The sequence below is a fragment of the Acomys minous genome, assembly GCF_964271855.1.
Source record: "Acomys minous genome assembly, chromosome: 3".
NCBI classification, from domain to species: domain Eukaryota; kingdom Metazoa; phylum Chordata; class Mammalia; order Rodentia; family Muridae; genus Acomys; species Acomys minous.
The window spans coordinates 144,386,626-144,674,100 of record NC_140485.1 but is presented as its reverse complement, the minus strand read 5'-3'; the positions used below and the strand labels follow the sequence as shown (position 1 = coordinate 144,674,100).

At 48.6% G+C, this 287,475-nt stretch overlaps 5 protein-coding genes, 1 long non-coding RNA gene and 1 pseudogene across 20 annotated transcripts; 4 read left to right on the top strand and 3 right to left on the bottom strand.

Annotated features, from left to right (window-relative positions):
- Nucleotides 1–22,733: 22,733 nt before the first annotated feature.
- Nucleotides 22,734–29,391, bottom strand: LOC311594320. The gene is made up of 3 exons (XR_014778055.1): nucleotides 29,346–29,391; nucleotides 25,611–25,715; nucleotides 22,734–23,048 (listed from the first exon to the last, which is right to left on the bottom strand). It is a non-coding gene; the product is annotated as an uncharacterized lncRNA (long non-coding RNA).
- Nucleotides 29,392–108,082: 78,691 nt separating this feature from the next.
- Nucleotides 108,083–125,784, bottom strand: ERMARD (ER membrane associated RNA degradation). 9 transcript variants are annotated; one of them, XM_084775436.1, is made up of 18 exons: nucleotides 125,652–125,784; nucleotides 124,919–125,087; nucleotides 124,240–124,379; nucleotides 122,719–122,820; nucleotides 122,040–122,129; nucleotides 121,224–121,321; nucleotides 120,429–120,568; nucleotides 119,713–119,827; nucleotides 118,879–118,981; nucleotides 118,472–118,501; nucleotides 117,902–117,970; nucleotides 116,722–116,895; nucleotides 115,953–116,036; nucleotides 113,897–113,991; nucleotides 111,873–111,998; nucleotides 111,385–111,603; nucleotides 110,026–110,139; nucleotides 108,083–108,873 (listed from the first exon to the last, which is right to left on the bottom strand). In XM_084775436.1, exons 1-18 carry the CDS (start codon nucleotides 125,655–125,657, stop codon nucleotides 108,687–108,689), a joined length of 2,061 nt encoding a protein of 686 aa, XP_084631562.1. In that variant the 5' UTR covers nucleotides 125,658–125,784; the 3' UTR covers nucleotides 108,083–108,686. The 9 variants fall into 9 exon arrangements, 7 of the variants coding, with proteins under 7 accessions (XP_084631562.1, XP_084631563.1, XP_084631564.1 ...); XM_084775437.1 differs by having other exon boundaries at nucleotides 113,897–113,973; XM_084775440.1 differs by having other exon boundaries at nucleotides 108,678–108,873; nucleotides 111,477–111,603.
- A 32-nt stretch (nucleotides 125,785–125,816) lies between these two features.
- Nucleotides 125,817–139,768, top strand: DYNLT2 (dynein light chain Tctex-type 2). The gene is made up of 4 exons (XM_084775445.1): nucleotides 125,817–125,949; nucleotides 133,201–133,407; nucleotides 136,078–136,236; nucleotides 137,835–139,768. Exons 1-4 carry the CDS (start codon nucleotides 125,845–125,847, stop codon nucleotides 137,943–137,945), a joined length of 582 nt encoding a protein of 193 aa, XP_084631571.1. The 5' UTR covers nucleotides 125,817–125,844; the 3' UTR covers nucleotides 137,946–139,768.
- A 102-nt stretch (nucleotides 139,769–139,870) lies between these two features.
- Nucleotides 139,871–157,805, top strand: PHF10 (PHD finger protein 10). 3 transcript variants are annotated; one of them, XM_084775444.1, is made up of 12 exons: nucleotides 139,871–140,033; nucleotides 141,637–141,743; nucleotides 144,794–144,924; nucleotides 145,478–145,555; nucleotides 146,558–146,691; nucleotides 146,779–146,928; nucleotides 148,202–148,311; nucleotides 149,516–149,669; nucleotides 151,938–152,093; nucleotides 156,119–156,227; nucleotides 156,494–156,682; nucleotides 157,620–157,805. In XM_084775444.1, exons 1-12 carry the CDS (start codon nucleotides 139,950–139,952, stop codon nucleotides 157,703–157,705), a joined length of 1,488 nt encoding a protein of 495 aa, XP_084631570.1. In that variant the 5' UTR covers nucleotides 139,871–139,949; the 3' UTR covers nucleotides 157,706–157,805. The 3 variants fall into 3 exon arrangements, 2 of the variants coding, with proteins under 2 accessions (XP_084631570.1, XP_084631569.1); XM_084775443.1 differs by having other exon boundaries at nucleotides 139,872–140,033; nucleotides 145,472–145,555; XR_014777898.1 differs by lacking the exons at nucleotides 156,119–156,227; nucleotides 156,494–156,682; nucleotides 157,620–157,805 and adding an exon at nucleotides 153,088–155,052 and having other exon boundaries at nucleotides 139,872–140,033; nucleotides 145,472–145,555; nucleotides 151,938–153,040.
- LOC311594003 (UPF0669 protein C6orf120 homolog) lies at nucleotides 156,914–159,708 on the bottom strand. The gene is made up of 2 exons (XM_084775446.1): nucleotides 159,596–159,708; nucleotides 156,914–159,357 (listed from the first exon to the last, which is right to left on the bottom strand). The coding sequence occupies exon 2, from the start codon at nucleotides 159,309–159,311 to the stop codon at nucleotides 158,751–158,753; it is 561 nt and encodes a 186-aa protein (XP_084631572.1). The 5' UTR covers nucleotides 159,312–159,357; nucleotides 159,596–159,708; the 3' UTR covers nucleotides 156,914–158,750.
- Nucleotides 159,709–159,738: 30 nt separating this feature from the next.
- On the top strand, nucleotides 159,739–255,528 carry WDR27 (WD repeat domain 27). 4 transcript variants are annotated; one of them, XM_084775434.1, is made up of 28 exons: nucleotides 159,740–159,843; nucleotides 160,911–160,985; nucleotides 162,983–163,025; nucleotides 164,843–165,035; nucleotides 166,252–166,393; nucleotides 169,612–169,754; nucleotides 172,615–172,728; nucleotides 174,647–174,698; nucleotides 176,033–176,103; nucleotides 177,004–177,106; nucleotides 178,064–178,181; nucleotides 179,514–179,617; nucleotides 181,014–181,081; nucleotides 181,342–181,463; nucleotides 181,843–181,925; nucleotides 183,578–183,656; nucleotides 185,681–185,758; nucleotides 191,967–192,064; nucleotides 193,211–193,300; nucleotides 197,600–197,721; nucleotides 198,111–198,244; nucleotides 199,879–199,977; nucleotides 200,782–200,902; nucleotides 211,154–211,251; nucleotides 212,486–212,588; nucleotides 218,386–218,484; nucleotides 255,244–255,308; nucleotides 255,436–255,528. In XM_084775434.1, the coding sequence occupies exons 4-27, from the start codon at nucleotides 164,868–164,870 to the stop codon at nucleotides 255,292–255,294; spliced, it is 2,460 nt and encodes an 819-aa protein (XP_084631560.1). In that variant the 5' UTR covers nucleotides 159,740–159,843; nucleotides 160,911–160,985; nucleotides 162,983–163,025; nucleotides 164,843–164,867; the 3' UTR covers nucleotides 255,295–255,308; nucleotides 255,436–255,528. The 4 variants fall into 4 exon arrangements, with proteins under 4 accessions (XP_084631559.1, XP_084631560.1, XP_084631558.1 ...); XM_084775432.1 differs by lacking the exon at nucleotides 162,983–163,025; XM_084775433.1 differs by lacking the exons at nucleotides 160,911–160,985; nucleotides 162,983–163,025 and having other exon boundaries at nucleotides 159,739–159,843.
- LOC311594005 (cancer-related nucleoside-triphosphatase-like) lies at nucleotides 223,278–233,458 on the top strand (annotated as a pseudogene). The gene is made up of 2 exons (XR_014783613.1): nucleotides 223,278–223,368; nucleotides 231,958–233,458. The product of XR_014783613.1 is annotated as a cancer-related nucleoside-triphosphatase-like (transcript).
- Nucleotides 255,529–287,475: the final 31,947 nt, after the last annotated feature.

Sequence of the window (287,475 nt, the reverse complement as noted above, 5' to 3'; positions counted from 1 at the left end):
CTGGGACTCTCATGTCAGCACCAGGCTCTCCCTTCTCCTTTTGTGGCCCTCCCATAGAGAATGCAGGGCTCATCCCAGCAACTGACTTAAGAGGCGTCAGGTGGTGAGTGGGGAACAGTCTAAGGCTCAAGTTCCAGGAGCTGCACCCCAACTGTCCCCTCAAGATCTACTTTATATAGATAGAATAGTAGGCATGGGGACTAATAATGTGCCACTGTCCTCAACGTGGCCTGCTCTGTCTACACGACTCCCTCTGTTTGTGTGGCGCTGTACCTCGGACTTCTCGCCCCGTGCCTTTGGTGCTGTGGAGTGCCCTGGACCCCTAAGGCTGACCTAGGCTATAGGACACGCAGGTTCTGAAGAGGTGCCCAGGCCTGGTTCTCGGCTGTCCCTTCTGCAGGCCAAAGCAGCCTCTTCTCTCTGTGTACTCTGCTATTTGACAGCCTCAGCCTTCAGGGCCCTCAGGAGAAATCTTCCTCTAGGATTTGGTATTCCTGTTTCTTTTGGACCTACTTCCTGTCCTGTGCTTGCCTGGATTCCAAGGTCATCACAGCCAGAGATGAGCAGCTCATCAGACATGACCAAATGGTGTGTTAGTTAATGTCCAGGCAATCTACAGCACAGAGCAGAGTGCTGGATGAGGGAGGGGAGGAGAAGAGTGCAGGGAGAGACAACAGAGGGACCATGTACCAACACCAGGACGCAGCAGCCGCACACACAATCTCAAGGCCCCACCTCTGGATTAGAAAGAGAAAACTCTCCCTTTGCATCTGCCCCAGAGAAGTCTTTGCTCTCAGTTTGTCACTAGAGGAGCCTCTTTTGGGTAGTACACAGATGACCTGTTGGAGACTCGAGGCAGACAGGTAACAGCCAGGCAACTTCCACCCTCAAGCACTATGCTGGCATACTCTACATTTCACCTCTGTACACCATAAACACCTTCTAATATTTCCCAAGCTGACTTGTATGCGCCATTTTGAAAAGCATATATTAACATTTGGTATAGCACTTGTACTCTCTGAAACACAGTTGTAAAAATTCTAGTCTATAAACATTGTTGCATTAGCAATTCAAGTGTCACTCAAAGAAGATTTTTAACAGATTTATTAAAGTGTAATTTTAAATGCCATTTCAAATGTAGAATTCAATGATTTTAGCATTCTTGCAGAGTTGCACAACCATTGCCGTAATTTAATGTTAGAACTTTTCACTATCCTTCAAAAGAAACCTGCTGTCCTCAACACTTATTTCCATCATCTTCCTCTCGGCAGCCACAGGTGGCCCTGACCCTGTCGCAACAGTGGCTTACACGCAGTCGCTCAGTGCCTGCTCTTTGTGACTCACTGCTTACACTTTCAGGTCACCAGTTGATGAACGTCTGGGTTGTTTCCATATTTTAGCTATTTTGAACAGTGTCTTAAGGCATTTTGGGGGGAGTGGTTTCAGGGCTCTCTAGAGAAATGAAACCAATACAATGTGTGTAAACACAGGTAGAGGGTTGCTGGGATTGGGGGTCAGTGAGCCTGACATGGGCCGTCAGCAGCTGAAGACGCTAGGGTGGTGTATCTTAGACACAGTGTGAAGGTCTCGGGACCTAAGGAAGCAGATGGTGTGCCTCTCAAGCTCTGGATGATGGCCCAGGATCCTGAACAGCCCCTGGAATGAGTCCAAGAACCCAAATGCCAGACACCCTTGAGTTGAGACACAAGAGGGCAGCCGGCTTCTGAAAAGGAAGGGACTCTCAGACTTCCTCCACCCTCCACTCTACTGACGCCTTGGCCTCTTACCTGGAGCCACCTGCACCGAGGGCAGACCATCCGCATTCTGCCCACTAACTCACATGTAGATCTTCTGCAAATATTCCCAGTCAGTCCAGCAAGGGCTCAACTACTTAGCTTCCCTTTTGGTGGGAGACAGACAATTCCATGCTGACCAAAGCTTTGAGGGTAATCAACGCAGCAACTTAAAATAAACAGTGCTTTGCGAGCACCCTGGACATGCACGCCCAATCAAGTCTAGCTGCATCTAACTCAGGGTTACTATTGCTACGATGAAACACCATGGCCAAAAGCAACGTTGGGAAGAAAGACTTTATCTCATCACTGAGGGATGTCAGGGCTAGACCTCCAGGAAGGGCTCTGGAGGCGAGAACTCTAGGCGGCTGTGGAGAACTTCTGTCTACTGTCATGTTACTTATAGCCTGCTTTCTTGTGCAACTCAGGACCGCCTGCCCAGAGGGAGTACCACACAGTGAGCTGAGACCTCTCACAGCAACTATTAATCAAGAGCATGCCTCACGGCTTCCCACACCCAGAGGCCACCGTGGTGAGGCGTTTTATCAACTTAAGTTTCTTCCTTTCTAATGACTGAAGCTTATGTCAAGTTGACAAACAGCAACAACAACAGCAACAGTAGCAGCAGAAACAGCAACAGCAACAGCAGGAGCAGCAGGAGCAACAGCAACAGCAGCAGCAGCAGCAACAACAACAGCGACAACGGCAACAATGACAATGGCAACAACGACAACAGCAACGACGACAACAGCAATGACAGAAGCAGCAACAGCAGCAGCAGCCACCACACACCCTCAGCAAGCACCTCAGCAGCTCTTGGTCCTTTGTTTCGAGTAGTGACCCACAACTCACACCTTCACTCTTGACAGGCCTGGGCTACTTACCACCTTGCTTAGATTGCGTTGTTGCAGTTTCCTTCTGACTTTAGATAAAGTGCATAGTAACATTGAGAGATACATACCGTAAGGGATCTGCGCCCCGCCGTGTTCTTCCTCCTCCCTGTGGTGGAGTGGTCATGCCATTTCACCTTGAAGTCCTGACCAGGCACCCTTGTGAATACTCTTAACTTCTTTCTCAGCATCTTGGCTCAGGGGCTTGAGAAGGTGGAAGTGGCCAGAGGAAAGCCTTAACTTCCAGTTCATTGTGACCACTGTTGTGACTCCTGGCAGAAAATATTCCTGCTCTAGAACCAAGTCGCCTAAGCCATCGGAGCATCCTACTGCGGAGCAGGGAGCAGAGCTTTCGCAAGCGGGTCACCAGAGGCGAAGAGGACTGTTAAACCTGCCTCTCCTACCCCTTGGCTCTTGAGTTCTTGAGTCCTGGACAAGCTTACGTTAGATGCTGATACAGTGCAAATGCGGCCCTTCTGGAGAACTTCAAGAAAGCCCTGCACGGTACTGTGACCCAGCTAACACTGCACCTGAGAGTTCAAAGGACTAGCTCATGGTTCTGTCAAGCCATCTGCTCAGGGGAAGGCCAGTTGAGAGCTTTGGAGCTTAGGTTAATTAAGTATCTGGCTTTCCACAATTACAGCGGGGATCCAGTTTTCACCAGGTTTCTGGTTTTCATGAGCTTTCACTCATATTGAGGTGAGCTGTTGGTGACGCAGTGGCCTTTGAGTTATGCCTGGTCCTTTAAGTAACCTCTCACCCACACTCTTCTAAGTGACCCCGATAAACCAGGTGGTTCACCCAAGTTAGGCCTTGGTAGTAGTAACCTTACTTGCGTTGGCCTGTCACTGACTCCCTATCCGGAGCACATAGATGTTTACTTGTGTTATCCAGGACTAGTGTCACACAGAAGATGAGGACAATGAAAAACAGGCCACTCACACCCAGCTGATCAAAGAAGATACAGATGGCAGGGTCACTTCTGCACTAGGGTCTGAGGTGACATGTGCGTAGTATGGGTTCCAGGTTGTCAGACACTGAAATGTTTCCACCCACAGATACCACGGTGGTGGCAACTGGTAGCAGCCACGGAGAGTGTGAAAAGACCTGGCTGTGGAAAGGTCCCAGAGGGGACAATGCCAGCAATGGTGCTGGTGGCAGCACAGTGATTGGATAGTTTATCCTTCAGCTAAAAACAACCATTCCCTAAGACCTTGTGTCGTCCATTGTAGGAGGATATGTCAAGTGAGAGGCCAGACAGGAACTGTATATGGCGTCAGTCTTCCAATTTTCTAAACAGGTGATTTTAAGACATTCTACTGAATTGATGGACAATTTTGTTTTACAGCATGTCATTCGTTAAGGAGATCTGTGAGGGGCTAGAGAGATGGCTCAGTGGTTAAGAGCACTGACTCTGTTCCAGAGAGCCTGGGTCCAATACTCAGCATCCACATGGTGGCTTACAACTGTCTCTATCTTTAAGCTCTGACAGCCTTACACAGACATACCTGCAGGCAAAACACTAATGCACATAAAATAAATTGATAGAAACAAGTTCTGTGAAAGTTAAATGTCACCTGTCAGGTGTTTGAGCATAGAGATGTACCCTGAACCTGGCCTAAAGGCTGTCCCTAATTAATCCTGAAGAAATCCAAAAGGTGCAAACGAGTTACAGAGGGGCTGATGGTGAGCTGGTGCCTAAGCTAAATCTCTACAAACAGTAAAAGAGTAAAATTCCTTGAGATGTAACTCACATAAAATAATATTCACTAAGTTTAATGAGAAGTCAGATATTTGACTAATATAGATTTATAGTCCATATAGGCCATTTCGACGTCTGTGAAATTCTCTTATGCTATTGTAGGTTACAGTCAGGCTGGCCCCACAACCACCCCTCACCACCGTGGCTTTGACTTTTCAAAATTTTTATATGAATGAACTCATGCAATGTGCAATCCCCCGCATCTGTTTCATTTTCTAAATGAACTACAGCCTGTTTATTCATTCACCGATTGAGGTCATTTCGTGAATAAACTGCTGTGAAGATCTGAGCATAAGACACCGTGTGAACGTAAACTTTTACTTCCCCACGAAAGACTTAGGAAGAGATTGCTGACTGGTGTTTTAATGTTAAAAAATGCTAAATGCCTTCCAAAGTGTCTGTTGCTTTTTTCATTTTCATCAGCAATGCTGGAGAACTCCCCGTTGCCGTTTTTACTAACAGTTGATATTGCCAGAAGTTAAAAATACGCAGTCATTCTCAACGAGCATGTTGTGACATCTATATTGCTTTGAAATTTTCTAATCATGCTAGGAGTCCTGTGATGTGCTAATTTTATCCTAATTTCCTGAGTGAGTTATCTATTCAACTCTTTTACCTAACTTTTAAAAACGTAGTTGTTTCCACCAAAATTAAAATAAGAAGTAAAAAAAAAAAAATCTAAACAGATTCATGACAAACGAGTAGATTGAAATAGTAATAAAAAGTCCCTTCAACTAAAAACATTCCAGGGCCAGATGGATTCACAGCACAAGCGAACCAGACTTTGATAAAAAGATCTACTGCTAATCCTCCTTAAACTATTCAAAACAGAAGGAGGAGGAGGGAACTAGGAGGAAGAAGAAAAGAAAAGAAAAAATCCCTGATGAACATAGCTTCAAAAATGCTCAGTAAAATACTCACAAATGGAATACAGACATATAGAATACATTCAAAAGGTCATCATGACCAAGTTGGCTTTATTCCTGAAATGCAGGGATAGTTTAATATGCACATGCCAATAAATGTAATAAACCACAAAAATGAACTTAGAGTAAAAAATTACATGGTCATCTCAATAAATGCAGAAGAAGCCCTAGACAAAATACAACCTGCTGTCATGATTCAAGTGTGAAGGAACACAGGCCTGGAGGGGACGTACCCCAGCACAGTAAAAGCTGTAGGTAAGAAACCCGTAGCCAACGTCAATCCGAGTGGACAGGAGTGTGAAGCTGACCCCACCGAAGTCGGGGCAAGACGGGGCCGACTACTCTCTTCACACCTTTTCTATATACTGTGTCCGAAGCACTGGCTGGAGCAAGATGCCGAGAGAAGAATATTAAGGGTACAAATACGGAAAGAAGTCAAGCTACCCCGTTAGTAGATGACATGATAGTATACACGAGAGAGCTTCAAAATTCTACCATTTTCTAAAATGATAAACAAATTCAGACGTGTGGCAGGACACAAAATCAACAGCTGTCTATACCACAACAGTAACACATATGTAGGGAAAGCTCATGGCCACACTACCATTTACAATAGCCTCAAAGAAAACAAAGCATCTAGGAACAGACCTAACCAAGAAGCTGACTACCTTCACAATAAAAACAAGTGTCTGAAGAAAGAGTTAAAGACACTAAAAAATGGAAAGGCACCCCCATGCTCGTGGACTGGTAGAATTAATATTGCGAAAGACTTTTTTTTTTTTTTACTAAAATCTGTTTACAGATTTAATGAAATTCCAATCAAAATTCCCATATCATTCTTCACAGAAATAGAAAAAAGTGATCTTAAAATCCACATGCAATCACAAAAGACCCGAGACAGCCAAACAATTCTCAGCAAGAACAACACTGGAAGGATTGCAATTCCAGATTTCAGAATATATTACAGAGCCATCGGGATTAAAAACAATATGGCACTTGCTAAAAGAAAAAAACCCCACAAAAACCACACATGTAAACCAGTAAACAAAATTAAAGACCCAAGCATGACTACAGGTAACTTCCTCCACTTAATATTTAACAAAAATGGCAAAACATGCACTGGAAAAAATCGTTTTCTACAAATGACGCTGGGGAAACTGGATACCAACATGCAGAGAGGTGAATTTGCACAAAAACAAACTTCAAATGGATCAAACACTCAACCAAAGCAAGGACACCACCAGAAGAGAACACAGAGCTCCCTGCACAGTGCAGAGCCTTCTGAGCAGGATCCGACTGGCCAAGAATTAAGCCCAACAACTGAACACGTGGGATTTCAAAAAACTCAAAAAACCTTTGCACAGGTAAAGATGCACTCTATCAGGTGAACACAAAGCCTATAGAATAAAAAAGGATCATTGCCAGCGGACAGAGGATTAATATCCAGCACATATGAAAGAATTTAAAAAGTCTTTTTAATGACCCATTAAAAATGTGTCTGGTATCTGAACAAAGGGAAACAGGAGGAGCAGGAGGAGGAGGAGGAGGAGGTGGAGGAGGAGGATGCGAGAACTGTAAATCAAACCAACTTTAAGATTTTATCTGGTCCTAGTCAGAACAACATAAAAGCCAACAGCAAGTTCTGGAAGGCATCTGTGGAAGAGGGAACTCTCATTCACTGTTGATGGGACTGCAAACTGCTACAGCCAGTATGGAAATCAGTGTGGAGAATTCTCAAAAAGCTAAAGTAACTCTACCATACGATCCAGCCATATCACTCTTTATCGTATACGCAAAGGACTCAGCACTCCTCCTCCGCAGACACGTGGTGAGCCGTGTCCGTTGCTGCTCTAGCCACAATAGGTAGGACATAGAAACAAGCTAAATGTCCTTCAACTGACAAATGGAAAATGAAGATGCACCCTTGACACCATGAAACACTAGTTGGCTGTAAGGAAAAATGAAGTCATAACATTTGAAGGTGAACGGACGTGGCTAGAGAAGGTCATGCTGAGCAAGGCAACCCAGACCCTCCTCACACGCTCCTCGAGTGTGAGGCGCCTAGCTCCAAGTCATTATTAAGAAGATATGTCCTGCAGTAGCTGGAAAAAAAGGACAGTAAAAAGACACCATTGTGGTGTGTTGGTGTGTGCAAAAACGAGGAGAATAGCAGGGTACAAGTTGCCTGGTGGGGGGAGTGGGAAAGTGGGGGTTTCAGTTAGGAAAGGGAAGAAGGATTTGTTAGATGTCAAAGACCATAGAACAAAAATTCCAACGCAAGGCGTGAGAAACCAGCTTTTGACTCCAAGTGACTCTAAAAACATTACAGGCTGCTACTACTGCCCTTGGTTGCCTCTCAGAGGTGGAAATTAAGTCTCTAATGTTGAAGACACCGTACACTTCAGACACAGAGCCCCGAGGCCATGAGCTACAGTTGACCTGGAACTCTTCCCCTGAGGACTAGCTGCCATGGTACCAGAAGGCACCATGCAAGCTTTCAGAGGAGGAAAGCAATGGGCAGTCCTGCCCAGCTACGACACCCATGAACCACAACAGTGGCCAACACGGCACAGTGACCCTAAGGTTACGGTGCAGCAGTGGCACGCATAGCTTGGCAGTAGCCAGCGGCTCTCTAATTGGACTTAAGACCCCCTCAACAAGGGGAAGTCAAGCCTCGCCCTGCGAACCTAGCCCACCTGGCTACCCAGGGCTAGTGACGTCATGGGTCATGGAAGAGAACTGCATCCACTACGTTACTAAACCAGCCGTGCTATCCGCAGGGAAGCCTACTCCTCACCCCTCATCAAGGAAACTTCTCTTGGGATAGAGGGAGACCATTACAGAAAACGTGAATGATCAAAGCGCAGAGTTGTGGAACGCAGGCCCAGCGGACACATCTGCAGAACTCCTGCCCTTAAGCTCCGCGCTCACTGCTGAAGAGGAAGCAGAAGGACTGTAAGATCCCGAGGATCAGAGAGTTTGCTGTGCGGCTGAGTCTCCAAGGAGCAATGAAAGCTACCCTCACAAAGTCTTAACGACATAGCTGCTTTAGTTGCATGGGTGCCACTGTTTGAAATCGCACGATGAGAATGCTGGCGTCACAGCTGTCTGTTCACCTTGCCGCCGAGGGCAGTGTCTTAACCGCTTCACAGTGAGTTTCGGCATCAGGTGCTGCGTCTCACGTTGTTCTTTTTAAGATCTGTTTGATGGGCTAAATTGTTTTCATTTTCACACACATTTTAAGATTGCCTTACCAATTAATTTCTATAAAAGAGTCGCTGGTAGTTTGATGGGAATTGCGGCCCAGTTTGCTGACCTTCTGCCTTGACCACCATGGTCTTCTCAGGCCATGTAGGTGGGATCCCTTTTCCTTAGACTGGCTTTCCTCTTGTTTGAAAGGAAATGTATGTTGCATTTCTTGTGTTAAAATTGTTTCTGTTTTCTTCTTGTTGATCTTCTGTAAATGTGGTTGTTTTCTTAATGCTATTTTTTCATTATGCCATATTTGTTTATAGCATATGTATATATGTGTACATATATACACATATAATACATAGCATTTTTTCATTTTCTTTAGAAAGGCTAAAAAAAATAATCTATGCATCAGATGTGGGTTTATTTTTATTTTTTTACCTCACCTTCTAGGAAGCTCATCAGCCTCCTCTTTGTTGCTTGTAAAGATCTCCATAGTGCAGCCGGGCGGTGGTGGCGCACGCCTTTAATCCCAGCACTTGGGAAGCAGAGGCAAGAAGATCTTCATGAGTTCAAGGCCAGCCTGGTCTACATAATGAGTCCAGGACAGCCAGGGCTACACAGAGAAACCCTGTATTGAAAGAAAAAAATTAGGAAAAGACCTCCACAGCTCTTTCACGCAGACGGTCTTTCTCTTCAGGTTTCTGAGTGGAAAAAGGTTTAGTGCTCTGGGAACTCAGGAGCTGTGGGCTGAGCACCCTTCTGCACCGGTGTCTGTCTGTCCCTGGCCAGCCTTTCCTGTAGAAGAGAACTGAAAAGATTTGGCTTACTGTCACTCCACTGCCCTCCTGCTCTTCACAGGACAGCCAACAGTCATGCCCCTGGCCCGGGGTGGCCATCGAGGCTGTAAATCACTTCTTGCTGGCAGATGGGCCCCTTGTTCCCCCATCATGCAGGGTGCTGATCTTATGAGGCCTCTCTTGTCATCACAAGCTGTGATTTGCTGACTTCCTGCAATGCTGGATCACTTTTCAGGAGTTGGGGCTGCAGGGTCAGGCCCATACTGCCACCAGCTTCCTCTGAGAAAACAAATCAGGTGGTAAGTCTGGAAAAGGCATCTGCAGGGTCCCGTGCAGACTTCCAGGAGCCTGGTAGGTCCACCTCTCCACAGAGACCGTCTCAGGCCTACAGACTACAGCAACTGGGTCCCAGGAGGGAGGTGAGACCAGAACAGCTGCAGTCCTGGGTGGACCTGGGGGGGTCTCCACTGTGGCTGCGGGGGACCTTGTGGGCCTCTGGGTGCCAGCAGGGGTCTGCCAGTCACCATTTGTATCCGTGTTAGGGCTTTGGTGGAGTTAAACCCCTGTACAGTTGCACATAGCCTTGCTTGGGGACAAGGTCACTACCGAAGCCATTAGTTACAAAGAGGACATCCACCATGGCTGATACCTTTGTAAAAAGATGATTTTTGTCTGCCAACACAGATACACGAACCAAAGGAGATGCTGGTCATAGGACCATCACTACACAGCCTTGGTCAAACAGCTTTCTTAGCAAACTGGGTCAGGGCCAGGCCATCTCCTCACTCCCCAACTTCAACCTTCAGACCCAGGAAAGGTCTGCGGCCACCATTGTGATAGTCTGTGTTGGTGTGCCAAGATGGCCTTCCAGCCCTCAAAGGACAGATGGCTTAGCAGAGGAGCTGGACGCTCTGGCCACAGCTGTCTCACAGAGCCCAGCGCAAGTATTATCTGCTGCCAAGACTGCCTCTCCGCGCCCTTTGCACGTGCCTCTATGTACTCACTCTACTGGGACCCTCAAACTGGATATCTCTATGCGGCTTTCCAGGGCGCGAGGCCTATAAGCAGCAGTTGCTCTTTGATGGTGAACATCTCATCCCACGGTGAGCAGCCCTCTATGCCTCTCAGCTGCTTGGTGGACTTTCTCAGGTGGTCCTTCCTAGTGCCTCTGGCTTTACTGTCAGAGGAGATGCTGGGCCCCCTCAGTCAGAACTTCAGCTCTTCTGTCCCTTGAGGCCCCTCAGTCTCCCCAATGAGGTTCGTCCTGAGTCTTCTCCAGGATTGTCAGGAGGGGACTGTCTTAGGACTTCCATTGCTGTGAACAGATCCCATGGCCAAGTCAGCTTTTATAAAGGCTAGCATTTAGCTGGGGCTGCTTACAGCTTCAGAGGTTTAGTCCATTGTCATCATGGTGGGAAGCATGGCATCTTGCAGGCAGACATGGTGGTTTTTTTGAGAAGGCAGTCTGGGAAGAGCCTCACGTAGTGAGGGAGGCAGCCCCATTCAGACCTCACAGGAGATGGTAGGGACCAGCCTTGCTGTCCTCCTGCGTGCCATGATGGGCAGCCACAGCCTCTGTGACATCACCCACATGACTTTGCTGGAGCTTAGGAAAGCCACCTCACTCCAACCTCAGCTTCCCCCCCACAGACATATTTGGGTTGAGCCAAGGGGGCCTTGGATAGGACGAGTGTACTGAATATAAACTTCCTGTCCACACTCAGCAGAGTTCATGCTGAGCTTCTAGGTGGACAGCTGCAGGCATGGCCCTCCTGGTGTCCAAGAAAGACCCATCAGGATAGCCGCTTTCAAGGTTGCCAGAGATGGGGGAACTTCTGGGCAGACGGTTTTCTGAACAGTGGCTCGAAATTTTTAGCAAATAAGATGCCTTTGAATTTGGGTGCAGAAAGGCTAGCCCTAGCAACGGGGAGTCCTGCCTCTCCCTGAGAGGGCGGGGGTTGCCTCTAGTTTAGCTCATTCTCCCTGTCACAAATCTGTTCTAAGTGGCACTACCCTCTCCTCTCCTAAGCTGGGGAGGCTTGCCTGAACCAGGCACAGACTCCTTGTTTCTCTGGGGGTTTTGGGATTCTCTTAGAGCACGTCAGCGCTGGCTCCACGCCCCTCCAGAGCCATCTGAGGCTCAGCTGTTGAGCAAAGCTTCAGGCGAAGTGCTGGGTTTGCTGGGCTCCCGAGAAGATGTGAGTGAAGTCCATGGTAACAAATGTCGCCTGGTACTTGTGACCGAGGTCCCGCAGCTGCGGGCTCAGGGCCAGGACTGATTGTGGATAGAAAGCATTGTCGCAATGGTCAAGGCCAATGAGCTGTGGACACGTGCGGGGCGGTCAGCAGGGTGACCTCCATCCCAGTGTCTGTTAGTCAAGTCCTTGGGGTGTATGTGATTATTGGCTGGCTTAGTGATTGCCTAATACTTTGTTTTTGCTTTTCGAGCAGGGTTTCTCTGTGTAGCCTTGACTATCCTGTAAACCAGGCTGGCCTCGAACTCACAGTCATCCGCCTGCCTCTGTCTCTGCCTCCCAAGTGCTGGGATTAAAGGAGCGCACCACCACCACCTGGCTGGTGACGGTCTAAAATTAGCTCAGCCCTGCCTGCTGAGTATCCTCACATGCTGTCCTTCCTTCCCAAAGGAAAAGCTCTCCATAGCCACCGTGGCTGGCGAAATTTCCCCTAAGTTCAACCAGAAGTTCTGGGCCTGACCCTGAGCCTGCATAACAGAAAGTCACCTCTTGGTCCAGACAAAATGGACTGTTTAGAGCCACCTACCTCCTTCACCTGAGTGAGGCACAGAAGCTTCAGCGTCCCTGATGTTCTACCGTCACCAACAAACACCCAGACATGGTTTAGAGAAGAGCCGCAAAGAAGCTATCTTGGGACATTTGAGCAGCTTGGATATCGTCATCAAAGCTGAACTTGGAGAAAGGGGAAGACCTCGTCTGCCAGCACCTTACATGCGCAGAGAAAACAACTTTTAAGGGATTTCTCCGGAGAGGTCAGTGCCAGCTCAGGGGTGTAGAAAGACTGAGCTTGTGTTTGGGTCCATCAGGGTCTCAGGCAATGAAGAGGACATGGGCTCTGAGGTGGTGTTTCCGGTGTTCAGAACAAGACATCTATTGTCATTGTCACCGCGCTAAGGGGTGGCCATGCCATAAACAGTGCCTCTGAATTTAGTTGTCTCTGAGGTCTGCAGGGCTCATGCAAGGCCACACTCCAGCAGGGCTGCCCCAATACTGATTAGAAAAGTCATTTTCAAAGGCCATGGTGAGGTGGCCAGCATGCCCCGAGGGATGGCCCTCTAGCCAGGAAATGAGATTTCCCCTCCACCTAGAGAGCCATTGTCATAGCTGTCTGTCGCAATGGGGCTGTGGCCTCATGAGGCAGCAGCAGGCTTCAGGAAAGGATAACCAGGCCATGAATAACAACCGTAGCCATAAAACTTGCTGCCAAGACAAACACCCCAGGACCCTCAGACTTTGTGCTGCAGCGCTAAGCCCGATTGCCAGATGGGGCCAAAGGAAATGCCCCTTCCTGGCCTGGTCACTGTCCTTTCCCATGGTAGCGGTGACTCTCTCGCTGTTAGTGTCTGCAGTTGACTCCTGGTTCCCTCTGCACCTTATCAGCCACAGAGGCTGCCTGTACCTACACAGGGCATTCATATAAATCCAAACTGTGTGTTTCCTAAAAAAAAAAAAGAAAGAAAGAAAGAAAGAAAGAAAGAAAGAAAGAAAGAAAAGAAAAGAATAGCAAAGCTCATCACAGGGGAAGGCCAGAAGGTGACCACACGGGTGTGATGTTCTTGTTGTCTCTTGGGTTCCTGCCTTTCTTCCAGGGAGGTTGGGGCTGGCCCAGATTTCTACAGTTGCAGGCTGGCATCACTGGCATTGCCAGTATCACCAGTATCACCAGCATCGCCAGCATCACCAAGCACTTGACACCAGGACGTCCATGGTTGGGTCCTGGGAAGAGCATCTCTGTGATTTATACTTGGCACCTTCTCTCTGTGTCCTCACATGATAGGAGCAGCACGAGCTCTTGCGTGTCATTTTGTGGGGGCTCTAGTCTCATTCTGGGATCCCCTCATGATCCCATCACTTCCCAAAGTTCTACATGCAAATATTATCACCTTAGGTCGGAGGACTCCAGAATGGGAGTTTAGGGGATACAATTTAGACCAGAAGAAGTGTATGTATGTGTGCATGTGTTTGTATGTGTGTATGTATGTATGGTGTGTGCATGTGTGTATATGTGTGTATGTATATGTGTATGTTTGCATGTGTATGTGCATATGTGTGTGTGTGTTTTTGTGTGTGTAGTGTGTGTTGCTTTGGACCCTAAAAATCTTTCCACTTCTCACACAAGGTTGTTTTAGAAAAAAATAACCCTGGCTTAATGAGTAATTATAACACAGGAAATCTCCAAAGTCAAGGGAGAAAAATCTAGGAAGCCATAGGCACCCATTCTGTGTTGTCACCTCTCTACCCGGTATCGGCCACTTTTCTAGAGCTCTAAAAAAAGTCCTTAAAAGTAAAGATAAAAGAGGATGAGTATATTCTGGTTCATAATCTTGAAGTTTCAGTCCATGTTTAGTTGGCTGTTGCTTGGGGACCTGCGGGGGGGCGGGGGGAAGAGCATCCTGGCAGGGAGTACATCAGAGAGCACGGCTGCTTAACTCAGGGCAGCTAGGAAGCAAGACAGGACGAGGGGGGGACTGGGGCCACAAGATCAGGACACATCTCAGTGGCCTTCCACAAACTAGGTCCTGCTTCTTACATATCCTGACACCATCACATGGGGACCAAACCTTCAATGTATGGCTTCTGGGGCACTTGTGAGGTCCCAACAAGAACAAATTAGTTGTTTAAGAGCTCATGTCAGTGATGGGTCCTCAGGGCTTTGCCACCATCAGGCATCCTGCTCTGAGCCTGAATTGAGCCAATTAGCACACAGCTGCTCAGGCAGTGAGCAGTTCCTTGGGGGAACCCTGAGAACACGGAGGGGCTTTGCTACACACACTGGAGAGGAATGAAGCAAAGGAACTGTCCAAGGGGTCCTGGGGTGTGTTGTGAGGTCCAAGGGGTCCTGGGGTGTGTTGTGAGGTCCAAGGGGTCCTGGGGTGTGTTGTGAGGTGCCTGCGCCATGAATCTCTGAGAAAGAAAAAAAAAAAAACAAGGCTAATGGAGGGAGGGCTCCTACATCTGACCTCTTTATAAATAGGCCAGAGAATATTGTCCATCCAAATATATGTACTCGGGAGAGACCACCAGTGGCAGCATGTTGCCCAGAAGCTGCTGTCTCAGAAGGGAGGGAGTGATGGAAAGATTTCTTATTGAAATAATTTACACAAAGGACAGCTAAGTTACAGTGGAAATATAAACAATATAAACCGAGCTGAAAGCAAAGTATTTTCTGTTACTCACTGACAGAGGAGGGGCCTCCCAAGTGCTTTTAAACAACAAGCTCACAGGCATAGTCTGGCATTGATGTCCAGGGCCATCGTCCTTTCAGTGCCAGAGGCTTCTCAGGAGTAACTGATCCTGTATGTGGGTGTGGATAAAGATCTATGTGAGCCTGAGACACAGAGCACACTGCTCTTAGAGGCAAGAGAGGGCTGGACTGGTCTGGGCAGAGGTGAAGAGGCAGTTCCCAGGTGAAGGTAGGGAACTGGGTGGGCACAGCTGTGTGTGTGGTCACTTCAGAGGATTTGATGACGCAGAAGGGATGTCTGGAGTCCCAGACGAGCTAGCCAAAGATGCTGAGTTCTAGTCAGCACAGCAAGCATTGGCCACAACATCCAGTAAACTTGGCACAGAGACTGACAGCCCACTGGTAAACAGGTAGGAAGCATTCCTGAAGAAATTTGGATTTATGGGGTCCAGGGATTGTGACTGTCCCAGGAGGCATGGCTGGGGATGGCTGTGGTGTGACTCAGCACTCATCCACCACAGGAACATCTGTAACCCACAGCCCCATCCCTGACTCCATTCCGTTTCTACCCTTGGACACTAAGAGTCTCTATCCTGTTAGTTCTTGTCGCTGTGATAAAACAACTTGAAGGAGAAAGGGTTTGCCTTGGCTCTCGGCTGCGGAGGGTTTGCTCTGGGTCTACGGTCAGCTGGCTCTTCTATTTCATTCATCACAACCATTCATGGATGATCAAGAAAAAACAAAGCTCCATCTTATGGCATACGGGAAGCAGAGAGGGACAAGAAGTATGAGCTCATTAATGTATAATAAGCCACCGATAAGTTAGTTTTCATGATCTGTTAGCTGGAGACCAAGCTTTGAGCACGTGATCCTTTAGGAGGCGATCCATAACAGGCCAGAGCCTGAGGGCAGGACAGCAGGTGATCTGAGAGAGGCTGCCTCACTGCTTCCAATTGGCCAAGTAAGTCCTAGTGTTATGACGAGAGGCACTATCACAGGCATATGCGTGATGCCATTGGTCAGTGGGGTCTGCAACCACTGCACACCGGAGAGCCAGCTGTGACCCTTGTGATGATTAATTTTGTGAGAAATCATGTTGATTTTATTGGCAGAAGACTAAGTGACCAATCATGTGTCTCTAGGGTGTCAGTGAGAGCATTTCCAGAAAGGGTTAACCAACCGGGGAAGACCCTCCCTGGGATGCCAGTTACACGGTCCAGTCTTCTCTACCCATGCACCCACCACGGCGTGGAAATGCCTCAGTGGGTAGGAACTCTTGACATTAAAGACACAGTAGGAAGGGTAAGAAGACTGTGATGTCATTACTCTCTGTGACCTTCAGCATCTAAGACCTCACCCCAGGTCTCCTCACTTTATACCTCCAACCCTCATTGTTGACACTGTCACTCACAGTGGACCTTCCACGCTCACTGTAGCCCATCTTCCTTCCTGTTGACACGACTTCATCATTCACAGACCTTCCACGCTCACTGTAGCCCATCCTTCCTTCCTGTGGACCAATCCCGGTCTTCCACCCTCACCGCTGAGCACTCATATGCATGTTTAGCATGTGTCCTCACTGTAGTCCATCCATCCTCATTACTGACCTTATATTATTTTTTTAAGATTTAAATTTTTATTTTGTATGCATCAGTGTTTTGCCTGCATGTATGTTTGTGTACTGCATGCATGCAGTACCCACAGAGGCCAGAATAAGGCATTGAAAACCACAAAGCAGGAAGTGCAGGAGGCTGAGAGTCATCGTGTGGGTGCCAAGAACATAGCATGGTTCCACTGAAAAAGCAGTAAGTGCTCTCACCCACAGAACCATCTCTCCAACCCTGTTTCATCTTTCACTTTTTGCTTCTTCTTCTTTTTTCTTCTTGAGATACAGTCTCACTGTGTAGCCTGCAATGCCTGTCTATGTGAACCAGGCTGGCCTTGAACTCACTTGCCTGATCCTGAGTGCTGTGATCAAAGGGATGTGCTGCCCCTCGTAGCTGACCTTCCATTCTTACACAACCAGCAGGAAAGGGGGAACACTGACAAAAGTTTGCTACTTTCTAGAGCTTCGGAAGGATGAAGTGAGACAGTGTATGAAAATGCAGTTAATATCAGAACATAAGATTAATCCTCAAAATCTCTTACTTTGATGATATTTGTGGTGATTGTGACAGTGATGGTGATGACGTAATGATGGTGACAAGAATGTCACAGAGCCAGGCATTGTGGCACAGAATTTTAATCCCAGCACTCAAGAGACAGAGGCAGGCGTATCTACCTGAGTTCAAGGTCAGCCTGGTCTACAAAGTGAGCTCCTGGACAGCCAGGGCTACGCAGAGAACCCCTGTCTTGAAAAGCAAGCAAACAAACAGACAGACAGACAGACAGGTTTGCAATGGTGTGGTGGGGCTGGGGACTAAGGTGATGGTGTTGGAAATGGTGGGTGAGGATGGGGCCACTGGGACAGGAATGGTGGGGGTGCTAATGAGGAGGGTGGTGGTGGTGTTTGTGATAGGGACGGGGCTGGTCATGGCGATGGTAGCAGTGACGATGCCTCTGTATGCTGCATGTATCTTGAGCCATGTTTCACCTGATCTACACCTGCTGTAACTACTGTGAATCACATACAACAGAGGCACCAAATACTTTAGTGGACAAGTCACACAAAGTACTGCAGTGTGAGTAGAAAGAGGAGGAGAACTGCTTCTGTGAGAGCTAATGTGGGGGTTTTCAATAACAGTTGAGTAGATTTAAAAACAACAGCAATAACAACAACAAAGACTTGTAGAATAGGGTGTGGTCCAGGGACCCTCAACCATCGGGCTTGGAACAAGAGACCCTGGACATGTGCTGCCTTGTGAGCACTCTGTGCTTTCCAGTAATGGAGAGAAAAGTGATGCTTCTAGTCAGGCTGTTGCTGCGGTGGCTTGTACATGTCAGGCTGTTGCTTCGGTGGCTTGTACATGTCAGGCTGTTGCTGCGGTGGCCTGTACATGAACCATGATATGAAAGAAGGAGCAGCAGAGGTACTGACCTTCCTCCTTCTCGCATGGGAAAACCGTTGCTAGCCTTTTCAGAGCAATTAAAATGTATATGAGAGCCCCCTTCTAACCTGAGCTGACTTTCTCATCCAACGGAATAACTCAAGGTCCAAAGCGTTGGTTAAACTACTTCCTTGGCCCCGTGTTAGCTAACCGAAGTCAACGGGGCTGCCACAGTTGGCCGAGCCTCTTTCTGGGGAGCCAGGCTCAGCATCGTGACCATCTGGGCAGAAGAGCTATCACCGTGGATGAGACTAATTTCCGGCCCTCCTGAGCTGTGCTGTGGGTGAACGCTCACGTGTCCTGGGAGCTGACCCGGGGGGCCCTTGCACTTCAGGCTCCTGTCAACAGCACTTCCTTCCCACTGGGCCCCTGGAAAGTGTCCTCCTCCTCCTTCCCAGGCTGCTGGGGCTGGGAATGCACTACAGGCAAAGCTTGACAAATGACCTGGGTGATAGATTAAACAAGCATGTGAAAATTAGCTACAAAATAAACTTCCTGGGCCCCGATCCCTCCCTGTTTCTCTAGCCTCCATGTACTGTTTACTACCCTGCAGGAGCCCCGCTGCCTTGCAAGGTGAGGACCAAGAAGACTAAATGGCATCACATGAGCCTGCGCCTGGGCACGTGAGTGAGCATCCTGCTCCGGGGTCCACCTCTGCCTCTAAGTGGAACCTGATCACGGCTGGCGCTTTACCTTGGCATCTTCCCTAAGACCTGCTTTCTCCCCTCCTAGGACTGAACGCTACACAGCCTGTGCTCTCTAAGCCTCTGTTTTCTTACATGCAAATGGGAGCTTTGGGCCCCTCGAGCTAACAGGCTCTCCTGGGCTGATTTCAGAATGTCTGAAGCAAAGCCATGGGTCTGAGTGCCAGCCCTCCTTGCAACCCCACATCGTGGAGACCTGTAAAGGACCTAGGGACCTTGATCCTGAGATGTCCTTCCATGAAGTCCCTCTGTACTTTGTAGAGGCAGCTGGTTAAAAAGTACCACACGCCTCTCTTCCATCTGCTTATGTCTTGCCAAGTGTCCCCTAACAGCTTCGTGTAAATGTACCAATTTAATCTTGGCTCAGACTTCCAAGAGGAAACAACAGAACTTCTATTTTATCATAACCAACAGCACACAACTGGAACGTGGTAGATTTTTGTGTCTCAACTCAAAATGCTCTTTGTGTAAGCATGAGGCGCTCAGAGAGTGGGCTTCCCTGTCCCGCCCTGACCTGCAGAGTCTGCCATGAACATCTGCTAAAAGGGGCAACCTCAGCTCCCCCACTGGGCGCAACCCCCAGGTCTCCTGGGTTTGCTTGGCTGGGCAGAGTCGGGCCCAACCTACAGATGGCTGCCTTGTCACTGTTAATGACTGACTGTCCCCGCACCTCCAGGTGCCGCGCAAGCCTGGAGAGGCATCGCTCCCCTTCCTCTTTGATAATGAATGACAGTTCCCAGGAAGAGGAGCCTTTAACAAGACTATGAATTTGACACTGCAATAGAAAATCTTCACTAGAAAACTAGTGACCCACGAAATTAGAAGTTGCTTTTAGAGTTTCTGCCTTGGCCGGGAAGATAGACAGGCCATGCGTGTGGGGCTCTGTCCAGCTCCTCCCCATTTGTGCTGATCGTAAATAATGAGGGTACATCCACCTGCACGTGTGAACACGGCTACATGAGTGTAGGAGTGCAGCACAGACGAGCTCTGCACACACTCATGCTCCACGTGCCAGCACAGATGTGCCAAATCCCCCAGGCCACAGGAGGTTCCAGTGTCTGTGTGTCAAGAACGGCTCCTCTCCCGCCTTGACCCTCAAACCTGGGCATGGAGTTATCTGTGAGTTGGAATGTGGAGTTGAGGAAGACTCATCTCTGCCTCTCTGCCAGGCGGTTGCAGTACAAAGCCTGTCAGGTGAGGGTGCAAAACCGCCACTTTAAGTGCCCCAGGGATCAGTCGGCTTCCTTTCTAACAAGGCCTCATGCAACCTTGCGCAGTGTGTGTTTCTCCTTAAAACACTGGACAGGGTTGCTAGCAAAAGAGCCAGCTGGAGCAAAGGCAGGAAAGATCACATGAAAGGCAGGCGCTGGGAAGTGTCATCGGCTGTCACGACTGAGGTGGGAACTTACGGAAGAGCACACGCCAGGTTCACCCAAACACAGGGCCTTGTGTGCTAGGACCAAGTTTTTAAATTTCAGTTACCAACCTTGATAGGAAAACTGTGAATTAGAGGAGCCAATAAAATACATCAGCGTTTCGCTGACCCGTTCTAGGTTCTCTGAGGAGAGATGGGCCTTCAGACTTACATATTGTGATATTATTCTTGCTGGACTTACATCAAAATGGTTTCTCTGCTGAATCTTATGTACAATTTTAAAAGTCAGTCGTGTAAAGAATGATTTTCTTGGCATTGCCCTCATCTGGATAACTGGGGAATTCCACCAGTAAAGTCAAAGAAGTTACCTTTTATTCATTCGGCGTTTAGCTACCAAAGCCAATCTTGCAAATTTAAAGTCCCACGCCTATTCTCTTCTTACACACACATATACACACATACACACAATCACACATATGCACACATACACATGCACACACACACACATACACACAATCACACATATACACACATACACATGCACACACACACACATACACACAATCACACATATACACACATACACATACACACACACATACACACAATCACACATATACACACATACACATGCACACACACACATCCACACAATCACACATATACACACATACACATGCACACACATACACACAATCACACATATACACACATACACATGCACACACACACACATACACACACATTCACTAGTGGATTTAGCTCATTCCCACAGACTGCCTTTGCTCTCACTTCCACACCCAGCAGTGACAGGCTTGTCTTAGGCAGCTTTCTGTTGTTATTGCGGGGCACCAAGGTTGTATAATTTATAAAGATTTAAAGTTTATTCTGACTCAGAGTTCTGGAGATGGCAAGTCCTGTGGCCCCTACTTGGTAAGGGCTTCAACACCAGGGAGAGGTCAGAGGAGCCACTAGGTGCATGCAGGGGAGAGCAAAGAGGGCTGTGCCAGCAATGGTTAGCCCACCCCTCAGAGGAAGCACTGACTTATCACAACCCAGAGCCCTCCTTGTGGGCCTCTGCTGTGTGGCTCCTGGGAAAATGTGAACATCTAGTCACCATAGGTACCAATAGGAGATCAAAGACAGGGCTCTACCCAAGACTGGCTGACATAATACGTGTCTTCAGAGGTGTGTCAGCTAGATTTAACTTTTAAAATGTTCCATCTGTAAGTTGGGCCTGCTGGCATGAGACTGTAACATCAGCTAATTTGGAAGGCTGAGGTAGAAAGATTCAAGGCCTGAGTGGAAAACCGAGTAGGAGATGGTGTCTCAAACATAACCAAAAGATACAATGAGGGGAAGTGGGAATACAGTTCAGTGGCATGGTTCTTGGCTTGCCTGGCACATGTAAAGCTCTAACTCCAATTCCCTGTTGTGGGGTGCAGGGAAGCCATAAGTAAACATACTATTAACTATGTATCTAAAAGAAAACCCTACACTATGCATAAGTTTGTGTGTAGATATTCATATATAGGTTAAGTGAAATTTTCTCATTTGGGCTGATAGTGCTCCCCCAACAGGCAAAGACCCTCTATCAAAACCTCAGCACTAGGCATGAGAAGCCCTCCTGTGAGCAGCTGGCCATGGTTGACCAAGAGACTCTCAAAACATTACAGGCTCCTACCACTGCCTTTGGTGGCCCCCCCTTGAAGATGGAAGGCAAGTCCCTATGACTAAAGACACCACCACTTCAGACACAGGACCCAGAGGCCCCTGAGATGGAACTGACCCAAGTGCCCCTCCCCGAGGACCAGCTCTCATGGAACCAGAAGGCACCATGTAAACTTCTAAATAAGGGAAGTGACCAACAGTCCTGCCCAGCTGTGATGCCCATGACCCACAACAGTGGCCAGCAGGGCACAGTAGCCCTGAGGTGCAGTAGTGGCACGCACACCTTGACAGTAACCAACAGCTCTCTAGTTGAAATTAAGACCCACTCAACAAGAGGAAGTCAAGCCTGGCACTGGAAATCTACCCAACCTCAAAGCCAGGGCTAATGAAATCATGGGTCTTGGAGGAGAACCTACAACAGTCAATCTTTAATACTAAACCAGCACAGTCCCTAACTATATTACATACATTTGTCTTTATACCCACAGATAAATGTAGTCCTTACCCTTCATCAAAGAAACTTTGCAACAGAGACCACTATAGAAAACCACAACCAATCAAAGTGCAGAGCCCAATGGATACACCCACAAGACACTCCCACACCTAAGGTTCAGGGGATGCTGAAGAAGAGGGAGAGGAAAGATTGTAGGAGCCAGAGGATCATGGAGTTTGCTGTGAGAGTGTGTTTCCTAGTAACGTCTGAAGCTCCACCCACAAAGCCTCAGCAACATGAACTCCCAAACGTGAGCTGAACAAGCAACGATGAACATGTGAAATTGGAGAGAGAAAAGCCCAGGGGGCTGCAACCCTACACAATGGACTATAGGCAGCTGAGCACATCTGGGAGGGGTAGCGGTGGTCCTGCACATCTGGGAGGGGTAGCGGCGGTCCTGCACATCTGGGAGGGGTAGCGGCGGTCCTGCACATCTGGAGGGGCAGTGGCAGTCCTCCCCCAGGAAGTACATGACAACTGGATATCCAATACCAAATGGTCGGCACTAAAAACAAACAAGTAGCAAACCACAAGTGGACTGAGCAGGTTATTTAGAAGATGTATGTATACACATACATGCATGTGACGATTAATGAAGAGGGCATGATTTTTTAAAACTTTGTATTAATTGTGAGCTTCAACATCATGCACCTCTATCTCCCCATCTCCTCATGCCCTCCCTTGACTTTCGCAGCCTCCTCCCCGCCCTGTCCCGCCTGAACTGAAAAACACACAGACGGACAAACAAAATAAACAAAACAGAGCATAGAAAGCTTCTCCTCATGGACGCTGCAGTGTGTCTCAGTGTGTTCCACAGTACACCCCTCTGTCCACACATCTCCACTTGCAGATGCTCATTGCAATGAATCACTGGTCTGGTTTGAGGTCTCTGGCTTCTGTGACATCATCAATATTGGCTCCTCGCTGGGTCTCCTCCCAGTTATCCTGTCGTTGCCCTGTGTCATGGAAGCCACGCAGCTGGATCAGCAGGAGCATCCCTTTCATGTACCCCGACAGTTCACAGATGATGTACATTTTGGGGTGTGCCAACTCAAAGCCCTGGATCTGGGCCTCGGTGGTTGTTGAGTTAGTCAGCCCGCCAGCTCTCCCTTAGCCACTCCATCAGGGTGAGCTCTCCAGCACTGCTCTGGCTAGGCCGCCCAATGCTGCCATCAGCAGGAAGCAGGGTCAGCCGTCCTGCTCTCATGCACTTGGGGCCGGCTCACCCGTAGCCCCTTCTCCAGAGACAGCTCCACTGTGCTGCCCGCTCACAGTGCTGGGACCCACTCACCCAAGTGCTGCAGCCATCGAGGGGCTGGGACAGCTCTCTGGGCTACCACAGGTGGAGAAGGGGGTGGGGGAGGGGAGCAGAACGTTACCTCCATGTCATACCACCTTAGGGCAGATGAATGACAGAGGCCAGCGCTCCCATGCTCTTGCCCTCAGGTCCAGATCACCCGCACCCCTACCACCACGGCCAGCTCCACTGTGCTGCCCTGGTGAGCGACAGGGCCCACTCTCCCAAAAGCTGCTGCTGGTGCTGGTGAGAGGTGAGAGGTGGGGCCAGTTCTGTACAGGTCCCTAGGCACCCACATGATCCCAAGTGGCTGCCCGGGCCAGGAACATCCCATGATCTCCAGTGGCAGTATGACCCAGGGATGTCAACACCAACCCCTGCTGCTGCGTAGCCACGCACTCAGACGTGGCCCTCAGTGGCAGCTCAGGCCAGAACTCCATCAGATGTCATGAATTCAAAAGAGAGTAAGGTGGAATACATGGGGGAGGGGATAAAGGGAAAGAAGAAATGATGTAATTGTATCATAATCTCAAAAGTAAAAAAGAAAAGGAAAGAAAAGCTATTTTTTAACAGTGACAAAACCTGGGGTGGGGAATCTGGAAAACACTACAGTCAAGATGCATGAATTGTAACATATTGGTAAACTGCACAGAAGAACCCTGAAAAACAGGGAGCGGGCATGCAGGATGGGCCTTGTGTCCACAAAAGCAAGCCGCATCTTTATGATGGCAGCCTTCTTAAATTGGCCTATAGGTTATGAAGTTCTGATTCAAGTGTCAGCAGACTTTCTCATGAAAATTGGAAAGTCATCTTTCAGCTTGTGTGGAAGAGTGAGTCGACAAACTTTTTTAAAAAAACATCTTGAAGGTAAGACTGGCTGCATGGTGGCCCAGTGATAGGCAAACAGAGTCGAGGACAGATGCGGCCAATGCCCAAGTGCTCAGCAGCTTGGCAGTTCCTTAGGCGAGGTGCTACCTGTCCCCCCTGTCACAGTGCATCAGCCAGTAGTCCAGTCTCTCAGTATGGAAAAGCCATAGAACTAGATTCTGAACTCTACAAGCATTTTCATGAGCCTGTGGCTCACATGACTAGAAGCCGCTCTGGCCTGAGGGAGATGCCACAGGGACCAGTCTGTAGCTGTCCGACTGCAGGAGGCCCAAGCCTCCAGTCAGAGGCAGAATTTTCCCTGCTGGGGTCTTGTGGGTTCTGTCACCAGGGTCACACGTGCTTATTTTCCTACTGCCATGCTTGCAAATGTCAGCTCCTGTGAAAATCCTCCTGAGAGAGATGGCCCTCCTCCCTTCCTGGCCCAGGCACCATGTCAGCCCCCTCTTGTTAGGAAGCTAGTCTCACCCAAAGGCAGCGACCTTACTCTGCCGGGGGCACCACTGTCACCTTGGCACAGGACCTCTCCTTCGGCAGCACTGTGTTTATCACAGCAGGCAGAGGGGGAGGGGCTCAAGTCCTTTTCCTTCCCCACCTCCCACTCTGTCCTCCCAGTCACCAGCCAGAATGCAGGTGGCATCAGTGGCCCTGATTCACTCTCCTGTCCCCACAGCAGCCCAACGGCCCCAGCACCTCTTATCCAGTTTCTCTTGGGAAAAAGATGTAAACTTAAAAATCTCCAATACTGATAGATACGCATGATCTGTTGTTGCTACATTTCACAACAACCTTGTTGCCCATACCCTGTGCGCGCAGGCACACACACATACACACACACACACACACACACACACACACACACACACACACACACACACAGAGTGTCCACTCAGCTCTGTTCAGCAGGGCATCTAAACATGTCAGTATCACAGAGGAAGAGCACAGAGAACAATGTCTCCTTTACACATGCATGTGTGTGTGTGCGTTATGCACCTTCATATGTAGATGTGAGTATGTGTGTAGTTTGTCTGTGTGAGGCATTTGCATAAGATTTCACATGTGCCTGTGTGTGTGCAGGTGTATGCACTGTGCCTTTGTCTCTGTATGCTTATGTCCATGTGTGTACCTGTGGGTATGTAAGCCTGCGTACGCAAGGGACACACTTCTTCTAAGCACTGAGCAGTGGCTATTTTCTCCTTCCTGGCAGTAAGAGTCACCAGCAGTCCCTGGGGGCTCCCTGGGAGGGCAGACATGCTCCAAGGATGAAGCCTAAGGTAAGCTGTGAGTTGCCTGGGTGAGTGGGGCTGTGAGCGGTATCTTCCATTCTCAGGCTTACCTTGGACAAGGGCTGGGTCACTGCTGCAGGAGGTGAAAGGCCAGGCAGCTGTTTAGGCTACCAGTGACAATATGGGCCTCCAGGACCAGACTCCATTTCTCAGTGCTGGAAGAGAGAGAGAGAGAGAGCAAAGAAAATTAGGTCCAGAGCTTGACACATGGTCGGGGATCAAAGAGACAAAACCAGTGTCCCTGCTTAGACTCCCTGGCCATACACATGATCTGATGAATGTGGAAGCACTGGGGGCCCCTCTCAGACCAACTGGATCCCAAACATAGGCTGGATCCGGGGGGCTGCATAGAGCATCTCTCTCAGGAGGATTTTCATGGGAGCTGACATTTGCAAGCACGGCAGAAGGGAAACAAGCACGTGTGATCCAGGTGACAGGCAAGGAAACTGAGGATCCACAAGACCCCAGCAGGGAAAATTCTGCCTCTGACCAGAAGAAGTCTCCTATGCTATTGGAGGATAGCAGGGACAGACAAGGCCACCTGCCCACCAATCACTTTCTGTGATAGCATGCTGGCCCTTCACCTGGGTTGAGGGTAACCTGGCATTTTGCGTTCTCCAAGATATCAACCAAGATACACCTCTCATCCATAAAGCCAGCACTGCCTCTCTGGAATCAAGGATGTCTGCAGCTCAGCAAGTTCTTTCCCCTTATCTGTAAGTAATAGGCCACTTCTATGGGCCCTGGGACCTTCTCTCCTCTGTTAGCTTCCCGTCTCGGCAGGACAGCTAGCTCACTGGCTCCACCCTGGACGTGCAGCAGGAAGATGCCTTAGCCCAGGGACTAGCAGCTCTGACTCTCCCAGGAGCCATCACAGCCTTCCAAGAGGTGCCTTGTTGACAGACCCTTCACATCTTCCTTCAGGATGGAGGAACACTGAGGACCCAATGGGTAGGCCCTAGTCCCTGGCCCAGAGCACAATGTCCCCTGAGGAGCTCCTGACTCTCTCACAGGCCTCATAAGCTCTGCAGTTCACCTGCAGGACACGCTCAACCCCCAGGCCAGCCCCATCCTTGCCTGCCTTCTTTGAGGACCCAGTGAATTAACTGTACAGAGTGGCTGCGCTCAACCCACACTCAGTTACGTAGGAGCAAAAGACGCTAGATTTGAAGCCTGCTGACCCAAGGGTGTCCTCACTCGGAGGAGCAGTGATGGGATGTCTGCAAGAGCCCACATGGCTGCATAGCAGGGCTGGGTCCTGAGGGGGTGCTGGACCTGATCCTCACTGACGTCACAGTTTCCCACGTGAAGCCTCTTGCCTGCTCTTTAAAATGCTAACAACTTGCAGAGACCTTGCTGCTCTGACCCCGGCTGGGCCAGCAGCAAAGGGCCCAGAGACCAGGCAGAGACACAGCAGGATCTTAGAGCTGGTTTTGTTTCTTTTTGCGATAGGGACTATGTTGCCCAAGCAAACTCTTGAGTTCAAGCCATCCCCCTGCCTCAGCTTCTAGAGTCTGACAAGGGTCTAACAGTCTAATATTTAATTTTCTGTACACAGACATTTTTGAGGCAAATGCAAAACATCGATGTTTTACATATTCACTGCTAACGAGCCGGGCTGGATGTTTCCGGCCTCTTAGGCTGCACAGTCCCATACGCACTGGCTTGTCCTCTCCTCCTGGATACTGCCCTTGGAAAGGAAGCTGTCCCCTGACTGCACCCAGGAGAGTGTCCAGCACACAGAAAGGGCCCAAAGGTGAGGCAAAAGTAGCTGAGTGTGCACTCGGGGTCTCGTGCTTCCTGCTTGGGTCTTTTGTTCCACGGCTTGGGGGAAACAGCCACTTTCCCACCAAAACTCCCTGCAGACACAAGGATGCCGCCTGTCTCTCAAAGCAGCTCTTTTGTAGTGTAAGACCAGAGGAGAGGAGATTCCCATCAACAGCACTAAAATGTTTCCTCTGGTGGCTTTGGGGGTGGGGAGTGTGGGGGGATGACCAATGCCTGGTCCCCCAAGCACCTGGGAACCACTAGGCTACTTAGTCTCCAAGCAAAAGTAACATCCTCCTTGAGAAGCAGAGGCCAGAGCCCAGCCTAGTCACCCGTGAGACTGGAAGACAGGCCAGGAGTGAGGCTGGTGTCCCCAGAGAGTCCCCTGCCCTTATATTGGAAGGCAAACCAGATGTAGCTGGGCCGCATCTTATCACAATTTGCTTAAATGTGACACCTGAGTGTCCAAGCTGCAGGTGCCAGGCGAGTGCTTAGTATTTCCCACAGGAAAAGCGACACAGTCACCTCACTCTGCCCCACAGTCATCTCATCGTGGGCATCCACAGGAAAGGGAGGACCACGGACACCAGCTCTGCAAGATGCACAGGCTGCGCCTGCTGAGGCCCCAGCTCCCACGGCCGCATTCACTATACTTTTCCACCGGACATGGACACTTTCTGAGGGTTTTTTTTCCCCTGCCCAGCACAGGATGACCAGAAGAAGGGCCGAGTAAGAGGCAGGTCACATCAAAGAATGTTTGTCTTGGTTTGTGGCCTGTTTGGGGCAACACCAACATCAACTGCACTCTGGCCTTAGCCACTTCTGCTGAGGGAAACACAGGAGTGGTCACAGCAGGGCTTTGTGAGCCTGCCCTTAACCAGCGCATCCTCGACTGGGGCCTTGATCCCGCAACAAGCCATGTTGATGGGTGATTCACGTGTCGCGTGCTCGGTATGGGCCGGCAGGTTTTGTAAGGTTTCTGCCTCCAATACTGTGTGCCAGGACCTGACTGTGACCCCACCATACAGATGAGGAGAAAGAGGCACTGAGAGCTTGTGTCGTGTGCTCATGTCTGCTAAGTGGCAGAGTTCAAACATGATCTATCCTCCTCAGGTAACCTGTCACATTGAGGTCTGTGACAAGGGCAGCTCTATCACTGCACACCCTGCCCTCACTGATGCATGCCGCTCAGCTCTTGCCACACTGCTGCAGCATGGCTGACTCCCAGCAGTGCAGCTTTCCTCATTTTCCTCAAAGAGGGAGAGTGCTCTGTGGAGGGCAGTGTTGACAGGAAGAGACTGGAGGAATAGTGTCACTGTGCTCACCGAAAGAAATGAAAGGTAAACCCCGCCAGCATGTACAGGCTGCTGTGACAAGGCCGCTGGCCAAAGGCACCTCAGTGTGCCCTCTCTGACGCATGAAGCCACACTCAGAATGGAGTGACCTAGAGCTCATGTTAAAGAATTGACCCTGCTTCCAAACAGTCAAGATTCAGGGAGCTGGCCTCTTCTCTTCTCACGCATGAACCAGCCTGTCCTGGTGGAGCAGAGGGAACCTTTGTGCCTCACACCTGAGGTTGAGACAGAGTGTCCAGCCTTTCCTAACCTGTACCACACTCAGTTACTTTTAGTTTTCTGTTGCTACGTAATGCTTTGACACAGATGACTCAGAAGCATGATGCTACATGCTTTCATTACCCTCAGGCCTTTGGTTGTATAACAGTGTCCTCCCAGATTAAAACCGTCCACCCTGCAGGAAGGTCCTTAAGCAAGAAGGTAAACAACTCCGGAAGAGCTTCAGGAAGCTCCTGAAACTGACTAGATTCACCAGGCCCCTCCCTGCTGGAACAAGTAATAAAAGTTGACAATCTCTCTTAGAGTGATGGATGCCTAACTGCAATAATCTCCAGGTCCCCAGCGTTGTGAGCTGCCACCCACCTTGGGGTGGGCTCTGGGGCTGTCTGTTCCTGTGAGTGACCCCTCACCCATATTCCCATAAGGAATCCCAATAAAACTCACCGGTTCAGCAAGCTGAACGCTGGTGTTACCTGTCTGTTGCTCTGTGGTAGGTTCACTGTCTGAGGTGAGTAGACGTGTGCACTGCATTCCCCTATGCAAAGTTAGTTCTATAATACCTTCTAAGCTGGAAGGTCACCTGGGTTCTTTTGGTTTTTTGCCTGGTTGGAATCAGAGTCAGCTGTGGTCCTCCCGCCTCTGGCCTCTCTAAAGCTCCACCCATCGGCAGGCATGATGGTCCTACTTCACTCCTAGAGGACCCTACCCACCCATCTGCCTACGTGAACACCACGTGACTCCCACCCACCCATCTGCCTACGTGAACACCACGTGACTCCCACCCACCCATCTGCCGACGTGAACACCACCTGACTCCCACCACCCATCTGCCTACGTGAACACCACGTGACTCCCACCCACCCATCTGCCGACGTGAACACCACGTGACTCCCACCCACCCATCTGCCGACGTGAACACCACCTGACTCCCACCACCCATCTGCCTACGTGAACACCACGTGACTCCCACCCACCCATCTGCCGACGTGAACACCACGTGACTCCCACCCACCCATCTGCCTACGTGAACACCACGTGACTCCCACCCACCCATCTGCCGACGTGAACACCACGTGACTCCCACCCACCCATCTGCCGACGTGAACACCACGTGACTCCCACCCACCCATCTGCCTACGTGAACACCACGTGACTCCCACCCACCCATCTGCCGACGTGAACACCACGTGACTCCCACCCACCCATCTGCCTACGTGAACACCACGTGACTCCCACCCACCCATCTGCCTACGTGAACACCACCTGACTCCCACCCACCCATCTGCCGACGTGAACACCACCTTCGTCAGGAGTGGCCTTCTCTTCTGCACGTAGAACCCACAGTAATGTCTGTTCTCCGCAGGATCTGCCTATGGCAAGGCCACGTTGTGACCTTCGTTACGTGGAAACCCCTTCCGCTACCTCAGGTCTGTGCAGAACCACTGGAGGGATTGTGTGCTGCACAGGGGTCTGAGGCAGTGGCTGGCTCAGGGTTCCATCTTCTGTGTCATCCCAGAAAGACCTTCCCACGCTAACAGGGCTGGATGGTTTCGCAGTGGTGTTCTGAGGTACACTGCTCCCCAAGAAAACTAAGACCCAGAAAGCAGGAGGGATGAATGGGGTGACACGTGCAGCCAAAGGACATGGGGTTTGTGCAGCTCTGTCTCTGTGCGCGAACACATCCAGCTTAGGATGTGCGTCCCTTCATTTCTTCACCAATTTATTCATTCAGTGATTATGTACTGAGCCGACCACATGCCAGGGGCAGCTCTGGGCATAAGGAGAGGTGCGGTTTGAGAGTCTATGGGAATCTGCAAATCTGCATCCTCATGGGCCTTCTGGCCTTCGGCAGACATACCTTCCCACAAACAGAAGTGTGCAGGACGAAGGTGGCAGAGCATGTAGGCTCGAGGCTCAGGCAGATGACCAGATGTGTGGCGGTTCGTGCTCTCCTGTGCTTAGGCATCTAGGCTGACACTTTAACCGCTGTGTGGCCTTCTGGGTTAGTGCTTGCCACGCTGCTTCTGTCGTTACTGGGAGCTGCCTGGCGTCTCCATTCCCCTCGCAGCTGGGAGGTCTGACCAAGGCAGTGTCTCCAGAAGGCTTTGTGGAGAGCGAGGACAACTGTAGACCTTGTATCCCACCCACTGTGTGAGCCTGGAAGCACCGAAGTTCGGGCTGCCAAATGTGCTGAGCTGTGTCAACCCAGGACTCTATGTCTTGTACACGGAGCCGCGACGTCAGTGTGACTGAGCCACTCAGGTTACTGGTGCCGAGGCTGAGTTCCTCAGCAGCCTGCCGGGCACTGTGCTCTACATCAAAGGTGGGCTTGAAGGGTGAGGCCAGCTTCTCACCCTTACCACCGACATGGCCTCCACAGTGCCAGACGAATGGGCTCTGTCTGAGCACTTCACCCTGGAACCGCAGGGATCCTGGTGTGTTCCTGATACCTCTGTGGAGAAGCACTCTGCAGGCACGACGGAGCGAGGAAACACGTGCCACGGCAACGTCAAGTGTGAACTGTGGAAGAAGGGCCCAGAGAAGCTGCCTTGGAGCTGGAGCCCACAGAGTTAGGATGGAGCCAGTCTGGGAAGCCCTGCGTTAAGTGTGTGGGCTTCATGTGTCCTGGCTGCTGTGGCCTCCATGGAAGTGAAGAGAGATCTCGGTGGCATCGTGGGCCTCAGCTAAGAGTCATCTGATCTCAAGCACTACTGAAATTCAAGTCATTATGCCAGGGAGAGTCCTACAGAGCAGGGAAGGCCGACCAGCTGTTCACATACCTGACAACACGCCGCTTGGGCACTGGAGGGAACCTCAGCAACCGCAAGCTGGCTGCCTGTGGTGTAGGCATCTCCCCGTTGTGTTGAAGCTACACTTAGCTCGACCCAAATATGGAGTGACAAAGCTGTCCTTCCTCCTTGTGAGTGGTGGCAGTGTCTCGGCTCACTTAAGCTGTCCTAATCAGAGGGTCACGGAACCTAGTTCACCGAAGCCTTCCCTGCACTCCATGCCCAGACACCTCGTAGCCATATCATTCTTTGTCTACCTGGGAAGAGGCTGTCCAGAGGCGAACAGCGGGCTTGTCAAGCTGCCTCCCACCCTCATTTGCATCCTCTTCTCCTCCCACTCCTCACCCTTGTCACCTCTTACATACAGTTATGGCCACAGACCAGCACAGCTGCACATCCACCTGGTGCGGGCGAGTGCAGCCTGTGGCCCTGGACTGAGAGATAAGCCAACGCCAAGGTGGATGGCGGCTCTGGGAGCAGACACAAGGCCTCCTCCAGACAATGGGCCCAGTGAGAGGGCGCTCAGAAAGGCAGGGCGAAGGGAATGAAGCTGAGGGAATGATGGGGACAGAGCCAGGTGACTGCGCGGTCACCAACCTCGCCAGGCTGTTTGCCTGTCCTCTAGGGTTTGGGAGGACGGCCAGACAGGAGAACCCATGAAACCGAGCTCTCTGCCCCTAATTTGGAGCTGACCCTTCTGCCCATGGCGCTAGACCCCCAGGCCATGCAAGGAGCCCCAGCCCAGTTCTTAGGCTTACAGAGAAGCAGTCTTGCCACAAGTCTTCCTTCAAGGGCTCCAGGCCCTCTGAGCTGCACCAGGGATGGAAGTCAGGCCCAAGTGTTTCCAGAAGAGCCCAAGCCCCCTGCTTAGGCAGCAGCTTCCAGGGAGTTATTGTTTTAGTGATAACTAGGAAAGAAATCAGGTCAGTAGCACTTCCCCCCATTGTTAGTTCTCTTTATCAGAGCCTGGAAAACCAGAGCAGTGCCCTCCAGGACAGAGGAGGGTGAGGACAGCAGTGCCCCCTGGGACAGAGGAGGGTGAGGAAGGCAGTGCTCCCCGCCCCCCCAGGACAGAGGAGGGTAAGGACGGCAGTGCCCCCCGCCCCTGGGACAGAGGAGGGTGAGGACACATTGGCCCCGGGACAGAGGAGGGTTGAGGACAGGAAACACAGAAATGGTTTCAGCAGGTGAGAGAGCCCCGTATGTCAGAACCTAGAGCAGTGTGGAGTCGACAGTCACAACATTGTCCTAACTTTTTGAGATTCTCTTTTCTGAGAAGGAAAAGCTTAGAGGAAGTTGCAAGAACGTCTGTAATGCCAGGCAGTGGCCTGGGGGGTAAGCAGGACACCATGCTAGGTGCCTCTGCTTCAGGCTCCACCTTCGGGTCATCTCTCTACCGTCTATAGCATTTCTGCACTCTGGTCACCTTACTTAAAAATTAAAGTGACAAGGTCCCTATTCCACTATGGGACATGCTGGAAGCTCAGAAGACCCTGTAGCTGCCATCTGCAGGCAGTACAGAAGAGTGTCCCTCCTCTACAGGACAACATATGAGAAACCCAGTGTCTGTTGACTGAACACCAGGGTGGACAGGCAGCTGAGTCTCTGGTTGAGGGATGAACAGGAAGGTGTCCCTCTGTCTCAAGGGGAAAGTGACGGCTTGGATTTTCCAAGGATGGCTGTGATCTGATGCCTAATGCTGATTCTCATAGATACATGGATGCATGATGGCTGTGGAGACTAGTGTGTTGGATACGTTGTGATGTGAGTGTGAGCGTTAGATGTGCAATAGATACAGAAATGTAGGTACATACATTAGCAATTGATATGCATGACAATGATGGAGGATATGTAGATAAATTATGCATAGTTATATAAATTAATGATGGATAAAATTAATGAGGGCAAAACCACAAATGATGGATAATAACTGATAGCTATATACATTGTATATAATAGGCTGGCGCATAAATACATAGACTGCTAAATAAATATCTTTGTTTCAGCATTAAGCAACATTAAGCAGTATAGAGGATGCACTACCTGCAAAGCTAAGGAAGAATGCCCTGAGCAGTGCACTGTACACAGCCCTTTCCTCTAAGAACCAAACCTGTTTCCCTCTGCAATACAGATTAAATCCCTAGCCACCTGCTCCCTAAATAATTCATATACTGGCTTAAGTTCAAAATACTTACTGATCACCTGGTATATGCAAAGCCCCAGGCACAGATGCTGGGACTCAAGAGCTAAGGAGACAGGCCTCCATACTGCCTACAGCCCTGCTGTCTGCAGAGCACATGACCAGCGTATGCTCAACACTGGAGAACAATTCTCTGGTAGCAATAACTACCTATGGTTTCCCACAACCAAACCTGGGAGCCACTCATGGTTCTGAAGAGGAAGTGGCCTCGGTGAAGAGACCCAGATGAAGAGTGACCCTCATGTAAGCTAAAGTCTTGGAGAGAGGTTTTGTGGTAGAGTGGACAGTGAAGGGGGCTTAGAAGGGCTGGGTCCAGATGCCAGGCAAGGGTGGGTCAACATGGAGTGGAGACCACACCACAAGGGGTCAAGAATTACTTTAAGAACACCAGTGGCTACGTGAGACTCTTTTGTGTTCCTGTTAGCAGAATCTCCAAACACTGGTTCATCTGTAAAGTAAAAATTGTTTCTCAGTTGTGAAGGTTAGGATAAGAGGCTGGCATTAGGCAAAGCCCTGACTGTTGCATTGTCCCAAGTAAGTAAGTAAGCCAAGAGGGCTGAGCACACCTCCACCATGGCTAACCTGCCTTGCAAAACGTGGTCTAGTCATTAGGGCCGGGCCTCCATGGCATCATCCCGTTATTAAAGTCTACCCCCAAACCACTGTTGCACTGAGGTTAAGTTTCCAGCGTTAACTTTAAGGGACACATTCAAACCAGGGAGAGGCATGACTCAATTTCTGGGCAATCAAGAAAGGAGCCCGGTCTAAGATGAGAGACCTTGAACCCAGGTGCAGGGTGTAAAGACCTGAAATGTGGTGTAACCTAGGACCTGTGGCTAACAAATACAGAGATGTCGAGGAGGAAGAGACAGGAGGCACACTAAGAGATTAACCCCTCATCTGCATTGGGCATCTATCTCTTTCCACTTAGGACGATTCCAAAAGGATCTTTTATGACTGGATGAAAACTCACAGTGAACAGCAAAGAGCTCTCCACACATGGCCTCACACATCCCTACCACAGTGAGGCCCAAGGGGCGCATCAGTGGGGTAGATTCCCAGGGAGCAGCCTGTGAGGGGCAGAGAAGAGGGGCACAGCCTTTTGTTTCCAGATTCACAAAGATCCTGCCTGCGTGGTGATAAACATCTGGTGGCTGTGGACTATTGGGTGGTTACCAGATGTCTATGTTTGCAGCTGTGTGCTATCCTAAAGGCCAAGTATCCAGCTGTTTGGCCCGTGCAGCCCTTTAAACATCCGGCATGTGATGAGCCTTGTGCATAAAGGAAAGGTCTCTTACAGGCTTCTGTAGAACTTTCCAGTGGCATCACAGCCACTAATCCAACCTGCAAAATCTCCTGTTTGAAAACTTGGAAAGTTGTATGTCTTTTTTTCCCTTTCATTTTCCTGACACCAATTTATAAGGATATCCCATATGAAAGTAGCATTCCTTGTCCCTTTTAGGGTACAGGGTAACAGGAAGGCATCTACAGACTTGAGAGAGGACCGCAGGGACTGTCTGGGCCTCCATTCTGATAACAGTATCTGTGAGTGAACCCTTGAAATGGAGGTTAAAGTCCCCCATCAGGGGCCAGCTCCAGACAGGTGCTGGGATCTCCCACCTGAGAGGAGAAACCTCACCAACCATGTGTTCAGCTCACACTGCTGTCTCTCCTGCATTACACAAACACATGGGTGAGGCTGCCAGAACTAGCATTTGATAAGTCAACTGCTTTAGGAATCTACCCAGGACACTGTATGTGTGTGCCCCCACACAGCCAGGGGCAAGAACCTAGGGGCTCTGAGCCCCAATGATTTTTTCCTAGCATCACAAGCTGGGACAACACTAGAGACATCTCCCCCACTCTGCAGTGAGGGGCAGATTCTGGGTCAGCATGGCTGTAGACAGTATAGGCATGCAGCTGACGTCTAACGGAGGGAAGACAGTTGTGGATGACACACACAGGGAAGACGGGAAGGCACCCCTTGGCTACCTCCTTCATGCCCCCAGGTTCTTCTATCTTCTTCCACATTGCTCCTCCACATCTCATCTATGGTCCTTCCCCAAATCTCCTTCCGTATCCCTCTTCAGTGTCCACTTTCCCGTCTCTCCTCCACTTCCTGTGCCATGCCCTTCCTCCTATTCATGTTTCATACCTCGTCTTGCACGACCTTCTAATAGCTGGATCCGTCTTCTGAATATTGACTCAATTAAACTCCCCATCATATTTTCCATCCGTGCTCCTGGGTCACCTCCAACCCTACCCTTGATTATCTGTATTCACTAACGTGGTTGTAGAAAAGGTGTAAGAAAGAGTAGAAAGGCCGTGAGGGACACGTTTCTCCTCTGATGTCTGCCCATACCAAACTCCAGACACTGTCATCTTCTTGTAGTCCTAAGAGATTGTCACCTGACCACATGATGGTGAGACAATCTGTTTACCATGTGTATCCCAACACTCTAGAAGGTAAAACTTCCAAACTGAGACACTGGATGAAGAAAAGAAATGTAAAGTATCTGCCACATGACTGAGGCACGGACACCTAACTCGTGGTGAGCCCTTATCAATGGTCTCAGTGAAAAATGTCCATGGAGAGAGAAAAAGAACCCTTTCAAAGAAGATCCTGGACAAGCAGTGGAATGTTAATAGGCACACAGAACTCAGATGTAACAGTTAACATGCGGGCCAGTACAGGTATCAAGTAGAACAGCAAGGCATCAGACAAGCAAGGACACTGGGTAGGTGCACAAGGCATCAGCTGTGTCGTAACTGGACCAGCAGGACGTCAGTTGGGCCAACAGTACATCCATGTTTGAAGAGTCATCAGATGGGCCAATTACATATCCAGTGGGCCACCAAGACAGTCAATGAGAAAGACAGGCTCAGACAGGCCAAGAGGACATTTGACGGATGGCAGGTAAGATCTTGTGAACCCTTATTCTGAAGATGAAAGGGACAACCACAAAGAAGACGGTCATTGGGAACTTAAGCCTTCTTCCCTGGTCATGGCGATCCATCCCAGCTGTGGTGGCCATGTGGGTCTGCTTGCCAGCCTCCCTGACAGGGGTTTTAGCCTGCTCTCTGAGGAGCAGCTTCTATGCACACTTCCCAGGCATCTGCTGCTCTTTGGAAACATGGCAGCATTGCTAGTGGCTGCCACGCCCTCAGTAGGAGGTGCGTGTATCAGCCTTTGCAGTGGAAGGGTTTACTGCAAAGCTCAGAACGTGAACACATTGGCTTCCTGAATACTTGTTTTGATAGGAGGTACTGACTTTAGGGACCACCAGGCAGCACAGGTTTCTAGGGACCACTCTTGCTTCTGTTCTGTGAAACCATCTTAATCTTTACCCCATGGCTTTCTTCCTTCTCTCGGTTCACTGCCTTTTGATGGTGACAAGCCCTACTGCGCTCTAAGCAACACAAGAAACTTCACACAAGGCAGCCGCATCGGGTATTAGGAAACAGAATGGAGTGGGGACTGTGAAGAACGCAAGCCATGGCAAGGGCATCCGGGAGCTTGCCTAGGAGCAAGTTTTCACCTTGGGTTTGAAGCATGGCAGCCAACACACACAGCATCTCAGCTTCGCCTTGTTGACTGGATTCAGGCAGTGGCTCAAATGAACACAGGTGTTGCTTTCATGTCCTCAGTGTGGTATGTATGCTTGTTGATATGGTAAACGGAGGCTTATTACCTCATCTCGGACATGGGGGAACGGGAGGAACTGGTAGTTTATAGTAATCGCTGGGTACCGCTCTTTCCTTATGTGTCAACAAACCCATGTCTAACCAAACTAGAGAGAAAGAAAAGCAGCTCCCACCCTTAAAGCACACACTGTTTAGGTGTTTGCCCTCCACCTCAGAGATGGGCGTCCCCTGGTGTGCCAGGGCCCTGCTCCGTATACATTTTCTCTAGGCCCCTCTGTGGTGATATGGTATCTACCTCATGGACAAAAACAAAAGGATCAAAAGAATGATTCTCCAGCCCAGAAAGCAAGCAGCAGCGGGGACAAGGCAGCAGGGGTCAAAGCCAGCTGATCTTAGCATTGCCCCTTGACAGGTCGCCATAGATCTGCAAGCAAGAAATCTGAGGAAAGCAAGCTTATTTAAATTCCACAAAATACTTTTGGAAGACCATTTTCCTTCCGTGTCCTTTTCCGTACCTTTCTTCAAGCCCTTCTCCACATTGTCTGTGTTCCTCCGTGCTCCCCTCTGTCCTCCTCTGCAGCCCCTTGTCTGTTCCCCATCTCCTCCTCCGTGCTCCCCTCTGTCCTCCTCTGCAGCCCCTTGTCCGTTCCCCATCTCCTCCTCCGTGCTCCCCTCTGTCCTCCTCTGCAGCCCCTTGTCCATTCCCCATCTCCTCCTCTGTGCCCCTGCTCTATTTTCTCTTCTGTACACTCAGCGTTTGGAAGGTGAAAGGGTCTAAGGAGCCCGGGTCTATTTTACTTCTAATAGGACACATTAGATTAGGATATGAAGCTGAAATTTGAGTCTCTATGATAAGGAAACTTGTAGATTTGTTTTCTCAGACTTGCAAGGAAGCCTACACGTAACTTTAAATTGGGCTCTCCCTGACTGATAATGTACCTTAATCTTTTTACTGAACACGCTCCACTTTCCTACTAGAATATGCACACAAATTCAGAAGGACAGAGACACATGCTTATTATGTTTATTATTTCTTAAGGATCCCAGCATGCTCTGGGATACTCAGCTACACTCAGACGTAGCAGCCGGAATGGAAAAGGGTCCCGGAGCCCTGGTGTAGGCAAAGCCCTGAATGCAGAAAGGGATCAAGGTGGAAGTCCACGGCCACCGTCTCTAGTGGCTTCAGACTGACAATCAGATGGGGAACCCTGCCTTCTGGAATATGCTGCCCTATAGTTTACTACAGCCTACATAGGTCTTACTTTTCAGTACAAAGTGTGTTTTATTAACAGTTTGTTAATGCTGTGTTTTCTGGTGTTGCAGTGAGCACTTGGTAAGTTCTGGAGATTTCCTTGGACGGTCTTGCCAGAAGTCTAGTCAGCACTTTTTTTTTTTTGTCCCTTGGGATTATTTATTCCAAGAGCCAAGAAGAACAGTTTTCTTACTGTCCTAGCTAGGTTCCCCACCCCTTAACTGGGAAGAAAGGGTTCCTTGGGTGACTGCCACCAAGAAGGACCAAATTAGGGAGAAGGACTGAATCTTAAAGGGAGAGACAGCTAGTGGCCAGCAAGTGCTACAGCAGAAGGGGACACGGGGAGATGAGGAAATGGCAGGTCTGTGTCCTGCATGGTCACACAGGCTTCGCTCCTGCATCCGCTCCCAGGGCAGGTAGCCCTTATCTTCCCAGCATGGCTTTTCTACCTGATCTCTCCTGCTCAGGAAGTGGGTTCATGGGGCAGCCTCTCATATAGGGGTAACTCTGGCCAGACACAGAGGCTTCCTCCAGCCCCAGTTACTGGAAAGGACGTTTTGTCATCGGCCATTTCTTTTTCTCTTCAAAGATCTCTTGAGGGGCAGATATATCTGGGCCTGGCTTTGAAACTAACAAGACAGCACAAAAGCCCTCTCACCCGGATCCTCAATGCCAGGAAACAGTAGGTGGGAAACCAGGAACTGTGAGGTATGAAGGCGAGGAAGGGCAGGTTTACATGGTCCTCTGTTGACTGAGTTCCAGACAGCTCACACCAAAGCGGATGCATTCCAGCTGGGCAAACGCCGAGGCTTTGGCCTCTGTGGGATGACACCATCTCCCCTCCCTTCATTCTGGACAACACTGGCCTTGAAGATGAGGGTGCTATGGAGAGACCAACCTCGCTGAGGTTGGGACAGGGGCAGAGGAGTGTCAGAAGCCAGGCTCTCTTGTGAGAACACTGAAGGAGATTCGGGGAGACATCAGCTTTCTGAAGTGGCTGATAGCCTAGCTGCCACCCCCTCTATGGAGGCCGCCCATCTGCGACCCCCAGATGAAGGGCACAGCATTCACTAGTCTTTGCTGTTGTGGAAGCCAAGTCCACAGCATGTTGTATATAAAAGCCTGATCTTGAGATCTTTGCCTTCAGATTTTAATCTACTATAATCAATAATTTGTTATACATAACGAAGACAAATGCCGCATAATGGGCCTGTGTTTATTAAGTCAATATATGAGTCGTAGGGAATTCCTTGGCATTGTTTGTACGCGGTATAAATATTTTAAGATTCTGCCGGTAACAGGAGTTTCTGTGTATATTATACAGCGTTCTCTTTTATCCAGTTTGAAGTAGCTTGAAGGAGCGGATGCAAATTGTCCAAACAAATGCTTGTTTCTCCCTCCAGCTGGGCAGATTGTTGTTACTGCCTTCCGAGAGCCCTGGTGGTCCCAGAATTTACACATAGGTGGGTATCCCTGGGTTGAAGCCTTGCAGAGGGTGAGAAAGAGTGATGGCGGTGTGATTTCATGGTGTGGGGTGGGGTGGTGTACTGTGGCGTGTTTTGTGGTGTGGTACGTGACATGATTTGTTCTGTGGGTTTTATGAGCTGGTGGGGGGACCGTGTGGTATTCTGGCATTGTGCTGTGTTATGCAATGATGTAACACGTGTCATGAGGTGTGCCGTTGTATACTGCAAGTGGTGTTACTTGATAGTGTGTTTAAAGGTGTGGTGTTTTGTGATGTGGTACGAACCGCTGCATAGCATGCAGCATCGTTTGGTGTTGTGGTATGACGTAGGAGCGTGCTCTTGCGGTGATTTACTTTTCCGGCCGTGGTTTTTCGGTGTTATGTAGTATTGTGTATTATGCCGTACTATATTACACTGCATAATAAGCAGTGGAGAGTCTGGATAGTCTGTTATGTAGGGTTTTACAATGAGGTGTAGTGTACGGTGAAGAACTGGATGGTGAGCTGCCCTGTGGTGCGGGGTGCTATGATGGTATGTGGTCATTTTTAGTGTTGCATGACACTGTGTCCGGCAGTGTTAGGCGCCATATGTCATGTAGTATGGCACTATGTTGCGGAGCACGGTGTTGTGCGGTGCTTTGAGATGTGGTGCTGTGTGCTGTTGTGTGGAAGGGTGACACATAGTGTCATACGGCGTACTGATGTGGCATTGTGCTGTGCAGCACAACAGCACGTGATACGGCGTTGCATTCCGCTGTCACTAGGTCACTAAAGAAACATAGATGTCAGGTTGACACCATGGGGGCCATCTGGAAAGAAGACAATACAGAGACACAAAGAGTCCGACCCAGAGGAGCAGAGGGGATATAGGCAGCAATCTGATGTTGGTACTGGTGGCCAGCATCTCCCTCAGCCAAGAACCCCAGCAGTGACAGCAGGGAAAGATGGTTTTTGTTTTTCTCCCCTTTATGCCTTGACGACACAGAGGTGCCCCTCATCCCCTTCTCACATCCTAGTGTTTGGCTATCAGATGGTTGAAGGAAAGTGAGCTTGTGGTGTCCTGTCAGGCAGACTCCAGCATGACCCACATATGAACGCTTCCTTTCCCACGGTCACTGACTAGACACACAGCAGCTGAGCCTTCCTTTCCTTCACCTCTCAACAGACATGTCCCATGCAACCGCTTGATGCCAGGTTTCGGGGTTTGATTGGAATGTGAGGCATGGTCAGTGACGTTTAGAGCACTGTCCTTTTCTAGGCTAGAGAGAGGACTCAAGAAGGGACCACAGAATGGAGGGAACATGGGGCTGGACTGCAGAGCTGAAACGAACGGGTCTGGCAGGTGGTTTGTAGAGCACCATATGTGCCCATAAACATACAGCTCCGGGCAACATAAATTTGCAGCAGTGGCCAACATCCACTCCATCAAGAAGAGAAGACAGGCCATCAGCCACACCCTTGCATGGGAGGGACGTTGAGATGCTGAGTCTGCAGGGCAGCCCTAGGCCTTCCATGGGTCACTGAGGTGTCAGTGGGTTAGAAGCCTGGGAGAAGAGTCACAGCCTGAGCCCTCCTAACCTGGTAGGGTCTTCACAGTAGGGCAAGTCTGGTCGATGGGATTTTTTGAGCATTTTGTTAGCCTTGCAGTTTGTTCCTGTTGTAACTGGCCTCTTGCTTGGTAAATAAAAGTACAAGAGAAGCAGGCAAGTTATCAGATGCACTGAGGTCGCCCGTTAATGAGTGGCCTCATTCTGAGGTGTGCTTTGTTAAGTGTGCATGGCCTCTCCCACGTGTGGGAGTACTAGCTAAGGACTTGGAAGCCAGGATGGATGACTGGCCCCCGGTAGCCTGAGCTCTTCCAGCCCTTGTAGTCCTATTCCTGGTGCAGCCGGTGGGGAGGCTTAGGAGACTACAGCTTGGCTATGTAGAGCGAGTCTTCCCTGATCCTAAAACCTTACTGGAGGCTAAACCTGGACCAAGAGGTTCTGTCGCTCTCGGTGCTGACTGCTGCACAGAGCAGCCTTGGCAGGGCATCCAGAGGTGTCCTTGGCTGTAGAGGTCCCCAGCCAACAGTAATGTGCTCTACAAATGCCCTGGTCCTGCCCTATGTACAGGGACCAGAACCTCAATCCCTGTGAGTTTAAATCTGGATAGACAGGAGCATCCACCTGCCAGGCTCTGTCCACACTCACTCACTCCCCACTTACTCATTCACACATGGACTCTCTACTTACACACCCATTCACACCTGTGTATCACCCATTCACTAAGCACGTCCTCCCACAAACAGTCCTCAAGTCCTGAAAGTTAAGACCCGCTTTAAAAGTTTCTTTTCACAACTAAGGAATTATTTGCATTCAGCCAATAGGATGAATGAATATTTTGTTTTGTAACGGTTGCCAGCACACTGGTGGGCTTCTAAACAAAACAGTTTGGCAGATCTGCATAAGAGGGGGTGGTGTATGGGGGCTGGAGAACAGGGATGCCACCGTCATGTGACATCTGGGTAAGTACCTGGAAAGAGCTCCCTGCACTTACTTTTCCCATCTGTAAAATGGGAGGCAAAGCCACCTGTTTGGTAGGCTTACTGCAAAGGCTAGACAAATTAAAGTGCACCTTCAGGGACTTTTCCGATGCAGAATTCGAGGGCCAGCCACTGTCTTAGCTCACATTAAACAGCCAACCTGAACAGCAGCCCCATGGCCTAGTGGAACAGGTAAATACTTATGACTAGAATTTCCATTAACAATGATAATCATTGAGATTCTCCTTTTAAAATTAAGCTCTCGACAGCTCATGTGCTGATGAGGACACACGCTGGCCCTGTGTTGTGTGGCACCACTTCATTAGCTAAGAGGGAAACCTGAGATTGAGGCTAAGCCTTCCAAACACAAAGAAAGAGGATTTGTTTTCCAGAGGAAAATTAAAAGGAAAGGTGAGCTGGCCCTGGTAACAATATACTGTTGTTCCCCATGCCAGTCGCTGCCTCAGGCTGAGCTCCTCCAGGATCGCAAACCAGGCACAGCCTCACGGGCATGTCCCGCTGCTGGGGACAGGCCTCTACAGCCACCGGCCTCTTCAAGAAGCACCTGGGAAATGCTTCCATGGCTTCTTCCTATGGAGCAGAGTGTGTCTGCAAAAATACCCTAAGGCCCTGAGAAGATGGGCATACCTAAGGGAGAAAACCATGATGTCCTTTGGGCAGATGTCAGTGATCTACTTTTCAGGCCCTGGGAGGCAGTTGCAGGGACCCCTGGGCAGGACGGGGTCCGAAGGAGACAGATCTGAAGCCTCAACACATCTGTTTGTTCTTTGTTTGTTTTTGATATTGTAATTCAATTGCAACATTTCTTCCTTCCCTTTCCTCAATTCAAACACATAGATAGGTAGACAGACAGACAGACAGATAGATAGATGATAGGTAGGTAGGTAGATGATTGACAGGTAGTAGGTAGATGATTGACAGGTAGGTAGGTAGATGATTGACAGGTAATAGGTAGATGATTGACAGGTAGGTAGGTAGATGATTGATAGGTAGTAGGTAGATGATTGACAGGTAGTAGGTAGATGATTGATAGGTAGTAGGTAGATGATTGACAGGTAGTAGGTAGATGATTGACAGGTAGTAGGTAGATGATTGACAGGTAGTAGGTAGATGATTGATAGGTAGTAGGTAGATGATTGACAGGTAGGTAGGTAGGTAGATATGTATATTACCATCCCCACTCTTCTTCAAATTTATGACCTTTTTCATTCATTGTTACTGCGTGCATATATATCTGTACATACATGTAGATTCATAATTGTTGAGTTCACATCATGTAGCCTGTCTGTATGTTTTCAGGGATGGACAAGCATTGGTGTGCTCTTCCCTGAGGAGGCCCACCTCTCCCGTTCCTAGCTTTCCTCAGTGGCTTGTAGGTCTCTGTGTAGAACTGAGGCCTGGTGGGCTCCCCCCACCCACTTGGCATGCTTGTTCAGCTCCCGCTGGCTTGGACAGTCATGTTGAGTCTTGAGACTTTTATATACATAGAAATTATTCCTAGGCCAGAGCTGAGGGAGCAGGCTGTGAGAGGATGAGGCAGTGAGAGGGACGAGGCAGTCATCAGTTCCAGGAGTGAGTGTCGTGCAGGGAGAAGGACTAGACCTCAAAGATGAGAGATTACAAAGAGGAAGAGAGAGTGCGCACGGCCGACCACCAGACTTTAAGGAACTGATGGGTTTCTCTCGGCAGCCAAAGAAGATTTTGCCAGCGCTAGATGGCACTTTGGTGTTTGAACTTCCACCCCCTAGAACTGTGTGAGCTAAATAATCTTTTCTTTATGAAGCACTTGGGCTCATCTCACATTGTTCCGACAGGAAACTGAGTAACGCTAAATAAAGAATCTATGTGAAGACAGCTCTAGAGCAGTGGTTCCCAACCCTCCAACTTGGCACCCCATTAATACAGTGTCCCGTGCTGTGCTGGCCCCAACAATGAAGTTATTTAACTGCTACGTCATAACTGTAATCTTGCTACTGTTACGAACTATGATGTGAATTGTCTGACATGCAGGATATCTGGCCTGTGACCCCTGTGAAAGGTTGAGGATCACTGCTCTAGGAGAACCTGGTGGCCCAAGAGAGAACCACCAGCTATGGGCAAGGGCTGCTTGTAAAGGGGGCCCTAGGCATCACACCCCACTTCCACAAACGCACTCAGTTCCACACGAACAAATGAAAGCCCTACTTACTTCCTTATTCTAGCAATGTCACGGGGTTCCAGAGGCACCAGAAGCATCAACAGCCACCAGTGTTACCTCTGGTCTCCATGATTTTAAATGAGGTGAGCCTTTGCTCTTCCACTGCCAGTTTGGTTTGGGATACAACCAAGAGTTGGGTGGGATCAAGCCTAGAAAACAGCATGTGGTGATGCCGAGCAATAGCCTTTGATGCTAGATCTGAGCTGAGCAGGGACAGTAAAAAATCAGTTTTATGGTCCAGCAATAAGCATCTCTAAAAGAGCACTCTAAAACCATGTGTGCTCTGCCCGCTTCCCTGAGCAGGCAAAGCCTTCTGGGCAGCCTGTGTACTGCAACCTCCCTCACCGGATGCCACCACAGTTCACATTTCTTGAGATTCAGCCTCGTCCTCTCTTCCCTGCTTCGGATGACCTGACTCATTCTTCATATTTGACTGGACTGATCATGGAAAACCCAGGCACTGCAGCAACGGAAGCCAGCATTGAGCACTGTGCACACGAACCTATGGCAGATGTGGCTAATCAACCCCGGCTCTCTTCCCTCTGGGTTGAGCACTGTGCACACGAACCTACGGCAGACATAGCTAATCAAGCTGAGATGGAGAGAGTGCATCGATGCCTCCAAAGGAAGAACGTAGAGCACCAGAAGAGATGGGATGGCCCACCATGCTTTGTGCACAGTCTCATTAATCCTGTGAAAAAAAACCTCTATGACTGTGCACATGTGAGTGTGTACACAGACTGTGTATACATGCACATTTACACAGTTTAATATGGAGTTTGTGTTTCTGTATGTGCATATGCTTGTGTGTGCATGTGGCCATATAAACCTTTTGTGAGTGTGTAGGAGGGCATGCAAGTGAGCATCGTGTTCATATGTGAGTATGTACGTGCACATGTACATGCACACCTGCATGTGTGTGGTATGTGCAGGTCTGAATGAGGGCATGTATGCATGTGTGATCAGAGTGAGCACATTCGTGCACGAGTGAGGGTGTGAACTGGGTGCTGGGGTTGGTGTTCGGTCAACACCATCTATCCTGATGGAAGTCACAGTGCCTTTCTAGAACCAGTGCTGAGAAAAGAGAGTGCGGCCAGGCAAGGCTGTCACAGCCTGCTTAGCAGCTTATGAAGACCTAGTCATGAAAGTGACCTTGGTCTCTCGTCTCCAAGGACATGGCCTTGGTTCTTGGGATAAAGAGAAGTGTATACTCCCAAACAGAAGTCTGCGCTGTAGAAAAGATGCTTGCCTAAGAGCAGGAGTTGGAACGTGGGAAGGGGAGGGAGAAGCCCTTGGCTGGAGGCTGGGCAGGACCCAGGCAGCCAAGTCAGAGGCAGATTTGTGCAGGGCTGCAGGAATGGGGGCACGAGAAAGATGTGCCCGCAGCCCAAATCCTGACCAGCTCATCTCCCTCACGGCTCACCCAGCCCACTTCAGCCACCTAGGCTCAAGTGCCAGGAAGCCATTAACCAGGGCACTGTGGGTACTGGTGGCTGCCTGTTTGGATTCACACTCCTCACACTGGCACCCCACACTCACTCTAACACTCAGACCCACAGTCTGTCCAAGACATGCTCTCGGATTCGTTCCCTCACACCTACACTTGTTCCTCACACTCACACTGAAGCAAGCTCACGTCCTCGCAACTCACTAATACACACATTCAGATTCACCTGGACAGTTCTGATACACTCAGACTCACACTCACTTTGATGAAGCATACTACTAACACCCTGATACACGCAGACACTTAGATTTCACACACACACACACACACACACACACACACACACACACACACTTAACTCCTCATTCATCATTAGACACACACTCTCCTACCCACACTCACCATGCACTCACAGGCTAACATGGTACGTGACTTTCTTTTGGGGTCACATCCATCCAGAACCAGGAATGTGGCTACGTCAGGTCCGTGCGCTATTGGCAACAAATCTACTGAGCAAAGACGAAGGCAAGAGATATATAGACCCAAATCATGGATGTCTCATCCTTTGGGGCTGCATTCTAGAACTCTCCACAGGATTTCCCTCCCAGGCCGGCCAGATTGGTCTCTAGTTTGGAGGCAGCTGAGTGAATGGGGTTCCTTCTGGGCTGAGAGAACGCAGCCCTGAATAGGCGGCGCACAGCATCTCCATGACGCTGTGTTACCCAGAAAAATCACAGACGGAAAGGGCTCAGGGCTGTGTGCTGTTGCTAAAAATAAAGTAGCTAAACATATAGAGCCAAGTCACTTCCTCAGGCCAACATGTCTGGATCATAGCTGATTTTCCCATAACACTGTATTCCCTTTTGTTAAATATTTAAAGCGCAGACATGAGACAAATGCTGCTTGAGTGTCCATATGTGCATAAAGACGTGTGTGTGTGTGTGTGTGTGTGTGTGTGTGTGTGTATGTGTGTGTGTGTGTGTGTGTGTGTGTGTGTGTGAGAGAGAGAGAGAGAGAGAGAGAGAGAGAGAGAGAGAGAGAGAGAGAGAGAGAGAGATGTGGCACAGGAATATATTAATGTGTGTAGCTACAGTGGATTAATATTTATCCAAACTTAAACAAAAGAGCTTACAGAAGCACCAACAACCCATTCCCAATCATACAACATGCTACAACATGACCATCACAGTCATACAACATGCCAACATGCCATGCAAGACAAGACCAAAAGAGCCTCAGTCTAGAAATATTAGCCTCTTTGGCACCCCTAGACTATGAACTGAGGCAGCTTCCTGGGACCCTGCTGACCACCCAGGTTTTCTCCACACACAATGACTGGGCTCTTCCCCAGGCAGAGAGCTACACCCACTAGTGGGCTCCTGAACTGGCACCTCCTGTCCGAATGACCTGACACCCCATGCACCCAGCCAGTGTTAGTCACACTGGAAGTGAATGAATGCTCTGACAACTGTGGTTGCTGGCTAAGCAGATGGCTTTCCTACTCTGTTCTATTCAGCGGGGCTTTGGTTTCCAGGAAATCTTTGGATTCCGAGTATGAGGCACCACGTGCAGCTCTGCTTGGGACACCTCAATGTAACACTCTTCCTCCTTGCTCTGACCGGCACGGGGTAGAGGTCACACTAGCTGCCCAGAGTCCGCTTCCCCCTTTGTCCTCCATTGAGGATCTGAGATTCCTAGCACTCGGAAGCCGCCTGGCCTCTTACACAGCTAACACAGAGGCCGGCTGCTCTGCAGTGATAGAGCTGGTCCCTATCCCCCCAGAAATGCCGGATCCAATGGACTTCCAGGGAAAGTGGTAGACCAGATGTCAAGGTGGAGACACTTGCACCATCATCACCGAACGGGAGCCAGCATTTAGCTCCACGGGGACCCGGGGATCTGTGCTTTCAGAACCCCCTGGAACCCTTCTGCACAGTAACGTGCATCAACTGCCAGGCCAGAGAGCAGTGTCAGCTGAGAAGCAGCGAGTGTGTCAGGAGTTCAAGGTCACTGTTGTTTTGAGACAGCTATGAAAGCCACAGACTCTTTCCCCATGCCTTTACCCAAGACTCAGACTTCTATCTATGCTTTAACATGTATCAATCTCCATTAATTTTTAATTAATATGTCTGTGTGTGAAAACTCATGATGTACTCACATGTGCACTTGTGTTCATGTGTACATGTGCATATGTGTGCATGTGCGTGTGTGTTTATGTGTGTGCGTGCTTGTGTGTGTGTGTAATGCCTGTGTGTGCATGTGTAGAAGACAGAGGTCGATGTCCATTGTCTTTTTCTCTAGCTTTTTCACCATTAATAATTTAAGTGCATTTATTTATTTATTTGTGGGCAGGGGGTATGTTAAGTGGGTGGGATGCATGTGCAGGCCAGAGAACAACTTGCAGGAGCTGTTCTTTCACTACACAGATTAGGAAAACAAACTCAAGTCGGCAAGCTCGGCAGCAGTCCCCTCTACCCAGTGAGCCACCTTGCCGGCCCTCCGCCTGTCTCTGAGGTAGAGTCCCTTCCTGAACCTGGAGACACCATGCTGTTTCAGATGGACTGTCCTGCCAGTGAGCCCTCGGGCTCGCCTTGTCTCTGCCCCACAGTGCTGGGGTTACAGATGCTGGAGCTGTGACCTCAGGGCCTCATGTCTGGACAACCAGTGCCTTATCTGCTGCGTGCTCCCCAGAGTCTCCATGTGACCCACAGACTTAGAACCTCTGCTCTAGATGGTCCCACTCCCATCCTAGAAGGCTGTGACTCAGGCCTCAGTTTTTCCATCCCATAGCTCCCTCAGGAGGACATCTCTGAGGTCAGAAGGACGGGAAGAGCACACAACAGGCATAGGCGCTGCCTTCTTAATCTCTGGAGCTGCTACCAGTGCTTTTCTACTTGGCAAGAGCACTTCCCTGTCAGTCACATTCACTACCTTGACCTGACCAGATGGCCACACCCACCTGCTTCTGGCATTGTGTGCAGGGGAACTGACCTCCACAGGTGGGGCCAATGCCGAGCTGTATCACTGAGCATTTGCTGACACAGAGCAGAGATGGCTATTGCTTTCTGACTAAGGAAGACATGACCAAAGCATGGCCTGGAAAGATCGTCAAGCAGCTGGAGGAGAAGGGGACTAGCAGAGGACGAGGAGAAAATTTGCCCAGAGGCCGTGGCCAGTGTGACACCCAGGATGGTAGGAGACGTGCACAGACCACAAAGGCAGGACAACGGGAGAAGGAGAAGCCGGAGCCTGTGGCAGGCCAGCAGCCCTCTACGCAGCCGTCCCAAACCGGCTTGCTGGGTTCGGCCTGCTTTCTGTGGACTCTGGGGGCTCATAAAGTAATAAAAGCCTGGAAGCCTCTCAGTCGAAAAGCTGGGTAAATGCAAGCATTATGGTCTTACCGCAACAGATGGGAGCTGTTTGGGATCTTTTATTCCTTTTCCTCTCCCTCACCCCCCTGCTCCAGCAGCCATGGGGAAGAAGAATGCAGGCTGCATCGTCAGACGATCCATCAGCCTGGAGTGTGGCTGTGGGGAGGAGGGTGGCTGCTCCCAGCAAGGCCCCCACCCCAGACAGCAGTGAGCAGCCCACCGAGGAAGCTGAGGGTCATGGGAAAGGTCCCCTTAGATGGGGAGAGGCACACACTAAACAAACGCAGCCACACGATGCACACATTCAAACGCCACCCCGGGGAATATGTGCACATATGTTCTGTGCGGGCGAGGAGGAGGCTCCCAGCCTCCAGAAAGCAACGCTTTAAAAAATTCCATCAATCAGACTGCGGTCCTGCAAAGTATGAAGATGAAACCACAGAGGAGGCTCTTGCTCTGCCCTGTCACCAGCTGCCTGTCTGAGACAGCTTGGTCACTTTGCCTGGAGACACACTGCTGTCCTGTCTGGGATGAGAGGAGCTGGGCGGCGGAGTGGGGAGAACAGGAGGGTGAGAAGCAGGCAACACCTCCGTTCCTGCTCATGTACCCTCAGAAGGTCCAGCATGGCCTCATGGTCTGCCTTCCTCTCCACAGTCCTTGACCAAGAAAGTCTCACAAATCAGTACCCTGAGCCTATTGCTGTGAGGGACCTGATGTGGGGCTCCATTATAGCAGCACTTGCTTTGTTAACGGGAGGGCCGGCTGCACGCCCAACCCGCAGCCCCACCTGCGCAGGGGCCTGCACCACCTGCCTACTGCTCCATACACACTGATTTCAGGAATCTGCTTTTGGATTTGGATAAGGATGCCCTGCTGATGAGGCACTGGTGTGGGAAGGTGGGCCCTAACTCCCTGTGCCTGAGACACAGGAGCATAAAAGAGTTGCTCAAATCACTCAGTCCCTTGCAGTGGATCTCAGATGACATTCCCCAGTTCCAACCATCCCACCCAAGCAGGCCAACTGCCACCTATATCAGCGTCACTGGATGCCTGTGGGCAGGTGGGCACAGCGCAGTGCAGCACACACAGGTGTGTCACTGGGTGCTTGTGGGCAGGTGGGCACAGCACAGCACAGATAGGTGTACAGCTGCATCATTAGGTAGGTCCACAGGAAAGGAAATGCAGATTTCATGAGGACAGAAAAGTTGCAGGGCCACCGGCTGATGTCTTCAGCACAATTAAATGGGGTGCATGGCCCATGGCAGACACACCCCAGTGTCTGCTGTGGTATGCCTTGTATGTTTCGAGAGTGAATTTCATACGGCTACAGAAAGAAGCACAGAGTTGTCCCATCCCACCCGGGGGCAGGTGATCCCATGAGCACATGAGGGAAGTGATGGCTGAGCAAGCCAAGCTGAGCTGCCCCAGTGGCACTCAGGGCATCACCAGCTAAAGTCCAGACTCAGTCCTTGGCCAGCGTCTTACACCACAACAACCACAGCTGTAGGTTTTGTTAGCCCACGCCCCACCTGGATGCAGCCATGCTGGGCTGTGACTGAGGGGATTTCCAAGCCTGAAGATAGGGTCTGTGGAACACAGGCTGAGCAGCATTTGTTTTCACTTACACAGAAAAACCACAGGGAAGATGAGATAAACGTTCATGACCCCCGCCCCCAAACACCTCCCAGCTCTGGCTGGCCCTCTGAGATGTCCCGCTCCTGCAGTTTACCACCTACTTATGTCTGCCTCCCACCACAGCTACCCTGTGGTCACTGTCCTCAGATCTTGTCTCTTCCTTTGCAAAGTACCAGCCATCACCTCAACACCCTGGCCTCTGTGTCCCCAGGCCAGGCCACCTTCTAGCCTAGCTGCCCATTCCATACCCATGACCGCTGGGTACAGTGCCTCACATCTTCAATCTCAGGACTCAGGAGGACAGCTGAAAATGCTAGGCCAGCCTGGGCTACCTAGTGAAACCTTGTCTCATAAAGGTTAAAAAAACAAAAAGGACTGGGTGGCACAACAGTTTGCAAGGAGGCAGGGAGAATCCATCTCCCAGCGTGCATGGCCCACAGATACACCCTCAACAGAAGAATGAAATTTTTAAAAACTGGTACATTTGCACTATGGAATATTGTTCAGCTGTTTTAAAAAATGAGACAATGAAATGTACAGGCAAATGGGTGGAACCAGAAAAAAATTATCCTGAATGAGGTCTTGGATAACCCAGACCCAGAAAGACAAATATGGTATGTATGTGCTAATATGTGGATATTAGCTGTTAAGTCAATGATAGCCAAACCCATAGAACCAAGGCTGTTGCCAAGACTATAGGTTGCTCTTCACAAACTGACAGCAAGGGTCACTGCTGAGGACAACAGCCACACAAGGCCCTGGTCATGGAGAAGTCGGGTTCAGGCCTACAGAGAGCCTTCACCCTATGGGCGAGTGTCTTTGGTACAGGAAGGCACTGTGCATGCTACTGAAGGAGAAACGTGAATACAAGTCCTCTACAAACCCTCTGATCCACCATGCTGTCCTGCCTACACGCTATGCTAGGGCAACGGTGGCACAAACTTTGTAGGAGTGACCAGCCAATGTCTGATTTGACTTAAGGCCCACTCCACAGACATGAAACCCGTTATGCAACTCTGCTTGGGTGACTAAGGATCATTTTGCCCAGGGACGAGGGCAAAAGCAAATACTTCTGTTCTACTAAAAGAACGCAGCAATAAACCGGCTAATGACATTCTGTTGTCCTCATAGGTCAGCGTCTTGCTCAGCCACCATCAGAGACGCTCCCTCCTGCAGCAGATGGGAACACACAGACCCACGGCCAGACACTATCAGAGAGTGAGAGACCTTGGGACGCTCGCCCTAGTGGGGATGTCTCCGCAGATCCCCCCTCTCGGGGTTCAATGAACCCTGTGGGAGATGAACCGGGAAGAATGCAGCAGTCAGAGGAATGAAGGGTGCCAAGGATCCCCAGCTCTCGGATCAGCAGGACCGATGCATACCTGAACTCACAGAGGCTGAGGCGGCCCGCACAGGCCCCGCACAAGTCTGTACCAAGTGAGATACTGGAGCGGAAAGGACAAGTGGACACACACCCCAATCTCTAACCCAGATGCCACCTCCTACTCTAACTATTCACAAATGTAACTTGGTTTTTTTTTTTTTTTTTTTTTTTAGGGAGTCTCACTGGAGAAGCAAGCTACTCTCGGGGCAAGCCACATGGCCGGCAGAAGACCAGCTCAGCGGCTCACAACGTCATGGCAGGGCTTTGAATTTTTAGGTTTTGTCTTTATCTTTATCTTTATTTTATTTGATTTATATATCTTATTTAGTTCTCTCTCTTTTTTTATCCTACAGGTCCTTTGCATATGTATTATGGGTTTTCGTTTTGTACTATACGGGAGTCCTGAGCTGCAAACAAGTGGGTCTCTGTGTCTGTGTCTGTTTCTTGTGCTGTTTCTTGGGCTTTCCTTCTGTTTGTGCATATTATCCTATTATACTGTGTTAGGTTTTGTTTTATCTTATTATATTGTATTATTAATTATTCCTTAGAAGCCTGTTTGTTTTCTAATGAGAGACAAATGGGGTACATCTGGATGGGGGAGTTGTAAGGAAGAACTCAAAGAAGAAAACTGAGGGGAACCCATAATAAGAAAAAGAATCTTTCTTCAATTAAAGGAAAAATATCTGTATTTAAAATTGGAATCCAAACAAGATTATTTTTCAGTATCGTAGAAGACGGTATCATTTGCAGGGCATGAGTCATGAGAGATTATTTTTGTATGAGCAAACTTTAAAATAGCTAAGACTTAAGAGAATTTAGTCAAGAGGTGTTATATACACATACACGGTTGTGTACATTACCCACACTTGTTCACATACATGTATGTATGTATCCACATGCACATGTGTACATATGGTTATGTGGATGGTGGAAGTTATTCTCTATTGTCTAAGCCACTGGACCCAGACATCCGCCTGTGATTTCCTACCTGGCAGCCCCTCACCTGTCACTGTGGAGGGGACTTCAGAGTGAGGACTAGTCAGGAGGCTCCACACCTCTGCGAGGCCAGGAAAGCAGTGGGGCCTGTGGGATCAGGGTCCCTGGGCAGGGATCTGAGAGTTGGAGGCCAGGAAGTGCTGACAAGCTTTTCAGCCCTGCCTCCAGATCTCCTGGCCACACCCAGCACACAGACTTCCTCTTCTAACACAAGAACTTCGGTGGGATACAGGAATCTGGAAATTCTGTCAACTCCTATCAAAACTATCAAGGAATAAGAGGAGAAACAGGGAAGGGGATTGTGGACCTTGAGAGTAGAGGGAGCCAGCTCAGGAGCAAGGCAACCCCTGGAGGAAGGAGCAGGGGCTCCCCAACATTCTCCCTGTGCCTAGACATGGGAGGAAGAGCCCATCCTCCATGGGACTGGTAGAGGCAGGGGGAGCCTCAAGAGGTCCCCAAAGCCCTCTTATCTCACTAAGCATGCATACAAAGGCCACAGTAGCCAGACAAAGACCACTTACCTGAGAAGGTCACCAAGGCCCTTATGCATACTGACTGGACTGTGAAAGAGAGGATCAGGAGTTCAAGGTCATTGTCAGCTATGCCGCAGGTCCAAGGCCAGCCTAAGTTATATGAGACCCTGCTTTAAAAAAAAAACAAAAAAACCCAACCTAACGAAAAGGATTTTAGCTGGTTTGACGACTGCAGCGTGCTGAAGTCAGTAAGCCCCCACCCCCACCCCAAGTACAGCCACACTCTGACACCTCAAACATCTGAGTCAGCAAACTTAACCTTGTAAATGAGACTTTACAGATGAAGAGCCAGAGCATGTAAGCGAGAGGACCCTGTTGACTGTGACAAGGAGGCTGGTTCTGTGGCCTGGGAAGAGCTGAGCTACGAGCAGCTAAACAGGGAGAGGTAAGCAAGAAAACAGAATGAGCGAGCAGCTAAACAGGGAGAGGTAAGCAAGAAAACAGAATGAGCGAGCCCAAAAGAAGGGACCACACATCTCTCCCAGAGAAGCCAGCGAGAAAGAGGGGTCATCCCAAGACAGAGACTTGGGGGACTGGACATCCGGTTGAAGCTGGAGGACCATGTTCAAGTGCTTCCTGTCACAGAAGCATCCTTTTGTGATACAGGTCTGTGGACATCGGGCCTCAGGCAGAAACTACTCTAGTGCTGTAATAGGCACTCCTGGGCTTAGTGCCCTGACCAGCTAAGTTTTGAGTCTTCAGCCTGGTTTCCGGTGCCTCCTACCCTGACTCCAGAGGAAGCAGGAAGCCTTCCTTTGGGAGGACAAGTCTAAGGAGGCAGATCTCCCAATGCGTGACTAGAGTTAGGTGACACTTATTTGTGGGAGGGGGGGGAATTCCATGAGGATCTAACAGAAGCATCTAGAATGGGAATTCTGTGGGAAACGGACCCTGCATCTGTAGTAAGAATCTGTTTTATAGGATCAGGATTTCAGGGCATGTCATCAAAATCAGTCCGGCTGTACAGCATCTAAGCACACACCGCCATGTGGAAAGGCCTGAGTAGACAGACAGGGAGCACAGCACTGAGAGGAAAGTCACCATGGGACATCAAGGACTGTGTCATTGATACTGTAGCTGCTGTGACGTTACAGTAGTGTGAGAGGACAGCCAGATGCTGCAATGCTTTTGAGTCTCAGTTAGTGGAGATCACCAACACTTCCATGTTGGCAATGTTCGAAAATGTTTTTATGAAATGTTTTAGCTGTACAAGATACTGGTTTCATAAGACATTTTCATATTTGTATCCTGGCACCTTGGTCATAATCTCACCACCCAACTACCCCACCCCCACCACCGTCTCTTCTTCCTGTCTACCTCTCATACAAAAACAGAAGTACACACACACACACACACACACACACACACACACACACACACACGCACACACACACTTTGTCCCCTTTCTCATTACCCTCCCTCCGTACATCTAAACATTTTCTGGATAAAGTTTGGCTTCTTGTTGAATCTGTAACTGTGCACAGTGTGGTTCCCATGCTCTCCATCCTCCCAGACAGTCCTCCTCCTGTACTTAGCCCACCTTGTTCCTGGCTAGTGCTCCAGACAGTGCTGTGACGGGAGCTCCAGGGCCGGCACCCATAAGTACTGTTCCATCACACAGCCCTTGTCCAAGTCCAGAGAGCCACGGAATGAGGCTGAGGCTGCAGATCTGGAGGAATGTCCAGGCAAACAGCAAAATGAAGACCAGAATCCAAACTCTCCTGAAGGGAAGCACTGTGCCCTTGACCTCCAACAGAGACAGGCTAGGAGCCTGGGCAGAAAGCGACCTTTATAACATCAAGGAGACAGAACACCGTTCTTCCAAAAGCTCGCAAATAAAGTAGACGAGGAGGAGAGAGGAATGAACACAAGTCATGAAGGGTGAGAGAGAAACCTGTGCCCAGGCAGCATTAAGGAACTCAGCTCTGCTTGTGAGTCAACAGGCAGCCATCAAACAACCAGCAGCGAACAGAGGTAACGGAAGTCCAGTGGGGGTCCCAGGACTTTTGGCAAGTGGCTGGCTGCTGCTGGAGAGATTTGTTGCACATGACAAAGTGACACTCAAGACTCTTAAAGCCAACAGTGTGCACAGCTTGGCACCAACCTGGAGCAATCTTGGTCCTGATGCCAGTGGATGTCATGAAACAGTGGCCACGGAGACAGCTCTGCTGAGGAGGCAGGTGTCGGCAGCCAAGGCAGGAAACCAGTGTGTCAGACTGCTGTTCCATCTCTCAGTGGAGCACCCCAAGGAATGTGAAGCAACCCAGCTCTATCTGTACCTCCCAGCTCCATGTGAGCCTCGCTGACTCTTTTCAATAGGGCACAGTTACAGGAACAGCCGCTGCCTGCTGTTTCCAGGATGTCCTGAGTCCTTAGCTGGTGCAACAGCAGAGGAATCTGCAGGCTCAAGACAACATGACCTGTCTGCTGCGGGGCGCGGCGTCTCGAGGGAACAGCTCAGGGAGACTTGGGGTGCAGCTGTTTTAGACCCTCACTGACCAGTGCTCTGCATGGTGGACTGCCCGGTAATCTGTACAACCCACTGTGGAGGCCAGGAGTGGAGGCTGTGATCTACCCAGGCCAGTGACATGGAGATTGCTTTCCATTTTAATTACTACAAACCGAATTGGTCACACATGGTTCAGGATAGTGCATCAGATAATACTGCCAGGCTCCTGAGCCATCACTTTACACGCAGATTTTCGGGCCAGCACTCTAATAGATCTTCAACAGGGGACATAAAAAATGAACCCGAAGGAGCCAAAGCCAGAACTTCTCCTTGTTATTTCTCAGCCAGTATCCCAGAGTCAAAGATTTGAGGTTTTTGTTTTTCTTTTAACTGCCCTGCTCTAATGTCTCCAATATCCTCAAGAGCACAGGTGAGAACAGGTTCTGGGTTTAACACTGAGTGTTAGCAAGAAGGTGTTTTCATTAAAAAGGAATTAACAGATAACGAGGTCATCTGTTCTTCTATGTGATGTGGAGGGTGGGTGGGTATGTGGAGTAATGGCCGCAGCTGATGCGGGCGAAGGTGCCATAGCCATGCTAAACAAAGACGTTTTGACTGTGGTCTGAAAGCTCTGGGAATCCACCAGTAGCTTCTTTGTGGCCTAGTGATCTGGGTTATAAAGCAAGCTCCATTGCATATTGCAGAGCTGCCCTGAGATCAGCCAGCATCATGCTGTCCACAGGCAAAGTGCATTCCGAATGGCCATGCAGCCTCTCGGGCCTGTAGAGGGACTGTGGTAGCAAGTAGGAACAGCCCGATCCCCCAACATTGGGATCCATGAAGGGAGGCACCCAAAAGCCACAGAGTTATCTCTATAGCTTCCACAGGTTCAACAGGCCACTCGGAGAGGCACAGCTGCAGTGCTAAAAATCTCCTTAAGGGATCAGACGCCTTGCCCTCTCCTTCCCGCTTACCCTGTGGCATGGAAACACTTAGCGGTCCCCATGGGATTTGCCAGGCAGTCTTGCCTGCCTGCTTAGTGTGGTCTCACTGGGATGTGTCTTCCTTCCCTCTGTGCTCCGTCAGTGCGGGATTCCACATGGGGCTGCTGCTGCCAACCCCACACAAGGGCACAGACAATATGGCAGATGCCGGTGCAGAGAGCGAGGCTCATCAGAAGGCTGGATCATCACCAGCCCACAGCAGCAGGAAAGCCGCCCTCCTTCAGGACAAGGATATTATCTGTCATGAAACACCAAATGATACCTACTGGCCTCACACAGCCCAACGCTCCCACACAGGGCACCCCAGTACCAATACCAGGCTCCCTGGCTGAGGATGGCATACACCAATACGTCTGCGTGGATGTGACCAATACCATGTGTTCACATCTGCGTGAATGTGGTCCCCGTGGCGCATGACCAAAAATCCAGTGCTAACCCACCACACGCACTGGCTGGGAGCATTACCATGCCTTGGAATTCTGAGAAAAAGCACAGTTTTCCAGTTACAATGCCTCACACCGGGTGTGCAGATGAAACAGAGCAGGAAGACTGGGCCATTGGAGGCGTTTAAAGGAAAGGGGTGTCTAAGTGGAAACGGTGGAACAGAGAGCTGACTGCTGTGCTCCTGTACTGGGTGGCACTACGTGGCATGAGAACACTGACTTTCTTGGGTTGGAGAGATGGCTCAGAGGTTAAGAACACTGGCTGTTCTTCCAGAGGCCTTGAGTTCAATTCCCAGCAACCACATGGTGGCTCATAACCATCTATAGTGAGACCTGGTGCCCTCTTCTGGTGTGCATGTGCATATGCAGGCAAAACACTGTATAATTAATAAATAAATCCTTTAAAGAAGAAGAACAACAACAGTACTTTCCAGCACAGCACTAACAGAGTATGGGCTTATGGTATTAAAATGTAGAGATTAACAATATAGCCAGTCAGTACTCTTTGGACACACACCTAAGGGAGATGAGGTCAGTCTGTGGGAGGGACACCTGCATCCCCATGTGCAATGTGACACTGCATAAGAGCCATATGTCAACCTGAATGCTGCCAGAGACAGAGCTAATGAAGACAACGTGACACACATATACCACGTAACATTAGTGATACACGTATGCCACGTAACATTAGTGATGCATGTATACCACGTAACATTAGTGGCGCGCGTATACCATGTACCATTAGTGACACACATATACCACGTACCATTAGTGATGCACGTATACCATGTAACATTAGAAAGCCATAAGGAAAGCAGTCATGCCATCTGTAGTAGGATGGATGGGAATGAAGCTCATTATATTAAAGAAATGGGGCAGGCATGGGACAACCAATGTTTTCAGTCTCAAGCACTTGTGGAACATGGCGAGAGAGAGAGAGAGAGAGAGAGAGAGAGAGAGAGAGAGAGAGAGAGAGAGAGAGAGAGAGAGAGAGAGACTGAGACTGCAACAGTGGTTACCCACCAGGAAGGCGCAACTGCGGATGCACAAGCCCGGAGGCCTCCTGGGTCGCACAAGCACGGCATGGCAGGTCATCGGGTATGTGGCACAAGCACGGCAGGTCGTCATCGCATATGTGGCAGGCCGCTGTACACCAGCACTTTACTGCCCGTTTGCATGCCATGCAATAAGCCTCAGATGCATGAGATGAACCCCAGGCTCAGAGAGCAAGAACGGGTGCTTTCTTGGGCACAGAGAGCTCTGGAATAAGGCGTTGTGGATACACAGCATGCCAGGAAACCACAGGGCTCTTTGCAAGGGTGACCTTCTCAGGAGGGGAGGCTGGCTGCGCCCTTCCACCTGACAAGAAAGCCACCTCAAAAGGAAAACGGTTGTGCCAGCCCTGGAAGGGGTTGGAGCCGCCCTTCCTGCATCCCATTACCTCACGGCCGCTTATCTCATAGCCATTATGAAAGATTCCACAGCGCGTGCCAGAAGGGAGCACCGGCCAAGGTGTGCACCCCTTCTGATGTGGGGTCCTCCTTGAAAGACCTGAACACCTCTTGGGGACTTTCCGGCTTGCCCCAGTCCTCTGGCTGCCTCCACATGCTCCTCAGATTCCTTGGTAATCCCTTGTGTTAGGAAGAAAAGCTTGTTCATTTTTCTCGTCTTCTCAAGTTGAGCAATATAACAGTCACATGCCACAAGGCCCACAGACTACCTGAGGACGGCAGGCTTTCGGCCATCCTAGATATAGCTTTGGTACTCAGCACTGAGGTAGGTTACATTTTCCTCAACTTTACAGCTCACACACAGGCCTCTGGGTGTAAGTGGGGTTCCCCCCCCAATTCTGTTCCTTCTCAAAAGCCACATCACCATCTCCCTTCATATCAAGAGGGACATCCAGGGTGCAGACAATGCCATGATGTCAAAGGCCGGGGCAGATGTTGAGCTCGTACGTGTACACACACACACACACACACACACGCACGCACACACGCACACACTGTGCTAGGAACTGGTGGGACAAGTGAACAAAGGGTCCCTCTACGGAGTTCACTGCTCAGCCACTAAGGACAACACCCAGTCTCACCTCTCACACAGGAGTGTCCCTGAGAATGAGTAGATTCCTCTGTCACACGGGTCTCAAAGAGTTAAAACACACTTCTCTCTTGCCTTCACAGACTCTCAGCACAGGTTCATTAGCAACGCTTGCCTCCTCTGCACCATGGCGCCTGGACCATTCATTACATCATTACATCAACGTTGCTGCCTTTAACTCCTCAGTGAATTGTCATTACCAAAAAGAAAATAACGTTGTATAGATACCCACTGCAGTGCTGACGCTGGGTAGACACCATGATGCCCACGTAGTGACAGTGAGACTGGCTGTGGCACTGCAGAGTCTTTCTGCTCACAGGACCCTGTTCTTCACCTACAAACTCCCACAGAACGGTCGTGGGCTCCCCCTAGTCTCACTGAGCCAATCTCCACTTTAACCATTGGGCAGGGGGGAGACACATGACTAGATGCTACTAAGGTGGAGGGGCTGCCTGAGGGAGGAGACCACAGATACACACAGAGAGAAAAAAGGTAATTTCCTAGAGATGCCGTTGGTAGAACTGCAGTGAGCACTGCGGTTGGCTCGCAGAAATGAACAGTTACCCAAAGAGGTGAGACCCCTGAAGATGCAAAACTCTGCCTTAGAGGAAAGAGAGAAAGAGGGAGAGGGAGCGAGGGGAGCAGCAACAAGGCTTGTCTCTAAGGAGAGCACCTGGGTGCTGAGCCCCGGCAGGGCAGGTGTGCCCGTGTGATGAGCAGGTGCAGGCAGATGGCCCAGGCCCAGCCAGGCCTCTAGCCAGATGGAGTGCTTGTTCAGGGGAAGGGAAGTGAGTGCTGAGCCCTCAGGGGATCCCTGCTGGCCAGCCAGCCCCTCCTACAGGCTCACATCTGCAGGGGCTTTAATGACTTGTGAAAAGAAGGCGCAGAGGCTCAGAGACCTAACTCTTGGCAAGCACATCGGTGGGTCCCAACCAGCTCTGTAACTCAGCTGGTCAGCTGCAAGAAACTGTTAATCCAAGGGGCTTTGCAGGGCACAAGCAAGTTCATGAGTTCATTTTTGTAATTACTGCAACCTCAAACCTATGGGGTTTTATTGAAACTGCAAATATTTTCCAGAGAGGGAGTTTTTGTTTATATATTAAACATTTATGTTTACACCCTGTTGTTGAGAAGTTCTAAAATACACATTTGCACAATGTGCTGTTCTGTAATGTTTTTTTTTCTATGTAGCTGGGGGTGCAATAGCAGCCACCTCTTGAATAGCACTGAGCACACTGTACCATGCACCTTCTGAATTCTTTTGAGGTTTTAAATATTTACTTATTTTTATTTTATATGTATGGGCACTTTGCCTGCATGCATATCTGTGCACCATGTGTGTGTCTGGTGTAAGACGGACAGTGTTGGATCGGCTGGAACTAGAATTGCACAGGGGTTATTTAGCTGTTATGTGGGTCTTCTGGAAAGCACCAGCGCATCTACCCACTGTGCCATCTCTCCAGCATGTCTATCCACTGTGCCATCTCTCCAGCGCATCTATCCACTGTGCCATCTCTCCAGCACATCTAACCACTGTGCCATCTTTCCAGCGCATCTAACCACTGTGCCATCTCTCCAGCGCATCTATCCACTGTGCCATCTCTCCAGCGCATCTATCCACTGTGCCATCTCTCCAGCGCATCTATCCACTGTGCCATCTCTCCAGCGCATCTAACCACTGTGCCATCTCTCCAGCACATCTATCCCCTGTGCCATCTCTCCAGCGCATCTAACCACTGTGCCATCTCTCCAGCGCATCTATCCACTGTGCCATCTCTCCAGCACATCTAACCACTGTGCCATCTCTCCAGCGCATCTATCCACTGTGGCATCTCTCCAGCGCATCTATCCACTGTGCCATCTCTCCAGCGCATCTATCCACTGTGGCATCTCTCCAGTGCGTCTATCCACTGTGCCATCTCTCCAGCGCATCTATCCACTGTGCCATCTCTCCAGCGCATCTAACCACTGTGCCATCTCTCCAGCGCATCTATCCACTGTGGCATCTCTCCAGCGCATCTATCCACTGTGCCATCTCTCCAGCGCATCTATCCACTGTGGCATCTCTCCAGTGCGTCTATCCACTGTGCCATCTCTCCAGCGCATCTATCCACTGTGCCATCTCTCCAGCGCATCTAACCACTGTGCCATCTCTCCAGCGCATCTATCCACTGTGCCATCTCTCCAGCGCATCTAACCACTGTGCCATCTCTCCAGCGCATCTATCCACTGTGGCATCTCTCCAGTGCGTCTATCCACTGTGCCATCTCTCCAGCACATCTAACCACTGTGCCATCTCTCCAGCGCATCTATCCACTGTGGCATCTCTCCAGCGCATCTATCCACTGTGCCATCTCTCCAGTGCGTCTATCCACTGTGCCATCTCTCCAGCACATCTAACCACTGTGCCATCTCTCCAGCGCATCTATCCACTGTGGCATCTCTCCAGTGCGTCTATCCACTGTGCCATCTCTCCAGCGCATCTATCCACTGTGCCATCTCTCCAGCGCATCTATCCACTGTGGCATCTCTCCAGTGCGTCTATCCACTGTGCCATCTCTCCAGCACGTCTAACCACTGTGCCATCTCTCCAGCGCATCTATCCACTGTGGCATCTCTCCAGCGCGTCTATCCACTGTGCCATCTCTCCAGCACATCTAACCACTGTGCCATCTCTCCAGCGCATCTATCCACTGTGGCATCTCTCCAGCACATCTAACCACTGTGCCATCTCTCCAGCGCATCTATCCACTGTGCCATCTCTCCAGCGCGTCTATCCACTGTGCCATCTCTCCAGCGCGTCTATCCACTGTGCCATCTCTCCAGCGCATCTATCCACTGTGCCATCTCTCCAGCGCGTCTATCCACTGTGCCATCTCTCCAGCGCATCTAACCACTGTGCCATCTCTCCAGCGCATCTATCCACTGTGCCATCTCTCCAGCGCATCTATCCACTGTGCCATCTCTCCAGCACATCTATCCACTGTGCCATCTCTCCAGCGCATCTAACCACTGTGCCATCTCTCCAGCGCATCTATCCACTGTGCCATCTCTCCAGCGCATCTAACCACTGTGCCATCTCTCCAGCGCATCTATCCACTGTGCCATCTCTCCAGCACATCTACCCACTGTGCCATCTCTCCAGCACATCTAACCACTGTGCCATCTCTCCAGCACATCTAACCACTGTGCCATCTCTCCAGCGCGTCTATCCACTTTGCCATCTCTCCAGCGCATCTATCCACTGTGCCATCTCTCCAGCGCATCTAACCACTGTGCCATCTCTCCAGCGCATCTATCCACTGTGCCATCTCTCCAGCGCATCTAACCACTGTGCCATCTCTCCAGCGCATCTATCCACTGTGGCATCTCTCCAGTGCGTCTATCCACTGTGCCATCTCTCCAGCACATCTAACCACTGTGCCATCTCTCCAGCGCATCTATCCACTGTGGCATCTCTCCAGCGCATCTATCCACTGTGCCATCTCTCCAGTGCGTCTATCCACTGTGCCATCTCTCCAGCACATCTAACCACTGTGCCATCTCTCCAGCGCATCTATCCACTGTGGCATCTCTCCAGTGCGTCTATCCACTGTGCCATCTCTCCAGCGCATCTATCCACTGTGCCATCTCTCCAGCGCATCTATCCACTGTGGCATCTCTCCAGTGCGTCTATCCACTGTGCCATCTCTCCAGCACGTCTAACCACTGTGCCATCTCTCCAGCGCATCTATCCACTGTGGCATCTCTCCAGCGCGTCTATCCACTGTGCCATCTCTCCAGCACATCTAACCACTGTGCCATCTCTCCAGCGCATCTATCCACTGTGGCATCTCTCCAGCACATCTAACCACTGTGCCATCTCTCCAGCGCATCTATCCACTGTGCCATCTCTCCAGCGCGTCTATCCACTGTGCCATCTCTCCAGCGCGTCTATCCACTGTGCCATCTCTCCAGCGCATCTATCCACTGTGCCACCAGCGCAGTCTATCCACTGTGGCCATCTCTTCCAGCGCATCTATCCACTGTGCCATCTCTCCAGCGCGTCTATCCACTGTGCCATCTCTCCAGCGCATCTATCCACTGTGCCATCTCTCCAGCACGTCTATCCACTGTGCCATCTCTCCACGCATCTAACCACTGTGCCATCTCTCCAGCGCATCTATCCACTGTGCCATCTCTCCAGCGCATCTATCCACTGTGCCATCTCTCCAGCGCATCTATCCACTGTGCCATCTCTCCAGCGCATCTATCCACTGTGCCATCTCTCCAGCGCATCTATCCACTGTGCCATCTCTCCAGCACATCTACCCACTGTGCCATCTCTCCAGCGCATCTATCCACTGTGCCATCTCTCCAGCGCATCTAACCACTGTGCCATCTCTCCAGCGCATCTATCCACTGTGCCATCTCTCCAGCGCATCTATCCACTGTGCCATCTCTCCAGCGCAATCTATCCACTGTGCCATCTCTCCAGCGCATCTAACCACTGTGCCATCTCTCCAGCACATCTATCCCCTGTGCCATCTCTCCAGCGCATCTAACCACTGTGCCATCTCTCCAGCGCATCTATCCACTGTGCCATCTCTCCAGCACATCTAACCACTGTGCCATCTCTCCAGCGCATCTATCCACTGTGCCATCTCTCCAGCGCATCTATCCACTGTGCCATCTCTCCAGCGCATCTATCCACTGTGGCATCTCTCCAGTGCGTCTATCCACTGTGCCATTTCTCCAGCAGCATCTATCCACTGTGCCATCTCTCCAGCGCATCTAACCACTGTGCCATCTCTCCAGCGCATCTATCCACTGTGGCATCTCTCCAGCGCATCTATCCACTGTGCCATCTCTCCAGCGCATCTAACCACTGTGCCATCTCTCCAGCGCATCTATCCACTGTGGCATCTCTCCAGTGCGTCTATCCACTGTGCCATCTCTCCAGCACATCTAACCACTGTGCCATCTCTCCAGCGCATCTATCCACTGTGGCCATCTCTCCAGCGCATCTATCCACTGTGCCATCTCTCCAGTGCGTCTATCCACTGTGCCATCTCTCCAGCACATCTAACCACTGTGCCATCTCTCCAGCGCATCTATCCACTGTGGCATCTCTCCAGTGCGTCTATCCACTGTGCCATCTCTCCAGCGCATCTATCCACTGTGCCATCTCTCCAGCGCATCTATCCACTGTGGCATCTCTCCAGTGCGTCTATCCACTGTGCCATCTCTCCAGCACGTCTAACCACTGTGCCATCTCTCCAGCGCATCTATCCACTGTGGCATCTCTCCAGCGCGTCTATCCACTGTGCCATCTCTCCAGCACATCTAACCACTGTGCCATCTCTCCAGCGCATCTATCCACTGTGGCATCTCTCCAGCACATCTAACCACTGTGCCATCTCTCCAGCGCATCTATCCACTGTGCCATCTCTCCAGCACGTCTATCCACTGTGCCATCTCTCCAGCGCGTCTATCCACTGTGCCATCTCTCCAGCGCATCTATCCACTGTGCCATCTCTCCAGCGCGTCTATCCACTGTGCCATCTCTCCAGCGCATCTAACCACTGTGCCATCTCTCCAGCGCATCTATCCACTGTGCCATCTCTCCAGGCCATCTATCCACTGTGCCATCTCTCCAGCACATCTATCCACTGTGCCATCTCTCCAGCGCATCTAACCACTGTGCCATCTCTCCAGCGCATCTATCCACTGTGCCATCTCTCCAGCGCATCTATCCACTGTGCCATCTCTCCAGCGCATCTATCCACTGTGCCATCTCTCCAGCGCATCTATCCACTGTGCCATCTCTCCAGCACATCTACCCACTGTGCCATCTCTCCAGCACATCTAACCACTGTGCCATCTCTCCAGCACATCTAACCACTGTGCCATCTCTCCAGCGCGTCTATCCACTGTGCCATCTCTCCAGCGCATCTAACCACTGTGCCATCTCTCCAGCATGTCTATCCACTGTGCCATCTCTCCAGCGCATCTATCCACTGTGCCATCTCTCCAGCACATCTAACCACTGTGCCATCTCTCCAGCACATCTAACCACTGTGCCATCTCTCCAGCGCGTCTATCCACTGTGCCATCTCTCCAGCGCATCTATCCACTGTGCCATCTCTCCAGCACATCTAACCACTGTGCCATCTCTCCAGCACGTCTATCCACTGTGCCATCTCTCCAGCGCATCTATCCACTGTGCCATCTCTCCAGCGCATCTATCCACTGTGCCATCTCTCCAGCGCATCTAACCACTGTGCCATCTCTCCAGCGCGTCTATCCACTGTGCCATCTCTCCAGCGCATCTATCCACTGTGCCATCTCTCCAGCACATCTAACCACTGTGCCATCTCTCCAGCACGTCTATCCACTGTGCCATCTCTCCAGCACATCTAACCACTGTGCCATCTCTCCAGCACGTCTATCCACTGTGCCATCTCTCCAGCGCGTCTATCCACTGTGCCATCTCTCCAGCGCATCTATCCACTGTGCCATCTCTCCAGCACATCTAACCACTGTGCCATCTCTCCAGCACGTCTATCCACTGTGCCATCTCTCCAGCGCATCTATCCACTGTGCCATCTCTCCAGCGCATCTAACCACTGTGCCATCTCTCCAGCGCATCTAACCACTGTGCCATCTCTCCAGCGCGTCTATCCACTGTGCCATCTCTCCAGCGCATCTATCCACTGTGCCATCTCTCCAGCACATCTAACCACTGTGCCATCTCTCCAGCACGTCTATCCACTGTGCCATCTCTCCAGCACATCTAACCACTGTGCCATCTCTCCAGCACGTCTATCCACTGTGCCATCTCTCCAGCGCGTCTATCCACTGTGCCATCTCTCCAGCGCATCTATCCACTGTGCCATCTCTCCAGCGCATCTATCCACTGTGCCATCTCTCCAGCACATCTAACCACTGTGCCATCTCTCCAGCACATCTATCCACTGTGCCATCTCTCCAGCACATCTATCCACTGTGCCATCTCTCCAGCGCGTCTAACCACTGTGCCATCTCTCCAGCGCATCTATCCACTGTGCCATCTCTCCAGCGCATCTAACCACTGTGCCATCTCTCCAGCGCATCTATCCACTGTGCCATCTCTCCAGCGCATCTAACCACTGTGCCATCTCTCCAGCGCATCTATCCACTGTGCCATCTCTCCAGCACATCTAACCACTGTGCCATCTCTCCAGCGCGTCTATCCACTGTGCCATCTCTCCAGCGCATCTATCCACTGTGCCATCTCTCCAGCGCATCTATCCACTGTGCCATCTCTCCAGCACATCTAACCACTGTGCCATCTCTCCAGCACATCTAACCACTGTGCCATCTCTCCAGCGCGTCTACCCACTGTGCCATCTCTCCAGCACATCTAACCACTGTGCCATCTCTCCAGCACATCTAACCACTGTGCCATCTCTCCAGCGCATCTATCCACTGTGGCATCTCTCCAGCACATCTAACCACTGTGCCATCTCTCCAGCGCATCTATCCACTGTGCCATCTCTCCAGCACATCTAACCACTGTGCCATCTCTCCAGCACATCTAACCACTGTGCCATCTCTCCAGCACATCTACCCACTGTGCCATCTCTCCAGCACATCTAACCACTGTGCCATCTCTCCAGCACATCTAACCACTGTGCCATCTCTCCAGCGCATCTATCCACTGTGGCATCTCTCCAGCACATCTAACCACTGTGCCATCTCTCCAGCGCATCTATCCACTGTGCCATCTCTCCAGCACGTCTATCCACTGTGCCATCTCTCCAGCGCGTCTATCCACTGTGCCATCTCTCCAGCGCATCTATCCACTGTGCCATCTCTCCAGCGCGTCTATCCACTGTGCCATCTCTCCAGCGCATCTAACCACTGTGCCATCTCTCCAGCGCATCTATCCACTGTGCCATCTCTCCAGCGCATCTATCCACTGTGCCATCTCTCCAGCACATCTATCCACTGTGCCATCTCTCCAGCGCATCTAACCACTGTGCCATCTCTCCAGCGCATCTATCCACTGTGCCATCTCTCCAGCGCATCTATCCACTGTGCCATCTCTCCAGCGCATCTATCCACTGTGCCATCTCTCCAGCGCATCTATCCACTGTGCCATCTCTCCAGCACATCTACCCACTGTGCCATCTCTCCAGCACATCTAACCACTGTGCCATCTCTCCAGCACATCTAACCACTGTGCCATCTCTCCAGCGCGTCTATCCACTGTGCCATCTCTCCAGCGCATCTAACCACTGTGCCATCTCTCCAGCATGTCTATCCACTGTGCCATCTCTCCAGCGCATCTATCCACTGTGCCATCTCTCCAGCACATCTAACCACTGTGCCATCTCTCCAGCACATCTAACCACTGTGCCATCTCTCCAGCGCGTCTATCCACTGTGCCATCTCTCCAGCGCATCTATCCACTGTGCCATCTCTCCAGCACATCTAACCACTGTGCCATCTCTCCAGCACGTCTATCCACTGTGCCATCTCTCCAGCGCATCTATCCACTGTGCCATCTCTCCAGCGCATCTATCCACTGTGCCATCTCTCCAGCGCATCTAACCACTGTGCCATCTCTCCAGCGCGTCTATCCACTGTGCCATCTCTCCAGCGCATCTATCCACTGTGCCATCTCTCCAGCACATCTAACCACTGTGCCATCTCTCCAGCACGTCTATCCACTGTGCCATCTCTCCAGCACATCTAACCACTGTGCCATCTCTCCAGCACGTCTATCCACTGTGCCATCTCTCCAGCGCGTCTATCCACTGTGCCATCTCTCCAGCGCATCTATCCACTGTGCCATCTCTCCAGCACATCTAACCACTGTGCCATCTCTCCAGCACGTCTATCCACTGTGCCATCTCTCCAGCGCATCTATCCACTGTGCCATCTCTCCAGCGCATCTAACCACTGTGCCATCTCTCCAGCGCATCTAACCACTGTGCCATCTCTCCAGCGCGTCTATCCACTGTGCCATCTCTCCAGCGCATCTATCCACTGTGCCATCTCTCCAGCACATCTAACCACTGTGCCATCTCTCCAGCACGTCTATCCACTGTGCCATCTCTCCAGCACATCTAACCACTGTGCCATCTCTCCAGCACGTCTATCCACTGTGCCATCTCTCCAGCGCGTCTATCCACTGTGCCATCTCTCCAGCGCATCTATCCACTGTGCCATCTCTCCAGCGCATCTATCCACTGTGCCATCTCTCCAGCACATCTAACCACTGTGCCATCTCTCCAGCACATCTATCCACTGTGCCATCTCTCCAGCACATCTATCCACTGTGCCATCTCTCCAGCGCGTCTAACCACTGTGCCATCTCTCCAGCGCATCTATCCACTGTGCCATCTCTCCAGCGCATCTAACCACTGTGCCATCTCTCCAGCGCATCTATCCACTGTGCCATCTCTCCAGCGCGTCTATCCACTGTGCCATCTCTCCAGCGCGTCTATCCACTGTGCCATCTCTCCAGCGCATCTATCCACTGTGCCATCTCTCCAGCGCGTCTATCCACTGTGCCATCTCTCCAGCGCATCTATCCACTGTGCCATCTCTCCAGCGCGTCTATCCACTGTGCCATCTCTCCAGCGCATCTAACCACTGTGCCATCTCTCCAGCGCATCTATCCACTGTGCCATCTCTCCAGCGCATCTATCCACTGTGCCATCTCTCCAGCACATCTATCCACTGTGCCATCTCTCCAGCGCATCTAACCACTGTGCCATCTCTCCAGCGCATCTATCCACTGTGCCATCTCTCCAGCGCATCTAACCACTGTGCCATCTCTCCAGCGCATCTATCCACTGTGCCATCTCTCCAGCACATCTACCCACTGTGCCATCTCTCCAGCACATCTAACCACTGTGCCATCTCTCCAGCACATCTAACCACTGTGCCATCTCTCCAGCGCGTCTATCCACTGTGCCATCTCTCCAGCGCATCTATCCACTGTGCCATCTCTCCAGCGCATCTATCCACTGTGCCATCTCTCCAGCGCATCTAACCACTGTGCCATCTCTCCAGCACATCTATCCCCTGTGCCATCTCTCCAGCGCATCTAACCACTGTGCCATCTCTCCAGCGCATCTATCCACTGTGCCATCTCTCCAGCACATCTAACCACTGTGCCATCTCTCCAGCGCATCTATCCACTGTGGCATCTCTCCAGCGCATCTATCCACTGTGCCATCTCTCCAGCGCATCTATCCACTGTGGCATCTCTCCAGTGCGTCTATCCACTGTGCCATTTCTCCAGCGCATCTATCCACTGTGCCATCTCTCCAGCGCATCTAACCACTGTGCCATCTCTCCAGCGCATCTATCCACTGTGGCATCTCTCCAGCGCATCTATCCACTGTGCCATCTCTCCAGCGCATCTAACCACTGTGCCATCTCTCCAGCGCATCTATCCACTGTGGCATCTCTCCAGTGCGTCTATCCACTGTGCCATCTCTCCAGCACATCTAACCACTGTGCCATCTCTCCAGCGCATCTATCCACTGTGGCATCTCTCCAGCGCATCTATCCACTGTGCCATCTCTCCAGTGCGTCTATCCACTGTGCCATCTCTCCAGCACATCTAACCACTGTGCCATCTCTCCAGCGCATCTATCCACTGTGGCATCTCTCCAGTGCGTCTATCCACTGTGCCATCTCTCCAGCGCATCTATCCACTGTGCCATCTCTCCAGCGCATCTATCCACTGTGGCATCTCTCCAGTGCGTCTATCCACTGTGCCATCTCTCCAGCACGTCTAACCACTGTGCCATCTCTCCAGCGCATCTATCCACTGTGGCATCTCTCCAGCGCGTCTATCCACTGTGCCATCTCTCCAGCACATCTAACCACTGTGCCATCTCTCCAGCGCATCTATCCACTGTGGCATCTCTCCAGCACATCTAACCACTGTGCCATCTCTCCAGCGCATCTATCCACTGTGCCATCTCTCCAGCACGTCTATCCACTGTGCCATCTCTCCAGCGCGTCTATCCACTGTGCCATCTCTCCAGCGCATCTATCCACTGTGCCATCTCTCCAGCGCGTCTATCCACTGTGCCATCTCTCCAGCGCATCTAACCACTGTGCCATCTCTCCAGCGCATCTATCCACTGTGCCATCTCTCCAGCGCATCTATCCACTGTGCCATCTCTCCAGCACATCTATCCACTGTGCCATCTCTCCAGCGCATCTAACCACTGTGCCATCTCTCCAGCGCATCTATCCACTGTGCCATCTCTCCAGCGCATCTATCCACTGTGCCATCTCTCCAGCGCATCTATCCACTGTGCCATCTCTCCAGCGCATCTATCCACTGTGCCATCTCTCCAGCACATCTACCCACTGTGCCATCTCTCCAGCACATCTAACCACTGTGCCATCTCTCCAGCACATCTAACCACTGTGCCATCTCTCCAGCGCGTCTATCCACTGTGCCATCTCTCCAGCGCATCTAACCACTGTGCCATCTCTCCAGCATGTCTATCCACTGTGCCATCTCTCCAGCGCATCTATCCACTGTGCCATCTCTCCAGCACATCTAACCACTGTGCCATCTCTCCAGCACATCTAACCACTGTGCCATCTCTCCAGCGCGTCTATCCACTGTGCCATCTCTCCAGCGCATCTATCCACTGTGCCATCTCTCCAGCACATCTAACCACTGTGCCATCTCTCCAGCACGTCTATCCACTGTGCCATCTCTCCAGCGCATCTATCCACTGTGCCATCTCTCCAGCGCATCTATCCACTGTGCCATCTCTCCAGCGCATCTAACCACTGTGCCATCTCTCCAGCGCGTCTATCCACTGTGCCATCTCTCCAGCGCATCTATCCACTGTGCCATCTCTCCAGCACATCTAACCACTGTGCCATCTCTCCAGCACGTCTATCCACTGTGCCATCTCTCCAGCACATCTAACCACTGTGCCATCTCTCCAGCACGTCTATCCACTGTGCCATCTCTCCAGCGCGTCTATCCACTGTGCCATCTCTCCAGCGCATCTATCCACTGTGCCATCTCTCCAGCACATCTAACCACTGTGCCATCTCTCCAGCACGTCTATCCACTGTGCCATCTCTCCAGCGCATCTATCCACTGTGCCATCTCTCCAGCGCATCTAACCACTGTGCCATCTCTCCAGCGCATCTAACCACTGTGCCATCTCTCCAGCGCGTCTATCCACTGTGCCATCTCTCCAGCGCATCTATCCACTGTGCCATCTCTCCAGCACATCTAACCACTGTGCCATCTCTCCAGCACGTCTATCCACTGTGCCATCTCTCCAGCACATCTAACCACTGTGCCATCTCTCCAGCACGTCTATCCACTGTGCCATCTCTCCAGCGCGTCTATCCACTGTGCCATCTCTCCAGCGCATCTATCCACTGTGCCATCTCTCCAGCGCATCTATCCACTGTGCCATCTCTCCAGCACATCTAACCACTGTGCCATCTCTCCAGCACATCTATCCACTGTGCCATCTCTCCAGCACATCTATCCACTGTGCCATCTCTCCAGCGCGTCTAACCACTGTGCCATCTCTCCAGCGCATCTATCCACTGTGCCATCTCTCCAGCGCATCTAACCACTGTGCCATCTCTCCAGCGCATCTATCCACTGTGCCATCTCTCCAGCGCATCTAACCACTGTGCCATCTCTCCAGCGCATCTATCCACTGTGCCATCTCTCCAGCACATCTAACCACTGTGCCATCTCTCCAGCGCGTCTATCCACTGTGCCATCTCTCCAGCGCATCTATCCACTGTGCCATCTCTCCAGCGCATCTATCCACTGTGCCATCTCTCCAGCACATCTAACCACTGTGCCATCTCTCCAGCACATCTAACCACTGTGCCATCTCTCCAGCGCGTCTATCCACTGTGCCATCTCTCCAGCGCATCTATCCACTGTGCCATCTCTCCAGCGCATCTATCCACTGTGCCATCTCTCCAGCGCATCTAACCACTGTGCCATCTCTCCAGCACATCTATCCCCTGTGCCATCTCTCCAGCGCATCTAACCACTGTGCCATCTCTCCAGCGCATCTATCCACTGTGCCATCTCTCCAGCACATCTAACCACTGTGCCATCTCTCCAGCGCATCTATCCACTGTGGCATCTCTCCAGCGCATCTATCCACTGTGCCATCTCTCCAGCGCATCTATCCACTGTGGCATCTCTCCAGTGCGTCTATCCACTGTGCCATTTCTCCAGCGCATCTATCCACTGTGCCATCTCTCCAGCGCATCTAACCACTGTGCCATCTCTCCAGCGCATCTATCCACTGTGGCATCTCTCCAGCGCATCTATCCACTGTGCCATCTCTCCAGCGCATCTAACCACTGTGCCATCTCTCCAGCGCATCTATCCACTGTGGCATCTCTCCAGTGCGTCTATCCACTGTGCCATCTCTCCAGCACATCTAACCACTGTGCCATCTCTCCAGCGCATCTATCCACTGTGGCATCTCTCCAGCGCATCTATCCACTGTGCCATCTCTCCAGTGCGTCTATCCACTGTGCCATCTCTCCAGCACATCTAACCACTGTGCCATCTCTCCAGCGCATCTATCCACTGTGGCATCTCTCCAGTGCGTCTATCCACTGTGCCATCTCTCCAGCGCATCTATCCACTGTGCCATCTCTCCAGCGCATCTATCCACTGTGGCATCTCTCCAGTGCGTCTATCCACTGTGCCATCTCTCCAGCACGTCTAACCACTGTGCCATCTCTCCAGCGCATCTATCCACTGTGGCATCTCTCCAGCGCGTCTATCCACTGTGCCATCTCTCCAGCACATCTAACCACTGTGCCATCTCTCCAGCGCATCTATCCACTGTGGCATCTCTCCAGCACATCTAACCACTGTGCCATCTCTCCAGCGCATCTATCCACTGTGCCATCTCTCCAGCACGTCTATCCACTGTGCCATCTCTCCAGCGCGTCTATCCACTGTGCCATCTCTCCAGCGCATCTATCCACTGTGCCATCTCTCCAGCGCGTCTATCCACTGTGCCATCTCTCCAGCGCATCTAACCACTGTGCCATCTCTCCAGCGCATCTATCCACTGTGCCATCTCTCCAGCGCATCTATCCACTGTGCCATCTCTCCAGCACATCTATCCACTGTGCCATCTCTCCAGCGCATCTAACCACTGTGCCATCTCTCCAGCGCATCTATCCACTGTGCCATCTCTCCAGCGCATCTATCCACTGTGCCATCTCTCCAGCGCATCTATCCACTGTGCCATCTCTCCAGCGCATCTATCCACTGTGCCATCTCTCCAGCACATCTACCCACTGTGCCATCTCTCCAGCACATCTAACCACTGTGCCATCTCTCCAGCACATCTAACCACTGTGCCATCTCTCCAGCGCGTCTATCCACTGTGCCATCTCTCCAGCGCATCTAACCACTGTGCCATCTCTCCAGCATGTCTATCCACTGTGCCATCTCTCCAGCGCATCTATCCACTGTGCCATCTCTCCAGCACATCTAACCACTGTGCCATCTCTCCAGCACATCTAACCACTGTGCCATCTCTCCAGCGCGTCTATCCACTGTGCCATCTCTCCAGCGCATCTATCCACTGTGCCATCTCTCCAGCACATCTAACCACTGTGCCATCTCTCCAGCACGTCTATCCACTGTGCCATCTCTCCAGCGCATCTATCCACTGTGCCATCTCTCCAGCGCATCTATCCACTGTGCCATCTCTCCAGCGCATCTAACCACTGTGCCATCTCTCCAGCGCGTCTATCCACTGTGCCATCTCTCCAGCGCATCTATCCACTGTGCCATCTCTCCAGCACATCTAACCACTGTGCCATCTCTCCAGCACGTCTATCCACTGTGCCATCTCTCCAGCACATCTAACCACTGTGCCATCTCTCCAGCACGTCTATCCACTGTGCCATCTCTCCAGCGCGTCTATCCACTGTGCCATCTCTCCAGCGCATCTATCCACTGTGCCATCTCTCCAGCACATCTAACCACTGTGCCATCTCTCCAGCACGTCTATCCACTGTGCCATCTCTCCAGCGCATCTATCCACTGTGCCATCTCTCCAGCGCATCTAACCACTGTGCCATCTCTCCAGCGCATCTAACCACTGTGCCATCTCTCCAGCGCGTCTATCCACTGTGCCATCTCTCCAGCGCATCTATCCACTGTGCCATCTCTCCAGCACATCTAACCACTGTGCCATCTCTCCAGCGCATCTATCCACTGTGGCATCTCTCCAGCGCATCTATCCACTGTGCCATCTCTCCAGTGCGTCTATCCACTGTGCCATCTCTCCAGCACATCTAACCACTGTGCCATCTCTCCAGCGCATCTATCCACTGTGGCATCTCTCCAGTGCGTCTATCCACTGTGCCATCTCTCCAGCGCATCTATCCACTGTGCCATCTCTCCAGCGCATCTATCCACTGTGGCATCTCTCCAGTGCGTCTATCCACTGTGCCATCTCTCCAGCACGTCTAACCACTGTGCCATCTCTCCAGCGCATCTATCCACTGTGGCATCTCTCCAGCGCGTCTATCCACTGTGCCATCTCTCCAGCACATCTAACCACTGTGCCATCTCTCCAGCGCATCTATCCACTGTGGCATCTCTCCAGCACATCTAACCACTGTGCCATCTCTCCAGCGCATCTATCCACTGTGCCATCTCTCCAGCACGTCTATCCACTGTGCCATCTCTCCAGCGCGTCTATCCACTGTGCCATCTCTCCAGCGCATCTATCCACTGTGCCATCTCTCCAGCGCGTCTATCCACTGTGCCATCTCTCCAGCGCATCTAACCACTGTGCCATCTCTCCAGCGCATCTATCCACTGTGCCATCTCTCCAGCGCATCTATCCACTGTGCCATCTCTCCAGCACATCTATCCACTGTGCCATCTCTCCAGCGCATCTAACCACTGTGCCATCTCTCCAGCGCATCTATCCACTGTGCCATCTCTCCAGCGCATCTATCCACTGTGCCATCTCTCCAGCGCATCTATCCACTGTGCCATCTCTCCAGCGCATCTATCCACTGTGCCATCTCTCCAGCACATCTACCCACTGTGCCATCTCTCCAGCACATCTAACCACTGTGCCATCTCTCCAGCACATCTAACCACTGTGCCATCTCTCCAGCGCGTCTATCCACTGTGCCATCTCTCCAGCGCATCTAACCACTGTGCCATCTCTCCAGCATGTCTATCCACTGTGCCATCTCTCCAGCGCATCTATCCACTGTGCCATCTCTCCAGCACATCTAACCACTGTGCCATCTCTCCAGCACATCTAACCACTGTGCCATCTCTCCAGCGCGTCTATCCACTGTGCCATCTCTCCAGCGCATCTATCCACTGTGCCATCTCTCCAGCACATCTAACCACTGTGCCATCTCTCCAGCACGTCTATCCACTGTGCCATCTCTCCAGCGCATCTATCCACTGTGCCATCTCTCCAGCGCATCTATCCACTGTGCCATCTCTCCAGCGCATCTAACCACTGTGCCATCTCTCCAGCGCGTCTATCCACTGTGCCATCTCTCCAGCGCATCTATCCACTGTGCCATCTCTCCAGCACATCTAACCACTGTGCCATCTCTCCAGCACGTCTATCCACTGTGCCATCTCTCCAGCACATCTAACCACTGTGCCATCTCTCCAGCACGTCTATCCACTGTGCCATCTCTCCAGCGCGTCTATCCACTGTGCCATCTCTCCAGCGCATCTATCCACTGTGCCATCTCTCCAGCACATCTAACCACTGTGCCATCTCTCCAGCACGTCTATCCACTGTGCCATCTCTCCAGCGCATCTATCCACTGTGCCATCTCTCCAGCGCATCTAACCACTGTGCCATCTCTCCAGCGCATCTAACCACTGTGCCATCTCTCCAGCGCGTCTATCCACTGTGCCATCTCTCCAGCGCATCTATCCACTGTGCCATCTCTCCAGCACATCTAACCACTGTGCCATCTCTCCAGCACGTCTATCCACTGTGCCATCTCTCCAGCACATCTAACCACTGTGCCATCTCTCCAGCACGTCTATCCACTGTGCCATCTCTCCAGCGCGTCTATCCACTGTGCCATCTCTCCAGCGCATCTATCCACTGTGCCATCTCTCCAGCGCATCTATCCACTGTGCCATCTCTCCAGCACATCTAACCACTGTGCCATCTCTCCAGCACATCTATCCACTGTGCCATCTCTCCAGCACATCTATCCACTGTGCCATCTCTCCAGCGCGTCTAACCACTGTGCCATCTCTCCAGCGCATCTATCCACTGTGCCATCTCTCCAGCGCATCTAACCACTGTGCCATCTCTCCAGCGCATCTATCCACTGTGCCATCTCTCCAGCGCGTCTATCCACTGTGCCATCTCTCCAGCGCGTCTATCCACTGTGCCATCTCTCCAGCGCATCTATCCACTGTGCCATCTCTCCAGCGCGTCTATCCACTGTGCCATCTCTCCAGCGCATCTAACCACTGTGCCATCTCTCCAGCGCATCTATCCACTGTGCCATCTCTCCAGCGCATCTATCCACTGTGCCATCTCTCCAGCACATCTATCCACTGTGCCATCTCTCCAGCGCATCTAACCACTGTGCCATCTCTCCAGCGCATCTATCCACTGTGCCATCTCTCCAGCGCATCTATCCACTGTGCCATCTCTCCAGCGCATCTATCCACTGTGCCATCTCTCCAGCGCATCTATCCACTGTGCCATCTCTCCAGCACATCTACCCACTGTGCCATCTCTCCAGCACATCTAACCACTGTGCCATCTCTCCAGCACATCTAACCACTGTGCCATCTCTCCAGCGCGTCTATCCACTGTGCCATCTCTCCAGCGCATCTAACCACTGTGCCATCTCTCCAGCATGTCTATCCACTGTGCCATCTCTCCAGCGCATCTATCCACTGTGCCATCTCTCCAGCACATCTAACCACTGTGCCATCTCTCCAGCACATCTAACCACTGTGCCATCTCTCCAGCGCGTCTATCCACTGTGCCATCTCTCCAGCGCATCTATCCACTGTGCCATCTCTCCAGCACATCTAACCACTGTGCCATCTCTCCAGCACGTCTATCCACTGTGCCATCTCTCCAGCGCATCTATCCACTGTGCCATCTCTCCAGCGCATCTATCCACTGTGCCATCTCTCCAGCGCATCTAATCACTGTGCCATCTCTCCAGCGCGTCTATCCACTGTGCCATCTCTCCAGCGCATCTATCCACTGTGCCATCTCTCCAGCACATCTAACCACTGTGCCATCTCTCCAGCACGTCTATCCACTGTGCCATCTCTCCAGCACATCTAACCACTGTGCCATCTCTCCAGCACGTCTATCCACTGTGCCATCTCTCCAGCGCATCTATCCACTGTGCCATCTCTCCAGCACATCTAACCACTGTGCCATCTCTCCAGCACGTCTATCCACTGTGCCATCTCTCCAGCGCATCTATCCACTGTGCCATCTCTCCAGCGCATCTAACCACTGTGCCATCTCTCCAGCGCATCTAACCACTGTGCCATCTCTCCAGCGCGTCTATCCACTGTGCCATCTCTCCAGCGCATCTATCCACTGTGCCATCTCTCCAGCACATCTAACCACTGTGCCATCTCTCCAGCACGTCTATCCACTGTGCCATCTCTCCAGCACATCTAACCACTGTGCCATCTCTCCAGCGCATCTAACCACTGTGCCATCTCTCCAGCGCGTCTATCCACTGTGCCATCTCTCCAGCGCATCTATCCACTGTGCCATCTCTCCAGCGCATCTATCCACTGTGCCATCTCTCCAGCACATCTAACCACTGTGCCATCTCTCCAGCACATCTATCCACTGTGCCATCTCTCCAGCACATCTATCCACTGTGCCATCTCTCCAGCGCGTCTAACCACTGTGCCATCTCTCCAGCGCATCTATCCACTGTGCCATCTCTCCAGCGCATCTAACCACTGTGCCATCTCTCCAGCGCATCTATCCACTGTGCCATCTCTCCAGCGCATCTATCCACTGTGCCATCTCTCCAGCGCATCTATCCACTGTGCCATCTCTCCAGCGCATCTATCCACTGTGCCATCTCTCCAGCGCATCTAACCACTGTGCCATCTCTCCAGCGCATCTATCCACTGTGCCATCTCTCCAGCGCATCTATCCACTGTGCCATCTCTCCAGCGCATCTAACCACTGTGCCATCTCTCCAGCGCATCTAACCACTGTGCCATCTCTCCAGCGCATCTATCCACTGTGCCATCTCTCCAGCGCGTCTATCCACTGTGCCATCTCTCCAGCGCGTCTATCCACTGTGCCATCTCTCCAGCGCATCTAACCACTGTGCCATCTCTCCAGCGCATCTAACCACTGTGCCATCTCTCCAGCGCATCTAACCACTGTGCCATCTCTCCAGCGCATCTAACCACTGTGCCATCTCTCCAGCGCGTCTATCCACTGTGCCATCTCTCCAGCGCATCTAACCACTGTGCCATCTCTCCAGCGCATCTATCCACTGTGCCATCTCTCCAGCACATCTAACCACTGTGCCATCTCTCCAGTGCATCTAACCACTGTGCCATCTCTCCAGCCCGTTTTCTTTTGTTTTTATTGTTATGCTTTTTGTTGTTGTTTTGCTTTTTTGTTTTGCTTTTTGTTTTGCTTTGTTTCAAGCAAATACAGATTTTGTTTAATCTTGCTTGGATTGCTATGATTGCTTTTGGTGGAAAACATCAACCCAATCTGGAAGTCAAAACACAAAGGATTTTTTTCTTATTACACCTTTGGGTTTTCTTACCACAGCTGCTCCATAGGATCCTTGTCCCACCACATACTCGAGCTCTTTCAGAACACAGCGACTGGACACTAACATCAAAGACCATTTCTGCAGCCAGGTATGTTAGCGCATGCCTTTAGTCCCAGCACTCTGGAGTCAGATGCAGGCAGATCTCTGAGTTCAAAGCCAGCCTAGTCCTCCCAGCAAGTTCAGGCCAGCCAGGACTAAATAGTGAGACCCTGCCTCAAAGCAAAAGAAACAAGCAAACAGAAAAGAGCATTGCTGGTGTCCTAATGGTTTTAACGCAGGAGTAATGTCAGCTCCATGCTCAGAAATAAGATTACAGCTTGAGGGTCTCCTGCCTGTTTCCATAGTGACTGCTACATGTCAAGGCAGTTCACGGCACTACAAGTCTGATATCTTTCATATCTAGACTTCCTCAGACTTGGAGAAAAGGCTTCAAAAGTCAGAAGCTAGGTAGTAATTTCTGTTTACTTATAGATATTTAAGTAATCTTCTGATGAATAAAAAAAGCCCAGCTTTTTTAAAAACTGGGCTTTTTAACCATTTAACATGAACAGAAACATCCCACAAATGTGGCCATCTGTCCTATAAGCAGGGAGTCAGTGACAGGTAACTCTCTCTCATCCAAAGGCAACCCTGCCCAGAACGTCTTGTCCTTCAAGACCCTCAGGGTCCTTGTCTTCTGGAAGTGATATGAAATCACCTGCTGGGAACTCCTGAATGACCTGAGACTGGCTGGTGAGAGGAAAGCTAGAAAGAGACCTGAAAGATTCCTGGTGCCCCGAGGCCTTTCCCTTCATGAGGAAATAATCTGGGATGGAAGGAAATACCCTGTGGACACAGTGCCTTCTGGTGGAACCCAGGCACAGCAGTGGCCTGACCAATACTGTTCGTAGGAAATGAGAAAACTGTTCCCCCCCGGGCTGAGCCTAGACAGAGACCCTGAGAGAAGAAGAGAACACCCCAGTATTGAGTCAGTTCAAGGACCTTAATATTAATTCCTTGGTTGATTTTCAAATAGCTGTTGAAATTTTTGTGTTAGAAAAATTACCCATCGAAGTATAAGATTCAGTCCCAGTTCTCAGTAAGCCTTCTAGAAGATCTTGAGTGTAAGAGGGAGCGGTAAGTATAAAAATCCATTTTGATAACATTTGTAACATTCAAATTACAAACGAGTGGATTAAACTAGCTTGCAGAAATTGTTCAAAAGAGGAAAATCGCCTGGGATCTCTGGCCAGCAATAACTCTACAAGCTACAAGGACAACAAGCATGGCGAGTACAAGGGGTCTCAAGAAGAAGGAAACGGGGAGGGAGGGGCTGCAGAGATAGCGTGAGGACCTGAGTTCAATGCCCAGAGCCCAGTGAAATGTGGGCATGGCGGCGCACACTTGTACCTCAGCATGAGGGAGGCAAAGAGAACACAAATCCCTGTCTGGGTCTCACTGCCCAGACAACTTACCTCATCAGGAAGTCTCAAGGCAGAGAAAGCCAATGTCTCAAAAAAAGGCGGGCAGCACGAGACTGGCCTCACCTACATAACGCGCGCACGCGCCCATGTGCCCACTGCGCAGGCGCAGGCAAACACGCACCCACTCATGCACGCACCACGCACACGCACGCAGGCAAGCACGCATGAGAGTAGGGACGGGTAAACGCATCAGGCGGAACTCCCTTCCCGTGAGTGGTCTCCTCTATTAAGAGTGCAGAGCGCAAGGGATTAGGTTTTACTCCAGGGCAATGTACATCTATTAAGCGTTATTTTCCAGTCAGCCTCTCAAGACTCAATAACCTACAATGAAAAGAAATAAAGGGTTTAATCTGTCCAGGTGCCCTGAGCCCAAAACTGTCACTCCCCCTAATCGCTCGTCAGGACGACAGACACCTTGTGCTGAGGCAGATGACCAGGCGGGCCTTCCCTTGGCACCACTGACGCTCCTGGTGGCACAGGGCCTCACAGAGAATAACCTGCTGTATACATTTTCAAGATCCAGTGAAGCGATGAACAACACACGGACTTGGTGTTTGTTTACCCAGTAAGATACGGGTTCTCCTTATCATCAGAGGTTAAGAAAAACCTTTCCAAGCTGAAATTTAAAAATGGATCGTGGGCATCGGAAGTAAGTAGACTGGCTGCTGAGAATAAAGAGCCCGTTACAGATGCAAACCCGGATCCCTTTGTCCCTTCAAGAGGACAGCACCATCAAACGGACCCTCATGTTTAGAATCTGAGGGAAATACATGGACCCCAGCACTTTTCAAATTTTTCATTAATAAGATATACACTATAGTTTGGGAAGACTATTACTGTTCGCAAATGTCATCTGACTGATCTGGAAAAAAACCCTAGAGGATCCATTAAAACCTGCTCCCATTTGGAGGATGCAGGAAAGGTGTGCCGTTAAAGAGAATTAACACATAACAAAAAGCAAGTTCTTAGCCCCTACTTTTAGGGTACTCAAGGGACAAAAGGGACATAGAGGACAAACAAGAAAAAGAGCAGGCCTGGGCTGAGAGACACACAGGGCAGGTTGTCCAGCACTTGTGGTCAGGCCAGCGAGGGCTCGGGTGGTACAGCTCCCATGTCATCTCAAGATCTTGTGGCTCCTGTGGAGAAATGAGGCAAGTGGGGCGAAGGGTGTGGGAAGGCCACCCACACTACCTCTGCCCACTGGAACTCTGGCTGCAGCATGGAGGCGGGGGGGGGGGGGGGGGGGGCAGAGGGGGCAGGCAGGGGGCAGGCAGCCTGAGTTAGAAGGAGTTGGTAGGATTCGAATGCACACGGAAGTGGGGACCCGCTGGTTGGACCAGATATGAAAGAAGGAGGGGTGCGGATTCTGGGGGAGATTTTACTTAATAGGAGCCATTATATAAATCTAACACTAAGCAGTCTTAGGATAGGCAGAACCAGCAGGGGTATGTGTGTCGCTCTGATCCATGGAATCCTCACATGAAATCCCTTCTGCAAGGAGCCACACAGCAGTGATTTGAGATTTTTTTTTTTTAATGTCCTGTGCCTTATACCCACACAAAGCTTATTTGGACAATAGTGGGACTTTAGCAGACCGTGTTACATCTCCTCTCTCCGTCCTTTGCCCCTGCCCCTATCCCTCCCTGCCCCTCCCTCCCCGTCCCCTGCCAGCTCTCCCTGCCCTCCTGTCCTTCAGCTGGACTCTGCCTTGCAGGCTCTTCCAAGAGGCCACTTACTTCCTGTCCTACCCTCCTGCCTGCTGCAGCCGTGACCGCAGCATCTGTGGATGCCAAGAGCCTTATAGCCTTATAGCCTTCCCTTTTTGTTTCAGCGGACTTAGACACGAGGATTTCCCACCTCGTCCTTCCTCTGCCTTCCAGCGACCTTTTATGGGAAAAGGCTTCACAGAGTCCAGCATTTCCTGCTCCTGTCTGGAGCGGCCTGCATGGCAGCGACCCAAGGGGCCATTCTGTCAGCCCAGGCGTTTAATTAACTAATTACAACCTGCTGACTTGCGTGCCCAGATCGCTGTGCTCTGAGGGCGGCTTCGTCCAAATCATGATTACAAGCCCACATCCATCTGATAGGTCTTCCCTGAGGGGGTGGGGCGGTAATTGGTGCTTCCAACAGGAGGTTCTTGCAGATCATCAGAGCTGAGACCAAGTGTCACCATCTGCCAGGGTTTGTTTCTGGCCCCACCCCGCATCTCACAGTGTGACAAGGCTGCAGCTGTGGTGCAGGAGGCTGAAGGACACAGACGGAAGAAGCGCTGCTTTGCCAGACCTGCCTGGAGTATAATTCTCTCTCTCCCGCTGTGCTCAACAGCCCGGGCTGGGAAAATGAGCTGATGGGAGTCCTCAGAACAACCTCACAAACATGACCTGGCCAGAGGAAGGCTGGCTTTCTAATTAGGGCATAAGACAAAACCTGCCCAGGTCATGGCTTTCTGTTCCCTGAGAGGCACAAGACTGGAAAACCCCTGGGCCTCACCCAGATGTGGGGCCCAGACAGGCTGGGTTGCCATGGCGGGTGCCTGCCAGGCAGTGATGAGGACAGGCTCTCAGGTCCTTGAACCTCAACGCAGTGAGTCACAAAGAGGTTGTGAGTCAGCATCTGCAGCACAAATAGAAAGCCCTCCAGTAGGACACCTGCCTTGGCAAACCGGTGCTTTCCCTGCCCTGCAGGCTCCAAGTCCAGGAAGGTCTCCTTGGCCTGTTGTCTGTTTTATTAACCTATTGACTGTTCAGGTGTCAACAGGGTTATGGGGAGAATCAGGACTTTTGCTGTTGTTTCCAGCTTCTGAGATTACAAGCTCCTTGTCCCTCTATATTCTGAGTGCCCTAGTCTCTGTCACCCCCACTCCTCAATACTAAGGACAGAATCCAGAGTCTGGCAATGCTCTGGCAAGCTCTCTGTACTGAGCCCAAGACTGAGATTCATGACCTAGAATGTCACATGGTGAAGATGGGCCCTGTCTGGGCAAGTCCTGAGGCGCCCAAGGGCAGGCGGTGGACTGTATCAGTCCCATACGCATGTATCTTTTTTGTCAGGTAAGCCACCACACACAAGATTGAAACGTGAATGGCTAGAGGACTAAACACACACACACACACACACACACACACGATAAAAAGACTAGAAAGAAACCTTTCATTGCTGTGGGAAGCCGATCAGTGGCTGGTGTGATGACCCCATGACACCATACCAGGGATACTGACGGATTTTCTAGCAGTTACAAGGAGGTGAGCATTTCTTAGCTAACATACTTAATGTTAAGTCAGAGCTCATACATTTTTAAAAAGAAAGTTTTTTCTCAATTTGATTCTTGTTAATTTATAAACAGTGAGAGAAAACTTATTTTGGTGCAGTTTTATGAGTCCTAACACATGTGTGGACTCATGGTGGCTGAGGCACACCAATGTCACTCTGTGAACGAAGTCTGTTGAGTCATTAGCTCACTCCCATTCTCCTGAGTACTTTCTCTTTCTTAATAAACTGTCTCTATTTCTATTTCTAACCATGAGCCCCTGGTCCAATTCTTGAAGTAGCTTCAATAAGTGGATAAGTGCCCCTGGGATCTTCTCTGTGGACTTTAGTTTGGGCAAAGTCCAATGAACTAAACTTGTCTTTATGGCTTATGTTCCTGGTGCAGGTCCTGCTGATGTTCCTGCCTCAGGTACTCGCTGGGTCCCTTTGTGCCCGGCATGTTCCGTTCTGTCTGCAACATGCAGAGTGTCACAAACTTTGTTTTTATTCACCCTGCACATTTTAAAGAAGTTAGAAGAAACTAGCCTCGTTCATTTACCATAACACCATTTTTTTCTTTTGTTTTTCATTCAGTCCCACCTTAAGAATGTACCTGATATTTCGTAAATCTACTTTTGTGTTTTGTCTTTGTTTCTTTTAATCTGAGAACATGTGTGGTTTGCGTTCCTTGCTAATGGATAGATACTTTTGCTGGGTACAAAAATGTAAGGCCACCAGTGTGCTCCCCCAGCCCTGTCCCTCCTGGAACTCCAGCCCCACTGCAGCACTTCCAGTGAATGCCAAACCTGCTGCAATGTAACTTAGAGTTCGCTTATCTCTTTGCAGAAAGAAAGAGATGAGGGAGGGAGGGAGGAAAGGAGGGAGGGAGGGAGGGAGGGAGGAAAGAAGGAAGGGAGGAAGAAAGGAAGGATGTGTATAAAATATGTACGGGGAAGAGTCAATGGGTTGGGCTTCTGGAAATGTCCTCCTGACTAGCCAGGAGCCCGTCAGCAGGGCCTTTTCCCCTGGGAAGTTGCCTGAGCTGTTTTTCCAACATTGTGCTTGCTTTCGGGCATATCTCCTTCTCCACCTGTTGTCCTGGGAGATTTTGTCCAGCTCCATGAAAGGATGCTGCCCACAAGAGAGGCTCACAGCCTGCCCAGCCCTGGGGTCTCCCTACAACCCTGCTTCTCTACCACTCAGGTGTGAGGAACAGCCACATGCACTTTACATTGCATATAAAGAGCTTGAGTGACTGCACAGTTTCCCAGGCCAAACCGCAGAGTCACCCCTGACTGGTTTTTCCTTCCCTTTGCCTTAACTTCTACTCCTGGTCTTTAATCCTAAAATACATCTCATAGTCTTTACTCGGCCCATTGTCACTTCTGTCCTGCGTAGCCTGCCTCATCTGTGCCCTCCTCACCTCTGGCTATAGCAGACCTTTCAAACATAAAGAGGTTGGGTGTGGCTCTGCATGTGACAAGCTCTGCACCAACGCCCAGCATCGCCAGAACAAATGGGAAAACATGAGTCTGCAGTTGCACATGAAGTCCTCTGCCTGTGCCCTTCCCCGAGCCATGGAACAGCCAGACCTGTCCAGCTAGGGCACTCTCCTCTGTCTCCTCCTGCCCTGGAGGCTGAAACTCCCTATTCCTTCGGCTTGTCCACTGAAAGGAACTCAAAAAACAGAGCCATTGTGCCTGGTCCTCAGACTCAGCCTGATTCGGGCACACAGTGGGGATGAGAGTAGGCATAGACAGATGAAGGGTAGAGGGAAGTTGCAAGCTTGTGGTCAATGATACGCATTGGCCTACAGACGTATTCTGTTCCCTCCCCCAACCCTACACACACACACACACACACACACACACACACACACACACACACACAATTTCTTTAAGAAACAAACAAACTCTCATACTGTCAAGATTCCGTGCTTAGCTCTACATACATTCCCAGCCCCCTGTGGCCACCTGCTCTGCTTTCCACTTCGGCCCCAGCCTGGCATCTGAAACACAGGTTCAGCCTACGTGGGATGTAAGCACAGTGTGAGAAGGCCTGGGCGGGACTTCCTCCTAGGGCTACAGCATCCTAGGAAGCAAGGAAGTGCTCATGGGCACCAGGATGCAGTTGCTGGGAAAGACATCAGTTGAGGAGGAACCCAGATCATGCTAGTTGTGTGGCTTGAATAAGAACAAGCCCCAGAGGCTCATATATTTGAATGTGTGGTCGCCAGAGAGTGGCACTGTTTGAAACTTCTAGAAGGATTAGGAGGTGTGGACTGGTTGGAGGAAAAGTGTCACTAGAGGTGGGCTTTGAGGTTTCCATAGCCCATACCAGCCCCAGACTCACTCTCTCTCTCTCTCTCTCTCTCTCTCTCTCTCTCTCTCTCTCTCTCTCTCTCTCTCTCTCCCCCCCCCCATCCTACGGATAAGGATGTAGCTCTTGGCTATGGCTCCAGTGCCAGCCTGCATGCCACAGTGCTCCTTGCAATGATGACAATGAAATAAACCTCTGAGACTGTAAGCAAGAGCCCAGTTAAGTGCCATGGTTGCCTTGGTCATGGTGTCTCTTCACATCACTAGCACAATGGCTGAACACCAGCCAACCATGCGGGCTCAGGAAAGCTTCTGCTGAGGATGAGGCAGGAACGGAAGTGGCCCCTAGCATTGGAGCGTCCCCTCCCTCTGAGCCAGGACCGGGGCCAGATCCCTGGGCCCTGTGAAACATGACAGCCAGCTGGTGACCAGGGGAAGCCAGAGAGCTCGGGGTGGCCACTCATCTACTGTCTCAAAAGCTAAGACCCATGAGCTCCAATCTCTACCGTCAGCAATCCCTAATTCTGGCCTTACTATTGTCACTGGAGTCTTTTGAGAACTGTGTGAGGAAGAGACAAAGGGCAACAATGGGGTAAAGCCAGCGAGTAGGGAAGCAGAGTGAGTGAGACCTCAGGGTATCAGCCCTTCGCTGTGCCCTCCACACTACCACCTGATGTTCTGTCTCAGGACTTTAGACCAGGGTGCAGCCCGGGTGTGTACTCTGGGCATCCTAGGCAGCTCTCTCAGGGACTATCTGAAAAGGTGCCTGTGTGGGCTGCCTACTCAAGAAGGATGCCTGTTTCTATTCAGACCAGATCAGGAAGGCAATGGCTGACACACACACCAGCTGCTCCATCCCATCGTCCAAGGGAGCGTGTCTTCAGGGTGCTTTTGAATGCTTCACCTACACTGATACTGTGTTCACGTGTAGGAAGCTTCAGCCCAGCAGGTAGCACAGTAAAGGCGGCACGGGAGGCTGACATCAGCCAGTGGTCACGCTCATCACAACCCACAGTCCTTTTCCCAGCGTTTCATTTCTTCTCAGCTCAGGTCTGAATGTTTATTGTCTTGTTTGCAAGATGGGACCAAAGGAATTCAGGTTGAGGCAGTGCAGGGAGGACATGAAAGATCCCTTGGATGGATCCTTGGGCCTGGAGCCCCGCCCCCCATGCTTTCTCCCACCAGAAGCATCACATTTGTACTTCAGCCTGGGTGGCCTTTGCAATACACAGTCGCTCAGGACTCAGTCTCCCTAAGCTACGTCACCTGCACAGCCAAGGAGCAGGGATCCTGAGAGGAAGGATGGGCAAGGCCAGCCCTGGCCCTAGAACCTGCTAGTGTTGGCTCAAGTGAAGAGCTTGCTTATCTGTGCAACAAGGGAAGGCAAGGGGGTTTTGGCCACACACGTCTGTCTTCACCACACACAGTGGGGAGCCACCGTGGACAGTGTGGGAGCCCTACCCCCATACTCCTGGCCTCTTCCCCCCCCCCCAGGTAGCAATTACAGCTCTTATCTACCACTTGCAGCTGTGACCGTGCTGCAGCCTGCTCAGCTGCCACCAGCCCACACCACGCTGGAGGTACTTCTGGCAGACGGTGGGGAGCGTGTTCCCTGCACAGCTAGGAAGTGAGGATGGAGGCTTGCCAAAAAAGCAAGGAGCAAACATTCTGGTAAGTTCTCGGGGACCCAGGCTAGCACAGCCAAGCCAGCCCCTTCCCTCACACATCCTTCCTCTCTCTGTTGCTCATAGTTACCAGGGGATTCGACCGAGGCAGGGAAGGAAGCCAGGGATGAAAGGCGGGGCCTATCAGCAAAAGCGCTTGGGGAAGTCAGAGCTGCCAGTCTCTATCAGGATTAGCATCTGTGGCTTACGTGGCTAGGCATGAAAAAGGAGACAAGTGCTAGCCAGGCACGCCGCTCTCTCCTCCTATGTTAGCAAGATTATTAACGAGCCAACAATCTCCAGGTAAAAACAACTTCAGAAATTCAGAAATTCAGTATTCAAATGTACACTGTTCACATTTAGACCAAAAAGAGGAAAGGGCTACCAGTGAAGGAAGAGGCCTAGGAGAGTCATACCTAGGGAGTGTCATACCTAGGGACCATGGGGAAAGATTGGGAAGCAATGTGCCCATGAAAAGCAGGGACATTCGTGGAAGCACACAGGGTCCCAGGATGCACTGTTCCAGGAATGCCCTATCAAGGCGATAAGAGGAAGGGTGGGAGCAGGAAGCAAGGGTGCACCTGTGAGGTGCAGCTCCAGAGAGAGAGAGAGTCCCCTGCAAGATGGGCTTGTTTGGCTGTGGGAAAGGAGGGCTGAGGCTGAGAGCCAAGGAAGTGAAGGGGAACTGTCGGAAACGGAAGAACATTTGGAGACGTTGAGACTGACAGACGAAGAACGCAAAGGCTGTCTGAGGTCCCTGGTATAGCCAGAAGAGGCAGTCCCCGGATGGCAGACAGTAGATTCAGCTATCCACAGGTGAAGCTTTGGACATCTTTTTACATATTTGTTTGTCACCACCTGACTGTTCACACCCAGGGTACTGCAGTGACACAGCCTCTGCATAGTCTCTTCCAGACCAGTGATCCGGGGACAGAAACGCCTGTCCTGATCACCACGTGAGGCACATATCTGAAGAGCAACTGCATCTGTCTTCACAGCCAGTGTGGGGACAGGCCCTGTAGAGAAGAGGGTCCCAGCAGTGAGCCCTGTCCCCTGTCACCTTAATACTGAGAGGCAAGCCAACCGGTGGTGGTACACGCCTCTAATCTCAGCACTTGGGAGGCAGAAGCAGGTGGATTGCTGTGAGATCGAGGGCAGCTTGGTCTACAAAGCAAGTCCAGGACAGCCAAGACTACACAGAGAGACCCTGTCTCAAACCTTCCTTCCTCCACCCCAAAAAAACCCTGAGAGGTAGTGAATACAATACTAGCAGTGTGGAGATCATCCGCAGCTCTAAGATACTTAGTGTTGTGTGGAACAGTGGTTTTCCAGACTGTGCCTCCCCCTCGATGACTGTGTTTTAAGTGTTCGATGATTCTGGAACTCGGTGGGCATGTAAACAATGGTGCCTGTGCTCGCACCTCCCACAGCGCTGAGACTGGTGGGTTCTTGAAAGTGAAAAAGGTGCCACCCTATACATTTGTCAAAGTAGGCTGTGTCCATATGAGTACACAAACATATTAAAATCCTGTCAGGAAAACCAAGCCCAGGGACCTATTGAGCACACACACTGAGGAAGGGTACAACAACTCACTAGGGCCCCATAAAGAGGAGAGTGCCTAACATAGCAGGTGGTGACAGTTGCCAAGCTGGCATCTGATTACTAGTGTGTATCAAGTGACCCATAGACAGAGAACCCATAACTGTCTGCCCCAGGGACTTTGGCACGGCTTGGCTCGCGCTGGCAATACGGCCTTCTCACGCCGCCATCGGCAATGGCCCAGTGGTTTGTGAGAACCCACCCCTGCACTTAGCTCTGCAACCTCCACAGCCCTGACCTCGCTTTAACATCTTAACTAAACCTTGAGGCTCAAACGAGTGTCCGAGAGCCTCAGCAGTATGACCAATTACCCAGTTACCCAAGCCAACCACCACCAGCAGAGACTGCACACCTCTGTCAGCCTCCTACTGCCCTGAACTCTGCTGCAGCCTCTCTAACCCCTTTGTAGCCACTCTGTACACCGCAGATACACAGATTATGTTCGATTTGTAACAACAAATGATCTGAAAGTTAGTAGTTAAGACCAGAGTGAAAGAACCTGTGCGCGGATCAGCTACCGGGGAATCAGGTCCACTTGACACACTTCAGCTGTAACCAGCCTGGGGGCAACGAAGGGATTCTAAACGTCCCTTCTGTGCTAGCCAGTGTACTGGGGGAAGAGAATTCATAGGATGGATGTCTATTTAAAAGGCACCTAGTAGATCGCCTTCCACAGTACAATCTGAGTAGTCAAGCGACGGCCATTCTACTGAAGAGGCTGAAAGCCTGATCTCCATCACTCACAAGGCCCCGAGCCTCAGTCGGCCCTGTCCTGGAGAGGCTCTGGTCTTCAATCCACATGGAAAGGCTAAACGATCTAGACTTTGATATTAGTAAAAGATGACATCGACAGACAGCCCCTAACAATTCCAATAACGTAGCCGAGGAAGCCAACCCGCCGTGTGAACGAATTGTTATTCAACAAATTCTGACCTTGAGAAAAACCACCAACGCGCCCATGCTTCTGTGCTGCGGCCTGGAAGCTGCTGCTCACCCTTGTGTCTGAGGCAGCTCTACAGTAGGCCCTTGTCTACATACAAACAGAAACTATTCTTGCCACTGGGTCGGGACAGCGCTCAGAGAAGGCAACTCCTAGTCAGCTTCCGTCGCTCCTGTGTGGTTCTGACTTTGAAGGGGAAAAGGTTTCAGGTAGCAGCTCCGTGCTGTCTTCTCAGGCCTAGGCCTATACCCCACTGCTATTGTTTTCCACATAAATAGTCAAGTCAGGGTGTCAGTCCTTCCCTGCCTGAGCCCAAGATTTCACTTATTTGGCCTCTGACAAATCCCATTGTCCGTGGGTGGATGCCAACCCAGCTGGCTGAGCTTTGTGTGAACACCCCTAAAGCCTGTCAAAGGCTCTGAGGCACAAAGCCCACCCTCATCCCCTGCCCACCTCTGATAGTACCGCATGCCAGGGACAGCCCCAGACAATGCTCCCCAGTCCTGTGAGCCCCAAACCCTAACTACAGGCCTTGTGCTATTAAGATTAAGATGCTAATCCGTGCTTCATCTCCGGTGCTTTGAGGCGACTTTTAAAGGTAATTCAGTGTGCCCATTTGAGGAGTCAAGACACAAAACCGAGCAGGACTGACCTTTGATTCCAGTGGAAGTGCTAACTAATGCTTCAACAGGTGAGGCCTTTAAAGTTAGCCTTTCTAGTTCACCCTGACAACACTGATTGATAACACGGAGCTAATCTCCTGCTTTTGTTCCCAGGGGGCAAAGGTTCCCCCAGCCCCTTTAGAATGGATCTTTTAACTATGAGGTGTGTGTGTGTGTGTGTGTGTGTGTGTGTGTGTGTGTGTGTGTGTGTACATCATGGACTCTGACTGGGATTAATTCCCCACCACCACCCAACACACACATACCCCAGAAAATGCTTTCCAAGGACCTCTGGTTACTGAGGCCCTCCCGGACTGAACCCGCTGCTCCCATACCTTGGAAACTAAAACTCCTATCTGATCTAAAAGACCAGTGCAGATAGCTTAATTATCTGCAGATTTTACATGAGTTACTCTATAAACCAGCGGTTCTCAACCTTCCTAACGCCGCAACTCTTTTTAATACAGTTCCTCATGTTGTAGTGACCCCACAACCATAAAATTATTTCATTGCTACTTCATAAAGTAGTTTTGCTGCTGTTGTGAGCCGTAGTGGAAACACCTGATAGGCAGGACATCTGATTCCCCACAGGGCGAGAACCACGGGTCCAAGCAGCGGTTACTGGGAAGCGTGTGCTTCAAGTGTCTGTTTTCAACATGTTCTTTGGCAAACTCCAGCACTGTCCCAGTGGCCTGTAGGTTCCTGCAGACAGCATCTCTCTGAGGCAGGTGGGTCAGGGAAAGCTCCTCCAGTGCCTGCCTTCCACACAGTCTCATGTGCTTCATATCCAGGTGTGTTTTCTTTCTTTTTTTCTGTTTCTTTTGTTTTGTTTTGTTTTGAGACAGGGTCTCTCTGTGTAGCCTTGGCTGTCCTGGAACTCTCTTTGTAGACCAGGCTGGCCTCGAACTCACAGAGATCCGCCTGCCTCTGCTTCCCCAGGTGTGTTTTCTTAAGACATTCTCAGCCTGGCTCCCTGCCATTCTACTCAGGTGAGGCTCAAAAAGCCACAATGAAAAGTAAAAAGAAACAGGAAAATTAATTTTAATAACATAAGTTGGTTAACTAACATACTGAGGAGTTTTCATATCAGCATGCACAGTATCTAGTTGTGGATAGAGAAGCAGAGGGAATGAGAGAGAGCAGGAAAACCAAGACACTTACACGTCAAAATTCCCACAGTGATGGAGATGGCGGAGAGGACGGCCGTGGGGAGAATATGTAGCTAAAATGTCAAATCGACATGACATCAAAGCACAGAGCACAGAGGAAAAAAATCAGGCTATCTTTGTCAAGATTCATAAAATATTATTATTATTATTTTTTTTTTCTACAAATCAAAAGACAACCCATAACAGATCACCAGAAAGGAAATTGCAGTTGCCACCTGGAGACTAAGGTGAAGAAACTGAACACACACCAACCAGTTAAATCCAGGAGTGACTTCCAGACTCTTCCATAGCCGTCAAACCCATGGGCTGTACGGAACAGGGCAGATCCAGCTGGAAACTGCCTGGGGCCCACATTTCTGACCCTTTCTCAGCAGTTCTCTGCTCAAATTTCAACCTTCCAGTTGTGAGATTAAGCAAGGGCACAAAAATACTAAGTCTTCTTTGTGGAAATGGACAGGTGAGTTTGTGCTTCAGGGTGTACAGAGTACCGGTGTTTTCAAGGGTTACCTGTCCACATAGGACATATTCAGGAGAGGCCAGCCTCTGGGAACAGGACTCCAACCATATCGGAGATGTTTGTTGACTGAAGATAAAGCAATCGTGGCCAAACAAGTTCCCAGGAGTCTTTGTTTTATGCCCCAGACTTCTATGAGTTCTACACAGGAAAGCAAATCTAATTTTTCTTAAATAGGTATCCACTCTCAGAATCTTGCAGTGTCTGGCTTAGGGACATTAACCACGCAGACATTGAAGACACAAAGAATTATTTTTCTAAAACAATAGCAACAGAAAGACTTAATCTGGACACCAAAACCATTCTCCAATCATTTCATTGCATTAGATTATGTTAAACAATTTTTATAAAATAATGCAGATTAATGTTAAACCTTTACAAATTAGTAAAAGAAAAAAACCAAAAAACAAAAAACTGGGCTTTAAACTTAAACAGTCGATGTTTCGATTCATGTTTGCTTCTACCAGCACAGATATTGATACCACTGACCCACTGACCCACTCTTAGCTCTGCTATGACCTGCACACACCCATACAGTGCCTGGTACTCTTCTGCCTCGCCCCGCCCGCCCCTCCCCCACGGCTCTCTGTGGGACTGTGTCTACCCCTGTTAAGAACCTGAAGCCAGGTCCATGTGGGCTTTGAGTACCGCCTTCCATCCGGGCCTGGCTCTGGGACTGCAGAACTGGCACTCAGAGCCACTGGCCTAACACCAAAGCAGCACGAGAAATCTGGACACCCAGAATTCAAGGCGGGTGTGCCCTGGAACCAGTGCTTGCTGAAGCCTGCTGTGTTTTCAGTGTGGGGACAACAGGGTGGGATGCAATGTGTGCTGTCCATGCCTACATCCTAGAGATAAGAGCCTACTGCTCAGAGAAGACTGGCCTCCAAGGGCTACCCCACGGCACGTTAAGTTGCTCCAAGTGGAAAGAATTTGAATCCTCTTAGAAATGACCTGCGGAGGGCACTGGACCCCAGCATTCATATTCCAGCCAGGAGCTTCTTAGCATTAGAAAGGCATGCTGTGGATGCCCGGGTCACACCCCTCATTAGTGGGAACAGCAGGACTTTGCGAGTGCCGAGGCTCTGAGGTCAGACAGACCTCAGAGGTTCACACTGTGATCCACCTAACAGATGGGAAGACTTGAGAAACTGTGCCGGCTCACTTCCTCCATCACAAAATCAACAAGCGCAGTAGAGGTGACCGGCTACCCACCACAGACAGACACACACCACGCCCACCAGCCAAGGATGGCAGGCCGTCAAGCCAACTACAACTGTGACCCTAGGCAGACTCAGCTAACGGTTTCCCTAGAACCAGACACACCCACCTGTTGGCACAGCCTCTAGCTACGGCCTGATGGCAGATGGGGCAGAGCCCACAGGCTCCGGCAACTAAGCTCCTTATCATCTGGCTGTTTGCTAAACTCCGAGAGAGGACAAAGATGCAGTCGTCGTTTCGAGAACACCAAAACATGGGCAGTTTTGTTAAAGTAACTGGCTCTGCCGCGGAAGCGCATCTGCTACAAGGACAGCAATGGGAGGCTGGCGGTGCCCACAGCCTCTTTGGCATGTGTGCCCTGACCTGCACACTAGCGCCGTGGAGAGGAAATGGATCTCAACACAATCCCCTAAAGGGAAGAGGTTGCTACCAGGTGACCAGTGAGGGGAGGCATGGTCCTGTAGTCTCACAGAGGAATATGTAGCAGGAGTGAGTAGGCCACCTCACGCAGGTTAGAGCTCGGGGAGCGGAAGGCACAGCGGCTGTAAGCTGTAGACAGCCTGGGATGAGCTGATGTAAGAGTGAGAGGCAGGGAGGCACAGAGTATTTCAGGTGTAGCAACATGGATAACAGCAGCAACAGGGGAGGCAAACCCTGGGGTGGGGGTTGCTGCTGGCAGATTTGGACCTTGACCCTTCCCCTGGAAGGGACTGCTGGGCTCCCGGGAGTGTGGCAAGGTCTAGATCTGCAGTGCGTTGGAAGTTGCCTGGGGCTGAAGTTTTGCCAACAGCAAGCCCAACCTTAAAGTCCATCCTGGGTCCCCTGCAGCCACGAGGGTTTCTTGGGGGGTACCAATGAGCCCGCTGTCACCAGCGTAGGGTCCATGCTCTGGGTCAGATGGGTTGATGGTGCCCCATCATCTGGTCAAGCAGCCAGCTCAGAGGCTAGAGGGAGAAACTGAGTAGCCGGGATATAAGTTCGAGGACATTCTCACGGGTTCTAGTGGCTGTGGGAGCTCCTCCCAGCTTTTGAGAAAGTCAGGCCGAGAAAAGCAAAGCAAGTGGGTCAGTAGCTAGCCTGCCATGCACACAGCCCAGACAGGCTTGTGTGTTTGTATCGCCATGGCTCAGGGGAGCCAACAGAAGCCTTCCAAGGGCCAGCAGGAGCACTTAGTATGAAGACAATATGCCAAACAAAGAACATGGTCTTGCCGAAGACAACAATTTATGCGCCGTTGTTCCAGCCACCCAGGGCATCATTGGTTCTGCCTCTCTGGCGGAGCTGTGCCTTCTGGTCACTCCTCTGTCTGCTGTGTGTGCACACGGTGCGTCTTGTTGTTATGGGAGAGAGGCAATCTGACCTCGAGCCTTCAAGGCTTGCCTCTGTCTGCTTTCCCTGGGACAGGGACAAAGGGCTTGGGACTCCTAGGAAGAGCAACAAGAAAAGTCACTCCCAACCCTAAGGTATCCACAGAGCACCCTGTTGGCTGAACACTCTGGGAACCACTCTCAGCCAAGTTGCAGAAAGCGAACAACATATGTGAAATGACGTGAGAAACATGGACGTGTTTGTTGGCTGCGTCTGTGCCCTGAGATAAATCTCTGAAGGAGTCTGGGAAGGGAAAGTGGTATTAGGCCGCACCATTCAGGGTGCACACCTGCAGACCTCAGACTTCACGGGACACGGGCATCCACAGCCGGGTGGCTGCAGGACACGTTGGTGGGGGAGGGGGAGGCAACGGTTAGTGGTGCCTTATGACTGAGGCCACTCTTGCAGACAGCAGGGGTGGGGTGGGGCGGGCAGAGAGAAACATTAACCGAGTGGCAAGGTTGAGATGCTTGTCTGACTGTTGCTTTGGGGAAAGTTGATCTTACAAACATACCCACCTGCTCTCCTTGTAAAACTTTATTTGGGCGGTTGGGGGGACGTGTTATCAGTGCTTGTTTAAACATTCCAGTAAGGATGAGGGGGGGGGGGAGGCGCTGCAGGCGAGGGCTCCTCCAGCTCCAAGCTTGGAGGAAGTTTGTCCCCATTTCTCAGGAGGGCGGTTAGCCATGGCGCCCCTAGAAGGTCTGCAGAGAGTTTTTCCTCTAGGTTCATGGCTACTGCAGGTCAGGTCAGGCCCAGCCGCAGTAGTCGCATTTGCAGGCAGGCATGCAATTTAGTTGCTTTTCTCATTGCTTTAGCAAACTACCTGACAGAGGCAAGCAAGCAGGGAGGGGGGGGGCACAGCCCATGGTGCCAGGAGCAGGAGGCAGTTGGTCACATTGTATCCACAGTCAGGAGCAGCAAGGGGTGATTGCTGGTGCTCAGCTCTTTTTTTTTTTTTTTTAAACTCAGTCTGGAAGGGACTACCCATGAAATGGTGCCATCCTTATTTAGGGTGGGTCTTCTCATCTCAACCCCATCTAGAAAGTCCCTGGGAGATATCCCAGAAGTTTTTCTCCTGGCTGATTCTAGATGCCATCAAATTCACGATCACTATTAACCATATAGACCAATAAAATTATTTCAATTTGCCATGAAGTGTCTCCAAACTTTTTTTTTGAGACAGGGTTTCTCTGTGTAACCTTGGTTGTCTTAGACTCACTTTGTAGACCAAGCTGGCCTCAAACTCACAGAGATCCGCCTGCCTCTGCCTCCTGAGTGCTGGGGTTAAAGGCGTGCGCCACCACCACCCAGCTTCCAAACTCCTTTTATATATAAGAGCATTGCCACGTTACCTTTGCTTTTGTCAGAGTGGCAAGGGCGACTAAGGGGAGTGCTCCGTTCCTTGGGAACAATCCACAGAAACCATGTTCTTTACAGTCTCAGTGCAAAACAAAATTTCTTCCTGCTGGGGCAGCATCCGGTGTGCTGGACCCTGGCCCAGCATGCATGTGTTTGGCTGTGGATTGCCTTGAAGAATTTCAGGGTGAAGGTAAAACAGATTTTGAGCAGGAATTCTGCATCGAAGTAGGGGGGGTCTCTTCACCAGACTGCAAAGGGCGGATTAGTTAAGATTGCGGGATGAAGTGTTCTGCTTCCTGGTGCTTCTCAGTGCCCACAAGAGGAAAGGGGCTTCAGGAGTCACTCTTACAGAGGACTCACCCTGCCATACAATCAAGTTTCTCCATGGGGGTGTCTGGCGTACTGAGGGGTTCCTGATGGGTGGGGGAGGGGCTGTGTGTGGCTCAGAAAAGCACCCACTGCTTGCTATAGGCAAGCTTCCCACAGTAGGTAGGAAGGAAGTCAAGGACATTTGTTCAACACTAGTGTGAACAGACTCTCCTCTCTGCAAACATTTCTCTATTAAGCTTTGTGTTTGTTGTTTGTTTGAGACAGTGTCTTACTATGTACCCTGGCTAGCCTCGAACTCACTATGCAGGTCAGGAGAGTTTCAAACTGACAGAGATCTGCCTGCTTCCCAAGTGCTGGAATTAAAAGTGCAATTCTCAAGGAAGCTGCTATTCTTGCTCGGCCACTGGGCTCCACTTTCCTCCGCTGCCTTCCACCTGGGCTGCTTTACCCCGAACACTGCCCACGTGCTGCCCACTGGTGCCTACACCCGGTCCTCTGCTCCTCTGCTCACTCTGATCGTTATGCATGCATCTTTATACATGTGGATTTGAGCTCCTTCAGGGAAAACCAAACAATGATAATGAGAGCTGGGTGTGCACAGAAACATAATCAGAGAAAGCATAGGTGGCTGTGGGGGCAGGCCCAGTGTTGCCGTGCTGAGGGGTGTGGAGCACTGGGGATGGTTTGTAAAGGATGGGAATGTTGAAGCTTTACAAAGGCACGGACTGGTACCAACAACTCACCCTTACACCTGGAGCTCTGAGAGCACGGGTGCTGAGGTGTGCACGCTGCCACTGGAGCTCTGAGAGCACGGGTGCTGAGGTGTGCACGCCGCCACTGGAGCTCTGAGAGCACGGGTGCTGAGGTGTGCACGCCCGCCACTGGAGCTCTGAGAGCACGGGTGCTGAGGTGTGCACCCACCACTGGAGCTCTGAGAGCACGGGTGCTGAGGTGTGCACCTGCCACTGGAGCTCTGAGAGCACGGGTGCTGAGGTGTGCACGCCCGCCACTGGAGCTCTGAGAGCACGGGTGCTGAGGTGTGCACCCGCCACTGGAGCTCTGAGAGCACGGGTGCTGAGGTGTGCACGCTGCCACTCTTGTGAAGTCTGCCCCCAACCACTGGAACCTGCAGGGAGGGTAAGCATTCCCTGTGCACTTGTTTCATGGAAGTCAATTCAGAGCCGCAGAGTGCCAGCCTTCTGGAAGAATTGCGTACTACTACTGGTTTAATCAAAGGGGAAACAGGTAACTCAGCCAGACATCTGTGTCTTCGGACTCTGGAGAGGCACCTTTGTGACACAGTAGAGGCCCAAAGCATCATAAGCCAGAGGCTGCAGGTGATGTTAGGATCCGTATGCAAATACAGTGTCATTCTCTCTTGCTCCACTACTCCCTGGGAGACAAATACAGGGTGCCCATCTACACGACTCCTTTCAGTGACAGGAGCCTTGCTCTGTGCCCTGAAGGTAGACAGTATAAATCACAATGTGATTCCACAGAAGCGAATGAACTGAGGAGAGGACGCGGTGCTGTGTCAGGAGAGGGATGACTTATGATGGCATCACCTTGGCCTTTTCCTCCTGTGCTCGGTGGTTTCCATGGAGACCAGCATCAGGGGTCTGACTCCCAGGAGCGTATCTGTACATCAGACCTCCTGTGCATTTTCCATTTGTGATTTAAGAAATGGTTCAGAAACTGTGTGCTTTATCAATTTAAATGCACCGGCAATGTTTACCCGATCCATGTATCTGCCATCTTATTTACTGCTCTCACCTCGCTGGTCCCTACTTGCCTGTTGTGCTCAGGAAGGGGCTGAGCATGAGCATAATGCAGAGCAGCAAACATTCATCATTAAAGCAGATGCTCATTCTTCTCTTTTCAAATTCAGGGAAGAATTCAAGCTTTAAAAAGATGGTTTCCAGGAGATGGCTGGAGAGATGGCCCAGCAGTTAAGGGCACTGGCTGTTCTTCCAGAGGACTGGGGTTCAATTCCCAGCGCCCACATGGCGGGTCTAGTTCCAGGGGATCTGCTTGGAGGCAGAACACCAATGTACATAAAATAAAATGTAAAAAAAAAAAATGATTTCAAAGTCTGGCTATTAACAGGTCCAAAAATAAAAATTAATATTAGACTCATATACTCTCATAAAGCAATGAAATTCAGCATTAAAAGAAAAATAGTATTCATATGATAGCAACTACACCTATCTCAGCCTCACCTTACCCCCGAAAAACCAAAATGAAGCAAAAACCTACATATTAGAAAATCGATTGATCAACACATCAGAGTATAAAATGAACACATAGAAACAAAATGTAAGGAAAAAACCTGTAAAATGATAAATTAACACTAAAAGATGTGGGGAATTAGCAATATTAAGTTACACTGCATTTTATCATTGAAGAAATTGCTATAGATGGAATTAGGCAACGATGCAGCTGATCCTAAAAATAAGTAAGAGAAACTCTCACACTGGGTGCAGCAGCGTGTGCCAGTGACCACGCACACAGGGCGCTTAGGAAGAAAGGCTGTGAGCAGCTGGGAGAGGAAAAGTGCTGTAGCCGTATTTACCACCCTACAGTATCTTACACAAGAAACCTCAGTGTGTGAAATATTTAAATGTTAAAACAAAAAATTGGCAATAGAAATCGTGGTCATGGAAATCCTTCTTTATAACTCTGGGGCTAAGGGAAGAATTTTTCAATTAAAGTTGAAAATCCAAGCATAGGAAGAGATTTTTTATTTCAAGTACACAAAAATATTGGCTCATACATGAAAACTGACCACTAGCAAATTAAGATATCAAAATAGGCACTGAGGAAAATCATCTCTCATCACAACCTAGGCCCTTAATATATGGAGACCCCAGAAGCCAGTAAGAAGTAAGACCATTGGAAACTCAATGTGCAAATGGCTGAAAGCCTTGGGTAGACCTAATGAAAAGAAAAATAGATAGAGAGCCGGGGGTTGGTGGCGCACGCCTTTAATCCCAGCACTCAGGGAGGCAGAGGCAGGTGGGTCACTGTGAGTTCAAGGCCAGCCTGGTCTACAAAGCAAGTCTAGAACAGCCAGGGCTAAAACAGAGAAAACCTGTCTTGGGAAGAGAGAGAGAGGGGGGGGGAGGGAGGGAGGGAGGGAGGGAGGGAGGTCGAGAGAGAGAATAGATGCTCTGCCTCATTAATAATAGGAAAACCTATGAGGTTAATGGATATTCTACTCAGTAAATGAAGCTGGGGATAGATGAATTTCAGACACCAGAAGGGTAATTTTATAATCTATATGGATAACATATGCATCTTCTGGCCCAGCATTGTCTCCTCTAGGAAATGACTGTAAAGCCTGGCACAGCACAACGTGCATGCAAGACTTGGTTTATTTTGACAAAAAAAAAAAAAAAAAAAAAGAAAGAAAGAAAGAAAGAAAGAACTTGGCGTCTGTTAATATGCAAATTTTGTTGAGTAATGTTAAAGTTCTATGCAGCTTCAAGGCATGGTGGTGTGTAGCTTTCATCACGACAGAGGCAGGAGGATATCTGTGAGTTCAAGGCAGCCTGGTCTACAGAAAGTTCCAGGCCAGCCAAGAGCTACATAGTGAGACTCAAAACAAAGTGGCAAAAACAATAAACAAACAAACAAACAAACATCTCCAAAATTGTATGCAACTCTTAAAAAAATACAAATGGAAAGTTGCTTTATATGGGAGATTCTCCAGTACACTCTGCTCATCAAAGCATTGTGATGTGGTTGGGTTTGTGCAATATGCTACCATTTGTGACAGACTTAGCGAAGACGGATGTGAGTGTACATAACACTGTGCGTGCACTGGAGAACTGACCACAGTCCACATCGAGACAGGGTCTCTCTGCTTAGCCTTGGCTGTCCTAGGCTCACTTTGTAGATCAGGCTGGCCTCGAACTCACAGCAATCCACCTGCCTCTGCCTCCCAAGTGCTGGGATTAAAGGTGTGCACCACCACACCTGACAGGAAAGAATTCTTACCTTGAGGCCTGTGGAAGGTTTGAAGGAAAAGCAAACTGGATATTACATGCTCTGGTGTTTTTTGGGTTCTGATCCATATGAATTATACTCCATTCAACAATGCAGACTTAAAATTCAAACTTTGGAGTGTAAAACTATCTTTTTAACCTTGAACACTTTTCCATGAAACCTTCTGCCTCAAATAACAAATGCTGTTTTCTAGATAGACAAACTCAACTCCCTGTGACTTTGCAGGCCAGTCATTTTTGGTGCTGTGAATGACAGCCTCAATTTTATTTAGGGTTTGCAGGACCCAACTTCAAATGCTACCGAGTGACGTCTCCCCAACCAATGACTTTCCATTTCCTCCCTTACTGTCTCTACCTTGTGGCTCGTGGTGATGACAGCCACTTCCTAAGCCATTTCTAGGATCCCCGACTTGGGACACTTCCTGCAGCAACTCAACTTGCTTCCTTACCAACAGTCCCCAAGACACCAGGAAGTCAGGCGCTTCCGGGTGCTGTTTGCACTTAGAGCACCCAGGCACCATTCCTTGATTTGCTCTGGAAGCAAGCCTAGTCAGGGCAGGTGGGATCCGCAGCTCTTTGCAGGATGGCAAGGCAGATATCGTCCCCTGCTGTCAATCCCTGTTGCATCTTCCCCCTTGAAAAGCTGTTTTAACCCAGACATTTGCAAGCTGCCCAGAGCTTTCCCGGAACCAGCAAGGAGCCAGACAGGAAAAGACGAGTACTGACGAATCAAACCCTGTGGATTATGAAAACTTGCAATAATGCCTGGTGGCAGATGGAGATTCTGTGCTGACCTGGTGATCTAATAATGTCCCTTGGCGTGACCCGTATCCTTTATGTTGACACAGCTCCTGTTGACCGCAGCCTGATGCCCTCACCTGTTGCTCTGCCCTTCACTTCTCCAGTGACTGTGAGGATCAAGTCTGATGACAAGTCTGCGTCAGGAGCATGCAGGGCTGGGGGTGGTAGGCGTAGGCCGCTGACATACCTCAAAGGTAACCCTTCTGGTCACCCCGGTCATAGCGACACTGCTGCTGCCTGTGTCCCTCACATGGCCCGTGAGACCTGCAGCCGGTTACCCTCAGCTCCACTCTGGGTCTAGGTCTCATCCTCTGGTGGCTGGAAGGGCCCTGGCTCTGGAAGCTGGCAGCCTTCCTGGGCCCCTATATCAGCCCCTGCACCTTGCTCGTGGTTGCCTGATCCCTACCATCTCTTGGCCCGGCCCTTGGCCACCCATGCGCTCTGGGGCCTCTTGGTCTCACTGTGGTCTCCTGAATGGAGTTGAAACCTATGCCTGGGAGTTGCCGGGACCAAGCATCACCCCGCCGGACTTCTGCAGGCACCTTGAGCTCAGACAGACATCAGCCTCTCAACGGGACTTGCAGAGTTTGGTGAACTGTGACCTTGTGTGAGCTAGACTGTGACTCATCTGAGGTCAGTGTGCTCAGCCAGCAGCTGACTGTGGTAACGTGAGTCAAATGGATATGGAAGGGGTTCCTTCCTCTACATCCTTAAGGGACCGGCCCGTGTTATCCCGTACGGTTCAAAACGGTGGAGCGGAAGCAGTGGAGGCTGAGATAAAAGCACGGGCACGACAGCTGCAGACTCAGCAAGTCTGGCCTGCAGAGTTCTGGCATGGGAGGACGGACCTGGGCCTGTGGGTAGCCATGGACACTGTTCTTCCTGGCAGCTGTTTCGAACCTAGGGGTCTCTTGCCCAAAAAAAAAAAAAAAAATCATGACAGTAGGTTTGATGCCCAGGGGTCGGGTGGTTTGGCTGTTTTGGAGGGGTGCATAGGATGCCACAGACATGATAAGACCTGATTCCTGATTGGTCCTGAAGTTCCAGGTCCTGAGTCTTAGAGCTCTTCCACTTTGCTATCCCGCCTGGCACAGGACTTAAAGGACAGAAGAGCTGAGTGCAGGATGAGAGGTGTTACACAGGATACTTAGCACCATCTGGACATGGCCAACCCTTAAGGGAAGCAATAGCCCCACCATTTGTCTGCCTGTGAGGATCACACCTCATGGAGGACCCCCTAAGGTGTGGCTTCACACCTCCTGTTCCCACCACTGAGTGACACAGCTCACAGCAGCTGAAGATCACTGTTTTGATTGATTCGCTGGACCCCTCCCCTCAGCCATCAACTTAGGTCCAAACCTCATCCTGGAGTGGACGGCACAGGCCCAACAAAAGAGAAAAAAAAAAAATCACCATTATCTTTCCTACTATTTACAGGTAACACAGGAAAAACAAACAAACCAGCCAGAAGTGTAGGCTGCCCAGGTCCAGATGGATGTCAGAATTCTGACCCCAGAATTCTAACTAACGCGGGGGCTCCTGAGAGCAGGACAGGGGCTAACTAACGCGGGGGCTCCTGAGAGCGGGACAGGGGCTAACTAACGCGGGGGCTCCTGAGAGCAGGACAGGGGCTAACTAACGCGGGGGCTCCTGAGAGCAGGACAGGGGCTAACTAACACGGGGGCTCCTGAGAGCGAGACAGGGGCTAACTAACGCGGGGGCTCCTGAGAGCGAGACAGGGGCTAACTAACGCGGGGGCTCCTGAGAGCAGGACAGGGGCTAACTAACGCGGGGGCTCCTGAGAGTGGATTGGCACGGGACCATGGGAAATAATGTCTCAGGTGGGCAGTGAGGGGCAACAGCTTGAGGAAGAAGCTTATCTCTAAATAACGTCATTTATGGCCCAGAAGTTCTATGAGAACTTTATGAGGCTAAGACATGAACAGGATCCTAAGCTACTGTCACTGGCTTGAAACAGACGGACTGGAGGTTTCTGTGCCAACTGACCTACATCATCACCTGCAGACCCCGCCCTCTGCCCTGACTGGGGTTTCTTGGACCCCACAGCTAAGGACTGGCTAGTCCTGCATGCAGGCTGAGCATGTGGACCGCACCACTTTCTTGCTGACCGTGCAGTCTGCTTCTAGGAGACAACTGAGTCTGCCTCCTTGCCAAGCTGCTCGGGTTTGGAGATGACATTTTGAGATTTTGAGGTTGCAAATTTCATTCTGGGGTTCAGAGGGGCTGTCACAGGAGGGGAGAGGAAGGCTGTGGGGCCCAGCAGATCTCCACAAAGACAGGGCCTGCCAGACCAGGACACTCGAGTCCCCTGCCCCACCCCCATGCCCCCTCACAGGGCAATGAGTTTTCTGAGCTAAGCTTCCATGCTCCTAAATGGAGTTAATAATGTTGTCTTGGGGGTATTCGAAGTCCTGAGCAATTAAGGATTGCAAAGGGCTTTGAAAATATATAAGCTCTCTGTAAAGGTGGTATTTAATATTTACGATGGCAAGTCTATGCTTATAGGCTCCATAAACTATAACTGCTGCCGCAAGAAGACTTAGCTTTATGGCTGGCGTTTTTAAATTCAGCATATTTCATTTTCAATTAATTAATTGGTGCGTTAAAGGGGCTTCCTGTATCCGTCCAGGGGCTTATTTGAAGAACTTAAGATAATCAAAGACTTACCTTAAACAGTCCCAGTTAATTCACAAGGACACTCTATAATCCAGACAACAGAGCCCACAGAAACACCGGCTTCCAGGCCCTCAAAAGCTCAGACTCTGGGGGTAGCGAAGTGATTTAGTTTCATTAAAATTACTTAGTAGGGCTATAAACCAAACCACAGACACTCCCTTTTACCCAATGTAAAGAATTTTCTTTGTCACCCTCTAAAAGCCAATCCCAAGGGGGGCCCACACTTTGGCAGCAGTGTTGGCGGACTGTGGTGTCAAGGTGTGAATTCAGACTGCAGCTGGGGAGGGTGAGTGGTTGGAAGCCTGTTTCCACTGCAAGTCTGTGACCCCTCCTTCTCTGCAAAGCTCAATACAGTTCCCTCAGACAAAGGGTCCCCTCCCCCATCAGCAGGGTGGTGATTGGTGGTTGGTTAATGGTGACCTTGGCACCTCCCTCATTCCCCCATCGCCACCACTGACCACGCTGATGTCTTCCCCAAGGGATTAATCCACACAGCAAAACCCGACCTTCCCTCCTGGAGACGGAATAGGTTTTAGACGGTGATTGTTCGTGTCTTTCATCAATAAGGAATTGAACGGATGGAAGGCAGAGCCTCCAGGTGAACGCAGTGCTCTATAGTCCCAGAGGCCAGCCGTGGTCACTTCCCTCTCCTGTCTGTCACCTTAGAGCTACCTCTCTGTGGCCAGATGAAGTCACCAGAGTTCACCAAGACATGGTCCCACACAGCTGCCGGGTTACTTAATGAAGAGTGCCACCTTGTGTCTGACTAGGGAAAGCACAGCCTGGAAAAGCCCCTGGGAATCCCCCAACGGAATCCAGCATCCTTGTGCTCTAAGGTGCTTCTCCTTAAGATGGTTCTTCCCCAGATCCCTCAAGAAGTAACGCCAGAGAGGCTCCACCACAGCCTACAGTGAGAGTGCACACTGCCACTGACATCCCCGTTGGCAAAGTCCAGAAGGGTTAACAACAGTGCTACCCATGCCAGGTAAAGGACACATCTTGAGGAACCAAAAGTTACTCCCAGCTGGGACTTCAGGTGAGGACTTGAGGCTGGTCACTGTGAAGACTCACACTGTGAACACACACACGTATCACACACGCACAAGCCTAATGTGACAGAGAGAACCCAAGTCATTTCCCATCATCGTCCTTGAGGAACAAGAAAAGCCAGAGTCTATTGATAGTGCAGGGTCAGAGCACAGCATCGACGCATTGATTCCCCTTCCCGCCTGTCAGTCAAATGAGGTATGCGATGGCAACGCCCAACGCTGCACAGATGAAGACGAGTTGCCAGGAGCTGAGGAGCTTGCCCACGAGCCTGGTAGAACACGGAGTCAGGATCTTCATCTGAGCGTGCTCACCTCTCCAGCGTAGGGACCGCATGGCCACCCTCCCTCTGGCTGACTTTTGTGCTTCTGCTTCCATTTATAGAGCGGCTCTTGAAACGACTGGTGTCTTCTAGAGGCCACCGGCAGAGATCTGTACACAGGAGCTGAGGCGTCACCTGAGCCAGGATCTAAGCAGGCTGTGGACAGGGCAGAGCCCGCTCTTGACTCCGCACACTACTGTGGGATGCCTCCCTCCTTCTTAGCATTCCCCTCCAGTCTCCACAGCATCACCCCCAGTTCTGGTTCTCTTTGCTCTCAGGACCCCAACTTAAAAGTTACAGCTCATGTCTTCTAGTTGCTGCTAGCTGCTGGCCAACCTTAAGAGAGGGTTCAGAGCAGTGTCCACCCAGACAGCCTCATCCTGCTGGAAGTTAGCGTGGAGACAGTGCCAGGACTACATGCTGGAAAACTGTTTTTCTTTATGATTACTGTTTAGAGCCCCTGTCTGTGCTCTTCCTACTCACCTTGTTTGCTGTGTCAGTCGTTGAGCTGGGCAGCCCGGAGCAGCCTGGAGCAGCCCGGAGCAGCCAGGCATGCACGGCATGCACAGCAGTGCAGGCTGGGCCTTGTTTGCTTGCAGGTACACGTGGCAACAGGCTTGGGAAGACAGGCAGCACCTTCAACCAACAGTGGTCAGACACTTGAATTTGTGTTTGTTTGGTTTGGGTTTTGTTTTTTTGTTGTTGTTGTTGTTGTTGTTGTTTTGTTTTTTGAGACAGGGTTTCTCTGTGTAGCCTTGGCTGTCCTAGACTCGCTTTGTAGACCAGGCTGGCCTCGAACTCACAGCAATCCACCTGCCTCTGCCTCCCAAGTGATGGGATTAAAGGCGTGCGCCACCATTCCTGGCCAGACACTTGAATTTGTACACATTACACGCAGCTGTTGCTGCTTGTAGTGACATAGAGGAGAAAGCAAGTCTCTAAACTTCCGTCACCTGGCTTCACTCACACACTACCTGGCGTGTGCTTCAGTGCGCTGGATGCAAAGCCTTTCCTCTTGAGTGGGGTCTTCCTTACACCGATCACTGGTCACTAGCTTGTGACCCTCCTGCTTCTGACTCGCAGGGCTGGAATTACAGGCGTGTACCACTACACCTAAGTGTCATCTTTCTTTAGGAAAATGAAAACCACCATGGAGCTCGTGGTAAATATAAGAAACCATGATTTAACTAACAAAGCAGGTCCCGAGACAAGAACAGACAGTTCTCCCTAACGTTTGCAGAGGGTTAGGGAGTCTCAAGAGGCAGAGATGCCGCGCGGTGAAGAGCTCTGGCTGTCAGCTTCCACACCACAGCAACAGAGCAGACACCGCATGCAAGTGATGACACACAGAGACGTGGATGGAAGGGCTGGGGAGAGTGGGGGAGTGAATTGTGCATCTCTGACGTGATGCGGGACACCGAGTCATGTGCGTGTCCGTCGTGTGACACATGGGAACCAGATGTCCGTGATGTACAGTGTATCTCCATGTCTGTGGAACGTGCGTCCTTTATGAGACTCACTGAGGACATGGCAATGTAGCTACTGTTCCTTCAAACAAGGTTACATCTGAGGAAACAGTCAAGTTCCAAAGTCTTGTCTTGGCATTTTCACTCTTTCATCCAGAGGTTGATTGTGTGTGGTGGTGGTGGGGGGCATAAAATTCAACGGGACAGACATGATGTGCAGCTGCCACAGAGGGCCCCAAGGTCTCCGCGATAGCTCGGCAAGTATCACGAACAGAAGCAGCCTGGCTCATGTTCCCTTTGTCAGCTTGGGTCATCTTTATTTGTGGATCTTTTGGCTAAATGCATTAACATTTGTTTCTTCTCACTGAAATTCCAAATTCTCAACAAAACTGTGTGTGTGAGGCTGATGGCTTCATGCCATTTGTTCTTCTCTTGGCTGGTGTAGGCCGCGAGGTTCTCAGCGTATTGTAGGATCCATTTTAAGAACCTGTTAAAAAGACAGTGAGGCACGTTAGGTTTTTTTTGTCTGTCCTAATATAGCAAGTAGCAATGTAACATGTCTTCCCTTGAAAATATTCCTAAGAATTCCTCCATTGTGTGTACATTTAAGAAATGCATGTAAAGTGAAAATAGGAGCCACCATTGCAGAAAAACAAAACCAGTGGAGCCAATGCTGCCAACACCAGCTGGGCTTCAGAAGACTCAGGGCGCTTCTCACACTCAGCACTTGACATGAGCTTTCTCAGCAATGGAACACAGTGCCAGACTCCAAGGCTGGTTAGCTGAGACGGAGACAACAGACACGGTGAGAGAAGGCCCTGCCCACAGTCCCCTGGGTACTGAGGCTGCATCACTTGCCTTTCTTCCCTTTTGCCGCCAGGACTCTGAGGAGAAACATCATCACTATGAAACAACTGCCACTGCTAAGCTTTCTCCTTCGCTTACCCCAGTGGTGTAGACTTTACCATAATTCTTTATATTTTTTAAATGTCCATAAAGATATGCTAAACGGGGCCTTGAGAAATGGCTCAGCAGTTAAGAGCACTGTCTGCTCTTCCAGAGGTCCTGAGTTCATTCCCAATGACCCTGTGTTAGACAACATGCAAAGACTCCCGTCCCCTGCCAAGGACTGCATAAAGCCAGCCATGATGTAAAAATTCGTGGGCATGGATAGCGGCTACGTCCATCACAGCAGCTACAGCCAGCTGACCACAACACGCCATCTGAACAGCCCTGGAATCTCTTCATGTGGAGTGGCCGACATAAAGGTTTCTCCTACTTCCAGATTCCCTAGGTCTGGTGGGGCTGTGAGTAGGATGCCTAAGTTTGACACTATCAGCTATAGACAGCTCTGCGACTGCCTGTGTCACTTGGACGTGGTGCAATCTGCCTCGTGTCCCTCCTGCAAGACCATCCCCACAGCCTTGACTCCGAGTGCATCGGGCACCACGCTGTAGCCTGGCAAGCTGAGGAGTCACAGGGAGATCAGCTCAACCGTGTGCACTGTGCCCGAGGGAAGCAGCTCCCAGTGACCACACACTTGTCCAACATGGCACAGCGGACAGGCTGAGGATCCAGGCGACCTGCGGGGACTGAACCAGCATCAGCAAAGGCCTTCCACCCCGCAGCAGTGCCTCACCTCAGGTACTCCTGACGCTGCTGGGCACTTTTCTCACCAACGGCATGAACACTGAGCAACTCCAGTGCGAGGAGCAGCAAGATCAGCAACAGCACAGGGGACAAAAGGCCAACACTGGAAAAGGATGACAGAGGTCACGGGCTTGTCACAGCTCCTTCCATGTTCATGAGGAAAAATACTTCAACTGTTTTATTGTAAAATCCATAAGTTCTGTTTCCATTATGCTTTTCCCTTTCCCAACTGTCCAAATCCTCCCACCTCCTTACACACACATGCACACATGCACATACACACACACACCTCCACACACACCTCCACACACACCTCCACACACACACACCTCTACATATACCCACACACACACATACCCACATACACACAGAGACAAGCATACACAGCATGCATGCACACACATACACAGACACACACACACACACACCTCCACACGCACACCCCTCCACACACGCACACATACACACATGCACACACCATGCACACACACCTACACATCTACACACACACACACACACACACACACACACACACACACACACAGAATTACCACAAAAAATGAAATCAAAAAAGCAAAACAGAAAGACAAAGGAGGAAAAAAAGCCCCAAACTAACCTTTTGTTTTGCCAACTCATTCTGAAGCACCTGAGCGCACCCATCTGGGAAGATGGTTTCTAGCCCTCTGCCCTGCTGCCCAGTGCCTGCCCTCCAAGCCTGTGCGCGGCCCAGCCTTTCTCATCCCTTCGCACGCAGGGCACAGGTGCTTCTACTCGCTGCTCTTAGTCTGGCTCAGTCCCAGCTGCTCCAAACCCACACCAGGTCAGCCGGAGCCTCTGTGCCCACGAGCAGCATCTCACAGACCACCCAGGAAAGGGCTTCACAAGAGGAGAAAGTGTGTCTAACTTTGCCAGATTCCAAGAAATCCCAATGAAGGTCCAACCATGTTTTCCCATGAGACCACCAAAGATGCTTGAACATACTTTGCTCCGTTTTAGGAGGGCGTGGCGCAACACGCCCATATAAACTACATGGGTGCACACTGAGAAACTTCTGGAGGGAAATGAACACACAAGTGATCTGACAGACCTATGCAACGCCACACCATCAACCCAAAGTTCTAGAAACGTGTTCCAAGCAGCTATTGCTTAAGGAAATGCGAAGAGCCACGGCGCTGGCAAACCCAAGCGAACATCCTCTAGGGCTTAAGCCCAGACCGTCATGTTGGGCGGAGGGACCACTGCTACAGGCCAAATTTAAAAGTCCTATAAAATGTATATCCTGTAGCTCTTCTCTGAAGGGGTCAGCACCCACCCAGTATGAGGGGTGCTGAGGAGGGGTGCGGACTACCTGCTGAGCATGCGCAGATAGTTCTGCCGCTGCCTAGAGCGCAGCCTCCGCTCCACCCACTGCCTGTGTCTCAGCTGCAAAGAGGCAAGCACCTGGTCGGACACGCGCTGGCATTGGGAGCTGATGCCTCGGAGCACAACCAGAACTTCCAAAACAGCTCTGGGGCAGAACAGCGTAGGAATGCGTATGCTGCAGAGTTCACTGAGCAGCTGGGGCCACCTGCAAGGGAAGCACAGCAATCAGGGGCAAACAGCGCTGAGAATGCCACTGCCTGCTCTTTTTCGGGGTCTGAATGGGTTTGGAGTCTGCTGGTACAAGTGACAGGTAGGTAAAATGCGACTGCACTGAACAAAGCACACACATGTAACTTCACTTGCACAGAGGTCACCAGATGACCATGTGGGGGCACAATACCAAACTGCTAAAACTGAGAGAAAACGTTAAGCCTGCTGTCACAAGTCACCCCGCTATGTTTCTGCGGTACTCACTTCTCTGGGGGAAGACCATCCGATCCGCTTACAGCACAGACACACGCAGGCACGTGGAGGAAGAGCTCACTCACAATGTTGCTAATTAAGAAGCTGCAGGCGCATGCTTGAGAATTACCTCCCAATCTGAAGAACGGGGAGTGTTTAAGGGTATAGTCCAATAATTAAAATGCCCACATTATTGATAACATAAGATGATGCTTAATACTTAGTAAACTTGATCTAAAATTTGGTATCCCCAACATAAATGAAAATAGGTAGCATGACAGGACAAAATGAGTGATACGATCAGAAGGCAAGGCTACACAGACGGGGTGATGTGGGCTACACAGACGGGGGTGATGTGGGCTACACAGACGGGGGTGATGTGGGCTACACAGACGGGGGTGATGTGGGCTACACAGACGGGGGTGATGTGGGCTACACAGACGGGGGTGATGTGGGCTACACAGACGGGGGTGATGTGGGCTACACAGACGGGGGTGATGTGGGCTACACAGACGGGGGTGATGTGGGCTACACAGACGGGGGTGATGTGGGCTACACAGACGGGGGTGATGTGGGCTACACAGACGGGGGTGATGTGGGCTACACAGACGGGGGTGATGTGGGCTACACAGACGGGGGTGATGTGGGCTACACAGACGGGGGTGATGTGGGCTACACAGACGGGGGTGATGTGGGCTACACAGACGGGGGTGATGTGGGCTACACAGACGGGGGTGATGTGGGCTACACAGACGGGGGTGATGTGGGCTACACAGACGGGGTGATGTGGGCTACACAGACGGGGGTGATGTGGGCTACACAGACGGGGTGATGTGGGCTACACAGACGGGGGTGATGTGGGCTACACAGACGGGGGTGATCTGGGCTACACAGACGGGGGTGATGTGGGCTACACAGACGGGGTGATGTGGGCTACACAGACGGGGTGATGTGGGCTACACAGACGGGGGTGATGTGGGCTACACAGACGGGGGTGATCTGGGCTACACAGACGGGGTGATGTGGGCTACACAGACGGGGGTGATGTGGGCTACACAGACGGGGGTGATGTGGGCTACACAGACGGGGGTGATCTGGGCTACACAGACGGGGGTGATGTGGGCTACACAGACGGGGGTGATGTGGGCTACACAGACGGGGTGATGTGGGCTACACAGACGGGAGTGATGTGGGCTACACAGACGGGGGTGATGTGGGCTACACAGACGGGGGTGATGTGGGCTACACAGACGGGGGTGATGTGGGCTACACAGACGGGGGTGATGTGGGCTACACAGACGGGGGTGATGTGGGCTACACAGACGGGGGTGATCTGGGCTACACAGACGGGAGTGATGTGGGCTACACAGACGGGGGTGATCTGGGCTACACAGACGGGGTGATGTGGGCTACACAGACGGGGGTGATGTGGGCTACACAGACGGGGGTGATCTGGGCTACACAGACGGGAGTGATGTGGGCTACACAGACGGGGTGATGTGGGCTACACAGACGGGGGTGATGTGGGCTACACAGACGGGGTGATGTGGGCTACACACATGGGGGTGATCTGGGCTACACACATGGGGGTGATCTGGGCTACACGGATGGGGGTGAATTGGGCTACACGGACGGGGGTGATCTGGGCAACACAGATGGAGGGTGATCTGGGCTACACAGATGGAGGGTGATGTGGGCTACACAGACGGAGGGTGATCTGGGCTACACAGAGGGTGAGCCGGGGCTGCCCCGACTAGTTCCACTACAGCTGTGTCTGTTTTATTCTATATCCTACACCCTCTCCTTCCCCTTGAGTCCAGACTTTCCTCATGTCTGCTGAGCCCTTGTGGAAAGGGTGCCCTAGCTTCCAGGCTGTGTTCAACTGCCAAAAAACTAGCCCCCCCCCCCCTTCCAGAGGTTTCTAACAGCCCTGTGCAAGATGAAAGATGACTACAGCCACCAGCCTTTGCACACATGACCCATGTGACACATGCAACAACTTAGGTGGCAAACACTGCAGTCCAGATGACACGCACCTGTCTGCTTCCTGACTGGCGTCTTCTGGCAGAGGCAGCACAGGCCACATTCTGAGGCTTTTCTCACAGCTCAGCACCTGGGAGGAAATATTTAACTGCTCTGAGGTCTTTACAATGTCCTAGGAGGATGTTCTTGACTGTCACAGATACAGAATCACTTTCTAGAAAATATTCGTAAACCTGTTGCAGGCTGCCTATCTGAAACCATATGGTGCACTGAGGTGTTTCACATGTCCAGTGAACAGACTGCTCACACTATGGCTGGCCCTACTGCTGGGGTGAGATGAGCATGCTCACACATGACACCCTCAGTTGAACAGTTTGGCAACTATTCTGTGAGTGAGAGCATACAACACAGATGAGGAAGGCATGTCGACAATGTCATCAGATGAAGCCACACAGCAGATCCTTCAGGGGGGTTGACCCACGATGATATGACACACTGAGTGGCAGCTGTGTAGACATCACTGAATGTGAGCAATCCTCTGCCTCAGCAACAACCCGAGTAATGTGAGCAATCCTCTGCCTCAGCAACAGCCTGGGCAATGTGAGCAATCCTCTGCCTCAGCAACAGCCTGGGCAATGTGAGCAATCCCCTGCAGCAATAACAACCCTGGCAATGGCCTTACAAAGCACAGTTCACAGGATCGTGACCTAGTACAAGATAGATAACAGATGAAGGTCCAAAATAGCCAAGGGGCCACCTGGAGCCACAGAAGACGACAGCTAAGGGCATAGACTGGGGACAATCAGGTCACATAGTAGTGTAGCATCCAGAACCTTCCCTCCTGTCCTTCCTGTCTCTTTAAAACACTGGTCCCTGTAGGTAAGTTCTGATACCTCTACCTTTGTGTGAGGTCTTGGGAAACAGACTCATGGGGGACACCATCCATGCTCCTGCCCCCAAATCACAACCCGGGCCAGGCTGGGGCGGATCTGCTGATGTGCTCCCTCTGGAGGGAGCTTTCTATGACCCAGGAATCTCACTGGACAAGATTACAAAGGCAGGAGGCAACAGCTAGAGGAGGGCGCTCTCGCTCAGCTGAGCACAAGCTGCACATTATGGGGAGCTCTGGGTGCCGCCTCTGGGAGCCACTGCAATGCTGGGGTGGCACCACCAGGCTTCTGGGCGCCGGTCTTCCCGAAAGCTCAGCTTACTAAGACAGAATCAGGTGGATGGTTTCGTTGATCTGTTGTCAGTGTCTATCTGGGAGTAACAGACACTTGGTCACCTCTCCCCAGGAAAAGTCTAACAATGGATGTGTTTGTCACAAGACAGCAATGGCCAAGCCTTGGTCTCCAGCAACCCTGTGAGGGTGTGCAGGAACTCAGTGTGACATTCATGCAGATTGTTCTTACCCAGTCCCCTATCTGGGGAAATCACGCAGTGGTGACTCCATATACTGCTCTTGCAGAGGACCTGAGTTCAATTCCTGGCACCTGTCATATGGCTCACAACTGCCTTTAGCTCCAGCTCTAGGGGTCAGAAGCCTCTAGCACCTGCACTCAGGTGCACACTGAATCTTTATATCTCTAGCTATCTATTTATCTATGTATGTATCTCTCTCTCTCTCTCTCTCTCTCTCTCTCTCTCTCTCTCTCTCTATATATATATATATATATATATATATATATATATATATATATATATATATATCTTTATCTAGATATAATTTGAGATAATCCCCAAATTGGAACTACATGGTGGAACATTTGTTTAAAATTATAAGTTAACAAAAACTTGTCTTATATGGTAGAAAAAAAAATGACATTCCTCACTTGATAAAACTTGCTTCTGTCTTTAGGCGGTGGCCAGAAACAGCAGCCAGCCAAGCTCCATGCTAAATGTCCCACCTGTCATCCTTGAGACCAAACTGCGTTCACGCTGAGGCCCAGAACCTGAGCTGCAAGCTCAGAAGACAGAGCCACTTGACCAAGGCATGTGACCGACAGGCTGAGGAATCTAAAAGGACAAAGCCCTGGGCCCTTCTTATGAGTCTGAAGGAGGAGTGGTGTCCCGTGTGTCCCTCTCCCAAGCGCCCTGCGTGTGGCATACCTGTTTTTGCAGCTGGAAGGCTGGGTGGCAGCGGGACCTGTAACCTTCCGCAAGGCTGACCAATGACTGTATCGCTGCTTCCTCCTGGTTCAGAGACACTGATGTCAGGCACTATGGGTCCACGTTGGGCTTTGTGTCTCCTTCTGAATCATGCCGCTTAGAGTCCCAACCTTCCGCTATCTTCCTCAGAATAACTCTACCCATCGACAGCATGACAAAGCTCTTCATTAAAGTAGGGCAGACCTGGTGGTCAACCATAACCAACAAGCTGATAAAATGCAGCTGACGACCCTCTTTAGCTTAAGGACTGCACACACCCTGCCCACAGCACAGCAAAGCTACAAATATACAAGGAGAGGAAGATCCTAAAATGAATGGGAAACTTTAAGGACTGAAAATCAATACTTAGAAAAAAATAACATACCATAGACAGTTAACCGCTAGACACATAAATATTAAAAACAGCAAAGGTAACATGTAGTATATTCTAATGATGTAATAACTGATGTAAATGTGTAACTGAAAAGCCCAAGTCAGCCACTGACAACTACAAAAGTGAGAAGCCAGGGAGCCAAAGGCTGGCAGAAGTCAGAAGCAGAAACCGCAGCACTCCTGATGGCCCAGAGCCGATGAGTGACATGACAACAGATCAAAGTGCTGGGACCCATGCCAACCCCTCCTTCGCTGGCCATCATGTTTGAGAACTAAGACATGCTCTTCCATTGCTGGTGGTGGTCATCTCTGCCAGCCCCCCGCCCCCCCTCAGTACCTTCCGCCCTGACAGAGTGTCTTCCTCGGTGAATCGCAGCAGAAGCACCAGGGAGAACGTGAGCAGCTGGCTTGCCACTTCCTCTGGAAACTCATGCAAGTTGAGCTCCCCATGGCTTAACCGATCCCGGACACGAGGGCCCTCCTGATAGTTCAGGAAATCCCACAAGAATTCCTTTTAGAATTGACAGAGACATGTTCTGTTAGTGCTGTGGGCAGAGGAAGCAGCAAGAGGCGACGTTTCCAGGCAGCTGCTGGCTCGTTTAAAAACTGCTGGGCAATGTGGGTCTCAGAGAGGGCATCCACTCTGCCCTGCAGCTGGGAATGCAGTGGGAGCCTTGCTCTGTCCATCCTGCATGTGGGGCTGATGGCCAGCCAGAGGCAGTGGCTGTGAGGGATACTGCTAAGCCCTCCTGTCTTTGTTATTCTTGCCCTCCTATGGGGAAGGGAAATGAACTCCCCTAAAGAAGAATGAGTCACTGCTTCTGCGTGAATGAGCATCATGGAGCAGGTGCCCTTGGCTCATCCCTTCTTCTGCATCCACCATGGACCACTCCTGCATCCTAAGCCAACAAAGATGGCTGCTCCCTCCTGTAACTGTTCGGGCCCCACGCCTCTCTGCTACAGCAAGAGGGGAAGATGGCAGAAAACCACTGATGTGGGCAGGCTGCCAACAGGAAGAGCCCAGGGAATTCAAAACAAAACGAAAGGGTGTCAGACAAATGAGTCAGCTCACTGAGGGCAGGAAAGAATGCCAAAATACCACAAGGACTGACTGGGCAACAGAACCAGCTCTCTTCTTGGTGAGGCCGAGCAAACAGAAGTACTTACTGGAGTCTAAAGTCACTGCAGTGTTCTTATAAAATATAAAACATTTACTGGAAAACGGGTCAAAACACTAATTCTGTTCCATCCAATACTTAACCTTAGAGACATTTGACTGTTGCTGTTTACAAATATACAGTCCTTCTTTAGTAAGAAATACAGAGAAAGAGGGCAGCCAAGCCACCAGGCAACCAAACGCACAGCAGTAACCAGACTACACAATGCACGCTGTCATCTCTCCTGATGGTGTCTGTGACAGACAAGGCGACAGCCCAGAAGCAGGTGTTCACTCTACTTTAGATGCCAGCATGTTCATAAACAGAAAGACATGGGGCTGGGCACACATAATACTTTACCATGGCAGGCTCTCCAAGGAAAAGAGGAAGCTGGTTGATGCTACCATCATTCAAATGTTTTGCCAGGATCTAAACCACCAAAAGTAGATTAATCAATAAGCTGTAAGGCTGACACATGCATAAACTACTTACACAGTCATGTGCCTACACATGTACTGGGAACATAGGTGTGTTCAGTGCAGGGAAGCATTCAATCAGCTAAAAGCACGACTGCAGAGCCTATTGAAGTCTACTGTAAGTGTCTTCCCCTTGCCTGCTGCCAGCAACATTTTCCTGCAAGCATGCTACTTATAGTTAAGCTTTGTGGTTTTCATTAGTGGTATTATTTTAAATTTACTTATTTCATGTGCATGAGTATTCTGCCTGCACGTGTGTATGTGTACTGTGTGCGTGCCTATGCATAGTTGTGAGCCACCATATGGGTGCTGGGAAGCAAGCGCAGGTCTCCACAAGAGCAGCAAGGGCCCTCACTTCTGAGCCGCCTCTCCAGCCCTAGTCACTGTGCTTTAATTTGCGTCTTAAAAGAAGATGACAGTTTTCAAGGTTTTTTTTTTTTTTGTGACCACTTACTTCATCAAATGTGGTGTATAGAATTGTTGACTGCAGAAAAGGAAAGAGATAAAAAAGAACAATTAAAAGAAAACAGTAATATCATCCAAAGTCAGAAACAATTATGGTTCTCTGAAGATGCTATAATTTTCACGTCATCATGAAGTTTAAAGCACAAATTGGAAACAGAACTGTCTTACATAATCACAGTTAAAATAAATATGTACTTTAACAACAAACAAAATATGGTGTGTGGCGGGGGGGGGGGGTTGTTGTGTGTGCTGTAGGGACTGAACCCAGGATTTTGCACATACTAGGGAAGTGCTTAGCCACATATCTACATCCCTAACCCTTAACACCTTGAAATACCCACAGAAAATTATCAATATAGTCACCACAGTCACGTTGAGTAACAGAACCACGTGTACCTCAGCCGTGAGCAGTCTATCAGGGCACTTGTTAACCACAGCAAAAACTCTCCTGAGTCCAGTTTCTAGCTGTGACAGCAACAACATGGCGCAGTCAGCAAACCTGTGAGGCCCAAGGAAATCATCAGGTGTCTCAATAACTGCACTGGAGCCTCAACAGAACTGCTGTGGCATTGAAAGCAAGGATATGTAACTTGGATTCTCTTATTTTGTTTCTCACATTAGCAAGTTATATATATATATTGGTGTTTTCATGCTTGATGAAACATTCTTATTAGCTTCAACAGAACAAAATGTCACTACAGAACTACATATGCTGCGTGTTGCTTGTGAGGATGGCCTGAACAGCACAGCTGCAGCACAAAATGAGTCCAAGAATGAGGTCACCTGAGGACAAGTGATGACCAGCTCAGTGTTCTCCAGTCTCGGCCTGTCTGGGAGCACTCTGTGCCTGTCTGGAAGCACTCTGTGCCCGTCTGAGAGCACTCTGTGCCCGACTGAGAGCACTCTGTGCCTGACTCTCACTCCGTGCCTGCCTTTGAGGGAACACCATGGCCAGGCTTACCTGCCTTGTTTTTCTTCATGATCCTTTAGTGCTAGGTTCAATGCTTTACTTACAGTAAAAGTTCAGAAAAACACTAAGAAGTTTATTCTAAAAAACGAACAGTTCTGTCAATTGCATCAAGAGGATGACAGAACACTTGGAACAGTCCCAGCCTGTCTCCATCACCAAAGGGAGACACTGCACTCAGCCCACTCTAGTCAGTCTCTGCTCACTCCAAGCTTTAGGTGGTGAAGGGTACCGAGCACCAAAGTACCATGCACCCTTGTTACCTGTGCGACTTGAACTTGGTCACTGCCATTTCCCAATATGGTAACATGATTTTTAATAAAAAGGTGGATTTCGTCATCACTGTCTCTAACGCTGAGAGCACCTCATACGTAACACCTGTAAAAGAGCAAGTGTCTTTATAAACACAAGCAGAGCAGCCAACTGACAGAAGTCAGGGACACATGTGGACATGCACGCTAAACAGCCAACACCCTGGGCCAGATGAACTGGGAACTGGGGAGTTTCTAGAAAGGAAGAGCTCTTGGCCTACAGCTACAGTGGAGTGGCCTCAGGACGCTTGCCAAGAGGAGGAATGGCAACTGAATCTCTTTAGGAACTTGGGCAGCGACTGAGAGCAGGGCTCAGCAGTACCCTAGCTGAGTACCCTGACCGAGAGCAGGAAGCCGTATTCTCAGAAGATACAGGCGACCCTTCCTTCTGTGGCACAGCTGACATAACACAAATGCCACGAATGGCCCCAGAATGCTCTGAATGACAGCACTGCTGAGGAAGGGACAGCTCTAGCTGTGACTCGGGGTCCCTGACCAACCCAGAGCAGTGGGAAGAGGGGAATCTAAAAGGTCCTTCCAGTAACTAGCAAAGCCATCTTGCCAATGGGAAGTCCTTCACCAGGAACTCAGGCCTGGTGCTACTTACAGACGGTGCAAAGACCCCCACAAAGACATAGAAAGGGGGCACTGTGAACCGTGGAACTTACCAGGAAAAACAATCACATCCTCTAAGTTCGTGAGAGCCACAAAAGGTCGATGTGCCAACGTGACTTTCGTGTGGTGGTGAAGGTAACTCTTCAGTAACTGGCCCAGTCCTGCTGTGAGCAGCAACATGGCTGAGCAGTATCTAGGGAATAAGCCCGGGAGCTGCTGCAAATGGAGCAGACATGCACAGGAAGACCTCCGCTGAGAGGAAAGTGCGGAAACCACGTAAGGAGGGCTGAGGCGCGTCAGCAGGCAAAGGCGCCTGCAGCAGGCTGAATAGCCCGAGCTCACTCCCTAGGCCCACACTGGGAAGGGAAGAACCATCCCACAATAGTCTTCTGACTTCCACACAAGTGCTGTGGCGTCTGTGTGCGTGGATAAGGATGTAAAAATAAATACATAAGGAAATTAAGGAAGGAAGCCATCACACTTCAGAGCTCTCCATAGATGGAGTAAGCTGTATGGTAACCAGGAAGGCCAGGACTACCACAGTGCAGGCTTTGCAGCTGTCCGGGATCCAGGGCCCGTTCTCAGGGTGCACGGCACTGACACGCACTGACACACACTGACACACTGACACGCACTGACACGCACTGACACGCACTGACACACACTGACACACTGACACGCACTGACACACACACTGTCACCACTCTAGCTCCTCTGCTGTTGATGTGCAACTTCACCGTCCATGTCTCAAATTCTCTCAATTTCACAAATGATCCTTTCTTCTTGTGGGAGTCTAGACATTGCAGATCTCAGGCAGATAAAGGAGGAAGTCAGTTAGCAGCACTTACTTTGGAGGGACATCCTGAGGGGAAGCGAAGCCATGCCACAACACGTTCCTCAGGTTGAGTCCGCATGGAGACCCGATGAAGACTTTGAGCACATCCATCTGATCCGTTAAAACCGAGAATTACGGAATCATGGGGTACATCAACGCAATGCTAAAATGTTTGCTTTCTCTCTCGGCTAGTACAAAGTAGTAACAATAATGAAGCTAATGTTAAACTTCTATTACATTTTCACTTAGTGTGTGGCAATGTGTACAGGTCACAGGATAACCTGAGGGAGCTGATTCTCAGCTTCACCATGTAGGTGCTAGGGCAAAAACTACTGTCATCAGCTGTGGTGGCAGGCACCTTTCCCAGTAAGCCATTTTGATGGCTGGAAAGCAACATTTATTGAGTAACAAATACATGATAGACTCATTTTTTAATGATTCATCAACTGATTTATCCCCAGGACCACCTTTCAGGAAGGCACCACTCTTTCCCACTGTGCATATAAAGCACCAAAGTGAAGAAGGTGGAGCTAAGGCTCCAGGGCCTCAAGGCAGTCAGGAGCTAGGAGCTAGGAGCTAGCCACTGCCCAGGATGCAGGGCTCCAACACTGTCCGTCACAGGTGCCCAGGAACTGCACACAACAGAAGATGAGGTACAAACTCCATTCTAGGCAGTGTGGCTGACAACAGCAGCCACAGCTAGGTGCTATCCAGCCAGCCCTCAGGAAAGAAACAAAAGGAGTCCTCGGTTTATTTGGGCTGCTGTGGAAGATCAAAAGCACAGCTCATGCCAGCTACCCTATGCTTTATGTATTATTTGCATACTTACCACAGCATGTCCAAAGACCTGTGCAAGCTCTGCACATGCAAGAAGATCTCTTAGAAGAAAGGGGCACTCTTTCCCAATCAGTAAAAATACCTAAAGTTGAAACAGAAATCATATAATAATTACATTATAATGAGGCAATACTATTTTTAAAACAGCATAATTTATGAAGCATTGTACAAATGAACAAAGTGCTTAGACACAGATTTCCTGTCCTATGTGTGTGTGCATGTTTGTGTGTGTGAGCATGCATGTATGTGCTTGTGTGTGATAGATGCACATACCTAAAGGTCAGATGAGGCCAGCAGGTGTGCTGTTCTACCGTTCTTCCCCTTATCCCCTTGAGATAGGGTCTTTTACTGAAACTGGAACTGGCATGACGGTGGGAGAGCCCCAGTGATCCTCCTGTCTCCATCCTCCCCCAGTGTGTGCCACAGGAGGTGTAGAAGCAGCCACACATTTTTTTAAGACACATTGCTACAGCCTAAATCCAGGCCCTCGTGCCTATGCAGCAAGTACTTCTACGTGCTGAGTCCTCCCAGCTCACAGGTACTAGGGTTTCTTAATCATGGAAAAAGAGAATCAGTGTATTTTACAGGAAAACAAAAGCAAACCGCTCGAAATCTGAAGTGTCTGTGTTCATCTAGGTAAGCAGACAAACAGTGCAGAATCTCACACTCACGTCGCCTAGGGCTCGCTCCAGACAGGAAGCCAGTTTCATCACACTGAGGGAGGTGGCAGCAGAGTGCAAGCTTTCCAAGGCATCAAATGCTTCAAGGAATAACTGTTCAGAGTGAGACACACAGTAGAGCTCAGACTTTATGAAAACTGTTTGTCAGAACAACAATGATTTTTATTGAATTACTATTATTGATTTCAATCCTCTTAAGATTTCAACTACTACATTCAAATTTTTGCTATAACAATAGTTTCTATTGAAATATTGTAATAAGGAAAATTATTTAATGCCTACAGGGTTCTTTGAAAGTTCTTTCTTTAAATGTTTGTTTGAAACAGACATTTGGAATAATGAGTTGAAACCAAATATTTCGACCTACTTATTTCCCATAGCAATTTAGTTGTTCTATGATGGAGTTCACCTCACCAGATCATTCTAGAATCAGACATGTTACAGGTACTGGTTTATTATAGCTCCTTAACATGGGAAATGGAACATGGAAAAAGAAAAAGCAAACCACACATGATTTACATCAGGGCCCATGTTACTATCTCTTTTTCAAGTCACTGTTAGGGAACCGAGCGCCTACTTTCTGACCTCCTAACCTTGTCATCTTCCTGGGAGGTCTGTCTTTTGTGCTAAAGTTGTCCAAACTGGTATGTTCCTCAATTCAAGTTTCAGATACAGACTACTTAGACTTCCCTTGCAGTCCCCAGGACCTCTTCAGAGTTGAAAGGTATAGTGAAAATAATAATAATTTAAAAATGCCTTTTAGACATGTAAAACTAGCTTAGTCAGGAGCCCCACTCTACCCAAGGCTATACTCAATAACCAGAACTCAGTGACATCACTCACTCAGGATAACCAGACACAGGCCTAGAGCCCATGGTGCCCACTGGACATGTGTAAGTAGAGACCGAGAGCACTGCTCTGCTCTGCACATCTGGAAAGACACCACCTTGACCTGCCCTGCAGCTGGAGAGTTTCCCTCTGGGATCCTGACCGTCACCTCAGAGACTTCTGTGACAGACTGGACGTGACCTTCAGCTAAGGCATACTGACAGGTGAGCAGCCCTGGGGAGGTTAGGGCTGTAGTTAGGGATTTAGAGCGTGAGGACCTCAGTATAATAAAATACAACTTCAGTTATACTGAATTGTGTGTATCTACCTAATTGTTCTCGGCTGGAGGCCAAAGATGGAAAGCACACCTTGGCGCCTGGGCGAGTAAAGAGGATTCCAATTTGCAAAGGAAAAGACACTCTTTGTTTTGTTTTTGTTTTTGTTTTTTGAGACAGGGTTTTTCTTTGTAACAGCTCTGGCTGTCCTGGAACTCGCTCTGTAGTCCAGGCTGGCCTTAAACTCACAAAGATCCACCCACCTCTGCCTCCCAAGTGCTGGGATCAAAGGTGTACGCCACCACCACCCGGCTGGGAAAGTAACGAAGTCTTAATCTGGGGAGTAACGAAGACTTCTTTCCAATTTGCAAAGTCTAATTGCATTTCTAAAGATAGGCAAATGTCAAACCTCTGGATAAGTTGTCCACTGGTACCATGGTGAATACTGAATTTCAAACTGTGTCCTGGTCAGAGATAAGATATGCAGATGGACGGCCTCACACACAGGACCCAAGAGCTGCACACTTCTCCTGTAATCCAGGCTCTGGCCTTATAGGGAAAAATACGCGTTAGCGTCACAGCTCTATGTCACAGGATGAAAAACATTGAAATCAGAGAAAAGTGTTCATCTTGAAATGTCCACAAAATCAAGGAGCTTATAGTTGGACATATGATACATGTACTTGCAGCTCAGTAGAAGTGATTTGTAAAGATTTTACCACCAGTACAGACTGTCTAGCTGTAGTTACTCTAGATCAACTACAAAAACATGGAATTCCAGAAATATCTGCAAGTGTCAGCTGGGTGTTGTTCTGAGTAGCATAATGAGAGGCATGACCCTATTCTGTCTCTTCCTGTATGCCTAGTAGGTATTGATGCGGTACACACACCTAGAGACTACTATTCCAGGACCTGGTAGGCCTAACCTGCCTTCTGGCCTTCCTGCTCTTACACATCCCCCACCCCCACCCCCAGTTACGACTACATTACAAAACCCTTCAAGAGAAAGGACCAAGGAGGGTGTTACAAGACAACGTATTTTCAATGTAACAGTACTACCTGAGGCGTGGTGTCCAGAGACTACAAACCTGATTCTTTATAGCTCACGCAGTCCGTAATTGCTTCCCAGCATACTTGACCATTTTGAGTTACAATGCTATTGATATCACAAACTTCTCTGAGTTCAAATCCAACGTTACAAATCAGGTCATGCACTAAAGGAGAAAGGCACGTGGCAATGGGGTCCCCCGTTAAGATCTGAAATATAAACCATAAAGGCACCATTACATTCAGGTTTTTTTAAAAATCGGATCTTAAATGCAGACTGCACTAAGGTATGGTAGCTGGATACCGTAATAGCTTTATGTGTAAAACAGTGCTTAGACACTGGGTATTTTATGTGTCTGTTTTAATGCTCATGTAGAAAATCTTAAATTGTTTCATTAATCACACTTGCTGACACTGTAGTTCAGAGGCTCGGTGGGTTTTCTGAACAATGCATTATTCCTTTCGGCACTCCTTTATTATACTGCAGTTATCAAAATCTGCGATACTTTACAGGGTGCGTGAGAATAGAAAACCGAGCATCACTGACTTTGGAATGAAATAAGCACTGAGTAGTTGTGTTTGTTTTCCACACCCCGCCTCCTTCACCAAACACAGTATTCCGTAAACTGACTCTCCCTGTAGTTTATAAGCCCACGCGCGCTGTCGCACAACAACATCCCGAGGAGGGCCTGCCACAAGGCGGGGGTGGGGGGTCCCATCATAGCAACTCAAGCCGCGCGAGACACGGCGCTTAGCAGGCAGCGGCCACCCTACCTCCATCGCTTCCGGCGCGGGCCGCGACGCTTCCGGCGCTCCCTGATGACTCACGTGCGTCGCCTCCCCGGCTTCCAGGACGCAGCTGCGAGCTGCGCATGCGCGGGACCGGTGGCCTCCGGCGTCATAGCCTGGGCGTTGAGCGGCGAGAGAGTGGTAGCAGGAGGCGAGGCCTCCGGGGAAACGCGTCAGGATGGAGCGACGTGGCCGATTGCCGAAGTCGTCCCCCAGCCAAGCGCATCACTCCCCGGTGGCGCCCAAGAGAGACAGGAGGCCTAGCATGTTCGAGAAGGAGTCAGTGAGTGGAGGCCCGAGGCAGCTTTCCCACCATTCATACCAAGCTCCGCCCCCTGTCCGAGCCCGGAGCCCAGGAGGGCTGGATGCCCTTCTCCCTCTTCTGGTTTTTGTTTTTTGTTTTCCTGACCCTCGCGAAACTGAGTTTAGGCGGAACAACGTCGTTTGAGAGTTGAAGGCTCAGGATTTTGTTGTGGTTGAATCCCAAGAGCCATACGTTAACTTAAGAAACCTTTTACACGGTCGACCTCAATTGTTTTCAGACTTGGCAAATGTACAGAGTTGTCCAACAGTGAATGGGTTACGCCTTATAAAAGAGACTTTAGTATATTCATAATTACCAACCCCGAATGAGATTTTACCATATAGATGCACATTAGTATACACATGGAAAAAACTGACATGCACACATCAATGAAGTGCTTTTAGTTTTGAAGAATATTAGTTATTTCTCTGATATCAGTGGAAGAGGCCATGGTTACAGTAGACACTGGCGTTTCTGTGTGATCGTCCTTTGAACCATTAGTGTAATCAGGACCCCGCCTTCTTTAGAGGCAAAACTAATAGTGCTGAGCTTAGAGCCTGTGTCCTAGGCCGCCTGGCGGTTTCTTCGTCCCCACTTAACGTAGTTCACGATTGATTGAGGATGAAGCTAGATACAACAGAAAAGACAAGGATTTTCTGGAAGCTGAGCTACTTCAAGATCACCCTGGGGTAGTGACAACCTTTCAGGTTTTAATGTCTCTTTTGTGTCAGTGTTTTACAGAGAAAAGATCTGACAGGAAAAAACGTCAGCACGCCAGCCAAGTTCACACGCGTAGGAAGAAGCAGAGCAGTGAGCTGTGTCTAGTTACGTGACACAGCCCCACATTAAAGCTCGGGTTACCAACGGTAAAGACAGTCAGGAGTGACTTCTGTAAATCTACTGCCTGTCTTGAAAGTTGAATGAGCCCGGATTTAACGCAAAGATGCATTTTTAGTAAAATGTACATGGACCAAGTCATCTTACTTGAAATATATAATGTTTTTAAAACCTCATCTTCTGAAGGTAAAGATGTGAAATAGGCTAGTAACTGAGAAGAAATTAAAACCGGGCCTCACATATTTGCTAGCCCTAACACCAAACGTTCCTTTCAGCTATCACTGGTTTCTGTACCTGTGAGGATCCGAGACGTCAAGACACACTTGACTTTATTTCACTATCTTTATTTCAACTATCGCATGTCCATTTATCAAAAGCTGTTTATTTTGTTTTATGCATCAGTGAATGTGCCTGGGTGTATGTATATGCACCAGGTGAGCGTAGTGACAGCATTGGCTGTGAGCCACCATGTGGTTGCTGGAGGCCACTGGCTCTTCTGCAAGAGCAGGAAGTGCTCCCTGCTGTGCTCTCTGTGGCCCTGCGCTAGTGGGAGTCCTGTCAGAACTACCCTGGCCATCTCTGGCTGGGTGGGGTTTTAGTGAGTTAGGTGACTCCTTAAACTTTGTAGGATGAAACCAAATGAAATGAAAACGGACGGGGTTTCCTTCTAACAGCAGATGCAGCTTGGGATGCCCTTCACTTCCTGTGTCTTCCTCAGTCTAGTTCTTCCGCATTTTCTTGTCTGAATTACTCCATATTTCCAATCAATCACACTTTTGCTTAGTAGGAGTTAGGTTGTTGTAACCAAAGATTACAAGACTTTAAGATTACTGAAACTTACCAATTTTATCAATCTCACTTAAGCATATGAATTTGAAAACCATAAACATTAGCAAATAGCATTTTTGCTAAATAATTGAGTATCTCATTGGAATAATGACAGACTAAGCTCAGTTTATTCTAGGTTTGTAAGTAGGCCCCATGTACATAAATGCCTATCACTACTTTGTTTTGATAACAAATTTGATGTTTTTTTAAATTATAAGGGTTTCATATCAACTGAAAGAATAAAATACTTTTTAAATAAGAGTATAATAAGCCATGTGGCCAGTATGCTGCATAAAGAAGACATGCCAGAAATGCAATTTCCAAATTAGTAGGTTTACTAAGGGTTAATTTGAAGCTCCATGTGTCCCATTTCCAGAAGAATCATGCAATGTTGAAAACACTGTTAGTGATAGTGTATTAATAGTTGCATCCTGTGAATATATTGAAGCCAGCAGAGAGGTTGAGCTGTCCTTCCACAAATAAATACATGTCAGACTATGTACAGTGAATGGAATTTACAGACCCAATACCACAAAAAGAAGACTAGGAAACTTAAAAGCATGAGAGGAAAGTTCTGAAACAATATTCTCTGTCAATGAAGTCCTAATCTTGTTATCTGAGTCCCTAAAGGGGGGCGGGGGGGGGGGGGAAGAGTACCAAATACTGTTGTACACAATAGGTGAAAAGTCACCAATATGAAAATTCAACCTTTAAACCAAAGAGTCTCGGAATTCCAGGCCTAAGAAACAAGAAATTCCACCAAAGCATACTTGAAGCCAGCGATCTAAACATTGTTTAAGGAAACTAACTGGGAAGGAGAAAATAGCAAGTTCTCAGAAACAGTCTGAATCAGGAAACACTGAAGCATCTTTGCTGAAAGGAAACTAGTCCTTTAATACCACACACAGGTGAAATAAAAGTAATCCTAGAAAACCGTACCCAGCTGAAGGAAACTAGTCCTAGGAAACCATACTCAGCTGAAATAAAGGAAACTAGTCCTAAAAAACCATACCCAGCTGAAATAAAGAAAACTAGACCCAGCATACTTCACACAGCTGAAATAAAACTAGTCCTAGAATAGCACACACAGGTGAAATATTTCGGAAACAGAATTCCAAGCTCTTGATGTAAGGAAGTTGAAGTCCCTACATTTTAAATAATAAGTAAAAGATGACAGACTGCAAATCAGTTCTTACATACATGAGAAAAGTGACTCTAGGACAGAGTTACCGCAGAAGTCTGTGACAGTCGGTGCAGAGACTGAACATACCAAAGCTCAAACTTTTAGTGATAGAGCACGAAAACCTGAAGTGCAGCTGATGAATTACTAGATCCTCCCCCGCCCTGGGTGTGTTTATGTGCTATATTTGTATAATTGATATTCACATATATTATATGAATTACAAAATTCCAGAGAGACTTAGGCATTGAGCAGTCTTCCTCTTAGCAGGTGGAGGCGGCGGCGGCGGTGGTGGTGGTGGTGGTGGTGGTGGTGTGTGTGTGTGTGTGTGTGTTCCTCACATAATCTGCCCCCTTGAAAAAGTAGTAAACTAGACCTAAGCTATTAGGATTTGCAAAGTGTAGGTGACTTATTGAAAGGGAACCAATCCCAGCCCTTCTGGATTTTCTGTTCTTATGGAAGAAAGAAGGTAGGGGGCACAAAATACTTGTGAAATTCCCAGTCCAGAGGCACAGGCTCATTAAAGACCTAAGACTAAAGCAGACTACATTATTTCCTCCCATGCATTACACCCGCAGGACTAGAGGCGTCTTACAGACATTCCAACACTGTGAATTGGGCTGACCACCAAGAAAACATTACAAGACATACTGAATGCTGAGCACCCCAAAGACAGCAAGCATCAGAGCCACATACCACATGGATAAAAGTGTCAATGGAAAGTCCAAAACAGAAGCCAGGCACAGTGGTGCACACCTTTAATCCCAGCACTCGGGGTTGAGGGGCAGAGGCAGACAGATCTCTGTGAGTTCAAAGCCAACCTGGTCTACAAAGTGAGTCCAGGACAGCCAAGGCTACACAGAGAAACCCTGTCTCAAAAAACCAAAAAAAAAAAAACCAAAAAAAAAAAAAAAGAAAGAAAGAAAGAAAGAAAGAAAAGAAAAGAAAAGGAAAAGGAAAAGGAAAAAGAAATGTCCAAAACAGAGAGAAAACACAGGCTGAAAAAGAAGAGAATGTTTGAAATTCTTAAGGCCGTTGTAGAAATTGTAAATGATTCCTAATGGAAATCCCAGATAGAGAATAGAATATAAGAAATAAAGACCAGTGAATTTTAAAAAATCAGGAAGATCAGAGAACACAGCAGGAAAACATGCCAAAACAAATCTATATGTAGGCATATATTCTCAAACTTGAGAAATTAAAGATGAAGAAAAGTCCAAAAAGAAACCAGAAGACAAACACACTGCCTGTGAGAGGTGATTATATTCATATTCTCAGAGATAATGAAGAATAGAGTGCAGTAAAAGTGTTCAGAGAAGACACGTGACAATTTAGGAGTTTATACCCTGCAAAACTACTCTCAAGTGAGGGGAAATGTTTCTAGAGAAAATAAGAAATTTATCTCTAATAAACCTGTCTTACACAAAACATTAACAAAAATATTAATAAAATTTAACATCAGAAATTTGAATCTACATAAAAGAGCATCAAAAAAAGACTACAGGTTAATTTAAAAACCTTTATGTTCCTCTCTTTCATAGCTGTTCTCAACATCTATGTCATGACTCCTTTGGAGGTTAAATATCAGATATCCTGCTTATCAGAAGTTTATATTACAATTCATAACATTAGCAAAATTACAGTTAATGAAGTAACAATAATTTATGGTTGGGGTCACTACAACATGAAGAACTGTATTAAAGGGTTGCAGCATTAGGAAGGTTGAGAACTGTTGCTCTAACAGATGATGGTCTGTTAAAAATAACAGGAAAGATAGATAAAATTATATTTGTATATAATACATGTTAATGTGTGTATGTGTTTGTGTGTGTGTGTGAGAGAGACAGAGAGGGAGAGAGAGGGAGAGAGATGAATGACAGTGTAACAGAGAATGGGAGGGAGGAGTGTGAGTTATTTTAATTTATACTGTCCAGGAAGTGTTAGCTGAAGGTGGGTTTGGATTAGCGGCAAATGCATATTTCCCAACTCTGGGGTTAAGAGAAGATGTAGAGGAGGTGAAGGGAAAGTAAGTCACATGCTAGGAAGTTAGAGACGAGGAACGATGTTCAATTCTTTGTTGAAATCACAATGGAAAAGAATGGAAGGCAAGAAAAGGAACAAGGGCATCAAATAGAACAGAGCAGCAGATATGATGATATTAATCCAATTATACTACTAAGCATTTTGAATATCGATGGTGTAAGTACAGCAATTTAAAAACAGGTGTCAGAGTGGATTAAAATTAATGCCTAACACACACATAAAAGGAGATGGGTGGAGAAAGATGCACTAATATCAAAATTAAGTGGGAGTGGCTATAGACTTCAGATAAAGCAAAAATCAAAGCAAGTAAAATTATCAGCAATGAAGTGAGAACTTGCCTAAGAATGTGGCCAGTTGCCTGGGAAACATTAATTCTTGCAAATATGCAAGTAAGATATAGCATCAAAATATGAGAGGAAAATGTACAGGTTTAAAGGAGAAATGCACTAATCTGCCTTTATAGTGGGAGTTTTTAGTAAGAAATCTGTCAAGTGCAGAATGCTGGGTCTGGCCATTTGTAGAGCATCTGCCTACCATGTGAGCGGTCCTGGGTTTGATCTGCAGCCATGGAAGTTTTTAAATTCATAATAAATTTTATTATAAAAACTTGTAAATAAAAAACACTATGTATTGAATTAACGAAACCCCAAGTCTAAACATCTTAGTGAACTGATTGGCAGTTAGGATAGCACACAAATGTGTGTGTGTACATATATACATACACACACACACAAATTTGTACATGTGTGTTTATGTGTGCTTTCCACATGAATACCATAGCATGCACCAACTACTAGTCAATAAATAAGTAAACCAAAAAACCAACCAAACAAAACAAAAACTAATTGCTCTTAAGAATACTGATGCAAAAAACTAAATATCCTATAAAAACCCTAGCATGCAGCATTCAATTCAAGAATTATACAGCATGCTACGTTTCCCAGAATGCAGAGATAGCTCATTATATGAAAGTGTCTCAGTGTAGCACCGTACATAAGATGAAGCAGCGACTCGGGAAAACATCTATTCACCATTTCTAGTCAACATGAAACTGGAAGCTCTAGCCAAGCAATTAAGTGTGGAAAAGAAATGCCTGCTTGTTATAAAAACGGAGCTTGCCACTTTAAACAGGAGAGGGGACCATCCATCCAGGAATGACTTCTGTGGGTCCAGCCTTCGGAAACTGCTACTGTTACCAACAGTGTGCTGAGTTATTCACAGTATTCCTAGCCCGGGTGTGTGCAGCACACCAGTCATCAGACACAGGTTGGACACACATGTAGGGCTCTGAGTCATTATTTTCTTAATACAAATTGGATACTTCAGAAGGGAGGCATCATGCCAAAAAATCTTGGACTGAGATTTTACATGCCAAAAATGGATATACATATATGTATGTATGTAATATATAGAAATCCACAAATATATGTGCTTTTGTTTTCAAGTAAAGATTTATACACGTGTAACCCAAATATATCACTTACTTAGTGATAACTAAACATAACATGAGTTTATGGATAATACCTTCATAGTGCAGATCAGAGCGAAGCATGAAAAGTTGCTTTATCATTACCCTCAGCTGCTCTCTGGAGGCTACTCTTGTTTCTGGTCCTTTTCACTTCTGTGGGTATTCTAAAAATGTGCACACAGGCTTGTATCTGTATAGTGTTCTAAACATGTGCACACAGGCCTGTATCCGTATAGTGTTCTTCTAAACATGTGCACACAGGCCTGTATCCGTATAGTGTTCTTCTAAACATGTGCACACAGGCCTGTATCCGTATAGTGTTCTTCTAAACATGTGCACACAGGCCTGTATCTGTATAGTGTACGCTATGTCTGAGTTACTTTTCCTGTTGCTGTGATAGGATACCCTTACAAAAGTAACTTCATAGAGAAAAGGCTTGTTTTAGCCTCAAGATCCCAGAGTTCAGCCCAGCAAGATGGAGAAGTCATGGCAACAGGAGTCTGGGGAGTCTGGTCATAGTGGACCAGCACCCAGGAGGCAGAGCGCTCCCTCACTGGCTCCTTTCTATGGAGCTGGGGATCCCTTCCAGAGAGTGGTGCCTCCCACAGCAGGTGGGTCTTCTCCTTTCAGTCAGCCAAGTCAAGACAGTCCTCCACAGACAAGCCAGAGCCGGTCTCTCTTGCACGTGCTCACTCAGTCTCTGATTGACTGAAGAGCTGTCATGGCATGTATACATGAAGCACAGACTGCTGCCTCTGTACCACGTTGGCAGCCAGCAGTATAGGATTGGAGACCACCCAGAAGTCAGCCTGGAGGGCCATGAGCTCTGCCCCCACTGTGTGCAGACTGGTAACCGCTCTCCTCTCTCTTGCAGTATGCACAGATCTTAAAAGAAAGACTGAGGGAGTCCTTCCATGATGTTCAGTACGTGGAGCCTCCATTTGATGACTCGATTGCTGACATAGGCAAAGAGTGGAAGAGCACCCTGACAAAGTTAAAGTTTGCCAATTCATACAGAATGGAGCCACTGAAGAAATTCCAGGCACATTCAGTGGAAACTAAAATCCAGCAGATGCTGAAGGTAATGAGGGACCAGGGGCGCCAGCTCAGTGATGGACACTTGTTCAGCACTTAGGAGACCATCCGAGGCCAAATTAAGTCATGTAATCATATTTATTGAGGAAGGTGTGTGTGTGTGTGTGTGTGTGTGTGTGTGTGTGTGTGTTTGCTATAGGGACTGCCTGTGAAAATAGGCTATAATGGTTCTACAATCTTCTGCATGATTGTTGAATTCAGCCTGAATCTAAAATGAAAGACAGCCAAGTTCTCTATAAACTAAATTCTGATATGGGTGCCGTGCTGGCTTTGCTAGCTGAAGCAAACTTGCTTTAATGACTTACAGATAGGTATGGAGAAAAAAGGCAATTTTTTTTTCAGGTCAGTAACCACATAGGTGGTACCAAGAGATATTGTGCTGAAGCTGTGAAACCATGTCCTGTACAGCAGTTGCAGCTGTAGATGCTCTCTGGCTAAGCTTACAGCACTTTACCTACATCTGTCTCCTCGGAACTGGCCACATAGGTGCACTGAAAGAGGCCATGGGCTAATGACAGTGGCACTGATTTGTGCGGCAAGCTCGGCTCGCATGTGTGTGCTGAGGTCAATGTTTGCCGTCCAGCAGCCTCAGCCCTCGGGTGGACAGGAGTCCACCTCTCCTTTTAGGTTCCACTTCGCCTAAAAATCAAACTGAGAAAAGCTCAGAGAAAAACACACTTTAGTAACTTCCATATATACATGGAAGGTGTCATGAGAAAAGCAAAGATGAAAGGCAGAGTCCACCTCCTGTGTACTAGCTGGGGTGCAGATTAGAAAACCTGAAAGTTGCCGGGCTTGTTGGTGCATACCTGTAATCCCAGCACTCGGGAGGCAGAGGCAGGTGGGTCTCTGTGAGTTCAAGGCCAGCCTGTTCTAAAAGGTGAGTCAACCTTGTCTTGGAAAAAAATAAAAGGAAACAAAATGAAATAAAACAAAAGGGAACATGTGCTTTTTGGTGTCTGGGCTGAGGCCTGGGAAGGCGTGTGTGCTCTGCTCCCTCCCCCGCCTCCGGCTGTGCTCTTCCTGTCTCCTGGGCCTGGGGAGGAACTGTCAGGAGAGTTTTATCTCCTGCTTCCAGGAAGCATGAGGAAGTCCAGGCTGCTGCACCCACAATTTTTTCAAGTATTTGGGGTCAAAATAACATGAGAAGCAGCATATTTTAAGGTGGCATATTCTGAACCTCTCTACTACCTTCTGTCTTTCCTGTTATTATTTCAAAATAATTGATATTCGGCAAAGATATTATAGCTTACTATTTTTGGGGAAATTCTGATCAACATTAATAGTATGTGTGATCTAAGAGTGTATGCTTTTGGTCTCTCACTTGACCCTGTCACATAAATGAAACTATGTGGGATGAAGCCATGCCTGGGCCCTGAGGCCGAGGTCACAGTCAGCATATGGAGCTGGAGAGACTGCTCACAGACAGTGGGCTGGGCTTACTCTCAGAAGACTGACCGTGAATTCAAGTGACATTCAGAAGAAAGCGATGATACAGACAGATCCAAACCCAAAGCAGGCCTTAAGCCAGCTACATACATGGCAGACGCCTGTCAGGGAGCCAATAGGAGAAGCTGGGAGGGAGAGGAGGAGGAGGAAGGGCAGAGCTAGAGGGGGCAGGAGATACAGGGAGGACATTTACCTGACTTTATGTCCCCAGGAAACTGTTGATAGGAGCCTACTTGCTATCACAGAGCTCAGTCCTGGGTGCACTCCCGAGAGCCAGCTAACAAAAGGCTGTGTCTGTGATCAGCAGTTAAGAGCACTGCTTGCTTTCCCAGAGGACCCACACAGGGGCTCATAACCATCTACGACTCCAGTTCTGGGAGACCCAACACCCTCTCCTGCCTCCAGTGGCACTAGGCACACGTGTGGTGCACAGACATGTGTGTAAGTGGAACATTGATAAATTTAAAGTAAATCTGAATTTTTTTTTTTTTTAAAGAAAGGCTTCTGCTTCATGGTCTGTGAGCCACACCTTTCCCCCTCAGATGTGTTAGTTTATTATTAAACATGTAAATCATTGTCATAAGGAGTAAGAGAGAGAAGTAAGTTTTGATTTAAGGACTCAGAGAAGATAACAGTGGCATAAAGCCAATTCAGGGCCAAGATATAACAGACATTTGGAAAACTCAAATTTTAGCATGCATATAAACACTAAAGATTTCCCTCCTTTACTATGAATTTCCAGAAACCTTTGGAAATTCTCCTGTCTCCATAGTGAGAAATGGGAAACTGGGTCATTTACAACAAGTTGACAGAGTAGCCTCAAAAGCAGAAACTTAGCGTTGATCACAAAGGGCGATTGAACCCAGTGTTTTTGAGACGAGTCTCAGTATTGTAGCTCTGGTTGGCCCAGAACCCACTGTGCAGGCCAGGCTGGCCTAGAACTCACTGTGCAGGCCAGGCTGGCCTAGAACTGTAGAGAGCCATTGACTCCTGAGTGCTGGAACGAAAGGCATGTGCCACCAAACCTGGATTTTGACAATTGAATATAATTTTGAAAACAATTTTTTTCTAAAAGTGTGGTAAGTATAAGTATATGGTCTTCAGAAATATGTGTATTAAAAACAGTTGTGTATTATTTAGATACATATTTTCTACTTATATAAAAAGACTTGGTTTGAAAATTGACACATTTTTCTTTTTTCTAAAGGAAAGTCTTAAAGATGTCAAATATGATGATAAAGCCTTCTCTCATTTGTCACTTGAATTGGCAGATAAAGCATTGTCAGCAGTCAAGGAATTTGGGTACTATCGTTATAAATTCATTATAAAAGTATTATTTATTCAAAAGACTGGCCAAGCAATAAATGTAAGTGCCCCAATGACTTCACATTTGTTCTTTGAGCTTTGAGGTGTCTCTAGGGATATAAAGATCCTAAAGGGCCTCTTGAGTACAAAGATATATTTGTTTAAAAAAAAAAAACTTTTTCATTGCAAATTATTTGAAATACATTTTTTGTTATCAATAATTTACTAAATTATGTAGCATGTTTCTTGGTCATACCAATTTTGATTATTTAAATGTTATTTAAATTAATTAACCAGTAAGCCCAGTGTAGTGGCACATACCTTTAGTCCCAGCACTTGGGAGGCAGAGGCAGGTGGGTCTCTGTGAGTTCAAGGCCAGCCTGGTCTACAGAGCGAGTTCCAGGACAGCAGAACTACACACTGAGACCCTGTCTCAAACATCAAAATAAATACGTGTTGATTAGCCAGCCAGTAAGCTTCATCTTGGCATGCTAGGATGAATAGCGTTTAGACTGTGATGTTGGTACTAATGGTTTTTAGAGATAAACAGGAAAGGAAAGGGTATGGCCACACAGTCTGTTTATCTGTCAAGTAGACAAGCGTCAATTGTGCTGGCTGGTTTTATGCCAACTTGACACAAGCTAGAGTCATGAGGAAGGACCCTTAATTGAAAACCTGCCTCCTGGGGCTGGAGAGATGGCTCAGAGGCTCAGAGCACTGTCTGCTCTTCCAGAGGTCCTGAGTTCAATTCCCAGCAACCACATGGTGGCTCACAACCATCTATAATGAGATCTAGTGCCCTCTTTTGGTGTGTAGGCATACACGCAGGCAGAACATTGTGTACATAATAAATAAATAAATCTTAAGAAAGTTAAAAACAAAACAAAACAAAAACAAAAACCTGCCTCCATAAGATTGCCCTGAAGGCAAGCCTCGGTGGGTCCTGGGTGCTGGGCAAGCCAGCAAGCAGCTCCTGCCTCCAGGTTCCTGCTCGGCCTCTCTCAGTGTATATGTGAGCCAAATAAGCCCTGTCCTGCCCAAGTTGCTTTAGGTCATGGTGTTTTATCTCAACAATAGTGACTAACCCTGACAGCCAGGCAGACAGGTGCTGGTGGTAAGTTACAGCACATGCAGTCTATGCACTGAAGAGCAGGCATGTTCAGGTGGTGGGCTATGACTGACCAGCAGGGCTCATGGTGCTTGTTAATACAAAGGACAAAGAGAAGAGACAGGAATTGGGTCTGCAGTTGCACTTTATTTAGACAAGAGGATGCTTCACCCCTAAAGGCCATCTTCCACCTCAGACAGCAGATTACAGATGGAAAAGGGCAGGGGCCAAGGCCATCAGTCACTCCATAGTTGAGTCTTGCCTCAAATCACATTTTTCTCACACTTGTAATGACAGTGTCTCTGGTATGAACCTTGTATACCTCTGGGGCCTGCTATGCTGGGTATGGGAGTGGTTAACTCACAACAAACAAGCCATCAAGTGTGTGCAGGGTGGGACTCAGGGCTCTGAGCATTCGTGTTATCACTTAAATTACCCCACCCAGCCAAAGAAATGATTTCTGAGATATCTGACACACTATTAAAAAAACAAACTTGTAATTTAGAAGTGACTTAGCAAACTGCATCTGAGTCTTAAATTGTCTCTCACAGATTGCAAGCAGATGGATCTGGGACGTGGCGTGGGACAGCTGGGTACAAGCTAAACATGAAACAGAGTCTTATGTGGCACTGATTTTGGTATTTGCTCTCTATTGTGAATAACTCAGAACCAGAATCCTTTCCCCCAATCTCAAAATAAATGATACATACAGGTTTGTGAGCCTCCTGTGCTATCCTAACAACAGACAGACAAAAGCCAGCTCTGGTTATTAGCAGTGTGTTTCCTCAGGGTACTAGAAAAGGTAGGTATGAATTCTTAGAGATTCCAATACATAGAGATAGTTACTCTCTTTAGGGTTAGGGAAATTAGGGTATCGAGGTGTGATTCTCTGAATTCCAGGCCAGTCCGGTCTACATACTGAGTTCTTACTCAACCTAGTCTACATACTGAGTTCCAGGACAGCCAAGTCTGAGAGTCTGCTTCAGATAAAAAAATAAAATTAGGACTTGCCATAGGAAGTTAAGCTGAAGTCTCAAATAATGTAAATACAGGATACATTTTGGAGGACTTACAAGAACAGATGCATTTGGATGGTGCTTTAATATTTCATATTTGTTCTTTTGAAAGGAATCCCTAAACTTAAAGGATGGTAAAGTATTAGTGTTTTCTTAACTAAATTCCCCGTTCTCCAAAGCTGGGATTTAACTCTGAATCCTTGCCCATATTGTCACAGCGTCTCCTTCCTTCTGCCTTGTGCAGTTTTTCATCTGGCTGCACTGTAGTATTTCAGGTGGGGAGAAAGGAGTTTCACTGTCAGGTGCTAAAAGCCATCCATGAGTCTTTCAGACTCTTGCATGCTGTTACGCCACCTTCCAGTCCTGTACATGTTTGGAGGAGTTCTGGGGAGTGGAAGGGATGGGGGCCTTAGGGGTGCCTCTCTGCCATCCCCTCTTCCCCCCGGCCCCCCCCTCCCCCTGGCGCCCCGGTTTTGCTCCTTTCAAAGGCCGGGGTCGGGATTTTCAAATGGCGGAGTCTTCTAAGAACTAACACCAATATAAGACCTGCCCAAATACCCTGGCTCCCGTTTCCAAGCCTTCCTAATTCCGTGACCTGCAGGTGATCGTGGGTTCTGCCGGTCTCATCCTGTGGTCTTGGGGACCTTCCCCCATGTTCTCCTTGACTGGGTCCCGCTCAGAGCAGAGAGCAGCTACCCCAAGGTCTCGGCAGAGGCGGATACAGAACAAAGGAGCCAAGTGCGGCCCTGGGGACCCTGGGATGCTGAGAGTGAGGATGGAGAGGTGGGGTGGAGATCGGAAAGGGCACTGCAGGAGAGAGGGTCCCGAGCTGTGGATGGGGGGAAGGGTGTCCTAGGGTGGTTGACCCTGGACTGAGGGGAGGTGAGGAAGTGGGCTGGGGAGACTCGTCCTTCATCGACAGGAGGGGGCGCGGATCCTGGATCCTGGTGGAGACGGGGAGGGGGGGCCGCGGGTATGGGGACCCTCGGTGAGGGGAGGATCTAGGGACCAAGGTGGGCAGGGGGGGCCACGGTGTTTTGGGGGAGCGGCCGGGGGCTGGGTGGGAGGGCACCGCGCGGCGGGGACTCTCGGAGGGGAGGAGCTGCGGGCTCAGGTAGGGAAGGGGAAGGCACCGCCGACTGGGGACCCCCGGCTGACGCGCGGCGGAGGAGGGGAGGGGGCGGGACCGCGGCGGGGCGGGGCGGCGCGGAGCCGCGGCTGACGCGGAGGGCCGGGCCGGGGGCGCAGGCAAGGGGCGGCGGCGAGCTCGCCAGGCGGCCGGGAACCCGGGCGGGGCCGGGACCGAGGCGTCGTCTGGCTAGCGGAGCTCGCGCCGGGTGAGGCCGGGCGGCCGGGCGGCCGGGCGAGCGGCGGCGGCAGGGCCCGGGCCGAGCCGGCGGAGCGGCGCAGCTGCGGTGGGCCGCCGTGAGCGGCGTGCGGGCCCCGGCGGGCGGCGCGCTGGCGGCCATGGCGGTGGCGCTGGCGGGCCGCGGGGCGCGCGGAGGCAGGGGCCGGCCCCCGGGCGGGCGGGCGGAGGGGGCGGGGCCGGGGCGCCGGGCGGCCCGCGCGACAGCGGCGGCGGCGGCGGCGGCGGCGGCCGGGACCAAGCGGCGGCGGAGGCGGCGGCGGCGGCGCGGGGCGCTGGGGCTGATGGCAGCAGCCGGGCCCGGGGCGGCGCTGTCCCCGCGGCGGTGCGACAGCGACCCGGCGTCCCCCGGAGCGCAGTCCCCGAAGGTGAGCGGAGCGCGCTGCCCAACGGCGGGCGGGCGGTGCTGGGGCGGCGGGGCCGGGAGCAACAAGTGCGGCAGGCGGTGCTGGGCGGCGCGGTGGGAAGTGGCCCGGGACCACCCACCGGAGCGGCGGCCGGGACCGAGCGCCCGCAGCCCGGGAAAGTCGGAAAAGTTGCGGCCTCCAGGGGGTCTTGGTCGGTCAGACGCCGAGCGACCTGGCGAGCCGCGGTGGCGGGCCACGCGCCTGTCCTCCCTCTCGGAGCCCCCCCTCCCCCGGCAGGGCGCGCGGTGCCCGCTCCGGTCGCCCGGAGGAGGAGGAGGGGTAGAGGGCCTGTAGCTGGAACCCAGACCTCTGGCGGCTACCTTTTGGTGCTTGGGAACTCAGCGTCAACTTCCGTTTTGGTTTCTTTTCGAGTGATCATTGTTTTTAACTAAAAGAAAGTGTTGGCGTACAAAAGCCCATAAAATGTTCACAAATTCATACAATAGACACTTCAATGCTTGAAATGAACTGCGTATGGAATATAAATACTGTGGGGAAAAATAAATTTTAAAAAGATAGATTGCTTTCCAACTGATCGTTAGTCTTAAAAGGCATATTAAGCCTATTTAGTTGACTTCATTTTTGATGAGTGAAAGGGAGGATGGTTTCTATGTTTTTCTATTTGGAAAATAATTTTAGTAAATTCCTAGGTGCTAGAGACATAATGAAAAATAAAAGCTCACCACTAGTCATAACTTTAGCATGTATCAGACAGTTATGTGGTAGTCTCGCTCTCCGTGCTCTGTGTATCACCACTTAATCCTTGCATCAGCCGCCAAGGTTCTCAGCCAAGGAGAAGCTCGCAGCATTACCAAACAGCGTGTGGAAGGCAGTGCGCAGTGAGATCCAGGCATCCCGGTATTGGCATACTGACCGGTGCTGCCTCTCTATTCTCTTTTGAAGGTTTTTATTTTAATATATAGTAGTAGTAATGTTAGGAGCTACATAACCTTGATTAAAACATAGGACTTTAAGCCTTGAGTAATATGTAAATAGATTGTTGTTTTAAAACATTTGTATACTCATACCCCTAATGGGATGGCTGAAGAGCATCTGTCTCCGATGGTATAGCACACACAATGTGCTGTCTTTGCAGTGGAAGGAAAAGAATGTAGTTACACGTTGGTGACCAGTCCTTCTCCATCTCTGGTAATTAGCATGCACTCCTGCGGGCCAGCTGCAAGTGGAAAGGTGCTATAAAATACGCTAATATTTATTTCACAGCTCAAATAGGAAGACCTGCTTTAATTTTAGAGTAGTGTGGCTATTCAAAACAGAAGACATTTGAACTCATTTTCTAGTTGGTAAGAAAGTGAGAGTACATTTTAAAATTGTAGTTGAAATTTTTATTTTATTTGGATTGAAGGTTAGTATTTAGCCTATTCTACTTCTTAAGACAAATTCTTTGTTCTTTTAATTACTCTAGGAAATTAGGTTTTCTTAGGATACTAGTTGGACATACGCTTTTTCTTGTTGACACTTAGGCAGACTGGGAAAATACATTCGTTCTTTGTTTTGTAACCCATGCTTCTGTCCTCTGTCTTTTAATCACTTGAATGCCCAGGACGATAATGAGGACAGCTCCACTGATGGGACCCACCCATCGAAAAGGAGACGGATGGGCTCCGGAGACAGCTCCCGGAGCTGTGAGACTTCAAGTCAGGATCTGAGGTACTGTCCCCTTGTGCTTCAGTAGGAACTGTAGGCCGCTTTGTCTCTTCTTGTCCTCATGTCCACCCCAGGCAGCAGCAGAAGCAGTGATTAAAACTTATAGTCTGGAGAGATGGCGTGGAAAATGCCCGCTGCTCCTCCTGAGGCCTGGGTTTGGTTTCCAGCACCCACACCTCACAGTCTGGCAGCTCCAGAGGACCCACGTCCACAAGAGACAAGTCACATAATGTAATATGACACCGAAGGAGGGCTTGTTCCTGAGAACTTCTTTTTTTCCTTCCAGACATGGTTTCTCTGTGTAGCCTTGGCTGTCCTGGAACGCACAGAGATCTGTCTGCCTCTGCCTCCCCGAGTGTGCTGGGATTACAGGCGTGTGCTACCACGCCTGACTGCTCCAGAGAACTTTTAAAAATTACGGTAAAATAGGTACATAAAACAGCATAGTAACAGTTTTTAAGTAGTTAGTTCAGTGATAATAATTACATTCACAGTGTTGTGCAACCATTGTGTCATCCCTTTCCAAAACTTGAGTAACTCAAACTGCACAGCCCTGCAGTACCTCCTGGTCCTCCTGCCTCTAGCTGCTGGCTAGCACAGTTCTGCATCTGCCTGTGGGGTCTGGGTTATCCGGCAGCATAAAGTCTTCACGGCTCCTCTGTGCTTTGAGTTCATGTCAGGATTTCCTTCAGTCTGAACTGTACTCTACTGTATATATCGCTGCATTTTGTTTATTCAACTGTAGGCTGGGGTAATGAGTGCTGAGGTGAACACTGGTGTTTACATCCCCTGTTTTTAACACTCTAGAATATAATTAGAGGCAGGAAGTTGTATCATAGGTATCAAATTCTGTGTTTAGCTTTTTGAGGACCTTCTATAGCACTTGGACCATTTTGTATTCCCCCCACCAATACACAAAACTTCTAATTTTTTTATAACCTTGCAACATTATATTATTATTATTGTTGTTGTTGTTGTTTTTTGATGATAGCCATACTGAAAGACATAAAATCATTCCTCTGTGATTTTGTTTTGTATACCATGGCTACTGGTTTTTGACTATTTGATTTGTATTTTTGGAGAAATACCAGTTTACTTCTTTGTCCTTTCCTAACTTGAGGCCCCACCCCCCATTATTTTTGTTTTTCTTTGTTTGTTTTGAGACAGAGTCTCACTATATTGCTCTGGCTGTCCTGGAATTCAGTGTGCAGATGAAGCTACTTCACACTCAGGAGTGGTGAGACTAAAGGTGTACACCACTATGCCTAGATGTTCACACTCAGGAGTGCTGGAACTAAAGGCGTGCACCACTATGCCTAGCTGTTCATACTCAGGAGTGCTGAGACTAAAGGTGTGCACCACTCTGCCTAGCTGTTCACACTCAGGAGTGCTGAGACTAAAGGTGTGCACCACTCTGCCTAGATGTTCATACTCAGGAGTGCTGAGACTAAAGGTGTGCACCACTCTGCCTAACTGTTCACACTCAGGAGTGCTGAGACTAAAGGTGTGCACCACTCTGCCTAGATGTTCACACTCAGGAGTGCTGGAACTAAAGGTGTGCACCACTATGCCTAGCTGTTCACACTCAGGAGTGCTGAGACTAAAGGTGTGCACCACTATGCCTAGCTGTTCACACTCAGGAGTGCTGGTACTAAGGTGTGCACCACTATGCCTAGCTGTCCATTTCTTTTTTACTTTGTGTTGATGAGTTACGAACTTTTAATGTATTCTGCATATCAATTCCTTTATGGGATACATGGTTTGTAAATATTTTCTAACATTCTGTGGCTCTTTTCCCCTACAGTTGATAGAGTGACTTTTTTTTTTAAATCCTTTTACAATTTTGGTGTCTATTTATGTAACTTTTGTTTTTGGTTTTATATCTGAGAATCTGCTAACTCAGGATTTCTAAGCAGTTTTTATATTTAGGATTTTGATTCATTCTGAGCTACTTTTTGCATGTGCTGTGACGGGAGGAAGATTCCTTTCTGTAGCTTTGTGTGTCTGTCTGTCTTTTTTTTTTTTTTTTTTTTTTTTTTTCTTTCTTTCTTTCTTTCTTTCTTTCTTTCTTTCTTTCTTTCTTTCTTTCTTTCTAGAAAGGGTTTCTCTGCGTAGCCTAGGCTGTCCTGGGACTCACTCTATAGACCAGGCTGGCCTCAAACTCACTGAGGCCCACCCACCTCTGCCTCCAACATGCTGGGATTAAAGGCTGCGCCACCACTGCCCGGCCATGTTGTTTTCTAGCACCGGGTTTGGGAATGGTATTTTATGAACTGTTTCTCAAATGAATGCATGCAATAGAACGCTGTCACACCTCTGCCCCTAACTTAGAAGTCAGGTGGTCTAGATCGGCACGTTCATCAAGGTCTCTGCTGTTCAGGAGTGCAGTTGAGTGCAGTGGCCTGGAACTTCCAGAATAGCTCTGTTCTCCTGCTTCTGGTGTGTAGGGTAGAGTACAGCTCACTGTCCAGCTCACCGAGAAGGACATGCTTGCAAGTCTGCTTTTTCGGTTGTTTGTAACTTAGTGAGCAATAGATAATGATCAGAAGTTAACTTGTATCTGGTCTGCATGAAGTAACTAAAGTGAATATTAAATAAAAAATGCTTCAGAGCTGTCATTACTGTGCTTTGGCCTCTTGGGCCTTGTAGTTAACGAGTCTTGGGTTTTTTATTTTTACTCAGATGTCTTCATATGTGTGCATGTGTGGCTGTGGGCACTTGCAGAGGCTAGAAGATCACAGGACATCTGGAGTCTTAGGTGGTTGTAAGCTGCCTGATACGGTGCTGGGAACTGCAGCTCATCCTCTGCAAGAGCCATAAGTGCTCCTAACTGCTGAGCCTCTTTGCATGTATAGGACATTGCTATTTTAGTGAAATTTCCATGTGAAATTTTGGATCATTTTTCTTCTACCCATTTTGCAATTTTTCTCCAGAAGTATAGCAGTAATAATAATTTCAATTCTTAAAATTGTTTTGAAAATAATTTGAAATATAAATATGATTAAAATTTAACAAATACCACATATAAGGCATAATGTGTGTTTATGTCTTAGCTTCAGTTACTACCCAGCAGAAAACTTAATAGAATACAAATGGCCGCCTGATGAGGCAGGAGAATACTATATGCTTCAGGAGCAAGTCAGTGAATATCTGGGCGTAACCTCCTTCAAGCGGAAATATCCAGGTACTTAAAGATGACGTCTGACGTTCTACAAAGACAGGGCGTCCACTCCCAGGCTTCGCTGTGAGGGAGTCCTGTTTTACATATTTACAAAGCAAGTATACTTGCTGACTTTAACTTATTATCACTCAGGATCCCACTCTACAATGCTGATGTGTTGCCAACCCCCTGACCACCCCCCCCCAAACAACAACAACAACAACAACAACAAAAAACTCACTTTACCTGTGGCTCTGTGACCTCAGGAAGAGAGTTAACTTCTAAGTTGTGTTTGAATTATAGAAAGCCGTTCATGATTACCTGCCCTTAGGTAGTTCTTAGTTTTCTACAGTTTATTTCTAGAATTTGTAAGGGGTGTGTGTGTGTGTGTGTGTGTGTGTGTGTGTGTGTGTGTGTGTGTGTGTGTGTGTATGTGTGTAGTTACCTCAATATTATTAATACTTGGAATGTGCAATAAGAGATATGTTTAAAATAGGTTTTTAAAAAGTTTTCTATAGGTCTCAGATGTATAGTTTCAGTACTTAAAAGTCCTTTTGTTCTGCTTTTGGAGATTTAGAGCGACGAGATTTATCTCACAAGGAGAAACTGTACCTGAGAGAATTAAACGTCATCACAGAAACACAGTGCACTCTAGGTAATCAGCACCCATGCCTCTTAAGCCAGACATTTGTAGGTGGCACTGGGTACATGTCACATTTTCTAAGATAGTAAATGATAAGTTGGTTACTTCATTTTTAATTAAGAGGATGTGAATAAAATTTTTTATAATACAGTATACTTTTCTAATAACTTTAGTAGAGTTGTCAAAATGTTTGGGTGTGGAATTTGTATCTAAGCGTAGAGCTTTATCTCTGTTGCACTGGAGACTGAACTCATACAGCCTTATCTTTTTTTTTTTTGTTTTTGTTTTTTGTTTGTTTTTGTTTTTCGAGACAGGGTTTCTCTGTGTAGCCTTGGCTGTCTTGGACTCGCTTTGTAGACCAGGCTGACCTCGAACTCACAGGGATCCACCAGCCTCTGCCTCCCAAGTGCTGGGATTAAAGGCATGTGCCTGGTGCCATATTTTAAAAGGCAAATCTTGTCGTGTTTTTAGTTGCTTATAGCATAGACTTCATTCATAATTTATCTTTGGTGTGTGTTAATGTCAATAGGTACTTTCAAGTGTAAATACATCCCAGCAGTAAGAAAATCTGATACTAAGGCTGTGAACATTACACCACCTGTGTAGACTGGCGAATGTTTTGAGATATAAATAGATAATATTTCTGATATATAGATTTGTAAGAATTTATATATATTTGTGAGAATTTATATATATCCTGTATTAATTATTAGTGACTAGTATATATCATTCACAGTTATTTCTAAGTATATCTTACAATTTACATAAAATCTAAAGGAAATGTATTGGTTGAAGAATTGATCGATATCCTTTTTCTTGTACAGGATACCATTTGTTTTGATTGCTTGACTTTATTAGGAAGAGTAACTTTTACTATTTTAAAATATATTAATTTTGCTTTAATTATTGTAAGTTGTTTTTTTTTTTTTAGTGTAGAATAGTGTGAAAGAGAAGATAGTTTTATAAAAGCACAAACTATTTTCTTTGCTTTCCTTTGGGGGGCATCTGAAATAGGTCTGACAGCATTGCGCAGTGATGAAGTGATTGACTTAATGATAAAAGAATATCCAGCGAAGCATGCTGAGTATTCCGTTATTCTGCAAGAAAAGGAGCGTCAGAGAATCACAGATCACTACAAAGAATATTCGGTAAGTGGTGTGAAGTGACTGGTGCCTGTTACAGGAAACTTCTTATAAAGTTATGTATGACTTCTGACTGTAATATTTTTCTTTCAGCAAATGCAACAGCAGAATACTCAGAAAGTTGAAGCCAGCAAAGTACCTGAGTACATTAAAAAAGCTGCCAAGAAAGCCGCCGAATTTAATAGTAACTTAAACCGGGAACGCATGGAAGAAAGAAGAGCGTACTTTGACCTACAGACACATGTAGGGTGACTTAGTTTAGCAGCGTCTGGGTCTCTGTGTTGTTATTGCAGAACAGTCACCAGCCCCTTTTTATTATTATTTATTTGTTATTATATATATAGTGTTCTACCTGCATGTACACCGGCACTCCAGAAGACATTATAGATGGCTGTGAGCCACCATGTGGTTGCTGGGAATGAACGCAGGACCTTTGGAAGAGCAGGCAGTGCTCTTTACCTCTGAGCCACCTCTCCAGACCCCATTTCCCCATTATGATGATGATGCCAGCTGTGTTTTCTCACAGACGTTAGATATCATTTTTAATGATGTACTGGACAATGTTTGCCCTCGCACGCACCTTTCTCTCCTTTTCTCAGAAACCTCTGCTTTAGGGCTGAGTGAGACTAACAGCTGCTGTCTAGTTCCCACATCCTGAGAGCGGTGTGAGAGCCGCAGCCTGTGCTGAGAGCGGTGTGAGAGCCGCAGAGTGTGCTGAGAGCGGTGTGAGAGCCGCAGCCTGTGCTGAGAGCGGTGTGAGAGCCTCAGAGTGTGCTGAGAGCGGTGTGAGAGCCTCAGAGTGTGCTGAGAGCGGTGTGAGAGCCTCAGAGTGTGCTGAGAGCGGTGTGAGAGCCGCAGAGTGTGCTGAGAGCGGTGTGAGAGCCTCAGAGTGTGCTGAGAGCGGTGTGAGAGCCGCAGAGTGTGCTGAGAGCCGTGTGAGAGCCGCAGCCTGTGCTGAGAGCGGTGTGAGAGCCGCAGCCTGTGCTGAGAGTGGTGTGAGAGCCGCAGAGTGTGCTGAGAGCGGTGTGAGAGCCGCAGAGTGCGCTGAGAGCGGTGTGAGAGCCGCAGCCTGTGCTGAGAGCGGTGTGAGTGCCGCAGAGTGTGCTGAGAGCGGTGTGAGAGCCGCAGCCTGTGCTGAGAGCGGTGTGAGTGCCGCAGAGTGTGCTGAGAGCGGTGTGAGAGCCGCAGCCTGTGCTGAGAGCGGTGTGAGAGCCGCAGCCTGTGCTGCTCTCTGGTTTTGTTGGGAGCTGTGAGGTTAGATAAGTGTCCCCTACATTTCATCAAAGGAGCAGACGAACTATAGTGTCCCCAAATTTAGTGAAAGACCGTGGTGAGCGAGAGACTGCACAACCCAAGCGTGTAGCTGCGGAGCACTCACCATCCTCAGGTGGTTGCCACTGTGTTGTGTACATTGCTGGCTTTCCTGTAGGGAGTGGGGTGGTATACATGGGGTTCTTTTCTGGAAGCCTTGGTTCCCAGATTTGAATCAGTTTTCACATTTTTGATCTTAACACAGGTTATCCAAGTGCCTCAAGGAAAGTACAAAGTGTTGCCCACAGAACGAACCAAGGTCAGTTCTTACCCAGTGGCTCTCATCCCCGGACAGTTCCAGGAGTACTATAAGAGGTATTCAATATTTTAGCTATCGTTGCTTTCAACGCCTCTCAGTGACACCAAAAGATGTGTAGGGTTTGTGTCGGCAGTTTTCAATCTGTACTTGAAGGCCTGATGGAATCTGGAGCGCTCACGCCTCTGCCTGAATAGCACTTTGGTGCTTGTAGAGCGGCATGTGGCCAGGAGTTTGGTATTCTTCGGAAGTTTTATTGAATTGAGAATCTCAGTTCAGTTTAGCTTCAGTGCCTCCAGAGGCTGCCTTTAAGTGGTGCTCGCAAATGCAGGGCAGGGTGGACTGTGGGACTGGCGAGGTAGAAGGAGGGACAGAGTATGTGCCAGACCAGGCATGGCCACTCCCCCACCCCAACCCCCAGTGTACTTTCTTCCTTTTTCCATCTTAAATGTAACCAAAAACCTTTGACAATCTCAGCTTTTCTCTGGCAGCCTCACTCTGGAAACCTGTTTTCAGAGTAGGTGTTCTTGAGAGAACACAGTTTACCCCAGAGCATGGAAGTGTGCTTGCTGTTTGAAATTGTGCAGAATTTTCATCTGGAAATTACTAAAACTCTGGTGGTGTTCTGCCAACCGGTGTGTTGGGATGTGGTGTTTCAGGAGGCAGCTCCTGAACAGCAGCCTCTGGAGGCCAGGAGGGTTGTGTGTGGCCTGAACAAGAGGAGACTTCAGCGCTGCAGGACGCGCTTCCCAATGCTCTGAAGTAACTGCTATGAGCTGCGCCTCCTGCTAGCCCATGCTCTCGATGGCACTGTTCAGTCGCTCTGTCAGTCTCCTGAGCCTGGCTCTCTGCTGATGTTATTATGAGAATAGGGGTGCGCTGCAGAATTGTCCTAACTCAGGCTGTGTGGCCGGACGTGCGCGTGAGGGCCCTGGGCTCAGTGCTCGAAGGAGGCCTGGGTTCACTCCTGCCGGCTGACATGTTGCTCATTGTTTTTTTCCTGTTTTGAGGGTGAAGGGAAAGACAGCTGCTGTTAGGTAGGCTCAGGTGCATAGCCGTGTGGTCAGGTGGGAGAACATGCTGAGATTGCTAAAATGTATTACGTAGTCCCTACCCCGACCCCCCCAGCACCAAAACGAGTTCTCTCTGCCCATTTTTGTGAAGTCAGTGTGAGTGAGAAGCTTAAAGCAAACATCACAGCGCAAAGCGTAGTTCTTACATACTTAGCATTCAGGGAAGAGTGAAAGTGACCTCCGGCCGCAGGTACTCACCGGACGAGCTGCGCTACTTGCCGCTGAACACAGCCCTGTACGAGCCGCCCCTGGACCCCGAGCTCCCGGCACTGGACAGTGACGGTGATTCTGACGATGGCGAGGATGGCCGAGGAGATGAGAAGCGGAAAAGTAAAGGCACCTCGGTAGGACTGTGCACCTCGGTAGGACTGTGCACCTCGGTAGGACTGTGCACCTCGGTAGGACTATGCACCTCGGTAGGACTGTGCACCTCGGTAGGACTGTGCACCTCGGTAGGACTGTGCACCTCAGAGGAGGCTGCCTTTCTCACTGCTGACTGCTTTCCTGGAACGTTAGATTGAACTTTTACTGCACTGTTTGAACAAGACAGTTGCATATATTTCTAGAAATTTTCACCAAGAGGAGTATTTATTGTGTCTTGATATACATAGGTTGATTCTGTTTTTTGGGCCCAAGTTTTGTATTGAAAAACTTATATTTTGAGCAAGATAGGCAATTGTATTGAACATTAATATTCTTTTGCTGTTGTTGCAGATTAAAATGCTGAATAAAAATAAACTGGCCTGTGCCACAGAGCAGTGTCGCCCTTGGGCTGGCCTGTGCCACAGAGCAGTGTTCCCTTGGGCTGGGGCAGCACGTTACCTTGTGCTCCTTTGGGTTAGTCTGAGGCTTTCTGCAGAAAAGCGTGAGCTTCCTAATATATTGTACTGTATTTAGTTTTCCTGGGTGCCTTTTTTCATACAAAAAAGTTTTAGCTGTTGAAGAGCAGGATGTTTGCCTTGAGCCATGAAGGACAGTGGCTCTGAGGTGGTTTAAGGTTGAGACTTTGATCAGAAGTACACATTAACCATAGCCAATTTACACCTTATTTGTAGCCATCCCAAACCCGTGCTGTCATTGAGTGGCACTGTATTTCCTTTTCTACAACAACTTCTAACATAACTTAGTCTTATATGTTACATGAAACAAGGGTCTGTCCATGTCCTACTGTGGTGATGCCTCCTGTCAGCAGAAAGTAGCTATGGAAGTCAGTAGCGATGAATGAAACTTTACCAGACTGTTCTGTGGGACATAAACTGATCCAGGATTTGAGGAAAGCATTTTGACAGCATGCCCAGAATCTTCACAGATTTTGACCTGGCAAATTTGCTAACAGAATTCATTTGAAGGACTTAATTGAATGTTAGCAAAATACAAATAGGAAAAGAAAGAGGTGATTTTAGTGTTGTGGATTTAAAAATAAAACTTTGTGCACAGTGGTGATACATTTACACAAAAGTAATGTAATTCAAAGGACATGAGAAAACACAGTATTTTACCAACATGACAAAACACATTTGCAACATATGCCATGTGATCCATGTGCATATAGTGTGTGATTGTGTGCAAGTATTGATCACATGTTCTGATAAGTGTGATCACGTGCACACATATGCCATATAATCCAGTTTTGTAAATTACGCTGACAGAATGAAACCACATTATGAGGATATGGGTGTGTTTGAGAGAGCCTGGGCCTCTGTAGAATATAAACACCAACAAAACAGAAAGGAGACAAGTTGATGTGCCCGGCCACTGTGGGAGGCTGCCAGGCGGTTATGGATAGCTTGATTTCTTCATTCAGTTTTCATAATTTATGTGAGTATAAAAAGTAGTTACAAAGCTTTACATTATAAAATGAATTAAATACTCAGATACTGAGGCTTGTCCTTTGGACAAATAGAATGTGTCAACTGTGGTAGCAGTTAGGGATCTGGTGTGGTAGGCAGTTAGGGATCTGGTGTGGTAGGCAGTTAGGGATCTGGTGTGGTAGGCAGTTAGGGATCTGGTGTGGTAGGCAGTTAGGGATCTGGTGTGGTAGGCAGTTAGGGATCTGGTGTGGTAGGCAGTTAGGGATCTGGTGTGGTAGGCAGTTAGGGATCTGGTGTGGTAGGCAGTTAGGGATCTGGTGTGGTAGGCAGTTAGGGATCTGGTGTGGTAGGCAGTTAGGGATCTGGTGTGGTAGGTAATTAGGGATCTGGCCTCACATTGTTTACATTTTGAACATGGTTATGTATTTGAAGGACTTTCATGATGACTTCTCTCACTCAGAGGAAAAATAAGTATAAAACTGCATCCCTGTGCCATGAAAAAATACTGAAGCCATTTAGTATAATAATAGTTGAGTTGATAATACCATTTTTGCTGACTTATATCAGGAAAAGTAGTTGGCTAGGATACTTGCTAATAGAAATAGGTATTCAAAGGGTAAAAAACTGTTAACCTGGCTTTTTTTTTCTACTCTATTAGAAATAAATTTCTTAGAATTATCCTTATATTTTCTATTGGATAAAACTTTTTAAGATCTAAAATTACGTTTTCTGTCATATAAATAACTGAGACTCCATTTGGTCTTGACTCCAAGGAACCTCTGCTTTGCTTCTTTGCCACAGGACAGCTCCTCAGGCAATGTGTCTGAAGGAGACAGCCCCCCTGACAGCCAGGAGGACTCCTTCCAGGGAAGACAGAAATCAAAAGACAAAGTTGCCACTCCAAGAAAAGACGGCTCCAAACGATCTGTACTGTCCAAGTCAGTTCCTGGGTACAAGGTAGAAGAAAAAAGCCCCTGACTCCGCCTCTCCCTGACTCGTTAACTCTGAGCCCGAGGAGCTGAGCCTGCCGAGCTCACTCTGTCCCTGTGCTGTGCACCTGTCCACTGCTTCCTCCCTCTGGTGGCTTTCTTGTCACTTGTGGTCATGATATAGCTTCTGTTTCCTGTGCATAATTCCCTTTTAAGTAGTAACCAGATAAGTAGGAGTTTTTAAAACATTGTTTCAAGGCAGAATTTTATTTTTATTTTTTATTTGTATTTGTATTTTTTGAGTACAGGGCATGATTGCCTAGCATTGTGACTATCTGAACAGTTGGTGAACTGTGAAGTGGGAATGGGCCTAGAGCCACATGAGGTGGTATTTTTGCAGTGCCTTTCATTGAGAATATCTGGGCTTATTCTAAGCAGTGTTGGATCCAGTTGCCAAATTCTGCCAGGTTTGGGATAGAAAATAGTGAAAGCTGTTCCTTGAATCATGGTTTTTGGTAGCGTTTGGCAGATAGCTGGTGTACCATTCTGTGACAAGGACTAAAACCTAGTGTGTGGGTCTGATTCTTCTCAGAGTAAGGTCATAGGGTGTCAGAAACCAAGTTATTATTGTAATGTTTGTTCTCTCTATGCCTCTCCCCTGCAGAAGGCTGGATGAGGCGTGGGTGGCTGAGATGTGCAAAGGGTGTAGAGTGTTCTAGAAGGCGTGGCCTTAGTGCTCAGCTGTCCCACGTGAGTGGGGATGGGACAGCAGACAGTTCACCCGGTCAGGGCTGTGTTTGCATCTGGTTGTTACACGGAGATGTGCCAAAGGCGGGCTGCAAGAGAGGCTCACTAGGTTGAGTTGTTAACACCTGTGTGTTTGCACTGCCACAATGGCATGAAGCACGGAAAGGTCCGCAGAAGTGAGCTGTGTGTCACTCCTAGGTCTCACTGCAGCCTCCTGACAGGGCCCACGTGTGAGTGTCACTCCCTCAGCCTCACTGCAGCCTGACAGAGCCCAGGTGTGAATGTCACTCCTCAGCCTCACTGCAGCCTCCTGACAGGGCCCATGTGTGATCCACTTGGAGCATGCTTTTGTGGCGTGGCCAAGCAGATCGTTGGCTCACTCAGCAAGGAATCCTTCTGAGGACAGCTGTAGTGGGCGGTGGCGGCTGCTGCTGCTGCTGCGATTTTGTACTACTTGTTGTGGTTTTTTGTTTTTGTTTTTGATGTATAGCTTATCTATGCTTTGTAAACTAAAGATTTCAGTTACTGTTTAATAATTGAAACCAAACAAACTCCAAAGATTACATTTCAGAAACAGCCTGCAGGAGCTAGTATGTGTAGTGAGGTGCCAGTGTGGTGACAGCTGCTCAGGGCTGAGGATGTGTAAACAAGGAGCCTGCTTCGCCATACATTAAAGTAGAGAATGTTGAAATAGATCTAATAGAGGTGAAGTGCAGAAGGATCCATGTTACCACTGATCTAGAGAGTAAATCATATAGATTAATCTCAATTCATAGTACTCACGGGAGCCTCACATGCTAAAGAAACATTTTATAGTCTGGAAACATTTTTAGTAACTAAAAATGTTTCAGGTATGTCAAAGATAGGAGCAGCCAATATATAGATATTATATATTAATGTGAACATGATTATTGAAAGTTAACTATGAAAAGTATTAGTGAGCCAAGATGTGCCTAATTATTAGGGTACTTCAAGCTGACATTCAGACACACACTTGACAATATGGAAGTTACACATGACATATATGTGATTTAATAAGATGGACTAGTGCTTGCCCTTAACTTGTAGGATGGTATTGCTTAGGTTATATTAACCTGAAATTAAAGTGTAATGGTTAGGTTTCAGACCTGCACAGATATAATTAAAATATACTGTTAGTGCTACTATAAAAGTTTCAACTTATTTTGCTATTTTTTCAACAAGAGAAGTAAGTGTACACGCGCCTTCTGTTTGAGCTGCTGAGGCTGTTGTCTGAAGGAAACGTAACAGGCTGCTGTGCTGTGTGAAGGACATCAGAGGGTCTCAGTGAGGACAGGGCCTTCCGCCATGGCCCTCAGGGGCCTTTTACACATCTCCCTCCCTCAGTGCTGGTCTTTGGCTTGTCTGTGAGGCCCTGGTGCAGGCTCGGTGGCCTGCTAGAGCCTGGGGTGTGCACAGGACAGAGTGCTTCTGTGTTAACTGCAGAGGGTGCTACAGTGCCGTCTTCCTCACTCCTCTCTGCTGTCTCTCCCGTCTTCTGTCACCTTGATTTCCTCCCCACCTTTGTCCCCCTCTCCCATTCTGTCTTTTTCCATATTTTTCAACAAGATGAAGATTATTGGGTAAGGAAATTTTTAAGTGGTTTATCAGAACATTATGTATAATTTTAATGGTAAACCCGGAATTTTTTTAGTGTCTCCTTTTGTTACAGCCGTTGTGTGTATTTTAGTGATTGTAGGACTTGAACTGCTCTAGAATGTGAATAATTAGGTTTGTGTTTTATTCCTTTTGAGTAGCTTTGTAAAGAGTCTCCTATGAGGAGTTCTTTTCTAAATTGAATACTATGTGGTTTCTTCCCTGACTTAGTAAGACGTTGGAGTACTTACTGTGCTAGAAGCTAACGTCAGCACGTCTACACTGATGTTTAGTACAGGCTTTTCAAGGGTTGCTGCATATGCTGGCACTTAAAAGTCAATCTTAGACGTGAACTTCCTAGCTGTTTTTAATTCATGTCCAGGACACAGTGAAAGCATGTGCTTAGGGTGCAGACTAGCAGAGTAAGTGCTGCTGCCCGGTGCCGGGGGAGCAGGGTCCGGAGGACAGAGGAGCCCGAGTGCAGCCAACGGGACATTTTATATGCTTGTTTAACTCCATGGTATTTATTATTTTGTAGAGACATTTGTGATTGTTTAGTTGTTTTTTTATATTTATGTATAAGGTTGACTTTTTAAAAAATAAATAAGCCAAAAATTGTTTTTGAATGCCTCTGTCATCTTTTGCAAAGAAAATATTAATAAACTCAAATGATTTAGGTCTGACAAGGTATGCAAGTGGCAGTGAGACATTTAAAGTGACCTGTCTGCTTTATGAAAGCTTGAGTTTAGCTCTTTCTGTGATGAAGTAATTTAGAGGAGCTATGACGTATTTGTTAGCTTTTACACATCTCACTCTGTAGTCATCTTTGTCCCCAACCCTTTTTTTTAACCATTGCTTCATGCACACCTTTAGTATAGCTGAGCACTGCTTGTGAAATTCAAGATTATGATGCTCAGGGACCCTTTCCTTGCCCTTTATTTCAGATGTAGAAAACCCCTTATACTTTGTCCTAGTCCATGTTTAAAGCTCTAATACTGTGTTTTTAATCTGAAAGATAATACTCAAAATATACTTGTATATTTACTACTTGACTACAATTTTTCATTGTTTGAAACTTGTTTTACATGTCACAGACTGCTTTTCTCCTTTGCCGTAGTTCTCCTCATTTTTAGACATGGAGCAAGAATATTCATACAACTCAGATCTCTACAGACATTTACGCATGGCTGTATGAATGGGACATCTTTCAATTACAATGTTAAAATAGTGGCTTGTTTTTTGTTGTTGTTGCTGTTGAGATTTTGTAGGTTCAGCTTTACATCTCTGGGAAAACACCAGTTTTGAAATAAAGTGAATATTCACGCGCTTAAAACTTAGGCTTAGCTTTTATGTGTGGTCATTTAATACATGGGTTTTCTTTTCCCATTATTAGTAGCATTTGACATCCTGTTTCATTTTTACTTCTTGGCCTTTATATAGATAATGCTGTTTGTTCAGGGAGTACAAAGTGATAAATTTAGGCAACACGAGCTGGTTTTTTATGGAGTGCAGTTTAGGCTTTCATCAGTAGAGGGGGTTTTATGTTCTGATCCATCTTATATCCAATTATGTTTTAAAAAAGGGTTCTCATTAGCAAATTACCAAAAGTAAAGATAAGGTGATAACAGAATCCCTTTTGCACCCATAGTGAGTTCTTCTGGCATGAATTATAGCCCTCTTCTACCCTTCCAGCCAAAGGTCATTCCAAATGCTCTATGTGGGATTTGTCTGAAGGGTAAGGAGTCCAACAAGAAAGGAAAGGCTGAATCCCTTATACACTGCTCCCAGTGTGATAACAGTGGTAAGTAGAGCCGTCTCCTTAAGATACTAACCTCACCCTGCGTGTTGCCTCAAAAGCTAGGGTTATAGTTGTCAACAGGTGTCCATCAAAGAATCAACAAGTCGAGGGGCTTCGTAGACATAGCCAGAGCCCACGTGTCCTCTCTGTTGTATTTTGATGGTTCTATGATGATATGAAGCATGACAGCTATCTTCGGAACTAGTATTTTATGTGCCTTAAGTTAAACGTTCTGTTGTGAAATGCTATTCATGTTGGTTTTGATTTAGGCCACCCTTCTTGCTTGGATATGACCATGGAGCTTGTTTCTATGATTAAGACCTACCCATGGCAGTGTATGGAGTGTAAGACATGCATTATATGCGGACAGCCCCACCACGAAGAAGAAATGATGTTCTGTGATGTGTGTGACAGAGGTTATCATACTTTTTGTGTGGGCCTTGGTGCTATCCCATCAGGTAAAGATGAAAAACAAAACAAAACAAAACCCCGTATTACCCTATGTGATGAAGATCCCCCAGCATTTTTTTAAAGGCTGCACAATGCTGTTAACTATCTACTTGATTTTCATCCTTGCAGCCTAAGGACAAATGAGATGGCAAGATGCCTAGGTTCGGTTTTGGAAATATCATTTGAGGTATAGATTGAGCTGGTGTTTTCCACTAAAATTACTAAAGTAACAGCACCAGTCTGTTTCAGTGCTTTCACTTTATTGTTAAAGGTTATCTATTAACAAAGTGACTATCTTTATATATGCTAAGACATCTTTCGATAAAGTGAGGCAGCGTAACAATTCCAGATAATTTTAGGATGGACACAGAATCAAATAGTAAATCACAGTAATGCTATTAAAACATTGTACAGGTAATTGTGCAATTTTAGGAACTTAGTTGCATAGTTAACACTGTATAGTACTGATAAAACTTAAGTTTCCTGGGAATCCTTTAGAAGTAGTAACTGAAGATTCTGTACTAACTCAGATCAGGCGTGTGGGAGTGCCGCCCAGAGAATGCTGTTAGAATAGTGGAGAAAAAGGCCACAGAAACCCAGATTCATCACGGAAGTTCTATATTAGGAATTGTTGTTGAGGTTTGAAAAACATGATGGTATTTGAGTTTTAAAAGGTTAACAGTAATTTTTAAAAAAAAGGTACAAATGATTGTTCCAGTGCCTTTCCCATCGTGGTCGTGCAACAAAGTCCACACTGCATTGGTTACACTGATTAAGGGTTGTTTACATTTTCTTCCTTGGCTTAAGGAAGTTAGTGCTCCCTCCCCTCTGAAAAATCCCCAGGAGTTACCACTACAGATAGCTCAGCAGTGAGTTTAGATGGTTTGTACTCAGGCCTAAAAAAACAAAATTCCACTCCATATTAACTAACAATTTTTCTCCTAGGTCGCTGGATTTGTGACTGTTGTCAGCGAGCTCCCCCAACACCCAGGAAAGTGGGCAGAAGGGGGAAAAACAGCAAAGAGGGATAAAATAGTTTTCTTTTTAAACCCTCATGTTTGGGATACATGGTGCCAATTAATTTACAATTCTTTCATTTTTATGCCAATAAAGAACATTTTTTGAAATTAATTATAACCTTAAATATCTTCAAGTTGATTTATTTCACTATTAGCAACTCCTGCCCTTGAAAGAAAGTCACAGAGATATGGCTCATTTCACCAGATTAATTTCTTAGTGTCGCCTTTTTCCAGAGATCAGCAGAAAGAGGTAGCAACTTAATTTGAATCTGAGAAGTTACCATTTGTAATAACTCTGTCCTGACCTGCTTAGGTAGTAAGTATCACAGCTACCAAATACCCAGAGAGCTCCAGTCAGCACAAGCGGAGGAAAGAGGTCTGGGATTACCACCAACGGCAAAGCAAGTCTCTAAATGCTTGCCTGCCAGGAAAGCTCGCCTAGGTATCAGGGCCCCAGGAAGAGTGGAGCTGTCACTGCATTTCCGACCTGGCTTTAGTACCTTTTTAAAACTCCAAGTACTAAACCGGGCGGGGTAGCCCACGCCTTTAATCCCAGCACTTGGGAGGCAGAGGCAGGCGGATCGCTGTGAGTTCGAGGCCAGCCTGGTCTACAAAGTGAGTCCAGGACAGCCAAGGCCACACAGAGAGACCCTGTCTCGAAAAACAAAAAAGAAAACTCCAAGTACTGTACTTCATTTAGAATGTCTATAGAGTAAATTCTAGTCATCAGCCTTTTTAAAAGTTCATCTGCACTAGCAAGTTCAATCTGATTTACATAGCCTGTTACTGCAACCTGTTTACTCACCTGACTAACCAAAATGTATTTAAACATTTTGTTGAGCACACTCCTTTTTATAGGAATTTTAATCTCTAAAATATTGTGCTTGCTGCTTTTCCTGCTTGGGGAGTAAATTGAGGTAACAAAACTATGGCTTTATTTTTCCATCCTAGTCTAGAAAAGAGTAACCAGAATTTCACCAGGTCAAGTAGCAAGGTTCACAGCAAACTGTAATCGATCCGTGCAGATAAGGATTTGTGCTGCAGCACGTTCAAGGGATCAGAAGAGAATTTCAAGCACCAATTTCAAAATGCTAATTAATATCGTCCAGAGGACTGACTCCTCCTCTTGGGCTGCCTCCTCTGGAGCATATGCGTGCTTCTGACTGCCTTCTGTGGGGTCAGCAGCGTAGGCAGCCTCTCCAAATGGGTACTGGTCCACAGTTCTGTCATAGTATACCCTCATCTCAAAGTCGCTCTCATGGTGCGACGGGTGTCCATAAATCCCTATCCCGACTGGGCGCTGGAAGTGTGCGGGTATAGAGACCACGTCCTGGCCGCAAGTGACTGACTGTAGCTCATACTCGTCGAAGCTTGGGTGCGGAGTGCTGTCGGACACGTACAGGTCCGCATCCCCTCTCAGGCTCTGCATCCTGAGAATAATTTTGCCCTCGTGGTTCAACCGCAAGTAGCTGTAGTTTCCGGCTCCTATTTGGCCCTGGACCACGTGCAGAAGGAGCCACTCCTCCGGGACGTCGTCGTCGTCCTCCAAGCATTTTACCAGGGCCACCACCTGGGACGCCAGGATCATCCACAGGGCGCACCTCCAGGGAGTAGCCATCGCCGGGACACTCAGCTCGGGTACTCCTTCATCGGCAGTCGCTGTGCTGGGAAGGCACGGGTGACCCGCTTGACCGGAGGTGCTCGTCCACGCAGATGCGTGCACCTGGGTCCCAGGAAGCGACAGTGGGGAAGGGGAGGGAGGGGTGGGGTACAGAGCAGAGAGCAGCGCACACGCACGGAGGACGCGGGTGGGAGGCGGGAAGCGGCTAAGACGGAAGGTAGGACAGGCCCCTGGGGGCGTAGGTGTGTGGAGAACGGCGAGGTCGCCGACCCCGGACTCACCGCCACGCCCCGCAGACCACGCAGCGCCCGCAGCATCCAGGCTCAACCTGGAACTCGCCCCAGCAGGCGGAAGAGAAGCTGCGACCGGAAGTGTTATGCACAGGAAGCGAGGGCTTTCGGGAAACGGCGCCGGAAGTGAGGCAACGCCCTGCTCTCGCGAGGCGCGGCGTGAAGGGCAGGCTTTCTCGTAACCATAGTGACGCGGCCGGCGTCGGTGACGTGTCCAGAGAAACTGGCGGGGACCGCAGGTGAGGCAGCCTGAGAGCGCGATTTAGCGTAAGCGCCCACGTACCGGGCGACACCTGGCAACCGGCTCCCGTGAAGAGATAGCCGGGAAGGCGTGCGACGGAGCGCTGAGCGGCACGGTCCGTGATGGTGCCTCCAGCCTTCTCACGGACAAGGACCCCGAGCCCTGGCCCCTAACCTGCAGCCTATGCCCCTGAGTGCGGGCAGCAGCGGGAGGGAAGCTTTTGGATTTGTCTTAAACTAGGACAGCAGGAAAATTTAAATTTCATCATGAGAACTATTAATAAGAAATTATTTTCCCCATTTTTCTCCATTCCAGTGGACACCATGGATTTAGGAGAGTCTGAAACAATCTTAACCCTACCCCTACAATTCTTAAGGCTATATTTCCTATCTGGAGACTTCCTAATTTATAAATGATGGCTTATCATTTATAAATGATAAATGATGGAGAGGCAAGAAGCTCTCGGTCCTTCTTTACAAGAACATCAATCTCACTGAGAAGGCTCCTCCCTCACAACACAACAGAATCACCTGCTATTGTCCCTCTGAGTCTTAAGATCATCACTTTGGAGGAGAGAGCTCAACATAGAAAATTTGTGGGGGACACAAACAAGAGCATTATATAATACAGTTTGGTGTCACAAAAGCCCAAAATTAACGGCTTAGAAATGGTAGTTTGTAAAGTATGCCAAAAAAGCAGGATACCAGTTTTTGTTTTGTTTAAATTAAACAAACAAACAAAACCAACCAACCTCTAAGGCTAGGCAAGGTGGCCCACGCCTTTAATCCCAGCACTCTGGAGGCAGAGGCAGGTGGACCTCTAATGAGTTGAGGCCAGCCTGGTCTACAATGTGAGTCCAGGACAGCCATGGCTGAGCTAACAAACCCTGTCTCAAAAAAATCAAGCCAAACCAACCAAGCAAAAACAACCTCTAAGTGTAAAGATAGGATCTTTAGGCTCTTTTATAGTTTGGGAACAAACTGAGGCCTTAGTCATAACTGGCTGCCACTTTGCTATGTTCCAGGACCTCTGTTAGGTGTAGCTAACTGTTTGTGTTATCCTCAGCATCTAGGTCTTTGCAGTACCTGGATTAGTGCCCAGCTCCTTCCCAAGCTAAAGTGGAGAGCTTTATCTTTTGCTGTAAGTAAAGATTCAAGGGTATGGGAGCCCATCAGCTATTGAATTGCCTAATTGTATTTCCCAAACTCAAGAATGAAGTGATGATGTCGCTACTGAGAAACATTTAACATGTAGAGTGAAGCAGTCTTCACGGTGAGGCTCCTTGGGTAACAGCAATCACGCGTGCCGCTTCTGTGGAGCATACACCCCCGGTGGGCTGCTTCTCCCCCACTGACTTAGCTTTAGAACCAAAGAGGCTCTGTCTTTCAGTCACCACTGCATTTGTTGAATTTCTCCCCTAGTCTCACATGCACTGTAATCTCGCTAGAAAAAGAAATGTAGTCTTTTTTATCCTCCGTTGTCTGATGTTCGTGTGTGTAGCGTGTCTGTGGGATGTGCTACTCCAGGTTATCACTGAGAAAGCACAGTCAGATGCGGGTCAGGTGGGAGACTGTCGGTGTGGCACCTCTACCAGTTAAACGTTTAATTCTGTGCATATTTAGTCATTTAAAAGTTAGTTCACCTTGTGAGGATGGGTTCAGTGCTGTATCCAACAGCCCTACTATAGTAATAATGTCTTTCATCTGCATAGGACCTTGTGTGGCTCTTGGCAGCTGGGTCCTCCTCTCAGGCAGCTTGCAGGCCTTCAGCCGCCTTCCTGCGGTGCCCCGTTTGTAGGCATCCCACCCATCCCCCTCACACTAGACTTTCCATTTAACGAACGATTGTTGGAGAGTCATGTAGGCGAGGCTCTCGCGGGCCAAGCTTATAAAGCGAACTGTGTTGCTCAGCCTTCATCCCTCTCACTGCTGCCCTGCCTAGAACACAGGCATGTGCCTGTATCTGACGCCAGGGAGCTGAGTCATGATGTCTTTGTGTCTAAAACAGTGTCCTCAACCTTCCTAGTGCTGTGACCCTTTAATGTAATCATCCTGCTGTGCTGACCCCCAACCATAAAGGTCTTTTGTTGCTACTTCATAACTGTGATTTTACTGTTATGAATGGTAACTTAAACATTTGTGTTTTCCATTAGTCTTAGGCAACTGCTGTAAAAGGGCTGTTCAACTCCAAAGGGGTCATGACCCACAGGGTGAGAACCACTGGTCTAAAAGGACAGAGCAGTGGTTTGGTGAAAAATAAGCCTTTTCTCTTCTGGTAGTAAACATCTGTTTCTTTGTAGATCCCACCTGGAAAACACAGTCCCTCTCAGGGACTTGTTTCAAGGCAGCTAGCATAGTGGGACACATCTACCCTCCTCACACAGTTCTCATTATGGGGCCTGAGTGAGGCTTCTGGGGTCCAGAGACCTATGAGCTAAGAAGATTCCTGCTGTTCTTTCCCCGCCCCCCATCCCCACTCGCGCCCCCTACAGTGGCTGAGTGTGGTCAGGTTATTGCAGTGGGAACTGCAGAGGCTGCTCATGCCACCATGAGGGCCTGCTGGCTGCAGTTGGGAATCTTCTCTGATAGCACATGAGTCTGCCCTGTTGGCTTGTGAGGTCCTCCATTCTCTGTCTTCCTCTCTGTCTCTCTCTGTCTGTCTCTGTCTCTGTGTCTGTCTGTCTCTCTCTGTCTCTCTGTCTCTCTCTCGGTTTTTTGAGACAGGGTTTCCCTGTGTAGCCTTGGCTGTCCTGGACTCACTTTGTAGACCAGGCTGGCCTGGAACTCGCAGCGATCCACCTGCTTCTACCTCCCACGTGCTGGAATTAAAGGTGTGCGCCATGCCTGGCTGAGGTCCTTCCTTCCACCCTGTCCATTTTTCTGCCATGGCCACAAGTGAAAGGGCTACTAAGGATGTGCCTGCATGAGTGCGTGGGCTGTCCCTTACGGGAGGTGCACTGCTTTATGGTTTTTTGTTTGTTTGTTTGTTTGTGTGTGTGGTTTTTGTTTTGTTTTGGCCTCATGGTTCCCTAGGAAACAGTAGGGTCTGGCCAGTATAAGTCCCCTTCGCTTCAGGTGCAGCCACCTTTACTGTTATCCTTGCTGGTTTCTTATTCAGTCTGTTTCCTTTTTGTGTAGTAGCTCTCCTGGAGGCTCATACCCTAAAGCTACTGAACTAAAGGTAACCACACTTGAATTGCTTTTGGCTGAAAGGCCAGCTTTTGACTACACTCTGTGCTTGATTTGGGCACCTTGACGTGGTTGAGCCCAACCATGTGAGAGTGGAGGAATCCTGAGGATGGCAGAGCATGTGCCATGTGACAGTGGAGGAATCCTGAGGATGGCAGAGCGTGTGCCATGTGACAGTGGAGGAATCCTGAGGATGGCAGAGCGTGTGCCATGTGACAGTGGAGGAATCCTGAGGATGGCAGAGCGTGTGCCATGTGAGAGTGGAGGAATCCTGAGGATGGCAGAGCGTGTGCCATGTGAGAGTGGAGGAATCCTGAGGATGGCAGGGATGTGGGGCAGCTGGTCACTTTGCAGGTTACTGATGCTCAGCTCTTGCTCACCTTTTTATTTACATGTGCTAATTAGACATAGTGATGCTTTTCATTATGACATTTTCACACATGTATATATGCTTTTATCATCTACCTGACTAATCCCACTTCTTTTCCAAATTAGTCCTCCTATTTCTATTATTATTATTATTATTATTATTATTATTATTATTATTATTAATCATTATTATTATTGGCACAATGAGTGTTTACAGGAGCATAGGTAAAGGGCTATTTACATGAACATGGGCACCTTACCAGTGATATAGCCACTGAAGAAAATGTCTCTTTCCTCCCAGCAACCGCTAACTACCAATAAGTCCTGAGGGAGAGGTGGGGACTCATGACCTGCCATGCCTCCCATCACAGAATATTGATAGGGTGCAGTTTTATGTAAGTAACCACAGATGCTGTGAATTCAAGGGGCACTGGCCATGTCCTGGCCAGAAGACTGTGTTCTACAACTTCCCACCCTTTTCTCTGGCTCTCACCATCTTCCCTCTCTTTCTTCAGTGATGTTTCCTGAGCCCTGGACAGGGTAGTGGAGATGTCAGCAATCACGTATTGTTAGTCTCTGCAGTTACTGCTGCACCTGCAAAAGGAAGCTTCTGTGACCAAAGCGGAAAGCAGCGCTGATCCCTGAGCACGGACAAGTGCCTAGAGAGCTGTTTGACAGGCATTGCATGTCCCAATACAAAATAGTAACATTAGTTTCTATAGTGTTGGGCTGCAATAAATTACATTTTAACATGAATCAGAGTGTAAATTAGAATAATCTGTAATGGACACCCCAGGAACTTTGGGGAACTGTTGTTAATTTTCAGTATTGAGGTTTGTGTTTTTCCTTCTGATGGTAAACTTGAAAGGATGGCCTGGGCGTGGTCAGCTGTTCCTAGAAAAGCACAGGCATCATGATCCCTGGAGACCACGTGACTGAAAAACCTGTGCCCACAGTGCATGTGGGGAGGAGGGGCAGCAAGGGTTTCTCCAGCTTCCTGCCACTCGGGTCTGAGGTCATGCTCACTAAACTATTTAATGAGGTAAATGAAATATCTTGAGCATTTGTCAGCATGCACTTGGTGAGACTCAGCCATGACTTGCTGCTGATGTTGTGCACAGTAAGCTAACTTCTGTCTCAGAGGCCTGAGGTGGTTGAGCATCCAGATCCACTGAGTATTTGAATGTGGCTGCAGGGGTTACTGGACCCACTGGCAGGGGTCTTCCTTGGGCCAGGTCACTGGGAGCTGGCTGCTCACCTTCTCAGTTCTGAAAAAGACCCAGAAGGTGGAGGGTGGGCTGTGAAGTGGGACCAAGGGGCGAGGTTCACTGGAGAGGGGGAGTGGGTAAGTGTGGTATGTGTCCTCGTGCTAATGAGGACTGGACCTTGATGTGTGTTACCTGCCTCTGCCCTCATCTGACTTACACTTTGTGTTTTCAGGCTGATAGAGGACATCCTCACAGAGATGCCCTCCTCGGATGGCCACACAAGTGACATCGTAGCAGAAAGATACGTGGCTGAGTCTAAGGAGTCTGCAGCACATGCTCCACTTGCCTGCACCACGCAGCACTGTGCTTTCCCTTTAGATGGGAACCGTCTCTGTGTGTGGAGCCCCAAGGGCCCTTCTCACCAGGCAGGTCACAAACCAAGGGTGTTGCTGTGGGTCCAGGGTCTCAGAGCCTTGCCCTGCCTACTTGTTTATCCCAGAGTCTAGAACATTGGCTTTCATGGAGTAACTGTGAGCTATGGCAGAAGGATGTTGATGAGCAAACCTTTATGTCAGGTTCTTTTTTTTTTTTTTTAAAGTACAAATGCTCTGGAGCTAACTTTCTCTAAAAAGTTTTTACAAGAGCTGGGTGTGGTGGCGCACACCTGTAATCCCAGCATTCAAAGAGGCAGAGGCAGGTGGATCACTGTTAGTTCAAGGCTAGCCTGGTCTACAAAGCTAGTTCAGGACAGCTAAGGCTACACAGAGAAATCATGCCTCAAAAAACAAAACAAGAATATGAACAAGCAAAGGCCTATCTTAACTCAACGAAGCCCCCTTCATTCACACTCCAGCCTGAGGTGTCTTTTTGCAATGAAGAATAAAATGTTTAGGAGAAAAGTGTGCCATGTAAGTGTGCACATCTGGGAAGCCATGGTCAGGCCAGGCCTTTTCTTCTTGCCACATGCAATGCTGTTTTTACCGCTAGAGCCGGAGGCACATTTACCTCATGTTTAAACTTGACGTGAATGGAATTTATGTGTGCTTCTGTAGCAGTTTGTTCCGTTCACATGTATTTAGGAGGTCCTGTACTTCTTCCTTTTCATAGCTTCACAGCACACTGGATAGACTACATTTTATCCATTGGACTGTTGGTAGAAAGTAGTAGGCTTTATTTATTTATTTACTTATTTATTTATTTGCCATTTTCTGGTGCACCTATATGGAAATGGCTGAGTTACAGGAGATGCACATCCTTAGTTCTCAAGCGGCTGTGCCAAGCTGTGTCTCGCTGATGGTCAGAGCTGTGGTTGAACACACCTTGTTTGCACGTGATCCTTTCAGGCTAGCCCTGGTGGGTGTGGCAGCCCCCATTGCACAATACGTTAGAGCTTTACTATGACCAGAAGTCAGTCTTACTGCATGCTCACTGGCCTCGGAGATGCTCAGTGTGCAGATGTTTGTGTTTAAGGACTGCCTCTTTTGTTTGCTGAACTCCCTTGTTGTTTAATTTTTCTGTTACATTATCTGTATTTTTCATGTTGGTGTGAAGGTTGCTTCAGAGAATAATCAGCCGTGTGTTCAGGAATATGAATGACTTAATTAAAAGTCAATACATGTGATGAACTTATTTGTTTTTTAGCTTCTCACCCTACAAGGACACCATCAATTGATTACTGCTGTGGCTTTTGGAAATCAAACAGATCCACTTCGACTCTGTTCTGCATCCCAGGATTGTGTTATAATGTGGAGTGTGGATGAATGCAGAGAGAAGACACTTCAAGGTAAACAGACGAAGCACAGTTAGCAGCACTCGAGTGGAGAGGTGCTGAGGGTGTGTCTGTGGTGGATGCAGTGGTAGGTAGAGGGTTGTAGCGGCACACGGGCTGGGTCATCACAGTGGTAGGTAGAGGGTACAGACAAGCAATCTGAGCAAGCCACGAGGAGCACATCAGTGTCCAGAGCTCCCTCATGGAGTCAACATTAGTCCCTGTCCTGAGGTCCTGCCTGACTGCTATGGATGGTGAACTACAGGCCGTATGATGAAGGAAACCTTTCCTCCTTAGTTGCTTTTGGCCATCATGTTTTATCATAGCACTGGAAACCCTAAGTAAGGCCCCTGCCATGGAGGAAATGGTGGTTTATTCCTAGTACCACCTAGGGAGTGACTCATCTGTTAATCACTTGTAACATCCAGGGAGTGGACCTTTGCACGCCCCTTCAGTGCCGCAGGTGTCCACGTGTACCTTGTCATTAGCCCACTGGCCTCTGCTCTGAGGTACCCTGATGCAGAGGACTGCTGGCGTTATTCTGGATTTTCTTATTTTAAACATCCATATTGCAGACTTGAGGACCTGTGGACAGTCTGGATGTAGTACCTTACCTCATGCATAGGCATCCTAGGGGCTGCTTGTGTTTCCTACTGAAACTTAGTGGTGCAGGAGCAAGGTCCCCTGTGTCAGAAGAGCTGCACATGTGAGGCTGTGGGTGGAAGGTCCGTGTGTCAGGGCGCCTGTATCTCCGAGGCTGTGGGTGGAAGGTCCGTGTGTCAGGGCGCCTGTATCTCCGAGGCTGTGGGTGGAAGGTCCGTGTGTCAGGGCGCCTGTATCTCTGAGGCTGTAGGTTCACAGCTGTCTGCGTTGTGTGGTCTCTGAGGTTTTTGTTTTCCCGTGTTCAAGGTTACCATGTTTTTGGTTTCTCATCTGCACGTTGATGCATGGAAGGTCTGGCTCTGCATCACAACACAGTGCTCACTTGACATTTGTCTCAGTACATAATGAGTTGTTCCCATGTCTGGTTAGTATGCTGACGCTCCTGAGCTGAGAGTTGTTCCCATGTCTGGTTAGTATGCTGACGCTCCTGAGCTGAGAGTTGTTCCCATGTCTGGTTAGTATGCTGACGCTCCTGAGCTGAGAGTTGTTCCCATGTCTGGTTAGTATGCTGACGCTCCTGAGCTGAGAGTTGTTCCCATGTCTGGTTAGTATGCTGACACTCCTGAGCTGAGAGTTGTTCCCATGTCTGGTTAGTATGCTGACGCTCCTGAGCTGCATTGTGGGTTTGAAGGGAGAGTATGTCTGGGTAGCAGTAAGCTCTCAGTGTGGCTCTTTTGTCCTCTGCAGGAGTGGGAGCCGAATTGTATTGGTTCCTGAGAGCATTGCGGGTTGCTCTTTCCCATCAAATCTAGGTCTGCTGTTCGGGTTGTGATTTTACTCAACCACTCCTGTGCTCGAGGCCTACCCCTGCCTTTCTGTTTGCACCTTGTCCTAACTTAGCGTCCAGATACTTCCTGCTGGGAATTCCTTGTCATGTCTGAGAGCACTGTAGATGCAGGCACGGCCATTCCTGCCCACAGAGCCCCTCTCACTGTCCTTTGGTCTGGGTTCTCCGGGCCTCCGTCTTTCAGTTGCTCAGGTTAGAACCTCAGATCATCTCATTTCTAATCCACGATGAGTTCCATTTGTTTTACCTTTAAACCCTGACTCACGCTTTGGCGCCTCTCACACATCTCTATCTCCTAAGGCACAAGCTACCAAACCCTTCCTCTGAATTCCCACGTTAACTCTTAGCGTTTCTTTGCCTTGATCTCTCCATGCCTGCATTTACTTCTCCAGCACGTAAACTGAGGGCGCTCTCAAAGTTACTCATCTCTGTCCAGTGCATGTGCAAAGCCCTGTCACTTAGAGAAAGAGCCACACATGCAGGCTCCACCCTCAGCCTGGTGGAGCAGGGACTCAGATGCTGGAACTCTGGCTATGGACTCAGGCGCCATCTTTGCTGCAGGCTGTTTCTGGCGACTCTGCAGCCCTGGTCCTTGGCTGCTTGGTCACCTGCCTCTCTACATGTGGCACCTTGTATGTGTGGTGCCATCACTAACTCTCCATGGAAGTCATTGGTCTGCTTGTTTCCTGGGGTCGACTGTGCTCAGTCTTCACCTCCTGTATGCTGATCTGTCTAGTTGGGGGCTGACCGTGCAGATGCTGAGAAGAGGCTGGCGTGGCACACATAGCACAGGGCGAGTCCGTGAGCGAGTGAGTTTGTGATGCACATACATTCCTTTTCATGGTGTTGCAGACAGGGTTCTCACTGAGGGACTGAAGCGCAGATAACTGGAGCAGTGGAGCGTGTGTCTGTGTGAGGGACTGTTAGAACGCCGTGTAGGCTGTGCTCACAGCCATTCTGCAGTGGCTTTCGTGAAAGGCCAAGACTCTGGAAGTTCAGGCCGTGAGCCTGGGTGTCAGCACTCCCAACTTGGTGCTGGAGTCTCATGAATCTATACAGAGCTGCTGGTCTCTAGTCTTAGAACCCCACAGTAGCTCTAATAGCGAAGGAAGCCCCAACAACAGGGCAGATGAACTTGCCATCAGGAGGGAGGGCAAGCAGGCAGAAGGTGAACACTCTGTTTTTCCACGTCCTACTATATGGGCTGCCACAGAAGATGTGTCCTCCAACATCCAAGGATCCAGATTTAGGGTGTGTCTTCGCACCTCAAATGGGCCAGTCAAGAAAACCCCTCACAGATGTGCCCAGCTGCTTGGGTTTTACAGATTACAGATGTAGTTAAGTTGAAGACTGAGACTAGCCACCACACAGGCTCTTCTGGTTGGCTGGTGACATTTCCCAGGCTCAGGGAAGATGGCAGTCACAGTTTGGCTAGTGTGGCTGCCTTGAAGCTACAGGCTGGCACAGGGATATTGTCATGGTGTTAGGAGCCCCAGCGGCCAGAGGTCTGCTGCTGCCCACACCTGTTGGAGAGTGTTCCTTCCAGAGTCTGTACAGCAATGGGCACAGGGAGAAGAGCTTGGTCTGTGCAGCAATTCTGGGTGCCCACGGCCTCAGGATGCTAGTTTCCTTATGACTGTGGTCCAGTATTGAAATGCCTCAGAAAAAAGACTGTGCTCCACCGTCTCATAGCAGCAGATCGTTGTTTCTCTGCTTGTAGCTCTAGAACAGAGAACTGCACAGGGCCCGTGCTTCTGATGCTAGCATCTCACATTTGCTCTAGGGCTGACTCCTCGGGGGACTGTCCTGGGTTCGAGGGACCATCCTGGGCTCCTTTCACAGACAGTGCTGTGTTTGAGATTTAGTCTGGATGATCGCGCTATTGCAGTGTGTGCTGGAAACAAAATATCCGTGATGGATGTGGAGGTAAGATGACACTCTGTGGGGGTACCGAGCACACGTTGGGATACATTTCAGGCTGGGCTCTTGTTGCTGAGTACTTCATTTTCACTTCCCCCTTTAAATCCAAAAAAATAGATTTGGTAGAATGTGTTTTGTGAAGATGTTGTGGGGAGACTAAGGACAACATCTTGACATTGTCACCGATACGCCACCAGAATCGGTGGTCACGTACGTGTGTCAGGGATGCCTCTCAATTGACACTTTTACCAAGAGAGCTCTTTCTTGAACAGTCACTTGCCTTAGGAGTTCCCCAAGAATCTGCATAACACAGTGCTTCCGCTGCCTGTTTGTCAAAATCCATTTTCCGGTGTGACTCAGACCTTTTAATTTTTTCTTAACCAAGGCAGTTTATATAAAAGTAACCATCTCCTAGGCTGGGATTGCCAGCCCAGCCTTTGTTGGGCACTGGGCTTAGGCTGTGCTAAAGTGGTGCCACGTGTGAAATAGTCTTCCTGGAGAGAGGGAAAGAGGCTGTGCCTTCCCAGTTCAGGGGAGAGTGGCCAGTGCCTGGAAAGCTGGTTTACCCATTTCCAGTTAGTACAGTAAATGAAGTGCTTTGCCTTCTGTGGTTTCTCTTGCTCTCTACTTTAAAACTTTTAGGTCAGGAAAGAGTCATCAGGTGCTTAGCCTAGGCCCTAGGACACAGAGAACACTGGTGATACCCATGTCCTAGTCACTGTTGTGTTGCTCTAGAGACACCACGGTCAAGGCAGCTCTAACACGGGGAAGCATTTTTGGGAACTGGCTTGTACAGGTTCAGAGGCTTAGTCATTATCACCAGGGCAAGGGAGCCTGGCAATACACAAGGTGCAGGAGCAGTAGCTGGGAGCTGCATCCTGGTTCTCAGGCAGGGACAGAAAGACTCTTGGTGTGGCATGGGCTTTTAAAGCCTCAGAGCCCTTTCTCAGTGACACCCTCTCTACAGTGGGGCCACACCTCATCCTTTCAAACTGTGCCTTTCCCTGGTGACACCCTCTCTACAGTGGGGCCACACCTCATCCTCTCAAACTGTGCCTTTCCCTGGTGACACCCTTTCTACAGTGGGGCTGCACCTCATCCTTTCAAACTGTGCCTTTCCCTGGTGACACCCTCTCTACAGTGGGGCCACACCTCATCCTCTCAAACTGTGCCTTTCCCTGGTGTCACCCTTTCTACAGTGGGGCCACACCTCATCCTCTCAAACTGTGCCTTTCCCTGGTGTCACCCTCTCTACAGTGGGGCCATTCCTATTCTCACCATCACACGAAGGGAGCACAGTGCTCTGTCCAGACAATTTTGGGGCTAGCTGAATAAAATTGAGGTTCACATTGAGAGAAATAACATCTTCTCACACAAAAGTCATAGCTAGGAGACTGGGTTGGCATGGAGTAGCTGTCACGGCTGGAGGGCTGACATTCAGCTCTAAGTACTAAAGCTGTTGTGAAAACACCCTGAGGTAGTTAACAGATTTAAACTAGGCTCCTCTACTACATAGCAAAACTAACCACCAAAGGGAAGAACTAACGTTAATTAGCACAAGGGAGACCAGATGAATTAGACAGATAGTTAAGATTGCTAGTGTTTAAAGTGGGGAAAATGTTCAGAGAGCAAAAGTGATTGACACAGTGTTATGTGTCAAACTTAAGACAGCAGAATTGTGCCCAGGCTCAAGCTGTGTGAGCAGCAGGCGTGCAGTGTGAGAAGCTGTGTGAGCAGCAGGCATGCAGTGTGGGAAGGCTGCTCAGGGAGAGGAATGTGCTGGAGGGGCACAAGGAGCAGTGCACGTCCACAGGCTCCCCGCTCCCAGAACAACGTGCAGCAGGCCACAGTTCTCGGAAAGACTTGAAGCGAACACTATGAAACATAAACCACTGAAGCCATTAAGCCATTAAAAGGGTATATAAAGTATTGTAATGTTGAATAATCTCCTCTGCCCCTGGGACCTGAGGAGAGCAGCAGCTGCCACTCCCAGGAGCTCCTGCTGCTCTCATAGCCCTGTGCTCCACTGACTTCTCGGCCAAGCCTGAGACCTGAAGGAAGGGAGCGCTGCCTCCTGAGCAGCTGTTGCCATGCTGTCTTGTTACATGTTAGCTCTCTTTACCAGAGAGTAGCTTCTAAGGGAGGGAGAAGGGCGGGCAGGCACATTCAGGTGGGCAGTAAAGAGCCAGGCAGACAGTGATGGCTGAAAGGAACCGTTGTAAAGGTTGAGCATCGTACCTTCTCCTGAGCCTTATGGGTTGCTAAGGAGAGTGTGTTGGGAGAAAGCCACAAAGACAGGAGCTCTGCAAGATGCCAGCTCCCTGTGTTGTGCCAGGTCGGGTGGGACCGGTCCTTACCTTTTACTGACAGCTGATGTACTTCCCTCAGAGCTCGGACATCAGCTTTTTAACATCAGCTTTTTAACTTCTAAGTTGATATAGATATGGAAGATCCAAATGTGGAAGAAGGGGTGTGTAAAGTAGAGTTTATTCTTTTAAATATTCTCTCTTATTGTCCAGATAAAAATTGTTCTCTCCCTCCCTCCCTCCCTTCCTGTCCCTCTCCCTCCCTCCCTCCCTCCATCCATCTCTCTCTCTCTCTCTCTCTCTCTCTCCCTCCCTCTCTCTCTGTGTGCATGTGAGCACACGTGCCACGGTACATGTGGAGGTCAGAGGACAGCTGCAGAGTTGGTCCTCTCCTTCCACCACATGAGTTCCCTGGTCTGAGCATCTGTCTTCAGGCTTGGTGGCACGTGCTTTTTCCTGCTAGGCCTCTGCCTGGCCGTGTAAACTTTATTTCAACAAGATCTCTTTTCTGTGGTGATTGTTCTAGAAAATTGCATAATAACATCTTTTACAAATCCTAGAAGCAGTCTGTGCTGGTGGAGCTGCAGGGCCATCAAGGCTCAGTGACAGCAGTGGAGTTCTGTCCCTGGCAAGCACATACTCTTGTCTCTGTGTCTGAAGACAGAAGCTTTAAGGTGGGTAGCACTGGCTTGGGATGCTCGGGATGTTGTGGACAGATGTGCTGCTGCTGTTTGACTGCTGCTGCTGCACGGGCTCTTCTTGTAGTAAAAACCTGATGGAGAGAAGACGGCTAAGAGCACCAGTGTCCCTGTAGGGGCCCAGGACCCTGTCCACACAGCGGCTCCTCTCTCTGGAAGTCTAGTTCCAGGGGCTCCAGTGCCCTGTTCTGGCCTCCATGGGCACCTCTCACATGTGGTACACGTACATGCATGCACATGGGCACCTCTCACATGTGGTGCACGTACATGCATGCACATGGGCACCTCTCACATGTGGTGCACGTACATGCATGCACATGGGCACCTCTCACATGTGGTGCACGTACATGCATGCACATGGGCACCTCTCACATGTGGTGCACGTACATGCATGCACATGGGCACCTCTCACATGTGGTGCACGTACATGCATGCACATGGGCACCTCTCACATGTGGTGCACGTACATGCATGCACATGGGCACCTCTCACATGTGGTGCACGTACATGCATGCAATGGGCACCTCTCACATGTGGTGCACGTACATGCATGCACATGGGCACCTCTCACATGTGGTGCACGTACATGCATGCACATGGGCACCTCTCACATGTGGTGCACGTACATGCATGCACATGGGCACCTCTCACATGTGGTGCACGTACATGCATGCACATGGGCACCTCTCACATGTGGTGCACGTACATGCATGCACATGGGCACCTCTCACCTGTGGTGCATGTACATGCATGCACATGGGCACCTCTCACATGTGGTGCACGTACATGCATGCACATGGGCACCTCTCACATGTAGTACACATACATGCATGCAAGCAAAGCACTGATACATATGCTCTAGAAATGAACACACTTTAGAGAATGCACTTGAGGAGGCTATTTTCTCACCACAGAGACGTGCAGCTTAGACATGCTGATGGCGCCTTGTGGCATTTCTTGTGTCTCCAGCGCTTGGGTACTGAACAACTGTGAGGATTTTTCTTAACTCTAGATCTAGAGTGAATAGCATATGTATCTGCAGTGTGCCCTAGTGACCAGCAGCCGAGGATCTTGAGTGAGTAGCATATATATCTGCAGTGTGGTCCAGTGACCAGCAGCCGAGGGTCTAGTGACCACAGTGAGATGACTCCATCAGTACCGAGCTTCAGAAAATGTAAAGCAAAATGCAGGTTCACTTCGGAGCAGCCTCAAGGTAGCTCGTGTTGCTACAGTTTTACTAGCAAAAGTTGGTCATTTTCCATTGTCCTGAAAGAAATGCTGAAAGTCACACGTGTGTATTAAACCCCAAAAGCTGCGAGAAGACATTCTGTGGTCATTTTGAAATACCAGGTGGGTCCTGGCTTCCTCTGGGAGTCAGCAGCTGTTGGGGCCGAATCCACATTGCCCTCCCTGGATGAGCGACGCTGCCCTGCAAGTTATTTACATTCCAGACAGACACAGAGGGCTCCCGGATCGCTGTGGTCATTGAGTGATGGGAGCTGACATTTTGGGATATCCTTGGAGCTGAGCCTTCCACAGAAGGGAAGCAGCCACCTGACTGTCATGGTTGGAACTCTGCAGCCGGGGCACACCCAGGGACATGCTGGCACTTCTTCACTGAGCCCCTCACTGGAGAGTTGGCGCTATACCAGGGACTGCCCTGTGTCTCAGCTGGGCCTGCAGTCCTCCCCGATCCGCAGGTAGTCAGTGCTGGAAGAATCAGAGTGTTTTCATCATTATTCTGAAATCTTGGGTTTTAATAGCACAGTCATTCAATATGTGAATTTTAATTCTTTATTATACAGATTAATTTTTATTGCTTAAAATTTAGTTCATGGTTTAGCAATAATGGCATATTTATTATGTCTCTTAAAGAAATGTCTTTCATTTAAAGGTCTGGGACTATTGTGTGGGATCCTTGACATACAGTTCATCCATTTTAACAGGTAAATCAAAGACTTTTCTACATTCTAGCTGAGTAGGCTGTGTAAACAAACTCTCCAGGTGTGGCAGACAGAACTCATCCCAGAGTGTAAGCATTACGTAGCCAGACAGCATTGACTCCCTTCTGTCTGCTGAGTGTGCAAACTTTAGCTACAGTCTCTGAGCATTTTAACATAAACATTCATGCACACATACATGCATGCATGCACACATACATAGAGGCATGCATGCAGCCTCTGAACAGCTGTTTCAGGTAAGTATGTAGAGTAGGCTGGCTCTCACATGGAGAGTGCCCTCTGGTGCCCTGTGGAGGCTCCAGAGCTGGGGGAGTGTGGAGGGCACCGGCACCTTTCTCACCAGGGGCCGCTCTGGGCAGCATGCCACACACTGATTAGGCTGAAGCACTGGTCATCTTGTGACTTCCAGGATAATTGTCCCTGGAGCCTGGGGCGGTGTGTGTGTGTGTGTAATGGGACAGCTCACCCCGGGCCCTGTATTTCCCCCTGCACCTCATGGGGTTGCTTCTGGAGTTCCACGTTGCCCCAGGTGTGCATCAGTGTTCTGGGAGAACAGGACGACCAACATTAGGGTCTTTCCTCGCCTTTGAGAGGCCTTATAAAAATGGAAAACACAGGTGCCCTGGTGTCCTGCTGGAGGTACTGTTGTTATTTTCCAAGACAGGACATTTTGAGGTCAGTCACCCACATGCAGAATATTGTGTTCTGACAGCCTGGAGTTGTGACCAGGCTTGGGCATAAAGCACATTTTCTGAAAGTTTTTTTTTGGGTTTTCTGAAGACAATTTTGTGGAAGAGTTTGATAGGGCAACACAAGTGTAGACTGTGCTGTCGACTCACCACGATGCCATTTGTAGCTCAGTAAGGATACACAGTGTCTCACAACCTCTGTTTATCTAGTTCTTCCAAATCCTTGATAGTGTCAGACTACATTTGAAGTAAAATTAAATTTTAGGGAATCTCTTTACCTGCTGTTTCTGTCATGAAGTCCGTGGTTTCATTGCTGTTAGCCTACAAGAACTCTCTGCCGGGCTGCAGGGCTGCAGGGCTGTGCCCCCTCCTCTAGGCTGTTGACCGTTGCCCTGGGCCCGCCCACTGTGGGCAGCTGAGATGGAGCTCACCAGGGCCTACTGACGCCCGCGGTGGTCCATTCCCACAATGCTTCTTACCTGGACAGCATCCCTCTTTTCTCTCTTGCTTATGAATGTCTCCAATTCCTATCCACTTATAAATTTGCCTCCTGGTATGAAGATGAGGAATAGAGCTGAGTCCTGCAGCAGGAGCTCTGTCTCTGCTGAACGTCCCGTGTTCCCTCCACAGCCTACCCTCTCCTCAGCGTGCTTACCCGGGAGGAAAGTCCACAGCTTGTCACTGGCAGTGCCGATGGCCAGGTGAGAGCCCTGTGCAAGGTCTCTGTTTTATGTTGCCACCTGCAGTGTGCTAGGCTTCATCCCACTGTGCACCTCAGTGGTGGGGTTTGGGGGTCCTTGGTCTGCATGTTTAAAAAATGCTGTGCAGTATTTGAATGTGGCAAAAGCTAGAACTATTTGCTCAGCCGTTAGCATTAGCTTTGTATAATTTTAAAACAAAACATTTATTTCAAATTATTTTATGTAGGCTTTTTGAGGGAGGGATTCTTTGTGTATCCTTTGCTGTCCTGGAATTCCTTCATAGACCAGGCTGGCCTCAAACTCACAGAGATCTGCCTGCCTCTGCTTCTCCGAGTGCTGGGATTACAGGAGTGTGCCTGGCACGAATTTTTAAAAATGTAAACACTCTAGGTTTATTTCACAAAGGCACTGCTGATGTAAACATGATGAAGATGTACTTTAGGAAGCTACAATAGTTTATTTTCTTTTTTATAAACTCAACTGCCATTATTCTGTGTGCTAGGGCTCAGTAACATGGTAGAAGTGCTCATGACTCAAAGGCTATGGCATGTGCTGTGTAAACCCCATAGGTGCCTCTGTGTGACAACAGGTTACAGTAATGTCTGTGCAGGTGTCAATTAGACACAGCAGTGTCTAATGAAGTATAGGTGTCTCTGTATGAGAGTGAGTCAAAACCATGTCTGACCTAAGGTTCTGGAAAAACTTCCTCAGTAAACACCTGCTTGGAAGCTGTGCAGCCTTGAAGAAGGAACTAAAGCAACATTCAGGGCAGCTGAAGTGTCTGAGAGAAGCCAGGAGCATATCTGATGCTGTTACCTGCCTTGCCCCCACTGCCCTTTGGCTTTGCAATAAGTGTCATCTCCAGAAAGAGATCTGTACCCACATATTTTGCTTTTGTAGCTGTGGATCTTTAGTCTGATGGAGAGACATCACTACCACTGTGTGGCACACGTGGACCTAAGGAAGGAAAGTAAGACATTCTCCATCCGAAGAAGGATGGCTGGTGAGTGCAGCCTGCAAGGTGCAGGCTCCTACATGGACACAGCACTCGGGCACATACCAGGGTCTCTGTTGCCAGGATGGGAAGGACACCGCTGAGCCCCATAGGTTCTATGCCCCAGGCTGGAACTGCCTCATAGTGGGGCTATGGGAATGGAGAACACAGATACTTGGGTTGTCATGAAAGCAGGAGCTCAGGAGGGCAGGCCGTGCAGCCATCAGGAGTGGAGGAGGGTAGGCCGTGCAGCCATCAGGAGGGGTGCTTTGCCCCCTGGGCTGCTGCCTCAGTGTCTCCTCCTTCAGGTCTCCAATCCTGCCTGTACCTCCTGCTCCTCGCCCCTACCCTTCTCCACATCCTACCCCTGAGCCCTTCCCTCCCCACTAAGCTCCCCTACAGCCCCTGTGTCCACCTTGGTCAGCTCCACACCTCCACTCACCTGCTTTAGGTCACTGAAGGCCCTGCCCTCACTTGGGAAGTCATGGCTTCTTTTCCCAGTGAGGCTGAGGACGGTTATGCTGTGTGCACTTGTTCCCACGTCACGCTCCTGCCCAGCGTTCTTGTTGATGGCCATTCTTTAGTTTGTATTTCTGTATGGCTTTAAATGATTTATTTTTAATAAGGGACAAAATTATTGTTCTGCCAGTATGAATTCAGCCATGATTTTTCTTACTTTTTTTTAATAGTCACTCATCCTTTTCTGCATCTTAGATCCATTTTAGGAGTGGTGGCACTAACCTCTTGGCACTGACGTCTCTTTTCCCACGTCCCACCCCTTATAGACCCAATCTAGGGTGCACTTTTAGCCTTATTTTTTCTTAGTCTTCAAAATCTGAATTTTTAAAAAAATTTAGGATTCGTTCTGTCAACATGTATTTCTGAAACATCCCACATCTGCTCTTGTCTATTAGTTGATTGCTAAGCAACTTTTCTTCTTAGGTAATCAATAACTCTGTTCCCTAGAAGACAGTCAGTACCACGCCGTACATGAGGTGGATAAAGGGGGAGAGGCTGAAGCAACATTCCCTGTCCTGAGCCTGGCGCACTGTGACCTCTGCCTGCCGGATGCCCAGTGCGGAACGTACGTATGATGGGCAGGGCCAAAGCCGAAGGCAGGAAGCCTTCTAACTGACTCCAGTGAGCATTAAATTCAGTTTTACGAATGATGGAAGTAAAAACCAAGTTCATGTCTGTCTTATTTTAACTGACTGTAAGTGTTCCTAAAATGGCATATTTTAAGTCTTAAGCTTTGTCAGTTTTATCCAAGCCTTGATAGCAAAAGGAATTAGGTAACTTTTCTAATCAAATCTAGGCAGATGGAACCTCTGTATTAGGGCCTTTTCTTGGATTGTGACATGGCAGTCTTAGCTCACTCTCTCTTCTCCCCTGTTAAAATCAGTCCCATAAAGTGAAGTGACAAGGTAGTTGAGCTGAGAGAGGATTGTGGAGTACACACCTAGCTTGAGGGAGCCTGATGAATGGCTACAGACTCATGTTTGCTTTCTGGTGAGCTCCGCCACTGTGGACCAGATAGCCCCTCTCTGAGCTCACCTGTATTTTCATAAAAGGAACTGGCAGCACCTTCAGGTACAAGGGTCATGGTGACATTGATCTGAGCACGTGCCTGGGTCCTCACATGATCTGGTAGGCTTCCAAGTGACTGAGGCATCACCTGCTTTAGTAGACTCAGTAGAAAACATGAACCTCCCAGTCAGAGTTGAGCAGTGGCCATGCTGCCACCATTGGTGATGCGTGCTTCCAATAGACAGGAGTGGCTCATTGGTAACTCAGCACCTGATTCCAGGGTGTAACAGGGGAGAAGACGTGACTGGCTCAAGTGCGCTGTGTCCAGCCTCACTGTATGGAGAAACAGGACTGCTAGGGCGGTGCTGGGGAGCGAGCTCGAAGAAGACTGTAGAGTTATGAAACTTTCTCAGTTTCTCCCTTAATCCAGGTGTCACACAAATAATTGAGATTCTTTTATATTTGTTTAACAATAAGCTTCACAACACAATAGCTGAGCAGTTTTTACGCTATTCTTAACCCTCTATGCTAATCCTGTTTCCTCCCAGTGTACATCCCAGAGATACTTTCACTTTGTGGCTTTCCTGTTCCAGCTCTCTCCTGACGTCTCTTGGACCTCTCCTGTGGCTGGATCCCCTACTTCCTCTTCTAGCTCCTCCTCCCCTAGCTGGCAGGAAGTCCATCCTGTTCTCTCCCTTGCTCAGTGATTGGTTGTAAGCTGCTTTATTGGCATATCAGGGGTCAATGAGGAGCAAGATTTATACAATACTGAGACAGGAGGTTTCAGAACAAGGCCTGCAACCAGATATGGGGGACACAGAAGTCAGCATTTGAATTACACCATAGCCTTGTGCCTGAAGAGGACCGTTTCTTTCTTTTTTAAGATCAGTGTTTCTTCTGAGTACACCAGATGCCTGTGGGTTGGAAGCTCAACAGCTTTATTCATATTGAACCTGTCGAGCTTTGAATTGGAGGCCGCTGTACATTTCAAGGGTGAGATCTTGAATTCAGTAACCTTTTATGTCACTCTCTCATAGTGTGATGGCTTTCTTAAAAAGATAGATGGGGAGTAAAATTTTGGGGTAGAAAACCTGCCCGTTTGAATTTGATGATGAGTAGATCAGTGACCTCCATGGCCCCTGCCCGTTTGAATTTGATGGTGAGTACATCAGTGACCTCCATGGCCCCTGCTCAGACCATCGTAGTCCTTGTGCCATGGAATCTGAAGGACACAGCTTTAGTTCTGCTCTGAGGGGACAGTCAGCACCGCCATCTCTAGGCTCCTGTGGGACTCCCTTCCTGTGTGTGTGTCAGGCATGTAGACGCAGGCTCATGCAGGCTCGCAGTCTCGCAAGGCTCTTTTCCTCACTGTGCTGATGGCAGTGTGCTCTGAATACTTGATGTGGGACTAGACAACCTACAGGGAGTTGCCCTCACCAGCACTGTGTTCTTAGTCTCTCCCTGGAAGAAAGGTAGGAACAGTTACCCATCCCTCCTCTGGCCCAGCAGCCCCATGCTCTTATGTGCCTCAGGTCTGCTGTTTGTGTGGGAGACAGGGGGTTCTCCTAAGTGTGAAGTTGTCACTTCCTCTGTAGATCCTGAGGCTTACCTCAGATTGCCATTCATGGTGAGTGGCAACCCTGCTTGGTCCTTCCCTGTAGCTCTGTTGTCCGTAACACTCTGCTCTTGTCAGGTGCTCTGAAAACATGACTTTCCTGTCATTTCCTGCTTCTCCAGACCTCAGCAGGGTGACTGTGTGGTTTAGCACAAATTTCTCCTTCCCCTGGCCTGTCTTTGATGCTTGTCCCAGAGGTCCTTTGTCATTGTCACCTGTACTTCTTCTCGGCTGTGGGTTCTGCCTGCAAATCCCTGCCAGGACTCCCAGCCTGACTCCCCCTGCACGGTCCCTGCCAGGACTCCCAGCCTGACTCCCCCTGCACGGTCCCTGCCAGGACTCCCAGCCTGACTCCCCCTGCACGGTCCCTGCCAGGACTCCCAGCCTAACTCCCCCTGCATGGTCCCTGCCAGGACTCCCAGCCTGACTCCCCCTACACGGTCCCTGCCAGGACTCCCAGCCTGACTCCCCCTACACGGTCCCTGCCAGGACTCCCAGCCTGACTCCCCCTGCACGGTCCCTGCCAGGACTCCCAGCCTGACTCCCCCTGCATGGTCCCTGCCAGGACTCCCAGCCTGACTCCCCCTGCATGTTTGTGCCCTTGCTCATGTCTGGATTCCTCACAAACTGTGTGACAAAGGGCCAGCTGTGGGCTCTGTATATCTTATAGCAGAACAGCACTAATTTAGTACTTATAAGCAGGCTGGACAAACGAGTCAGCTACTTACTTTATATTATCAACCTTTCAAATACTTATCTTCAATGAAAATCAAGAATTTCAGAGCCTGAGTATACAAGTTGCTGGGTCCTGTGCAGTGATGAGCGAGGCCACCAGCCCCAAGGTGAGTGGTGACACTTGTGCTGTGGGCAGTTCTGTCCAATGCAGTCCCTTGTGCTCGGATGTGTTCCCCTTCACTGTGCCATTATAATAACAGTCTTGGTGATTCTTCACATGGGAGATTATGGCCTGTTGTGCATGGGTCTCCCTGTTTGTACATGTGAGGCAGATCTGACTGTTAAAGCTGTGTTGATGACTGGAGAACTGGGGCACACCCACAGGCCTCTGTCCAGCCGTGCTGCTCACCTTCTACATGTCTCATAGGTACTTTGCATACTCTCATCTATGTTTGGGAATAAGATTGCCATGTTGGAAATCAGCCTGGCTGCTCTGCTGAGCTCTCAGCAGGGTCCTGGTGCAGGAAGGATGCTTTCCGTGCTGGCAAGGTACATTCTCTGCACGTTGTTTTGCATGCATGTCTTACCTACCAGCTAGCAGCGTTTTAGGTCTTTTCCATTTGAAGAAATACAGTGCTATTACACTAAATACAGCAGCCATACTGGTGCTTTGTGAATTAATTTTTTATGCTATGGTTCATAGCTTAATAATAAAGTACCAATTTATGTCAAAGTAGAACATAACTATAAAATAGCACTTTCATAAAAGTATGTCAGTATAAAGATAATGACCTTGGTAGTTTAATTTACAAATACTGTGAATCTATACTTACATGAGTTGATTTTACATTGTCCTTAAAAGTATATGTTGGATTGGAACAGTTCTATGATATTGTTTTCTCTCACAATGTGGCTGTTTTTATTTTAGCTGCTGTGTCCCACCAACTTCTCCACTGTATTTTGGAATTGCTAAGGAAAAATGTCCTAAGCCTGCTACTTCCAAACAGCATGGTTAGTATAATACACTCTGACACACATGCCGAGGTCGCCAGCTCCCTCACGGTCACTGCTGAATCACTTTGTGAACTCACATGTGCAAAAAGATGAGTCAGTGCTGCTGCATCTGCCTCCTCAGACTCACTGTGCAGCATCTTCAGCAGGGAACATACTCTGAACATGGCCTGCTGCGTTTGGCATGCCTCACAGGAACTCAAGGCTGTGTCTCAGTGCTGACGTGGTTTCTTGGGGGACTTGCAGTGGTGTCTTTGGTGGATCCTGGGGGTTGTGCAGTGTGTTATCACATCATGCACACTTCAGTGTGTGTTTCTGAAATACCTAGCCACAATCACATCCTGCCACAAGTAGAAGTAATTTCTTGTATTAGCCAGTCCATAAAAAATTATTATTAACTATGTAAAAAATTGGTTTTGGTTTGTTGTAAACTGTAGCCAAATAGTCTTCATTGCTTTTCCAAAATATATATTTAAAGTTAATGTCCATGTTAAGATGGCAGAATTAATTGTGTCCCAGTTATTTATAGTATGCAGGAATCATTGATGTTGATGCTCCCTTGCTTTTCCCTTCAGTGGTCAAATTAAACTCACTCTTATAAACTCTCTTGATTGACTTGGAAGATAAAGACCCCCAGTCAGCTGCACTGATGCACTCTGCACATACATGCCACAGCTGCACTCTGCACATACATGCCACAGCTGCACTCTGCACATACATGCCACAGCTGCACTCTGCACATACATGCCACAGCTGCACTCTGCACATACATGCCACATCTACACTCTGCAGGTGCACACCACAGTGGCACTCTGCACATACATGCCGCAGCTGCACTCTGCACATACATGCCACATCTACATCTGCAAGTGCACACCACAGCTGCACTCTGCACATACATGCCACATCTACACTCTGCATGTGCACACCACAACTGCATGTATCCCTGCCTTTCACCCTCTACTGCTGGCTCAGCCTCTTCCAGATTGCCAACCTGACTTAGATGAGGCACTAAACCTCCCTTGTGTTTCTAGGACCTCTATCATCTGGAGCCCCCCATTCTGCGGTGTAGAAAGTCATTAAACCCTTGAATCTGCATTGTGAGGCAGGTGACTGCCCTTGTTTGCACCATGCTCTTCTTGGTTGTCCCCTAAGTTGAATTCCTGTCAGGCTGAGGCTTTGTGCTGCGTTCCGTTCCTGTGAGTTCTTCCAACAGGACCTTGAACAAGACTGTAGTCCAAATGCACTTGAAATACATGCTTTTGGCATGATGCCACACACTTTTAATCCCAGAACTCTGTGAGTTCAAGGCCAGCTTGGTATACAAAATGAGTTCCAGGACAGCCAGGACTGTTTTGCAGAGAAACTCTTGTCAAAACAGCCAAAAACAAACACCCCCCAAAGCAAACAAACAAAACAGAGAATGAGAAAGAGAAGAACCACACAGTGGTGCATGTAATAATGCATTCTTTTCTGTACCTTTAATTTCCTTGATGAAGTTTTGGCTGTTATTCCTTGCCTTACCTTTTGTATCGAGCCTCTTCATTTCATAGGTCAGAAGGTCAGTTTGTTTGGAATTCCCTGCTTTGGGGAGACTGTCTTTCTGGGACACTGATATTGTGATGCTGCTTCCTTTACTTCGTGTCCTACAGCTGTGAGGAGTGCTGTGGAGGACCGGCCCCTGGTTTTCCACACCAAAGTTAGGTCATCTGGCTATGCGTCAGCACCACAGTAAGTACAGCCCTCGTGTCTCTGCGGTGGCTGGGTAGACCTGCGAGTAGACCACTGGGATGGCCTTGGTATGGACGCTCAAGTGTCCTGGGGTTTCCACAGTGCACAGGGTGGTCAGGACCTAAGTAGGACTATAGCATGGGCTAGACCCCAGAGTGCCATGGTCGCTGTAGGGGTGCAGAGGTTGGACAGCTGATGTTTGCTAAATACCTGCGTGCTGCTGCTCTCCACTCAGCTCCTAGTGTTCTCAGGTCAGAAGGCTGGGTGTGCTGAGTGAGGAGACGGTGGGGTCTGGAGAGAGGTGAAACAGGAAATGATGCAGCACCAAGGCGGGGCTAACAGTTTTCTCTGAGTCCATTCACTCTCACATTTGTGGCCTGCCCCCTTCTGTCTCTCTTTGTGTCTGTCTGTCTGTCTGTCTGTCTGTCTGTCTGTCTGTCTCTCTCTCTCTCTCTCTCTCTCTCTCTCTTGTAAATACAGCCTGCTGAGCTCATACGTGTCTTCTTAGGGTTGGCCAATTGGGATTGTATAACCTACTAGTGAGTTCATCTAGAGCCACAGACATTGATTAGAAAAGCTATGTTCCCATGTCAGGGTGTTAAAACTCAGAATATTAAGAATCTGAAGTAGCAAGGCTAATGGTGAGACTACCTATAGACCAAGAAGCACAAAGCATCATGGTACAGGAGAAACTACCACAAAGTCTTGAGGGCCCCCATCCTTTAAGAGCCTCAGGTCCTTCAAAGGCAAATGTACTTTCTCTGTAATGCATAACACCGCCGCCTTGTCTCAAAGCTCGGCTGTGTGTGTCCAACACAGTCCCACAGTTACCCACGGCTCCCTGCACTGAGGGCCTGTGGCAGGGTTGGGGTGGGTCTCTGTCCTCTGCCAGCTGGTGTTCTCACATCACCTTCCCGTCGCCCACCTGCTCTCACCTCAGCCTTGAGACCCTGCTCGGCCCTCTGCAGGCCTCTGACCTCGGCGTCCTGTGTGCGACTGCAGCTCTACCACCTTCCCTGCCTCACCGTGCTTTCTCTTTCCCCAGTGGCAGCAAGTGTGGACAGTTTTACTTCTTGTCCAGTCTATGCACAGGGTGTCTAAAACTCTCAAATAAGACCCTGATGAGCAGATGGCAGGTAGAGAAAAGGAGGCATGGGTAGGTAGAGGATGAGCAGATGGCAGGTAGAGAAAAGGAGGCATGGGTAGGTAGAGAGCTGGCGGGGGGAGGGGAGAGATCACTAGATGGAGAGAGATGAATAGATAGGAGGACGAGCGAGTCACAGCTGTGGCCCCCACTGGCCACTCGTCACAGGGACTCCAGGGTAGGACAGCGATGACTGCAGCCGAGACAGAACCTTAACTCTACTTAAAACAATTTGAGATTTTTGTGGGTTGCTTTTAAATTTGACTGCATAGTACAGTTTGGAGTGTAAATGTCATAGATGACAATGTGGCCCAGAGAAGACACCCCCTGCATAGATGATGGTTGATGGATGGATTGTGAATTCATGCCTTAGAAAAACAATGCAGCTGCTGGGCGTGGTGGCGCACCCGTTTAATCCCAGCAGAGGCAGAGGCAGGCCTGTGAGTTCGAGGCCGGCCTAGTCTACAAAGCAAGTCCAGGACAGCCAAGGCTACACAAAGAAACCTTGTCTTGAAAAACCAAAAACCAAACCAAAACAAAAGACAAAAAAACAAAAACCAGTGCAGCACTTTCATCTGTAAGGTCCAGTGTGGGTTCTGAGGATCCACGCTGGAGGATGGAGGTCCTGATGCTGCCCTGGGACTTGGAGCTGAGCAGCATTAGATAGGTCACCAAGGAAGAGGTGTGTGACATGTGACATGTCTGTGTTGGGGTGAGTGAGTTTCTTCTTGGCCTCCAAGAAGAACAGGAGGCAGCTGAAAAAAATTATATAAGCTTGTACATGCTTAATTTTTCTTTGTAAAATATAAGTATCTTAAGAAACCTAGAATCCTAATTGTTGAGAAAGATATGTAGATATGTGTATATGTTTTCCTTTCAGTGTAACGATGTTCACTCCCAAGACTAACATCAAGCCTAGTAGCAAAAGACCTGCCAAGTGCAAGAACAGCTACAAATGGTGTGTAACTGAGTGCGCGTGTTAGGTCAGTCTGCAGCAGTCTAGGAGCACTCTCAAAGTTCTTTCATAACTTTTACACTCTGTAAGACTATATGTGCATGTGTATTAACGCAGCTATGTCACTGACATGCATCCTGTAAATCACATGCGCTTGTCTCATTTTAGAAACATTTTGGACAGTCTTCTCTTTTATTATGTTATTAGTTTTGAAATACTGAATTTTTGCTAAAATGCAGTTATAGGGAAATATTGTATCTGATGGCTGACCACCCCTAAGAAGCATTTCAGGTCACAGGGATGACAGATGGGGAAGGGAGGGCAGGCAGAGAGGACAGAGGGGCAGAGAGCGACAGAGGGGGAAAGGGAGGGCAGAGCGGCAGAGGGGAAGAGGGGCAGAGGGGGACAGAGGGGCAGAGGGGACAGAGGGGGACAGAGAAGCAGAGGGGACAGAGGGCAGAGGAGGACAGAGGGGCAGAGAGGGACAGAGTGACAGAGGGGGACAGAGGGGCAGAGGGGGTCAGAGGGGCAGAGAGCGACAGAGGGAGACAGGGAGGGCAGAGGGGACAGAGAGGCAGAGGGACAGAGGGGACAGAGGGGCAGAGGTGGACAGAGGAGACAGAGGGGCAGAGAGGACAGAGGGGCAGAGGGGACAGAGGGGCAGTGGGTGACAGAGGGGACAGAGGGTCAGAGAGGGCAGAGGGGACAGAGGGGAACATAGGAGGGCAGAGGGACAGAGGGGCAGAGAGTGACAGAGGGGGACAGGGAGGGCAGAGGGGGACAGAGGAGACAGAGGGGCAGAGAGGACAGAGGGACAGAGGGGGACAAAGGGGCAGAGGGGGACAGAGGGTCAGAGGGGACAGAGGGGCAGAGTGGACAGAGTGGCAGAGGGGGCACATGGGCAGCTGCCTCTTAGTGTTCACTGCTGGGTCCTGACCTGGACACACTGCACATGTAGCCTGAATGTCTGTACAGAGAAAGTTTGTGCCTTGAGCTTGTCTCAGGCTGAGCTTTAAGATAAATAATGAAAAGAGACTCTGGGCTACCTCACTTGACACTCACCTTTATGTACCCCACACCCACTGACTATTTTTACAGAACTGCTCACTGAAACATTGAGCGCTTGTGACTGGCTTTTGTCAATTGCACCTGTTCCCCGCTCACTGCGCTGGTGTGACGCATGCGCAGCGCATCTACTACTCTCACTATTTCACCCTCTTCATCTCTAGCGCCGGCACTAGACCATGTCCAGGTCATCGTGTTCTATGTTTTAAATCTTACACATATGAGCGAGAACATACGGTATTTGACGTTCTGTGTCTGGCATATTTTACCCAACATCCTTTTGTTCCCACTCAGTTTGCTAAAAATGGCAGAGTGTTAGTACATTATGGCTGGATTTCCTTTTTAAAGAATCCTTTTATTTAAGTGGATGCATCTGTTAGTGCACGTGGGCACCCACAGGGGCCAGCAGAGGGTGTGGGACAATGCCACTGAAGTATAAGCCAGTGTGCGTTGTCTAGAGTGGGTGTTAGGGACTGAAATGGGTTTCCTGGAGGAACAGCAAGGGTTGTTAACTGCTGAGCTGTCTTATCTTTTCATGTACAAATGGTGCATATATGCCACGTTTCCCATTTATATATGAATGGGTACCCAGGTTGAACAGTGCCTCAGTGAACACAGACAAGCAGGTGTCTTTTTGGCAATGATTACATTTCTTTTTTAGTTATTTTTTAATTTTAAAAATAGATTTATTACTTATACAGTATTCTGCCCACTTGTGTGCCTGCACTCCAGAAGAGGGCACCAGATCTCATTATAGATGGTTGTGAGCCGCCATGTGGTTGCTAGAAATTGAACTCAGGGCCTTTGGAAGATCATCTCTCCAGCCCTATTCAGTTTCCTTTGAATCTGTACCCAGGAGTAAGATTGCATCATATGGTAGTTTTCATCTTAGTTTTTGGGCATCTCCATGGTAGCTTCTCAGAGTGGACTCAGGGTTTCTCTGTCTTTGACTGGAGTGACACTGTAAATCACACCAGGTGGTATTAACCTGTTGTCAGGACACTGAGGTTTGTTTGTTTTTTAATTTTTATTGATTTGTTATGAGTTTCACATTCATGTCCCTCAGTCCCGCTCATCTCTCCTTACATTTACCCTTTGACATTGCAGCCTTCTCCCCAAATTAAAACACACACACACACACACACACACACACACACACACACACACACACACACACACACCTCACCACCACCATCACCACCACTATCACCACCACCACTACCACCACCACCATCACCACCACCATCACCACCATCACTTCCATCACTATCACCACCACCACCATCACCATCATGACTATCACCACAACCACCACTACCAGCAGCAGCAGCAGCAGCAGCAGCAACAACAGAGCATAGACAGCATCTCCTCATGGATGCTGTAGTGTGTCTCAGTGTGTTCCACAGTACACCCCTCTGTCCACACATATTCACTTGCAGATGTTCATTGCAATGAGTCACTGGTCTGGTTTGAGGTCTCTGGCTTCTGTGACATCATCAATATTGGCTCCTCGCTGTTTTCCTGTTGTTGGTCCGTGTGATGGAGGCCATGCAGCTTTGGATCAGCAGGACTGGCCCTTTCACTCATCCTAACCATTCACAGATGGTGTAGATTTTAGAGTGGGCCAATTCAGAGCCCTGGATGTGGGCCTTGGTGGTAGGTGAGCTAGTCAGCCTGCTGGCTCTCCCTTACCTACATCACCAGAGTGAGCTTTCTAGCACTGCTCTGGCTAGGCCACCTAATGCAGCCATTGGCAGGAGGCAGGGTCAGCACTCCTGCTCTCATGCCCTGAGGGCCGGCTCACCTGTGCCCACTGTGCTGCCCAGTCAAGGTGCCCATGTCTCTAAGTGCTGCAGCCTGTGAGGGGCTGGACCAGCTCTCCAGCTCTCCTGATTGTCACAGGTGCTGAGCGCAGTGGGTGGGAGGCCATCATCCTTGCACCCATGACACCTCATGTAGATAAGTGGCGGGGCCAAGTCTGTAAAAATAATAATAATAATGGCACAGAGACCTATGAAATTTATTAATAAGCTTTACGCACTAAGCTGGGCAGATTCTCAGCTATTCTAACCCACCTGTGCTGGTCTGGACTATTTCCCAGCCGTGTGCCCCACTACCTGCCATCCAGCCTCACCCTGCTCATTCCTGCTCCATCTTTGACCTAATGGCGACTACCTCATGGTGACCTCCTCATGGCTCCTGGCAGCTTTCCTCTTCTTCTGCTCCACCTTGGACCCCCACCCCCACCCCTGGGGCCAGAAGTCTAATCTTCATCTCTTTATTAACCAATCAGAGATGAGGGAGAACAATTTTTACACAACACTGAGATAGGAGAGTCTTCACAGTAGTGACAACGTCCACATCAGACTGCAACCAGATCTCAGGGCACAGAAAGCAGCGTCTGAATACACAGTGCACAAGCCACCCCCAACCCACTTCTCCCTTGCCCCCTGGACCAGGGCTGGCTCTACTGTGCTGCCCAGCTGAGGGGCAGGGCCAACCCACCTGCTCTCATGATCCTGGGCTCAGTTCTCCCACCTTCCTTAGGTGATAAGGGATGAGGGGCAGAGGGTATCCGCCCCCCCGCAGGCTACCTTATGGCAGAGGAATGGCAGGGGCCAGCTCTCCTGTGCTTTTGCCCTCGGGCTGGCTCACCTGCACCCCTCCACTAGGTTGAGGAGGAAGGCCTGCTCTCCCATGTGTTGCAGTTGGTGAGGGACAGGACTAGCTCTCCCAAGGTCATGATCCTTTGGACCACTTTCTTGACAGCCAGAGGTGGTGAGGGATGGCAGTGGGGGATCACCTCTGCCACCATGCCACCCAATGGCAGACTGGTGGCAGAGTCAACTCTCCTACAGTCTCGTCCTCAGGGCTGGTTCACCCACCCTCCTGTTACCAGGGCCAGCTCACTGTGCTGCCTGGGTGAGACTCAGAACCCTCTCCTGAGTGCTGGTGAGAGATGATGGTGGCAGCTCTCCAGAGTGCCACAGTGTGTCAGGGGCGAGGTTGGTTATGCACAGCCCCTGGGCATTCATGTAGTTCCCAATGGCTGCCCTGCCCAGGGACATCCCCAAGCTCTCTTCTGAGCCACCAACCCCTGCTGCTGCACTGTGTGGCTACAGACCCAGACGTGGACCTCAGTGGAGGCTCCTGCTGGGCTGCCCCAGGCCACTCCCAGCAGCTGCTCCTCCCCGCCTGGAGGCTCCAGTTCCTTCTCTGCACAGTGCTCCCGCTGCTGCACTCCCCTTTCTCCAGTCTGACCACACACTCTCTCACTGTGCTGGTTCCCACCTGGCTGGCCATGTGGCTGGCAGGCCCCTGGGTGACATCCTCCTGCCGTGCCGTGTAGCATGGCAGCAAGCAAATGTGCCATGCACTGGGGACAGATCTGTCTGTCTTCTTCCTGGTGTGTGCTGCCTGAATTTGACTTGGTTTTTATGAGTCCTGGGCATAAGACAGCTTTGGCCACCAAGCCAGGATGGACAAAGGACTGCCGTGTGCTCTGCGCTCCTGGCTGATAGAAGAACACCAGTAAGGTGTCTGTGCCCACTGCCAAGGAGGAGTTTAGTTTTTAAATGAACTTTTACTGTTGAGAAGAGTATATTCAGAGCATTTAAATGATTTTTAAAAATACTCTGGATATGGTTTTAACCATACATTTTGAGATTTTTTTCTTAAACATTTTTTTCTTGTCCTGTAATTTCTACTAATCTCTCTCTCAGAAGGTGACCACATACCTATAGCACAAGGTGTCTGACCTAATGGGGTGCTTGATCTTTCCCAGGGATGCTGGGCCTTGAGGTGACCTGAACCCTGCTGCTCTGCAGGAGACTGTGTCCTCTAAGGAGCCCTGTTTACACTGGGCTGTTTCCTACTGTGACAACACTGCTTTATACACAGAGAAAGCCACTTCTTGTATCATTTTGGCTCTTGTGGGAAAAGGAAATGGTATTTCTAAGGTCTAAAATGGTATTTTCCTGGGAAGCAGTTTCCAGATGCCAACAAGTGTGGAGCGGGAAGAATGGTGCTCAGTTGCTGGAGGCAGGGGGACCTCAGTGGAAGCTCCTGCTGGATGTCAGCATACAAGTAAATAGCCCCGCCCCAGAGTGGAACCCAGGCAGCCAACTAGACAAGCCCCCATGACTCTGTCATAGCCATGTAGGCAGGCAAGCTACCTTACAGTGTGGGAACATGAGAGAGGAGTGCCAGGGTCAACAGGGCTCTTTTCCTGACACCTGTTGACTGAGCATAGATGATCTGGCCCAAGTCATCCCCACCTGAAGATGTTGTAATTTACATATCTTCACCTTTATGGGCACACACACACACACACACACACACACACACACACAAAAGCAATATACACTCCATAAGACCTACTCCTAATTTTGGACTTGGATCTTTTCTGAGTGAGTGGTGTGCAGTGTGATCCTTTCCTGGGAGACGCTCACTACAGTGCAGGGTTGGCCAATGCTTGTTGTGGAAGAGGTTTTGTATGAGGTCTTTGTCCCTGCAGTGGGCTTGTGAGCATGTCGGGTGACTAACTAGAAGGCTAGGTTGAGCCCTGCAGCTCTCTCGTTACATGTGCAAAGTGCATTTCTGACTTAGGGGTTTTTCAGCTTATGGTGGTCTACCAAGCCGTGACTGCGCTGTCGGCTGCAGTGTGCCTGTAGTTAGTATTATAACAGCAGCTCATAGATGTATGGCACTAGGGGAGGGGGAGGGGCTTAAGGGGTAAGAGTGGTTGATATGCGAACAAGAAGGCCTGAATTTGAGTCATTAGCACCCATATAAGAGCTGGGCATGCGTGACTGTAAGCATGGTATTGAGGGAAGAGACAGGAGGATTCCCTGAGGAATGGCATCTGAGGTTGACCTCTGGTCTCCTTGCACATGCACAGAGGTGTACATGGACCCACAGATGTATACCTGCACACGTTCATAGCACACACAAACCTACAAAGATACAGAATACAAATCTGTTTTAAACGGTTATCCATGATTGTGACTATAAGATTTTATATAGATCTTTAAGTTTTAATCATATACAAGGGTATAGCTAAGTAGAGGGAAATATACTTAATTTCTAGTTTGCTTATATCTCTCCTGAAATTATCTCTTGGTTTTTACTGCAACTTTCCTTAAAGTAAGGAGTACTCTTTGGAGGAGTTCCTACCCAGAAATCTCAGCAGGCAGGTTGCTGTGGCTCAGGAGCCTGTTGCTGTCGGCTGTCTGCAGTTCTCAGGTGAGCCCCGCCTCTTCTTGGAACCCTCTGCTCCTCTCAGTTGTGCCCACTGTCCTGCTGTGACTGTGTCTGGAGTCAAGTGAGGCTGCATCTGCATCTGATGAGGGCTATCACAGGACACTTCTGTCCCACGGTACTGGCAGGAGGGTGCACACATACTTTCCACATACTTCACACAGGAGCCTGGAAAGATGGCTTTCCATAGACAGAAGGTAGTGTTGTGACCACAGGGGCATCACAAGGCTGTCTTGACCCTGGCCTGTGAAGCATGCCCTTCCTCAGGAGGTCCATGCCTCAAAGGATAGAGCGCTGCTTCATCTCCCCAGGTGCTGCCACGCTCTCAAATGAATCTTGACTGCCTTCCTCCTGCGAGCTCTGTATCCACTGCCTTCCTCCTGCGAGCTCTGTATCCACTGCCTTCCTCCTGCGAGCTCTGTATCCACTGCCTTCCTCCTGCGAGCTCTGTATCCACTGCCTTCCTCCTGCGAGCTCTGTATCCACTGCCTTCCTCCTGCGAGCTCTGTATCCACTGCCTTCCTCCTGCGAGCTCTGTAATGGGCTCTCACCTTTTCCTTGGTGGTGTCTGAAGGGAGCGACGTGAAGCTTGTGTACTTGCAGCTGTGTGAAGGCGGCTTCAGATAGCCAGACTGCCCTCAGCTAAAAGTTGAAATTTATCACTCTACGTAAAGGAACTCTTGCTTTTCAGATAATTCTACACAAATACCTTTTGAAACTCTAATGTGCCCTGCTCTCAGTGGGAGTCTTGATGTTTGCAGTGTTTGCTTTTATCACGTCCCACATTTGGTGAAGGTCCCTGGCTCTGATCACTGTGAAGGGTTCTTGCTGTACAGAGCCCTGCAGCCTGGGGCTCAGCCTGCCCCTTTTGCTTTCCTTCTGTGAACAGAAGGCTGCAGTGTCCGCGGTGACAGTTACTCTGAGGTCCTGGTGAGGGATTGGTTCAGGGCCCGACACTCCCCTTGGGAAGGTGGCATGTGAAGGGCCCGTGAGCCTTATTCTGTGTGTGTTGTTTCAGAGTTTGCACCACCCAGAAAATGCCTGTTCATCTGAATGTGCTCTGTTCAGCTGTCAGTGCTCATGGCTGCCCATGTTGTGATTTTACAGAGCTGTTTATTCATCTTTACACAGGGGATGGACAGCGGCTGGCCTGTGGCTTAGCTGACCACCTGTCCCTGGTCTTTGATGCCAGCCTTTCTGGAACACCTGCTGTCTTTTCAGGTATCCCTGTTGTTGAGAGTTGGGAAGTGAGGGGGTGAGTCTTGTGGGCTGTGCTTGTCAGCAGCGGACCAAGCTCTAGTGTCCTGTGCATAGGGCTCAGAAGTAGGCCTGGGCTTCTAGAACAGGTCAGGTGACCCGTGTCCTTCTCAGTGCATGTGCTCTGCGACAGAGCAGCCAGCTATGGCCAGGGCCATCACAGGCAAAAGCCACAGCACCTGTAAAGTTTTGGCAGTGACGGGATTCCACTCCTACAGAGCTGAAATAATTTAATTTAATAGAAAGTTTGTTTAGATGTGTATTTTAAAATGTAGTAGGGTTTGTAATGGATTTTTTTAACACATTAAGCAAGTCAATACCTTTAAAAAAATGAGAGTAGTTGTGTTAAGTTCCTCCTGTGCTAACTTCTTAACTGAAAGGTAAGTTTCCTAGTTTTACAGCTTAGAATTCTTAGCTCTTCATTAGGATCCTGAGCTGCTTATTTAGAAACTTACATTTGCTAGGTAGTTTTTCTGAATACAAGCATACTCAAAAACCCTTTGCCTTCTCTCCACCGCCCTGTATAGCCACGTGGGAAGCAGTGGACACTCTTGAGCTGTGTAGGAGTAGAGGCAGAGACATGGGTGTGAGCTGCAGTGCTGGGAAGGTGATGGGGTCAGCACTAGGTACAGGCATGCCTACGATCAGAGTGCTGTGGCCGTGTATGCTGAGCCCCTGGCTTAGCTTAAGCTGCCTCGTCTGTATCGGGTCCTTGCAGTGTCTAGGATGCTGTGAACAAGGAAGGGAATGCCTCAGTGCTCTCCAGTCATCCATGCTGGTCTTGTCCTGGAGTAGGAATGGGGATGCCAGTCCCAGCCGTCGGTGACGTGCTAAGGAACCAGGCTGTGGTTCCCTAGTCCTGCTTGTCCATTGCTTATGCTGCCGTCAGATTCAAGGAGGTGCAGTCTAGGTGGACAGCAGATGCTGTGGTGAGTGGACAAGGGAGGATGAGGAGAGCACTCCAGCAGCTTCTTGGGAAGCCTGAGCTCTGGCAGAATTGCCCCAGCTGCTCCCTCTGTGTGAGCCTGTGCAGCCTCTGCACCTGTGAGGAGTGTGAGGGTGTCATTACTTAAGAGGCGAGGAGGAAGAACTGTGCGGGGCAGGTATTGAGCAAGTATGCTGTCAGGTAAAGGTGCTCACACACCTGCCTCTGGGCCATTTTTTGAGGCACCGTGGCTCTCCGAGGTGATTTGTGCTCACTGACAGCACCTCAACTTCTCTGCCAGCACAGGCACAGCATGCTTTCTTTGTTGCTTTGATTATTATCAGGCCTGGTGAATGCTTGAGACTTTGTTGTTGTTGCTGCTGTTTATTTGTTTATTTGTGTTTATTAGTCTTTTAATAATGTTGTAAAATGTATTTGATCATTTCCCCCATTTCCCAGCTCCTCCCAGACCCACTCCTCCCTGCCCACCCAGCTCCTCCCAGGCCCACTCCTCCCTGCCCACCCAGCTCCTTCCAGACCCACTCCTCCCTGCCCACCCAGCTCCTCCCAGACCCACTCCTCCCTGCCCACCCAGCTCCTCCCAGGCCCACTCCTCCCTGTCCACCCAACGTTGTGCTCTTTCTTTTTTATTAACCCATCAGTTGCAATTTGTATTGTCCCCAAACTGTTGTATGTCTGGCTTTCTGCTGCAGGTTGGTTGGCCCTTAAAGAAAACTTCCTCTCCCAGCAGCTGTCGGTTTACCGTAGCTCCTCATGCTGCCCAGCTCTCCATGTTGGGATTCAGACTGTTGAGCTTGCGCAGTTTTTATTCATGCTGTCAGCTGGTCTGCTGACATATGGGAAACACTGCTTCCTTGTAATCTTCTGCCATCTCTGGCCCTTAGGCCTTTCTGTTCCTTCTCCTGGTGGAAAGAGTCCTAAGCCTTGGGAGGGGTGTGGCATAGCTGGATGTGGATGCCCATTCAGGCTGAGCACTTCACAGCCTCTCACTTGTCTCTGCACCTTCACCGGCTGCAGGTGTCGGTATTACTCACCATGTCATGAAGAAAGAGGTGGATGAAGGGTGAGATGCACTGAGCTTTGGAGATGTCAGTGTAGCGCTGTGGCCACTCAGCAGAATCATAGTGTTATGTTCACCCCTAGGACTCGGACCTTCATAGCCACAAGCTCTGAGCCCTGGCATTGATGCCAGGGATGGCTTTCCATTTGTGGATGAGCCTTAGGCAGTTTGCTATCACGATGACATTCGGGCCACTGTTGCAGCACTGGGCGTGTCCTGTCAGGCTCACCATCATGTAGCTTTCAGAGTGTACAACCAGATAAGATTTGTGGTTCCTTCCCCTCTGGTGGTGTACGTGGCACCTCCAGTACTGTGGGAGCTAGCCAGGGGAGCTGAGACCCAGGTGGTTAGCAGCTTGATGTCTTTGTGTTCGTATTCTGATTCAAGCATGTGGTGTCTTTGTGGACAGGGTCTTGCCGTCAGTTTCTTGACGATAACAAAGAACACTGGCCTGTAAAGTGTGGGGTCTGTGGGACCCCAGTGGCTAGCAACTCTGAAAGTGGTGACCATTCTAGACCCTGGGCGTTTCATTTGTTAGCCTATGGTATCTACATTATAGAGTAACTCCAGCCTCATCAAGACTTACCAAAGGTCTCTAGTGTTAGTACACCTCACATTATAGAGTAACTCCAGCCTCATCAAGACTTACCAGAGGTCTCTAGTGTTAGTACACCTCACATTCCGTTCTCTACTCGGCTTCCCCAGCCACTGCCCCTTCCTCTCCTCATTCCTGCCCTCTACCTCTTTATGCCAATGTATTCTATCTCTGCTCCATTGAAAGCCCCACCCCGTGGCCCCTTATAACTTCTTGACTTCATACATGTTCCAGAGGAAGATCACACACCTGAGGAGTCAAAGACAACAGCCATTGCCTGGAGAGAGCATGGACATCTGTCCTTCTGGCTCTGGATGATTGTTTCCAGCCTCACCCACTTACCTGTGCATTTCATAATTTTGTTTTTCTTAAGAGAAGAATAATATTCTGTTGTATAAACACCTTGCATTTTCATTACACATCAATCAGTTGATAAGATACTAGGCTGCTTCCATTCTGACTACTATGCATAGAGCAGTAGTGCACGCGGATGAGCAAGTGTATCTACAGTAGGGTCCAGAATGATAAAGCTAGATTATGTGTTATATTTGTTTCCAGCTTTTTGAGCAACTTCCACACAGATTTTCGTGTGCTCTACTTTGTGTTCCCACAAGAAGTAAGTGTTCAGTGGGCATGTGACAGTTCTTTCGCACTTTTGTGAAAAATTCAAGAAGTCAACACAAGAGGGCAGCAAAGTCATTTGACACAGTATTTCCAGCTGGTAACCAGCTTTGTCTGAGGCCGGTTTCCAGCCATCCTTTTTGCAGTGCTGTCCTGTTTCACTGGCACTGCTGACCACATGCTCTGGCTGCCCCTAGAGCAGCGCGTACTTCCATCCTGAGACCAGCTGGATCCTCATGAGGGATGTGGTTCCTCCACATAGCACCCTGCGGTGAATGCAGTGTGATGATGGCTCAGCATGTCTCGGGTCCCTGGTGTCCTGTGCATAGCTGACACTGTGCAGCCTCCAGCTCCCTTGTCTGCCTGTTTCCCAGTTCTCTCAGGGAACAGCTCAGGGTGATGTCTCCCAAGTCTCTGCCTCTGTGACTCCTCAGGCTCCTGGGTCTCAGGATACTCATGTAGCTGTGGGTTTAAGTTTGCTTTGTAGAGACCGTGGGCAAAGATGGGCTTAGGAGACAGTATGCTCCTTGTGAGAAAGAGACTGAAGGGTGGGGACTGTAGAACTGAAAGCTTGGGTGTGCACTAATGGCCATGCCCATCGGCCTGTGGATCCTCTAGCAGGCATTGTCCACAGGTGGACTGGCACCTGTGTAAGTCAGCATCCAAAGCAGGCATTGGCCACAGCAAATGATGAGAGCTTTCCAGCACCCCCTTTAAAGCTAAAAGGGAGGCTCTTTTAGATCCTGGTAGACCATCATGGGCCCAGAGATTGCCGTATGCTTGGTAGAGCACTGCTTCTTATACTGTTGGAGAGAGCTTCCTCCATGCTGGGCACATTGAGTCAGAGCTGCATCTTTAAGAAAGACAAGATTTTAGAAAGGCCTCCTCTAGGAGCCTCATCAGTAGGCCTTTAGTGGAAGGTTCTCTGATGCTGGGCCTGGTCTTTCAGCCCCACAGCAGGAAACCGCCTTCCCATTTCCCGAGAAGAGGCAGTCCTGGCCCAGGCAGCCATTCTCCTTGCTTCTCCCTTAACCCGAATAGGTCATGACGGAGCCGTGAGCGGTGTGTGCTGGAGCCATGACATGAGGTGGCTGCTGTCCACAGGCCGAGACCGGACCCTGAGGGTGTGGTCAGCTCACAGGACAGAGCTCATGCTGCTGTTGGTAATGTGTACACGGGCACATGGGTCATGGCGGCTAGTGATCAGACTAACCACTTAGTGATCTGAGCTGTGACACTCGCAGTTGTTCACCTCTCTTTAGGGGAGACCAGCCATAGGTACAGTGAGGAGATGTTTCACTACAGTAGGAACATGATGGTGTGAGAAGGGGGCTGGGGGAGACTGTCCGCACGGCACAGGAGCACAGTCTCCCCCAAGCCCCCTTCTCATAGAGACTGTGCTTCTGTGCCGTGGGGACAGTGCTGGGGTGCTGGGGGAGACTGTCCTGGTGTGCTGTGAGGACAGTGTTGGGGTGCTGGGGGTGACTGTCCTGGCGTGCTGTGAGGACATTGTTGGGGTGCTACATACTCTTACAGCTATTCTGCTTTGTAGGCTGCAGATTCCTTGCCCAAGCCAGTAACATGTGCACAGTTCTACTATTTGGATACATTCATACTGTTGTCTTCTGGCCCTGAATTTTGTCTGCTAAAGTACCACATTGACCTCTGTAGGGATGACATACGGAGGTAGGTAGCCTCCCCCATGCACTAGCCTTCCTGCTCCCACCCCAGAGAGCCAGCCCTTTCTCACTCTGCTCTGCCATGCCATCCTACCCTGCCCGAGCCCAGCCCAGGCCGCCCTCCATCTCAACCCGTTCCACTGCTGCCCATCCCACCCTGAGCAGGAGGCACTGGCTGCTGTGACCGGCAGCTCCTGTCTGGAGCACGGAAAGTTACAGTAGGGTGAAATGGGTCCCAACAAGGACTCCCAGTCATTGGTGAACTGCTCTGTGTCATACACCTTTGTCTCTGAAGTCACCAACACTTATTTTTTCTGTGATCACCACTGTAGGCTCTAGCCAAGCCAGAAATTACTGTGGTGTGAATGGACCTTTGGTTTTTTTAATGTTTTTGTTTGTTTGTTTGTTTGGCTCACCAGTGGTTACCTGGTTAGGTAGATGCAGCTTAGAATAAATAATTCTATAGCTCAGTTGGTGGGAATGAAAAGTAGGGACAGGCTGCCGAAGGTATCTGTTCACTTCCACATGACGGCCAGGGAGGATGGCTGTGTTTGTGCACGCTGGACCATCTGCCTGGCCTCCTCTCAGCCTCTTTTTTCTTCTGCTCACCGCTACCTGTCTGCCTTTCTGGAAAGTCCTCCCTCAACTTATTGTTTTCTAGACAGAATGGCTTCCTTCCCGGCCATCCTCTGTGTACCTGTAGTGCAGGGGTTCTCAGTGTCTGGGTCGCCACGCCTTTGGCAAACCTCTGTCTCTAAATTATTTACACTATGCTTCAGAACAGCAGCAACATCACAGCTATGGAGTAGCAGCAAAATGATCTCATGGTGGGGTCAGCACAGCCTGAGGAGCTGTGCTGAAGCGCCCCAGCGCTGGGAGGCTGAGAAGCACTGCTGTCAGCATCGGCAGTCATTCATCATGGCCGTGCGCATGCGCTCCATCCTGCCTTTGAACACTATCCTCAAGTTTCCTCAGGACTTGACCACTCTGCTCCTGTCTTCATGGCCACCTCATGGGTGTCTGCCTTGTCAGGTCCTGAGGCCCCTCCAGGTTTCCTCAGCCTCCGATCCAGTGCTCTCCCAAGCAGGGCCCTCTGCCAACTGCTCAGGGACACACCTGTCCTCACCCCAGGCAGCTCAACATCCCCTCAGCCAGCCTGACTCTTCTTGTTTTGCCATGTCCTCCAGCTGGGCTGAGACCACTCCTGGGGCTAGCCTACCTGTTACTTACCCTTAGGAATTATTTTCATAACTAAGATCAAGCGGCCATTAGAGTAATACCCAGTGCTCATGTTACCCTTCTGGAAGTAGGGGAGATATCAGTACTGTGTAACTGGCTGAGTCCCTATAAGGGAATATACAGTTATTTTAGAATTAAGGGACAGACTTACTTTCTCATAGTTAGGAATGAGTTTTATAATATACTGTTATTTTCTTGGGACATTCCTAGAGAAAATACACCCTAGAATTTCTGACAGAAAGTTAATTTCCCAAGGGAAGATTAAGGTGCTTGCCTATTCATTCCCTTAGTATTATAACGTGGTTAAGCAATACAAAACCTGTATTCTCACTTTTAAATGTAGAGTGTCGAGCTGTAGTCAGAGGTGAAAACACTGGTCATCTCCCCACCCTTTTCTTCCAGGTATAAACCAAAAGGCAGATGTAAGCCTATTTTCAGGCTTCCGTTGAGCAGCAGGGCAGACATGACCAGCCTGTCAGCAGTGAACGACTTTTATTCCCATATCCTTTCTCCCAACTGTTGCTGCGCCCTGCACTGGCCATTGCTTTCTGGAGGAGCCTCCTTGGGCAGCTGAGAAGCCCCAGGCGCTCTGCTGGGCTCGGAGGTCAGGAGGACGGTTGTTCTTGTGGACTGTGGGATCTCTTGCAGTGACTATAGGTGGAGTAACCTTATCTTAGTAGTAAGAAGCCCCTCAGGGGAAGAACAGCCTGGGCTATGACAAAGCAGGATGCGCCCACTAGCCTCACCTGTTGTACTGAGTAATGAAGGCACAGGCATGTAGTTGCTTTCTTAGTAAACTGTCACATCTGCCCTGAGCATCCTTGGGTTCCATGCGGTGGACTGGCAAAACTCACAGCAGTTGACGTTTGACCCTCATAGAGGACGTGCTCTTCCACTCCCCATGAGCCCGCTGCCTCTTTTGCTGCCCAGCTGGGAGCCAGGTGTGGGGAGTGACACTGAGTGCTGTCTCTGGGACTTCACACCCTGCACTAATGTCCACTTCTGCGGCGTGGAAGTCCCATATGTGTGTGTGTGTGTGTGTGTGTGTGTGTGTGTGTGTGTGTATGTCTGTGTGTATATGTAAGTGTGTATATGTCTGTGTATATATGTATATGTGTGTATTTATGTGTATGTATGTCTGTGCATGTATGTGTGTGTATATGTATGCATGTGTGTGTAGATATGTGTGTGTATGCATGTGAGTGTATGTATGTGTGTATATGTGTGTGCGTGTGTGTAGACTGGGTAGAATTGTGTGCTCATAGGCTAGCTGCTGAGAAGCTCCCTTGACTGATTTGCTGCAGACATCATCCTCACAGCTGGCCGGGACCGGACTGTGGAGGTTTTCGACCTCAATGCTGGCTGCAGTGCTGCTGTGATAGCTGAAGTCCACTCACGGCCCGTCCATCAGATTTGTCAGAATCAAGTGAGCTTGTGGATAGTATGAGTATTGATTAACCCCCGAGCTTATGGTGTTTAACAGTTACAAGAGTATGATGATGCAATTTTGTAACTACCTCTAGATCCAGTATTAGCTTTTCCCGATCATCTGCCTATGCTGCCCTTCTTCTGTGTCTACAGATGTCGCAAAGATTTGCTACTACTGCTTTGGTATTTTTAAATTATGTGTGTTTGTGTGTACCTGTGCGTGGGTGCCGTGGAGGCCAAGAGGAGTTAAAGGGGCATGTGGGCTACCCCACATAGGTGACTGGACCCACACTCAGGTCCTCTGAGGGGCAGGGTGTGGGCCACATCTCCAGCCCCTGCAGATGCCACTCTGTGTTGTTTGTCTCTGGTGAATTGTGGACCCATGTAAATCTGTGTGGCTAGCAGTGCACTCTCACCCAGGCTGCGTAGGTCTGGATGCCCATGTGACGGTGGGAATGACTGATGCTCTTGGAGTCGAGGCTTCTCTGTGAGCTGCTGGGCACACTTACCCTCTTTGCCATACTGTGGTTTTTAAAGATGTTCTCAGATGTGTTGCAGGCTGGGGTGACAGTCTGAAGGACTAAGCCTTCTCAAAGTTAGGCTGCTATTGCTGTGATACAGTTCCTTGGCCGCAGGCAGAGGGCTATTTCAGCGAGTGGTTTATAGTCCCATCATGGGGGGGAAGCCAGGGCAAGAGCTAAGGACGCATAAGCCGTGGGTGAGCTGCGGCTGCCTGGCTTCCCCCTGCTCAGCCTGAGCGCCTATTCACCCCATGGCCACCTGCTGAGGGGTGGCATCATCTACAGGGGCTGGGCCCTCTCGGGGTAACTGTCACTGCAGCCAGTCTGATGGAGGTGCTGTTTCAGCTGAGGTTCCTCCCCCCAGGTAAGTCTAGCTTGTGTCAAGCCAACAAGGACAGCCCCACAGTGCTTGGTGCTAAAAGGCCGTGTGACACATGGAAAGCTGATTTAAAAAGATCTGTGCATACATGTGCTGTGTATGTATGTGTTTGTCTGTGAGTGTGTGCATGTGCCATGACACACGTGCTCACAGGAAAAGCTTTCCTGGCAGTCCTTGCCTTCCGTGTTCCTCGATGCAGCGCCTCTCTGTTGTTTGTTGCTGCACGGTGTCCTCCAGGCCAGCTGGCCTGCAAGCTCCCAGATCTGACTCCATGTCACTGTAGGAGTGACGAGACTCCAGGCAGCTGCTGCCACATCAGTCCACGGGCTCCAGGGAGCTGGCCTCAGGCAGTCAACCCTGCAAAGCGCAGTCTACCACTGGCCATCTTCCTGGCACCTGCTGTTTTGTTTGTTGGTTTGGGTTTGGGTTTGGGTTTGACTAAAGTTGTGATTTTATTTTTGAGACAGTATCTCATTAAGTAGTTCAGGCTTGCCTGGAATTTGTGATCTCTCAGTGCTAGGATGGGAATGCTTCCCCATGAGTTACTGGCCAGAAGGCCTCAGGGATCCCCAAATCGCCCAGGCTGCCGCCATTTCTTTTGACTCCTCGACATTGCTAGCTGATGAAGCTCATTGCTGAGGAGGACACTGCACACTGTGGCTGTAGGGCACTGAGACACCCAGCTAGAGTCCCTGGAGCTGACTTCCTGCTGCTGGCTATCACAGTCAGGTACAGTGCTGGCCACCTGCCTAGTAGTGGACCCTGCATGTAATGTGACGCACTGGGAGGATGTGCTCTGTGGTGTAACAGTAGCATGACTGCTATGGGATGACCATCCTGGTCACAGGGAGGGATTCAGTCCTGGTGCTGTAGATCTGATCACATAAGCCCTGGGGAAGAGGCAGCCTCCTACGCTCATTTTTTGTTTTTGTTTTTGTTTTTGTTTTTTTGAGACAGGATTTCACTGTGTAGCCTTGGCTGTCCTGGACTCACTTTGTAGACCAGGCTGGCCTTGAACTCACAGTGATCCACCTGCCTCTGCCTCCCGAGTGCTGGGATTAAAGGTGTGCGCGACCATTGCCCAGCCTTGTGTTCATTTCATAAATGGACATGTTGCTGATCTGCCTTCCAGATGTTGATGTTTGTACCCATAGCCTAATGGTGTTCTGAACCTTGGTCAGAGAAGCTATTTTTCATACAGGATGTGCTCAGCACAGTTGGTCAGAGTGCTGAGAGTAAGAGAGAATGGTGTGCTCACCCGAGATAGGACATCGACATCAGAGCTGTCCCCTCCTGCCCTAGAGGCCCAGGGGACATGTTGGAAAAGGGAATGGGGAGAATGTAAGGGCTGGAGGCTGGAGGCTGGAGGCTGTGCTGTGAGGTGCTGTGTTCCTGTCATGACATGGACATGCCTGTAGCAGCTGTTCTTACCTGCACAGGATGAAGCCAGTTAACATACTGCAGCACTCGTGGGAGAGGGCCATGGAAGGCTGTGCCCAGGGAGAGGAGCTGTTGGCATCAGTGGCTGCTGGAAGACAGGGGTGGTGATTTTCTGTAGGGCTGTAGCTGCTGGTAGTTTTCCCATGCTCCAAAGAATGGTTCCCAACCATGCACACAGCACAGGCAGCACTATTAGACCTAGTGGGATGTGAAACACAAGCAGACATGAAGGCGGAGTGGGAGGGCAGGAGGGTCGGGAGGAAGAAGGAAGGGGAGGACAGGAGGGTCAGGAGGAGGTAGGAGGGGGAGGACAGGGGGGTCGGGAGGAAGTAGGAGGGGAGGACAGGGGGGTCGGGAGGAGGTAGGAGGGGAGGACAGGGGGGTCGGGAGGAAGTAGGAGGGGAGGAGAGGAGGGTCGGGAGGAGGTAGGAGGGGGAGGACAGGAGGGTCGGGAGGAGGTAGGAGGGGGAGGACAGGGGGGTCGGGAGGAAGTAGGAGGGGAGGACAGGGGGGTCGGGAGGAAGTAGGAGGGGAGGACAGGGGGGTCGGGAGGAAGTAGGAGGGGAGGACAGGAGGGTCGGGAGGAAGTAGGAGGGGGAGGACAGGGGGGTCGGGAGGAAGTAGGAGGGGAGGACAGGGGGGTCGGGAGGAAGTAGGAGGGGAGGAGAGGAGGGTCGGGAGGAAGTAGGAGGGGAGGACAGGGGGGTCGGGAGGAAGTAGGAGGGGAGGACAGGGGGGTCGGGAGGAGGTAGGAGGGGGAGGACAGGGGGGTCGGGAGGAAGTAGGAGGGGAGGACAGGGGGGTCGGGAGGAGGTAGGAGGGGGAGGACAGGGGGGTCGGGAGGAAGTAGGAGGGGAGGACAGGGGAGTCGGGAGGAAGTAGGAGGGGAGGACAGGGGGGTCGGGAGGAAGTAGGAGGGGAGGACAGGAGGGTCGGGAGGAGGTAGGAGGGGAGGACAGGGGGGTCGGGAGGAGGTAGGAGGGGGAGGACAGGGGGGTCGGGAGGAGGTAGGAGGGGAGGACAGGGGGGTCGGGAGGAAGTAGGAGGGGAGGACAGGGGGGTCGGGAGGAAGTAGGAGGGGAGGACAGGGGGGTCGGGAGGAGGTAGGAGGGGGAGGACAGGGGGGTCGGGAGGAGGTAGGAGGGGGAGGACAGGAGGGTCGGGAGGAGGTAGGAGGGGAGGACAGGAGGGTCGGGAGGAGGTAGGAGGGGAGGACAGGAGGGTCAGGAGGAGGTAGGAGGGGGAGGACAGGGGGGTCGGGAGGAAGTAGGAGGGGAGGACAGGGGGGTCGGGAGGAAGTAGGAGGGGAGGACAGGGGGGTCGGGAGGAGGTAGGAGGGGAGGACAGGAGGGTCGGGAGGAGGTAGGAGGGGGAGGACAGGAGGGTCGGGAGGAGGTAGGAGGGGAGGACAGGGGGGTCGGGAGGAGGTAGGAGGGGAGGACAGGGGGGTCGGGAGGAAGTAGGAGGGGAGGACAGGGGGGTCGGGAGGAAGTAGGAGGGGAGGACAGGGGGGTCGGGAGGAAGTAGGAGGGGGAGGACAGGGGGGTCGGGAGGAGGTAGGAGGGGAGGACAGGAGGGTCGGGAGGAGGTAGGAGGGGGAGGACAGGAGGGTCGGGAGGAGGTAGGAGGGGAGGACAGGAGGGTCGGGAGGAGGTAGGAGGGGGAGGACAGGAGGGTCGGGAGGAGGTAGGAGGGGGAGGACAGGAGGGTCGGGAGGAAGTAGGAGGGGAGGACAGGGGGGTCGGGAGGAAGTAGGAGGGGAGGACAGGGGGGTCGGGAGGAGGTAGGAGGGGAGGACAGGAGGGTCGGGAGGAGGTAGGAGGGGGAGGACAGGAGGGTCGGGAGGAGGTAGGAGGGGGAGGACAGGAGGGTCGGGAGGAGGTAGGAGGGGGAGGACAGGAGGGTCGGGAGGAAGTAGGAGGGGAGGACAGGGGGGTCGGGAGGAGGTAGGAGGGGGAGGACAGGAGGGTCGGGAGGAGGTAGGAGGGGGAGGACAGGAGGGTCGGGAGGAGGTAGGAGGGGGAGGACAGGAGGGTCGGGAGGAAGTAGGAGGGGAGGACAGGGGGGTCGGGAGGAGGTAGGAGGGGAGGACAGGGGGGTCGGGAGGAGGTAGGAGGGGAGGACAGGAGGGTCGGGAGGAGGTAGGAGGGGGAGGACAGGAGGGTCGGGAGGAGGTAGGAGGGGGAGGACAGGAGGGTCGGGAGGAAGTAGGAGGGGAGGACAGGGGGGTCGGGAGGAGGTAGGAGGGGGAGGACAGGAGGGTCGGGAGGAGGTAGGAGGGGGAGGACAGGAGGGTCGGGAGGAAGTAGGAGGGGAGGACAGGGGGGTCGGGAGGAGGTAGGAGGGGGAGGACAGGAGGGTCGGGAGGAGGTAGGAGGGGGAGGACAGGGGGGTCGGGAGGAAGTAGGAGGGGAGGACAGGGGGGTCGGGAGGAGGTAGGAGGGGGAGGACAGGAGGGTCGGGAGGAAGTAGGAGGGGAGGACAGGGGGGTCGGGAGGAAGTAGGAGGGGAGGACAGGGGGGTCGGGAGGAGGTAGGAGGGGGAGGACAGGAGGGTCGGGAGGAAGTAGGAGGGGAGGACAGGAGGGTCGGGAGGAAGTAGGAGGGGAGGACAGGGGGGTCGGGAGGAAGTAGGAGGGGAGGACAGGGGGGTCGGGAGGAAGTAGGAGGGGAGGACAGGGGGGTCGGGAGGAGGTAGGAGGGGGAGGACAGGAGGGTCGGGAGGAAGTAGGAGGGGAGGACAGGAGGGTCGGGAGGAAGTAGGAGGGGAGGACAGGGGGGTCGGGAGGAAGTAGGAGGGGAGGACAGGAGGGTCGGGAGGAGGTAGGAGGGGGAGGACAGGAGGGTCGGGAGGAAGTAGGAGGGGAGGACAGGGGGGTCGGGAGGAAGTAGGAGGGGAGGACAGGGGGGTCGGGAGGAGGTAGGAGGGGGAGGACAGGAGGGTCGGGAGGAAGTAGGAGGGGAGGACAGGAGGGTCGGGAGGAAGTAGGAGGGGAGGACAGGGGGGTCGGGAGGAAGTAGGAGGGGAGGACAGGGGGGTCGGGAGGAGGTAGGAGGGGGAGGACAGGAGGGTCGGGAGGAAGTAGGAGGGGAGGACAGGAGGGTCGGGAGGAAGTAGGAGGGGAGGACAGGGGGGTCGGGAGGAGGTAGGAGGGGGAGGACAGGAGGGTCGGGAGGAAGTAGGAGGGGAGGACAGGAGGGTCGGGAGGAAGTAGGAGGGGAGGACAGGGGGGTCGGGAGGAGGTAGGAGGGGGAGGACAGGGGGGTCGGGAGGAAGTAGGAGGGGAGGACAGGGGAGTCGGGAGGAAGTAGGAGGGGAGGACAGGGGGGTCGGGAGGAAGTAGGAGGGGAGGACAGGAGGGTCGGGAGGAGGTAGGAGGGGAGGACAGGAGGGTCGGGAGGAAGTAGGAGGGGAGGACAGCAGGGTCGGGAGGAGGTAGGAGGGGGAGGACAGGAGGGTCGGGAGGAAGTAGGAGGGGAGGACAGGGGGGTCGGGAGGAAGTAGGAGGGGAGGACAGGGGGGTCGGGAGGAGGTAGGAGGGGAGGACAGGAGGGTCGGGAGGAGGTAGGAGGGGAGGACAGGGGGGTCGGGAGGAAGTAGGAGGGGAGGACAGGGGGGTCGGGAGGAAGTAGGAGGGGAGGACGGGGGGTCGGGAGGAGGTAGGAGGGGAGGACAGGGGGGTCGGGAGGAAGTAGGAGGGGAGGACAGGAGGGTCGGGAGGAGGTAGGAGGGGAGGACAGGAAGGTTGGGAGGAAGTAGGAGGGGGAGGACAGGAAGGTTGGGAGGAAGTAGGAGGGGGAGGACAGGAAGGTTGGGAGGAAGTAGGAGGGGGAGGACAGGAGGGTCGGGAGGAAGTAGGAAAGGGGACCTGGGTTGGATATGTATGCGTGTATGAAATTGTGAAGGAATGAAAACAAAATTTCTTAAAATGGGTCTTTTCTTTAAGAGCTTTCTTTTTTTTTTTTTTTTAAAGTGGAGACAAAAATTAGTGCTAGGAGTCTCAACATGAACATTTTCAGTAGTTTGTCTCTTGGATGAGATTAGATTTCATTTCAGGCTTCTGTTTAAGGTGGTCTTTTCTCTCTCTTCAAGTGTTGCATCAAATAACTGGTAGGGAGGGAAGGTGGTTACACCTGTGTGTGCTGAACTCGTGCTTCCATCTGCAAGCGCCAGTGCCATCTCCTCCACTTGGACGTTGGCATGTTTCTATGTGCATGCATGCTGTGTGTGAATAGATACATGTTTGAACACTGACCATCACTTAAAACATCTGTAGGCAGTCTGATTGCTATTCTCTCTGTATACATGGGTGCAAAGCAAGGAAGCTGTTGTGCCGAGGAACCAATACTCCTCTCACCAGAGCCCTCAGCCTCCATCTGATTAACACATGTGGACAAGGGCAGAGAGAGCAGGGAGGGGTGTGCTCATGGGAGCAGAGTGCAGGGGTGGAAGTGATTGTCTGCCCTGAGCTGCTGTGACAAAGCAAAGGGAGGATGGACAGTGGACACTGGGACAGAAGCATCCCTAGATTGTGGCCTTATCAGGACCTTGAAAGTTACTCTGGGGATGGCGAGAGCCATTGCGGAGTTGGGGGTGATCAAGGTATACAGTCAGGCATTGTGTGTGAACTTGTGGATTGTACAGCTGTGCAATGCAGGATCAGCTGTTTAGAGTTTGGCTCAGCTATTAGACAGCAGTGGCAAGGATGTTAGAGGGAGGATGGAGGAACTAAGGGGACACACACGGTGAGTGGACTTGGCATCTGTCTTTGGGGTGTCTGGCTGGGCTTGTTGTTTGTCCAGGGAGCTGCCCCATGAGTGGAAGGTGTGTGGGGTTACTGGGCCTTGCCTGGGGTCTGGTCTCCTCTTGGCCACTGCTGCTCTCTGCAGTCTGCTCGGAAGGTGCTGGAGTAACACCTTCCATGAGTCTGCTCTCCCTGGTCGTGTCAGGAGCCGGCATGCCAGAAAAGGAAGAGGAGTGTGTATGCATTCTGTGATGCCCAGGGGCCTGCTTATGGCCTACGTGCTCTGCATGGCACAAGGAATCCTGTGCCCAGCTTCGCTGCTGTCTCACAGTGACCAGTGCTTTTCTCCTGGCAGAAATGGTTCATTCCTCCATCAACAGTGGAGGCCAGTGCTTCATTTCCCACGGAGAATTAGGATCGTTTTGACTCTTGCACTACCAACTGGCCTGGCTCTCTGCCCTTGGGTAGTGCCACAGGCCTACCCTTTCACCCCCACCCCCAAGCCTGCCTCCTTCAAGCTCAAAGGGTCCAGCGGGAGCTGAGTGGGCCCTTCCTCAAGTCCTCCAGCTCACACTCAGTCTGGGTGCTTACCCCTCCTCAGAGGGCACATCTTCTGCTCACAAGTGACAGGGCTGAGAGGGGTGGCAGACTGGGTGGTGTGCAGAGTTTGGAGAACCTGCTGCTGCTCTCCAGGCAGAGCCAGTGCTGGCCTAGGCAGGCAGTGTGTCCTCAGAGAGTAGACATTTTGCCTGAGCACACTGGGACAGCAGCAGGCTCTGTAAAGTAGCATTGTGCCTGCATCAGTGTCAGTGGTTCTGAGGAGAGTTGGTGATTCTGCCCAATTTCACAGGGCAGGTCTACAAAACCCCCCAGTGTGTGAGGAAGCATGGCCTGGCTTGTTCCCTTCCTGAGTGATAGTTTAAGCCGTTCTTTTCTCTTAGGAATCTTCCCATTGAACGTGTCTGCCTGAGGGAGGCTTGAGGGCTGTTGTATGCTGTGCTCTAACATGGGAGGTGTTACATGAGGAAAAGCAGTTCTTCTTCTTTTTAATGGGGAAATGACTGGTTTAACTCCCTGAAAATAAACACATGACGGGTGTGTGGTAGAATGTGAGGAAAGAGTGGGAGGTCACAGAGGCCTGTTTTCTGAAGATGCCTCTTAAAGTTTGTGCACAGCCGCAGAACACAGAGCATGGCCATGTGGGTGCTGTGGCTTGTGCTGTGCTTCAAGCCCAAGCACAGAAGCATGGAGGCCATCCTTGACCCAAATACCACATCCTAGTAAGTATAAAGTAGGCCATTTCTCACTCAGTGAAACTTGGGACCCAAAGTGGCTACTCCAGTCAGCGGCAGTGAGGCTGGTTTTGAGTGCTGCCATGCACCACCTAGAGCAGAGGTCTGCGATGCCCTCCAGTTGTTAAGCCGGACATACAGGGCCCACTTCTTTGCTCAGTACTTAGAAGACGGCCCTGAGCTCGGTTGGTGATCAATTTTTCTATTGCTGTGTATTATATCATTCAATTATTTTTAGACTGAAAATATTGTCTTAAGGTTTACTGATATCTTTAAAATCATATCAGATATTTCTTCTTTATTTAAAAAGCTTAACAAGTGTTCCAGCTTCCTTCATGTTACTATGGATACAATACTGGCAGTAACAACTTAGGAGAAGAAAAGATTTACAAGGCACAATTGTAAGAAGTCAGGACAGGAACTCGTGTGTGAACCTCTAGGCAGGCCTGTCCACCACACACAGCGTTACCCTTGACCAGGGAACTCTCACTCAGCCAAGAAAGTTGGTAGGAACCATGGTGGAGGGGGTCTTTGTGAACTGAGGGCAGTCTCATGCTTAGCCAGCTTTCTCTCATAGCTGGGAACACGTGCCCGGCGAGGGGCACTGTCTACAGCAGTCTGGGCTCTCCCATAGCCACTCACAACCAAGACACGCCACAGACGGTTTGTTCCGGGCAGTCCTCCAGTTGTGGCCTTGCTGACTCTAGGTTGAACTAAGGTGAGCTCCAGGGCTATGAGGCAGGGGCTAGGGCACTGTGCGTCTGACTTCCTGATGACAAACGGGGATGGAGTGGTCTGTTTGCAGAAAGGACGGAGAGCTGAAGAAGTGTGTAGAGTGATGTCTGGCACAGCTAATCCTCTGAGTGTGGCCTGTTAGCACTGCCACAGTACAAACCTTTATCTCCTGCTTGTCAGTCAAGAGTGGACTCTAGGTCCAAGTAGTTTGCCATACTACTTCAGGCAATCTTGACATAGCAGGAGGACGGAAGTCTTATGGATTATGGTGTGTTTTTGGAGTCTTCTGAGGCAATGGCTTCTCTGATGGTGTTGCGTTGCTTTACACAGCCTCCCTTCTTCTGGGGGTCATCAGTCATCAGATGTCAAGGCCTGGGCTTGTACTCTTTACTCCAGTGACATGTGGGCTCTGTGGTCCGTAGCCATGTGTTTCACCAGCAAGGCACACGCTCAATGTATCTCAGAGTGTGCTCACTAAGGAGGGCATTACAGGCCAGAGTGTGTGTTGAATAAAGATTATGACCAATATGAAAAATAAGTGTTGTGTGAGAATGTCTTAGTCTTTTGATGTGTGGCTGTTTCCCAGTTCTGTGTGTCTCAGTGGCATCGAGTGTGGAGTAAGCAGACAGTAACTGTGGTGTTAGTTACCCTACTAGCTGGTGCTGTTCAGCCTGAGCCTGTGTTCTGAGAGTTACGTCCTTAGTCTCAGGGGGCACTTACATGGCTAAGGTACTCTGACGTGACCAGGCATAGTCTCGGAGGCCCTGTTGCACATGTAGCCCATCATCTACACAGGCTGCTGTGCTAGTCATGTCTGCATGAATGTGTAGAGCCCTATTTCCGAAGCTCTAAACTGGCGAAAGGTTGTGTTGGCTTCAGGCATTAGATGCCAGCATCATTAGGAGTTGTTAGCCTTTACGAGTTCATCTTGGGGTCTGTGATGGCTGAACAGGTGAGGCATGTGAGGTGAACCTGAGGACTCTGTGAATTTGATCCCAAGGCCCCACATGGTAGAAAGAGAGAGCCGATTGCAGGTTGTCGGAGGTCTGTGTGCACACGCACTGTGGCACAGGCCCCCTCCCAAATGCAATAAGTAAAATGTTTTCTTCTTGATCTTTCGTTTCCCATCTGATGACAGGGATCATCGTTCACGGCACAGCAGTCCTCGGCCTATAATCTTTTTCTGACCACAGCTGTTGGTGATGGGGTTCGCCTGTGGGATTTGAGAACCCTGAGGTAAGGCCAGCCTCCAGCACAGCACTGCCCTGAGGGAGATTGGAGCTGAGCTGGGAGTGTGCTTCCTGGCACGGGCTACAAATAATACAAAGACTCTGACTAGTGTGGGTATGCTCTGGACAAGACTGGCTTGTACACAGAACCAGTGCAGTCACTTTGGGGTGTGGAACCACAGGTGCCAGGCTGTTCTCTGAGGGCCAGTCACACGCAGCTTCTGAGAGTCAGAGACATGAGAAGTAGCGTGCAGACTTGGGGTACAGCTGTCTTGGACACACAGCTTTGCTTTCCCAGTCCTGTGTGCCCCGCTGTCACTGAGCACCAGCGCTGGCTCACCCAGCCCCAGTCCTGTGTGCCCCGCTGTCACTGAGCACCAGCGCTGGCTTACACAGTTCCCTTGAATTGCACAGAGAGTTCTTCACTTTGGGCTGCTTGGTCTCCCTCCCCTGGAGATACTTAAGCATTAACCTTTATCTTCTGATAACAGTGCATATGTAATGTAATAAAACTGACAAATGCTAATATATGTGCATAGTACACATATTCACAAGGAAACAACTAGCAGTGTGTTTGAAATCTTGTCTCCTCTTCAGGGACCCTGCTTGACCCTCCCATGTTTCAGGTGCCCACTAGATGTTGGCCGTGCTTGTTGACACCTTTATAAGGCAGGCCCTGGCTACTCCTAGGAGATGTTGGAGGTTTTACTTAGTAAAATGCATTAGCTTTTCTTTCGTGACAGAGTTTGCTTTAGCACTTGATAAGTGGTTGTGAAACTTCCTCTCAGTGGAATGTTGTACCTTCCCCAGCTTCTGAGTTGTTTCTTTACATAATTTATGATTTCAGAAGATTTGTTTGAAAACCTTATAATAATCTCTAGAAAATGCGTATTTAATATTTCTCATATATAAAGGTTCATTTGCTCTTAGATTTGTCATTTTGGGGAATTTATGGTTTTCAAAAAGAATTCAAATTATTTTAAAGGTACCCTTACTTATTTACCATTTAATAGTCCTCAGGTGAGGGTTTTTTTCAAGGGTGTAGTTCAGTGGTAGAGTGTTTGCCTAGCATGTTCAAGAGCCATGGGTTTTATTCCCAACATCACAGACAGCAAAGAAAGACTTTTTCTAGCTATTAGCTTGTTCATTTTGTAAAGGAAAATATATTGTTACCTTCAAATTTGTCTGAAGATGTAGCAACCACTTTCTTCTCAGCTCTCTCTCTCTCTCTCCCCTTGCAGGTGTGTGCGCCGCTTTGAAGGCCACCCAGACCGCTGCTACCCTTGTGGAGTTGCCTTTAGTCCTTGTGGAAGGCTCATGGCATGTGGTGCAGAGGACAGACATGTATGTATGTGTGCTTGCTCTACGTGTTTCTAGGGTTTCTAGGTGGTGTTATCAGACAGACCTTCAGCACCACCGAGTCCTGGGATAAAGATCTACTCTAACTGACAGCACCAGAGTTCTGTGTTAGTGAGCTGTTACCATAAAAGGCTCATTATTCATGTCTTCACTTATGAGTTATCAGAGACACTGGATACATACTCCATGGACAAATGTAGTGTATGGCGTAAGGATGACAAAGTGATGCCATCAGTCCATAGCATGCAGCTCATGTGTATCTATACTAGGTTCCTCAGAGAACTGCATGCTTCTCTCGGTGCCTTTTCCACCCTTCCTTGCCACTTTTCCTCTGTGCCAGATCTGCCTCTCCTGCAGATTTGGAACACAGAGAGTTTGTAGTGTCCCAAGGCTGTGTAACACATTGCCATGTACCGAGAGGTCAAGCCCACAGAGGAGGCCAGCTCCCTCGTGAGGTCTTGGCTGGAAAGTATGATGCCCCTTCCTCCTCCTCTGTGTGCCTCAAACTACTCTGTCCTTTGGAAGGGCATTGATGGGTTGACTGCTTGTCTCCTATAAGTGTCCTCATAAAACGAATACTGAGAGTCACCTGAGGCACAAAAACTGGTGGTACCCAAACAAGAGCCTGGATCTGAGCTGAGGGATGCTTATGTAGTGCTGGTGGGGGTAGCGAGGTGGCCCGGCACTCCTTGTTCTACCCCAACCCCTCAACATATTCTCCAAAAGAGCTCAGGCTTCCATGAGAAAAGATGAGAGATCACTGTGGGCAAGCATGGCAACGAGATAGCAAGATGCGTGCATGGCCAGCTGACTCTTCTCAGGGAGATGCAGATCCAGACCAGTGGTCACCAAAGTCATAGGAAAGAAACATAGCTTAGAAAAGAGAAGACTTTAAAATATGCAGCATTCCCCCCTCCCTAGGGTGTGTGTTTGCTTTATTTATTTTTGACACTTTAAAATTACACAGTATATTATTGGGCTTCCACATAGGATTGAAGAATTCTCCTTGCCATGTCCTCCAACACTAGTTAACTATCAAGAGAAGCTGGCCCTGTAAGTGCTCACGCCTGGATGGCTCATGGGGATTTACACCAGCCTAGAGCTGATCTTGGGAGGCAAACAGAAGTGTAATTCAGTCCCTTCCCCCAAGAAGCATACGATCTAAAGAAAAGACTGTGTGTGCTGGAGTCTGTTGAGGCGTCCTTGAGGTTGCTCCTAGTAGAGACCGGGTGATGTAGCTCAGGTTGAGCCTCAGGCCTCAGCCGCACAGGCACTTTGTCCTCATGGTGAGCAGCAGGTCCATGTCCAAGAGGACTCAGCGCACCCTCTGATCATGGGCTAGTCCCCTCCTGCAGGTCTTGCCGTAAACATGCCCACTCAAAAGAGCAACTCATATCCAGGATGATTTTCCATAGAAAGGGCTTTTCCATAATCCCTTCCAAACTTCTCCCCTGAAGAAAAATTAAGTGGACAGGACTAGTTTTCATGGAATAAATATAGAGAAATATTTGAAGAACTCTTTTTCAGAAGAGCATCAGGCTCAGGAGATTTTTATTCAACTTTTAAAGATCACCAAAATTCAATAATACCCATTTCAAATAATAAATATCTAAATACATCACAGTTACTATTTTTCAGTAAATATAACTGATTTGAAAAACTTGATAATATTTCAGAGAAAAGCTTCATTTAACTTATGAGTATCAATGAAAAATGTTTCAATGAAATGGGAACAGAGTCCAGCAGCATGTTGATAGAAGGTATCACACCATGATGGGTTTGTGTCAAGAAATTCAAAATGACCAAAAAATTAAGAAATCTATTAGTAAACCTACTGTACCAATAACTGACACGAACAATAGAATCATTTAAGCATCTCCATAGATGCATAAAAGGTGTTTTAATGGAATCCTAGACAATTTTTATAAATTGTTCAGTAGAAGCAACTCTAGTAATCCTCTTTTAAGATGACAAGATGTTTATCTTAGCTAAGGAAAAAGAGGGGCCATCCGTGGATGAGAGCCAAGCAGGAGTTTACACTGAAGTCCCTGTTTAGCAGGGTATCAGAGGCACTTGCCTGCCTGCTTAGACACGGCAGCTCATGGACGCCAACATGGAAAGGCACAGTTAAGCTGTCTTTATTTGTGGAGGAAAAATTGTGTACCTAGAAAATCCAGAAAAAGTAATGATCATTGTGAACAAGAAAGAAAGGGAAGTATTAGTTGTGAAGAAAAGTTTTCTCTTCCTCCATAGTAGACTTGAAGAAACTTGGTCTTGGAGAGATTCTGTTGAGTTACTTGTGAAAAGTGTTTGGATAGGAGAGTTTGTCCCTGCCATATGGAGACACTAGAGAACCTTTAAGAGTAAAGCAGGTGACTGTTTCCAAATAAAAGATCAAATGGATTCCCACATCCTACCTAGAGAGTACTTAGGAGCAATGCCATGCTGACTGCACTGGGTGTTGACTGCACCCACAGACACCAGGTAGCTCTGGAGAACAGGGGTCATGTCCATCCTGAAGTCTTCAAAAGAGCTAGGGACACCTGTGCCAAACAACAGGGGGAAGTATGAGTGTGTTGTTGTCTTATGGTGAGGCCATAGGAAGAATAAGGTCATGAAAGAAGCAGGAGTTAGTGTGGCCATGCACTCAGGCTACAGGAGAAAAGCAGATGGGGAAGACATGAGAGAGGCAGGAAGGTAGGTTGGCCGTGTAAGCCACTGAAGCAGCATCAGAGGACCATAGTCAAGGGAGGAGTCGGTAGGCATCAAAGGAAGAACTACAGTTGGTTTATAAGACATCATGTGTCTGAATTTCATCACTCTAAGAGTCTGTATGCTCACACTAATAGCTAAAAACAAAAGACCAATAGCTGGAAACAAAAATAGAAGCAGCAAATCAAACCAGGTTGCTGTCATGCAGAAATGATCGAAGGCATTGTCCACATACAAGATTCCTTTCTTTTAAGGGAGAGATGCCATGTATCTGGTCTTTACTGTGGACCGCATGTCAGATCAGGGCATAGGCCACATGCCAAGACTTGTTTCTCTTAAGGGAGGGACAACACATGTCTGGTCTTTGCTGTGGACTGCATGTCAGGTTACTTGATAGGAACTGTAAGACTGAGATCTTCAGACATCTCTAGTCTTTATCTGGAGTCCCCAGAGAGAAACGGAGTCTGATGTCGATGCAGTACGCACAGGAATTTTATTGAGCTGATGTGTCAGTCTCTGTCCAGCTCTTTCAAGCTGCAGACCTTGAAAAGCAGGAGCAAGTGCTTTTAAAAATTTTTTTGCAAAAGCAAAATTTAGCAGGCTACCAGGGAGGGGTTAGTATATTTCAGGGGCAGTGGAATATTTTTAGACACAGCCGGTTGTCCTTGAGTCAAGCTGGACCCTGGGCACAGACTGAGGCCTTGAGTCAAGTTGGACCCTGAGCACAGACTAAGACCTTGAGTCAAGTTGGACTTTTTATTATCTTTAAACATAAGCTAGCTGTCCTTGGGGCAAGCTGGACTCCACAAGGGGGCCAAGTAGCTTTTCCTTGTGTCCCAGACACACAATGATCAGTGAGTTGATATTGGTACCTTGGTTCGATATTGATATTGCTTCCTGGACCCTCCAGAATCTGTCTTTCTGAGAGCCCCAGAGAAGAAGGGATGAACATTAGGGTTAGAGAGTTCTTTGAAATCTTAAATGAAGTAATGCTTTAGGTGAATGTCAGACAAAGACTGATGGCCCGAAGGTGGTTTGAATCGATACTTCTCTACATGGGCATCAGGTGTGTGCACAGGGCCATGCCATCACTCCAAGGTCTATGTGGGCATCAGGTGTGTGCACAGGGCCATGCCATCACTCCAAGGTCTATGTGGGCATCAGGTGTGTGCACAGGGCCATGCCATCACTCCAAGGGAAGAGCAAACAGGTTCTCCAGGAGCCACTACTTCCACATGTAGAAAGACAAAGGGTATCTGGAAAGATGACTCAGACCTTAAGGGCTAGTCTCCGAACCTAAGGTGGATGGGGTTGGTTTGGGCTGCTCTTGGTGGCTGCAAGCTCTGCTGGGTGTCTCACAGCTCTGTGACTTCAGTCCTGGAGTATTGTCCTGACCTTCACGAGCACCTCCACACATGCGCACATATCTCTGGACAGACGTGCACACACAGCCAAAAATAAGATATTTTTACAGACAGTGGATGGCGAGCGTGGATGAGGATGTGGGGCATTGGAACCCCATACTATTGCTAGAGATGTAAAGTATGCAGACAGTATGGTGGGCCTCACGAACAAGAACAAGACACAGTGCTCCCCAGAGCCACCCTGTTACCCAGCAATCCCATGCCTTGGAGGGAGAATTGAAATCAGCAGCTCAAAGGGATGATGGTATCTTCATGCTCATTGCAACATGATCACACATGTGAAGACAGAAAAACAAGCCACACAGAGATGAACACAAATAGACTTTGCAAACAGGAAAGCAGACATTTTACCTCCCTACTTTAAGCTGTAGCAGAACTCCATTTGTAGGCTTTGTTTTAGAACCACAACTTAGCCACCGATAGAGCCACTGGGATATTCCAAGGCTGAAGTGCTTTTTAACGGCAGTGAGATGGCTTTCATGGGGACAGGGACCAACTACAAGGTTCTTACAGTGGTGGACTTTGAGATGATGCCTCTGACACACCTGCTACATCCTGTTAGGAAAGACCCCCTACTAGATTCTGTTTTTCATCTGGAGCTTTGGTGGTGTATCACACACCTGGTGTTGGTTCATCCAGAGCTTTGGTGGCGTATCACACACCTGGTGTTGGTTCATCCAGAGCTTTGGTGGCGTATCACACACCTGGTGTTGGTTCATCCAGAGCTTTGGTGGCGTATCACACACCTGGTGTTGGTTCATCCAGAGCTTTGGTGGCGTATCACACACCTGGTGTTGGTTCATCCAGAGCTTTGGTGGCGTATCACACACCTGGTGTTGGTTCATCCAGAGCTTTGGTGGCATATCACACACCTGGTGTTGGTTTGAGTGAAAATGTCCTCCATGGGCTTCTGTGTTTGAACACCGGGACCTTAGCTGATGGCGCTGTTTGGGGAGACATGGGACCTTTAGGAAGTGCTGCCTTGCTGGCATGTGACTGAGCAAGCGTAGGGAGCGTGCAGCCTCACCGCACCTCAGACTCTGCTTCCTGTGTGCAGGCAAACAGGTTGCCAGTCAGCTTCTTCTTGTTGCCACTGCCACCATGCCTTCCTCGAAGGTGTGGCCTGCAATCCTAAACGAAAACAAGCTTTTCCCCTGCAAGGTACTTTTTGTTGTGGTATTTTATCACATCAACAGAGAAGTAACTACGTGGGAAGAGCAGCCGAGTCTGGTAGAGATACTTCCCAGTCAATGGCAGAAAACCACGAGTTGCTCACATTCGAAGTTGAAGTTGAAGGCCCCCAGGTCTCTCAGGCTCCTGGGAAGGGCGGTGTTCTCCTTGACGTGGAACTTTAGAGTAGGAATGGCAGGTAGGGGCAGTGCACCTTCCTAAGTGCCAGTCATCAAAGAGGAATGCTTGCTTCAGACTGTTGAGAGGGAGTCTCTCGGGCTGTGACAGGAAGCGGAGAGTGTGAGTGCGTTTAGGGTGAGAGATGCCTTGTGAATCTGTCCTGTGACCTGGCTGTCACCATGGAAGGCTCATCAGCTGTCAGTGTGTTCTGGGTCAGCCACTGACATACTTGAGCCATAGCTGGAGATGGTTACCAGCCCTGTCAGCCCAGAACACCTGCTGGTCTTGTCTTCTAGGCTTATGTGTACGAAACGGGCTCCAGCAGCTTTCTATACCGTCTTGCAGGACACACAGATACGGTTACTGCAGTGGCCTTCAACCCAGCAGCTCCTCAGGTACCGTCTCCCGTGTGAGCAGGGCCCCTCTAGATCACACCGTCTCCCGTGTGAGCAGGGCCCCTCTAGATCACACCGTCTCCCGTGTGAGCAGGGCCCCTCCAGGTCACACTGTCTCCCGTGTGAGCAGGGCCCCTCCAGGTCACACCGTCCTATAGCACATTTGAAAGATGGTCAGAGTTTATTTTAATGACATCTTAAGGTATTTAAGAGTGCATGCAGCTGAGCAGAGAAGCTGTGATCCCAGCACTGCAGAGACTGATGTAGGATGGTTGTTGTATGGGACACAGCCTGGTCAAGGTCAGCCTGGGCTATATGAGAACCTGTCTCAAAAAAGAAATGAGAAAAAGACTGCATGGTGGTGTTGAGTACCAGGAGGGAAAATGAGGCAGTAAACTTACTGAGAGAAAGACAGTTTTGTAACTAAAGTATTTGTCATTCAATTTATTTGCTTCTTAATTTAGAAAGCTGCATGTATCCAGAGATACGGGTCTATGTAATCAAATGTAAACACTGTAGACAAGGCTCAGAAAGCAAGCGGGAGGCTGACTTGAGACGTTTGCATGCAGGGAGAAGGCTGCAGAATGTAAAGACACTGCCTTAGTGGGGAAAGCCAGGAGGAAATAAGAGTTGCAAACCAGCTGTGTAGAAAAATGAATGTTCTGAAACACGCAGAAGACTTAAAAGTATTCAGCATCTGCTAAATTTGAGAATTCAGGAACCTTAATTTCATCTTGTCTTCTTCCACACAAAGCTTTGTTTCAGAGAAGGCGTCATATTACTGTGTGAGTGTGTAACAGCATTTTGTTAACCCTTGCCTGTTCCTGACATTGTATTGCCGGGATCCAGGGCCTGCTGCAGTGCCTGGCACATTGTTGGCTTTGACTCTGTCTGTCCTGTCAAGAGATATGTGCATCAAGCTTGCCATGTGCTTCCAGAACTCGGTAGCACTAAGCTACTGGTGCTGCTGGCTGGCCTGTCACACCTCGTTCATTCCTGACCCTGACTGATTGATCTGGTGTGGGGATGTAGGTTGGTTAGCTCTTTTCTCTCTGCTGTCACTTTCCCTTGAGCACTGGTTACCTTCGGATATGTGTGTGGATGCCCTCTCTTTTCTCTATGATTCTATTAATTCTTGTGTTTATAAGCTGCACTTGATTTACAACTGCTGTGTCCTCTTAACGAGTTGAGGCGTTGTTATTATGAAGCATGCTTCTTTAGCCATGACATGCACACATATTAAGGCAGCCAGTCTTGTTCCTGTCAGTGTATGCTGTGGTGACACGCCTTTTTATTGGCTTTTTTCATACACTGTATTTTGATCATTTTCTTTTCCCTCTATGAACTCTTTACATGTTCCTCTCTACCTGCATTCCCTCCCAATGTCATGTGCTTCCTCTCTCTAAGGAAGAAAACCTACAAAATAAAAACAAAAACACTAAAAAATTATTGAAAACAAAATAAGCACACACACACACACACACACATACACATGTACAAATACACTGTGGGATCTGTTGTGTGTTGGCCAACTACTACTGAGCCTGCCCTAAAGTGTGTTTGATGACACCCACTGTCACTCAACTGGGAGAACAGGTTTTCCCTTCCCCAGTAAATATCAATTGCAAAAATCAATTGCAAATAGCTTCTTGGTTAGGGGCGGGGCTTTGTGCCCACTTCTCCTCTGTGCTGTGATTTTGGCGATGTGGGCCTTGTTTATATTAACACCATCTCCGTGAGTTTGTATGTGTTGAAAGATGCTGTTTCCTTGGAGTCACGTACCCCGTCTGCCTCTTCAACCTTTCTGCCTCCTCTTACATAGATCCATTTAGGGCTCAGTGCTCCAGCGTCTGTCACTGTCTTCACACCATCCAGTCTGTTCATGACTATTGACAGCAAGAGGAGCTTCTCTGATATGGGCTCTGCACCCATCAGCCCACGTGGAGCCCTGAGTCCCTCAGCTCTGCAGCAAGAGAGCTCAGGAAATCAGCAGCAGCACAGCTCAGGGAGAACCAGCTGCCACCCAGCTCTCACGATGTGACCTGTAGGCCTCATGCAGGATCATGGTAACATTGTTTATTCAACATTTTAAAGGATTTTTAGCATCCATTTCCATTTTTGGTGATCACAGAGAAAGCCACTATAATCACTCTTGTGTCTCCACTGGTGTGGGTGCACGCCTTTTATTCCTTGCCTCAGTTTACATGCTTGTTCAATCTCAGAATGTTGTGCAACCAACCTCAAAAAAAAATGGCCGCACAACCTGACACTGTCAGTACTGGGTGAGGTTCCAATTTCCTTACTCTTGGCGGTATTTAATTTTGTTAGTCTCCTAAACTTTAGCCAATGAAGTAGATGTATAGGATTCTTTTTAACTTGTATTTATTTCACAGTGATACTAAACACGTTTTTCATCTACTCATAGACCCATTCTTAAATTTTGTTATCAAGTTGTATAACTTTGAAAATGTCTTCTATGTCCTGGCCACATGCCCCCCATATATATATGCACATATGTATGTACACACACAGACACATGTACTGTAGGTATCGTAGGTGTTTTCATCAGTCCGTGTCTTGCTTGTTTAGGTTATAATGATAGGCCTTAGTGAACAGAGTTTTAATTTTTAGGAAAATCAACTTTTACATTCATGGCTAGTATTTTCTACAGATTGTCTAAGAAGTTTTTGCTGACCCAAAGGCTACAAAGATCATCTTCTATTTTCTTTCAGGAAATCTAGATTCCAAATTTGTACTTTGATCTATGAGATAATTAAGTATATTGGCATTCCTTCCCATATAATAACACTATAGGAACCTAATTGCTTATGGTACCCACACCCACCTCTGCAACCCTCCATCATGGGTCAGGACACCCACACCCACCTCTGTGACCCTCCATCATGGGCCAGGACACCCACACCCACCTCTGTGACCCTCCATCATGGGCCAGGACACCCACACCCACCTCTGTGACCCTCCATCATGGGTCAGGACACCCACACCCACCTCTGTGACCCTCCATCATGGGTCAGGACACCCACACCCACCTCTGTGACCCTCCATCATGGGTCAGGACACCCACACCCACCTCTGTGACCCTCCATCATGGGTCAGGACACCCACACCCACCTCTGTGACCCTCCATCATGGGCCAGGACACCCACACCCACCTCTGTGACCCTCCATCATGGGTCAGGACACCCACACCCACCTCTGTGACCCTCCATCATGGGCCAGGACACCCACACCCACCTCTGTGACCCTCCATCATGGGCCAGGACACCCACACCCACCTCTGTGACCCTCCATCATGGGCCAGGACACCCACACCCACCTCTGTGACCCTCCATCATGGGTCAGGACACCCACACCCACCTCTGTGACCCTCCATCATGGGTCAGGACACCCACACCCACCTCTGTGACCCTCCATCATGGGTCAGGACACCCACACCCACCTCTGTGACCCTCCATCATGGGTCAGGACACCCACACCCACCTCTGTGACCCTCCATCATGGGTCAGGACACCCACACCCACCTCTGTGACCCTCCATCATGGGTCAGGACACCCACACCCACCTCTGTGACCCTCCATCATGGGTCAGGACACCCACACCCACCTCTGTGACCCTCCATCATGGGTCAGGACACCCACACCCACCTCTGTGACCCTCCATCATGGGTCAGGACACCCATACCCACCTCTGTGACCCTCCATCATGGGTCAGGACACCCACACCCACCTCTGTGACCCTCCATCATGGGACAGGACACCCACACCCACCTCTGTGACCCTCCATCATGGGCCAGGACACCCACACCCACCTCTGTGACCCTCCATCATGGGTCAGGACACCCACACCCACCTCTGTGACCCTCCATCATGGGTCAGGACACCCACACCCACCTCTGTGACCCTCCATCATGGGCCAGGACACCCACACCCACCTCTGTGACCCTCCATCATGGGCCAGGACACCCACACCCACCTCTGTGACCCTCCATCATGGGTCAGGACACCCACACCCACCTCTGTGACCCTCCATCATGGGTCAGGACACCCACACCCACCTCTGTGACCCTCCATCATGGGTCAGGACACCCACACCCACCTCTGTGACCCTCCATCATGGGTCAGGACACCCACACCCACCTCTGTGACCCTCCATCATGGGTCAGGACACCCACACCCACCTCTGTGACCCTCCATCATGGGTCAGGACACCCACACCCACCTCTGTGACCCTCCATCATGGGTCAGGACACCCACACCCACCTCTGTGACCCTCCATCATGGGTCAGGACACCCACACCCACCTCTGTGACCCTCCATCATGGGTCAGGACACCCACACCCACCTCTGTGACCCTCCATCATGGGTCAGGACACCCACACCCACCTCTGTGACCCTCCATCATGGGACAGGACACCCACACCCACCTCTGTGACCCTCCATCATGGGCCAGGACACCCACACCCACCTCTGTGACCCTCCATCATGGGCCAGGACACCCACACCCACCTCTGTGACCCTCCATCATGGGCCAGGACACCCACACCCACCTCTGTGACCCTCCATCATGGGCCAGGACACCCACACCCACCTCTGTGACCCTCCATCATGGGCCAGGACACCCACACCCACCTCTGTGACCCTCCATCAAGGGACAGGACACCCACACCCACCTCTGTGACCCTCCATCATGGGTCAGGACACCCACACCCACCTCTGCGACCCTCCATCATGGGCCAGGACACCCACACCCACCTCTGTGACCCTCCATCATGGGTCAGGACACCCACACCCACCTCTGCGACCCTTCATCTTAGCCAGGTATCTGGTGAGGCTCTGCTGGTTCCTCATCTCTGGGACTCACTAGGTATGGGCAAGAGTATCAGCAGGGCTGTGGGCTCATTTAGGCTTTACTGGCTTCTGTCAGTGCACATGCTCACCCAAGCTGTGGGTGTGCTTATGTAATTTGTGGTTAAAGGATTGAAGGCCAGCTGTTTGCTGGCCACAGGCTGAAGCCTTCAGAGAGACTCCGGCAAGGTGCCCCTCTCGTGGATACTGTGTACTGTCAGTCTGTATGCCTTCATTGTCTTTTTATTTACATAATACTACCTGGCACATTGGTTCAGTGCAGCAAAGAATGGTGAGAAGGGAGACCCTTGCTCTCTCCTGACCTTGATGGGAAAGGTCCAAGTTGAGTGTAGGTTTTTTTTTTAGATGCTACTGTGAAGTTAAAGAAGATTCTTTTTGTTCCTGTTTGCTGAGTTGTTTTTGTTGTAGTTGGTTTTTTGTTTGTTGGTTTTTTTGGTTGGTTTTTCAAGACAGGGTTTCTCTCTGTAGCCTTGGCTGTTCTGGACTCCCTTGGCTGTTCTGGACTCACTTTGTAGATCAGGATGGCTTCGAACTCACAGAGATTCTCCTGCCTCTGCCTCCCGAGTGCTGGAATTATAGATGTGTGCCACCACACCCAGTTTTTGTTTGCTTTGTTTTGTTTTAAAGAGTAGGTGTTATATTTTGTCAAAGGATTTTTTCATTCACTGCTGAGATCTTATAATTTCTTTTTAGAGCTCATCAGCATGATGGATTGCAGTGCTTTCCAAGTGTTGAACTAGTGCTGCATAGCTACAAGAGCCCTACTTAGTCACAACATACCGTGCTTTTTGTACAGTGTTGCCTTGGATTTACTAGTGTTTGCTGAGGGCTTTTATATCCATGTTCACGACAGACACTGGTCTGTATTCTCTTTCCTTGTGATGTCTGTCTGTGCTAGCTTTTGGCTCTGAGTGTTGACCTCATAGGACGAGTAACTAAGCATTCTCTATGTTGCTAGTCAGCAAAGAAACTACAGAGAATTAAGACAAGCTTTTCCTTGCATGTTTACTAGAACTTTCTAGTGTCCACATGAACCTTGTACTTTATGCTGTAGATTATTAATTATTGATTCAATTTTCAAAAATAGATATAAGCCTAGTTCTATTTCCTGCCTCTTTCTGTGTGACCTTGAGTATTGATCATACCATTGTTTGTAGTATTCTTTCATTATTCTCCTAATATCTATAGGATCTACTGTAGTGCCTACTCTTGATTTCTTATATTAATTATAATCTCTTTTTGTGTTTTTTAATCTTAGCTAATAGTGTGTCAATTTTATTCATCACTTCAAATTAGTTGCAGTGATTTTTCACCCTTATGTAGATCATGTGTTATCCTGTTTTGATAAGTTAATTATCACAAAATGAACACAGTAGTTCCCAGATAGCCATAGTTTTGTTATCTACAGTTTCAGTTATATATAGTTTCATTGATGATCCAAAAATATTAGATTAAAAATTTCAGGAATAAATAATTTATAAGCTTTAAATTCTATGTCATTCTGAGTATGTGGTGCTGTCTGTCTTACTCTGTTTACCCAGGACATTAGCTAGCCCTCTGTCCAGTAAACCCATGCTGTGCTCACCATCCACTCACTGGACAGAGTTGGTTAGCTGTGTGGAGGTTCCATAGTCCTTGTTTTCAAGTGACCCTAGTTTGGCTTCATAATGGTCCCAAAGTCTACACCAGAATGTAAATTCTTGACTTAAGGGGACAAAAGGCAAAGCTTATGCTGACATTGCTAAGATCTATATAAAAACAGATTTTCTTTCCATCAGATTGTGAAGAAGAAAAAAGAAAATTTGTACTGGTTTTATTGTTGTACCTCAGAGTGCAGAATTTGTGGCCAAATGCTTAGTTAAGATGGAAAATGCACCAAATTATAGGGTTTTGTGCTGTCTGTGGCTTCAGGCAGCCCCGCAAAGTCTTGGAACGAGGTCTGTGTGGAGGGGGCTCTGGTACTTGGTTCCCAGGGATCTTGGCAGCAGTGGCTCTGTGGAGATAGTATTAGTAAGGAAGACAGGCTGGGGATAGACCTGTGTGCAGCCAGCACCTCAGCCGGACGCTGTTTCTATAGTGCCTGGAGGGAGGCGATATGCTAGTTTCCTTATATGTCAAGTTGTCTTTAGACAGTACTGTGCAGTCTGTCTCATCTTGGTAGCTTGCCTATTCTTTCTTTGAGTGCCACCAGGGCTCCCCACCCGATATCCTGTGGCCATAAAGTGAGGGAGGAGATCCCCGTTGGTCATAGACCTAGGAGAGGGGATTAGGGGAATAGGAGATGGGGGAGGGGGAAGGAGCAGGAGGATACAAGTGATGGGATAACAATTGAATTGTAATCTGAATAAATTAATAAAAATGCATAGAAACATAAATAAATAAATAAATACTTTTAAAAAAAGTACTGTGCAGGCACTTTTGTTGCCCTGACTATAAACAATGATGCCTTGGATCTTTGGAGCAACTACCTGTTTTTTGTTTGTTTTGTTTCTTTTTTGATAATTTAGCTTTTCTTTTCCAATTCTTATTTAACTTTGTTTACTTGGAGTGGGATCTTGGAAGTATTCAGAAGGTGAGAACGTGGAAGACAGTGTGCTGCATGCATCCTCACTGAGGGCTGCTCCCTCCAACTCAGGAAAGGTGTGTGCAGTACAGGAAACAGTTTTCTGTCTCCTGTTCTTAGAAGCCATTGTTTCAGGGGTCACAGGCCCCTGAGGTTGCCCATCCAGCCAACCCCTCCAGTCATGTACCGTGTGCGAGGAGGACTCTGTGTCTGGGGTTTGCCAGGTGCCTGGACCGTGAGAAGGTCCTTCTGAGATGGTTGCCGTGGGGTTGTACCAGCATGTAGTCAGGGAGAACTCCCACCCAGACCTTCATCCCAGAGAAAACATGGTCTCTGTGTCATCGTAGCATACTGTCTGGGCAGAATCCAGATACAAACCCAAGCAGTGGCTGAGGCGCCCGCTGTAGACTAAGGCTGGCGTCAGTGCTAGCGTCCTAGGAGCCTGACTGTTTTCAGTTTGGGCCATGCAAGGAGTTTGCTTTAAGGGAACCACTTATTCCTCTTACAACCTCAGAAGGCCCAGGAGCCAGCTCAGCAAAGCACCTGTCCTGCCTGGTGGCTCTAGAAAATTGCAGTTTTTATTGGACATGTGGCAAGAGAAATGGAGATTTTTACCAGAGTTTTCTTCTTCCTTCCTTCCTTCCTTCCTTCCTTCTTTCTTTCTTTCTTCTTTCTTTCTTTCTTCTTTCTTCTTTCTTTCTTTCTTTCTTTCTTTCTTTCTTTCTTTCTCTTTCTTCTCTTTTAAGATTCCTATTGACTATGTAGTAAGCTTTGTGTGTGGTGTGGAGCCTTCATGACAGGTCAGGGTGTGGAGCAGGGAAGTATATGCCCTCACCGCCAAGCTTGATGTGAGACCCCTTTTTTAAAAATATTTTTATTAATTTATTCATATTACATCTCAATTGTTAGCCCATCCCTTGTATCCTCCCATTCCTCCCTCCCTCCCATTTTCCCCTTACTCCCCTCCCCTATGACTGTGACTGAGGGGGACGTCCTCCCCCTGTATATGCTCATAGGGTATCAAAGTCTCTTCTTGGTAACCTGCTATCCTTCCTCTGAGTGCCACCAGGTCTCCCCATCCAGGGGACGTGGTCAAATATGGGGTACCAGAGTACGTGTGAAAGTCAGACCCCACTCTCCACTCAACTGTGAAGAATGTCTTGTCCATTGGCTAGATCTGGGTAGGGGTTCGAAGTTTACTGTATGTATTGTCCTTGGCTGGTGCCATAGTTTGAGCAGGACCCGTGGGCCCAGATCTACCCATCCTAATGTTCTTCTTGTAGGTTTCTAGGACCCTCTGGGCCCTTCTATTTCCCCATTCTCCCATGCTTCTCTCACCTAGAGTCCCAGTAGGATGTCCTCCCCTCTGTCCCACTTTCCTGGTAAGTGAAGACTTTCATGGGACATGCCCCTTGGGGTAGTGTCCAGATATAAGTGAGTATATACCATTTGACTCTTTCTGCTTCTGGGTGAACTCACTCAGTATGATCATTTCTAGTTCAATCCATTTGTCCACAAATTTTGGGAATTCCTTGTTTTTAATAATGAAACTCTTCTTTAGGAAAGTCTAGACTAGCAGTTCTCAACCTGGGGGCCACATATCTGCTATCCTTCATATTAGATATTTACATTATTATTCATATCAACAAAATTACACTATGAAGTAGCAACAAGATGGATAATTGCATCGTTGGAGGTGGTCACAACATGAGAAACTGTATTAAAGGCTCTCAGCCTCAGGGAGGTTGAGGCCTGTTGGTCTAGAGGAAGAGTAGATGTTTCAGTCCTTTGTCTCAGCAAGCTGTCTCCCTCCTTTCTGAGAGTTCAGGAAGAATACCAAGACAGAGACAGCTGCCAGCTGAGCCATTTGCAACAGTCTATCACTTCTTTAAGAGTGATCACAGAGCTGCCTTCCACAGACTCAGTGTTAGAATATGGAGACAAAACTGAGTCTTCTGTGGTGCTGTTATGTCTTCAGACTTCGGACATTTATTTATTAGCTCTGTTAGCTTTCGTTTCTTCTTGACTTACTTCCTTGAAACTTCTTGGGGAGTTCATGCATAATTATCTAGATGTAGGGGTGGCATCTTTCCTTTCTAATATTATGTTTACTATGTGATAACTAGAACTTTTGCATCCAACACGATACTGTTTGGGGATGCTTTGTTGAGACTTTTTCTAAAGTTGAAGTAACTGTTTATTCTTCTGAAATTGCAGAAACTGCTCATCACACTCATGTCTTGGCTTTTGCTAAATACTTTCTGCATCAATCCATAGCATATTTTTTCTTTGTTCATGTTACTAACTGTGATATTTTGATATTTAATAATGTAGTGTGATTTTTTTCAAATATGTATAACTCAGTGAGCTTCCTAAAATTATACATTATGAAAGAAAGCTGAAAGGAGTCACCAAATACTGAGAAACACAGTGCCCCACATAGATTTTTTGCCATCATGTGAAGCTGTGCTCACCTCTAATGACCCCAGAGGTGCTGGGATCACCTCTAGTTGAGCCATTAGCTAAAGGGGATCAGGCTATTGGCTGCTTACCACAGATGATGTAAGTCCTGTTGCTGAGGGCAACACTTACGTGTCTCATTGAACAGAGGAGAAACGGAGCTGGTGCCTGACTAGAACCTTCACCCCCACTGAATATGAGCTGCTTGGAATATTCTTTTGTGTTTGGGAGAAATGTGCTGAAATATATGGTGGGAACATTTGGTTTGAGGCATTATTTAACTTCAGCATTTCTCTGTTTAGTCTTTGTCTGCATGATCTTTCTGTTGGTGAGTGAGGTACTGAAGTCATCCACTAATCATCGTACAGGGGCTAGTTTGGGATACAGTTTCTTTCTGTCAACATGGGTGCCCTTTGCTTGGGGTATAGATGGTAAGAACTGCAATGTCTGCTTGGTGGATTTTTCCTTTGACGAGTATATAGTGTCCTTCTGTTGTCTCTTTGGTTTGAAGTCTATTTTGTCCAATATTAAAATATCAGCACAAGCTTGCTTCTTGAGTCTATTTGTTTGGATACCTTTTTCCATCCCTGAGATGATCTCTGTCCTTGATGATAAGGTATGTTCTTAGGATGAAGCGGAAAGATGGGCCCTGTGTCTAGTCCAGTCTGTTGGTCTGTGTCTTCTCACTGGGTAAGTGTTGCCAAGGAACAGTGCTTACTGATTCTTGTTATCTTGTGGTTATAGGTGGATCCCCCTCCAACTGTTGAGACCTGCATTCAACTGTGTCAACTGATATTTTGCTTTATGTTTATATCTAATATATATCATACCTACAAACTATTTTTTATTAATTTATTCATATTACATCTAGATTGTTAGCCCTTCCCCTGTTTCCTCCCATTCTTCCCTCCCTCCCACTTCCTCCCTTCTCCCCTCCCCTATGTCTGTGATTGAGGAAGACCTCCTCCCCCTATATATGCTCTTAGAATATCAGTCTCTTCTTGGTAACTTGCTATCCCTCCTTTGAGTGCCGCCAGGCCTCCCCATCCAGGGGACATGGTCAGAAAAGGGGCACCAGAGTTCGTGTGAGAGTCAGATCTCACTCTCCACTCAACGGTGGAGAATATCCTGTTCGTCGGCTAGGTCTTGGTAGGGGTTCAAAGTTTACTGCCTATATTCTCCTTGGCTGGTGCCTTAGTTTGAGAAGGACCCCAGGACCCAGATCTGCCTGTCATAAAGTTCTTCTTGTAGGTTTCCAGGACCCTGTGGGTCCTACTATTTCCCCATTCTTCCATGCTACTCTCACCTAAAGTCTCAATAGGATGTCCTCTCCTTTGACCCACTTTCTTGGTAAGTAAAGTTTTTCATGGTACGTATCCCTTGGACTAGTGTTTTGATATAAGTGAGTATATACCGTTTGTCTCTTTTTGCTTCTGCGTGAACTCACTCATTATGATAATTTCTAGATCAATCCATTTGTCCACAAATTTCGGGAATTCCTTGTTTTTAATAGCTGAGTAGTATTCCATAGTGTAAATGTACCACAGTTTCTTAGTCCATTCTTCTACTGAGGGACACTTAGGCTGTTTCCATGTTCTGGCTATTATGTATAAAGCAGCTATGAACATGGTTGAGCAAATGTCCCTGTTGTGTGGTAGGGCATTTTCTGGGTATATTCCAAGGAGTGGGATAGCTGGGTCTTGAGAAAGCCCTATTCCCATTTTTCTGAGAAAGCGCCAGATAGCTTTCCAAAGTGGCTGTACAAGTTTGCATTCCCACCAGCAATGAAGGAGTGTTCCTCTCTCTCCACATCCTCGCCAACATGTGGTGTCATTTGAGTTTTTGATCTTAGCCATTCTGATGGGTGTAAGATGGAATCTCAGTGTCTTTTTGATTTGCATTTCTCTGATGACTAACGAGGACGAGCATTTCTTTAAATGTACAAACTCTGTTTTGAAGAAAATCCTGATTATATCATTATGTTTATAAATAATTCAGCTATACTGACAACTGAGAGAAGATGACCGATTTTTAAAATAGCTTCAGTTTATATTCTCCAGTTAGTATATTGTCCAGTTCCTCTCTCTGCCTTCCTGCCACCTTTCTAGTTCACCGTCACCCAGCGTGGCCATTCTCTGGGCTGACTGGCAGGCCTGTGTCTGCTCTCTCTCTCTTGTGTTCCTTCTGTAGAAATCATGCAAGTTGTAGATCTATGGTATATCTAGTGGGGATTTTTCATGGCCCAAGATACCTGCCATGTACACTAAGCCATGCACACTGCTTAAGTAATTCCAAGATAGAAAAGGAAATGGAGGGTCTACTGCTACATCCTTGACCCTTAATGGGACTTCTGATTGCCTTTGACTTGATTAAGAAACCACTATTTGCGGCCAGACTGCCAAATTCTATATCTTAGACTATACTTTGCCTTAAGAAGACTCCAGTATATACTTTTTGTGTGGATGAGTTTAATTTTTGTGGGAGGTTCATAAGGTCCATGTTTTCTAGCAAACTTGTTCATGTTTTAAATAGTTTGTATCATAACAAGCCCAATTTCATTATATATCCCATTAACTGGGAGACCGCAGATATCTACAAATAGTCAGATTTATTGTGGAATTAAGGTTCGAATCAAGGTTCACAAAAAGAATTGGGATAGTTGGAATATATTCTTGAAATATTTGATGACTGATGCTTTTCAGCCCTTAGAGTGAAATAGAAATCTGGACTAATAGGAACATAAATGGTTGAGAAAAATGGTATCCTAATGCAGTGGGTATGTACAGTTTGCATGGTAGGTGTGGCTGTAGTATACTACTGCAGATGCAGTCCTAAAATACCCCCTAGAGAAGCTCAGATAAGCAAGAGTTGTAGTCAGAAGCCACAGGAGCTTTTCCTTCAGTAAACTGCTATCCTAGAGCTGCGATCTTACTCCCTTGAGGCATTTTTCTTACTGGCACAGGAGGAGAACTTAGATCTAACAGGCATGCTGCAGCTTCTGGGCATGCTCTGTAAACGAATCCCTTAGTTGTGTGTGTAGTTACTGGTCTTAATTCCTGTTAATGTGAGAAGGGCTTGTTTGGGCTTGCTGGGGGCAAATGTGGAGCAGTGGCTCAGGACTGGCATTTCCCACTGCAGTGTACTAGACACTTGCTTTCATTCTTAACAAAACCCCACAGAAATGTGCATATTGACACAGACCCCTCTAAAGTTACCTTGTCCTCCTTTGTGGTGCTCTCATAACCTTTCAGGCTTTGCTAGGAGCTCCCTTCAAAGAATGCTGGGCACTTCTCAAGTGTGGTGGTCATGAGCCCAGCAAGCATCACATGGCTACTTACTGAGCTGAGCTGTAAAGCTGAGCTATAGCTGGGTGAAGCCATACTAAGTTCAACTGGGCACCAGTGCAGCCCCATTTCTTTGTATAAGGTAAACTACTTGGCATTCCTTACTGCTTTTTAATTTTTTCTTTCGTGTTCTATGATTTATAGTAGGTCATAAAAGAAGGGGAGAGGAGAATTTATGATAGATGAGCCTATTTTACTCATATTGCTTTTTATTTCTTAGGCCATCATTCTGTAAACAGGAGGAACATTGTATCATTCTGTAAAGAGGAGGAGATATTGTATGATTCTGTAAAGAGGAGGAGCATATTGCTCATTCTGTAAAGGGGAGGAGCATATTGCTCATTCTGTAAACAGGTGGAAGATATTGCATCATTATGTAAAAAGAAGGAGCATATTGTATCATTCTGTAAAGAAGAGGAGCAAATTACATCATCTGTAAAGAGGAAGAGCATATTGTATCATTCTTTAAAGAGGAGAAGCATATTGCACCATTCTGTAAATTAGAAGACCATATTGTATCATTATCTAAAGAGGAGGAGCATATTGTATCATTCTGTAAAGAGAAGGAGCATATTGTATCTGTAAAGAGGAGGAGCATATTGTATCATTCTGTAAACAGGAGGCACATATTGTATCACTGTGTAAAAAGGAGAACATGTTGTGTACTGTAAAGAAGAGGAGCATAGCGTTCAATCTGCAAGAGGAGGGGCATATTGTATCATTTTGTAAAAGAGAAGTAGCATATTGCATCATTTGTGAAGATGATGTGAATTTTGTCATTCTGTAAAGAACAGGAACACATTGTATCATTTTGTAAAGAGGAGGAGCATATTACATCATTTGTGAAGATGATGTGCAAATTGTATCATTCAGTAAAGAAGAGGATTGGAGCTCCCGCCATGCACTGCGACCCCTATGCACATGGCGTGGCACGTGTTCCTCATGGGGCCTCCAGGGGTTAGCAAGACCACCTTGATCCAGAAAGCTAGTGAGGTCCTGCAGTCCTTCGGGGTGCCCGTGGACGGATTTTATACACATGAAGTCAGGCAGGGAGGGCGGAGGATTGGATTTGATGTCGTCACCCTGTCTGGTGCTCGCAGGCCTCGGTTCCTGCGTTGGGTCACAGCCTCCACCTGGAAAGCCCAAGTGTCAAGTGGGGCAGTATGTGGTGGACCTGGCTTCTTTTGAGCAGTTGGCACAACCTGTCCTAAGAAACGTCACCAAGGAGAACAGAAACAACCTCTTGCCCAATATTGTGACCTATGTGCAGAGCAGCCCAAACTGAAGCGGCAGCTGTGTGCATCCAGGTTTGCTGCTTTGGCGTTAACGGGCCTTGTACCCTCCATTGAGGCAGGTGGGCCTCTTTCCCTCAGATCTGCCCAGTGCCCGGTCAGCAGTCCACTGTGTCTTCTGTGTACTCCAGGTTTCTGTTGGTATTCCCCTGAGTTGTGCACGGGATTTGAGTAAATTCTAAAATGAGTCTGGAATTTGCTCCCTTCAGAGTTCTAATGTGTTTGGGGCTGAGGAGAGAGGCTCCATCTCCTCAGCCTTGAACGCTGCAGGTGGTGAACAGCTCTCCAGGTGCAGCTGGGAGCAGTAACAACTGATTCTCTTCAGCTATTTCCAAAGAAAAGAAATTTAGTTTCCCCCTTCCTCTCTTGTTTATTCCTTTGTTTATTGCCTAATAAAAATGAAAATAAAAAAAGAAGAGGAGGATCATATTGTTCATTCGGTAAAGAGCAGGAGCAACTGCATCATTCAGCAAACAGGACGTGCGTATTGCATCATCCCGTAAGGAGGAGGAGCATATTGTATCCTGTAAAGATGAGGAGACTATTTTATCATTCTGTAAGGAGGAGGAGTGTATTGTATGATTCTGTCAAGTGGAGAGCATATTGTTCTATCTGTAAAGAAGAGGAGCATATTCTTTATGCAAGTAGGAGGAAAATACTGATTATCCTGTAATGAGGAGCATATTGTATCATTTTGTAAAGAGGAGTAGTATATTGCATCAGTCTGAAGACAAGGAGGATATTGTTTGATTCTGTAAAGAAGAGAAGCATACTGCTCATACTGTAAAGAGTAGGAGCATATTGTTCATATTGTAAAGAGGTGGAGCTTATTGCATCATTCTGAAAAGAGAGGTAGCATATTTTATCCTTGTGTAAAGAGTTGAGCATATTGGTAATGCTATAAAGAGGAGAAACATATTGCATCAGTCTGTAAAGAGGAGCAGCATATTGTATCGTTCTGGAAAAAGGAGCATATTGCATCATTTTCTAAAGAGGAGGAGTATATTGCATTCTTTTTTTAAAAGAAGAGGAGCATATTGCATCATTCTCTAAAGATGAGGAGCATATTGCATCATTTTGTAATGAGAAGGAGCATATTGTATCATCCTGTAAGGAGGAGGAGCATATGGAATCATCCTGTAAGGAGGAGGAGCATATTGTATCATCCTGTAAGGAGAAGGAGCATATTGCATCATTTTCTAAAGAGGAGGAATATATTGCATTCTTTTTTTTTAAAGAAGAGGAGCATATTGCATCATCCTGTAAGGAGGAGGAGCATATTGTATCATCCTGTAAGGAGGAGGAGCATATTGTATCATCCTGTAAGGAGGAGGAGCATATTGTATCATCCTGTGAGGAGGAGGAGCATATTGTATCATCCTGTAAGGAGGAGGAGCATATTGTATCATCTTGTAAGGAGGAGGAGCATATTGTATCATCCTGTAATGAGAAGGAGCATATTGTATCATCCTGTAAGGAGGAGGAGCATATTGTATCATCCTGTAAGGAGGAAGAGCATATTGTATCATCCAGTAAGGAGGATAAGCATATTGTATCATCCTGTAAGGGGGAGGAGCATATTGTATCATCCTGTAAGGGGGAGGAGCATATTGTATCATCCTGTAGGGAGGAGGAGCATATTGCATCATCCTGTAAGGAGGAGGAGCATATTGTATCATCCTGTAAGGAGAAGGAGCATATTGTATCATCCTGTAAGGAGGAAGAGCATATTGTATCATCCTGTAAGGAGGATGAGCATATTGTATCATCCTGTAAGGGGGAGGAGCATATTGTATCATCCTGTAAGGGGGAGGAGCATATTGTATCATCCTGTAAGGAGGAGGAGCATATTATATCATCTTGTAAGGAGGAGGAGCATATTGTATCATCCTATAAGGGGGAGGAGCATATGGCATCATCCTGTAAGGAGGAGGAGCATATTGTATCATCCTGTAAGGGGGAGCAGCATATTGTATCATCCTGTAAGGAGGAGGAGAATATTGTATCATCCTGTAAGGAAAAGGAGCATATTGTATCATCCTGTAAGGAGAAGAAGCATATTGTATCATTCTGTAATGGGGAGGAGCATATTGTATCATCCTGTGAGGAGGAGGAGCATATTGTATCATCCTGTAAGGAGGAGGAGGAGCATATTGTATCATCCTGTAAGGAGGAGGAGCATATTGTATCATCCTGTAAGGGGGAGGAGCATATTGTATCATCCTGTAAGGAGGAGGAGCATATTGTATCATCCTGTAAGGGGGAGGAGCATATTGTTTCATCTTGTAAGGAGGAGGAGCATAATGTATCATCCTGTGAGGAGGAGGAGCATATTGTATTATCCTGTAAGGAGAAGGAGCGTATTGTATCATACTGTAAGGAGGAGGAGCATATTGTATCATCCTGTAAGGAGAAGGAGCATATTGTATCATCCTGTGAGGAGGAGGAGCTTATTGTATCATCCTGTAAGGAGAAGGAGCATATTGTATCATCCTGTAAGGAGGAGGAGCATATTGTATCATCCTGTAAGGAGGAGGAGCATATTGTATCATCCTGTAAGGGGGAGGAGCATATTGTATCATCCTGTAAGGGAGAGGAGCATATTGTATCATCCTGTAAGGAGGAGGAGCATATTGTATCATCCTGTAAGGAGGAGGAGCATATTGTATCATCCTGTGAGGAGGAGGAGCATATTGTATCATCCTGTAAGGAGGAGGAGCATATTGTATCATCCTGTAAGGAGAAGGAGCATATTGTATCATCCTGTAAGGAGGAGGAGCATATTGTATCATCCTGTAAGGAGGAGGAGCATATTGTATCATCCTGTAAGGAGGAGGAGCATATTGTATCATCCTGTAATGAGAAGGAGCATATTGTATCATCCTGTGAGGAGAAGGAGCATATTGTATCATCCTGTAAAGAGGAGGAGCATATTGTATCATCCTGTAAGGGGGAGCAGCATATTGTATCATCCCGTAAGGGGGAGGAGCATATTGTATCATCCTGTAAGGGGGAGGAGCATATTGCATCGTCCTGTAAGGAGAAGGAGCATATTGCATTGTCCTGTAATGAGAAGGAGCATATTGTATCATCCTGTAACGAGGAGGAGCAGATTGTATCATCCTGTAAGGGGGAGGAGCATATTGTATCATCCTGTAAGGAGAAGAAGCATATTGCATCATCCTGTAAGGAGGAGGAGCATATTGTATCATCCTGTAAGGAGAAGGAGCATATTGTATCATCCTGTAAAGAGGAGGAGCATATTGTATCATCCTGTAAGGGGGAGCAGCATATTGTATCATCCTGTAAGGAGGAGGAGCATATTGTATCATCCTGTAAGGAGGAGGAGCATATTGTATCATTCTGTAAGGAGGAGGAGCATATTGTATCATCCTGTAAAGAGAAGGAGCATATTGTATCATCCTGTGAGGAGGAGGAGCAGATTGTATCATCCTGTAAGGAGGAGGAGCATATTGTATCATCCTGTAAGGAGAAGGAGCATATTATACCATCCTGTAAGGAGAAGGAGCATATTGCATTGTCCTGTAATGAGAAGGAGCAGATTGTATCATCCTGTAAGGGGGAGGAGCATATTGTATCATCCTGTAAGGAGAAGAAGCATATTGTATCATCCTGTAAGGAGAAGGAGCTTATTGTATCATCCTGTAAGGAGAAGGAGCATATTGTATCATCCTGTAAAGAGGAGGAGCATATTGTATCATCATGTAAGGAGGATGAGCATATTGTATCATCCTGTAGGGGGGAGGAGCATATTGTATCATCCTGTAAGGGGGAGCAGCATATTGTATCATCCTGTAAGGAGGAGGAGCATATTGTATCATCCTGTAAGGAAAAGGAGCATATTGTATCATCCTGTAAGGAGAAGGAGCATATTGTATCATCCTGTAATGGGGAGGAGCATATTGTATCATCCTGTGAGGAGGAGGAGCATATTGTATCATCCTGTAAGGAGGAGGAGGAGCATATTGTATCATCCTATAAGGAGGAGGAGCATATTGTATCATCCTGTAAGGGGGAGGAGCATATTGTATCATCCTGTAAGGAGGAGGAGCATATTGTATCATCCTGTAAGGGGGAGGAGCATATTGTATCATCTTGTAAGGAGGAGGAGCATAATGTATCATCCTGTGAGGAGGAGGAGCATATTGTATTATCCTGTAAGGAGAAGGAGCGTATTGTATCATACTGTAAGGAGGAGGAGCATATTCTATCATCCTGTAAGGAGAAGGAGCATATTGTATCATCCTGTAAGGAGGAGGAGCATATTGTATCATCCTGTAAGGAGGAGGAGCATATTGTATCATCCTGTAAGGGGGAGGAGCATATTGTATCATCCTGTAAGGGGGAGGAGCATATTGCATCATCCTGTAAGGGGGAGGAGCATATTGTATCATCCTATAAGGAGGAGGAGCATATTGTATCATCCTGTAAGGAGGAGGAGCATATTGTATCATCCTGTATGGAAAAGGAGCATATTGTATCATCCTGTAAGGAGAAGGAGCATATTGTATCATCCTGTGAGGAGAAGGAGCATATTGTATCATCCTGTAAGGGGGAGGAGCATATTGTATCATCCTGTAAGGAGGAGGAGCATATTGTATCATCCTGTAAGGAGGAGGAGCATATTGTATCATCCTGTAATGAGAAGGAGCATATTGTATCATCCTGTGAGGAGAAGGAGCATATTGTATCATCCTGTGAGGAGAAGGAGCATATTGTATCATCCTGTAAGGAGGAGGAGCATATTGTATCATCCTGTAAGGAGGAAGAGCATATTGTATCATCCTGTAAGGAGGAGGAGCATATTGTATCATCCTGTAAGGAGGAGGAGCATATTGTATCATCCTGTAAGGAGGAGGAGCATATTGTATCATCCTGTAAGGAGGAGGAGCATATTGTATCATCCTGTAAGGGGGAGGAGCATATTGTATCATCCTGTAAGGGAGAGGAGCATATTGTATCATCCTGTAAGGAGGAGGAGCATATTGTATCATCCTGTAAGGAGGATGAGCATATTGTATCATCCTGTAAGGAGGAGGAGCATACTGCATCATTCTGAAAAGAAGAGGAGCATATTGCATATTCTGTAAAGAGGAGGAACATCTTACATCATTCTGTAAACATGAGGTACAATTTGCATCACTGTGTAAGGAGGAAGAGCAAATTGTATCCAGTAAAGATGAGAATATTGTATCATTCTGTACAGAGGAGGAGCATATTGTATCATTTGTAACTTGGAGAGCACATTGCTCTTTCTGTAAAGAGAAGGAGCATATTATTCATTCTGTAAAGAGGAGCATCTTGCATCATTCTGTACATATGAGGTCCACATACATACATACATACATGTGTTCACACGCAGACACACAGACACACTCATACACACAAGCACACATGATCATGCACACATGTAGAGATAAAGAGACACACAGACACAAACACATGGACACATTCACACATACTAGAAAGACAGACACACAGGCAAGACACACACAAAGGCATATATACATACACAGATCACAGATACTGGCGCACACACAGGCACATACTAACACACACAGAGAAAGAAAAATTTTTCCTTTGAGAACTATTACCAGGAGGAGATTTGTGGTTGCTTTGGGGGTCATCATTGTCTACATGATTTGAGGTAAACACATTGACTTAGAGTTTCTATTGCTGCAACAAAATGCTGTGACCAAAAAAAGTAAGCTGGGGAGGAAAGAGTTCATTTGGCTTACACTTCCATATTGCTGGTCACCATCAAAGAAAAGACAGGAGCTCAAACAGGGCAGGAACCTGGAGGCAGGAGCTAGGACTGCTGCCCACTGACTTGCTCCCCATGGCTTGCCCAGCCTTCTTTGCTATGGAACCCAGGACCACCAGCCTAGGGACGACACCACCCACCATGGGCGGGGCCTGCTGCTTCAGTCACTAATTAAGAAAATACCTTATGGCTGGATCTTGACTTTCTCATTTAGGTTCCCTCGTTTCAAGATAACTCTAGTTTGTGTGTCAAGTTGACATGAGCCTAGCAGCATACACGTGCTGGGCTGCAGGAGTAAGACTTCAGGAGCCTACCACTGAGGGGCTTTGCTCAACTCTCTGTTCCTCAGGGTCACTCTGAATATAAAGTACCGTGTCTGCCAGGGCAGCTGTAGAGTCTCGTGTCAACTCTTGCTGACCTCTGAACCTGGGCTGTCTGACCTCATAGAGTAGGGTGCTAGAACCTGAACCAGAAAGTTCCAGGAAAAGTCCAAGTTTCTGGTTGGGAATGCCTTTCTTCTGCTCTCTCATGAAATGGTCTGAGTTGCCTCCCGCCTTCCCTGTCACACCTATTACTCCCATGCCAGGAAAGCTCAGCAATCCTAGTCACTCTGGGCATGGGTTGGGACTCATTTCCCATCTGTCCCTCACCGCGTACAGCATCTTCTACTGTTGTACAAAATCCCATGCCAGTGTCTCCCAATCCTGCGCGGTAAGTCGTCTGCAATGCTGTGCCTGTGTCCCGCAGTTCCCTGTCCTTGCTGCGGTCTCCCCAGCTCCTGCTGCCTTCCCACGTCTTCAGTGCCACGCCCATGCTGGCTCCCTGAGCCTCCAGTCCCTCTGCCCATGCTCATCCTCTGCAAAGGGCCCAGCTTTTTCATGGACTTCTGGTTGTCTCCTTCTCCCCCAAACTTCCCAGATCTAGGTGTCATGTGTGTAGACCTTAGCTTAGAGAGACTGTCACGGTGCTGAACTCCTCCTGTGTAGTTTCTTCTGCAACTCTGTGGTATGTCCATCAGACGTTGGTGGCCTGTTCTGAGGTATCATAGAGTAAGGGTTGGAATTCTCACACCAACTAACAAGTTATGAAAGAAGACACTTTATCCATGATTTCACTAGATACAACTGTAGCACATCAAGTTAGGAAAAAAATACACAATCAGGTTTCACTTGAGTGAATACATCCAAATGGCATAACTATCCATATGTTGGTTGTAGTTATAGGCTGGCCCCTCAGCAAGTCTCCTCTTAAAGGGACCCACCTCTTCAAGGTCTGCATGGGGCAGACCTCTTCTGTCTGCTTAGAGCCATTTACACTAGTTTTGCAAAACTGAGTTTAGGAGTGAGGCCTCATGATGATCCTGGTAATGCTGTGTCCGCATGGTCATGGGATACCTGTAGTTCCCGTGTCCGTGTGTGTCCCTGTGGAGGTCCGCGTGGTCATGGGATACCTGTGTTTCCCATGTCCGTGTGTGTCCCTGTGGAGGTCTGCGTGGTCATGGGATATCTGTGGTTCCCGTGTCCATGTGTGTCCCTGTGGAGGTCTGCGTGGTCATGGGATACCTGTGGTTCCCGTGTCCGTGTGTGTCCCTGTGGAGGTCCGCGTGGTCATGGGATACCTGTGGTTCCCATGTCCGTGTGTGTCCCTGTGGAGGTCCGCGTGATCATGGGATACCTGTGGTTCCTATGTCCGTGTGTGTCCCTGTGGAGGTCCGCGTGGTCTTGGGATACCTGTGGTTCCTGTGTCCATGTGTGTCCCTGTGGAGGTCCACGTGGTCTTGGGATACCTGTGGTTCCTGTGTCCATGTGTGTCCCTGTGGAGGTCCGCGTGATCATGGGATACCTGTGGTTCCTATGTCCGTGTGTGTCCCTGTGGAGGTCCGCGTGGTCTTGGGATACCTGTGGTTCCTGTGTCCATGTGTGTCCCTGTGGAGGTCCGCGTGGTCTTGGGATACCTGTGGTTCCTGTGTCCATGTGTGTCCCTATGGAGGTCCACGTGGTCTTGGGATACCTGTGGTTCCCGTGTCCGTGTGTGTCCCTGTGGAGGTCCGCGTGGTCTTGGGATACCTGTGGTTCCTGTGTCCATGTGTGTCCCTGTGGAGGTCCACGTGGTCTTGGGATACCTGTGGTTCCTGTGTCCATGTGTGTCCCTGTGGAGGTCCACGTGATCTTGGGATACCTGTGGGTCCCGTGTCCGTGTGTGTCCCTGTGGAGGTCCACTTCACCCACTCTTGGTGTTCTTCCTCCCCTCGGTTCCATCATATTTTCAATCTTTGTCACCCAAAGCATTAACAAGTAAAGGATAATTATATAAAACAAAAATATAGAAAACATTTTTATCAAAACACAAATTTTCCAGAGGTAAAATTATTTAAAAATGAAGTTCATATGATTTCAAGAGTTATTTGGAACTCTTCACTCTCATTAAAATCAAATGTGTATAATTCCTATTGATTTATTGTGCTCTAACTTTAGATAAAGATGACATGGTTTAGGATGTTGTTGCTTTTGTTTGTTTAGAGACAGGGTTTCTCTGTGTAGCTCTGGCTGTCCTGGACTCTCTTGTAGACTAGGCTGGCCTCGAACTCACAGAGACCTGCCTGCCTCTGCCTCCCCTAGTACTGGGATTATAGGTGTGTGCTACTATATCCAGCCAGTTTAGTTTTCTTAAGACTAAAGAAATCTTATTAGATATTTTCATAGAAAAAAAAAAAGTTGCATCGGTGTCCAGGATCTGCATACCAATGTTAAGATCAGTCAGTACAGGTCATGCATGCTCTGTCTAGACACAGCACAGAGAGGGACATAATTGTCAGTCCTTGATGCCGTGTGGACCTGTTGTGATTTCCTGTCAGCTCATTTGATGTCAGCTCTAGACCATAGCAGAAAGCAAATCCAGTTAGTGTGTTAGCACTGCTTTTCGGTGCATGAGCTCCTACGCTCTGGGACTGTTTGGTGTGAAGGGCCTTCTGTCGGCAGTGCTCGCTGCTCAAGGATGGCAGCAGCCTCTGTTTCTGCCAGGTGCATTCCTCAGGAATGAACCCACAAGGGCCTTTTGTTCAAAACAAGGTTTAGGAAAAGTCCACCATCACGGGTGGACTCCAGGAGGAAAAGATAAAGCTTGAATGTTGTTCTTGATTCCACAAAACTGCCTCTGAGGGTGGGAGCAAGCCAAGAAAGCAGAAAGTCAAAAGCCATAGGGTATGAAAGGTCATACATGAGGCAGTCACTTAATGTGCAAAATTGAGCCAGCTTATTTGACTGAAAATCAGAGCTACCAGACAGTGGGATCTGAGCTTTCATGGGGCTTAGTGTGAGGCAGGAGGTCAGCATATGCGTGCCGCAGCACAGATGACTAGTGTGGCAGGGCAGGAGGTCAGCATATGCGTGCCGCAGCACAGATGACTAGTGTGGCAGGGCAGGAGGTCAGCATATGCGTGCCGCAGCACAGATGACTAGTGTGGCAGGGCAGGGATGAGAGCTGGTGAAGACCGAGTACAAAGACACTGCTGACTTCAACAGTGGTGCGTGCGTGCGTGTGCGTGTGCGTGTGCGTGTGCTCCTTAAAACTGTAATATTGTTTAGAGATGTAAATTTTTTGGTTTTTTTTGTTTTTTTAAATTTAATTTATTCAGATTACACTTCAATTGTTATCCCATCCCTTGTATCCTCCCATTCCTCTCTCCCTCCTGCTTTCACCCTATTCCTTTTTTAATCATAGAATTTACTCCTCTGTTATAGAAAATTTGGTGACAGAGCATTTCTTTTCCTGGGTTTGCTGCACAGAGCAGAGATGGAATACCTTGGGAAAGAGAAAGGAAAGGAGGGAGGGAGGGAGGGAAGGAAAACAGTCCCCAGAACTCTGACCCATCTTAGAACAATCCTGTTGGAACCCTAGCAGTCTTACACGCAGAGGAGCCAACTGTGTGACATGAGCAATCCAGGGAGCTGTGAGTCATTGTGCCCAGCACAGGTCCTGCGTGTCCTCTGAAAAACCACACTGTGACATATGAGGGTGCAGAGCAGTGGGGGGCACTGGAGAGGCTCTGTCTGAACAAACAGCTTTGTGAGTTATGTGGGAAAGAGATGTGAGCTGGGAAAGTGTCTAACGCCAGTCGCTGGTCGCTAGTCGCCGGGCCCTGTGCTCAGCAGGGCCCTTGTGGCTCCTGCAGCACGTGGACGCTCAGCACAGGGCGACTGTTTGGGTTTCAGTCCTTGAGCCATGGAAGATGGTTCAGATTATGTTTAATGGTTGTTGATCTAACATCTGGCTGGCAAGGATATTTGTCCCTGATGGTCTGGCAAAGCGCTCAGCTCTGCAAACACTCGTAGCTGTGGCCGCCGGCCCTGAGCATGCTGTGGTCACACTGTAGGAATGTGACAGTTGGACTGTGATTCTGGTTCTGCTCAGTTTCTTAGCAAGTGATTTATAAACCCAACTTGAAAAACTATCTGCAACAAGTTGCAGCATTTTTGTTCTCAGCACATAGGATTCCAATTACACATCTAGTTCTGTTATTGAACTTTGTTAATGAAGTTTGTGAATTAAAGGAATGACAAGTATGTTTTACTCAAGGACAAGCAAATTAAGAGAGCAACTGATTTTAAAGGGAGAAGACAATGTCCCATAGATGACCTGGGTGTCTGTGCTAACTCACAGGTGGCCTGCGCAAGTGTGGGTGTCTGTGCTGACTCACAGGTGACCTGCGCAAGTGTGGGTGTCTGTGCTAACTCACAGGTGACCTGCACAAGTGTGGGTGTCTGTGCTAACTCACAGGTGACCTGTGCAAGTGTGGGTGTCTGTGCTAACTCACAGGTGACCTGCGCAAGTGTGGGTGTCTGTGCTAACTCACAGGTGACCTGCGCAAGTGTGGGTGTCTGTGCTAACTCACGGGTGACCTGCGCAAGTGTGGGTGTCTGTGCTGACTCACAGGTGACCTGCGCAAGTGTGGGTATCTGTGCTGACTCACGGGTGACCTGTGCAAGTGTGGGTGTCTGTGCTAACTCACAGGTGACCTGTGCAAGTGTGGGTGTCTGTGCTAACTGTGGTCAAGAACAGGTTAAGAAAAGGACTTAATTGGTACAGTTTGACTCTGACAAAGCAGTCTGTTAGTTGAGATCACACACAATATGCAGTTATCTATGGAAATGTAAACTGCAATTATAAAAATACAGTCTTAGCGGAGTTACTGTTTTATAATGTCAGAGACAGTATCTCTTACCTTGTTGGTTTTTTGTTCATTTTTTCAACTTTTAAAAAAGAAAAGGTGCATATTATCTTGAGAAATAGAGTAAACAAGCCAGGCATGGTCATCAGGCCTGTAATTCCAGCTGCTCAGGTGGGTGGAGCCAGCCTGAGTTAGCAAGATTCTATTTAAAAAACTGGGGACTGTAGCTCAGTGGCAGGGAGGTTCTGGGTTTGACCACATCACAGCAAAATAAATATAGGGAGTGGTGGGAGGAGGGAGGGAAGAGACAGGAGAGAAACGGAAGGGAGGGGACAAGCAAATGCAAGGACAACTGTGACAGCTCTTAGGGTCTGACCATTCCAGTGACATCCATGGAGCTCTCAGGTGTTTCCTCTTGAGTTTGTGTTATACGTACATACATCCACAGATGAGAAAATAAAATTCAGTTACAAATACACTTGCTGCTCTCATTTTCCACCTAATATTTTTAAATTTAATTTGAGAATGACCACAGGGCTCAATCATTTAGAAATGAGGTCAGTTTTGTATATTGACTTTTGTGATCCAACTGCACTTGATGGTTAGGTCTGAAGGTTTTCCGGTTTCTCACTTCATGTGCATATGAGACTCTCTTCTGAAAAGTAAGTCTTAGTCTTCCCACCCCAGATGAGCGGTGTCTCTCCGTTAACTTCCCAATGTTAGGAGCAGCTACCTCTGTTGTGTTCCTGATCTTACTGAACACTTCCAGGACTTTGCCATTAGGATGATGTCAGTTGTAGGGTTTGCATGCCTGGCCCCACAGGGTGCAGGAAGCTCTCTTTATTGCTAGTCTATTGAGTGTTTTTGTAATCATGAAAAGCTTTACTTTCTGTGTAATTTTTTGTCTGTTCAGATGACATGTAGTTTGTTACTCAGTTTCTGCAGTACATCAAATTACGCGCGCCCCCCCTCTCTCCTCTCTCTCTCTCCTCTCTCTCTCGTCACACAACAATTCCTAAGTCTAACCTGTCTTGGCTGTGTAATACTACTTGTATTTATGTTTTCAAGGCTGACTGGTACTGGGTGTTTTTTTCTGGGAAGACTACCTCTCCTAGCCCCCACCTCCTTTGTCTGTCTATAGTTCATTGTAGGGCTGAGGCCTCACGAGCTTTTCTCCATTTAGTTTGACATGACCATTGGTGTCATCTTCTTTCAGCTCATGTTTGGATGGTCTTGTTGGTGAGGCTTCATAGGTGTAGCTTTGATGGAGACACAGTCTCACAGCAAGCTTTGCCATCCACTGGCTCTTACTGTCTCTCTGGCCCCTCTTCCACAAGTTCCTGGAGCCTCTTTTTGATATATCCATTGGAACTGGGCCCCAGAACTCTGCATTTTGACCTGTTGTAGTTTTCTGTTGTCTTCATCTGTTGCAAAGAGAAGTTTCCTTGGTTAGGGGCGAGGACTACACTGACCTGTGGTATAGGCACAAATGTTTATCAGCTGTCATTGGGGATTGTGCTGGCTGGTAAGTTAGAGGTTGAGGACATCAGTAGTGCTGAGTGCTTAGCTAGGACTCCAGTGAGAGCTGTTGGTTACGGCCAAGACTTGTGTGCGGTTACTGCACCATCAGCACTATTGTGCCAAGCTTGTTGTCAGTGTGGCTCGTAGGTGGCACAGCCTGTTGTCAGTGTGGCTCGTAGGCGGCACAGCCTGTTGTCAGTGTGGCTCGTAGGCGGCACAGCCTGTTGTCAGTGTGGCTCGTAGGCGGCATAGCTTATAGGCAGCATAGCTTGTAGGCAGCATAGCTGGGACGGACTGTGGGTTGTTTTCCTTCTCCTTGGTGCCTTCAGAGGGGGAAACAGTAAGAGGGAACAAGATACAAGAGTGAGTCAGGGAGTTGTATATAATTAAATACATTAGATACATGTATAAAAGTGTTTGAAGGAAGCACATTCCATACAAATAAATATGACATAAAACTAAGCAAATAGAAAAAACACCATGTGTGATATGTGTCTGTTTAAATCTCTGATGCGTTTTGTGATTAATATATATCTGAGCAGCAGATCATCAGACCCTGGTCATTGTTGACTGCTAAGTTTTCCACTGTACAGTGGGAACAGGAGTTCATGCTCACCACAGGCAGTAGCTTTGGTGGGTAAAGCTTTCTCCTCCAGAAGGAAGTTCCATAATGACTGGTATCCTTAATCCACTTTTAAATTTTATGTTCACCAAGTAAAAAACACAGATATAGCAAAGGGCAGTCTAGTGACTTGTACACAGTTTCTGTGTTTCTGTTTCTATATGTCTGTGTTGCTCCCTGCTGACTTGACTCTGGTGGTCTTTTATTTCTTTTCAGCCAGAAGGCACTGGGACCTCACACTTACCAGCACTATCACACTTTCCTCTAACCCTGTAATGGTTACAATAGCTACAGCTGAGCCAAGGGAGGGATTCAGACAGCAAGCTTCGCCACTGAGTGGAGCTTCCTCAAGTTGCCCATGGAGCACTGTCTCAAAGACAGTTTGACTTAATTTTCAACTCCAAGAAACATAGTAACAGCAACATGAGCACTGTGCAGACTCACCCAATGCTAATCTTTTCAGAACATTGCTAACAACGCATAGTAGTGACTGAAGTTTAAGAAGCGGCTTCTAGACTCAGATCAAAACCTTCCTCACGTCTGAATTGGGAGGCCAGAGGCATGGCAGAGCTGATGGCTTTCTTTTCTCTTTGATTCCCTTTTTTGTCTTCTGTATGTCTGAGAATTTGGCATAATGTGTTTGGATTGTACTTGTCCTTCCTTCCCCAGCTCCTGTCACATGTGGCTTCCGCACCCACCCAGCTTCCTAAAGCCCAGAACCTTCACGTTCAGTGTGTGCTGCCCACACACTCCTGGACGTGCCCATCCCCCAAAGCATGGCCCACACAGGAGCCACAAGCGCCAAGGAAACTGACTCTCCGTCTCCCTGTAGCTATCAGCTAGGGGTGGGACACCACACTGTCCCCTCTTCACACTGGCATTTTGTCTGGTTTGACGTGTACAGGTCTCTGTGCATAACAAGTATTGTGAGTTCATGCCTGCTTCAAGTTTGATTTAGTTTTAACATTTTCTATGCTGACTAGAAAACAAAAATAGTTCTATTTTGTTTTAACTGTTATCCTTATCTTTTAATTATTGAAAATTAAATTTAAATGAAATTACTTCACTATGAAGAAACCTGAAGTTGTTATAAGTCGTCTGTTTCTTCCTGGACACATGAAAGCTCCCAACAAGCTTGTGTTACACAGGTTTGCTGTTGCTGCTGCTAGAAAGAGTCTAAACTCCCACTAGTTTCTGTGGTCATCGCTTTTTTTTATCTCACCTTTTCCTTCTCTTGTAATACATAATTTAATTTTTCAGTGATATTTTGAAGTTATATTTGATCCTATATATCTGATAATGTTTGTTTTCTCCTTCCCATGTGAATGGAAGTTTAATTTAGTTTATTGTAAAATTTTTTATTGCCATAAACTTATTATTAGCACTCTGAAAATATAATTTTGTTTTGCCTTTTAAACTGTGTAACTTGCTGTTCTTTAAAAGTTGCTTCTTAGGGGCCTGGAGAGATGGCTCAGAGGTTAAGAACACTGCCTGCTCCTCCAGAGGTCCTGAGTTCAATTCCCAGAAATCACATCTTGGCTCACAGCCATCTATAATGAGATCTGGTGCCCTCTTCTGGCCTGAAGGTGTACATAAATAATATTTTTTTCTTAAGTTACTTCTTAGCCAGGTGAGGTGGCGCACGCTTGTAATCCCAGCACTTGGGAGGCAGAGGCAGGTGGATCTCTGTGAGTTCTAGGCCAGCCTGGTCTACAAAGCAAGTTCAGGACAGCCAGGGATACACACAAAAACCCTTCTTGGAAAAAAAAGTTGCTTCTTAAACATAGCCTTTGTTTTTGTCTTCTGGATTCTGTTGGATGTAGTTTTGAAACTCCTGAAGTGCCGTCTACATGGTAAACCCAGTTGTCTTTCTACACTGAGTGATGGGCAATTCCCAGGATTAGAACAAGTTTCTTTTTCCCATCAGATGTGTTTGGTCTTGTCAGTCAATGCTCTGTCTCCCTGTTCAGTTCTCATTTCTACTGTGTTCCTTAGCACAGCCACCTTCTGCTTCCTACTAACACTTGAAAATTAATTTTTTATTTGGCTTTCATCTGTTCATCTCAATGGGGGCCAAATACTCTTTTGGTTCATTTTAACAACATTTTATTGATGGAGATCCACCCAAAATGCAATTACCAACCAGTCATTCAGTTACTACCTCTGTCTGCCTGCCTGCCTGTCTGTCTGTCATCTATCTACCTATGTATGTATATATGTATGTATGTTTCTTTCTTGGTTTTTGAGATGAGCTACATGAAATTTTCTCCTATTATATTTCATATGTCAATTCTTTTTTGTTTCATTTTATTTTGTTTCTGTGTTTGAAACAAGAAGTATTTATTAATTTTGTCTGGAAGTGTCATTTAAATGTGAATTAATAAGACTGTAAAAAAGATTAGGATTTTGGGATCGTTACATCTCAGATGTGGCTGGCAATCGTACAGTTCATATTTATAAATCCCACCTCAGCTTCCCCAAGGAGAGGTCGCTGCTGAGTCATCCGCACAGTCTGGGCACATGGCCCAGGAAATGACAGTGCTCCTTCCGCTTGTTCTTCCTTTGGTGACTGGTGACCTCATTCATTTTCTAGGAAGTTCTCAGTAACTTCTTGTAGTAAACTTGTAGCAACTAGCACTTGGAATTTCTAGATTAAGAGAAATACAATGAAAAAGGACTCCTGTCTCCAGTTTTGATCTTGAAGTGTAACTGTGTTGATTTCCCTTGAGCTGCAGAACCAACTAAAGCAAGCGGTTAACACAGACCTTAATTTCAACCTTAGGGAACAGCCAAAGTCTCTCCTAATTTTTATATGTTATGCTTTTGATTGAAGAAGATGGATGTAATTCCTTTGATAAAGGAAGTTGTGCTTGCCCTGGTCTACTGCAGGCCTGTGGGGATTCACTCTGGCACCGACAACAGGACCCACAGGCTGGGCATCATGTACAAACCTGGCACACAGACCCCTGAGAGCTTCTGTTCATCCTTTATTGCCTTCTTCCTTTTCTTCATGCTTCAATGGTTTGGAAGTAGAAATGCCACAACCATCTGAAAAATACTTGTCTGTCTTGAGAGCTGTACAAGGCCTGAGCTGTGGTTAATGTGGAGTATGTCTGAGCTTTTCAGAGCAGACATACCTCATTGTCTGCTTCCATTTTACAATCCAGAATGTGTGTGGTTTCATATAGGTCTCTCTGGTAGAATCTTGCTAAAGTTGAATTTTAAGTATGACACAAATGAATGGGTATAACATTTTAAAATTTAAAATTAGATACGATTTTATTCCAACATGAAAGCCTTTGAAATTAGAATTAACTTTTTCCTCCAGAACAGTGTGCACATGAGGCTACACTCTACTGTCAGTATTAGTGCATTATTTTGAGGACACACACACACACACACACACACACACACACACACACTTGTGTCGGTCATCTTTTTGGTCTATGAAGACCCTCAATTGTCACCCAGGAAAGTGGAGCTGATGTGGCAGGCTAACGTCTCATGCTCTGGGCCTTAAGAAAGATTACACAACTAAAGTCCTCATGAATTTAAGGTTTATACAATCACAAGGACAAGACTCACATGGTAAAACATGTTTTTCCACAGAGGTATATTAAGGACAGTTTAGACATTTAATTGAATAACAAGAGCAAGCCATAACGAGTAATGTGAAGTAAACTCATTCTTATCTGCTACACCTGGGAGGAGCACGGAGACAGTTTAAGGGCAGTTTCATGTTCTGAGGAGACTGGCTTCATAAGACTTGTCTTGCTCACTTGACTGTTCTCACAAGTACTCAGAGTTCTCTCACGATTCCATTCCTTAACCGTGCTCCAACACTCAGGAAGCAAGGAATATGAACAAATCTTACAAACACAAGAAAGGAACATTCAGGAAATGTGGGACACTGAAAAAACTCAAACCTCAAAATACAGGCACAGGGAAGGAAGAAGAAATACAAATCAATCACATAACCAGATCTTCACCAAGATCATAGAGGAAACTGTCCCCCAAGCAAGGAAAGACACATCCATATGAACACAAGAAGCACACAGAACACCAAATAGAAAAGACCATAAAATAAAATCCTGACACAGAGAAACCCTATCTCAAAAAAACCAAAAGAAGAAAGAAAGAAAACCCCACAGCAAATTGTAGTTAAATTACTAAGTATACATAACAAAGAAAGTGTTTTCAAAGTCAGAAGAGAAAAACCCAAGTCACATATAAAGGAAAATACATCAAAATAATGGTTGATATTTCCAATGGAAACTTTGAACACGAGTTGGAGCAATGCATTCTAAATTCTGAATGACTATTACAGCCCACCTGAAATAGTATACCCAGCAAAACTATCTGCCATGAATGAAGGAGAAAGGAAAAACTTATGATATAAATGGCCTTTAAAATGTACATCCAACTCACTAAGGAAAACATAGGAAGCATTATTTCAGGCTGAAGAGAGGAATGAGCATAGCAGAGACACCATGGAAAGAAATATGAAGCCATAATTGTTAAAGCACAAAGGTCCACTGAAAATACAAACAGAACTACCAAAAACTAACACAATGGCCACAATTAACTCACATATTTCAATAATCACTTTAAATGTCAATGACTGCAATTCTCCAATCAAAAGATACAGACTGACTGAAGGGAATGCATCTATCTGTTGTATAAGAAACAAATCTCACCTCTCAAGCTAGTTACTGCTTTAGAGTAAAAGGGTGGACAAGATGCTTTAGTCTTATGGGACCAGAAAGTAAGCAGGTATCACAGTTCTAATATGTGACAAAATAGACTTCAAACCAAAGCTAATCGGAAGAGATAAAGAGGGACATGTCATTCTAGTCAAGGGGAGAGTTAACTGAGAAGGTGTTCTATCCTGAACATACTCACACCAAACTCTGGGCATCCAATTTCATAAAAATAAAAATCTACCACTGGAATTAAAGGCACAGATTAGCAGTCCATTAATAGTATGTTATCCCATTGCCCCACTTCCTTCAATAGACAGGCCTTTTGGACAAAAATAAGCAGAGAAATATTATAAGTCATTGATATGATACATCAAATGAACTTAACAGTTATCAACAGAATGTTCCAGTCAAACAACAAAGAGTCCACATTATACTCATCAGCATATGGAAACTCTTCTAAAATAGACCATGTGTGATACAAAACCAAATCTTTACACATTCAAAAAGGTTGAAATAACTCCTTGTTATTCTGATCACAGTGCAGTAAAACATAAAATTGACAGCAAACAAATCTCCAGGAAATACAAAATTCATTCAGATTAAACAACTCACTCCTAAATGATGAATGGGTCAGAGAAGAAATCAATAAAGAAAGATAAAAATTCTGCAATGAAATGAAAATGAAAATAACACAACCAAACCTCTGGGACACATAAAAAGTAGTCCTACAAGGGATAAAATGTAACTTTAAATTAGAAAGAGCACAAATAAATGACTTAATGATGCAACTTAAAATTGGGAAGAAGATGAACAAACTAAGTCCAAACTCAATGTCAAGAAATAATAAAAATCAGAGTAGAAATCAATGAAATAGAAACAAAGAAAAAAAACCCCCAAAACTCAATGAGTCTAGAGCTAGCCAGATCTTTGAGAAGATAGACCAGACCAACAGACTCTTGGTCCAACTCTCCATAACAAAGAAAGGAAGAAATCAAATTAACAGACTCAGAAGTGAACAGGGGAACTTTACAGCAGACACTAAAGAAGCTCAGCACACTAGAAGGTGGCACTCTATCAAGCTGGAAAACCAAAAAGAAATGGATAGATTTCTAGACTCAGAACCACCAAAATTAAAGTAAGAAGAAATTAACAACCTAACTAGACACATAACAAAAGATGAGATTGAAATAGCAATAAAAAATTTTACAGCTTAAAAAAAAGAAAAAAAAGGGTTAGGTCCAGAGGATTCACAGCAGAATCCTGCCAGACACTCAAAGATCTAAAACTTTTTATTCTTAAATTATTTTTTCAAAGATAGAAACAGAAGGAGCACTATCTAACTCTACCTATGACACCAGCACCACTCTAATACCGAAACCAGGTACAGGCACAACAACCATCAAAAGAAAACTACAGAATATTCCTGAGGAACACACATCAAAAACTTGCCATTGTTCATGATATATATGATGTGTAGCAGCCATCAATACTGGCCATCACCAGTAGCTTCTTGGACACAGTAGCAGAGATGATGCCAGTACCTCCAAGGAAGTAGCCACTGCCATCCGAGGGACCATCAGCTTGGCCAAGCTTTGCGTTGTCCCTGTGTGGAGAGGCTGCTGGGGGAACAAGATTGGCAAGCCACACACTGTTCTGTGCAAGGTGACAACCTCTGTTTTGGTGCGCCTCATCCCTGTCTCGAGGTGGCATTTTGATCATACTCATATCCCATTGCCCTCTTGTGTGTGTGTGTGTGTGTGTGTGTGTGTGTGTGTGTGTGTGTGTGTGTGTGTGGCCAAACCATTAACTTCCAGTTCTGTTTGCATATTGTTTATACTTGTTTTTAATATTTATTTCCTTTCCTCTGATAGCTCTGTGATTTGTTGTTTCTAGTTCTTTAGGTTGTAATGTTAGGTTGTTGACTTTAGTTCTTTTAAAATATAAACATAACTATTTTTATACCCACTCCTCTGCTCACTTTTTGCATGTTGTGTTCTCACTTTTAGTCAGATCTCAAAGGTTTTTCATTTGATTCATCGGCTCCTTTGAGGGCTTGCGTAGTGTGCAGGCCCTGGGCTCCATCCCCAGCACCCTGTACCTGCCTGTCATCCCTATACGTGGGAGTTGGGGACAAGGAAAACCAGAAGTTCAAGGTCATCCTCTAGTACATAGTGAGCTTGAAGCTATGTGCAATCCTGTCTCAAAATTTTTTAATATTTACAATTGTTAGATTCTATCTTCATTTAATGTGGACAGAGAAGACACATTGTGTGGTACCCAGTTGTTCAATATACTGAAACGTAACTTAACATGTATTCTAGGACACACCTTCTGCTGGTTGAGAAGAATGCACATCATCTTGTTTGTATCTTCTGTGTGTTCGAACACCAGTTGGCTTACTACATCATTTAAGTTCTTTGTACAGTTACCATGTGTCAGTGGAGATGAGAGAAGGCAGAAGAGAGTAGTGAGACCCCTGCTATTGTGAAAATCTTTTTCTTCATTCTATTTCTCTTTCATGTATTTGGGTGGTCTCTGTGACATGTCCAAATGCTCATGTCATTGTGTCTGTGCTACTGAAATGTCAATGTACAATATCCCTTTTCTCATATCCTTTTTAATTTCAAGAGCATTTTTCTGAGGCATTGCCACTCACTTTTGGTTTCTGTTTGCATGGAACATCTTTGCATTTCAATTTATCTGTGGTTTTATATCTAAATGACTTTCTTGTAGATAGCATCTAGGTGGATCATCTATTTTAATAATTCTTCCAACTTGTACCACTTTTTGCTGAGTTCATCCTACTTTCATTTAAAGTAATTTTAAATAATTACTATCTACAATAATAACAATATAATAATAATAATAAAATTATATCTGTACTTTCCCCACATAGTTTTTAGATTCCCACACCCTTTCTTTCATTATGCTTCCTTTGTCTTTAATCAACTCTTGTAATAAGATGGTTCAAAGCAGTCTTTTTCCTTTGTTCTTTTGTGTGTACTGTCTTTGTGTGGAGATTACATTTAACCTGCTGAAGCTGGAACATGAGTTTAATTTGTACTAATTAACCTCACGAACACACACACCTATGCTGTTCCTGCCACTTTTGGTCCTGTTCTTTTCAGCTGCTTCTCCCTCCGCCTTTTCATGGGTTCTTGAGGTGGAGCTCAGGTTGCCAAGCTTGGGCTGAAAATGTCTTTAAACACTGAGACATCTCACTGGCCTCCTTCAGTTACTAAACTAAAAATTACAATCTTATGTTTATAATGTCTTCAACAAAGTATAAACCCATAGTTGTAAATCCAAGTTACATGTTGATTTTTTGACATCAGTAATTACTTTAGGAATATATTTGTCTCTTAAAAGTAGTAACTGAGACTGAAGAAATGGCCCAGTGACTGGGGATCTGATTGCACTTTCAGTGGACCAGGACTCAGTTCCCAGCACCCACATAACAGCTCACAACATCTGTAACTCCAGTTCCAGGGGAACTGCCACCCTCTGCCGACCTCCGTCGCTCTGCATGCACACGGGGCACACATGCAGGCAAACAGCCCACACACAAAACAAAGTAGTCTCACAACACCACAGAGTTCTGTGACAGGGGAATTCATGTAATAGTTACTCATAATTTTCCTTTAATGAGACCTTTCCCCTCAGTCGCTCTGAGTTCATGTTTGAAGTCCTTTAACTTCACTTGGAGGGGTCAGGGTTTCCTACAGGACACACGGGTCTGGTGTAAAGAGCTCCCTTGGCCTTTGACTCACCTGTGAAGTCTCAATACTGGTGCTCGTGTATTCACTGCACACAGTAAACTCGGCTGACAGAGACTTTTATTTCCATCTCTTTAGTCAGCCAGCTGCTGAGCCCACCTCCTGCTGTCTCTGTGGTGCAGACTGGCTTTGGCTGCTGGGATGCTGGCTCGTCATGGACGAGTGGGGGTCTTTTTCAGCTCATATTGGGAGCTGATTGAGCACAGATGCTTATTTTCTTATCTTTTACCAGTTTTGTGATCTTTTGCCATTATTTCTTTAAATATTCTCTCTGGTTCTTTTCCTTCTTGTCCCGAGACTCCTGCAGGCACCTGTTGGCCTGCTTGGCAATGTCCCATGGGTCCTTTAATTTCCATTCTTTCTGGAGATAAGATCTTGTCACCTAGGTTACCCTTACATTCAGACCCTCCTAAAGTCAGCGTGTTTCAGATACTAAAGCATCAATGAGACATATGTTGGACTGTGCGTTTGTGTGTATGTGTGTGTGACACTGTTGCAGAAGACTTTACTAACTTAATGAACTTTGCTCTTTGTCATGAAACATTACAAACAATGTGTAAACTTTGTGGCAATTTTTCTCATTGGTTATTCAATACATGAGAAATGTTTAGGTCCTAAGGTGCTTTATCTCTTGTTCCAGCTTACCACAGCTACCTTGGATGGGAAACTGCAGCTGTTTGTGGCTGAGTGACTGCTGACCTGCTGGTAAGAATACAAGAAGATATGGGAGACTCGTGCCTTAGTTGCTGAGGTGGATGGGGCAGTTTTCATAGGAGGCCCTTGCTGGACTCCCCTTCTGTAGGACTAACCCTCTCCACCCTCCCCCCGCCAGGATTCCCTCCTCTTGAGAAAACCTCATAGGACCAGTGGGCATGACAGCCCTCCTGTGCAGAGCAGTCTTCAATAAAGATGAGCCAGTGTCTGTTTCATGGTTGTACCTTGAGGGAGGTAGAGACAAGAGAAGGAAGGGTGGGGCATGAAGCAGCATTGGCTAGCTCATCTAACTCTGCGCTTGATGGCTTTTGCCTGCCACTGTGGCATGCACTTGAGGGTGCAGGGTGCCAGGGATGCAGTGGCCCCATGCTGTGCACCTTGCTGTCACAAGCTGGTCTCTCCGGGATGAGCAGAGCCCAAGGGCAGCCAATAGACAAGCCACACTCAGTCTAGTCTTCTCAGTCTCTGATGAGATGGTTCTTATGATCCCTCTGGTATTTGAAAGATAAAATGACTCATATTTTGGGGAATAGGTCATGGGTTTGCACAACATTGGCACATCCATGCGTTTGAAGACATCAAAGCAAGAATGTGGTTGTGGTCCCAAGGCTGGCCACAGAGGGATTTGGCCCAGACCTTCTGGAATAAGCAATTTTTGTTCATCTTCCCCATCCCCTGAAAGGCACTCTCTGCAGATGTAGGCCTCGTTCTTGTCACAGAGGTTAAAGAGACCATAACACGTTTACCCTTAGGTGGGAGGAGCTGGCTTTTCCTGCATAGAGTGGCCATCTCTGTGCTATTAGAGAAAAGGTGAAGTGTGCGCACAGCTGCGGGCATTTGTAGGTCCCAGGGGCACCCAGGCCACAGCTGGCAGGCCCTCGAGAAGCTCATTCTCAGTATTATGATGAAACTGAACTATTTGGAAACTGAACTGTTTGCCTGACCACATTTTGACTCACAGAAATGCCTCATTTGAATGTGTTCTTAAAAACAAAAAAGTAACCCTAAAACCCTCCTTTTTCTCCTCTGTTCTTCTCCCTTTCATTTTTATTCCCTTTTTAATACCAACCAAAGCTTATTCATACCCTAATTAGGATCAACTTAGGTTGGTCTGTTTCTTCTGCATAACCTCCCTCCTTATACCAGGCTTCGCTGTGGTGCTGGCTTTACGGTGCTCTGTGCTCTGAGCTCATGACAGATGCCAGCACCACAGAGCTCGAGGAAGCTCCATATACCACAGGCATTTTTTTTCAGGAGATCTCTTTCTCAGATGATCAGGTGACAATTTATAGAAGCTGTTGAGGCTCTTAGTTCTCTCCCTGATGCTGTGAGAGGGATTTCAGGTTGAGCCATCATGTGCCAGCAAGGCAGCAGCTGGGACTCTGCTTCTCTAATAGGGTTTGTACCCAAGACCTGCCCCTCCCCAGCTGGTGAGAACCTGCTGGAAGGGGCCATCACTTCAGAATGGTGTCAAGGACCTCAAGGACCACTTTTCTTATTTTCTTTAAGAGTCCAAAAGAAGAGATGAGGTGTAAGTTCTAGATGAATGGTGTTAAGAGAAAGTAAAATGCACTGAATCAAATGTAACAGTGAATGACTGGGTTAGTACCTACCCCAAATACTCAACACATTGCTTAGCTCTGAGTTATGCAATGGGCACATATTTCTCAACCCTACTTTCTCCAGATGTCATTATAGTTTCACATGTGTAATCTCAAGGTTTGAACCTGAAGGGTGTCGACAAGATACTGTTCTGAACACTTGTTCCCACGTGGAAGCACTGTTGGGGAGGATGTTGGGAGACAGGGCGTGGCTCTTTGGCTACTAGGGTCAGTGTGCTGGCTAGTTTTGTTTTGTTTCAAGCTAGAGTTATCTGAAAGGAGGGAACCTCTGTTCTGAAAATGCCTCTATAAGGCTTTTTCTCTTTTTGTCATGCAACACCATGCCTAGCCTGCTACAAATTTTTTTCTTTCCCCTCCTCCTCCTCTTCTTCCTCTTCCTCCTCCTCCTCCTTTTCTGCACACAGTTTTTCTGTGTAGTCTTGGCTGTCCTAGACTCACTTTGTAGCTCAGGCTGGCCTCCACCTCACAGTGATCCACCTGCCTCTGTATCCCTGAGCATTAGGATTAAAGGCCTGTGCCATCATGCCCAACAGGCATCTTCTTTTTGTTTCTTTTTTTTTTTAATTGACTGAGTTATTCACTTTACATCCCAGTCGCAGCTTTCCTTCCCTTCCTCCCTCTCTCTTTCCCTCCCCCCTCCCTCCCAGTGCTTTTCTCTCCCCTCCCCTTCCCTTTCTTCCCTCTCCATTTTCTTAACCAGTGATTAAGGGCAAGTGGTGCCACCTCTGGGCTGGTGGTCCTGGGTTCTGTAAAAAAGCAGGCTGAGCGAACTCATGACGAGCAAGCCAGTGAGCAGCACCCTCCACGGCTTCTGTGGCAGCTTCTGCCTCCAGGCTCCTGCCCTGCCTGAGACCCTGTTCTTCCTGCTTCTGATGGTGAGCGCTGAGCCTCTGCCTGGGCTGCCTCATCATAACAGTGGTAGCACCAACCAACACAGCCAGGTGCCCAAGGTGAGCAGTGCTGTCACTCGCTGAGCCTCTGTGACTGAGAGCCCGTTGTTCCCACATTCTCTGAATGTCCACTTACTGGGCTGCATTTCAGAACACACTAGTTTTTGCAGACTTTTTCTTTTGTCTCAGCAAATTCAAATGTGAGCTTTCTCGGAAATTCCCTGGAGTGTGTCCAGAACCGTTGAATGTGTTAGCCTCTGTGTTAGGCAGCAAGAGTGGCTGGGAACAGGAGAGATGAAAACAAACGGCTTTTATAGACGGGAGAAGTGAACTTCAGAGTGAATCTCGGAGTGCACCAGGTGCCTGGTCTATATAAGGTGTGCGTTTTATAGCCATGGTTCTATACAGGATGTCTAGTACCAAACACTAAGCACAAGCTGCCATGATGCCAACTGTTTTACAGACTGAAGCCTTTGAAACAATACAAGTTATGGGCAAGCCAGTCGATTTCTCTGACCAGCAGTGTGCAGCCGTGCTTGCGTGCCTGTCATCTGAAGCTAGTGGTGATATTTGGTGTGGGTTGTGAAACCACAAGATAATAGAAAAGTAGGTGTTTGGAGGAAGGAATCTAGGGCTTTCCTGACCCTTTATTGCGCCATAGGCACTAAAGGAAGGCCCCATGCCCTTGCCTACCCTAGATAAACTCTGCCGTGGACTGGTGGGGGCAGTCCTGTTGGCGTGGCTTCTCTGCCTTCCCCTTTGTCTGCTGTGAGTCTGGCTGAGCTGTGAGGTTAGGGTTGGCCCAGGATTACACTGCTCACTCCCCAGTGGCTGCAGTGACTCAGTGGTGCTGTTTGTATCAGGCACTCAGGGACACCTGCAAGGACACTGCAGCAGTGAGGTAAGCTCGATGCTCACCCTCTTCCCCTTGCTGCTCATCACAGTCCCAGTGCTGGATCTTTGTGGCATTTCTAGTGAGCATTCTGAGCTACATACACCACTGTCCCCTCTAGCCAGCTCCCTCACCCACCATAATGTCACAGAGTTATGCCTCCTGAGGACCAGCCCTAGAGGCCGTCTGTGTCACCCTCCATAGGGCTCTCAGTCTGTCACCTAAACCATTTTCTGTGGATTGGGTCATTTTAAGAGCACAATTCCTACACTGCCCCATGCTGGCTTGGACATCATGAGGTACCCAGTCTCTGCTGTGAGCACACATTACCGTTACATTGCAGTGACTCAGGTTTTCATGCCTGCAAATGTTTATACTACTTCCTTGTTGAAAACCACTGCTGATTTTTAACATGATAATTACCAGAGATGCAATCTAAATGGTGCTGTCTGATGTGTCCTGAGCATTAGAATTATTTACTGTGTTCGTCACGATGAAACCATACCAAGGGCACCCTTGCTTCTCTCCACACTGAACTATCAGGCAGGTAAGAGCGTTATAGTTTCATATTCAGAAAAAGTGTTTAGTGTGAATATAAAATAATTAGTGTTTGAATGAATGTTATTTTGTAATTTTTTACTAGGATATATAGTAGCAGCCAAGCTTTTACTTGGCATTATTATTTCTTGGACCAGAGGCTCTGAAGCAGTTTCCTGGTATGATATTTCCACCTTTTTCTTGGTCTTTGACATTTAACTGACCACTTGCCTATTTTAGTGGAGTTTTATATTGAACTATTCTTTTTGAAGATATTTAAAGCAATATTTATTCTGAGGACAAAAATGATAAAAGTATTTAATTTTAAAATATTGTAATATCTTATGTTACCAAAACTAATTTATCGCAATTTATGTTTGTACATGTGTGTGTGTATGTGTGTGTGTGTGTGTGTGTGTGTGTGTGTGTGTGAAGAGAGAGAGAGAGAGAGAGAGAGAGAGAGAGAGAGAGAGAGAGAGAGAGAGAGAGAATATCCTGGATGTGTTGGTGCCACAGTGAGTGTGGAAGTCAGATGAAAACCTTGAGTGTCAGCCTTTGCCTCACACCTTGTTGAAGGCTGGTCTCCGTTGTTTTCTCCTGCATATGCCCCACTAGCTGGCCCGGAGATCACAGAACTATCAAAATAGAGCTGCGAGGGAGGTCTTTCATGTTTGTGGGCTTACTGCTGTGTTTGGGGGTCGGGTAGAGGGCTGTAGCACATGCCCTTCCTGTAGTACTGTGGAAGATACACATATAAGACACAGGACACCTCCAGCCCTTCAGACTGTTCAGCCTCCAACCCAGCCGACTGCGCACACTCCGGCAAGAAACAGCATATTTCACTTGATTAGTAACTATGTGCCCTGCCCACTGTTGGCTGGTGCTACCTCTGGGCATGTGGGCCTGGTATCTAAGGAGGAAAGCTGAGCAGGCCTTGAGGAGCACGCCAGCGACCAGACTTCCTCCATGGCTCCTGTGTCCCCTTGACTTCCTACTCTGTCACTTAAATGATGGGCTGTGTAGAGGTGCAGAACCCAAACCAGCCTTCTCCCCAGTGGCTTTTGGTCAGTATTTTATCTCAGCAACAGAGAAGCCGACTGTGGCAAGAACCAAGGTGCAGCCAATTTAGACATGACAAATGTATAAGTTTGAAGCAGAATTCCAACTGTGGGAGTTCATTTGGCTTTCTGTGCATTTTGAGTTGGCACTATGATGCAAGTCCTCATGAAGATGGGAGTAAGGCAGCGTCTGAGAATCCTTCTGAAAGTTTCTCTGTTGTTTTGAAATACCAATATTTTTTAAAAGTTCAATTCTAATAAAAATCCATTTGCGTCATTATAGCATTGTTAAGAGTTCATGTCTATGACCAGAAAGAAGTTGGCTTCATCAGCCTGCACACTCAATCCTGCTTAAGAAGATTAATCATCATTTATTAATAATGACCATAATTATTTATGCACTGTTCTTTAATGGTAGGACAGGGTACCAGGCCATCAGAGGACAGCCCAGCAACTCCTATGCAGGCTGCAGTAATTTCTCAGACAGAATGCTGCTAGCCAGTGCAGGCCAGCATCGAGTCCACTAAAAATCCAGAGCTGAGATGTTCTGGCAGCCAATTATGTCTGAAGCATGTTGTTGCATGATTTTGTCTGCAGGGGCAGGCTAACGGCTCCCTTTAGAGCCTGCAGGGGCAGGCTAACGGCTCCCTTTAGAACCTGAAGACCCTTGCTGGACATTTTGAAGTCTTCCCAATGCTTTGTGATTTACTTTTCCCCCCAATTACGGAGCATAAACAAGCCTCCTCCTCGTGCCTGTAGAGAGTCTCAGTGCGCCGGTGCCTCATACAGGTGTCTGCACCCAGACTCTGCAACACTACTCTCCCCAGGAGGCCTGATCTTGAGCTGTAAGACCCTTCCTACCCTCTTCCCACATCCTGAGCCACAGGGCTCGCCAGCTTCCTGACCATGATCTTAAGTGACAGGACTTCTTGCTACTACTTCCTGGGCAACCAGGCCCTTCTGTAGCTCAGGGTCTTCCACGGCCCAGAAGGGGGCGCGCATGCACACATGCACACCTGCAAGATTGCCATGTTGCCCTTACAGGCAGATTCAAATGCCTTGTACTCAGTACCCAGCAGCCCCCTCTCGGGTTATGACAGTATTTCCTCAGCTTCCCAACAAGCCATGCCTCCCGGTGGGGCTGTGGGGTTCCCTACCTGCCTGGAGTATGCCAACTGCAGCTCTGCTGTGCTCCCCATGGGCCTCTTCACACACAGGGAAAGGCCAGAGCTTTGCCTGTTTCATCCTGTTAGTTCCCTAAGCAGTCACTTCTCACTGGGAAGCTGGGTTACTGCCCTCCTGCTGAGTAAAGAAGAGGGTCTGGGCTCCCGCCACGGGCTTCAGCTGCCAGACCCCTGCCGTGAGGGGACACCCAGCCATGAACAGGTGCTGCCACTGACCCAAGGCCTGTCCACACACTTCACAATTCTTCCTCAGCCTGGAGTTCCAGATCAGGCCAATGTGAGCGTCCATGGCAGAGATGGCTCGTTTTTAGTTTTCCCTCTCTAAGGGTAGTAGAGTCCAGGATTTATTGTGTTTGCCTTGGTGCACACTGTGTGGAGCCGGTCATTGTGTGCTTCCTGCCCGTTCAGTCCTCGCCAAACCCTAACACCGATTATCAATCACATTTCACAGCTACAGAAACTGAAGCTTTTGCTAATGGTCTGGTTGCTTGGGCTGGGCCAGAGTTACCCTTCAGGAGTGCAGCCAGGAGCTCAGGCCCAGGATTGCTGCTTAGCAAAGAAGGCCTAGGGAAGCCTCCTGGGCCTTGACGGACTCCGCAGGAACGGGATGAAGCCCAGAGGAGACCTTTCTTCATCAAGAAAGATGAAAGTAACCAAGTCATGAGACTTAAGAAATTTATCTACAGCTTTCCTCCACATGCTGCCACTTCTACAACCAGGTCTCTCTTTCTCTGTCTCTCTCTCCTTTCTGCACACACACACACACACACACACACACACACACACACACACACACACACACATCATACCAGGAGGAAGCATTGCTGTCATAACTTAAATACTGAAAGGTGAATGTGTGTGTGTTTGTGCGTGCGCACATGCATGTGATTGTGTGTGTTGAGAGCAAGCATGCATGTGCTTGTGTCTGTGTGGGAGGATGTAAGTGTGTATGTGCTCTGGGTGTGCCTGCATGTACTTGTATGTGCGTGTGTATGTGTAAGTGCTTGTGTGTGTGTGTATGTGTAAGGATGCATGTGTGTAAGTGCTTGTGTGTGTGCACGCATGCATGTGCTTGTGTGTGTGCATGCATGTGCTTCTATGTGGAGAGCCACAGATAGCAGCGCCCCTGCTGCTTCTCCGGCGCAATGCGCCCCCTTTTGCGCATGCGCAGTGAGCAAGCCCCTTATGTGCATGCCTGAAGGCATGACGTAAGGTGGCGTGATTCGAACAAGACATAGCGTGAGGTGGTGTGATCCGAATGCACCAACCAGGAGTGATGACGTGGCAGTTTCTGATAGGACAGGCACACTATAAAGGTTCTGTGGGAGCTTTTCCCGGGATCACTCTGGTAGTCAAGGATCCTGAATAAAAACTGCTGCAAGAAGAGTTCCCGGTGTTGGTGTCTTTCCTGCTGGACGGGAGCAGCGTCGGCACTTCTATGTGAGTGTGCATGTGTGTATGTGGAGGGATAGGGTCTTTCAGTTGCAGGGCAGGAAGATGGGCACTCCCAAGGAACCCCACTGTGTATTTCATGATGTGTATTCAACACACACGTTTGAACATGAGTATTCAGTGGGATTCCAAGTTAATAAATGGCCTGACCCTGGGCTCCTCTCTTGATGGTGTCAGCCTGTCATGTCTTGGATTGAATCTGCCATGCTGACCTCTGCTGGAGTTACACCAGTGCTCTGCTGCTCCCGACAGCCAGCCCTCATCACTGACTTGCAGCTGGACAGGGCTTGGCTCTGGGGTGTTTCCCTCAACTGTGATCAACAAAGCCCCCTTTTATTTCAGAGGGTCACTGTAGGCCAGCCCTTAGTGAGGAAGTGTCGCTCCCACCTGCCAGAGGAGGTACAGTCACCAGAGTAATGGCTTTATTCTAGTGACAAGAAGTGGCAGTGTGGGTTTCTCAGTGTGACTGTATGGACGGGTGCTGGAGGGCATGGGGACCATTCTGCACCCCATCACGTACTGCAGTACTTGCCTGCTCATATTTTCAGGAGAATGAGCAAACCATGCTTCCACAGTCACAGCTGTGCACACTGGCCTGTGAGACACTGGGAGGCCCCTGCTTGTGTGAGGGTGGAGGTACAGGAAGCTCACAGAAGCATTTTCTGCCTCATTCACAAGACCAAAATGAGAACTAAGGTTAACACTTATCTTCTTCTATGCATTTTGCCAGAAAAATATTAATTGTGAGAGCTGCATTGCTTCTTCCTTCTTTCCCTGAGGGATTTTTATCTCAGGATAAAGTGAGCAGTGGAGCTGGCTAGTTCACACATTTCAGGAGTAAAAAGTTTTAAAAAGCCATTTTTAAGTTAAAATGTTTTTCTTTTTTTTTGAGATTATAACATAATTACATCATTTTCCTACTCCCTTTGCTTCCTCCAAACTCTCCCACACACCACTCCTTGCTCTCCTTTGAATTGATGGCCTCTTTCTACTGTCTTAGTAGTGCATGCTCCTAAGTGCATAAGTACAACCTGTTGGTCTGTATGACATTGTTTGTATATGTTTTTAGGACTGCCCATATGAGTATGCAGCTCTCTTCCCTGGAGAGGCTGTTTCTCCCACTCTCAGCGTTCCTCAAGTGGCCTGTAGCATGTCTGCTGTTGTCCTTACTCAGCTCACGTGTAGGCAGCCATGTTGGTGCGCATGTATAGGTGTACTTCTGACAGTACTAGGAGACACAGTCCTACAGGAAGCTCCCCAACGCTTTGGATCTTACCTCATTCCACCACCACCATCCCACCCTTCACCACCACCATCCCACCCTTCACCACCACCATCCCACCCTTCACCACCACCACCATCCCACCCTTCACCACCACCATCCCACCCTTCACCACCACCATCCCACCCTTCACCACCACCATCCCACCCTTCACCACCACCATCCCACCCTTCACCACCACCATCCCACCCTTCACCACCACCATCCCACCCTTCACCACCATCATCCCACCCTTCACCACCACCATCCCACCCTTCACCACCACCATCCCACCCTTCACCACCACCACCATCCCACCACCATCCCACCCTTCACCACCACCACCATCCCACCACCATCCCACCCTTCACCACCACCATCCCACCCTTCACCACCTTCCCACCCTTCACTACCACCATCCCACCCTTCACCACCACCATCCCACCCTTCACCACCACCATTCCACCCTTCACCACCTTCCCACCCTTCACCACCACTTTCCCACCCTTCACCACCACCATCCCACCCTTCACCACAGACACCCCCACACACACAAACACACACTTCAGCAATGGTCCCTGAGTCTTAGGTGGGGGAAATGGTTTGTAGATGTGTACACTGTGACTAGGCTCGGTCGCTCTTCATTTTTGACTGGTTGTGGTTGTCTGCACAGTCTCTGTTGGGCATAAAGAATAATATTTAGAGTGTACTGAGGTATTATGCTGGTTTGGTATCATGGCAGCCATAGGTTGTCCATAATCTGTGAATTCACAATCTCCAGGAAGTTGGCTAGGTCTCTGGTACTAGGCATGAGTCCCCTCTTGTTGAGCTGGGCTTCTGTAGGTCACTGCTGAGGTAAGCCTGGCTCTACTGTACTCTTGGGGTTATTGTGACATGCTGCTCATTGTAATTAATAGTCACCACAGCTGGGGAGGACTGTTAGTTGCTTTGCTCCTTTGGAGCTTTGCATGGTGCCTTCTGGTACTGTGAGAGCTAGTCCTCAGGGAGGGGCATGCAGGTGAGCTCTAGATCGAGGACTTCTAGGTCGTGTGTCTGAAGTGCAGGCTGTCTTCAGCAACAAGGACTACTCTTCCACCCCGCGCACAACCAAAGAGCAGCAGCAGTAGGCTGTAATGTCTTGGGGATCTCTTAGACAAAGCCTCTCAGGCCTGGTGTTGGGGTGTCTTAGATGGTCTCTGGGTCTTGGAGAGAGCATTCCCTCAGCCCAGATGGGAATTTTTCATATATATTTGCATGTATTACAGAGTCATAGTAATAAAAACAATATTGACATAAGGACCAATGGATCAAAATGAAAGACCCAAATATGAGCTGTTTAGTGTTTGACAAAGATGCCAGAAACAAGCTGGATACAGGAAAGCATTTCCAGCCGCTAGCGTTTGGAGAACTGGATGCCCACGTTAAGAATGAGACTGTGTTTATTACCTTGCACAAAAACTACTCCAAATGGCTCAAAGACCTAAACGTGAAGCTGGAAGCACTAGCGCTGCTAGAGGAGAGCTTGAGCAGTGCCCCCTGTGGCGCAGGCGGGGGAGAGGGCTTTGTGGGGAAGACTCTATCTGAGCAAGAACTGAGGCCAGCAGTTGGCAAGCAAGACTTCACAAAGCCAGAAAGCTTCTGCACAGCGAAGGAAGCAACCGACCTGAGGACGACAGCAGAGTGGAACTGAGCCTTTGACAGGTATACATCTGACAGAACACTAATAATATCCACAATATATAAAGACACCCACCCCAAAAAAATAGAAAACAAATGACTCGTTCAAAAAAATGGACCTGGGATTAGAACAATAAGCTCCCAAAAGAAGAAAATAATGGCTAAGAAATATCTAAAAATTCATCATTCCTAGCAAGTAAATAAATGCAAATTAAAACAACTCAGATTTCATCTTACCACAGTCAGAATGGCAAAGATCAACAAAACAACCAACACCAGATGCTGGGTGGGGTGTAGGGGAAAGGGGACCCCCACTCACTGTTGGTGGGATTATAAACTGATCTAGACACTCTGGAAACCAGTATGGAGAATCCGCAAAAAGCTAAAATAACTCTGCCGTCTGACACCACTGTACCTCCTCTCGGCATGTGCCTGAAGGACTAGACAGCCTATTCCACGGAGATTTGCTCAGCCATGTTCAGTGTTCATAGCGTCTAAGAAGTGGGGACAACCTGAGTGTCCTTCAGCCAGTAAGTGGAAAGGAACGTGTGATACCTATGCCCTATGGAGTATGTGTCAGCTGTAATGAAAAGTGAAGTGACAAACTTTCAGGTAAACACATGGAACTATAAAAGGTCATATTGAGTGAGGTGACCCAGACCCAAAAAGACAAGTACCACTTGTGCTCTCTCATCTGAAGCTCTGCGCTCTACATCTTCAAATGTCAGCCCATATCCTGGAGTAACTGCAGAAGCCAGGAAAGTAAAAGAGGAGACCGTTGTCAGGGTATGTGGGTGGGGAGCAGGGGCAATAATGGGGAACAGCAGGCGAGCTGATCAGACAAATGGGAAAGTGTGTGTGGGGGTTCGAGCTAGGGATGGGGAGAAAGACTCAGAAAGAAGAGGGTAAAATAACATTTCTGAAGAGTCTTGGACTCTTTACTATTATAGGTGCACTATAGTTTTAAAGTCTCCCACCCCCTTTCTCCAGCACATGTAATTTTTACTTGATTTGCAGCTACAGATGTTGTGCTGACTAGTTTTATGTCAACTTGACAGAAGTTAGAGTCCCTTGGTGCTTCTTCTTGATTGATGATTGACATTGGAGGGCTCAGTTCATGGTGGGCAGTACCACTCCTAGCCTGGTGGTCCTGGGTGCTATAATAAAACAATAAGCCAGGAGGGTCAGTCCAGTAAGCATCACTCCATGGCCTCTCCATCAGTTCCTGCTTCCAAATCCCTGTCCGGCTTACCTTCCTGCCCGGCTTACCTTCCTGCCCGGCTTACCTTCCTGCCCGGCTTACCTTCCTGCCCGGCTTACCTTCCTGCCCGGCTTACCTTCCTGCCCGGCTTACCTTCCTGCCCGGCTTACCTTCCTGCCCGGCTTACCTTCCTGCCCGGCTTACCTTCCTGCCCGGCTTACCTTCCTGCCCGGCTTACCTTCCTGCCCGGCTTACCTTCCTGCCCGGCTTACCTTCCTGCCCGGCTTACCTTCCTGCCCGGCTTACCTTCCTGCCCGGCTTACCTTCCTGCCCGGCTTACCTTCCTGCCCGGCTTACCTTCCTGCCCGGCTTACCTTCCTGCCCGGCTTACCTTCCTGCCCGGCTTACCTTCCTGCCCGGCTTACCTTCCTGCCCGGCTTACCTTCCTGCCCGGCTTACCTTCCTGCCCGGCTTACCTTCATGCCCTGGCTTCCTCCAATAGTGGACCTTGAAGTGGGAGTGGAAACAAACCCTCTTCTCCCCAAGTTGCTCACGGTCATGTCGTCTTATCACAGCAGCAGACACCTACCTTAGACATCTTTGTTTACTCCCGAGAAAGGTTCTAAAGAAATGGGTGACCTTTAATTGCATAGGTGGGGGCAAAAGTAAGTCTGGTTTTGCTTTGTTAAAATTTACCATTTGATATTAGGCTAAGAACACACTCAAAAGTGTTGTTATGTCAAACATCATCTTAACATGCACTATCTCCTCGGCCACCACCCCTTTGGCCTGGGCTCAGATCCGGCCATCTGCACCAGCTCTGTCCTCTTGCCCTGTGGTGCACATGCCAACTTCAAATGCTTGTGTGAACACCTGGAGTCAGCGGGGGCACCATGCTGAATCTGACCCTCTGAGGAGTCTGCAGACCAGGCACACTAAAAGACTGCGGATGTGGGCCTTCAAGGAGCCTCTCCACATTCACAAGAAGCAACACAAGTGTCCAGGGCTTTCTGAGGCTGGAGACTGCCCTCAGAGCACAGGTGAGACGGTGAGAGCAGCAGTGCCTGCAGTAGTCAGGGCTGGCAAAACAGGAATACTTGGGTGTGTTGTCAGGCCAGCGAGCCTTTCTGCGTTAGGTTCAGCCATGCTTGATGTTGGACGTGTCTGTGGTCTCTGCTCTTCTTGTTCTCACAGGCACAGGACAGTGCAGCTTCTGAGGCATGCTCAAGATCCTGCTGACGTCTTGGCTGACTGCACCCCTTCTCTTGCTTTGTGCAGTCTGCATTTTGTGTTTCCTGCTGGCTGACATTTGTCTCCCCCTCAGAAACTGTTCACAGGACACTTTATGTGTGATGAGGTGACAATGCCGCATTCAGGCAGCTGCTCTAGTCCGAACAGAGTTCTGGGCTGTGACAACAGTGTGTTCTGATGCATCGTGATCTGGGGTAGAGCATCAGGAAGTGTGCCTTGTAGTCAGGCTTACTCTCCCAGCTGTTCTGTGTGTTTTCCAGATGAAGGTAAGATAACGTGTTTGTGATTTAGAGCTGCAAGCTGTGAGCGTTTGTTAGAGTTGGCCGCGGAGGGAACAAAATGATTTCCTAACCACAGTGCCACTCACAGGTCCACTTGCTCCTTCTATTCACCTTTGTCACTCTCTTCCACACATGTTAGTTCTTCCTTCCCTAGGATTCAGGTGTCTCTCCAGGCTCTTGACAAAGGAGCTTCTGTACTAATTTTGTGTGTGTGTACGTGTGTGCATGCATGTGTGCATTTGTGTGTGCATGTGCACATGTGTGTGTGCATGTGTGTGTGCACATGTATGCACAGCCTTCATTGTGGTACTGCACTCAGATCCACTTTGGGATGTGGGAGAATTGGGGTTATGTGTGGAATGTTTTACTTTTCTTTCTTTCTTTCTTTCTTTTTTTAAAGAAACCCAAGGCAACATTCCGAAAGCTTCAGGAGAGAGGTGGTGTGGAGCACCCTGTATGCTCCTTGGGCCTCCTCTCACTGCATTGACAGTGTGGTGTTGCCACTTGGTGACAGTTGTCCTGAGCTTCAGTGACTGTGCTGTCAAGGCACTATTCTTCTGGTCACACATAGGAGTACAGGCTGTTCCCACGGTCGGCCAACTGAGTTTGGATAGAGAAATCTCAACTAAAGGGACAAGGTATAAAAGCCAGTGCTGCATAGACTGAGCCATGCGGAGTGGTGGCTTCAGATCCAGCCCACGGACCTTCTCACAGCCTGTGAGTCCCTGTTCTGCTCAGCTTCCTGCTGCTTGGTTTCAACGATGGCTTGCCTCCTCCCTACGCTGCCATCGGTGTCTGTCCTCACATAACCTGAGGGCACACATATCAAGATACTCAAGAGCAACACAGTGAGCTCATACACACACACACACACACACACACACACACACACACACACACACACACGTACAAGGTCACGTGTGTGAGAGACTATGTGGCTGTGCTGTTGTGTTGCTCCTGCTCTTCCAAATCAACACTGGGTCAAAAGCGGGATGGCCATGTCAAGATCCATTGCTGCTTGCCAAGCCTTGGGCACAGCATCGGCCAGCTGAGGGAGGGGGCGAGCCACACAAGAATAAGATGGTCCCTCTGTCATCAAGAGGAGCAGATGGAGGGTCAGGGAGCCATGACCCGCACCCTGCACGTGACTGCCACTGCTACGTGGGGTCAGGGTGCTCTGGCATGCTTGCCGTCACTGAGACCTCTGTCTTTCCAATGACTCAAAGCACATGCGGCTGAAAAAAATATGGATCCCACATGTCCCGTGTGTCTGCCAGGCATGTAAATAGAAAGCTCAAAGGGCAGGAGGCTGCTCAATTCTCCGTGTTCCTTTTGTGTGGTGTTTGTAGATATTTCACGGTCATATGCATATTTTAAAGTGTTGCTTTTCTAGGCATTTATCCATTAAGGCCCAAGTCTGGGTCAAGGGGTGTTCCAGTCAGGAACTTTTCACTCCAGACTTGTGGAAGTGTGTTTGTGCTAGATGTGAGAGAGGGCGGAATTTGTCTATAAATGCAAGGGCACAGCTTCCAGAAATAACTGCCTCTGGTGGACAGGTAAGGAAAAGAGAATTCTCCTCCTCCTCAACCGAGTGCTTCACAGTGACACTGCAGACACGGTTCTTCATCCTTTGTATGTCAGTGACTGTTCACCCTGGCCCAGCACTTGCAAGGGAGTGGACACATCTGTGGGTCTTCTACACCTCATTCCCCATTTCCCCACCGCTCTCTCGGCTCCACATGCAGCTCTGAGATACTCTTTAGATATTCCTGAGTGTAGGGAGGAGAGAGGGGTCTCAGTATGCACCATGGAAAGGGCTGTGTGTTAAATAACCAGAGACCCGAGTGTGGTTATGAAAGTGGATGAAGCTTAGCCAGTACTTCCTGTCAGGACAGGATGAAGCTCAAAGACCTCCTGTGGAAACTTCTGTGGTGTGGTAAGGGATAAGTCAGAACTCCAAATCCCACAAACAGTTTGTAAGTTTAGACTAAAGAAAAACTACCCCAATTTATATGGACATACTATGTTGATAAAGCTAAGGGAATACATATATAGACCCTAGGGTCCTAATTAACTTATCTTCTAAAATAGCTGGTAAGTAGTCATCATTTACCTAAAGGTAAATCTGTCCTTCCTCCTGTGCCACTGGCAAACAGTCGAGTCCCACTTGAAAGTGCTGTGCAGTCCGTCATGAGTCATGAACATCAGCTCTTAAATGTTTGGATTGTTCACATCACGTCCCTAAGAAAAGCAGTTGGGATGAAAGGTGGCTAGTAGTCTTGGCCTTTCCTGCTGGAGCCAGAAAAGTCACTTGCTGAGGTGACGATTGCCACCCGAAACCCAAGATGGGTCTCTCTTTTTAAAATAGAATATGGCAGGAAAATGGTCCCCAAAGCAGCATATGCCATGATTATTCCTTTAAATATGTCACATTTAAATAAGCTGGGACTGGAAATCACAGATCATCAAAAGCCAAAGTCCTCAACAAAATCCAGACCTGGAGAGGGTGATCTGAGGTCAGCTGCAGCTTGTACCATTCAGTACCATAGTGAGTGCACAGGAGGAGGAGGAGGGAGAGTGATGCAGGAGGAAAGAGCCAGAAATTACTTCATGTTAGCCTAGCACACAATTCCCTGAGAAAGGGAGAGCGAGCTGCTCACTCCAGATGGAGCACAGCAGGGTTGGGCTCCACTTGCTTTTTTTCTCTCTATCTGAGCACATGGCTAGCAGTGAGCGCACCTGTGTGCTTCTCAGCAGAGCAGCAGTGACTCAAGTTTCAGGCAAAACTGCCATACAGACACTGCCCACAATGATGACTGTATGAGCAAAGCAGGGCAGACATAACTGCCTCTGGTGGACAGTGGCGGCTGTCCTCCGAAGCTTGCTAGTGTTGGGAGAATCCCTATACAAGGTACTCAGAGCAGCTTCAACTGGAGACAGAGTTGCAGTGTGGGTCCCGGAGGCAGGAATGAAGAGGGACAGGGAGTGCGCTTAGGGAGGGAACCTGGCTGCAGTGGCCACAGCTGCACATCATAAATGCCCTCGAAATCGCCAAGTTGGCCACTGAAAGATTATATTTTATTTATTTTAAGCATAATAAAAATTGGGGAAAGAGTCAGGAATGCCACAACATTGAAAAGCCTCAGCAAGGCTGTGAAAGAAGACACATCACACACACACACACACACACACACACACACACACACACACACACAGAATTTCACTTGCAGGGAATGTCCAGAAGAGGCAGATCCAGAGACAGGGCTTCAGGTCAGGGCTGCCAAAGAGTCTGGGCATGCGATTTCCTTTGTGGGTGTGAAAAAAGCCCTGTCTGAAGTACCAACCACACAGTCTTTGTCATGAACTTCACTTTATAGTGGACTTGGATGATGGATAAATGGATGGATGGATGGGTGGGTGGATGGGTGGATGGACGGATGGGTGGATGGATGGATGGATGGATGGGTGGGTGGGTGGATGGGTGGATGGAGGGTGGATGGATGGGTGGATGGGTGGATGGATGGGTGGATGGATGGATGGGTGGATGGGTGGATGGATGGATGGGTGGGTGGATGGATGGATGGATGGTGGGTGGGTGGATGGGTGGATGGAGGGTGGATGGATGGATGGTGGGTGGGTGGATGGGTGGATGGGTGGATTGGTGGGTGGATGGATGGATGGGTGGGTGGGTGGATGGATGGGTGGGTGGGTGGATGTATGGATGGGTGGGTGGGTGGATGGGTGGATGGATGGGTGGGTGGCTGGCTGGATGGGTGGGTGAGTGGATGGGTGGATGGATGGGTGGGTGGATGGGTGGATGGATGGGTGGGTGGATGGATGGATATATGGATGGGTGGGTGAGTGGGTGGATGGATGGGTAAGTGGGTGGATGGGTGGGTGGATGGATGGATGGATGGGTGGGTAGGTGGATAGATGGATGGATGGATGGGTGGGTTGGTTGGTTGATGGGACAGAATGCCACTCTGCAGCCCATAGTGGCCTTGAGTTTGGAGTCTTCTTTGTGCCTCGGCCTCCCCAGTGCTAGAATTACCAGCATGAGCCATCATGATAGGCTTAGAGCTGTGTTTTAAATGGTTATAATTAAGAATTTTATTTGAGATGTGTATTTCACTTTAACTTTGAAAATTTTTGAACTTCTTTTAAAAAATGTAAAAATCTCTGAATCTTACTCAGTAGCAAATTATCAAGGTCCCATTTTCCATCTGATAATGGAGTGACAAGGGCTGTTCAGTGGCCTGAATGAAATCCCAGCTTTTCTGCAGAGGCAAAGGCACTAATAGCTTAATTAGTGAGTGTGGGGAGTGGGAATTGAGTTGGCTAGTTCAGGCCAAGGCACTCAATTTTGGGGCTGCATTGTCCCCCATGTTCTCTGCCCACTGCTCAAAAAAGTGATTCTTCTTAATTCAGCTGGTTATACAACCAGGTACAAGTGCTCTTAGCAAAAGGGGTTTTGAGAAGCAATCCTTATGCAAAAATGTCATAAAGTTGGGTGGATGGAAATATAAGATTCTAAGTTCTTTCTACTCATTATTCAGCTTAGCCCAAAGGCATCGTAGTAAGTAAATTCTGTGCCTGAAGCTCACCTCCTGAAAGGCTGTGTTTTGTGGCGTTTCTCATCTTACCCCCTCTTGTGTCCCAGCTCTGCTGCAGAGAGCGCTCATCTGGCAAAATACTTGTGGAGAACCATTTCTCAAATCAGAGCTTTTGAAAAATCAGTGTCCTACTCAGACTAGACGAGTCCCAATAAAATAAATCAAAGCCTGAGTCAATGTAGCCGGCCTTCCTTTTTTTTGGCATTGTGATATATCACTGAGTTCTTTCATGCCACATGGTTCAGCCAGTGTATGAGTAGCTCCTGGGAAAATGAGTTATGCTTTTAATAGCTAAAAGGAAAAGTAAAGAAAACAAAATCTAAAATGCTGAAACGAAATCTTTAAAGACAGTTGTAGCGGTTCTACTGACTTTTAACGGTCGGAAAGATATTTAAATGGTGAGAAGCTCGTTTCAATCCTAAGCTTTTTAACAGGCCATTAGTCAGGAGTATCTAATCAAACATTTTATCAAGAAATTTAAAAACATATTTTTGAACTTCTTGAGGTAACAAGAAGCATCCATGTTCAGAGGGCATCGCTGGTAAGGTCTGGATTTGGTGCAGGCTGTAACAAGTGTTCACAGTGCGCTCAGGCTGTGCCCAAGTACTGCCCAGTGGCAGCTGCCCTTGTGTTAGCTCCCCGAGCCTTCAGTCCTTCTGTTTCTCAGTAGGAATAAACATTCACTTAAATGCTTTCTTCCACTGCAAAGAAATGGATGTAATTGCCAGAAGATGAAGAAGATGCCAGTACCACACAAACATGAGGAGACTCCACTTACAACGTTAACACACACGCACACACGCGCGCACACACACACACACACACACACACACACACACACACACACACACACACACACACACGTTGCTGCTATGTAAGGTTCCGTTGTGAATCTGAAACCCTTTCAGTCCACCCCAACTTCAGGGATTGCCAGATGTGGAAAAGCCAGATGTGGAAAAGCGAGTGTGCGGCCCAAACATAAGGCAGAGCCCTTCCACTTTTTGCAGTTTGCATAGTCCAAGGAAGCAGAATATTTTCCACTTTGTAAAATATTTAAGGCCGCTAGGGGAGAAGTGTTGGCTCCTTCGCTGGAACAGGCTCTGCTCACCACGTGGAAAATGCATCCGGAGACTAGATTTTTCCAGAAGTAACGCAGCGGGTGCTGGGCTCTGGCCTCTGGCCACTAACATCAGCAGTCTCAGGAGTGGCTGCCTGGCCATCTTACGGCCTGCCAAGGCCCTGCCACTGCACAAGGATGGCAGAGGAGGCCATCTCTGTACAATGAGACCCATTACGGCTTTCCCCACCCCCCACTGAGCTGGCACTTGCATGTCCTGGGTTGGTGAGGAAAACAGCACAGAGCAGCATCCTCCGCAGGCCCCATTCATGTCCAGCGGGGTCCGGGGAAGGCATTGGGTGAGCCACAGGTCCGGGGAAGGCACTAGGTGAGCCACAGTTTGGGTAAAGTTTGGTTTGAAAATCTGATTCATGTGTTTATTCAAATATTTGTGGATTTACTGACCAAATCACAATACTGACCCTGCCACATATGTCATAATGACCCAGGGGCATAGGTTCTGAGATCCACAGTTTCCTTACTGGACCGTCTCTAGACAGCCTCTCAGCTTCTCTCTGCCTCCACCTGTCTGGAACATCGTGGGGACCACAGCAAGGTCTTTTCCTATACTGCTAGGGGGAAACTCCTGGACCAGCAACTCAACAGTTCACAGCCCTCATTGCTATGCCTGGCTCTGCTACTCTGTATCAAAGGCTCTTGTTACCTGGAGTCGTTACTAATTGACACAGGTGGTTTACTCGGCTCTGTAATAGTCTTTATTTATTTATTGTTTTTTACATTCTTATCAACAATAGCATTTATTCTGGTTATGGAAAAACTTTAAACATACTTGTCTTATATTCTGAACTTAGCAAAATGCTTGCAATACATAAGTTACTGCATTTGACCTTGCATTTCTGAGGACTAGGTAAAGTGGGGAGGGGGGAAAGGGGGGAGGGTGGGCCCTGGAGGGATACCCCTCACAGATATGGCCAGGGGTGGTTCTAGTCTTTGTGACCTGTCTTTCTCTGCATGCAGCCTACCAAAGCTCTGCATCCAGCTCCCCCGGCTCCCTGGGTTCCGTCAGCCAATCAGGCTTCACCTGTGCAACCTGTGGCCGTGGACCGCATGGTGTCTGCACGTGGAGCATATGTGAACATTCTTGGTGTATCTTGTGTACATTGTGTACATGTCCATTTATGTCTGTCCTGAACTTCTGGGTCAGAGGCAAGGGGTTCTGTGAACCTAACTACTGCTGGAGAGTGTGCTTGGAATCATAGATTATTTCACAGCCGCAGTGGTTGATGAGGGTTCTTCACGCTGTGCTCTCACCAGCTGCGCTGGAGGCCTCTGTAGCCTATGCTTATTTGCATGTCTTAGTCATTAAAAGTCTTGGTCCCTCCCTCAAATGTTCACTGGCCACTGGGGTGCTCGTCTAGTTAAGTGTCCCTGGAGTTTGCTACTCAGCTTTCACTGTGGCCCACTCTCTTGCTCTGGTTAATTTGTGGGTGTCCTTTGTGTATTGTGGAGGTGAATGAAAACATCTTGTTTTCTTAAGGTTGTCCTGTGAGAAATGTGTTTTTTAAATTTTTTCTGACGTCTAATTTTATCTATCACTATTTGGGGTAATTTTTATGCCTTGAGACATTGTTGGCCCCTAAAGGGACAACATTAAGACATTCATAAGACAAATTTTGAGAACAGTGGTTCTCAACCTGTGGGTCATGACCCTTTGGGGGGGGTCAAATGACCCTTCCACAGAAGTCACATATCTGATATGCTGCATATGATGTCTACATTATGATTCATAACGGTAGCAATGAGGATAATTTTATGGTTGGGGGGTCACTGTAACAGAAGGAACTGTATTAAAGGGTCACAGTAAGAGCTACTGTTCTAGAAAGACATGGTTAAACCTAACCTCACAACGATGTGAGGGAGAACTAGAAGATGCATTTATTAATGTACATTCCATAGCTTTACCAATTGCTCTTGCGATTGATGAATAACAGAAGAGTTGGTCTAATAGACAGCCACAAACTGGGTTAAAGGGCATGTCTGAGCCATCACTAGGAACTTTCCTTGGGTCCAGATCAAAGGAACTCAGAGCAGAAGGGTCATCTGAAGACAGAGAAGTCTGCTGTCACATCAAAATGCCTGTAAGACGGCAAACCAAGCCCATGCCAGGGCTGCCATCTTAAGGGAAGTGATTTATGCAGACCTCATAAAAGTGCTCAATCAAAGAACATGAATCCAAGAGCCTCTGCAGGCATAAACAATGCAGCCTTGGGCCAAGAGCATGGCCAGGCCAGGCCCAGAACATTCCTGCTGTGAGGAGTAATTGCAGCCTCAGTGTCAGAACTGAGACCAAGCTTTGCCTCTGAACTTTCTTCTTCTTTTCTCTCCAAGTCTTCTCGACTATTATTATTTTTTTAAGGATTGCTGGTGATGAAAATCTGAACAGACAGTTAATTTTACTGAAAAGATTTTACTCTAATCACAGCCCACATTCCAGGACAAATAGAATAGCTGACAGCCCTCTATTTAAATCAGACGTTTAAATTACCCCAGCAGCCAGAAACGCCAGCACTCAGAAAGCTAGAGAGATAAGTGATTGAGTGTTTCAGGGTCCGCTTTTGGGGAATTAAGAGAGTCCTTAAAGTCAGAACTGCCTTCTTGTTGTTTTAAATTTTTCCCCCACTAATAGCTTTTATGGAGAAAGAATTTGGGATTGTCGTGATGACACTAAAACATCTTGTTAAATATGGAAAACTTGGCCTCTCCACTCTTGGCTGGCTTATCAGCCCCACGTAGGTTGTTTCCACAGCACTGAGATCACAGCAGTGCAAGATGCTCCTCTCATGTCCCTGCCATCTCCTCATGACATCACCACTTCTGAGGATTGGCATCATCCTGTCCCCCCTCCACCCCCCACCCTCCACCCACACTACTGACTGGACCTGTTTTTGACTCTGGCTCTTCCTTTCGGGGTGGCTAGCTCCTGTTAGAGCACTTGTCCCAGCAGCACTATCTGGACGTGATGATGTGGATGCAAGGCACTTGTGGGCGTTTCTCTTTGCTTCACCTGTCCCTTGACCGTGACACCCAGTCGTTAAGTAACCTGCCTTATGACAAGGCCAGCGTCTTTCTCTTTCAAAACAGGGTCTCTCGCTGTTTATTGAAAATGTCTGGCCCTTTGTGCTTCCAGTAAATGACAATGGTATTAAGCCCCTGGAAGTCAGCTGCTGCAGTCACTCCCTGTCACCTTCAGCCACCTCCCGTTGTCCTCAAGCCTCACTTGCACTTGCGCCTTGCCCACTGTTTCCCTCTCTCCTGTGATTTCTGCTGCTCAAGGCATAACTTCAGTGTCTACAGAGGCTCACACTGGCCCACTGAATCCCAGAGTGTTACCTCCTTGACCATGACCAGAAAGGTCTGAGAATTCACTGACACACTCCAGTTCCATCTTGGGTATGCGTCCCAGTGTTCCAGAATCATTGGTTTCCCCCACGTGCTCACTATCTGTCAACTACATTCGAAGTTAAGGAAAGTGGGAAATGGAAGAGGGAGGGAGAAAAATGGAAGGCGAAAGGCTGGGAGAAGGGGGAGGAGAGCCGCACGCTGCTCGGGCCCTTCCCTGCCTTGCTAGAACTCTCTCCTTTGCCCTCTTGCCTGATGCTTCTCCAGACAGCCAAGTTTCAAGTTTTTTCCCAAGGTCTCACCTCCATTTTTGAAGTCACCAGGGTGTTTCTATGGCTCGAGGTACATCCATGGGCTTGATTGACTGACCTTTGAGTTTTCCAGGGTCTTGGTCTATTCTGCACATTCATCCACCATCCACCTGCTGCTGAGAACAGATGTTCCGCACAGATCTCTACTGACCATCAAAACCATCCTGATTTTCTTATGATAGAAGAGGCTTCAGACAAAACTCCAGAAACAAAACCAAGGAGCTTTGATCTCAGTATAAATATACCAAGGGCTTCCAATGTTATATAGAGGATGGTGGTACCACATGGCTCAGAAAGCAGACTAATGCCAAACTCAGCAGGCAGGGCACATGGATGGAACCCCACAGCCTAATATGGGGGAATCTATGCTCAGTAATAGCCCATGGGCTCTGGCCACTCACATCTCAGGAGCCAGAGCTAACACACACTCATATCCTCTGTGTCTGTCTCTGTCTCTGTGTCTGTCTCTGTCTGTGTCTGTCTCTGTCTCTGTCTCTCTCTGTCTCTCTGTCTCTGTCTCTGTCTCTGTCTGTCTCTGTCTCTCTGTCTCTCTGTCTGTCTCTCTCTCTCTGTTTCTCTCTCTCTCTCTCTCTCTCTCTCTCTCTCTCTCTCTCTCTCTCAGACATGTAGTGCTCTTTCATCAGAAGTTGTTGTGATGAGCAAAGCTCTGGGTCTTCATAAACTTCTTAAAGTTGCTGGAAATGACCAGAAATGGGAGCAGGACAGTAGAGCGGTGCTGTCCCACCCACCCCAGCCCACGGTAACTACAGCCTGGAGCCCATGAAAAGGCAGCTCATAAGTCCTTCTGACGTGCCTGGTCATGCTGTCCGGCACTCAGTCCCATCATTTAGCTTGTGACCTGGTCATGCAACTTACACTCTATTAGTTATTTCTATATCACAAAACTTCATGTTGCAATTTGAGGATGTTTGCCTGTGTCCATATGAGAGAGAGAGAGAGAGAGAGAGAGAGAGAGAGAGAGAGAGAGAGAGAGAGAGAGAGAGACAGAGAGAGAGACAGAGAGAGAGAGAGAGACAGAGAGAGACAGAGAGAGAGTGTGTGTGTGTGTCCCGCCCCTTATCTATCATACAATGTCAGAACCTTTCAACCGCAGATGAGACAAGCTCTAGGCTTGGAGTGTGTGTCTTCCATGGGAAGTAGTCCACAGGTGGTGCTACCAGACCGCTCTAACAATGTGATTTAGGAATGTGAGCACACCAGTCCTCTGGCTGCGATTTCTGCTCATCACTCCTGCCAAGTGGAACATCCCTATCGTGCCTGCTACATCACCAAGGAAGATGTATCTGCCATTGTCCTCTGACTAGAACCCTGCAGATGTGTTCATCTGGAAACAGACAGGAGTTTGAAGGAAGGGAAGCCTTGGGCACGCCTGACCAGGAAAGAGAAAAAGGGTTTCAGAGCCTTGGAACCCTCACAAGATGCCATGGATGTGTGAGGAAGGGAGCACACCTGAGTGGGTCACACAGCCACAAATATCCCTTGAATCCCTACTGTGGGGAATGTCCCAAGCCAAGGCCTTCCATCCTTGCATGAGAAACTTCCTCAAACATCATGACTGACAGAGACCTGTGGGCAGGAGACTCTCAGAGACATCACCTTTATAGCCTCGAGATGGGAACACGAATCACAAACATTCAGAGAGAGAGTCCCAAGGGGATGGTACATGGACGGCCAATGGGCTCAGCAAGCAAAGCCTCCTGCTCAGTGAATAATTTTTAAGATCCTCATCTGATGCTTCACACTTATGTTAACCAAACATAAGGATCAGATTTTCCTTAGCGTTTCCATGCTTTGAAAACCAAGCAGGAAAATGCCTGGAAGTGCTTTTAAGGCTTTTTTTTTTCTTTCAGATGGTTTGCATTTAATTATAAATATGTTCAGAAACCCCCCAAATCCGCAAGACCCACCCATCCCAACCAAAGTAATAAAAGTTGCCGGCATCCAAACCTAACAGCACATGTGGCACAGTCCCTGTGCTCCCAAGACTCCATGGTTCTTGACTCGAATGTTAGTTTAAGCTACAGTTTCCTACTTCCCCCTTCGTCTCAGATCTCTTTAGCTGTTGACTCTAAAGCTACTGCCTCTCATGCCATTTTAAAATTTTAACCATAACACAGACCCCTCACCTCCAAGCAGGGCATCCCAATGAGTTTCGGCAGCCAGCACGTGTACTTCAAGAGCCATTCCTTTTCAGAAAATAAATTTGTGTTTTTAATTCAAGGACCATCAGCTTACAGCAAATGAGCCAGTGTCTTACCTCATGGCCACGCTTTATTCTTACTTGACTGTAATGATACTCTTCCTCATAGACCCACCAAGTGTGTGCGCATGCCTGTACACGCTAGCATGTGCATACAAACACACGCACTCTGAGCCTGAGGTGCTTACAAGGCTCTGCATGTGTGGCACAATCAAACTGAGACCTCTGGAACCACAGCAGCTCTCATAAAGGGCTTCTGAGCATTTTCTGAGGAGTTCTTTCCTGTGACTGCTCCTTTTCCCTACCGTCCTGTTCTTGGTTCATGAGTGCAATGTCTTCTTATTTCTCTAGGGACTGGTTCTTCTCCCAGCAGTCCCTGGGCTTGCTGCCCTGATTCCCTCTCTATGAGGTTTCGTTTTCCACTGTAAGGCTTCTCTGACACGCTCATTTCACCCTGATTATTGGGTCATAATTAAAACCAAGGCACCATCACTTACTGGAAGATGGGGATCAGGCCATTTGTGGGGAGCATGCTGCTGTTTGACGCTTCCCCCGCTGATAAGCTGGGTTCACTAACCCCACTGGGCACAGCTCTCCAGGGCAGGGCTAGAGGATCAACACAGCCTGCGGCCTGTATTCTTCACATGCAAAGACTAGTGGCTGAAAATTATCTGGAGCCAGCAAAGCTAGGATCCCTTACACCAACAGGATGCTGCTAAAGGAGGATGCTGTATCTGACAAGGATCCAGGAGTAGAGGGAGGACCCAGATGCCCAAGGACATTTAAAAACATAAGCACCATTCCCCAGTTCTGTCTACCTGGCTCCTGAGCCAGTCAGTAGGTGGTGCTGCTGACAGGTCAGGGGCTGGCTGTGAGTGCAGCTCCAGCTGGTCTCCAGTTGTCCCCCCCCCCTTTGCTTCATCTCGCTTGCACCCCATCCTGGTGGGCAGGTGCTGGGAGGTGAAGAGTCTTGACGTACCCACTCCTCTCTAAACCAGGTACTATGTGTATCCTTCCAAGCACAACTCTGCGTACAGCTCAGTCCTTCTGGAAACGACTCTGGCATACGGGAGAGATGACTCTCCAAGTGCATCCGAACAGAACGTTCTCAAATGCCATTCTTTGTTCAGTCACTCGGCCTCTGTAGACAGAGCCATGGATCCTTGGGATCTCAGACAAACTGGGTTTCAGACCCAGAGTCTGCTCCTAATTAGTTGTGTAAGTTGAGAAATCTGCCTATCCTTGCATAGCCTTGGATCTTCCTGGGATATGTAAACATTAATGTGTACAATCTGAATGGTGCATGCCTCGCTGACCTCAGATCTCCGTTTAAGGAGGTGGCAGTCCACTGTTGACAAGGAGGCTCAGGACTGCACCTCCCACAGAGCTGAAGCTCTCTGCATAGTCTCTCATCTTCAAACTCAGGGTAATATGAAACATAAAGAAATGTTTTTTTGTTTTTATTTTTTTAAGTTTGAAGAAAGTTAGACAAGGAGAGGTGAGACCCACCTTGACTCCACCCCAAAATATGGAATTTAAGAAGTCTCAGCCACCAATGTTGGCATACCATGCGAGGAAACCCAGTGCGAAACCCTCTCCCTGACACACACACCACAGCACTCATTCTCCTTGGCAAAACAGAGCAAAGCAGAACAGATCAGCAGGACCATCTACCAAATCCATCTATGGCTGTCAAACTCTTGACTGTCTTGGGACATTAGCAGGCAGGGTGACTGGCTGGTCCACTGACACTAATGCAGCAGAGGTGTGCATGCAGTAAAGCATGGCAGCTAGTTCCTTCTGGAAATGCCCCAGGAAGCATAAAGCCTCTGTCTGTGAGGTACTTATGATCAGCCCACACCGATCTGAAGACTTGCCTGGCTGCATTGCCATTCTCTGCTCTGTGCAGTGGACTGCAAGTGACACATCACCACCAAGCTCTCCTGTTAGCTGTGAACCTTGGGTCCAGATTCTCAGAGGATTTCTCTGGAAGATACCCTTTGGTCAGACACCCATGCTGCTTCTGCTCAGCCTGAGTGTCTTAGTCCCGGTTCCTATTGCTGTGAGAAGACACCACGACCAAAAGCAAGTTGGGGAGGGAAGGGTTTATTTGGAACATCTTGCTATTCATCATAGAAGGGAGTCAGGACAGGAACTCAGGCCGGGCAGGAACTGGAGGCAGGAGCTGGTGCAGAGGCCATGGAGGGTGCCGCTCGCTGGCTTGCTCCCCATGGCTTGCTTAGCCTGGCTTCTTATAGAACTCAGGACTATCAGCCCAGGCGTGGCACCACCACAATAGGCAGGGTCCTCCCTCATCAATCACTAATAAGACAATGCCCTACAGCTGGCTGTCATGGAGGCAGTTCCTCAATTGAGGTTCCCTCCTTTCAGATAACTCTAGCTTGTGTCAGGCTGACATGAGACTACCACCATGACAGAGAGGCATGCTGGGCTGAGGTGATGGGCTCCCGCCTTGTGTTACAAGGGGTCATATCAGACACGAGACCCAGGAGTCAGGTAGAAGTGGCCATTACACTGAGGGAGAGGCAACAGTGATGATTGGGGGATTTTGGAATGACTCTGCTCTTGTCATTCTTTATTATTTTTTCTTCCTTCCAGGATATCAGATGACAAATAGGAAAAAAATGATTGTCTGAAAGTCTTCCCACATATGAAGTGCCACCCAAAATGCTTAAAGTAGACACTTCAAAATATGTTATCTGCCGTTAAAATGTGTTTTCCATTCTCGCTTTAGGCTCAGCCTATATTGAGCAATTGCATGCCGAGCTCCAAAGCGAAGGGTGTTGTGTTGGTGATGAAGAGCCCAGAAGAGATTGATAGTGAGGGGTGGCCAGGAGGAGGCTGGGGATGGCAAACTGAGCCTCCCACGGAGAAAAGCCACCCCATGTAGAAGACTCTACAAGGCTGATTGGCTAATTAGGACTTCCCAGTTGGAGAGAGTTGGGATGTTAACAGGTCCAGAGCCAGATTGTGTTGGGCTATCTTCAGTCTCCTTGGGAGCTGTTCACTGCCAATGTCTGTGACTACAGTCTTTTCAACTGCCAGATTAAACCTTTGGAATATATTAACTTAGCATACCACTCATTTCCACCAACCAAAAAGATGCAAATGTCATCAGATAACTGTATCCAAGGCCTGGCAGATGTGTCCCCTGCTTTCCCTAGCCTGTATATTCCATTTTCACACCAATGTATCTGAAAACCACCTTTAGATATTCTCTCATTCTGAGGCTATGAAAGTCTATGTGACAGCTTCCGCGTTGGAATACAGGACGACTGGGACTCATGTTCCCATCCACAGTTACAGATATTTGACTCAGATTGAACCCTTGTCCATCGGGGCCTCCAGCCAGCTTTGCAGCCCAGCACAATGGCTGTGTCTGGGTCCCAAACACATGGTGAGTTTCGCTGGCATCTGGGATGCCGAACTGAGCAAAGCGGAAGAGCCAATGATTTTCCCCAGTAGGGCAGAGGATCCAGGAGCTTTTTACAAAGCCTCAGAAACCAAGAGGGAGGCCTGGATAGCAGCTCCCAGGTCACATTTGGATTCCTGTAGCTTGATAGCAGAGTGTGGCCAGTACAGGCATTAGTGGGTGTGTTAGGGGTGTGGGGATGATGGGTGTGGTAGTGGTGGTGGTGGTGGTGTGTGTGTGTGTGTGTGTGTGTGTGTGTGTGTGTGTGTGTGTTGCTGTCCACGTGGAAGCACAAGACAGGCAGAGAGGAAGATGTCAGGTCTCTGTAAGAGTTAAGTCTGAAAGGAAGGCCCACTATGAGAGGTTCCCATGGGTGACATGACCCAGACCTTCGGGGTGTTGGGAGCCCTTAGCTAGGACCCAGTGCAGCACAACCCTCTGCATTCACACTCTGACCTGATCAGATGACTGACCTGGGCTGTGGCCACCTCAGGCCATCCTCAAGCTAGGGCATGGAGCTGTAACCCCTCAGAGTGGCTGAGGGATCCCATCTTCGCAGTGGTCACCGGTGGGATGACTTCATTCTCTGTGTTGTTGGCAACTGTACCTCCATGTCCCCACTGGCCTACACTCCTTGGTAGCAGGACCTAGAAGTTTTCCTTAGTGCCCATGTTTTCCCCTGAACAAACAGCCTCGAGACTGGCTGGCTGGAAGTGTGAACTCACAGTTTCTTACCCATTAGGCTTTGCTCAAGTCAGAACCCAGCTTCACATTATCAGAGAGTAAGTGTTGTCCTCTGGAGCAGTTTATTCTGCGTAACTGTAATATCATGTTCATTTACCAAAGGAAAAACAAATGCAGGAACGGCCATTTGCCTGTTGTTGAGAACTCTGGGGAATTAACAGCCCATTCAGTAAGTACAGTGTGTGGATGGCTGGGTCCCCAAGGTTATCACTCATCGATGTCAGAGTAGCAGTCAGCACTTCATTATCTTCTTCTCATCACTGTGTGAATCAATTTTACAAGCCATGGGCAGGTGTGGATAGAAACTGGAGGTTTCACAGGCAACTCGGAGTGGTGTGTCCAGACTATGGGCTCCTGGCGACACCGAGTCTCCACTCACAGATCTTCCACACAGTGTCTTCTGCTCTGCTGGCTGCTGCTTCTCCCTTATCTTTTCCCATTCCATCTGGCATCCTAGCAGGCTGGGAGCTTGTTCTAGGCTCTGCAGACCCCAGAAGTTTAACACAATTGCACAGTTGACTTCCTCTGACTTGCTCTGGGAAGCTGGAGACCACCATGCCACCAATGTGTCATCTAGAAAGACTCAGGCTCCCTCTGTGCTAGGAAGAAAGGCACCAGCGTGTCCTACTGACTCTAGAGAAGCATCTTGAACTTGCCCACTCGTGATACTCCACTTTCCCATGGATACTCCACTTTCCCCAAGAAAATTTTACAGGGTCTTGAGTAGATAGGCATATAAAACAGACATAAAAACCAAATGTCTACTGGTAATAATACATGTATTTAAAAACAATTGTATAGATAGTTTTTCCATTTACTAAAGACAAAAGCAAATTTGTAAACTAGTAAGTTTTGTTTGTTACTTGTATATAAAGAATCAGATCTTGGCTAAATTGTCGATTCTCTAAGATACAGGACACCTTCATTTACCACAGTGGATCTACATTCTGATTTTATAATTCTCCATCCTGAGAATTCTGTTTTGCATAAATATGTAGTATGAAGTGGAAGAAATGTGCGGAGGGCCATTCCAGAAATTGCTGAAAATGTTGTCCTAACCCCAAGATAAAATTCACAGAATGGTTTCTTCTGAAAAGCAAGTAATCAACTCAGACAGTAACTTTCAAAGTTAAACATCCATGGTTTTAATACACACATACCAAGAAATGATCATAGCAGGCCAGTAAAAAACCACTGTCTTCCACAATTAAACCATCATGTTTCTGTAAGAGGTGAAAACACTGTGTTTCACAACACAGAATACCCTCATGAGTAGCATTTGCTGGCATGTAATGGAGTGATGCGTGTGCAGGGCGAAGTGTTACGTGTATGCAGAACCCAAACTGTAAGTGAGGTCACGTGATTCACCGTCTCAGTGCTGCCAGAAATCCTCTGAATTAGTGGTATTTGATTTTGAACAGCAAAACTTCTGAAAGACAGTCTTGGATTATTCAACCAGGATCAAAACTGGCATGCCCTTGGGAAGGATGCACACATGGAGGCATGTGGGGGCATGAGTGTGCATATGTAGAAGCTGAAAGTAGACATCTGGGTGCCTCTCTCTACTGCTCCCCACCTAGTTGTGAGCTGGGATCTCAGTGAAACTGAGGCTTACCATCTGGGCTAGGCTAGCTGGCCAGCAAGCTCCCAAGATCCCCCTGTGCCCATCCCTACCAGTGCTAGGGTTAAAAGCATGCATGGGCCTGACAGCCTCTTATGTGGGCACCAGTGATTTGAACTCAGTACTTCTTATTCACATGAGGTACTCATACTGAAGGCCTCCTCAGGTCCTAGACTATAGATTCTGAAATACAGACGTATAAAAGAATGCTCCAGATACACTAGAACCAGTCCTGGCCATGGAGCCAGTCCTTGGCCACGGGTGAGACACTGATGCAAGCGCTTTCAAAGCAGAAAAGAGGGCTCTCTACCCATCAGGCTAGGCTAGGATATCTGACCTTTTATGAAGAGATTTTTCTTTTAGTTAAATTTTAACTGATACAAAAGAACATTAAAATATTACCCATTTACTAAATATCATGTGTTGTCTCCATTCACACATATGTCATGTGATACATCCGGTTAAACACAGTGTTTTCCCCCAACTTCCTTCATTTGTTAAGATACAAACATTAAGTTTTTTTTTTTAACCTTGCAGCTTCGTAAAGTGAGTGCTGTATTAATTTATTCTCCTGTTGTTACAAAATCCCTGACACAGCCACTTACAGATGGTTTATTTTGGCTCACAGACGAAAGGTACAGTCCATCTTTGGGTGCGGAGGTCACCGCGGAGGTCACAGCATCAGGAGTGTGTGGCAGCTGGCTACACTGCATCTACTGGTAGTGTGATTTCTCCTTTTCACTCAGTCGGGAACATCAAGCCATGGAGTGGGGCTTTGTATGTTTAGGGCAAGTCTTTCTACTCTAAATTAATCTTTCCCGCCTTAATTAATGTAGTCCAAATAAGCCCTCATAGAGGAGCCCTAAGCCTGTCCCTTCAATGTTTCTAGGTCTTGTTGCTGACAGTCCCCGTTAACCACACTGGCTGCGGTCTGTACGTCAGGGCTCTCAGGCGGGCTCGGATGGGCTCCGATGCGCAGCCTGACCTGGAGCAACCAAGGAGTAACTGCTACTCCTCAGAGTTCATGCAGCTACCCCAGTGAGAGATGAGGCAAGGCTGTTTCTTGGTATGCAGTTAGTTGGTAGTGGCTTTTAGGAGCAGCTCAGCCAGGACCCTGCCCACTGCCTTCCATTCTGTCAGCCATGGACTCACCTGGAAGACCCTGGGTGCAAACTCGGCTCAGGGTTGCTTCTTTCACTCTGAGTCCCAGTGCCTGCCCAGGGACAAGGGAAGATGGCTCTAACCCCACCTCCCAGAACCAGAACTGGCAAGTGTCTGTGGTTTCCACAGCATTTGATTCCTACCAGGAAGGCATGCTGACTGAGGCCTAAAACTACACCTGTCCCTGCTGTGGTTCACATACATAATAAAGTTCTTTCAATAATGTCCCTAAAGCCCACATCCCTTTCCCTGTCCACAAAAACATCTGCCT

Bases quoted from the DNA above. Each gene is read 5' to 3' on its own strand.
- ERMARD (XM_084775436.1), bottom strand. The intron at 122,821-124,239 runs GTTTGACATTTG...CACTCTGAACAG, and splicing joins AGTGGACAACTTATCCAGAG to TTATTCCTTGAAGCATTTGA. The intron at 119,828-120,428 runs GTAAGTTCCACG...GCTCTTTTACAG, and splicing joins GGATGTGATTGTTTTTCCTG to GTGTTACGTATGAGGTGCTC.
- DYNLT2 (XM_084775445.1), top strand. From the start codon at position 125,845: ATGGAGCGACGTGGCCGATTGCCGAAGTCGTCCCCCAGCCAAGCGCAT. The intron at 125,950-133,200 runs GTGAGTGGAGGC...TCTCTCTTGCAG, and splicing joins GCATGTTCGAGAAGGAGTCA to TATGCACAGATCTTAAAAGA. The intron at 133,408-136,077 runs GTAATGAGGGAC...TTTTTTCTAAAG, and splicing joins AAATCCAGCAGATGCTGAAG to GAAAGTCTTAAAGATGTCAA.
- PHF10 (XM_084775443.1), top strand. From the start codon at position 139,950: ATGGCAGCAGCCGGGCCCGGGGCGGCGCTGTCCCCGCGGCGGTGCGAC. The intron at 145,556-146,557 runs GTAATCAGCACC...CATCTGAAATAG, and splicing joins AGAAACACAGTGCACTCTAG to GTCTGACAGCATTGCGCAGT. The intron at 148,312-149,515 runs GTATTCAATATT...CTCCGGCCGCAG, and splicing joins TTCCAGGAGTACTATAAGAG to GTACTCACCGGACGAGCTGC.
- LOC311594003 (XM_084775446.1), bottom strand. From the start codon at position 159,311: ATGGCTACTCCCTGGAGGTGCGCCCTGTGGATGATCCTGGCGTCCCAG.
- WDR27 (XM_084775433.1), top strand. From the start codon at position 164,868: ATGCCCTCCTCGGATGGCCACACAAGTGACATCGTAGCAGAAAGATAC. The intron at 181,464-181,842 runs GTACATTCTCTG...TTTTTATTTTAG, and splicing joins ATGCTTTCCGTGCTGGCAAG to CTGCTGTGTCCCACCAACTT. The intron at 185,759-191,966 runs GTGTGTAACTGA...CTTTCCTTAAAG, and splicing joins TGCAAGAACAGCTACAAATG to TAAGGAGTACTCTTTGGAGG.